Source organism: Anas acuta, chromosome 13 (assembly GCF_963932015.1).
Source record: "Anas acuta chromosome 13, bAnaAcu1.1, whole genome shotgun sequence".
NCBI lineage: Eukaryota > Metazoa > Chordata > Aves > Anseriformes > Anatidae > Anas > Anas acuta.
The window spans coordinates 4,248,419-4,474,701 of record NC_088991.1 but is presented as its reverse complement, the minus strand read 5'-3'; the positions used below and the strand labels follow the sequence as shown (position 1 = coordinate 4,474,701).

At 40.5% G+C, this 226,283-nt stretch overlaps 5 protein-coding genes, 2 long non-coding RNA genes and 1 other non-coding gene across 19 annotated transcripts; 4 read left to right on the top strand and 4 right to left on the bottom strand.

Annotated features, from left to right (window-relative positions):
- Window positions 1-47,115: 47,115 nt before the first annotated feature.
- Window positions 47,116-75,195, bottom strand: LOC137863638 (uncharacterized). 2 transcript variants are annotated; one of them, XR_011101013.1, is made up of 4 exons: window positions 75,056-75,195; window positions 72,960-73,041; window positions 50,662-50,811; window positions 47,116-48,986 (listed from the first exon to the last, which is right to left on the bottom strand). It is a non-coding gene; the product is annotated as an uncharacterized lncRNA (long non-coding RNA). The 2 variants fall into 2 exon arrangements; XR_011101014.1 differs by lacking the exons at window positions 47,116-48,986; window positions 50,662-50,811 and adding an exon at window positions 67,364-67,435.
- Window positions 74,769-86,001, top strand: FGF16 (fibroblast growth factor 16). Its single transcript, XM_068696961.1, has 3 exons — window positions 74,769-75,164; window positions 81,153-81,256; window positions 84,956-86,001. The coding sequence occupies exons 1-3, from the start codon at window positions 74,891-74,893 to the stop codon at window positions 85,199-85,201; spliced, it is 624 nt and encodes a 207-aa protein (XP_068553062.1). The 5' UTR covers window positions 74,769-74,890; the 3' UTR covers window positions 85,202-86,001.
- Window positions 75,390-78,274, top strand: LOC137863639 (uncharacterized). Its single transcript, XR_011101015.1, has 2 exons — window positions 75,390-75,950; window positions 76,755-78,274. It is a non-coding gene; the product is annotated as an uncharacterized lncRNA (long non-coding RNA).
- A 4,998-nt stretch (window positions 86,002-90,999) lies between the features above and the next one.
- Window positions 91,000-175,998, bottom strand: ATRX (ATRX chromatin remodeler). 8 transcript variants are annotated; one of them, XM_068696947.1, is made up of 37 exons: window positions 175,804-175,997; window positions 170,857-171,030; window positions 165,608-165,720; window positions 163,718-163,849; window positions 162,425-162,480; window positions 161,026-161,078; window positions 159,262-159,386; window positions 157,877-157,996; window positions 154,280-154,389; window positions 152,134-152,201; window positions 148,331-151,248; window positions 144,963-145,041; window positions 138,419-138,549; window positions 137,706-137,888; window positions 136,625-136,718; window positions 135,962-136,070; window positions 135,124-135,303; window positions 134,589-134,730; window positions 133,282-133,391; window positions 128,241-128,387; window positions 127,858-128,035; window positions 120,421-120,558; window positions 119,299-119,474; window positions 117,144-117,261; window positions 113,573-113,703; window positions 113,188-113,276; window positions 112,814-112,986; window positions 110,437-110,590; window positions 110,048-110,151; window positions 107,903-108,011; window positions 106,693-106,870; window positions 105,013-105,207; window positions 97,810-97,959; window positions 96,470-96,595; window positions 95,426-95,521; window positions 94,784-94,912; window positions 91,000-93,947 (listed from the first exon to the last, which is right to left on the bottom strand). In XM_068696947.1, the coding sequence occupies exons 4-37, from the start codon at window positions 163,734-163,736 to the stop codon at window positions 93,669-93,671; spliced, it is 7,167 nt and encodes a 2,388-aa protein (XP_068553048.1). In that variant the 5' UTR covers window positions 163,737-163,849; window positions 165,608-165,720; window positions 170,857-171,030; window positions 175,804-175,997; the 3' UTR covers window positions 91,000-93,668. The 8 variants fall into 8 exon arrangements, with proteins under 8 accessions (XP_068553048.1, XP_068553049.1, XP_068553047.1 ...); XM_068696948.1 differs by having other exon boundaries at window positions 163,718-163,846; XM_068696946.1 differs by lacking the exons at window positions 163,718-163,849; window positions 170,857-171,030 and having other exon boundaries at window positions 137,706-137,885; window positions 175,804-175,998.
- A 4,335-nt stretch (window positions 175,999-180,333) lies between these two features.
- On the bottom strand, window positions 180,334-194,012 carry MAGT1 (magnesium transporter 1). 3 transcript variants are annotated; one of them, XR_011101005.1, is made up of 11 exons: window positions 193,871-194,012; window positions 192,886-193,055; window positions 191,920-192,037; window positions 190,441-190,581; window positions 189,670-189,810; window positions 189,271-189,360; window positions 186,770-186,856; window positions 185,421-185,439; window positions 185,233-185,326; window positions 183,734-183,824; window positions 180,334-182,035 (listed from the first exon to the last, which is right to left on the bottom strand). XR_011101005.1 is itself a non-coding variant. In XM_068696929.1 (10 exons), the coding sequence occupies exons 1-10, from the start codon at window positions 194,000-194,002 to the stop codon at window positions 182,020-182,022; spliced, it is 1,038 nt and encodes a 345-aa protein (XP_068553030.1). In that variant the 5' UTR covers window positions 194,003-194,012; the 3' UTR covers window positions 180,334-182,019. The 3 variants fall into 3 exon arrangements, 2 of the variants coding, with proteins under 2 accessions (XP_068553030.1, XP_068553031.1); XM_068696929.1 differs by lacking the exon at window positions 185,421-185,439 and having other exon boundaries at window positions 185,233-185,307; window positions 186,793-186,856; XM_068696930.1 differs by lacking the exons at window positions 180,334-182,035; window positions 183,734-183,824; window positions 185,421-185,439 and having other exon boundaries at window positions 185,306-185,326.
- A 1,024-nt stretch (window positions 194,013-195,036) lies between these two features.
- Window positions 195,037-195,148, bottom strand: TRNAL-CAA (transfer RNA leucine (anticodon CAA)). Its single transcript has 2 exons — window positions 195,111-195,148; window positions 195,037-195,082 (listed from the first exon to the last, which is right to left on the bottom strand). It is a non-coding gene; the product is annotated as a tRNA-Leu (tRNA).
- Window positions 195,149-195,403: 255 nt separating this feature from the next.
- COX7B (cytochrome c oxidase subunit 7B) lies at window positions 195,404-197,734 on the top strand. Its single transcript, XM_068696794.1, has 3 exons — window positions 195,404-195,563; window positions 196,793-196,917; window positions 197,550-197,734. Exons 1-3 carry the CDS (start codon window positions 195,527-195,529, stop codon window positions 197,622-197,624), a joined length of 237 nt encoding a protein of 78 aa, XP_068552895.1. The 5' UTR covers window positions 195,404-195,526; the 3' UTR covers window positions 197,625-197,734.
- Window positions 197,735-197,852: 118 nt separating this feature from the next.
- On the top strand, window positions 197,853-225,706 carry ATP7A (ATPase copper transporting alpha). 2 transcript variants are annotated; one of them, XM_068696792.1, is made up of 23 exons: window positions 197,853-197,977; window positions 204,746-204,882; window positions 207,910-208,399; window positions 209,144-209,881; window positions 211,061-211,267; window positions 212,309-212,472; window positions 212,843-213,004; window positions 213,624-213,700; window positions 213,901-214,126; window positions 214,554-214,787; window positions 215,210-215,301; window positions 215,686-215,813; window positions 215,997-216,151; window positions 216,457-216,591; window positions 217,409-217,603; window positions 217,796-217,978; window positions 218,142-218,355; window positions 219,025-219,171; window positions 219,399-219,541; window positions 219,873-220,076; window positions 220,643-220,760; window positions 221,293-221,395; window positions 222,216-225,706. In XM_068696792.1, the coding sequence occupies exons 2-23, from the start codon at window positions 204,775-204,777 to the stop codon at window positions 222,490-222,492; spliced, it is 4,500 nt and encodes a 1,499-aa protein (XP_068552893.1). In that variant the 5' UTR covers window positions 197,853-197,977; window positions 204,746-204,774; the 3' UTR covers window positions 222,493-225,706. The 2 variants fall into 2 exon arrangements, with proteins under 2 accessions (XP_068552893.1, XP_068552894.1); XM_068696793.1 differs by lacking the exon at window positions 197,853-197,977 and adding an exon at window positions 198,026-198,223.
- Window positions 225,707-226,283: the final 577 nt, after the last annotated feature.

Here is a 226,283-nt window from a genome sequence, read left to right as displayed (position 1 = left end):
CACAAACCTGCGCTCTCTAGCTCACACAGGAACAAACTGCTGTACATGCACTACAGACACCTGTAAAACATACCTGCAGAAAGCACACACCTGCAGGCCTGATTTTTTACAACTGCTGAACAGACTCAAACCCTGCTGACATGAATGGGTGTAGAAGCTCAGAGCCCCTGAATAGTGGAGCCAGCACCAAAGTGGTTAAAAACCAAATGTCCCCTGGTATGTCGATACAAATGATGCCTTCAGAGCATGGCCTGTCTCTTCTGGGGAACAGACTGACCTTGCATCTGTGGCACATCTTCTTATGAATGTATCACGTTTCTGCCCACCTCCAGCACACTGAAGAAATTCATCTTGCAGAGAGCATCGGAAATGGTCTTTGTGTAGCATGGTAAACAGGCTTCCCAAACTGCTTCACTGAAACATGAATTTCAATCTTGTTTGTTCAGAAATGACTACTGCCCAGTGTTGCCAAGAAAACCTGGTTCTCCGACATATTCAAGCTCTAATTATTTATTAAGATTTTTTTTCACTCCTCTTAAACTTTGTATTTTGTTTTCATTTATCAGACTGAGCACTGGTTGGCTGGGTAGTGAACTAGACTATGACCCCTGATTCACTCTTCCACCAATTCTCTTCATATCTCTTAATTGTCTTGAAATAGCAAGGCTTCTGCATGGCAAGAAACGCTACTGTGAAGCTAGACACTGGAAATCCTAAAACGATTAGATTTCTGGAGGGCTGAATGAACCAGTATCTGCAAACATAAGGGATGTAGTGGCCTGAGCACAGAATAAATGGTGATCTGCTGACTTCAAAGCTTGGCTCCACTTTGCTCTTCCATGTCTGGCCTTCCCTCAAAGGTAGAAGGAGAAAATTTCTTTATTTACCTCCAATGTTAGGAGAATAAATCCTGAAAGCAACATAAGTGCTAACACTGTAGTCAGCAGCAGAGACTTTCCCTGTTCATATCAACTTATTCAAAAACAGATACCTATCACTTTCAAAAGACCAAGCAACATTTAAAAATAGATATTGTGAGAAAAACATTCTTGAAACAGAAAGTATTCAAGATAGAAAGACCTGATGATGCCTACCATGGACAGAATCAGGCCAGCTCACTTTGTTCTAAGATTTTAAATTGAAATTTCTAGGACTTGTTTTTGGATTTTTCTGTTATGAAATAAGAAAGCTGTTATAAACAAAGAGATAAGAAAAAGAGTTTTCTTAGTGCTGGTAAATTAAGACATCATTTGTAATTCCCAGGAGGGGAAAAATTAGGATTTATTGCTTTTGGATCCAAAGTGTCATGGGGCATTAAGAGGAACAATGCCTAGCTGCCTGACCTCAGACTTTGTGGAATTCCCTGTCCCCACAGCACAACAGCATTACAGCCCAGCTCCTGCCTTGAGCCAGTGGTAATACTATCTAAAAAATAGGAAGTAGGTCTCACAGCATTTTGGCCAACAGATGGTGAAAAGTGGCCACTTTTTTGATCATCTAATCTCTTGTTATTGTGTAATAACTTATAGATTAATGCAGAAGAAAAGAAAGACAATTTACAAAGCAAGTCAGGATGATCATCTTCTATAAAATACACAGACAGACCACATTTAGAAAAGTACAAACCTGAAGCTCTCACGTGACTTTCAAGCTGCATTCCAACCAGCATCTATATGGAGAAAAAAAATCAAATCAAATCAAAGTAAAAAAACAAAAACATGTCAGGTTTTCATAGCAAAAATTAAATTGTCAGTTTTGCTCCAGACATTTAACATTGGAAGAATTTATTTTCTCTATGTTGTGGGACTGTAGATAAAGGCTTTAAGAGAACAAATATTCTATAACAGGAAAAATAAGTATTCCATAACATCCTATCCAAGAGATTTCAAAATATTTCAGTCTTATTTCATTCCTATTTTAAAAATAAAATAGGCAAGGAATCTGTATTTTTTATAAATACATATGTTGGAGCAAGGAAAAAAACACTGATTTTCCTGTTCTTCAGCCTTTCAGTTTCAAGCAAATAACTAAACAAAACTTGCATGTGCCACAAAAGTCAAAAAAAAAAAGTCTTTCAAAGCTTAACAAGAACAGAGTTGGATCCCATTCATTGTTTTGCAGATTAGATCCCTAAATCCCAGTATCACATCTTGTAGAGTTACTGATATAATGTAAAACCAAAATTTTCCATCCATAAAGACATCAACACTCAGCCTTGCCAAAATAGCGACCTTCTCAGCTGAAGAGTGCTAAATGATGCATGAGCACAGTTTTATACTCAGATACATGAAATAAAATTATAAAATGTTTTAAGGTCATCCTGGGAAAATGGTCGCAAACATCACTGGAAAGTACAAACTGATTCATGGAGAAATTATCAACTAATTCTTAATCCTTTTGTGAACTTTACGGAAAGAGCTGTCTGCAGTTAGTCAGGATAATTTGTCATTTGCTGTTGTATGTTGCTACTGAAAAATATATGAGCAAGTCTGCAGGACCTAAGTTTTTAAGACATCTGTCTCTCAGCCACCCCTCTGATTACTGGTAGTGTTTTATGACAACTGAAAACCAATATGAGCTATTTGTGGGGGAGAGGGAGGAGTATTAAAAGGTATTTGTGATTTGGGCAAATAATTAGCCACATGAAGAATACTTTTAATTTTATAACATGACAACCCCAGTCAAGAGTACAGTAGAGACAGCTTCCATCTTTAAAGTGGAAATAACATCTACTGATTTACACTGTTGCTTGTATGCATGCTACTCATGATATTGTTCTGATAGAAACAGTTAAACAAGTGCCAGATCTTGAGGAAACAAATGAGTTACAGAATTGATAATCTGCCAGTTCTTCAAGGTTCAAGCCCTAGGTGAAATGAGTCTGTTACAATACATAGTTTCTGGTGGTCTACATGAAATCATTCCAGTGATCTCAGAACAGTTTCTGGTGAACAAGTCTCTGCTGTCCAAATCTATACTGTTGGCTCTGAATGTCGTTTTTGCTAACAGACTTGGCAAAAAAAACGAGGACTCACTGATAAGAAGGGACTCTTATCTCCAGAGGTGGTCCTCAGGTCAGAGTTGAGGAATGTTGGCTGGATAGCGGGGTGAGCATGTGCTGCTGCTGCTGGCTTGAGTAACGTAATCTGTTTCTTCCATGACCACCTAAGGCCCCATGACATAATCAGGACCAGTAGTATATCTGTATACAAAAAGAACCAAATATTTCATCAACAACAACATCATCATCATCAAATACTACATTACTAAGAAATAAAACCAGACTTTTAAACCATGGGACAAGATTTAGCATGGAAATAAGTCATCAGACATGAATTTTTGATTACCAGTTATTAGGAAGAACATTTCCTTCAGGGGAAGTTTTTTTTCTTGAACTAGCAACTGTTGTGTTTCTTGTGCCTTTTTCCCAGCATTAAAGGCAGAATGACAGCCTAGATAGGGAATGAAAATTCATGTGCCAGTGCCAAAACTCATACGTACCTGTAAGATGCTTATACCTAGAGATCATTTTTAATTTCCTAAATGTCAAAGTTATTTGAGCAGCAGAAAGGAAATGTAGTCACTAAGCAATTGCAAACCCTGTTTAATCCAGAAAGACAGAGTGAGCAAACCCAAGTTCTTTTGAATCAAAGGCTGAGTCATTCAGTGTAACCATGAATGCCATGAGAGGAACAGGAGCCGGAGGGGTCAGAAGCAAACTTACATGGGGGAGTCTTCCCCCTCAACAGGGACTATGGTCATGGCTTAATGGGATTGCACAGGTAGCCATCAGCATTGCTTGGAGATTGCCGCTTGATTAGTAGCAACAGCATGTGAGGAATGAACTGTGTCAACCTTAGGTCCTAGGGAAAAAAAAAATCCTGATAGTTAGAAAATAATTTTCTTACTTTTTATGTCTGATGTGAAGTCACTTAGGCTAAATATACATAACTACAGAAATTGGTATTTCTTTTATGTCATCTGCAGAAAATGTAAACTTCACGATTTTTAAGCACTTGGCAATATTGCTTTTCTCTTTTCTCCTTCAGTGAGCAGAAACTGACATATCACTGTGGTGGTTAAGGGCTGACTTTTCTAACAGTCTCTGAAAGACTAATTCTTGTCTCTCCCAAATGTGAAATCCAAGCCTGTTGAAACTGGCCCATCTTTCCACAATACAGGATGTGAAATGAGGGCTGACAGACCTGAAACTAAAAAATCTTGCTTTTGTAATTGTGTTAACAGTCTAAATGTCATGACAGGTTTTTAATGTATTCACATAGTCATGGAATATTACAAGAATATATAAATCAGGGACATAAAAAATCAGAAATTTATATTTATGTCAAATGTTGTACTTATATATATATATATTGTTTGCGTATGTATCAAGAGGTAGTCGTATCCACCTGCACAAACGTGAGCTTCTTTAACATCCACTGTGCACAAAAGCAACCTGCTGTCAGGTCCTTATAAGAAATTACCACAGAAGGATACTGTTTAATAAAAATATTTTATCATGCAGGCATTAACCTCTATCAGGTTCCAGTTATGCAAAGAACTATTAGACAGGCACTAGGCCTTTGATCATTGCTTTTCAAACTTGATTATAAAATTAATTTGCACTAAAACAATTTGTTATACCATTATTGTCATTAAGATGCAGAAAAAAAACCCCAACATATTAACCATATATTGTGTTTATACAAAAGAAAAAGCTAACATTGTACATTTAGAATTTTCTGCGATATCTATATTTCCTTGTATATTCCTCTGTTCCAGTATTTACAACTCGATCAACAAATGTTTAAGTCACTTTCAAAACAGTACGAGAACTCTTACAAATACAGCGCTCTGTGTGTACAGCACACGCATACAAACTGCTGCATGTATTTGATATATGTATATGTGAAAACATATACAGTGATGGTTACAGCCGTACACATCACCCCCAAGTCATTTCACTCGTACAGCTAAAACCTCAGAACAACCAGCTGCAGCATCAAGATGCTGCCTGCTACCCGGATGGCCCAACCTTGATGAATTCTGCCAATTTCCTGTGTGTGTCCAGGATGTTCCTGTTAATCCTATTGAAAATAAACAAACACAAATAACCAACGTGACCTTTAAAATGAGATGACCGATATTCTCAGCTATTTAAACACGTGCTGTACTGCACTTCAGGCAGTTCATCAGTTAACTTTTGCATACCATCACGGTAGTTTGAGATCAAACTGTGTAAATCCTTCTTTTAATCACTTTTTCTGTTGAGGACTGTGGGCTGTTTACATCTGTACAATACTAGCGTCCAGAGGAACAGCATCTTAAAGGGAATGCCTCTTGTCTAATTAAAAATCAGATATCTCAGACAAGCAAAGACACAATGTTTTGGACACAGAACATGAAGTGATGATTAATCTTCTCCCTGTGCATTCTTGTCAAACGCTTACTTCACCTCTCACTTTATTCCATTCTCAAAAACCATCTGGCCTGCAGTTCTTTTTTTCCTTTTTTTTTCCCCCTTTGGTATATGTTGCCTAACTTTTGTTAGTCATGAAGAAAAGCTGAAACCAATGATGATGTGACTGCACCAGGTGCCTGATATTACATCATGATAGACTCATGATAGACATTATCTTGCAAAACAGTCAAATACTTATTTTGGGTGGAGGATTTTTTTTTCCCCAGAGGAGGAGAACTGGTTATTCTTTCCTCCCCCACGTATTATTTTCTATTCTATGGCACAAAGGGCCATGAAATGTCAGAGAATGATGCTTAATAAACAAATAGACAAATGAGTTCTCTTGAAAATGGGAATGTCACTCTTTCATTGTACCTTCATGTATCAAAATCACGTCAGAAATTCTCTAATCCTATACATAACGTATGCAGCTCTCAGCCTACATAAACTACTCCTTGACATAATTACACACCTTGCATAGTGACAGGCACGAGCATGGCTCAGGTTTGGGTGGAATAAACAGGTAATAAAAATAAAAAAAGCCACCACCCATTATAAAAAGTACGCACCCTGAGTCATCTGGCCAAAGATGAGAGGCACTGCCTTTAGGAAAAGCAACACTTTGCTCTGACATATAGACCTGTCCCACAGGAACATTTTATTCATTACACAGATGTTGAGCTAAATCACTACAAATAAACAAGCCCATTTCCCTATCTGGGCATTCTCCTGCCAAATCCAAAAAGGTTTTCTTTGTCTCAGGTGAAATCCCCTCCAAAGCGATATGCCCAGAGACCAGTATTTACTTGAATATTTTTACCAATTAGCTGTTTTACATTCCCAGCCTAGTTAAGACAAAGTGAGATTCAAGACCATTATGCTGCCATTGGACTATGGTGTCAGACAGACACCTGTAAAGGACATTTCGTCTTACCAGGACACTATTTCAATGATCTCAGCCACCTTTCTCATGGTGTGATCATCCCTGTCTTTCCTTTTTGGCTACACAGGGAACCTAGACAAACAGATTTTTTTTTTTATTTTTTGTATAAAACTCATGTGCCTAATCACGTTTTAAACTAGTTGCAGCATCTAGGGAAAGCAGTCCTGCTATGAAAAAAGGTTTAAAATGATCATCAGGAAGAACCTTTTGTAACTTTGGAACCTTTTTTGTAACTAAAAGCTCTTAACTTTTTTTTTTTTTTTTGAGACCTCCCATACATACACAATTTGTGTTGCAGAGTTTCATTAAATTCTTAGTCAACTTATATTCTGCTTCTAGGGCTATACAGAAGTTATTGTTGAAACCCCCTTTTTGTTCTTTTGTTCTCCTTCACATACTTTAAGTGCTCAAATTATACCCAAGCCCATATATTTTTGTAAGCCATTAGTTTTTAATTGTCATAATACATGCACTGCTTTTATAGCACTATTTTTGTCGTCTCTTGCAATTAAAAGTCTCTTTGGATCTAAATCATTAATTAAGCTCTTAGCCCTATTGAACACCTTTACCAAAGGCAACTTTCAAAGGACTATGCAGTGGCAGGATAATGTTTCACTGGGAAACCTGGGACTGTGGAGCCATGACAGACACTGTTACATAGTAAGTTTGACCCTAAATTGCAGTCCAGGACAGATAAAAATAAATCCTTCCTTCACCCTTTTTTCAACTTCTTTCCTGCATTTACTTATTTTTCAAGTTTATAATGACCTGCATCACATATAAAACCATACTATTCCACTTCATAAATGTTGCTAGATTTGCACTCTGCCACTACCAGAAGACAGAGACTAATGTCAGGATTTTCCAAACACCCTCAAAAAGTGAAAGAAGCCCAAGCTCTGTGAAACCAATTCCTAAACAAAGAATAAATCAATGAAATTAAAATACATGCAGCAAAATGCAGTATAATAAAAATTATTTTTTTTCAGAAACAGTTTGTGATCCAAGGTTTCTAACTTGGTATGCAATAAAAACTCTGTTCCGTTGTTGAAGAACATTACAGCTCTTCTATTGTTCTCAGACACAGCACCGGTCAAAGTAGTAGCAGAACAAATCAATTAATATCCTACCTGCCTCCTTCACTAATTAGAGACTCAGTCTCTCTCTGTGTGTCTCTCTTTCTCTGCTCTTGATATTTGAAACTTCTCAGAAGGTGAAGATGAAAGTAGCAGCTCTCAAAGTTTTCCAGAGGGTTTCCTTTTTAAGCCTTACGTTCCCTGACAAGTATGGATTCAGTTGAGGTGAAAGAGCATTAGAAAATTTTTCCATCTCTGCTGCTTTTATTTATTTTTATTCTCTCCCTATAAACACAATCCATGTCACTTCTACAAAAGAATCTCCTTATTAACTTTTCTCCAATTCCTGTTCTAAAAATATTCAAATAGTCCAGAATATCAAACCTAATTAGTAGCATTCCTCTATATTGTTCCAGGAAATATGGCCACAGTACATACACTACCCATGGCCCATCAGCATCTCTGGTTTTGTAATCATCTTTCAGATATAAACCAGAATTGCCTTTCTTTTTTTTTTTTTTTTTTTTTTTTTTTCCATATGAGAAATTCTTCAGTACCTGTGCCTGAATTCACATTTGCCCTTTTCGATGCTTGTTTTCTACTCTCTTTCCTCGCCGTTCCACTCTGAATAGCTGAAACTGTTATGTCCTATCATTACTATCTGGCATCCTCTACTTTCCCTACCTTTAAACCTCACTTAGGAACCCAGGATGAACTTACCTTTACCATCAGTGCTATGCTGGGTTGCCCATCTGATCCTGTGGAGAAGAGCACCTACGTGGTGCACAGCCTTGTGCACCAACACAAGTGGTGGCTGGAACCAGCCCTGTTAAACAACCTGTTACGGTCCCGTGGACTGAACTACAGCTTCCTCCTCCATGTCATGCCTGTTAGGTAAGCCGGCAGGCCACCAGAACCCAAGATCTTGAAATCTGGAGATGTTTTCTACCAAAACTGAATGTGAGCTTCAAATCTCACTCGGCATCCAAATAAAGCAAATACAGAATAATCACTAATCTATCCAGTTTACTCTAAGAGTACCAAAACTACAGCCTAGAAAAGCTTTTAAATGTTTCTTTTTCTTTTTACTCTCCCATTGTTTCAGACACGTGGATCATCCACCAGTGCTAGTGAAGCAATGAAATATCTCACCACAGTCAGCAAATTTTAGACACTGCCCTCAGGATCATCAATTTCTCTGCTGCCTTTACAAATACAGATCAGGAGGAAAGACAGCAAGCAGCAGTAGTCAGGTCAGGACATCAAATATTAAAAATAGTATTATCTGCTTTGAAATATAGCCACAGAGTTGTCCTTCTCCATCTTCAGTTGTATTCTTGTGTATATTTTATTGATTAGAACCCTAAATATTTGAGAAAAAAATAAGTAAACTACACAAATAAGTATGCTTATTTACGCTTATGTAAATAAGTATGTTCCTGAGCAGACTTTCCTAAAAAGAGCCTTTCTATAGCTTGTGCATAATGCAGGCAAATCAACATTTTGTAAAAGTAGTTTGGGCAAGTTTACAATGATAATATCAGGGTTCTTGATTAACTAAATTTTAAGCAAAAAAATTAGAAGAAAAGTAACAGCACTGATAATCAGCCAAGAATTTACTATTTCCAGAAAGATTCTGCTTTGGCTCAGAATGTAAAGAATGTAGCTAGAGTAGCTTCAAACTTCCTAAGAAAGGAAGAGACTTCAGACACTGATCCAATGGCCAAATGAGAGAGAGTAAGCTCAGCTGCTCAGTGGATGCTACAAAAGAGAAGGAATCAATAGTTATCCTCAGAAGTGCATGAAACACTTTAATTGTGAAGTTTTGTCTCTGTGTCTGCCTAGAAACAAGTGAGCGTTTATGCCCCTGAATTTTTAGTGGAGTCAAGAAATGGCTTCAGTCCCTAGCCTGTGTCAGTAGAGCTTGCATAGCAAAGCAAAAAGCCTGCTTTGTGACTTCAGCACTAGAGTGGCATTATAGTGAGCAAAATGTGTAAGAACAGAGTATTGTAAGGCAGCCTTATATTACTCTCTATCTTTTTTCCCACCATCTTTTCCCCTTACCATCTCTTTTGTCAATTCATTGTCAACCACGCGTTCCTCTTCATAACAAAACACCACCAGAGTTCCTCAGAATGTTCAACAATAAAAGAAGGTGTAGAAAACAAAACGGATCTGCTAAAACCTAAGGTTACCACACATGCCAGATGTCACCAGGTGGACCAGTCTATTCGTCACTTCCCAGGCTAGGATGTGGAAGCCAGGGCGTGCCCATTTCCCTTGAACTCATCTTTCCTGCCAAGACAATTGTCAGTCACTACCAGCTGATTTCATAGACACCATGAAAAGGTTACTTGTCTTGTCTTAAACCCAAAGCCCACTCATTTTCTTTAATGTATGTTCCCGACATTAGAGCACAGGGATCTAAGCCTATCTAATTATCAAATGTGTGTGTTTTTGTTTCCATTACACAAATTTTCTGCATGCAATCTACAAATTTGTTCTTCATTGATACAACTTCTTGGAGAAGCACAGCATTTGCATATATACACATAACCAAATGCAACACAGGACTGAACCTTGCACATGCATGCATGGCGCACAAGTAAAGGCTTCTCTGTACATGAAAACTTTTCTGAAGTGATATAGGGAATGGTTATACCTAAGTACAAGCCTGTACATAAAAAAAAAAAAAAAAAAAAAAAAAAAAAAGGAGATCCAGGAGTATTTTTGCAGAAATTCTGGTTTTGGAAGGGTTAATCCAGAACTTCACTATTCTTTTAACACAGCATTTAGGAACCATATCCACAGCAGCTCTGTACACTTGTAGCATTTACTGAAGCCAGTGGGAGTCATGGCTTCTTCCAGGAGTGAGCCGTACACACATAATCTAAGTTAAAATATATTGTTTACATACTGCAAACCTAATAATTCACAGAATCCCTGGCATCATACCACAGGATTTTCCTTCAGACACAGCCACTTCTTCTCCAGATCAAGTTTTTCATGTCTTGGTAGCAGTTGACCCTAGAACCATTTTCAGACATAAGTCAGTGTTTTCTTAACCTGCCAGTGCCCTACTGTAAGCACGTTCATCATGCAGCTGCACTCTTAGTCAAAGCCCCTTGGGAAAAAAACGAAGTTACTGAGGAGTTTCACTACTGGGATTTTAGCAATGTTAGTGCAGTGCACCCTGCTGGACTGCAAAGAGACTCCTGCACGCTGCCTGTCACACTCAGGACCATGATTTGTCTGGGGAATAAATTCCCCATCCTAAAAGCTTACCCAGTATATCTCCCTGCTGAGAGCAGAGCTTGTCCTTTCACTGTCCTACCATGCTCACAATTTTAATGTGTTTATCATGAAGCTAAGCAGATACCTGGAAGAATATAAAGGGAGCTGACCACAGTAACATGAGAATTATTTCTGACAAGTCTCATATAAGCTACTTTATTTTTTCTCAGTTCAGATTTTTTTTTTTTTTGCTTTGGGTTTATTCACTTCTTATTGATTTCATCTCAATACATTATATAAGTTAAATACTTTTTCCACTTCTAGATTGAGTTAATCCCCCTAAAATCTATCTCAGCTTGAAATATCTTAAAAGATAAGCAATTAAAATATTAGTTAATTTTCATTTTATTTTAACCCAACCCTTACTCAAGCAAACCTCTCACATAATGCTCCAAAGTGTATCAGCTGGAATACTAGTTCTGGCAAACCACTGGAGACTTCATTCCACAAACCAGAGTTATAAAACAGTTATCAAAGGTTTCTATTACTCAACATTTAAGATGAATGATGTAATTCCATCATAAGTTAATAAAAATGAAGGGAAGCTGTCATTATTCTCAAAAAACAAAGTCTAGTTACCTTTTTCAAGCAGTAACTTTGAGGCAGAAAGGTGACCTTTAATTTCTAGTTTTCCTCCATCTTTCTTAGATGACACCCCTAGCAGTACAAAATGGTTTAATAGAAAATGAGTAACCTGAGTGAGCTGATTGTATAATTATAAAATACTCTGATTTTCTAAAAGCAGATGGAAAAAGCTTATGCTGAAAGACGTTTTTCAGGAAATGTTAGAAACATCTTTTCTACGAAAATTACTTTGAAGGAAACAGAAAGTGATATAATGAGAAAGGACAGAATCCAATTATTCTAATATTTTAGCTCTGTCAGAAGCCAATTTCAGGCTTTTCAGTGAAAGGCACAAAATCAATTCTAAACCAGACAGAGACTCAATGGAAGAAGTTAAAAAAAAAAAACAACGGAGCAGGTGTTGGAAAATTGTATCTGCCCTTTTTTCTGTTTGTTATCCAAAAATGCAAATTACTTTTTACCAGAAACCTTCCAGCTACATTTTAGCTTGAGAAAATTTAGCATCTTTCATGCTAGTGCTGAGAGAGAAAGCACACAGCGATCTGGATTTTATAATTACATCTCTCAACATCCCTGAACATAATGTATAGAACTAGGTAGTTACAGTACAATTAAAAAATAAGTAAATAAAAATCTTATAATTAAATGAAATCAAGACAGAAAAAATAGAGAAGCAAGGAAACTTATGAATTGGAGTTGCCCAATATGAGTAATTGGTCTCATTTTCTCAAATAACTGCAACATGTAAATACCACAACTGTAAGAAATGGGCAATTTGTGCTCACACAGAGGAGTCTTTAAAATTAAAAAGTATTTCTGCTTTGTTAATGTCATAAATAATCAGAGCTACCGCACCCAGGAGCCAAACCTGCAAGATTCGTATTTCTGTAGTCAGGAGCAGAAACTTTTCCTTGTTAGAGACATCCCCACCCCAGTCTTCCAACTTAAAGCAGCACACTGTCTCAATCCCTAGGTCTAGCCACTGTTGTGAAAAGTGATGGTTTGCTTTACAAACATTGTTGTTACTGCAGGCTGGATCTATTCATTGCGAAGGGAAGCACGTGAGCCACTTACACTAAGCGGAGTTTGACCTAAGGCTTCATGCAGCATCCATCAAAGTCAGCCCCACAGCTCTGCTGACATCAGTGGCCCATGACAGAGCTGTCTGTGTCATGCATCCTTCTGGCAGATAGCTGTGCTCACGAGCCATCCTCAGGCTGAAGTGCATCCTCAAAGACCTGCACAGATTTTAACTAATCTCGCAACTCCCCTTGATAGGCTGGGCAAGTAACACTGCACAGTTCTGAGCACTCAGCCTTCTCCAAACACATTCCTCTCCTGACCTTCAGTACCTGCATGCTATTTCAGTCATGGGTGGTCCTCCAGCACACTGCAAGTAGACCCACAGCATCCACTGAAACTTCTAACCTCATTTAAAAGGGCCACTCTTTTTATTACTCAGATGAATAAGAACGAAGGAAAGAAACTACTGAACTCGCATCCTTCAGAACCTTTCCACAGGTCTTTGTTCCACCTGGTCCCTCCGTTGTATATCATCTGGCCACGGTTCTCTTATGCTTTACTGTACTTTAAATAACTACTGGAGGTGTCTGAAGTATTCACACAAATATCTGATGTGGCTTTTAATCTAAATAAAATAGTGAAAGGAAACTAAGCCTATCAGAGGTGAAAAACGAGTGTAAAGCTCAACGGACTACCAGATTTCTCTTTTTTTCTTTAAATATGAAGTAAGTGGTATCGTTATCATCCAACACCAGCTTAAAGTTGTACCATTCTATGTTTTGGCACATTTTATTATGGCATCTGGAGATCATTTCAAAGAGATGCAAAGTCTTCTACCCTACAGATTACCCATGTATCTCAGAAGAAAGAAACATATTAATTTGTTCATATATGATGCTGAGTGCTGAGGATTTTTCTTGCTATTCTGTTAAAGATACGTTTTCCATTCTGTGTGCTTTGTTTTACTTCCAGAGGATGACAGCCATGGTTACCCACAATATCTTGCATCCGTTCGGGAATTGCTTGCACCAGATTCCCTTGATGACAGTTCCCATTAGCACACACTCATTTACACATACTTTTTTTGCATTTGTGAAATTCCTTTCTTCAATTGGATATGAAAGATTATTCCTTTAATAGTCCTCACAGGTAGATAAGTCCCGTTTGGGGAAGCTGTCGCTCACCATGGCCGCTAGATCAAAGGGGCTCCAGCAGAAAGACTATCTCTGAATCTGCGAAGGGTCACTTGTCCTCTGAGCCCTGGTTGGCATTCATAGCAAATGAAGTTCCAATTCCATCCCACCTGTTTTAGCACTATAGTGTGGCTGGAAGAATGGCATTGTCAGTAGTGCTGCCTAAGGTCAGCTTACATATTAAAGCTTCTTCATAAAATAATGCAAGATGTATCTGATCCACAGCTCTTCCTTCCTCTTCTGCCACTCAAACACAAGGAAGATCCTTACCAGCCACCACAGCTATGGTGAGAAAATCAGCTACACATTCACCCACAGCTTGCTGTATGGCCAACCAGCATATCTCTGAAGAGGAGAGTGATTTCTGATCCTTCTGAAGGCTGATTGCTGACAATTAACTGAGGCCAGACCCTTCCTTGAAAGGCTAAATTGTAGGAGTAGTTGTAGCAACTGAAGCATACATAGTCTTTGTCAGAAGGGAAGTTCTAGTTGCTTACTTCTGTGAGAAGAAATATCCCATCAAAGTACTCAATTTAAACCCCTGTGAGTCTCATAGGAAGTCATGAAAGTGGGAAGACAGAGTTGTTCTGAAATCTGTGTGTAATTCCACAGCTCATCTCCAGTATCCTCTCTCCATCCACATGACAGGTTTCCTTTTTCTCCCAGGCTGAAGTTAGACTGTGTTCAGAACATCACTGCAGACAAAATTAGATGGAAAGCCTGCATATGGTTCTGAGCAGATCCACTATCTAAATGGATTACGGCTTTCAAACAGATATTTTCTACTTATAATGGACTGCTTTTGCTCACCATATAACCTACTAACTTCAAGAGGGCTGTCAGGCCCAATTATAAATTGCCATCTTTGGTGACACTGTGTGGCCTTAGCATCTGTTTTCAAGCCCCAAATACATTCATGGCATGGATCAGATCCTGCTTTTTAACATTGATCTCCTTTCTGAGGAAAAGCTCTTCAACACACTTTTCTTATTTTAGCTTCACAAAAACTCAACTTATCAGGCTAAGTGGGACCCTACTAGCCCTTCATATAGTATAAGAAGGTACGTGAAGGAGGTGTATGAAGGTGCGGAGGTACTGATGGCACTAGATAACACTTCAAGTTTGTTTATGTGATCTTATAATGTGATGACAAATAAATATTTATGTAAGGTTCACCAAGCATTAGCAATAAGCAATAACGTAACAACATTGCTTGGCGATCACAGAGTCTCTAATTGACTTGGTAATTTTAGTAAATTTTTACTGTAAAAATTGTAGCATGCTAAGGTTTGACTTTGAACCTGCTAGATTAACAAGATGGAAACAGAACAACTACAGCATCCATAATGAATGATGAGCCAGGGTGTTCCTTCCTGTCTGTCAGTTTCTCCATTTTTAGGATGTTGCTCAGGAATATGCCTGGGATTTGAACACAATTATGAAACTATCAATCTAATGTTCTGCATTTTTTTACAAATAAAAAAAGCTGTGCCTCAAGGAAAGTTGCCTGAGCTGGGCCCTGCTGCTATAGGAAAAAGTCCTGACAAGGAATCTCAGAAGGCAAGGTTGACACCTATGACTAGAAAGTGCTTATGCCCCCAGGTGACAGGCAGACTGAAAAAAACATGAGCAGGTCCAAAATGTCAATATCTAGCCACATAGAAATAAAAATGATTAGGAGGTCCCAAGTGAAACTTCTGGCTGTTGAGAGAGGCAATATGTTCAGTGTGGAAGTTTTTATTTAAGTCTTAGAAATTTTGGCTACTGGTTTTGCAATGATTTTGCAAAATTAAAAATCAATAAAATTAAAAAAGTCCACACCCTTACATGTAGAAATCAATTCTATATCAGTCTTCAATTTTCTATATTTTTACCATTAGAAAGATTCCAAAGAGCAGAGGAATATACAGGACTTATGTTCAATTATAGCCTCTTGCAGAGTTTTAGATTCAGTCCAGAACACAGCTGTCCAACTAACTGACTTAAAAAAAAAAAAAAAAAAAGAAGAAAAAAAAAAGGAAAACTACTGAGAAGCAAGTTGAAAATAAGTTTAAAATAACATTGTTTGACTCAGATGATCTTGTGCGGTTTCTCTTTCAAATCCTGAGTTTGGAAAATTTTGTGATTCAAAAAAGCCAAGAGGTATTTTTTAATCACAATGAAATTACTTTTTCCTCACCCTTTATATTAAAACTATATATTACACTTACATGACACTTTCATCCTGAAGGACTGCTAAGGTCTTTACAGATTTTCTAACTTTTGAATCTCCATCTGACACAGAAAAAGCTTTCTTACATTTTTACTTGGGGCAGAGCAGACACAACAGAACCTGGTTCCATCTCCTTTTAGAGCAGCAAACACCTGTTCATACACCTCTAACAACCAGCTAAAAGTCAAGGCATAAGTTAAAAAAATAATTTATCGTAGCTGTAGTTTTGTGAATGAGATCTGAACCCACTGACATCTGTGGAGGTTTGCCCAAGAGAAACAAAAGGCTTAGCCTCTTTCTGTATTATTTGTGTTAAAAGGTAGTGAAAACCAATTATATCTGAAAGGCGTAACTGATACAAAAGCTCTAGTGAGTACTAGTTCAGAGGGAGGGGTAAAGAATATGCAGAATGTGGTTTATAAAACCATCTACTTTTAAATAAATCCTTACCTGTATTTTAAGGACACAACAGTTAGGAAGCCACAAAAAGAAAAAAGAAAAAAAAAAAAAAGCTTTAATTATAACAGTATCTACTACTCCTTTCTGTTGCAAATTTTCAGAGATCACACACACTGAAACTGTATCCACTTAGGAATTGCAAGATTCTGCCTCTGGAAAGAACAGCTTGTTACTAGTGCCACACTGACAACCCTAGACACTTTGTCTTTCTTGATCCCCGAACAGGTTATCCCATTGATTTCAGATGAAAAAGACAATTCTTGGAACATCTTAAGAAGTTCTTAGCATCCGGCAGAATTAGGATCACTTAGACACTGCTGCACTCGTTACTGATTATCCTGATATTAGAAAAAGTCTATTAAGTACCACGCACCCTGAGCAGATGGCCAAATTTGCATGGAGCTTCCTTCTTTCTCTTTCTGCAGTTGAGCCTGCACTTGGAATTCATCTGTGAGCATTTCAACATTGATGATTCACTGTTTGAAGAACCTCCAGGGAAGTCCTACAGCACCTCCAGACAAAGTTCTCACCTCTGGCTTTTTTTGGCTTGCAGGTTTATTACCCACCAGAGAGTTTAGACTTTTAATATGTCCAAATACAACTTAAATTCCAGGCTCTTACATGTGCTGACGGACCCCAGAGCTCCTAATTATAATTACATATTCATATTAGCTGAGTGAAATGCTAAATTACGGTTTTGATCCCACATTGTGCCTCTGCACGAAGCCACAACTGATGTTGAACCTCAGCTAGAAGAATGGAAAGGAGTAAAGAAAGATCCAGCTTTTGCTCGTTTGACTCAAGAAAGAAACCATTTACTTTCTGATGTGAAGAATGATGAGAGTAAAGTTATGTGAGCAAAATAACATTCCCTATCCATTCCCCATTTCAAAAAGGAAAATAAATAAATAAATAAAGAAAGAAAGAAAGAAAGAATGAAAAAAAAAAAAGTTTAATGTCTTCAAACCTAAGGCTATAACAAAAGGACAATGGCATATAATAGTGGGGAATATTGCTTAAGAGCGAACCTTTTTTTCAGTTAATGCAGATTTTTACACTCCTTGAAAGTTTGGCCAAAAAAAATCTTCCTAAATTCTCCTGAGAGTAATAGGGTTGATGCAGCATTACACATTTATGCTCTGGATTCCAATAAAAAAGTTGTTACCATAGCAAAAAGTATTGTTGCAAAGACAACACACACAATGTAAGATTAGAGAAAAAATCCCCCAAAATATTTCCAACACTCAGTAATAATGTAGGGTCTTTTCTCCTAATTACATAAAGATGAGTGTGCGCTACTGCTTTCATAGTCCCACTACAATGAAACAAACTGGCTCCTTAAAGACTCATCTTTCAGAACGAAAATTTCTGAATTATTTCTTTTTTTCACAGTTGCATCAATTATTTTTACCATTATTTATAATCACACTGCTGCCTGAAGCTGGTTAAGGACTGGAGAAAGACCTATCTTGCAAGGTACTGTGCACAAGCTGTAAAAGGCAGGTCATACATTATAATCTGGGTTAATTTCTGGAAATAGAGGGGTAAAAAAAAAAGGGTTAGTTGGGATAGTATGAATGGAAAAATGAGGTGGCAGTAATCTGAGTATGGATGGCTCCTGTAGTCTGGCATACCACTACCAGCCAGCATTGCTCAATAATCGTAGTGATAGAAGCTAGTTTAAAAAAAAAGTTTTAAAAAGTAAACTTCGAGATTTTTAGGCTTTTTAGACACCACACATGAAGAACAACATGAAAGAAATCATCAAACTGATTGCAAGAGTACATTCTCAGGTGGCAAAACTTGCTTTGGGAGAAGTTAAGACAGGTGTAAATAACAATGCAATGCTACCTGAAACACAGAACAATGTTAAGGTGGAAGAGAGACGAACACAATGGCAGAATATGTAAATAGTTTGGATGAAGAGACAGGAAAATGATCTCAGTAGCAGAGTTGTGAAGGAATTCCACAAGGGCAAGACTGTAGAAAGCATGACCAGAGAGGAGGACACTGAGCTAGTGAAACATGAACTGAAAGGAGCTCAGGAAAGCCTTTGCATGTGAGTGTACGTGTTTACAGAAAGTGCAGGTTCTCTGCGTGTCATGTTGGAAGAAGCAAAAAGATCTGCCCAGACAGCATGTGAGACACTGGAGGTGACAAGACCAGGCCAAAAAAGAAGCTAAAGACACAGCCTTTTGCAATGGGAGAATGCTCTGTCTGTTCACAGCAGTGAAAGGAAAAGAGAAGGCAAAAGAAAGAGCAAACATAGGGACTGGGATGTGAGGGAGATGATCAAGAAAGAGAAAAGAAAAAGAAACACGCAGAATATGGGCATGTGAAGGGAAGAGAATAGTAGAGAAATTCGCTGAAGAGGGCAGTAATGAGCAGCTAAGAGAGGAACACCTAGAAGCTATCAATCACACCACGCAGGATATTAAAATAATGTTTAGGTTCTTCATAGACCCCCCACAAGACCTTTGACTTCAAAATGTAAACATTATTTTAATAGCTTGTGGAGGGAACATGGATATTTATTTACTTGATTAAATTCTTTAAAACATTTACACTGAAAATTAAATGTCACCAACTCCACCACCCCAGGTGGTCAGCCTACCTGAGATATGCAGTATTCTCTGCTTGCATTAGGAGTAGTGATGGAAGGTTTTTATCACCTGAGTTACCCTTTGACAGTAGAAAGAGATGGAGACACAAGTCATGTTGTTGGGTTTCAAAGATGCTTGTTAATAAGAAGAAAAAAATAAACTCAGGACTGATAGTTTCAAGTACAGAGGTTATAAAGAACCCCTCTCCAATTTTTCTTTTTTTTTTTCCTTTTTTTTTCTTTCTTTTTTTTTTTTTTATATGTATTTTTAAACTGGTTTCTGTTTCCTTATCTTCCCAAATTCTTTTTCTTTCCTCTTACCTCCATCCTATTGCCCTCGTTCTTCCACTCATCCACTGACCTTTACATTTTGCAGTAGAGGAAGGAAGACCCATTCTCTTCTCCACTGCCTCAGCCCAGGTAAAGAGGAGCACAGAGAGCCCAGGAGAGTTGGGCACTCCCTGTCTTCCGACCTTCTGTCCAGAACTACACAGCTGCAGTGCAAATAAGCACTGCAATTGCTCAATGAGTCCTTCAGCCCCTGCTCAGTTTCTCTGCCCAGCAGACCGCGTGTGTGCTGTTTCTACATTGGAGCTCTCTGGCGGCATTTCCCAAAACACAGTTGGCAAATTCAAAAGACTCTCCCCTGAGAAAGTTAAAATTGTTGTTTTCCAGATTTTAAAATAATTGGCCAAATTTCAAGTCCTCACTACAGACCAAAGTACTGTAAGTCCTTGCTACAGACCAAAAAGACAGCTTCTTATTTATACAGACAGACACCTATTCACACATAGCTACATGCGCCCCTAAACATGGACAAAATGGTGGGTTTTTTTTGTTTGTTTTTTGTTTTTTGTTTTTTTTTCTCCAATTCGCAGTTGGAGAAATTTCTGAAGCATTTTAGATTAAACTCTCCAAAATACTTGCCCAAGGCAGACAGCATGGAAAATTTTGGCCCAAATGGTTTAAGTTTGGCAAAGCTATAAACAATAGAAAACAGGATCTTATAATAGAAATTGCTGGGCAGCCTTGTGCCAGACATCACTATTTGTGCTGCTTGTAAGACTTCATTTTCTTTAATAGGAGCTGCATGGCAGGCCTGTAATACCCTGGGGCTTCCTGTCTTTAATTTCCTTTGAATATAATCTTGCTCTTAAGCCTTCCTTCCTAAATAACCTCTGTCTTTAATTATTTTTTAAGCAAATTACAACTTAACAAGCACACATTCTCGTAAGACAGAACCTCTAATTATCGAAATGACAGTGTCGCTTAGAATCTGAATTTCACGGTAACTCAGTGACCAATTCGATAGGTCAGTAAATAATTACATACCATCACTGCCAAAAAATAATTAAATAGGATAGTATAAGTCATTATAGACACCTATGCCTTGCATTATGCTGTCACCTGGATGATTCTTGCAGAGGAATATTCGTAAAAAGAGCAGCAGGGAACTATATATGTGCAGTCCCAAGGTGTCCCACAATTCATTCATATTTGGAAGATGTAGTAAATTATTTTGGCTGGGATTAACTTTGAAGACATTTCTCAGTCCTTATTTTAGGCAAACTGTCATTAGTACATGTAGTAGACATCAGAACATGGCTCACCACTCTTGGATAAATTGAATAAAATTATTCTACTGGAGGTAATTTTATATTAACTGTCTTGCTGGGAATAACTTTTAGGTCTAATTCTGTAGGAGCAGTTTCACAGATTCTCTAGAATCACAGTATTGATGAGTTGCTTCATCCTCAGATGTGATATAAAATAGTTTATGAAGCTTTTTAATCTAAGCCAAATTTGCAACAGTGTCCTTAGTCCCCAAATCTTCCAGTGTTGTATGTTTTAAGATTGAATATAGCATTTTAAATGCCTGTCTGCTGCTTTAGAGCTCTATCTTAACGTTAATGCACAGAAACTTCAGCACAATTTCTGTATGCTGCTTAAAGAAACGTGCCCAGCTCATTGATTGTAAACCACCATCATTATCATGAAACCATTTCAAACAATGACATAAATCGCACAGTTATACCTGCAGGGGATGAGACTCTGGAGAACCAAATAAAGGTGGGTACTATCTAAACCACTGGATATTTAGAAAAAAAGAAATCTGTCCAGTTCTAAGATCACTTATGCTCTCCGTAGGATCCCCCCTCCAACACCACCATTTTTCTGTTTGCTTCCACGCACACACAAATGTACCTTGCTTAGATTTAAGCCAAAAGGGAAAGTCCTCCTCCATTTTAGTTGCTTCCTTTGCAGAGGTTATCAAGAGAGTTTTCCTTTGCTGTTCCGGATGCAGACTGCCTGGGGTGGCTGCAACTTGTCTTATGAAAGCCCTCCAAGATGCTTCCTAGCAGCCTTCAGTAGTTATCAGCTTTGGGCCAATGTGACCAGCTGAACTAGAACTAAAAAAAGTACACATTCCTGTATCAAACTTCCCAAGTTACCCATGCAACTCATCTACAAAACATTTCAAAATAATTCTTCATGTGATCAGGGGCTTTTCTATATTAAAAAAGAACATAGCCTCCCTTTAGAGACTAACAAATTCTTACAGCAATATCCTTAGAAAAACAATTGCCAGTTGTTACAAGCATGTATTCAGAGTGAAAATGAATCGAAAAATCTTAAATCTTCCCTTTAATTATCAGTAAAACTCTACAACAATGTTGTTAATCCTCAGTTTGAATATGAATGAAAATTCCTGAAATACTTGAGTTGCTTTAAAGACCTGACTCTAGGAAAACCGATCCATCTTGAAAGCAAACTGGAAAATAAGGGGGCTACACACATCTTCTTGTGTTATGTTAGTCTAAGTAAAAAGATGTCCAACATCGCCCTTGATTTAGCCTTCCACAACAACTAGCTAAAGTATTGCAATTTATTGGGAAGTAACAATTTATGAATTTAAGGAAATTTCAGGTGTTTGGGTTGGGGTTTTGTTTGCTTGTTTGTTTTGTTTTTCCGTTTAATGATCCTTTTAGCACCATCTGCTGGTGTTAAAACTAGCTCTGGAAACTAAGCACCAGGTACGTGCTTCATTTTAACTTCTTCAAGACCTACCTCTGGCTTTTCTTACAAGAAAAGGTTAATTAATTGTTTGCTTTTCTACTATAGATCCCAGGATTGGATAAGTAATTTATCTGAATGAATCATGCATCCAGGTGGAATATACCTGCTGGAGGTCAGGTATCAGGAGCAATGTTCTATTAAAGAAACACCTCACCTACAGCTACATCCAGGATTGGATGTGATTTTTCATCCCTACATAGTAAAAAACAAACACTATCTTTCCTTAACAGATTATAACACTTTTTTAACCTGGTTTATTCTGAATTGATAAGTGGTATTTAGACTACAGAATTATGCTGTGATATTGGAGATTTGATGTCTGGTTCACAGTCAAAAAATGACCTGCTAGAATTATCTCTAAATGTATCCAGTCACATAATTCTATGACTTACTCCATCTGACTCATTTTTAATTCCTTGGCTTGTTTCTGACTCAGTTCTGTCCTCTTCAGAACCTCTGGGGGCACAGTCGATCTGCTAGCTCTTCAGGAAATGGTCACACTAGGTCCCAGCTTGGTCCCAGCTGCCTCACATACCCCTCTCTGTAACAAATACACTCCCCTCCCTCAGAGCTCTACTGCAGTCATCAGTCTCCTCCACTGACCCTTCCTTCTTCGTGATAGAAACCCCTCCAACTCAGAACACCTATGGTTTAAAGCTGGAATTCAGCTGGCTGAACCTTACAGTGGTGCAGTGAAATAATCTTTAAAGCAAATATATTCCAGATTGCTGCAAGAAACTGATGCAGAAGCAGCAGGCAGGATGAAATGTCAGTTTATCAGCATGGCGTGTCAAGCTGTTATAGGCTAGCAACATGGCTGGGAAATGAGAGGAGGCCCTCACATAGCAGCAAGGCTAGGTGCACCCCTTCTTATATAGATTGAAGTGGGCTCCATAATAACAGTGCCCTGCTATGGTCAACTTAGACAACAGTTGCCTCAAGGAAGCTAAATAGCCATGAGACAATTAATTACCTTCTGCTTTCCTTTTAGCCATACAGATAAGGTTAAGCAAAGCCCAAACCATGAGTGCCCATAAATTCTCTATCCTAGAGAGTGGTGACTGAAGACTTTTCAGATAGATGTTCTCGGGTAAGTTTTCAAAGCCATGCTCAAAAGGGTCAAGTCAAGAAGTAAATCCCGTTATTTGTTAGAAAGATTTGTGTGTACGCCTCCCACATTCACTGCTTTGAAATGGACCCCTTAATGTCTGGAGGGGATACAAAGCTTATGGCTCTTCTAAGGTTTCAGAAGGAGGAAGAAAGGCCGTGACCTTTAATAAAGATTATTCTGCAGAATACTCACTTTTGCATAATCTTTTACAAAAGAAGCTTGATGAAAGGTCCGATGCAGTAATCTAAAGCAATTCCTTGAGCTGTAAAGAATTAAGGAGGACACTGAAGATGAACATGTTATATGCATTGATGGAGAAACTATGATCAAGAGGTTTAGGCCAGAGATGGTTCTAGTCACAGTGCCCAGTCTCTCTGGATTGCAACATAAAGAGGGCCCTGTGGTCCGTACCATTACGCCGGTTCTGTCTGCCAACACTGGTAAATGGTAGTTCAAACTTACTGGTGAGTTGCCTCTTTCCATATCAATATCATTCATCTAATTTCCATCAATATCAGTGGGATTCAGAAGGAGGTTTATCAAGAAGAGCTAATTTTGGTGGGGAGGGGTTAGAAAAACAGAAGCCCTGGGAACAAATTAATTTGGGTAAATTTCCCATTAAAACAAAGCCAAAACCTTTTGAAACTGTCCAAATGTCCTTTCTAATATTTTGAACAAATGAGTTTCCTTGAATTGCATTCTACTTCTGTTTTTCATATTTAAATGAACATGTATTCAAATAATAGATCAAACTTGAAACACAAACTTTCCAAGCTTAATAAAATGAATTGCTCTTATCTCACAGACATTGTTAGGGACAGGAAGCCACCCCTGGGCCTCGGGAACTCATTGTACACTGAGGCTCAGACAGATGAATTCCCCTGAACCCAGGAGGGGCTGCAGGTACATGGGAAGAGAGAGCGTAGTGCTGTGCTAGACGTGTTATGTAAGGATACATGTGAAGTTAAGTGGGACTGACAACAATGTTAAAAGATCACCAAATGCATTCAGAAAACTGGAGTGGCTTTCAGTAAGAGTGGGAAAGCACATTAATTATGTGCAGCAAATTTACCCAAAGAAAAATGCATTGTCGTTATACATGTATATGCCTAGCAATAAACACTTACATTAGAAAATTTATATAATTTAGCACAATTTTTTAATACCTGAATGTAGCTTCTATATGTCCATTGAAAAAGTAGGTAACAGAAATACATACAGAATTCCCAATTATTCCTCTAGAGTTCTGATTCTGTGTTTCTAGTGTCTTGAGACAAAGGATGGGATATTGTTAGCAGACAATTGGATATTGCTAACAATACATGGTACAAAAGGTACAATAGGCTATTACATTTGATTCACTTAAACCACCTGACTAAAAAATTCTGGAGTACATTTTTTATTTTACAAGTAGTAACATTTCAATTACATAAAAAGGATAGATATTAAGTGAAATAAAAGGCTTATTTTAGGTGTGTTTCTCATTTATTGTCTCATGTTGTAGGCAGAATTAAGAAATTTCAGTATAATGACTGAAATTGCACTGAAAATCCCAAAGTATCCCTCATTCCTGATCCCCTATCTCAAAGAAAGGAACAAGTCTTATTGTTTGGGTTGTCAGAGTTTTTAAAACCATTCTATGTTAGCTCACTTCCTTTTAGTCTTTGGTTTCAGAAGTGGTCACTTAGTGAACAAGAAATGCCCTATTTGCACATCCCATGGGTTCTTTCACATTTTGGAAAAGAAGAAATAAATATTTTTTTGCCACGTATAAAATACTTCAGTGACTAACTCCTGGCTTCACTGAAATTCTTCCTACCCCAAGAAGTGCAAACTTGCAAGGCATTAGGATGTTCACAGGTCAACAGAAGAACTTCAACGTGCAGTAATGACAGTTTTAAAGTTTGATACATGCACCTCTACCACGGCTCCTCCTGTGCCCATATTTTGTGGCTTTCTGCTAGCTCAGTTCCTGTAACATTATAGTAGGCCACACAATGTACTCACAATAAATAGAGAGAAACAGCCTAGGTGATAGGAGCATGTAGTTTTCAATCAGCCTTACCAAGCATGGGTTTCATTCAGTGAAGAGGGATAGCACTGGACCAATTGCTTAACACAAATATGCCACTTTTGTGGCTCTTCGTTTTCCACAGCTGATTATTAGACACAAGCAAGTAACTCCCCATCTTTACAACTAACCTAACTTGGGCACTTAGCTTCCATGGGCGTATTTACTGCTACTGGAAGAACACAACCGGCCTCCTGTTCAACTTGGAAATGATAAACTCTACGTTTCCTCTTGGAACTGATCCAGCTTCCACTGCAGGCAACACAAACAAAGCCATTAATGAGTTATGAGAGCCTTTAACACGTTATATATGCATTGCCCTGGAAATTATATTTATTCACTTCCTAATGAGTGTTCAGATAACTTCTGTTCCTCCAACCTGACACAACAGAACTGGCAGTTCACTGAGCTTTAAGTTAGCTAGATAAACAGACATATTTTGATTAAGATGATCCCCAATTGTCCCATTCACAGCTAGAGGTCTGTGCTCCTAACATGAAAGTCCTGAGTTTGGTCCACAGTGGTTATCATGGTAACAGTATTCACAGGCTACTGTGCTTGGGTAGAATCACAGAATCACAGAATTTCTAGGTTGGAAGAGACCTCAAAATCATCGAGTCCAACCTCTGACCTAACACTAATAAGTCCTCCACTAAACCATATCCCTAAGCTCTACATCTAAATGTCTTCTGAAGACCTCCAGGGATGGTGACTCCACCACTTCCCTGGGCAGCCCATTCCAATGCCTAACAATCCTTTCACAGAATCACAGAATCACAGAATCTCTAGGTTGGAAGAGACCTCAAGATCATCGAGTCCAACCTCTAACCTAACACTAACAGTACCCACTAAACCATATCCCTAAGTTCTACATCTAAACGTCTTTTGAAGACTTCCAGGGATGGTGACTCCACCACCTCCCTGGGCAGCCCGTTCCAGTGCCTAACAACCCTTTCGGTAAAGAAGTTACAGAATCACAGAAGATGCTACATGAGAGCAATTTATCATCATTCTGTTCAGAACTCATGGCCAAAGTGAGCTGGTGCATGCTAGTATGTAAGCGTTAGCAGTTTAGATCAGTTAATCCAGTCAGTTCATCATATACTATGACAAAACAGAATATCAACAAAGCCCTATTTCCAAATACGTTTTTTCAAGTAAAAGTATTTCTTAAGTTACGTTTCAATCAAAATGTAGTTGCAAACCTTAAAACTGCATTTCAAACTCTAAGTTCATGGAGAATCTACAGATGGCACTTATCCTTCCAAAAAATACCTCTTGGCTGGTATCAGAAGAGGAAAAGCAAGGCCAAGCAAAATATTAAGTATACACAGAAATTAAAAAAGGAACTACAAGTACAGTGACAATGAATTCAGCAGCCGCAAAATATTACTTTCATAAGGGTTTTTATTAACACAATATAACCTGATAGCAGAAAAAGAAGTCCCCCTGGGTCATCATTCAGGTGGAAAAAAAAAAAAAAAAAAACAACAAAAAAAAACACCACATGAGGATCTTGAGCTGAAATCCCTTTCTAAGCATCATGAAAAGGTCTAAGCACAGCCTTGGTTTAGTGCAATGAAATTAAAAAAGATGTCATGTAGCCATGTCAGCCACATCTGTGACCCATATGGTGCATGTAACAAGAGCATATGCCTATACCTAGAGAGAACATTATATGCTGCATAAGGCTAGGGCAAATGTAAAAGTGAAGTAGAACACCTTCACATTACAAACACAGTTTGTTATTTGTGTCACATCAAAGAAAGAGTCTCTAGGAATTATTGCCCTCTGAAGTCATTTAATTATGATTAAGTGAACTAAGAACTAGTGTAAATGGTATTTTATACCCCAGTGAATTAAAGTATGAGATCTAGTCAAGGTGAGTAAGATTTACAGCCAAAACTCATGCAACATTACAGTAATTTCGTGACACTTTTACTACTAGCCTAGACATTTCAGTTCTTGAAATAATTAAAAGTACACAAGCAAATTCAATTCTTTGGACACTTACAATAAACCATGGACAGAAAAGAGAATAGGTTACTTCTCAAATGATTTACGTGCTTCTGCTTTTATTATAGAAGGGACAAAGATAATGCAGGGCAAAGACAACCTTATGAGCTTTAAGCTTTCTTTTCTATATCAGAAAAGAGAGAAAGAAAGGTAAGCATAGTAGGATGCCCACAAATCTCTCTCGGTTGGACTAAATCTGACCCACAGTACAGTCTCCCTTTCACGAGACTCTCACCTTTGGCTAATAACAAATACCTGTCTGCAAAGCAACACGTTTGTCATGTTAAGACCCCATGCATAATACAACCAAGTAAAGTCAGACAACTCACTTTAAAGATACTGAGACTCTTCTCACAGATTTTTAACTCTAAGGAAAACTATTCCTAGGTATTTGCCTTCAAATAGAAATAAGAGTGTCCAAGAAGAAATGTATAACGTATCAATGAATAGTGTGAATATATTTCACAGCTTTTCCAGCTGGAAATAAACTCATTTTCCAGTGACAACTGTTAATCCACTCTCTTCTAGAGTCTCTGTTTGAAAGGCTCCAGGTAAAGAACAGAAACTTGGCTGACAGAAAAAAGTACCAGATGGCTGCTGGGATGGGAAAAAAAAACTGGAGAGAAGAAAACAGTGAAATACGAGTTGTAGAAATAAGGATTGAATCACAATCAAAATGTAAGTGGAGAACCAGAGCCTTTGCATTTTAACAGGAGCCATGTTAGCAGCATAGCAGCTACCCAACTGGTAAGCCCAAGGGCTTCAAGAGGCCCTCTAAATGCACCAGAGCATTAACAAATTGCATAAATTACATATATAAAGAGTGTTCTCTGAACAGTCACTTTGGCTGATGTAGCCAAACACATTAGCACAAGCCTATCTTTCTGTACTTAAGATGTGTAAACTTGAATACCCAGGCCATAAAAGTGTGTATCTCTTACATAAACTGTGCAATTTCTCAGTCTTTAAAAAATTCTGAATTCCCTATAATGTAGCTGGAATCAACAATTAAGAAAAGGAACAGGTAATGTGTTAACGTTCAAATACGATAGCTTGGCAAAGTTTATAAATTGTGAGGATAAGGATCATAAAAGGAATCAAAATTCACGTGTTAAAAAAGCACTAACATAATGTTCATGATGTGCTTGTAGAGAATGTCTTTGGTAGACAATGGCATGGAAGAAAAGGAATTCTGGGATCAAAATTTAGTTCTAAAGATAAAACAAACACCAGTGACTTAGGAATACAAATGAATCTGGGTTACAACATATATGTTCTTGACCTTTTGGTCACCTCTTTCTGGCTCTAGATGCTGAAGTGAACGGTTATATTTTTGTGAAGTCTGTCATATTTGATATCCTTAGCTTGCCTTCGATTTTGCATATTTTTATTGTCTCCACTTCTGGGGACAAAAATGGCAATTCTGTACATTCCACTAAGAGAACAGAGCCACCACTGCCAGCTGTATTGAAAAACTATGTTCGGGAGGGATTGTTTCAAATGGTTAGGCTTATAGCTAACGCTGTTTATGAAATAACAAGTACCTCATGTCACTCAGCAAGCTTAGTAACAAAACGCTTGTTCTTAGCTAGCTCAGACACACTGACTCATACACGTATTCTGAGGCACACCTCTCTGCCACCTCTTCCTAGACACAGCATTGTAAAACAGCCTTCCATTTCCCCTTGCCTTTCTTCATTTGCCTCTCCTTCCAACAGATGATCCTTGGTCCAACTGGTATGAGAGACTTCATTAAAAAATCCCACTTGAACTGAACTAGCCGATTCTTAGTGCCAATGAAATTGCTTTTGCTAAGAATCTGTGTAAAAGACAAGCACCTGGAGACACTAGATAGCTCAAGGGATTGGTAACAGGCTATGGAATATTTAACCTCTAGGGTACTGGCTTAAATTCAGAGTCAGGACCAAACTTGAAGCATCAGTCTCTTAGGCAGGCTGCCACATGACACCTTTAAAAATTATACCCCTTCACTCAGGAGAGCGATTACCAGCTTTCTGCTGAGAATTTTCTCTTCCTCACAGTCTGAACCTTACAGCTGAGACCACTACAAATTGGAAAGCTGTAATTTAGAAGTGTGCAAAATGTTATGCCAACACAAAATTTTTTAGTGCAACTGTATGAGCAAGCCTATGGACTAGATTTAATGGCTTTTCAGAGGACTGAAGTGTAGACTCGTGATTTTGCTATCAGTATGTGCTTTAAAGAGGAGATAAATGACAGAACTTCTCTATGCTTGCAGCACAAAGAATACATACAATTATGCCAACAATATCCTATTTCTTCCATACTGAATCTTTATGGATTGAAATTCCAACTGCAAAAGTCATAATAATGAATAAACAAATAGAAAGAAAATATAATGGAAATTAAAGGTAGTAAGGGCAGAAACCATCAAAACTAAGACAGACTTAAAGCCAAGCAACACAAAGGAAATTTAGTCTGTTTTAGACAAAAAACATTCCCCTGCACCTTTTCCCATACACAGAAGCAGCTGTCTGCTCCTTCTCCGTGATGGTCTTGGAAAGAAAATTCCTATGCCACTCCCTTCCCTTCTTCTGTGTTATCATTGTCCACAGCAGATTTCTTCACACCCTTCATTAAGCCTGATCCTCTTGCTCTTTGAGCAAAGACAAAATGATTTCTATTTAATGTTTTGGATCACCGTTCATCTCAATGAAAATACAGTAACTCCCGCTATTAGTGACTCCCAACTTAGCAGGTCTGTGACTGTACAGTATCAGTGAAAGCACAGCTGGAGAAATAAACTCCGTGTAAATAGCTGAAAAGATAGGTAAAAGTCTGGGCAGTGATCCAAAAACACTAAACTACAGACTCCCAACATCTGGTTCAGGGTGGATTCCAAGAAAGACAGAAAGAGAAAGACAGAAAGAAAGGATTGATTTCTCTTTATATTTTTTACATAAGGTTTTCTTTTTTCTTTTTTAATTCATCAAAAATTTTGTGCAGTTATTGTGGTTTCATTTCTTCACCATGCTGCATCCTGTTGCTTCACTGTTTTAGCCTTATTAATCAGAAGAAAGCAGTGCCTTGGACAGGAGATAAGCAGCCCTTGGTTTTATACTTAGATATTTGGTTGTGATAAAAGCAAATGACAAATAACTCCAAACCTTATTATTCAGTCTCTCTTTCTAGCTAGAACTGGGCTCAATGACACACGTATGAGAACCCTATGCTGATTTCAGGATCTTTCAGGCAAACAGGCACAACAGAGCTAACCCTGTCAGCTGCTCAGCTTCTCTAAGCATGATAGAAGAGAGAAGCCCACACTGCTAAGTAACCACCCACCATCATGCACCCAGGACCCCACCGCTTCAACCATCTCTGTGAGAGTAATTTTCTGTTTTGAACAGTTTTACTAGCTGAAAGATTCAAAGACAACATCATTTTCAAAAGCTCCTATGTGACTAAAATCATAAAGTCTCCCTGTTTTTCTGTGATATTTCTACCCTTGATGTACTTGAGCTCTTTTCAAACTCCTGCTGTAGCACGTTAAGTGAGCATATCGTCTATTCCACATATGAATGCCTGTTCTGGTCACACACGATGACCCAGGCCATCAACACTTAACGCCTACCACTGATAGATTCAGATCCTCCTTCCCCTGTCTCGCTCAGCAGAGAGCTCAGGATGCTGTTCTGACAGATGGCTTCCCTCTCCAGAAAAGGATTGCTGCCATAAGGACTCCCTCGCAGGCAGGGAGCACTCTGCCTTCTCTGGATGTCTTCATCCACCAGCGCGTTTTGCTTTGCATTAAGTGGCTGGGGGCAGACAAGCTGCTGGCCTCTGCACTGCTCATGCACCCGCTTTGTCCCCCATTTAGCAGAGCTCCCTCCCTGGCACACCAAGGCATCTGGCAGCTGAGTGCCTGCGCTGCGCTGCAGGTAGGCCTGTCCCTCCAACAGCTGCCAGCATCCAAACCTCAAAAACCCTTGATGCGTGTACTCACAATAATCATTAAATGCACAAACGAGATAACAAGAAGCTCTGAAAAGTCTCCAAACAATTTCAGATTTGCCTACTTTGTGCTTCAACGTCGCCTCACTCGGAGCTGGGCCATGAGTGCTTGTGTGCTTTCCAAGTGTTATTATGTGCCTACAAACAGAGAGAGAGGGAAAAATTCACTTGGGTAATCGTGTGATTCTCTTGCTCAAAGGCTAATTAGCCCCTACAAGGTATACACTCACTTTCTGCTCTCACAAAACAGAATGAAGGGACACAGAGTTCAGGACTTGGCACCAAGCAAGTGCACAGCCGAGCTGGACACAGAACCCTCTCACCTCTTCCCCACTGCCATGCCCTAGCCAGGGGCACCGAAGAATTTATTTCCATTACAAGGCCTTTTATGCAACACGTTCATGGCTTCCAGGTCATACACACAGCCAGTAAGATGGCAACAGGTCACTACTTGTGCCTCATAATTTGTGATGAGCTTTCCACTTGGGAAAGGAGGCAATGACATTGCTGAAATGGGAATCCCATTGGGGAACTGATGGATAATAGAAGGAGGTGAGTTCTGTCCCTCAGAAACAGCCCCTGAGAAATAAGGAAGCTACTGTTCTTGAAGATCTGTGCAATTTCTTTTCTAAGACTGGAGCCTAGGGGCAGCAATTACATATGCATATTATTCAAACCTGAATTCTTTCCTTGAAACTCTCTCTTTACATAATGCCAGTTTGCAAGACTGTCTTTTCTACCTGCTCGCAGCTTGCTACCACAAAAGGATCGGCTTTCTCCCCTGGCTTGCCCTCCTCGTCTCATTTCTCCCTTTGCACCAGTTCTGGCTTCGAGCTGACCCTTTAGTGAGCGCTTGCAGCCCTCTAGACCACCAGGAAACAACCGACTTTCACTCTGGAAATACTTGACTGATGTTCCACTGCCGTAGGCAGAAGAAAGAGAATAAAGCAGCTCGCTGCATAGTTCACAAAGCTTGAGTGCTTTGAAAAATGACTGATAGGCCCTCCACCCCATACCTTTGTGCTACCCACATCAGTCTAAATGCATGTGTTCACACCCGGGCACCTAGATCACACGCTGAGCTACAGGAACAGTCACAGCTGAGAGAGGCCATTTCAAATCCAACAGAATTTCCTTCTGAGTTATGCTAACAACATGTTACAAGCAAAGTGACAGCAAAGTTGCATGGAACGCCCTGATCCACCGGGTACCCTACACCTCATCTCCTCCTGCAGTTAGTAGATCCTTCTGCAATCAGTGATCTGGTGGAAAGCTAACCCAGAAAGACGGGATGGGAGAGAAAGTTTTCTCCCGGGTTTCCTCCCAATGAGTCTGGAACTCGTGGGTCGGTGTGGAGATCACAGATGCCAGCTGATACTCAGCCTGTGGGTTAAAATCTGGGGGGAAGGAAGAGAAGAGATGGCGAATGTCTAAATACAGCCTCCATGGTTCTCCTTGGAGGGCAGAACTAATTAAATCATTTCACAAATATTTACCTTAGACTAGGTAAAATTCTAGCATTATACACTATGCAGTTTTGGAGCCCACAAGACACTTGAAAAGATGAATTGTGACAATCAAAAGCACATCCATATCCTTCCTCTACAAGCTTCTTGCTTAACAGCCATATTCATATACAAACAGAGTGAAATGTAGCCGAGACAGTGCCGCTCAGTCCTGCGCAACGAAGGCAACACACCAAGTCAGCGAGGCTTAAAGGAAGTCGCTTTTTTCTAAATCTCAGCCCTCTGGCTTTTCACCACCTGGACACCAGCTCTGAAACGATGACCTCATCATTTATCATTTTACCTTTCAGTGCTTTACTTAATACATGACCTGCTCAGTAAAATATTTGCAGACTTGGTACTCTGGTACTCTATCCCATTACAAAGGCACGCATAACATTTCACATCTCTTTCATGCAGGTGGTCCTCTGTTCTAACTCAAGGCCAAACAGAATATAAAGTTAGGCCAGTTCAGCAGTATAGGTGAAGGCATCTGAACCGAGGGGAGGGAGTATGGTAACTGCAGATGCCAAGTGTGGCTATACATTTCAAAGATAGTGCTAATTTATTTATTTGGCTTACAGTGACCGAATCCATCTGTCCGGTACAGATGATCAACCACGAGACGTCTAAGAATCACTACGAACCAACCTTTCTCTCTCTTTTTTTTTTTCATTAAAATTGTTCACATATGTACCAAGGAGCCACGGAAAGGTATATTAAAAATGGTCCAGTTCTTTCAGGCAATTCTACTCCATTAAATTTTATGAGTACACATGTCTGAGAAGAAGAGAGGAAAAGAAAAAAAGACCATGTATCAGATACTTTTATGTTCCGAGTTTATTTTTAGAATGTTTAACAGTGCACAACGTAATGCCTTTTCAGTTCATTTCTCCATTTTTTTTTCTGCATTCCAAGAAAATATTTCCTGTGCTAGATGTTCTCTCTCTCTTTTTCGCTTTATCCTAGATGATCTAGTTGCAAATATCTTCAGACACAGCAATTTAGATTTACAACGAGCAAACAGAATGTATCAATGGAAGTATCTAGACAGAGGAGTTGCAGTACATATAGGCAGGAGGCATTTCTTTTCAGCTTTCTTACAGAACACATTCGCACAACTGGTTTTGATTTCTATTTATATTCCTCACTAAGCAGATAGATGTGAAATTCGGTGCTTATGGCACTCAGTGCTGATAGGTACTGGGAATGCTGCCACCTCCAAAGAAGACACTGTAAAGGAGGGACTCGGTCGCACACGGGTCTCTCCCAAAGGAAGACTGCTCTTTCCAAGAAGAAACCCAGCAAAGAAGATTTCCTATGCAGAGCTTGCCTCGGCAAAGACTGTCAAAAGAGCAAAAGGACAGATCCAAAGACACACAGGTGACAGAATCTGGGAGTGCAAAAATACTGTACAGAGCCCTTTATTAGGACAGGTTGCTAAGGAAATTGTTGGGTCCACAGTGACTTACTGCACTTGCTCTTTTTTCAAAGACTCAGCTATTGTGCTCTCAAATTAAGATTTGGCTTTTAGAACGACATGAATAATAATAAAACCATATTGCCGCACATATGACTTATGATTAAGCAGCTCTCTGGGTTATATACAGAGGAAATGTCTGAAAAGGCACTGGCTGACACTTATCAAAGAATTTGAAAATGGAAATTACAGCAAAAGAAAGTAAATTAGCCAAGAATTTTAAAAGAAACAGGATATAATGATCAAATATATGACATCAAATTAAAACCCCAGATCATGAACTAATGCAAAGAAACTCAGGAAGACTTGCTTTTAAGCCGGTGACACCATACTTATGTATGTCCTATGTCACTCAGACATATTCTGGTGGTTTCATTAAATACACGAAGCACACGATTTTGAACGCCTGTGTTTTTTCCTTTGGTGTATGCTAACAGCTTTCCAGGGTTGTGCAGATTAGTGAAGTCCCCATTCATGATTCTGCTGCTCAAATTCTACTTAAAGTCAATATTGGAAGGCAGTGCTTCCCAGTACTATGCTTATTGTGAACAAAGAGTACAGCATTTTTCAAGACCTGAGTTAGTAATGAGTCATACTGTTTGTGTTTCCCAAAGAAATTAATAACAACAACTAACAATTCATTCCTAAAGTTCCTGCATGCCCACAATTCCAACTGAGTGCAGGAGGAGCCAGAAATGCTCTGCAGCTCTGAAAATGAAAGCTGTCCTGTGTGTTCCAGCAGGGATGTCTACAGCTCAATCTGGTGATGTTTTAACGGTGACACTTAAAATATTTGGAAACTTTACTTTAAATTTAAAAATCCTAAATTAGTAAAGCACAATAGCTTATTTTAGAACACAAAACTTCCTTTGCTTATGCAACCTGCTGCTGAATAGAAGATTCCATATTTATTGATGTTATTAACACTGAAATTGTCATTACATTTTCAGCAAATCATTTATTGCCAGTTATTCCCGACAAATTATTGACAGCATTGGTAAAGCAATCCAAATACAAAAATGCTCATTCTTATGAAATCACCAGAAAAGCTGAAAACTAAACTAATGGCCTGGATAAATCCATTTTAATAGCACTATTTTAAATATGCCAGGCTTCAGCCTGTAACCTTCCATCATCAATACTGCTGACTGAGGCTGCTGTCCCATTCTTCTGGGCGACCAGTTTTTAAGATTTCAATGCAAGAAAGCACAGTAACATACGAAATCACTTTGGCTTCTGCAGCTGCTAGACAACTTTCTTAGCTCTGCTCTGAAAAGAAATCCCCCAAGGCTGAGACTCTTGGTTTAGCTATTAGAAACAAGCCAAATAGAAGCAGAAATTAAGACTGACTTGTGTATAGTAAGCCTGGATGGTGGGTGAGGACGGCAGTGCTGTTTTAAGCAAGGGCAGCCTGCAGTTCACCTATGTGGGGAGAGGAAGGTAGCACAGTGAGGATTATATAAGCAAAGTCACTTGTGGAATGTGCAGAATGTACACAGAGGGTGTGCCCGGCGCGAGGGCAGCACCAGGAGCTGGGGTGCGCAGGGAAGAGGCTCTGAGCCCACGTGCAACAGGTTGCCTGGCCAAAGAGGCTTCCAAAACGCAGCCTGCGTTCTCTGCCTTTGCTGATGCTTCTGCCCTTGGCATCAATGCCACAAAAGTCAGGTACCAGCACGGACACTACTGTGCGATATTTAATGCCACTGTGATAATCATAAACATTTCTCATTCTCAACAATCAACATTTCTCGAGTGCCCTTATACCCCTTCCCTGAAAACAGGCAAGACTTCTGCAAATGTTGGCAAAAAAAAAAAAGAGGCAAAATGTACAACCAAAGGTAAAGAAAAGACTTCACACCATTTCCAGAGCTGTTTTTTTTCTCCTGCAGCTTTATATTTTTTTCCATGACTAATTAATGTCCCCACTGCAACCCTCCCCCCCCAAAAAAAGAAGCAAATAATGCACAAAATCCATGAATATTTACAATTTCAATGAGTCCGCTCATTGACATTTAATTGCTGTAATGCTCCTTTTGTTTTCCTCTTCAGTTGCCACTTGAAACAATCAAATCCAACTGGCATTACTGAATTTATAGATGTTTGTAAAGAGAGTGCATGTCAAATCAAGGAATAAAACCTCATCCAGCTGAGCCATAAATTTATCCAGCTAATGTACAAACTGGGGAAATTTATGTGTTGAATGCATACACTAAACATTTGATCACAGATTTCGTGGCCCTGCTATGAGCACAGAAAGCGAGCATGGGTATCCTCTGACTTCCAACACAAAATCAGCCAGGGGCAGAACTCTGCTCCTTCCCACTCAGCAACAACACTGCACCCTGAAAGCGTTTCACAACTGCCAATTAGAAAACTGAGTTAAACTACCTACAGCAGTACCAGAACTAGCTGTACTGATCAGAACTAATTATAAAGGAAAGCTCACACATTGGATGTCAAAGATGAATCCACAGAGGAAATATAATACATGAAACACATTCCACACATGCTGTTTAAAAAAAAAAAAAAAAAATCTGAAAAAATAAGGTCAAGGGACCTGGAGTATTTCTCACAGAGATTCTGCAAGCTAAGTAGTGAAATGCCGTTAAACAAATTATAGGGTTTCGAATTACTCACTATGCAATGACAAACTACAGAAGAATATGGCTGTTCAGGAGCACCCTGCCTATCGCAGGGCAAATGTGTCTGCAGGAATAAAGAGGAGTAGAATCTGTTTAACTGTTGACCACGACTTACTTTCTTGTTCTGCAAACACCAGCCCTCTGTTCATCAGGAGCAGGATTTTGGATGGACTCACCAAGCAGTTCTTCTGAAATTTCAAAGACAACTGTTAACAGGCACTGAGAACAAAACATACAGCATCACCCCAGCGTACACAGACACCCGTCAGCAAATAGTCCCAGACATGCAGACCCACAAGCATCTCTGAAGCCCTATCACAGTGGCTCTGGGCAGACATCGGTATAGGATCAGGGCACTAAGGTAAATTTAATTTGGAATTAGTTCACATTATTTAGTCAATTTAGAAGGTCCAAAGCTTCACATAGGAGCACCATTTCCAGAGACAGTATCGTGTTTTTCTTCAAAACAGACTGTGCACCATCCATTCAACTCCTGTGAGAAAAGGAATCCCCATTTCTTCTGGAAACTTCATATTCTCAAGTGCCATTTTTCATACAAATGGCCTCATTTTTGAGTTCATAGAAAGCGGAAAAAGCAATAAAATCCTTAGATGGGAGGTGATTTTTCATCTTGCTAGAAACACTTTAGCACAATTCTAATTCACCATCATCCCAGGAAAGGCTGTCTATAATACACTGAAAGCCAGCTTGGGCATTAAGCCAGCAAAGCACTTCAGCATGATTTCAGCTTTAAGCTCTGGTGTTGCACCGCTGACTTCACTGAGATGACTGAAAAATCATTACAATTAAACATAAACTTAAATAGCTTTGGTGCAAACTTCCTATAACAAGGATCTCAGCATACAGCAATACCAGTTTGAGTTTCTAATGCCCTACCATATGACCCAACCAGGCCCTACAGATGAGCTCCAGGTGAAATTTGATGGGAATGGACAATATTTGCAAGCGCTCTTCAGCAGAGGCCTTTGTGTTCAAGAGTTTCTTATCCCAGTGAAGGTGAGAGTATACTTTATACATCCCAGGAGGAAAATAACTTAGTCAGAGAGCTCTCAAAGAAAGATAAAGAGTACAGACAGGAAAGCTATTGTACATAAATCCAGGTGGAATCATAAGTCTTTCTCAAAATGCTGAAAGAATAAATCCCCCTCCCACAAACTACACAAGATGATGTGGTTCCCATCCACAAGTGAGTGGCAAAGCAACTTCCCACGTAGTCACATCTGCCTCCTTTTTCCTCTGGTCCATCACTTAAATTTTGTCACGAAAGTAAACGCAGGAGGGGCAGGGGCTGTATATGCACATTGTCAGGGGAAGGGAAAAAGGAGGGAAGAGGATTTCTACCTTAGATGTTTGCACATGAATTTGGCTCCAGCCTTCATCGCGTTTACATGCCTTTGAACGCTTTCTGTTTCTTTCTGCATTCTTCACTGCTCCATTTTATTTATTTTCACCTTCTGCTTCTCAGATCTTCTGCCAGACTGCTTTTTTAAATTCTACTTGTTGCACTAAAAACACCATTGTTGTCATCCAAATTAATCCCTGAACATAATAAAAACCCCAAAATAACTCAGATGACCAGTTTTCCATCCTTTGGTCTCACTTTAAGCACAGTATAAATGCCAGTACTTGGGAGCTCTGATAGTTTACACAGGACCGGTTCTAGGTATGTGACATTTCAGGAGGCAGGGAAGATTCTTCCTTCCCTACCTATCTTTTCCTTCTGCCAGTTAAGAGTCCTCAGAATTCTCCCCCATTCCCAGCCCATTTAGCCCCTCTTCCAATGTAATCCTTTGCAAGACTCATGTTTTTCAAACAAACTTGGTGCTTTTCAAATATTGAGATGGCTTTCTGTTAGCTGAGAAACTAGATAAACTAAGATCACCTTTACTGTTAGGGATGAGGGAAGAGAACATTCTCCTAAGAGTCTGTTGTGAGGGCGCAGACACTCTGGCTACAGATTTCTTTTTAAGTCTCCTGTGTTCCTCTCCATTCAAACTGCACATGGAAAAAAAAAAAAAAAAGTAAATTAAGAAGAGAAAGAAAACGAAAGAAACATGTTAGGACCAATATTTTCCCCAAACCAGTATCGTCATCATCTTCCCGCATCTGTTACTTTTTCCCATAAAGGTTTCCCAGAGATGAGAAGGGCTCTGAAAAGACTAAACATTCCTTTGCTACAGATCAAATATGTGTCCTTCTAACTGTTGATCAGAATGGAAAGGAACTAAAGTAGATGAACACAGCAGACTTTGCCCCTAACCCAGTCAAATATGCATTTCACGCGCCATGGGGAACAAAGGGGCAACACCACTGTGTTGCAGAGCAGGACAGTCCTCCTCAGGCTAATTCTTCCAGGGCCAAATGTGTGTAGGGCTGCTCTGCAGATGAAGACACCCAGCAGGTCACACAACACGGTCACAGGACAGGACCCTGTCATACTTGCAGTTTTTAAATACAAAAAAATAATAATAATATTTTGTTTTCTTACAATCTCAAAACCTCGCAACAACACAAATTCTGAAACTAAATAAAGAATCAGTCTTTTCTTGTTGGCTTTGTCCAGTCTGCTTATAGAAAGCATGATTATACTTTTTCAAGGGCAGCTCATTGATTACCCTTCAGCGTTTTTGATTTGCTTGACTGGAACTAGATGGCAAGTAAATACCATAACGTGAGTTTAGACGCCACATCAGTGAGAAAAATATTTTTTGAAATATAAGCAAAACACTCACATTGGGACTATAATATTTTTTGAAGCTGTTTTTCTTTTTAAAGGACTCCTTTAGACCTTTTCTTACAGTTTCAAGGATTCCCTTCCATTTTCTTTCTTTCTTTCTTTCTTTCTTTCTTTCTTTCTTTCTTTCTTTCTTTCTTTCTTTCTTTCTTTCTTTCTTTCTTTCCATAGAATTTACAATTATTCCTACCATTTATGTCATCCAGTTGCTCTTCTGAATTAGAAAAACAGACTGGAACTTCAACAGCCTGTCTGAGTATTAACCCATCTCAGCTCCTCCACTCTGACTAAGCCCTGGCTGAGATATAAAAAAGAAATACATACCAACTTGTTAAGAGCTCTTTATGCCAACTCTTTTCCTCGTCCTTCCCCTCACTACCACGCGCCAGTAACAGATTAGAAAACATTTCAATGTTGTCAACAGAGAGCTTATGCAAATCCAGGTGAGAGAAATAAATCAGAAAAATACCAAAATCTTGGAGCTTATGTTGCTTTAGCAAGGAATTAATTTTATAGAGCTGCTTTCTAGTGTGCAGGTATGTAAGACGCCACTGCAGCAAGCAGTGTAGTTTCAGAGCTAGGTCCTTAACAATAAAAATTGTGATTAAGCTATTTTAAGCACTCGCTTTTTGCATTTAGGATCTTGCTTATTTTTGGCATTTGCTGATTTGGGGAAGCCAAATTGTAGTTTTCTGCATCACCTTCTGTTTGCACCAGGTTCGTTTTTTAGCTCTGACACTAAACACAGCAAGGTCATGTTTAAATCAAAACCTGCAGTTGCCAGTGGTCTCGTGGATATATTTTCCAACACACAAATATTCCCACTCATTCCAGACTCTGTAAAAAGCAAAACAAAAAGCAAAGTCTACCCCACAGTTTAGTCCCAAGATATCTGCCAGTAGTCCTTTAATCACGAAAGATAAAACCACAATAAGATCACTACACTTACAAAGAGCAAAAAACCCTCTAAACTAAAGCCTTAAAACTGTGATTTTCTTCCTGAGTGTTTTATCAGGCACTGAAATAGCCACTTGCATCACAAGGTCTGAGACACGAGCAAAAGCTCTCTCTACATCGACACTTTCAGCCTCCACAGAATTTTTTTTTCTGTCATTTGAAGAAGTATCTGTCACCTTGCAGCTGTGCCCTCCCACGCAAATATTCTGTCCTCTAAGAACTGCTCGGGAGGGATGGTTTTCCTTATTTATCTGCCATCAGTAAGGGGTGACGGATAGAGAGGAAGAAGGCCATGTGCATGGCTCCCTCTCCACGTCTCTGAAACCCTTTGAACTAGGAGCCCCTCAGAGCTGTCACTGAAAAGCAGTTTCTTATACTCAGACAGGGGCTGATATCCCTAAGCCATAACATTTACATTCGCTTTTCCTCAGCACTTCCAGGAGACACTTAAGAACCGAAGGCGAGCCACTAACGGGGCAGGAGGCTACTTGGTGGCCTAGTGCTCCCCGTGGCTTGTCCTTGCTTAGTGCTTTCTGACACGTAGGGAAAATGCCTTCTAGGTCAACTGGTGCATCTCCTCCTGCTGGTGCAAGATTATGACACAGCTCCCCCGGTGCTGGCTCTTGCCCAAGGGACTGCAGTGTCACTTGCACAGGTCCTGTAACGAAAGCTGCCCCAAGCGTTACGCGGCTTGCTGACTCGCAAAACTGAACTGGCTTTTCTCATGGACGATCCATCTGAGATGCTTCCCTGATTTATCTGACTTTCACGTCCCTTTGGCTGCTCTCCACGACTTGTTCTGCGAGGTTATTTGGCATTGCAGCACTTCAGCATCATTTTAGGATTTTGTCCTTTCCTAATTCATGCTGTCATTATTTTTTAAGCAAACTTAGTTTTCTTTCCAAAGTCATTTTTTTAAGGTCTCCTTACAGTAACTATCTTCTTGAACATGTAAGTCCAGTAAAGAAATAATAAAAAGTACGTTCTACCTGAGGTCCTTCATCCCAGAAAGGTTTCTGCAGATGTGACCTGCTTTATATGGGGAACTTCCACACTAGTGTGAGAAGAGCGACTGTCAGACTTTTTGCTGCCTTCTCACCTTTCTTCACAGGTTGCCAAATACTATGACACAAATGATCTGGGTGCAGTGTCAGAATGAGGTCATATCTTAACATCCCTCGGAAGAATTACTCTTATTTGGCGCACAATTGACAAGCAAATGTGCATTTACTGTGCCCATGCTGTGTCACATACACACATTTCAGTTAGGGAAAGGTAATTCATACATGTACTCCTCATAGTTAATGAAAAATAAGTCTCCAGCTGAAGGGCAACACAAGGAAGGAAGGCTACCTGAAATTGCTAGTAGCAGTCATCATTTACTTCCTCAACCTGCATTTATACAGCTTAGAAAGCAGCAATGTTAAAGTGCATCTGATGCTTTTCCACTCCAAACGCATCTTTTCCGCAAATAATGCTTAAATATGTTTAATTGGATTTCAGCTCTGAAAAGGTAAAAGTGACCAAAAGATTTCACTAATTGTACTAGCTTGATTTTGAAAATCCAAGTATTGGCCTATTTTTTTCACATTTTCAAAAATCATAGCTAAAATAGCTAAAACTTTTAATAAGTTTTCTATTCAACAGAGGTTTTTGTTTGTTCACATTCTTTTTCTTACAGAAACCAACACAGTCGTCCCTGCTCACACTTTGCAAGACCATTTGTGTGGGTGTTTTTGTTGTAACGTACAAAACAAAAGAAACATGCTGGAAAAATAAAATTATAAAAGTTTCCTCCCAAGAAAACAAAACTCCCACTTACTATTTATGGTTTAAAACTTTTAAAACTCCCACTTTACAGTCTAATGCATTTAAGGACCTAAAAAAAACAAGGCACACAACCATGAAAAAATCTATTCTGGGTACTACACAAATATAAGGAATATACCCATTTGCACAATGGAGATGCATAAATTGGGGTTTCTTACCTGGAAGAAGACTGCAGAGTACGCCAGTCATTAGTTCCCACATTTGTGCTGTTTCCATTATAGCTTTGCTATAAATATATCAATGTATATGTACATGCAAGTGCACTCTCACACACACACATCTATTTATCAGGGTTATCATGGTCCTGGGTCAGCAAAACAAAGACTGTTGCAGATCAGCCTCCTGTCATGTTTACGACTAGGTTTCCCACTGCCTCCCATGCACATTTATTCCATGAAAGTAGAACATGCCTAAATTCAGAAGCATTTCCAAGTGATTTTGAGAGCATGGTATAATCAATATTGATACGGAACAGGTTCCACTGCAACGTCTCAGATGCATGGTGGACCCAATACACTGCCAGCTAATCCACTGCAGGCACACCTGTTGGTTGTGCCCGCGGGACCACTGCAATTTCTGCTGAACTGCACAAACAGGAACAGTGAGGGAGGCATAGTTTAAAATGCTGAAGACCCAATGCCATTTAAGCATCCCCTTGCATTAACAAAATTAGCAGGTGCTGCATTGGCATTACACACGGCTCACAGTTTGAGAATAATACTTAGTCTCTTCACAGTATCTTATATCTGCAATAAATTGCTAACAACATCACCCCATTAACTACCAATCTTTCTTATATCCCTTAGAGGTTTCAAGATATTCTTGTTTTAATTCTCACTTCTAATTTCTATGCTCTTTCTATTTCTTCCTCCTTAAGTTTGCTGCTTCTTTGGTTTATTTTGTGTCCAAGCTTTTGCTGCTCTTTACGCTTGATTAGTTTTTCATTTTGCCTGCCAAATGCCCTCTCAATTTAGATTCCTCCTCAAAACCATTAATTTCTCCACACCGACCCTTTCCTTGAAATGTAACCAATGGCTCATCTCTGTTAGGGTGTAAATCTTTTCACTACAGCCTAGACTCTCAGTGTTTATTTGTACAATATCTGATTAATTTGTAATTCTTTGAAAAATCTTACTAATATTTTACTAGGTGGTGTTCTTTTTTTCCTCTCACTTAGGAAGTGATACAGTGTTTGTCTTTTCTGAAGCCAGAGAGATAAAATGGTCATCCATAACTAGATATACAAACCACAATGGAAAAATTAGGTGGTTTCAGCCTGAGAAGCCAGCAATCAAGAACCTTTTGGCAGGTCTGAATTTTAACTTAAAGCTGCAAAATACATCATCTGAGAGTTTCAAGTCTTGACCAAATCTTTACTGGAAATTACAGTAGCAAAACAAAGCAGAGTCTCCTGAGGCACCCTGCGTTGTTCACATCTCAGCAAACATTGTTAATCACCTGGCAGCTCACAAGCATTTATTTCACGTAAAAGGGAACGTTCCAGATGATTCTGGAATTTGATGGAAAACTTTGTTGAGCTCAATAATATTTAAAACTCTGGCAGCAGTCAATGTCAAACTTGCTGGGCCCAAAATATGATTTCCCTTCAAATATTACTTTCTTCTCATAGGGTTTAAATGCCATAGTGCTCCAACTTACACTTGTTCTTAGCAAGACCAACTGGCTAGAAATTTTACAGACAAAACCCAAACAATTCTCAGTAGGGCCCCACCATAAACAAAGTCATATATGAATGCTATTTTTATTGCAAAATCTGTAAAGGTTTCCTGGAAGCTCATCTGTGAAATTGCTGAATACTACATACCTAACCAAGGTTTCCAAGATACTGCCTCCGACTCCAGATTTGCCAGGAGACAGGAAGATTTTGAATGTCATGCTCTCGTTCCAGCAGAAGTACTCAGGTTAAAGGAGACTGTGGTTAGCCAGAATCTTATAATTTTTATAATTCTCATTAAGCATCCATTTTTTCTTCAGGAGATGGCAGTAGCATCCATCCACAGATAATTTAATTGCCTTTCTGACATTTTATCTCTGATTTTTCATTTAATAGCCTGGAGAACATACTATTGCCTTCAATAAGTAGATGTGACAGAGGAATAATTTTCGACTATGTAATAATCTAGCTTCATTTACTCTGCTCCCCATCTTACATCCTCAGCATGAGGAGTTTCTTCATTTCCTCTCCAATTTGTTTTGCACTTGCCTCCCTTGTCAGTCAAACTTTCACGCATCGGTCACCAGCCCTGAAAAGCAGTGGGAGCACACAGGAATACATTTCTCCTAAAGCCAGACCTTTTCAAATGACTTGGTTCTATGTTTCTAGACCAAGCTTGTATCAACAATACCCCACCAAATAAATGCAATTGAGGAAATAAAAATCCCAAACATTATATGGGCAAGCTGCAACAATGCCATTAATCTGCTCACCTGCCTGTCCTGCCTCCTCCCACCCCAGCCCCACATCAACTCAAGATCTTTCAGATGTCTTTAGTGTTTAGTTAAACAAAGGTCTTTTCCCCTGTTCCAAGTCTTATCTTTCAGTTACTTGCCTGGATAGTTCTAAGTGACAGTTTTTAGCATATAGCCTTTTGTCTCCTTTCTAGCATTGTGCAGACCACCCATCACTTCAGCTGCTTTACCCTCGCTTCCCCTCCTACGGCTTGTTGCATTCCTCTGTAGCATCTTGGGTTGGATTTTTTTCAGTGGATCGGTGCAACACGTTCATCTCATAATAGATTCAGCTTGCAACAGATGAAGTCCTGATCCTAACTGGTCCTTGGATGCTATCATAACACAAAGCGACACCGTGTATTTTGGTTTTTAAAAAAGCTCCCGTTATTGACAAGACCACGTGAGCATGACAGAAATAAACTGTGTGACCTCCATACAGGAGGGGATCCCAGCAGGGGATCTGTTTTAGGTTGTGCTCACAGAGCAGAAATGGGAGAAGGGAGAACCAAACACACCACACTTCAAACTTCACTCTTTTTCCCCTCTTAGCGTATACCTTAACCTATTGCAGTGCTCCTCCAGAGCTTCCATCAGACTTGAACTTACATTTGTGTCATGGTGTCATCTCAACATTGTGAGTGTCATCTCACAAACAGATCCAAATTCTACAAAACAAGTAGCAGTAGTTTATTATTCCTTACAGTCTAAAGACAAGTGTCCAAAAGCAAGCCACTGTCAAGCAGCTGAGCTCTAAATGCCTTTCTAACAGAGATCACTGTGCTGAATTAAAAGCACTTCAAAACCAAGCAATAATAATGTTTATTTTCTTAGCTCCTCAATAAAGTAGAACTAATTTCCCTTGAGCTCAAGGAGATTTTGCTCACAGAGTTCCATTTTTAGAATTGCAACACTTAGCACTCTCATTAGGTTCTCCTTGCAATTTAAACTTATGCCAGCAAAAGACATAACCTGCTGGGTGTGGTCTAATGCCCGACCAGGTCTCTCAAAACATGTTTCTAATGGTTTTTAATCTGTGATTAAATCAGTCTAAAAGAGCAAAATGCTCTGTGAAAAGAGAAAACTTCATCTTGAAAAGAGAGAAAAAGTAATGTAGTCTCATTTTCTAAAGCATTTAAAAGGTGCTGCATCTGCCAGCAGGTGCAAAACCCAGGAATTCCTTACCCCATGCCTTCCCTCATGCACAGATGGATGGGTTGTGGCCCTCATGCACAAATGGTGAGATTGGTGAGCGGCTTTTCTAGGAGATAACGTAAAAGGATTTGCCTTTAAAAAAAAAAAAGAGTAAGAAAAAGCCCTCTCACAAGAACCCCTCTCCTCCTTCAGAACCCTTTAGAAATCCTCTTGTTAATATTTTCTTCGTGTTTCCAATTGCAGATATGTTGAGGATCACAGGGCAATAGGCATGTCTGGACCGTGTGTCCGTATGACATGACACGTTCACTTGTGCACAGGCAGGCAGGTGAACTGACACAGCGAGGTACAGAATTTGTGACAACGGTACCCCAACATTTCAGGGGAACACAATAACGTGCAACTACTTCGAAACCTGTACCTCAAGGACCTGAGATGAAACCTGTTCAAACCTGTGAATACACTTTTCAGAATAGCCCTGTTTATAACAAATACCACATACTGGATCGTATGAGAGCTCCAACAGCTCTCTTCTGAAGCACAATGTGCCCCTTGCCTGGCTCTGTGCTGGGCCTGCACGGCTCCACCGCTGCTCCTTTTGCTCCAGCACAGCACATTCCGAGGACCCCAGCCCTGAGGGGCATTACTGAACTCGCTGTGTATTATGCTCACTTGGCTGTCTCATTAAACACCACGTTTGGCAAATTCCATCTGCCTCGGGCCATGTCTACACTGTAAAGCGTTGCCAGAGTTTTGCACACCCAAGGTCAGCTCAGGGCATGGAAAATGCACATCCTACAGCTGACACTGTTACACTGCTGGGACTCCTGGTCCCACCACTGCTGGTGGTGGGGCTGTACTAGCAAGAGTCAACACCAGCAAAACCTGGTGCTGCTTAGGAAGGTGAAGTCCCTGAACCTGCACAGAACTTTCTGGCAGCATACCCTATGCCTCCACCAGGCAGCCTGTCTTGAGGCCACAGTAGAATAAATAGATTTTGCCGGGTGCACGAGACCTACTAATTGCCAGTGCAATTGCTTGTACGTTCCCATCTGGGCTGCTCTTTGTTCACTCTCTCTTCCTCATACACCATGTAGCTCCCCTGCCTTCACTTTGGAAAAGGCTCCCAGTTGCCTCAGGATGTAACAGAAATTCTCTGTGAATTTTTCATGTCGTGTTTACAAAATACACAGGTTAAAACATGCTTTTGGAGCTCAGTTTATTGGAGATATCAATTACACGAAAGCTCTTTTTGTTAAAAATATTATCAACATTGCACTGGGGGAGACGTCTTCAATACCAAGATCTTAAAGCAACGGGAGCCAGGGGAGTCAAACGGTGATTTGCAAAGAGGGCAACGCCAGGTCTTTTGAATTGTCACTGACACATCATGACAAACATTCCCAAACACCTTCTGTGCAAAATAAACTGTGCCCTTTCTCCCTAAAATAAACACCCTTGATATAGTTACTGAAACCAGGAATGTGCCATTAGTAATGATAATGTAGTGCAGGAGACAGCTTTTCTTAAGGTTACCCAAAATATTTTTGCTGTCTCATCAGATGTATTGTTAGAGCTCACCGAACCCAGAGCTGGGGTGCACCTGTTTTCTCTCAGACACATCTTATTTTTCTTCCTTGGAAGTCCCAGCTGGCGTCCAGGTTTTCTTAAATCGCTACCAGAGCTAATTGCTAAATTGCTACCAGAGCAATGCCCCAGAAGATGGGGAACTGCTTTCTGCAGCGAGAGGAGAACAAACAGGTGGGCTCGGTTGACCAGGATGGCCAAGGAGAGGGCAAGAGCCGGAGCTACCAAGAGGGAAGAGGGGAGGCAGCAGCTGTAGCCAGGCAGGGAACCACACGAGCGGCAGGGGCTTTGACTTGGGGGTGCTGGAAGCAGAGAATTTTAGGTAGGCTGAGGGGAGAAAGTAGTAGCTTGGGGCTGGTAAAAAACTGGCAAAGAGGTGGTTCTGTTGGGAGGCACTCAGCTATGAAATCACAAACTCAGGGAAAATATTTATGAAAGCCCAGATTTACTCCACCTGAAGGCACAAAAGGCAGTCTGCTTTCTTCATTTGTTTTTAATTTCTTTTTCTTGTTTGGATGCCCTGTGATACTATTCCAACATTATTTTTAAGAGGTCTCTCATTTAGGCAGATACTGGATTCTGCCTCGTGGAATGGATTCTCAGCCTGTGACTGGGCTCCCAGGCACAAAAAATTCATCTCACACAGGAACTGCAGCAAACCCAGCAGCAGAACTAGCAAGTAGTGAAAGCTAAGAACAGACAAAGGTTTTGAACTTGCATCCAGTTCAGGAGCAGAAACAGTACTAAACTCACAACTAGGGAACAGCTTCACTCAAACACTTGCAGAGAAATTATTTACCACAACACCATGCATCTTGTTCAAAAAAAAAAAAAAAAAGAAAAACACAACAAAGAATATTATCACTAAACCCCCTGCTCTAAGGGATGCATAACAATAAAAAAGTAAGTCTGGGCAACTGCATGCACACACAATCGAAAAGACTACTTCCCTCCAATAATCATCTCGAGAGGCTGTATCAACATTTTTTGCACTCTGGCTTCAGGAACCACCTCAGGAAACCAAACAAATAATCACATGCGTGCAGTGAACTTTCCTCCTTGCAACAAGCAAACAAAAATTATTTTCTTAACAAACATACAACAGACAAACGTGCTACTGAGAAAGATCTTAAGACTAAGAAAATACAGCAATACTGATGAAAACAAACGCTGGGGAGAGGTGATTCAGTGCTTTCTTCCTTCCAGTCCCAAGTGGCTGGAATTTCTATATGCTGATTACTTATGGCTGGTGTTTCACAGAGGGAGCTTCAGAAGGTGCTGTGGCCATGTGAAAGAGGCTGCCATCACCACATGGGAAACTGAAATGAGCACTTCGTGCTGTTGGGAAAATACCCAGCAATAATGAAGAGGAAGAAATAGATGATGCAACCAGACCTCTGTGAGCTCAAAATCACTGGAATCACTGGTCTTGCCCAGCCAAGGCAGGGCTTCTCTTCAGGAATTTGATCTCAAGAAGGAAACATCTCTGCATGAAAAAAAAAATCCCAGTCCAATAAATACCAAGATGTGGCATTTTTCAGCAGCTATACTGCTTGAGGGATTTCAGGGAGCATCAAGCCTCTACTGCAGAGAACACTCCCTGAATTAAAATTGTAAAGCATCTTAAAATGTAACGTACATTATAAGAGACAAAATTTGGTGAAAACCTCGGTCCCACCACACTGAACATAGATTGTTAAGCACACAGGCACAGTCAAGTGATGTTAACCTTGGCCTGCATCATGTTCCTGTTGATTTCACACATAAAAGAGAGGCTGGGACGTTGCACTAGCGGGAAAGGAAAATGCCATTAAAGGTGATTTTTAAGAGTTATCTTAGGGATTTCTTTTAAAAAGTTTTCAATTCAAAGGCCGTTAATTGCTACCAAACCAAACCACACTGAAAACAGCAGAGGGTACTTGTTGCATTTCTCTAAGCAGCCCAGCACATCTAGATTTCTATTTGCCCACTTCCCCTCACGTATTGCACATATTGCCTCCTCCCTTATGTTAGGGAACGCAGTTCTCCAGAAGCAGGATTAGTCTCCTGTGAGGTCGCTCCATTACTAACAGCAATAAACAAGCAATAACCATTTTAAGTTGAGGAAGATTTAAAACAAGTTTAAAAATGAGATTCAAAGCAATGCTTGTGCCCTACTTACACTTTCAGGAAAAGAAGAAAAAAAAATATGCAGTGGAATTAAGGGGGGGCGAGGGGAGGGGGGGGCAATTCTTCCCTAAAGGTTCAAATATATCTCCCAGGCAGCACAAAAAAATGTTGGTATTCTGTACCACCCAGTGCCTGCCCACTTCTATGCTTGATTACCCCGATAAATCAGAAAACCTGTTTGTTACAGGCTCTCCTTCCATTACAGCTGTTGCTCTGGTTAACATCTTCTGAATCATCCAATTCATCAGGATCACATACATAGGGGTTTAATCCTTTGATTTTTTAAGTTACTTTGTTCTGAATTTTTCGCTTTATCCCCTTACTGACAGAGGAACTGGATAAAGATAAATAAGTCAGAGTAGCATTGTTTTTCTCCCCTGCTTTTTATTTTGCAGGGGGGATGAGGAGGGGGGAACGGGGGTAGCTCTCCATTTCACAGTTCTTTAGTGGTATCACTCAGCATTGATGTTACAGCTTGAAATTCAAAGAGTCTGAAAACCAGAGCTGAGCTTCTAAAGTACAGTTAGCCCAGTTGTGTTCTCCCACTCATTAAAATGCTGTCTTTGAAAAATTGTATGTTAAACAGACAAATAGCTTGGTGGTTATTCCAAGCCCTCTGTCAGCACAATGCCTTTCAGTACTAACTTCTGTAATAAGAACAAAACCAGGAATTGAGTTACAACTGAAATATAATTGCCACATAAATTATACTGAGCTGGAAAGGGAAACGGGGAACATAGTAGGTCAAATTCTCGCTAATGGGCTATTGAGTCATTCACCTGCTCAAATCAAAATCAAACAGGAGTACCACCACTGGAAGGACACAAGATAATGTGTACTCTTCAACCCTCTTTTTCTCAGAGTGGTTTTAGGATTAACGCACACAAACATCCCTCTGGGCTAACCCATGGAGTTAGGTTAACCTGACAGATTACAGGCAAGTGGGGAATACGAAGAAATCAGACTGCTTCAAGAACAGTGACAAGACAAACCTCCATCCCTTTGGAGAGCTTCAGGAGCAAGGCCAACTCCTCCCCAGGCAGGGCTGAAGCCAACGAACAGCAAGTCCTCCCTGCAGGAGCCAACTTCACTCGCTGTCTGCACGGTGCCCAGCGTATAGGAAGCTTGAGCTCTCGGTGCTGCTGCAATACGAACAGTAAATCATCCTAACAGCCCATAAATAAGGGGAAGACACTAACCTCTAATGGTGCTAGCTCATTTTTACAAAATCACACACAAGCATACAAAGATAGGAGAAAAGGAATGACTTTAATAATGATCTCACACCCTTTGTTTGGAAAATCAGACCGTGTATTTCTCTTGAAAGCAGCAGCTCTACAGAGATTCCTGAGATTGAGTTGTTCCAAGTCACAGCTACCTTTAGGATAGAGAATTCCTAAAACGTATCTGGACTATTTATTGAAGCAAAAATGAAACTCGATAGAGAAGGAACATCTCTAATATTTTACATACCTCATGTTGGATAAGACTTACACCAGCATTTATGCATTCTTTAAGAAGAAAATATGAGTCGTCTTCTTCTGTCCCTCTCACCTGCCTTTTTGGCCCTGTTTTTTTCCCTTTCAGTAGTGGAAAAGCTTCATGGCACTACAAGAAAGTAGTTTATTTGCCAGTATAATGAATTCAAGATCTGAATCTAAGGTTCCAAATAAAGAAGTATATTCCTAGCCTTATTACATGCATGTCAGAAAGAGCTAGTCTAATTACTGAGTTCCTATAATTAATAAGAAGAATTTTGCTTTTGATTATTTCCCCAGGAGCTATAAGGAATATATGGATCCAAACAGAAAAGCCTATGAGATCAACAAAAGTACAATTTTAGGCCTTTCATATTTAAGCTAAGGAAAGAAGGATGAGGAAAACATGAATAAAAGTAAAAATAAAGCACATACACAAGCCTTCCTTGAAAAATCTGCCTGGTATTTGCTCTAGGAAGATTTGAATAGCTGTTTTCGATTGAATTTATCTGGTGTATCAAGCACTTGCAGAAAATATTTTGTACTAAAGGCTTTGAGCTCTTGCCCTGATTTGGCACCACTGTGCAGCATAAATCTCACTTGTAGTGGAAAACCCTAAAATAATAAACTAAACTTCAACAGAAAGAATTTTGTGAAGCCTGCTGGAATCAAAGAAGATAGTTTTTCACAGAACATCTCCTACAAGTAGGAGATCAACAAAGTATCTGGGTTATCAATAATAAACTGTAGGCCCAGTCCTGTGAGAAGCTGAAGCTAATGGAAGTGCTCAAGAAAGGCATTTATCACTTTTCAGGGCTGCACCTGTGTTCCACAAACTACAGAACAAATTAAATCCGTCAGCTCCTGAGCAAAAAACAGCCATTAGGAAAATATGTGAGAGTAATGACTAAAAGCAGCAACGCACACCATTTCCCCCATAACTTTTCCCCATTTAATCTTTTGACAGAAGACTCACAAATACTATGAATACATTTCAAATGCATGTTCTTCTGTCCGATGACACTGTTGTTCAGATAGCATTACGTCCAGTTTCATAATGGATAAACTGAGGTGCAAAACAGTTGACATAAATGACTTCAAACACAGCTTTGGGGTAGGAACCTACATTCCGGCAGCACTGGGGATCCAGAGCTTAATTTAACAGATTGGCAGCCCAGGTAGCTGCATTAAGGCTATCGGAAATAGGCAAATAAATAAAAAGCAACTTTTGACTCTCAGACTCCAAATGCCTGACTGTGAGGACTATGCTGATAGCAAAAAAAAAAAAAAAAAAAAAAAAAAAAAAAAAAAAAAGAGAGTACCTTTGCTTTATCAGAAAATGCCACCTGCTTGGTACTGTAGCAAAATTCCCTCAAACAGAACAGATTAAGAAGTAGTAGCATGTGGCATCCACCTCCAGCTGGGGAAGACAAACATAAGCTAGGGCCAAACAGCATACCGTAAGAATGAAAACAGACCCACGCTAAGGGAGACAAAAATGCAGCACATAGAAAGGTAACAAATAGACCAGCGTGAACATTTATCACACCGGGATGAAGCTTGGGCTGACAAACACAAATGGCGTTGCTCAGAAAAGGGGTTGGAAAAAATGACAGTTTTAGAATTACTTGCTGAAAAGAGAAGGGGAAAAAAAAAGAGAGACAAATAGCAACACATCCCTGAGCATCAGCCTTCAAAACTACAGACCGGACCTCGTAAAGGTCACTATTATTTTTTATATAACAGGAAAGCCTTTCTACTCTTAAGCCTATAATTAGACTTCAATGGAAAGTTACTTTGTAAGCTCAAGAAAATTGCCAAACTTTCAATATATTTTGGAGAATAGTACAATCTTTATTCAAGCCTGGTCTAGTCTGGCCTGGACACGTGTTGTATTTTAACAAGTACTTTGCATTGGAAAAGTTCTCAGTCACAGCAAATTTTTAGTACCATTGGAACCAGATATTTCAAAATACGTAAAGAAACAGATCATTGTAAAAGGGACATCAAAAGTTTTACCTTGAAGCTCTCCAAGGCATCCAAGTATAGCGGGGTAAGAATAATAAAGGCCTACTGCCTACCTCCATGCCTCCCACCCTGTGGGACTGCATATTTTGGAGTCCTCCATGAACGTCATTGGCTCGTGGAGGCCTCAGTGGACGGTGGGTCCTCGTCACATCATCATCATAACTTTGTGCAGTTGGCAGACTTTCTCCCAAGGAAGTCAGAACACACTTAGCTCAGATACTGAATTTCCTTTTGCCTCTCCAGAGTATGGACTTTCCAACTCAGGGTTAAGCTTATTTGCAATTCCTGGGGAAATAGAGTGCTGCTGTTGCTGTTGTCTGCACTGTGTATGGCTCATGAACAAAGAATTCTGGTTTCTAGGGTTCTTGCAACACTTTTAGCAGTCACTCCCCAAATGAAAGTTTCCTGAAATCCAACCCTCGGATACAAATTTCTTCAAAACTCACGGATAAACAGTCTGGATATAAATCGTCAAAGACCAGTCTTGAGCTTCTTTGTTTTTAATTTATCCAGATCTTGACTCAACACAAACAGATCTGACCCCAACATGGCCAAACCAGAGACCTCGGCCTTAACAAGTCTCACCCCAAAATGACAGGACCGTTTGTGGAGGAGAAAGTTGCTCCTGCAAGAGACCTGCTACCTTCCAGTCTAATCGTGCAGGATCTGGAGGCGAGATTTCAGCAGTCAGTAATCCCTGTCTCACCAGGTAGGCCTGAACACACAAACCTGAGCAGAACATCACCTCTTCAGGCGCTCTGCAGTCCTACAGCACGGGGAGCTGGACGCTCCTGCAATCAACAAAGCCATAAGCACTTCATTAAAAGTAGCAGTACCTTCCCCTTGCTTGAAAATAGTAGTAACAACGTTAACCTGCACTTTAATACTATGTACTATTGCAGACATTCCATAAACACCTATTATTGCTCATTTATTAAAGATTAAATATAGCTGCTGTTCTCTGCCACTTTCCAACAGCCAAGGAGACTCTCTCCAGACACAGTTTTGGTTTTCCAGACAGTGGGGGTCAACCGTGGGCAGACAAAGAACTCAACTTCGAGAGCTCTGCAGCGCTCCCTCCAGTCATCATAAAACTGCTCTGATGGGATCAAAAGGCAGCGGTGTCAGATGGGACTCAGGGGAAGTTACATCAGGCCTTTATTTGCCCAAAGAAGGTCAGCAAGTCAGAGGGTAGAGAAACAGCATGCAAAACACGGCACACATTGCAGGGCGTGGAGAAAGAGGAAGGATCTTTCATAAGAAAGAAAAATAATTGACATGGCATATTTCATCTAACTACAATTTTCCCCCATTTCCTGGAGAAACCAAAGCACAGAGATAACAATTTGCACACATTCATGCACAGCAAGAGTATCAGGACACATATCTCTTGGACTGCAGGACACACCCTCTCTGTTTCCTAACCTGCAGTGCTTAAAAATGAATGCACTGGAGACTACTCTTGTAACTCCCCTTCTTTAAGCGTTACCTTGTTTATGCTTGTCACCCTATTGCTTGAAAACCCAGGCAGTTCCAGCTGCTGGTCCTCTCAGTCCCAGCTCTGCTCAGCTCCAGCCAGCTGTGCATGTATTTAGACCCTTGCTGGTGAAAGCTCCAGCAAGCCCAGCAGCTACTTCTGCTTTCCAGACTTAGCACTAAAAAAAAAAGCAGCAAGTCTGAACAAAGGAGGGCAGCTTGTAGGTAACATTAACTACCATTGTCAAGCACAGCTAAATTGTATTATCATTTATTATTTGTAGCAAGATGGCATCTTTGCCAGCTTGTCTGCATGCAAGATGAAATTTCTGTACATTCTCACCACACACCTGGGTAGTACTCTGCCTAGATGCTTGACCAGGACTAATTGGCAATTAAGAAAGAGGTCGGCGTGTTCTGACAGTACAGCAGAAGCCACCTACCAGTCCTTTCAGATAGTTGCACTGTCCCCTGACTGCCAGGCCAGAATTCTAGGGGTGAAGGCTCTCGGGGCAGTCGGAGAGGAGTGGGACCCATGACCACACTGGTCCCACCAGCCTCACATCTCGTCTCAGCTCAACACCCCCAGGTTGCCCTGGAGAAACAGAGCTCAGCATCCCCATTCTTGCAGTCTCCCCTCCTCACTAAAACTGCCTTAGATGAGCTTATTGTGGTACTGCCTGTAAGCTACAGAACAAAAATCACTCCAGAAACCCATCTAGTTGTTTCCCAGAGAACACGCTCAGTTCTTTTCAGCTTCATTACAACACAGTGAGTATTTTTCTTAACCCAGAGTTTGGATGAAGGCTCACAGGGGCGAAGACTCCTGCTGTTACTTAATTCCCTCTCCAAAGTTTGAAACAAGGTCTTCTTCCTTTCCTACCTCAATATTTTTTAAACTCCTCTGCAATGTACGTGTGCTTGAGCTCTCGCACCACTAAGAAAGTGTAACTTGGGTTTAGAGAGACCTATTTAAAACGAGATGAATGCACCAGAAATTCTATTCTGCTGTTGAAAGGCACACTGACCTTGAGGCTTGCAATAATGTCCAAAATTAGCTTGTCAGCAGCCCAGAGATCCAATCTCAGTTTTCATGGAACCGTTCCCAGAGCAGGTAGATAATGCCCAGTCTTCAAAGTAACTATGTCTCAAGTTTATCAAACAAGCAGAAAAAAAAATGACAGACCAAAGGGCCCATTCACTAAACAGTGGCTTACATGGATCAGCCAAGCATGTGAAGATCTATTTTTCTTGCTTGGGTGACAGAAACGTTGCACTAAAAAGGGCAAGAACACAAGTCGCAGGTAGATTAGGTGGGTTCAGCAGGGAAAGGATTAATTATTTCAGCCTGATCACAAATCCTCTTTGAACATCAGAGTTTAGAATTTGATTCAAGTATTAAGTTCAATTTGATTAGTGAAGACCAAGAAAAAGAAAGCTAGAAAAAAAAGAAGAGAACCTAATGAAAAACGTAGACAGTCTCAGCAGCTCAAGAAAAGCACATTCCCTTAAACTGGTGTAACACTTGCTGGACGTTTCTATCCAAAGACTGAAGAACAAGACATTTCAAAATTTATTTAAACAAGATTCAAACCCCCTTAAAGAAACAACAACAACACCGGAATTAGCTATAGGTTTGAACTACAGGAAGCAGGCATTGAGACCGCCGGGTAGTTTGGGGGGTCTGTGTAAATGACACACACAAAAAGTTTCCAATGCAAAGAAAACTTGGTCTACACTTCTGCTGCAGCGTGGATGTGCTTGGAGCAGAAAACTAAGGAGGGTGGCTAAGACATCCTTAGTATAAAATTCGTACCTGTAATGCTCAAACAAGCAATGCAGACAAACCCTGACTCCTACAAAGCTGTACTTGCGCTCCAGTAAAGGGGAGCCTAAACCTCAATCCTCCTAGCTTTTGCTACACACATTTTATTCCCTGCTGCCCCTGTACATCACCACACTGGCTGATACACCAAGAGACAGAAGTAGACATGGTTTTCAAGTAACTTACTGCTTCTAAAGTCTTTGTGTTGAATTCTGTAATCCTCACACAGTTTTGGTCAGCCCAAAGCATCCTCCCCAAAACATCAAGATAGCCCTCAGTTCCACTCTTAGGCCATACTTATCAATCCACCAATCCTGGAAAATCCTGTCTCTTCTCTTCCCCTTCTTAGTCAGCATGGACAGAAGATCTGCTCCTCGTCCCAGGGCTGAGACAGCAGCAGCAGCTCTTGGCAAGCAGATGGAGATGATTCAAAGCAATTCCCCTTTAGCCCACAAAAGATGCACAGCAGAACTGGCAATGCAAGAGCACAGGGTCAAAAAAGAAAAGCCCAGACCCCTCCCTAGGACCGTAAAGAAAATGTTAGACAAATCTAGCCTCAACTTTTTTTTTTTTTTTTTTTTTTTTTTTTTTTTTTTGAGACAAGCCCAATCCTTTGACAGTTTCTGATCAAAATCCTTTTGCACTTTTAGGTTTAGGGAAGAAGAGAGATTATGAGGGCGTTACACTTTCTCACTGCCAAGGATGAGGGAGGGCAGCTGTACCGAGAGGTGAAGCTTTGATGTGAAGCAACACGCAAGTATTTGCCATAGCCTCTGAGCCTGACACTAAGCTGACCAAAGTAACCCATTGAAATCAATTAAATGACATCAGTGTAAACCAGAATAAGTTAAAATAAGGTCTAGGGGCTCCTCAGCCTGACTGCAGAGATTTGCCAGCAGCATAGAGATGTTTCTGATTTAACATTTTCTTTGCAGGTCTAATTTTGTTTTGGTGCTAGGAGGAAATAATCAGTAGAAGAAAGAAAGTTGTGAACATGATAGGAGCACGTCATAACATTTTCCTTAACAAAGGTGGGGATAGTGAAAGGCACATGAAGTATCTGGTGCTCAAAGCCAGAGGTTGAAGCCTTTAAGCCATTCTGTGGCAACACAGGCAGGAATTTCAGAGCTGGGAGAGATGCACTGCAGGAAGTGCATTCTTGTCTCTCATCGTTTCCAAAATTTCTGAAACCCAATTGCTTCAAATCCAGAATTAAAAAGCCTCACCCCACACACACACACACACACAACATTGTAAAGAGACTAAAAGCTCTGTTAAGCTGATAACAGCCTGGAACAGCTCCTTTACTCTCCAGTGATGGAGCAGGTGACCAAACGTAGGCCTCCCATTTCAGGCCCAGAACCTTGTTGGTGAGAGCGCACCTCTGCAATTTCGGTCCTGAACTTCACAACTTCATCCTAGATTCAATCCAGATCTAGACACTGCTTCTTCAGCGCATCCAGCCTGATGAACAGGAAGAAGAACTTGCTAAGAATATGCCAGGACTCAGACAGAAGTTACCACATGCCAAGTAACGAGGTACTGTGTAATGCACAACAGGGAGCTGATGCTTGCTCTGAAATGCTGGCAGCGTGCAAGCCAAGATAGAGAAGACAGACAACAGACAAGGAAGAGAAGGCAGAGAAGCTGATGTTATTTTAATATATTGCAGCTTACTAACTCTGAATATGGCTGACAATGTGAATTTAAAGAAGGTTTCTGAACCCGAGAAGTGATGGTTTAGGAAAGCAGAATGAAAAATGGGATTGGCATTGAGGCACAAGTGGGAGAACCACAGCCTGTAATACAGAAACCAGTTCAGAGGAGAATGTAGAAGAGACCTGACAGGAGATAGCACAAGCAGAAAAATCAAGAGCTTAAAGCACGTTAACCACACAAAATGTAGTTTTGAGCCCAGTCTCTCAAGGACCAACTATTCTTTGTGTAGCTTAACAGAATTTAAATCCTAAAAGAAGCAACACAAGCAAATGTGTGTTTTCCCCTAAACTGAACTCTCAAAGACCACAACTTAATGAACAGTACAGTAGAGAAAGAACAAATGACCTCACAGTTACATTAACATCTGAATATTTTTTGGGGGAAAAAAAAAAGTCCTTTATAGCTTCAAAACTTAAAAAATTGACTTGCTTGTAGAGTCGGGTCATGCCATTTCCTGCTGTTCCCATTTGGCATAATTAGAAATACTGTTACTGAGAGAAAAAGAAAAAACACGCAATTCACACCAGCAAATACCAATGCAGAAAAGCAGAAAAACAGATTGGGTCAAAACTTCAGCCTGAATGCATTTGTTTCTATCCATAATAATGATTAATATTACGGCAACACCCTGTATTGAGGATATAAAAACAAAATCCTCTCCCAAGAAATGACTCAATGTCTTCACTCTCAACTATCTGTGAGATTCCTTGGAAAGAATTTGAGGTCCTTAATGCACAGCTCTATTTCATCCCAAAAAGCTGTCAGTCTTCACAGAGCTGCAGGGCAGCGAGTGCTTCATCACAGTCTCACACCTGTCCCTGTACCTCCCGATGGCCACTGCGGCTCTGGAGCACAGAAATCGCCTCTCAGTCTCAGGCTCCCAGTAAGAATAAGCATCTTCACTGCGAATGACATAGACAGAAATTTCAGGACATTTTAAAAGACAAGTCAAATGAACCATGACTCTCAGCCAACGCCCACTGCAGTCTATTGGAAAGCACTGCATTAATTTTCTTTTCTTCGTGGTTCATCTTTTTTCCACTCTTTACAGGATTACCTAGAAAACCGCAGATACGGGACTAAGTCCTACCTTATGTTTCACCATTTCTTTTTAACAGAACTTCAATTATATTAACTAAAGTTTTCTGCTTAGGCATATTTTACAAGAAAGAGTAGTTTAGAAAAGGTTCTGTTCTCCTCTTTTAGCTCAATGAACTGCCCATAAAATAGAAAGCCCATGACTCATTCCTTTTCACTGAAGTTTCACTTTTTGCAGCAGTGAAAGTCAACTGTCTTCCCAATTCAGTCCTCAGACATCATCTTAAATCAGATCTGCTGCTGAGTTTTCTGGTAAAGAATCAGAGAGGGGGGGAAAAAAAGAACAAAACAAACAAAGAAACAAACAAACAAAAAACCAAAACACTTCTGCTATGCTAAGGCTGGGAACCCCTTTCTGCTAAACACAATTCTTCCAGGCTTTTGCAAAAAGACACAGAATGACCTAAAATAGGGCCTCTCAGAATAGGGCCTATGTTCCAAACACAGGGGTCATTTGAATGCTCCTGGGACCCCTAGAAATAATTTTCTTCGGCTTGGCAGCATCTACCCAAGTTTTATTTGCACAGACGTGGGGGATCAAGCCAAGGCTCCGATCATGCCCACATAGCCTCCGCCACTTGACACTGACTGCAGATGGTGCATGGCACCTATCGCCCCGCTGGGGAAGCGGAACTGAGTACAGAATTAAAAAAAAAAAAAAAAAAAAAAAGGTTTGGCTCTCCATTGGAGCATAAAGTCTAATATTCATGACCCGAATGGATTACATTGCATACGTACAAAGTGGGAGGCTGAAAGGCTTTCTAGCCCCAAAGTTCTCAAATGGGCTGTGCAGTTCAAAGCAATGTGCAGTAGCTCCTGAACCTGCCCTGTACCCAGCAGCGATGCAAGTCCAAGCTGTGGCAGAAATCTGAAAGGAGACAGTGCTGGGGGAAAGGCGGTGTTTGTGAGAATTTTCCTCTGTGGAGGGCTATTTATTTTTTAATTATTTTTTCCTGAGTATGACAGAAAACACTGCAGGAGCACAAACTATTTATGAGAGCAGGATTATGTCTGCAAATGTCACAGGATGACAGAGAGGACATTAATGCAGTGAATAACAAAGTGGATCAGGGGAAGGTAACTGGATTTAGGACAAACATTGCACATGGAGTATTCAGGATCTCCCCTATCCTCTTTCCATATGAGCTGAAGGGCATCAGTGCCATTCTCCCATTGAGATAGGTTCTGAGGAGATCACAGCTGGAATCAGTGCATGAGAGCAGCCTGGCCATTGCTGTCTGAGTATCTCTTCCCATTCTTCCTTTTGGCCCAGGGCATTGGTATGGTCTTTGAATTGCACCTTGGAAAAACAAACAAACACATCGTGCACATGCCAGGCATCCATGTGATTTAGTAGAGAAATACTTTTTGTACTTTTCCTTGTTCTAGGAAACACTTCAGATGCTGACGTAAAACAAAAAGCAAATGAATAAACTTGGTGAATTTTCCTCAGACAACTCAGACTGGGCAGCTCATTACTCAGATGAAGCCTACTTTCCAGGTAGATTCTTACCTCCAACGGACAGGTTCTGCACAGCTAAACACCAAGTTACATTACAGCCTACATTGACTTCTGGGACTTTTCATCTAACAGTATCTATTTTCACAGGTTTTGACAGAAATTGTAAGTCCTACGAAGTTAAGAGTGTTCGAGTTTTGCTTGCTCTAAGAGTCTTAGAATAAGATTTAAAAAGTCAAAGAAAACGTCAGACAGTCATGCTTTTATCCGTCCCTGAATTTGTTTACTGGAATTCGTACAATTAGCCAAATTTTCCAAAATATCTTTATGGCCATCTCTTCAAATTACAGAAACCTGTGGCCACTGTTGCACTGCAAATGCATCTGAGAAAAGAACTGCTTTAAGGCCAGCCAAGTTGATATTTCACGTAATCTTTCACAGCGATGAGATCATATTCTACCACCACGCTAATTCTATAATCAAGATAAGTCCTTGCTTTAGAGGGACCATGACTGACACATTCCTTCCTTCTGCCTTAAAGGCACAATCCTGCTCCTCTAGCAATCAAGTGCCTGATGCTTTAGGATTCTGAAACTGACAAAATCTATCTTCAGATTTTAGAAACAGAAATATTCGGTTTACCCTTATATATAAGAATAGGAGAACAAGCTAATTTAATGAATAAAATATCCTTGAAATCCCTGGTCAGATTTTAACTTGTGTAAAGTTAGCTGATCTCCATGCCGGCCCACACTCCAGTTAACCCTGCACACAGGGCTGCCTCGACGTACAGAAAAGGCTTTCGGAGTGCACACTACCTTAAATTCCTCCAGATAAAGCTCTTCTCAGGCAACCTCTGAAGAATTTATGCTGCAGAATTTATGCACCTTATTTTTGAGTGCTCTAGCTAAACTCACTCAAGCATATTTAGTTTTCAATCTGCAAAAGGCAAATGTGTTTGTAATTAAGCGAGTCCTTACTTTACTGTATATAAATCAGGAAAAGGGAAAGATATTGTTAAATGAAGACAGCTACCAAAGGAACTATTTTGCTGCCAATTAGGTTCATAAGGAAAAGGCCTTTTCAATAGCTGGTTTCCGTTGTGTCTAACTAGATGCTCTCATTTGTTTTGCAGGGGCCCAAAGATTAGCCCTTCATTAGGGCAAAGTTTAGCGAAATGGCTAATTTAAAACTCATTCCCTTACTCCACAGGTTCTTGTCTTCCTTTTAAGTACAATGATTTGCTGGTAAGTCATTTATCTTCTCTGACAGATGCTGCTGTTCAGCTTCTGATCACTCTGTAAAGTGCATACACCAAAAAAAAAAAAAAAAAAAAAGGAATTTTTTATGACTTAAAGAAGAAAAAAAAAGTCAGTTTTGTAATGGTGTTGATTCTTCTAACACGTTATCCTACCACAGTAGTTAGCTAGCTATATTCTCCTTGATGCAACCTCCTCCCCCTTTTTATACATCAATCATAACTAAGCAATCACTCGGATGAAACAGGCACAGTCACTATTTGACAAGGAAGACAGCCTTCCTAAAAGCTCTTAACACCGTGGAAACTCATACAGGTAGACTTGACGCGCAACAAATTTTTCCTTCCGAAAAGGATTAAACAAAAAGCATTGCTAAACATACTCTTTTTGAGGACAAGTCCAAAACAATAACTCTCACTATTTCTTGCCCTTTTTATTTTTTTTGTGTAAACTTTTTTTTGTGTGTTTGTGTAAACTATGTTTCAGAAGGCTTCAGTAAGGAAGAAAGCAACTACTTCTACAACCACCTCTGAAGGAAGGGAAATGCTACTCTGCTCTAATTAAGTTATACTGCAAGAATTACTTCCACCCTCTCAGACTTGCCCCATCTCACTGCAGCTTCTAATTCACTTCCTGGCTTGAATGGCTAAAATCTAGGTGGTGTGGTAAACCATTCCTTCATTAAATCTACAGAGGCAGTAGCGACAGGCAGGCAGTTAAAAGAAAGATCTTCCTTCAGGGTTGTAGGCATCATTCTAAGTAAACCATGCCACGTCACTGCATTAACAAACACATCCAGTGTTATTCACTAACTCTAAGCTACACAGTGTGGCCCTGGATAGCATATAATCGCACATTACCTCTCTTCTCTGAACTCTGAAACGGAGAGGGTCTCCCTTACCCAAAGGAAAGCTGAGTAGAAACACGCTGATGTTGTTTTGCAGCTCTGTGCTATTTGATTAAATCCCCATTTGTGGTGTTCTTTTGCCACCCCTTTTCTCAAGGCTGTATCTCTCACACAGCTGTTGCACATTGGGTTGGGGAATTCACGTGGAGACTCAGGAAAGCAATAGCTTGGCAATTCCAGCGCTGCAAAGGCAAAGCTGAAATGCCTTTATGTAGCACCTGCTGAGGAGACCTTTTACTGCTTTCATAATATGGAACAGGAGTTTGGCCCCAAGGGGAGGATCTCGCTATACACATGCAAAACCCCAGGTTCTGCCTCATTATGGTTATTGGCCTACCAATTAACTCGCTTCCTGTGAGAGCTGGGAGGAAAGCATTTTGTTCATGAAGATATTCAGACTCTACAGTTGGTGAAGTTTTTTTTTTTTTACTTTAAGGACTGTTTATGTCCCTAATTGGCAATTGTCACTAGCCATTCCAAACACTTTTCCTAGGCCAGACAAAGCATCACACCCCACTTTTTACAGATGGGTAACCTGAGGCCCAGGACAGGACATCCCACCCCAGCTCTCCAGGCACGGTGTGCAATCTGCCTCCACGCAGCTTCTCTGCTGGCCTGGGTTTCAGGTAACTATTTGTACGTGGCTCTAAATGGGAGTGTCAGAAATACTCATTCCTGGAAATGTTCCGTGTCTGGGAATGTTTCTGGGATGCCCAGTTCTTAGAGAGTTTATTCTAAGTCATTTTAAACGTCTTTCTGGTACCATCATGCAGAATTATCCATTGGTGGTACCATCTGCAACGATCAGATACTTCATTTGTAATAGGACTGGAAAAAACATTAATGTAAAAATGCCTGAAATAAAAATTCCCCTCAAAATAAGCTGTGCAATGCTATTTAACTCGAAGACTCTTTAATACAAGCAGCACCTATGATGTAGCACATACCTACACAGAGTTAAATCACGCTACTGCAGTAAAGCCGTTGGTCTTGATTATTTAAAAGCTGATGACCTGTAGGCTTCACTTTCATTAACTGCTGGTATTGGCACATCCCACGGGTCTGATCAGACTGCCCAAGGATCCACGCTGCTCATACTACATTCGGCCCCTGCTCCTGGTTCATCAGCCATAGATAAAAGTTTGGCTCCCACTTTCTGAGCAACAAAGACTTCTCTGCGGTCAACCGACAGTGACGCATGCCAGTTCTCAACAAATCCACACCGCTGCCATCAGCACACAGCAGCGCTGCAGCCAAGACGGTGACTGTTTGTTGTGACAAAAGCTGCAGATCGCACCAGTGTTGTGGTAGATTTTGGCATATAATAGAGCTGATGTGTGAGCCGTGGTTTCCAAGCCCACTTGTTCCTTCCCAACCCGCCACTTTTCTTCAGGCTTTTCCAGCTCTGCCTGTGGCCCCGTCTCGTTCCCTACATCTGTAGCTCCCGTCTGAACTCAAGTCTAGCCTCTGTTCACTCCATGCACCACTGAAATGAGGAATACTATCTAGTCAATCTCTACACCGGAGTTCAACAAGCATGCTTTAAAATAAATACAGGCTGGATTATCTTTGATGTGAACCTATAGCTGGGATTTGTATTGCTTACCAGATTAATTAGTCTAGCCAAAAATTTTAATACCATTTTGCTTGCCTCAGAGAGACAGAAAGATAAAGATTTATTTTTTTCTGAATGGGCCATTACAAACTATGAAATTGCTTGCTGTTATCTGCAGCAAAGCTCTTTGTGGTCTAGCTGTATTTGTTCTGCATAATGAACAGAATGCCAGTGGTTTCCATCTACATGCAGCTCTTCACTCAGGGCACTTTACAGACACGGCTGACTACCTTTGCCTGCTACAAACGGAGTAACCAGAGGCAAAGAAAGCTTTAGCGGTCAAAACCCACTTCTGTGGCAAAGTCAGGAATAGAACTTGGAGCTCCTAAGCAGCTCCCAAGGGCCTGTTTTAACCACCACACAGCACCACGCAGGTAGGGTGCAACCACAGGTCGAGCTCTGCTCCAAAGGGAGCAGCTGGCTGCAGTGCCGTCAGCTCCCCTGGAGCTGTCTGCGTGCATGTGTACAAACACATTTCCCTCTCATCCTCTCAGAGCTGCATGGAGGTGGGACTTTTTGTTTTTTTTTTTTAATGTGTCACCAGAGAATAAATGCCTGAGACATTATCTGCCCATTCCAAGAGTTCAGAGAATGTGTATGACATCATGGGCACGGCTCCCCCACTAATCACATTATATGCTGTTTAACTTAACACTGCTCAGCTTTGTCTGATAACGTTGTAAATACCATTTTATTGTAAATTAGATTATACAGACCTTCCCAGAGCTTAGGTCAGTTCTTGCATGAGGTCCTTGTTCTCCCTCCCCTGTACTATCCCAAAGCAAATCGTTTCAGTGTCTAACCCAGGGCATTTCTACAGGAGGAAGCACAAGAAGAAAAGTCTAACCCATTGCCTGTTTCTAAGTCAGCACTGCAGACTGCAGTAAGTGGACAGAAGACTCCATACATCTGTTCTTTTTCTCATTCTTTCCTCAGAATAAAAATCAATATTTTTTGTTTTTCTCTTGAAGCTGGCTGGATTTCATTACAATCTTCCTGTGAGGTAGCTTATACTTGAGACCTATCATTTCCTTCTACCAAGCCTAAGCTGAACTATTGCCGTTAGTAGCTGCTGTGTTCTTATCCAGCAACAACAACAAAAAAAAAACTGGCCTAAAGGTTTCTGGTTTGTTTACAAAAGAAGCTGTAATTTTTCATTTATTTATTTTTGCATTGTGCCTGAGAAGTAGATTATTTTAATTTTCCAAATTTTGACATGTTTATTGCCGAAGGAGTTATCTGAAAAGTTTCTAATCTTTTAGAAAACCTCAGCAACGGTATATCTCAATATTTTTAGACTATTGCATGAGAAGATACTCCTCGTCTTCGTTCCCTCATTTTACCAAGGCCGTAACTACCCGTGCTATTAAAGCAGAGGTCAGAAAAGCCAGACTTCTGGGTCTATGCTCAGTTCTGCCCAGCTCTGTGTTTCTGTCCTCACTACAGTCAATATGGTCTCTTGGTGTCAACCTGAATTCTGCTGCACATCCAGAAGCAAAACTCTGAGGCTTGCGATGCTTCAGACAGAGCTATACCAACCCGGGAGCACAAATACCAGCTCCCTACACCGAAAGGAGGCTTTGATTTTGGCTGGTGTTGGAACCAGTTCTCAGGAAGGGTTTAGACCGTGCCTTCCCCACCTCCCATACTTGAGGCAGATAAATCTTATCATAATCAACCGAGAAAGAAAGCATAAGCAAGGCTTATCTTTCCTCAGCACAAATAAGAGACATGAGAGAGTTGCCCGTGCTTGTTGCTCAGGGCCCAACACGTCCTTAGGACAGCTTTCCTGCAAAATATGGTCTTAAGGAGTGCTAGCAGCTCGCAAAGGGAATGCAACACAGCCCAGGTGACTGCTCAGACCAAAGCAAAGCTAACACAAGTGCTAGCAAGGCACCAGTTAACTCCACTAAAGATAGATTCTCACGTCCTTGAGCGAGCCACCTGCTTTTTGCTTTCCCACATGTTCCCATCTGGAGAAAGGCCACAGCAATGCTATACAAACAGCGAAGGATGCTGTAAAATAAACATTTTGGGATCCTGCATGAAACTCAATCTGCGATTACTATGTAGTGCAGTTGTGTAAGGACAATGCTATAAAAACTGGATCCTATTAACTCCTGATTTTGCATGACATTTGAATGAAACTCACATTACAAAACTCAAATGGCTGTCCTGAAAAGAAACACTTCTCATCCCAAAGAAAGTTAATGCACATTTCAAAGGGTGTCCATCAGATGCAAGCAAGTCTGTGCTCCCTTAGATAGCTTCTTCCTATCCATTGGCCACTGGCAGCATTTATCAAAAATGTGTCTTTACAGTGGTTTTCATAGCCAGTTAATTCCATTCTTCACAGACACATAGCGAGGAAGCAGTGTGACTTGTGGGGCAGCTGGCTGCTGGATCTCAGAAATCTCATACAATGCAACGTTACTCGAGTCAACTTTGAGAAGTACCTGGCTCTTTTCCTGACAGCAGGTGTGTTATGCTGTATTTTAGTTAAATGATTCACTGAAGAAGAGAACAAACCAATTAAAGTATAGAGGACTTATATACAGAAAAGAGTAATTACAAAATAATAAGCAAATCAGGCTATTCACTTTTTTTTTTTTTTTTTTAAGTTTCTATGTGTCTCATAAGCATACAGCCCACTACTATAAAAATCAACTTGAGTAATGTTACTCATGTGAACCATCAGCAGTGAGGCTGAGAAGTTTCAGTCATCACAAGTGCCATAACCATGGCCTATTAACATATTTAGGTATTTATTTATTTTTGCCCTTTTCTGTCCCTCTGTTCACTTCAGGCTATCCCATAAAAAAATACTCACCCAGTTCTAGAATAACTTCCAGCACAGACTTCCTGACCCCACCTCACATACTAATGCATTCCAGTTTTAGTTCTGCAGGGAGAGAACAAGTGTCACTGTCCTCAAAGACACACACAGAAAAGTTCAGCTACAGGACCAAAGATCCCAAAGCAATTTGACCACAGACAAATACAGAACTCTGTTCCAATTTGTAAATCTGCACTACAGTCGCAGGACAAAGTTCACAGAAACAAGAGCTTGTGGAGGTATTTAGAAAACACTTCCAGGCGATAAGGCAAGAAAGCTCAATGAATCTTTGTATCTATGTTAAATACACAAAGCTACAGCCCTTTAGCAAGGAAAATGAACTTGAGGCAGCAGCACAGATAAAAATAACAAACTGATATGAGGAATTAACTGATAATCCCTACAGGTACCACAAGGGAAATGACCAGACTATTAGCTATGGCATGAACTCAAGCTCATAAATGAACCTCACTGTAAGAAGAGAGAAAGAGAGAAAAGGCGACATCATGGCTGGTGAAAACATCGTAGCCAAGAGAAAAAGATGTTCAGCATCAGAGATGTAGGGAGCTCCCCAGAGGGCTCAGAACAGCGTCTGTGATGTGCCTATTGCTGTTTCATATTCCATAAACTATGTGGAAGTGCTGCAGGCAGGTTGCTGATGATACGAAGTCATTCCCAAAAATGAAACCTAAAATGTATTCAGTGAGTGGGTGTTAAAATAGTAAATTTAATTCAAAGTTCATAAACGAAAAATAATGTATGAGGAAAGAGCCAGCCTCACTGTTCTTTAGATCAGTTATTGCCACTTCTGAAAGAGATCCTGAAGAAGTGCATAGTTCTCTGAAGAGATTGGCAGGGTGTTAGAATCTAGGAAAAAGACATCTCATTAGGAATTTTTTGGAGAACAAAGCAGAAAATGTCATTATTCCTCTGAATATACCCATAGTACGCCCACCTCTTCAACACTGAGCAGAGTTTCAGTAATTGTGGAAATACATAGCTACAGAACGGACAAGAATAATGGTGCTCCAAAGCTGCAGGTGATGTTGGGAAGCCTTAGCGTAAGGAAAACTTAAGCAAGCCGGAGCCTTTCAGCTTGGAAAACAAGAATAACAATGAAGTTCTAGACAAGCTGTTACAGCATGGAAAAGGTAAACAACAATGATTATTTAAAAACAGTCTTAACAGAAAAAAAAATAGGGCATCAACTCAAGCTGGCAGGCAGCAAGCAGGTTCAAAAGCAAACAAAAGGAAATTCATTTTCACACAATACCTAATGATGTTGTGGAACTCACTGCCACGGGATGTCATGGCAGCCAAAATCACAAGTGGGTTTCAAAAAACTGATTAGACAATTTTATGGAAAAAGGTCCATCAAGGAGAATCAAAAACAATGATACAGCTACAGACTCCAGCTCAGGAAGGTGCCTACACCAGAAAGCGCTGGAAGCTGGGAGGCTTTGCCAAAGGAAGTATCACTCCATCCTCATCCTGTTTTCCATACTCTTTCCATACACAAGTTATTAGCCATTATCAAGAAGCCGGATATGGGGCTAGACAGACTTTTGCTGTGACTCTTTAATATTTGACCAATACCAACTGATACAGATAGAGACATACACGCCCCCATGGTCATGGACAATTCTGTAAAAATTTGATATAGTTAACAGACACACATGTAAGAATAACATAATAAGTGACATTTTTCACTGGAGTAGGACTAGAACTGGCTTTTGTGTTTCCATAGGTATGTTCTGAGTCTATGCTTTCCAGAGAGGAGTTATGACATTATCCTTTTTATTACCTAACTACAGCAAGAGACAGATCCAGTAGAAAGAACTAGCCCCATATTTCACCTGTAAGCCACAAAACAATTTACATCCTGCTGACTGAGAGCTTCTCAGCCTAAAACAGAGAAGTACTGAGGTACTGAAGTGCCTATCAAGTCTGTTGATCACAACTGTGCTGCACTGGTGCTTCAAAACACAGATTACAGCTTTAAGTCCCACTCTAGGTCTAGGATATAATTTGAAGTCACGGTAAGGCTCCAACACAACAGAGTGAAGCAGTCCTTTAAGATGTTGTTCCTTACAGACTTCAGCATCCTGAACACACTTTGCAACTTGAATGGCCTCCTTATCTTCTGCTTCTCCAGCAGTGAAAACAGAAAAGGAAGTGACTCACTGCTAACTGGGCGCCCCCCACCCCTTAGCAGCCACGACAAACATGCTGTAACAGATTATTTACCACCCTTAGTTGTTTCCTAAACCATGCTTTTAAAAAAATGGATGATAACAAAAGGATTTTACCAAGATACCCTTCTTCTAACTTCTGTCATGTTCCTTGGTTCAACTGGTCTGGGAAGGACATGCTGCTGTCTTGGCATGAAATTACAGTACAGACTACAATGTAAAAGGTACGTGCAAGATACGAGCACCGTGGACAGAAAACTTGTATATCAGTCAGTGGCTACGTGGCAAGCTGCACTGGCATTGTAATACACGGAGTGGCACAACTACACAGGTAAGTTTCTTCTGGTACACTTGGCCAAAAGCAGAAGCCTAACAACTCAGCAGTCCTGTAATTCCAGCACTAATCCCAAGAAAAAGTTCCAAATGGAAACTACTGTAATATGCACCACTTTCCCCCAGTTAAGATTCCCCCTCTGTTCCTGACACAGCCTCTAGTACTGGGAAATGTATCAGTATGAATAATTCGAGTCAGGAACCAAACCTGTGACAAGGAAAGGTGTAATTTTTCAGGGTGAATAAACCCCTTCAGTTTTCAAAATGGGAAAGAACCAAGGCAGAATTGCATAACTGAGTATCAACAAAGCGCTGACGTTCCTTTACACATCCACGTACATAAGTTGCTCCCCTATACAGGGCTATAGAGAGGTGACTTAGATACAGGAATTCATGCTAAGTGGGTTCTTGTGAGTCAGCAGTGAGCCAGAAAAACTCTGCTTCCTACTTACTGATTCATATTGGGATTACTAAAAGCAGCAGATCCACGTCTGACGCTGAAATAAACAGTAACTGGAGAAGGTGGGATTTCCCCCTTTGAAAAACACATCATTCATTTAGGCACCTGATCCCAAGACCAAGGCAGGCAAGTCTGGAGCTTTATCTCCAGAACCGCACTTTAACCTGCCTCCGATTCTAGACTTGCTGCAAAAATATATACGTACTTCTATATATTGACTGAAATCCAGCTGTTTCATTCATGCTGCCTTCCATTACGAACCTTTCCAAAAGAGAAAGCAGTGATGTTTGTAACACACTTCTTAATGCAGTATCTGGCACAAACCGGGCCTACGCTGGGTTTAGGGCCTGGAAGTGCTACTACAAAAGATAACAATAACACGAGCTTAAGTAAAAACAACCAAAGATAAAGACCAATAAACCATCCTTCACCCCCCTTAAGAAAATTTGTTTATTCACCCCCTCACAAAGGTGGTTGCCCTGTTTATCTGCCGGGGAACTTCAGACATTCCTTCCATGTGCAGCGCAGATGGCCGCCACACAACAAAAGGCAGAAGGGCTCCCTGCACACACAGAGTGGACGTGTCTGGTTTCTGGATAGACAGATGCCTGGCTGGAGCTACTGCTCCAGCAGGGCTGCTGTGCACTCAAAATCTCCCGAAAATACAGAAAATCATCAATATCCTTTGAAAACATCTCTTAGTGGAAAATGAGATTGTCTGGGAAAGCATAGACGCACAGTGACCTTGGTTGTGAGTCTTAATTCATTAGTGTGCATAAATTGTTTTGAGATCCTGCGGTGGGATGTGCTAGGGAAGCAGAATAATTATTCTAAAGTACAAGGCTCTGCTTTTTTCCTTTTTCCTCAGATATTCTTCATGTCTGATTTTTGACTTATGGCCATTGTTACTTCAATTTATTTTTATTTTTAGCTATCCTGACCTTTTCTTGAACAAATGGAATTGCCCCAGGCAGAGGATGTGCAGTATCTAGGTTTGCTCATTGCATTTGTTTGTCTTACTCTTTTCTAATTAATTTACTGCTTTGCCCCCAGTCCTGCTCTTCCTATCATTTTATAGCAAGATATCAAATGCAGCTGCTCTCTGCAAATAGTAATTATTTTGCAAATAAATGCCATCAGTATTTTTACTACCTTGCTACACATCAATCAGAGCGTATGGGAAAGGGCCTGCAAGGTTCACGTGTGCCAGCTGAGAATAAATATCATTGGTAGTTCTTCCGTGAATTGAAATACAAGATGGTTTGGCAATAACCATTTCAATTACCAAGGTAGACAATACAAGCTTTAATCAACGAGTAAGCCAGGTGAACTGCATAAACTATAACACAGCAGAGCAGAAAATTAATTCTGTAACACATCACACTTTGTGTCACAAATTGTGTAAAAGTGTCTATCCTCGTTCAAGAAATTGCTGAGTGCATACCTGTTTTCTATCTAATGTAGGAGAAAATACCTAAAAACATTTCTTTTTCCAAAGAATTTATTCTAGCTTTGAGTATTCAAAATACATACCTTTTTTTCTTCAAGCAATACAGGGCACAACTCTGCTCTTTCCTCAGCTTAGTAAAAATGTAAACAAACCAGGAAATTAAAGACAAAAAAGAAAAGAGAAAGCTACCTTTTCTGCATCCTGTTGTGCCTAAATAGAACGTTTTGTACCAGCCCATACAACTTCTCAATAAAACGTATTGCGGACACTTCAAAAGCTGGCCATAATCATGGAGAGTTAAGTGAGGAATGTCAGCTTGGATGAGGGATTTCTCTGCTTTTGTTACACATTATTTAAGTATGGAGATTTGTGGTTTTTGTTTCTTTTTACTTCATCTTGGATTTTACTGTAATGTAGTTGAAATCTTACTTTTTTTTTTTTCCAGTTTCCTAAGTATTCCTATAAGTGATTGTATGGATTTGGGCTTAAGGATACTGAAACAGATCCAGAGCCTGTTGAAGTCAGTGGCAGAAGCCTCCACAGGGTTTAGTTAGTCCTTTAATAAGAAACTGTCTTTTTCTCTCTCTTCTTAATACTCCTATGATTTACCTTCAGACATATTTAGGAATGAGGTGAAATCCTGGTCTCTATGAATCCAGAGGCAAAACTCACTCACTTAATTCAGCAAGCCCATGTTTTACAGAAGAGAGTATTTGATTGTACTGGGATCATTCACATTATACGAATTTCATGCATTAAATTCACAGCATTAACAGGATTATGACCTTAGCAGTTACTCAGATTTGGGGTGTTCCTCCTCGGGCTTCTCTCATTTTCAGCCAGCAAAGTTTGTTTCCTTCAGTTACCCAACCACACCTGAATCTTCATATAAATAACACAGACATAAAAACACCATCTTTGCTGAGGGATGCCTGAACTCCACAGACAGTGGTATCCCCACGTAACCATACATGACAAATAGCCAGCAAACACACTTGTGCAGATTTTACTACCTCAGGAACAGACTACGTTTTAAAAACACCCATGGTTTTAGGCTTCACGTGTCAAGTTCTGCATCAACTACACCCCTTTTACAGCCGCAGCTCTGACAGGAACAAACACCCCCATCTCGCATTTAAAAACCAGATCCCTCACCCGCTGCAGATGCACGTGTGGATACTCCATGTCGTAATATCACAATTTTCTTCACGTCCTCACAACAGAGCATTGCCCGGGCCTGTGGGGGAAAGGGGGGTGCATGTTATGGTCATTCCAACCCTCCCTCTGCCTTGGGATAGATGTGGGGAGAAGCGTCCCACTGCAGGGGGGCTTAGGGGTGAAAACCCTTGACAGGAGAGCCTCGATGAGAGGAAGCCCATGAGGGCACAGATCCCACTGAGGGGAAACCTGCTGAGGGGAGAGACTTGGTGAGGGGAGACCCATGAGGGGACAGACCTGCTGAGGGGGAAAAAGCAGGGAGGGGTGAGTCCTCCTGAGGGGAGCTACCTGCCAAAACGTGAGGCCTGCTGAGGGGAGATCCATGAGGGGACAGACCTGCTGAGGGGAACCCTGCTCCTCTGGAGGGGAGCTACTTGCAGAGCCTCTGAGAGGTGGAAGACTTGCTGAGGGACACCCGCTATAGGGGAGACCCGTGAGGGGACAGCCAGGCTGAGCAGAAACCTGCTGAGAGGAGCTCCCCGAGGAGGGGTAAATCACCCTGAGGGAAGCTGCCCGCCAAAACAGGAGACCAGAGAGGGGAGATCCATGAGGGAAGGACCCGCTGAGGTGCCAGACCTACTGAGGGGAACCCCACTGAGGGGTGTCCCCTCCTGAGGGGAGCTGCCCGCCAAAACGTGTGACCCACTGAGGGGGCACCCATGAGGGGCAGGACCCGCTGAGGCAGAACAAACCCACAGAGGAGCGAGTCCTGAGGGGAGCTACCTGACGAAGGGCCAGATCCCTGAGCTGTGAGGCCCCTTACGGCTGCCGAGACCCTCTGAGGAGGGGTCCGAGGCTGCAGCCCGAGGTGTCCCCAGCGGCGGAGCGGGTTGTTTTTGCGGACTGCTTTTGCGGGGGGGGTTTGGGGAGCTGTTTTTTTGGGGGTGGGGGCTCCCCCCTGGTCCTTCCCCTCCCCTGGCGGGGCACGGGGCGATGCGGATCCTCCGCTGCCCTCAGCGGGCTCGCGGCGAGCAGCGGCAGCGCCGCCTGGCGGGGCCGGGCTGAGGCGGGGCGGCTCCGGCTGCGGCTGCGGCTCCTCAGCGAGGCTCGGGCGCTGCCCGGCCGGGCTGGCGTTTTCCCCTCCCCTGGCGTCCCGCACGTCTCCCCGTGCCTGCCTCCGTCCGTCTGCGGCGCTGCCGGCAGCTGCTGCCACGGATACGGTGTCGGAGGGCGCGGAAACACCTGTCTGCAACGGGAGGAAGGTGGCGAGCGAGCCCGGGCTGCCCAGCGCCGGCCGCTTGTAAACCCGGCCGTAAAAACGCCGCGGGATCACTTTTCAAAGAGATCGCTTTGCAGCTCGGACGCTGGAGAGAAAAAAATATATATATATATAAAATAAAAAAATAAAACACGCTCCCCTACGTGTTAGTTTTTCCACAGCGGTCAGTGTGATGCGGGGGTGGGGGGGAAGGACACGGCCGGGGCTGCGGGGCACTGACAGACCCTGGGGGGGCTCCGGGCAGCCCCCGAGGGGGAGCCGGGCCGGGGCCGCATCCCCGGCTGCGTGCGGGGGCTCTGTGCTCCCAGCCGGGACCTGCCCGGAGCCTCGCGTGGAGCTTTTCCCTGCCGTTTTTTTTTTTTTTTCATAATAAAAGAGGGAGGGAAGCTTTTTTTTTTTTTAAAAAAAAAAAAGATCAGAGAAAGGAAAAAAAAAAAGCGATAGCCAAAGGGGATGCCAGTGAGGTGTGGCTTGCATTTAAATATCCAATATGTCAATGTAAGGGGAGTGTGTACGTATATAAAGTGCCGTTCGCATCCGCGAGCGGGCCCCAGCCAGCCATGGGAGGCGCGGGGAGCCGGGGCGGGCCGCGCGGGGCCGGCCGGGCTCTGAGGGGGCCCTGAGGGGGCCGCTGCTCGCCCGCGGCCCCATGGCCGAGGTGGGCGGCTTCCTGGGGGCGCTGGACCCCGAGCTGCACGGCTTGCCCCCGGCCCTGGCCGGGCTGCCCCTGGCCGACCCGGCCGGCTTCCTCAACGAGCGCCTGGGGCAGATCGAGGGGCGGCTGCAGCGCGGCTCGCCCACCGACTTCGCTCACCTCAAGGGCATCCTGCGGCGGCGCCAGCTCTACTGCCGCACCGGCTTCCACCTGGAGATCTTCCCCAACGGCACGGTGCACGGCACCCGGCAAGACCACAGCCGCTTCGGTAAGGGCTCCCGGCGGCAGGTGGCGGCCCGGCCCGGCGGCAGGTGCCTCCCCCGGCCCCGCTCATTAATTAGCCCGGCAGCGGCCGGATGCAATTAGGCTGCTCAGCGAGCGCTGCCCGGCGGGGCGGGCGGGTCGTGCTTCCCCCTTTCCTCCCCTCCCGGCAGCCCTGCAGGTGCACAGGGACTGAGCCCTGGGGAAGAAAAGAGGCAAAAAAACGAGTAAAAGCGGATGGGGGGACCGCGGGGTGGCCGCTTCAGCTCTGCCCGTGCCCCTGGACTTAACCCCGAGGCAGGCAAAGGGAAGCAGGGAGCACGTCGGAAAAAGAAATTCCTGGCTTTCTCGTGTATTTTTTTCTTTTCTTTCTCCTTCTCCTCTTGGCCTCGGCAGACATCCGTGAGCTAATGTGATTTCTTCTCCTTGCGTGAATTTCGTTAGGAGTCTCCCCCGAGCAGGCAGGGCTCAGTTGGCCGGACGGGCGGCTGCAGCTCGGTTTCGGGAGGTTGTTGGAAAGGAAGGGGGAAGCTGAAGGGGGAAAAATGCTTAGGGGACCTCCGAAAGGAGCAGACGGAACAATAGGCAGAGCGCTGTGGATTTACCTTGCTGTCTGGAATAAAGCTGGAAGACTTCAGAGCCTGTATCTGTGTCACACGAGAGCAGGGATCTCTAATGAGACTCTATGTAATCTTCAAAAAATGCATCCCAAGCCACAGGCGAAGGAGTACAGTAAGTTTGAGCACAGCTAAGAAAAATTCCCGCTACTTCAGCATCTAGTGCAGGTGTCTGGGTAAGCTATCAACAAGTCCCATGCCAGTGATCTCAGCTATGTTGTCAACAGGTTGCGAGAAGTGTTCGCAAGACTTTTTACAGTTTTCAAGTGATTTAACTCCTCGGTGAAGGGAATTCTTTTTTGCCTTTAATTGTTTGCAACCGGTGCTTTCTGAGACTTCAGGAACGCCGCCGCCGCTGCTATTGTTGTTGTTAGTTTAAGGCAGGTTTTTGGAACAATTGGAAAAGCTTATCTGTGAACTGTGCTTTCCATAAACACCAGGTGTGTGTGTAACATGTCCCTGCCTAAATCAACAAGAAAGTCATAACCTGCAGGTCAGAGTAAGGTACTAATGGGCTCGTGGGGCAAGTGTTCTTTAATTACCTCCCGAAAGACACATATCTTTTAACCTTTAAAAAGAAACTGAAAGCGAACCCACTGCATCTGTTTGCTTTTTAGTTTAATCTGCCAGTTCTTTTTTTTTTTTTTTTTTAACCTATCTTTATACGGGTAAACCATTTCAGATGGCTATGTCTATCTCAGTCCCACTTTTTAAAAGATTGAGTAAAATAAACGTATTTCCAAACAAACTTTGGAAGAATGCATTAAACAGGCTAAAACTTTTCATGAATTTTGCACACTTAAGCTTAAGTCACACAGTGTGTTCAATAAATCGAAGCATTGGCATTCCCTAAGCGTTTTAGCAGTCAGCATCCAGCTACGTAAACTAGACCAGACTTCAGATATAAAATATTATAGTTTTCTGCTTCAGGGTTTTCCCAGAGGCAGTGTAAAATAAATAGTTATTTGTTGTAATTGCAGGACAAAGCCCCACAGGATTAGACTGGAATCCTCATGTTCAGATAAAGTTGGACTGAATCTCACTGCAGCAGAGACTCAAAGCAATAACGTATTGGCACACAGCATTCACCATCTGCATTCAGTAGCCATGAATATTTAAATTCCAATGTTACTGGTATGGTTCGTATTAGGATGTCATGTATCGATGCATTCCTAAATTTTGCATGCAGCAGGCAGAAAGCAGGAACTTATTACAGAAACAGGCAGGCTGTACAGTGCTGGGGAGCTACAAAACTACACCGAGGGATCCGGAGCTAGAGAGGGTTTCAGGGTAGCAGTTTGAAGCCGCCTTAAATCTAGGGGCACCTGGGGAAATACTTAGAAACTCTGTATGATGGTTTGGCAGATCGAGCCCACATGGCTGGAAGGTGCTCCCTGATCTCCCGAGCAGATTATTAATGCGCTTGCTCCAGGGATGGCTCGCAGGGACGCCCCAGCACAGGCAAGTATCCAGCTGCAGAGGGGATGGAGGTTGGGACTGGGCTTTGTATCCCTATCTCTGATTACTGGAAGGGGTTCAGGAAAAGACAGACAGTATCTGCACCATCCCAGAAGTTAGCAGATGTGTGTGTCATCCAAGTCTTTCAAGGAGAAAAATAATGAGCCTGGCGATGGCAGTTGAGGTCCTAACAGGAAGGATTAAGGGAGAGATTAATTTGTACCACAGAAGTCAAGGGATGTGCCAGCAGGAAACAGGGAAAGCAGCAGAAGCATCTACCCACAACGCCTGAGCGGTCGCAGCAACCATTGCCTCTCATCTGTCGAGGACTGGAGCTTTCTGAAATCACACCTGTCCCCTGGAATGTGACATTTTATACTTGTAAAAACACAGATTCGCACAAGAATGACAGCGTGCAGCTTATTTTTCCTAGAGGAGGCTTAACGCAAAGTTTGGTGAAGCTCTCCAGGATCCTTGGAAGAAAGCTTAGACAACAGGAGTGCCCAACTGCTCTCTCTGAACTGGCAGCTCCACCTGAGCCATCCCAGGAAAAAATTAAAAATAAAATGAAGTGTTTTTAAAAATGTATCTGTCTTCTCACTGCATCTGCTAGGAACCTTCCTGTACAGAGACATAAAGGATGGTCAAAGGCTGGAGAGGGTTTGGACTGACGTTACCACCCCTATGAGAAGAATCCTTCTGCGGAGGGAAGTGAGATCAGTCTGCCAGGAAAATCCTTGCCAGGAGGAATTGCTCCCCTTCTGCCTCAAGTCTGTTTTACACCAGCATTCAACAAGCAACTCCAACAGCGTTTCGCGGCAAGGGAGGAGAGGAAAAGGCCTCGAGTTAGTGCCGGAGACTACTAAAGGGAGGAAACAAAGCTCTTCTGGGGTACAAATCTGGTAATGGATCTGTAACAGAGCCTCTTAGAGAAGCTGGTGAAACCTCCAGAGCAAGTTTTGCAGTAGATTTTGACATTCAGACTGCAGTGCACCTGTTCCCAAACAGTTGTTGAGGTTTTTAGCTGAAGCTTTAGGTTTGTGGACATTGATACAACATCTGAGGTTGTTTCTGTAGCCCGGCTCGTCAATACAGTCATGCAGGAAGAGACAGGTGCAGCGAGCTGAATTGTTCTTTGAGGGATAGTTTGGGGTAATGCGAGAGCGCGCGGGGCTGGCCGCCACAGCGCTCAGATCATTCAGGGCTCTGGTGTTAAAGGGATCCAGTTGGAGCCTCAATCAAATCTCTCCTAATATTATCTAAAAAGACTCGGCGAACAAACAGAATGAATAATCGAAGCATGAAAAGTGAGGCAAGTCCTGAGGGAGAAGAAAAAAAGAGAAAGGAAAAAAAAAAAAAAAACCAGCAAGCCATGGTCTACCACAAAAACACCGCCACAACGTGAAAGAAAATTCTTGATCTGGCCCCAGTGGCCGCTCCCTGTGCTGCTGGAGATCAGATGTACGAAGCTGCAATTTTGTCTAGCGACTGGAGTGAGCTAAGGACAGGATGGATATTTGCCCACATTTTTTCAGCCTTCACTCTGTCTCCTGACTTTTGTGGGTTTAAGTTACGTTCTGAGTGCTATTCGAACAGAGCTGTCTTCGGTGCACGTCTCCAAGTGCCATCAGAGATCAGGAGAGGGGAGTACTGCAAGTGACACTGGCAGAAGAGGTTGTCACAGGTCCACCTTGCAGAAATCTCAGTTGCAAGAGCAGCAAGTACACAGCTAACGTGCACCAGAGGAGTGGTGTCTGGCCTCCTGGGGAGGGACACGCTGCTCTGGGATGATGGCTTCGAATGCCACAGACAGAGCCTGCTGGTGGGTAACCTCAAGAGCTCTCTGCTTCCCTTTCTCCAACATCCCTTGCTTCCTAAACAGGCCTGGGAGCATTCTCCTGTTTCCCAGGGACAACAGAAGATAAATTTAAGGACCAAAAGCAAACCAAGCAACCCAACTGGTACCCGTAGGGTCGATCTACGGCTCTCCAGTTCGCAGACATTTTTCACTTGAATGTCCACTTGTCATCAGCCTGGATCCCCATTTCTAGGGATCCCTGTACTCCTTTCCCCCTGTATGACTTTTTTCTTTACTTTTCTGAATAACCGTGCCACTGTTCAGAGGGGTGAGTGAGTTCCCGTTACTCAGAAGAAGCGGCTGTCCTTATTTCTGTCCTGCAGGTGGGGAAAGAGAAGTGCACAGCAGGTCTGTAACTTGCTCCACGTTTCAGGACCTGTGGGGAGCAGAGGCAGAAGCAAACCCTTCATCCTGCACCTCTTCCCTCCCTGCTCATCCCTCTGTTCAGATAAGAAACCCCGAAGCTCAGTGCATGAAGAGCAGAGCCAGCTCCTGGAGGGCTGCCTGTGCCCACTGCCTGCTCTGAGGGCAACGTGTGCCCAACCTGGGCACGCAAGGGAGAGGAAAGAACCGACTCTCTGGGAAAATCCATAGCTCTGGAGTCCCTTGAAGGAAATGTGGGCCATCTGGAAAGGCTGTGCTTTCTTTGTGCTTTGTAGGACCTAATGGAAAACGAATGCCCTGACGCATTGTGCTGCTCGCCAGCAGCCCAAAGCCCCACGGAGAACAAGTTACCCCGCTCTGAGTGTAGCTGGGCATATTTCAGCCTGGCAAATTTCTGCACTGGTCTAAAATCCAAGCTGCCTGTTTGCTTCCCTGTGTGTCTCAAGGAATTCCAGCTCCTGGGTCCATATTTTGTCTCCGCCCCGCAGCACCTGCTGGCTGCAGACAGGCGAGCCGTAGCGCCGACAAAAAGTCTGACACGAGGCAGAAGGTCTGAGTCTTGCACCTGACCAACCCGTCTGCGCCCAGCTGAGGGGTCTGGGGCCACATATCTGCCCTATATTTAGGCGGTGACACCCTCAGAAAGTCAGCACAGCCACACCTGACCGCGCAGAAGATCCCTTTGCCTGCCGCCGGAGTCAGCCGGCTCCGGTGGCCGAACGTCACGCGATGCTTTTAGACCCGGGGCACGCTCTGCAGAGGAGCTGCGGGAGGTAACCCGATCAGTGGGGCAATCGCTCGGGACTGGACATTTTGGGAGCTATATTAAGGCACCTGGAGCCCGGCGAAAGGTTAGAGCAACTCTGCCCTCCCGGCAGCGGACACACCCTGCCCGTTCATCACAGCTCGGGGATGGTGCAAACCCTCCTCCTGCCTTCGCTGCAGCCTCCTGGCTGACTCGTTCAGCGCTGGACGTGGGCACCAGCTGCCCGCACCCTCAGGATTGGGAGCGTGTGAGATATTCAGAGGCTCACCCAGCCCCTCTAGGAGGCTTTTCCCTGGAGCTTGGAGGGGGCAGGTGGCGGGTGCGTTTCTACCTGTGCACACCAGAGGTTGGCTTTATCCCTGAAGACTCTGTGCATTTCGGGGTGGCAAGCACCTCACTGCAGCAGCGGGAACAGGACAAGCCTCAGAAACACATTTTCTAGTGCTTTTCATTTATTTCTATTGAAATCATCACTTTAAATTGTGTGGGGCTGTCTTCTCATGCCAGAAGCTCTGTGGGGACAAAACTCCCTCGGCTTTTGGTGAAGAGGAAAGACCCAGGGTGGTAACAGCCTTGTAAAACTGCTCTGGGCCAGGCACACGTTTCTGCATCTCGGTTTTTGGTGATTTAAAAAAAAAAAATAAAAGCAACAGCTACGCCTAGCACTCCTTTTCTCATTAGGAAAGGGAATTTCCCTCGGACAAGTCAAGTTCATAATGCTGGGGAGAAGTCTGGGGTGGAAATTGAAGGATTGCACACGTGTAGGACTGCAGACTTCAGAACTGTGCAGTTATAAATAAAGTAAGCAAGGTCTGTGAGCAGCTCTGTTTGGGAAATGCCGTTTCATGGTTGTCACTTGAGCCTGGCATCAGTTCTGCCACCTGTATGATTTGCGTTCCTTCTCTCTTCTAGGGATTTTGGAGTTCATCAGCCTGGCGGTGGGGCTGGTCAGTATCCGTGGGGTGGATTCGGGACTCTACCTCGGCATGAACGAGAGAGGCGAGCTGTATGGGTCGGTAAGTTCCAGATCTCGGGGGGATACGAAATACACAGCAACCCGGGCTGTGGGGCCTCATTGCTGTCACCAGCTGTGCCCGTCACACGCCTCCAAAATCCATGTGGTGCCACATCCCTCCACCGTACCCACTGGAGGCAGAGCACCAGTGGCAGACACAAAACGGGGTCACAGGGAGGGGGATGCGCTCCCCCAGTGATGGCCAGCTCAGGGTGCAGCACCTGGGGTGCTGTGGGGGGTTACTGGGCTTAGCCTCTTAGAAACAGGGCAGGAATGGTCAGCTAAAGGCACAGGAGGGAAAATTAGCATCAAAACGGGTGGGGTTTGAACGTTTTCATGAGTAACGTCACATTTATTGCCCACATGCTGAGGATCTGCATGGATCTGCAGGTCTTACAGGTGTGTTACAGTTCTCTCATGGAAGCTGGAAGTGCGGTGTGTTATTTTTATTATAGCATTCTCTGCAGCTCCTTTTAGGAGTTAGGGAAGTTTCTCATAATTTCCTAAAAATACCCTTTCAGCCTGAAGTTTTTCCTGTTTTGCCAAAAGCCCCACGTAACCTTCTTGCTGGCTTTCCTCTCAGCACAAACTCCTTAACGCCTCATTCAGCAGATGGGGCTGAAATGGTGCAGATCCCCCGCGGCTGCACCCAGTAAGTGCTTTGCCATCATGGGTTAGGTCCCCACTGACCCGAAGAGAGCCAAGCTGTCCTCTGCTCGCTTCTACTCGAGTGTTCAGGCTTGTAGGCAAAATGCCAGGTCTCAGTAGCTGGGCAGAGTCCTTCCTACAGGTCTCAATTCCTAATTATTGAATTCAATATAAAACAATTAGTTCTAGTCAGCTAGAAGAATTGCTTCTATTCTGAAAATTAATTGCATTCTAGATAGCTTTTTTTTTTTTAAGGTTACTTTTCTTTAGCTGCTGCGCTGCATCAGTGCTTTTTCATCAGATGCCCCCTTGCCTTGAACTCAACTCATCACCAGGGTGTGTTTTTTTTAAATGTGTCTTTCTAGACCAGCACCCTATGTGAGGACACTGTTTTTTTGAGGGTGGATCACAATAATTTTAAAATGACATAAAATAAATTGGCTTTAAACCAAAGTGGAAGGCACAAACTTTCTCTACCCAAGCCAGATCAACCTCTTAGTGCAGAACTTGTAACCTTGTGTTCAATGCACATAGAGAAGCCTTCAGAAAACTTTTTCTTAGAGAACAGTAATGCTAAAACATGAGTTTCCATCATCTTTTCTTCTTCCATTCCCATCTACTGAGATTGCTACAGCCACTTCCACTACTTCTGAGGTTCAGGTACCAACGCTTATATGAGATAATCAAGTGCTAACATTGATTGATAACTTTTCTTCTTCCACTTCACTTCCTTAATAACATCTACCCAAAACAAAAGAGCAGAGACAGTGATTACATTACAAGCATGCAAGACAGATAAAAGGTGAAGTCACCAGGAATCCATAAAACGCAGAAATTTTAAACTTCAGAAATTGGCTCAAGCCTAAAACCACGCAGCAGGACCCCTCCTGTTAAACTCCAAGGCTGTTCAACAGCTCCTGGAATTGCAGCTTTTACTCATTAATTCTGAAAACGAGGGCACAAACCTGTGTATCTCCTTTGCTTTCAAGCCCTGCAGCTCTGATCATGAATCAACAGAGTTAATTAAGTTCCAGGGCCTGCCTTAATGCTACCTCCCAGAAATAACAAAGATACAATTTTACAAGGCTTTACCTGGAAACTGAATTGACCTTAAGACGTCATCATGGGAGTTTTCTCTGTTGTTGCACCCTGCACACTAGGAAACACACTGGACACTGCAGGGATGACAGCGACCCCAATCTGAATCGTGCAAAAGTCACAAGCCAGCTCCCCAAATAACCCTGAAGTTTTAGGATCTGTAATATGCAGGTTGTGCACCGATGGCTTTTCAGAAGGGAAAGCCACTGCAGTATTGCTACTTAAAGGTCCATAGAGCAGCGTGTAACAACAGCATTAGCATTATGATGGTGTTTGAGGAGCTTGCAGCAGAGGGATGTTTTTAAAATTTCTGCAAGTGTCGTGTTCCCCTCAGTGCCAGCTTCGCAGGCTGCATGCATTGATGGAGCAGCATCAAGCACCAGAGCCAGCCACTGCCACCAAGGCACTTGTGCTACGTTTTCCACCAATTTCAGAACTAGAAGCCAGTACCTGGAGCAGTGAGTCCCGGGCAGTGCCCTGCATCACCTCAGGCTCAGTGGGGACATCCCAGGGCTGGCAGGAAAATAAATGATGTCCTGCAGAGTCAAGATGTTTTAGAGCAACACGGTGCCGCCAAACAGCCAGGTGAAAGGCATGCAGCTGGGAGCAATGCAGCAGCGCTGCTCTGCAGTTGGGCAGGAGCTTCCAGGGTGTTTTGAGTAGGTGCCACCCTAGGAGGGAGGGGAAGAAGTGCATGTTCACTGACAGATCTGGGAAGGGAAACCCGCAGCTCCCCTGCTCTCAGATGACAAGAGCTGTGGCAGAGGCTTTTGGAGGACCCACGAGTTTCCTCAGGGTTCATTTAATTAGCAGCAAAACACTCAAACCAGGTTCTGAGTGCAGGTGAGCTCCTGTATCTTGTTACAAAACACCTACTGCAGGCAGTAACATTTACTGAGCACTCCGTGCAGCACAGATAAGACACATTCCCTGCCCAAATAATTCACCGTGTGGGTACAGACTCTGTAATGCTCTAACATCCTACGTCTGCAGCCTGCCTTTCATCTGAAAGGCCTGACCCCTCCTGGGCGATCGCCATGGGGTCTGCGGGTCCCCTGCCACTCAGTGCAGCCACCCCACAGCCCGCAGGTCCTCGTGGGGCCGGGGACAGCCCCGCTCCTCGCTGTGACCCGGCCCAGCCCCACAGCTGGCAAAGGAGAGATCAGAGCCCACGGGGTGACGGCCACTGCCTAAAAAGCCACCAGGGCAAGGGATCAAGGGGCTGTGGCTGCGTGACATGGGTGGCATCCATCCCCCAAACCCGACGTGTGATGCCCCGGCCGCGTGCTGGCACGCACTCATCGCCTCACCTAAATCTCCCCCGGGGTTAGGCGTCCCCGGGGCGCTGCTCCCCGTGCAGACCTCCCCACGTCTTGTTATGGCCTCACATCACAGCTCCCTGGCGCTTCAGAAGATGAAAGGCCCGAGGAATGCTTTCATTCCCATTGCAGCCTGTGTTGTTACGTGCCTTGAACTCTCACCCGCTCCGGGAGGTGCCTCGTGTGCGTTCCCTGCGCGTGGGGCTGCCGGGGGGGGGGCACAGCCCCGGCTGGGCACCCCCTGCCCCCTGTGGGACAGGTGCTGGTCCCACAGCCCAGGCCGCGAGCTCCACGTTCACACCCCGACCGCAGCCACGTGGCTGCCAGGCTTGGAGTTTTGCTGCAGCCATGAGTTATGTTCAATGGAGGGCCTTGCAAAGCGCACACCCACCTTCTCCTTCCGTCTCCTTCCTCCTCCAGCTTCAGAGGTCTCTGGGGCCGGGCTCGTGCCCGTTTCCAGCTTTCACCCACGATCATCATCCCCAGCAGCACAGTCCCCTCCTCAGGGGAGCCAGAAGCAGGTAGCTAGGAAAATTATAGGAAAAAAAAAGAAGGAAATAGGAAAATATATATTTTTTTTAATTTTTATTTTTTGACACCCGTCTTTTTCTTCTCACATCCCTGCCCCAACGCAGAAGAAGCTCACAAGGGAGTGCGTTTTCCGAGAGCAGTTTGAGGAGAACTGGTACAACACGTACGCCTCGACCCTCTACAAGCATCCCGACTCGGAGAGGCATTACTACGTGGCGCTCAACAAGGACGGCTCCCCCCGCGAGGGATACAGGACTAAGAGACATCAGAAATTCACTCACTTTTTACCGAGACCTGTGGACCCTGCCAAAATACCTGCAATGTACAGAGACCTCTTCCACTACAGGTGATGTTTCCTGCAGCTGCCCCGTCAGTGTACATACTTGGGCTCCCGAGCTTTTTCCCAGAGCACTATATTAATAGTCATTCCATCATTCCTGTAAACGTAGATGACATAGGAAAGCACTTACATTGAATTCAGACACTGCTGTTCCTCCTTGTTTCAAGCGTATATCGAACGTGGGTTATTTATGGGGGTGGGGGTAGGGGAAGGGAGGGAACCCTGTGTATAATCTTTCATTTTCGTTCACTTTCTTTACTCGGTGACTGTCGGAGAGGCCGAATATTCAATGTTATGGTTGATGGTTGCTTAAAGGAGCAAACAGGCGAGCAAACTTGATCACCAGGGGGAGAAAAAATAAAAACAACTAAAAAAAAAAAAAAGAGAGAGAGAGAAAGGAAGAAAAGAAAAGACCACAGAACTGCTACAGATGCTGCTGATAAGTTTGGGATAGTTACCGGCAAAGAAAAAGCCTTTCAGATGGTGCCCTGCTTCAGCGGCCCAGGAGTTTGCTACGTGGATGATGCTACAAGGACTGGTCCTGATGTGTGGGGTGTTTCCTGCTGTTGGGGTGGGAAGGGGGTGAGGAACATTATTCCGATGTAAGCATGGATACTGTGCATAGGGACAAAACTATTTATAAAATGTATATGATATTTATTTTATATATTTATTTATTTCAAAATAATTTTATTTTTAATGAGAGATGCTATGACCGGATTTTCATCAGGAAGAATAAGGTCCTACTGAAACAGGAAAAAAAAATGAGTTTTAAGAGCTTATCGGCAATAAAATTGTCTTTATATTGTAGATTTCTTGCTAGCCCTTTTTTTTTGGTGCTCCTTAACAATTAACCGAGTATTTTCTGATCGATGTGAAGATTAAGACCACCTATAAAAAGGCTTTGGACTTTAGATAAATTTCCTAAACTCCAAACTCTTACAGAAGGGCAGCATCAAATTGTAGCTGGAACGGCTCTGGGAAGCGTGGCCCCCCTGAAACGAGCAGCTGGACATGAAACGAAGCGTGGGAGCTGAGGACGGCAGATCCAGCCCTCCCCTGTGGGCTGCCAGGGACAAAACCAGCCCCCAGCACCTGGCACCCACCACTGCTGAAGACCTCGTGTGGGGTTTCCCAGGAATACGCGACCCGGCGGCAGTGCAGGGAGGAACCTCCCCGTTCACACCTGTTCAAGCCGCCCGGCCTCACACCTGAACCTGCAGCACTGTGGAAAAATCAGCGAAGAAAAAGCGGAAAGCAACACAAGCAATTAAAACCCACTCGTTTGTAAGTAATTGCCACGGATGAAGATTATCCCTGCAGGCAGCGCTTGGACGGTCACAGCTGCAGAAAGTGCCCGGGCATGCAGTCCCCAGCAGCTTCCCCCTGCCTCCCGCGGGGCTCAGCCTGAGGTCCGCAGGCAGGGTTTGTAGTGCAGGGTGGGAGCAGGAACACATCGCTGCTACGGCCCCACGGACAAGCACCTGGTAGGAAGCGTAGTCCTCTGGAGCATGCAGAAATATGTACAAATGCAGATGTTGTGGCTTTGCGTTGGGGTTTTCCTTACCACAGCTTCATTTTTCACAGTGTAGTTTCGTAGGCTCCGCTTCACAAAGCAGGCTAGGGGAGATCTCAGCCCCTTCAGCTTTAATCCTTGAATTCCCAGGACGATCGCACTGAAGTGGGAGCGCCCCACACCAGCTTGTTCGTGCGCCATCCCCGGTCCTCTCCGCCACCTCCCAGGTCCCTGCTGCAGCCTCTGCTACCCAAACGCCCCAGCCGGTGCCGCAGCTGTCCCAGACAACAGTCTGCAGACGGCAGTGAAAAGATTAAAGGAGCTTTACCTTGAATGATCTAGACACGGAGGAATTTAATCCTGTGTTTTAAATAAAAAACGTTTATTTACCTTTTTCCTCTGAGTCATCGCTGAAACATTTAATCCTCAGCGGCCATGTCAGAAGCACGATCATTCCTGAAAAGCATCCTAAAATGTACTTTTTTCCCTTTGCAAAGGGAAACTCTCAGACCTTCAGCTTCGCTCTGCAGCCTTCTCACAGCCTCATCCCATGGGTGCTTGTGGCCATCCAGGGGGCCCCAGGGGCGCCGCTGCTGCCAAGGCCACCCCAGAGAGCCCGGCTGCCTCTGCAGGAGTGGGGTGAGGGATCCCACCTGCTGGCTCAGCCCTCTCTCCAAATACTGCTTCCCTTTACACATGAAGGCAGTTGTAAAGCAGAAGATGCTGCTTCTCATCTCCAAAACGCAGGGCAAAACCGCATCTCAGCAGTGCGCAGTACGTGTTTTTCACCACCCTGACAGGGAGCTGATCAGGCCCATGGGTGCCACGCAGTGGGCTCGGTCCTCAGACAGCAGCACCCAAGGGCTGCCACGGACGGAGGCGCCTCCTGCAAAGGGTGTGAGAGTGGAAAACTCTGCAGGCTCGGGGTTCGAGAACACAATACCAGCAGTAAAATGCACCAAGGACTCACTAAGGGTTGGTACCACCACCACCAAAAAAGAAAACACAACAAGAAACAATAAAAACTAACAACAACAAAACCTGAAGTTTTTTTCCTCCAGTAGGAGCCTTATGCCTTCTTGTTCCCCTTCCCCCTGGGCTGTTTTACACGCGAAAAGCTGCGTATCTTAAAACACAACAATAAATGCAACAAAAGGAATTGTTTTTAACAGTTCTCCAGCTGGAGAGAGCTGGGCACGTAATAACTGAGACCTGCATAAAGCAGGAGGAAGGAGGCCGGCAGCAGAGATGGACAATTTCCCAAGTCTGTCTGCAGCGGGGTGTGGAGATGGAGGAAAGCCCTCGGCATGAGGCTGAAGCAGCACCCGGCGCATCACAGCATAAACCTGGCAAAAGCAGTCGTGCCCCCAGCTTGGAGGCACAGGGAGCTCTCCTGGGCAGGAGAGGTGGCTCAGGGCTGCCCAGAGCCTCCTCCGGAGAATGCAGTGGAGCCCAAAACACCAAGGCGAGTGGATAAACTCTGTGTGGACAGCTGAGGAAGGTGTCCTCCAGGGCAGGAGCTGCCCCGCTGGGCTGCCAGAGGGGTGTCAGCTGCTGGCTGTGGCCGAGACGTCCCCGAAGGAGAAGGACCAAAATTCTTGGTGGTGGCACATCCCTCAGGACAGCGCCGGCAGGAGAAGACAATCCTGGGGACCCGAGCCAAAGGGCAATGTCCTCTTCTGCATCCCAGCACTTGGAGCTGACTCCCAGCCTTGAGGCTTTGCTGAAGCGTAACAGGCTCGGCAACAGGAGCTGTCTGGAGGGCAAAGTCTGTCTCCAACTCAATCCAGAAAGCTTCGTAAAGACAAAGGCACTGCGAGGAAATAAAGGGAGGTTACCGAGCGCTGGCCCTAAGCCACAGGACATACAATACACCAAGGGTAATAACCGAGTTACCTGATAGCTCAGGGTCGTTATTAGCCAGCAGATGCGGGCAAATCATTTCTCCACACTTTGGTGAACAAAATGCTTGCCACGACCTTGCTGGAAAAGCGTTTGGACAGAAGACAAGGTGGTGGGGACCTGTGCTGAAAATAATTCTGACTTTCAAGGCAAACCCAGAGCGTGGTGTGATGCGCTGCTCCTCCAGCTGCTGCAGGCACCCGGGGCAGCCACCCAGGAGAGACACGGTCAGGAAGGCAGGCACCGAGCTCGGTTTGTTGGAGGGAGGCAGGCCCTGGTCCTGATTTTGAGATAAAAAACATCTGCAGTCAGGTGGGGAGAGCAAACAGCACAAGTCAGCTCGATAGCCTGCGATCTGTGCAGGCACCGTGCTACCGGGCTGGGTAACGTGAGAACTTAAATGAACTTAAAAAGTCAGAGAGAGGGACGTGAACCCAGCAGACCACGTTGTGCACGGTACCACGTAAGACTTGTTTCTCTCAAAGCAAGTAACTGCTCTAGAGGTCTTCAATCCTCATCATAAAAAACCCAAGGGCAGTAGTTTCCAACCTGTGCTGGGTAGGTTTGAGAAAACATCTGCAAAGCCAACTCCACCGAGGCACCTCGGGTTATTCCTGAACCACACCAAAGTATTTGTTACCAAAAATTTGTGTCCACGCGTAACCAGGTGTGGCTGATCACCCTGAGAGCACCTGCTGGTGCCAAGAAGAATCCCCGGGGACAGCATTTTGTGCAATTCAATTAGAAAAGCAGTCACATCCCCCAACAAAGCTTTAAAGCCCCAGTTACTGTTTCTCATGCAGCATCTCAAGGGCTCGGCTGTGCCCCTCACCCGGCACAGCACCAGGGAAGCCTCTGCGAGAGGCTGAGCACAGGAGGGGGCCTCCCTTCCTGCCTCCCCCCTGCCCTTCTCCAGCTGCGTCCCCATTTTCTGCCTCAACCCCTTGCCAAAACTCCCCTGTGCCCCTTCTGCCATCACTGCCACTCCCTCGACACCCCTCGTGTCCCCTTCTCACCGTGTGCAGCAGGAGGGGAGCCCCGACATGCTCAAAAAGCACTTTCTTGGACAGCAACGGCCCTCGTGGAGAGGGGCTGGGGTCAGGCACAGAAGTGTGAGCGCTCCCACGAGCTGCAGCCACCGGAGGGGTTCTGCAGGCCCTCCAGACCCAAACCCCCTCCAGGTTTTGCTCTCAGCCCCCCTGAGGACAGGGCTGGGCAGGGAGCTGGTGCCTTATGCTACCCCACAGCATAGACGGGGCATGGTGTTATCGCAACACCCGCAGGGGTTTGGGCAGGGAGCACCGAGGAGTTCAGCACTCACCCACAGCCGCTGTGTCCCGCTGCAGCCACTGCCGCAATGCTGTTTTTTCCAAGCGCCTCCAGCTAGGAGCATTTCAGACATTTGTCTTTTCCATAAACACTGAAAATTTACCGAAGTTCAAATCTCTCTTTGCTTAAACTGATAACATGACTTCTATTTACTCCACTCAGACTGGTTCAGGATTTAAGGATCAAATGTGAGTCTTCTACAGACCAAAAATAAAGCAGAAAAGGAAAGCATTCAGCACCTGACGCCTCGAAATGCCACCACCGCCCATGGGCGCGCCGTGCTGGCCTCACCTCCAGCAGCCTCCAGCCCCTGCGCCCGCCTGAGCCTCCTGCTGACTGTGCTGGGAGCTTTTCCCACTTCCCACTGTGAGTAATTTCCAAGGACGTTTAAAAGCTTGACCCACACCGTCCTTTATGGCAGCACCTGATTCAGAACCGTGATGATATTCTCGTTAAGCAGCTTCCACAGCATCAGCCCCTTGTCAGCCAGCTGCGGGACCAGCTGCACCTCGTGGGGCAGCGACGCGGCTGCAGCACCAGCTAAAGAGAAAGCTTTAAGCACAGGGAACAAATGTAGGGGCAGCTTTAAATGTAATTGCCACTTGATTTTTTTTTTTTTTTGGTGGTCGTAGTAAAGGCTTTTTATTTTTTAATTTTTTGCCCAACAGGAGGGATTTATTAACTGCAAAAGTAAAAAAAAAAAAAAAAAAAGTACAATTTCGAGGCTGAACTATCCAGGTACATCGTTCTGAGTTGACCAAGCAGAACTTCACCTCGCTCTGAACGATTTATTCCTGTTGGGCAACTCCTCCCTGTTCATCATTTTTATCAGACAGATTGGCTGCAGAAGCCACTGTCAAGAGTTTATTATTTGAAAACCTGTCCCACAGCTACCCTCCCTAAAAATAATGACCAAACTGAGTGATGGGTACCTCACTGTGGCAAAAAGGAAGAGCTTAACTCCAGCGCAGTGCAAGTTCACAGCTCTCACCAGACAACTTCTCTCACCACGTCCCCGTGGAGTTCATGCTGTACTGCAAATGTAGCACAAGGCACATTGATGTATTTTGGTCACTTTATTAAATGAGATATTAAATAGTTTAAGTTTCAACTACTAAACAGCACTTTGAATGGTGAAAACACAGATAGTATATCGTCATACTTGAATGCTTCTTTTCTTTAAAAACACATTTCCAGTCCTTATATATATTACAAAACAGCCTTATAGGAAGAGGTGACACCTTTTCTATAGTAATTAAGATATTTAATACAGAACTGAAAAGCCATCTAATAGAAACAAAGGCAAGTCTTCACAGCTGTATGATTTCAGCAGCCAAAGCTGGTTGATGGACTGAAACATTACTATACAACTGGGACAAAACATATACAATATCACAATACTAAGCAAAAACGCTTTACATCCAAAGGAATAAACAGGTTACAAAATGTGGAGAATTTAGCAGGCAAAATTGTATTACAAGCAACAATTTTATTTGTCATCTTAAGCCATCTCATCTAGTTAAAACATCTAAAACAAATATAAAAATGAGCCTTTTATTATCTTATTGATGTACGTTGTCTTTAAATATTTGTTAAAGCTTGATGTTATACTCAAAGCACATTGTTATGCAGCTAAAATGTCAAGTGAGAAACATGTATGCAAAGTGGTCCAAGTTTTATTTCAATGCTCATCTCCAATTTCTTCTTATGCATTAGTCTTCTGTTATCCATAGTTTTGTCCAGAATGAAAAAAATGTGCCTTTAAATGTTGCCTAAAACTTCCACATTTAAGTCTTTGAGTTACTGTAAAACTCCATTGAACATTCCCAGGTTTGGTAGAAGATACTTCTCTTACTCATGACACGTAGGAACATCAGTGAGAGTTGCCCAGAGTACATTTGCCTTCGATTGTTGGTTTCAAAGTCTCATATTTTCATTAATTCGAGTGTGAATACGTCTCTTTTTGCTCCCTTCCCCCCAAATTAAATGTAATTGTAGAGCTGGCAAAGCACTTGAACATACTGAGGTTCATTTGTGGAATCTCGTAATAAAGAGTCCAAGATGGCAATTTGTTAGCTGGTTTTGCAACAGATCAAAGAAACTCTGTTCAGATCACAAACCAAGTTTTTATCACAAAATGAAATATCACGTAGTATTTGCATATTTAGATGCAAACAAACAAAACAGAACAAAACATTTGTCCATTCAGGGCAAGATCTCAAACTCCTGCAAGAACAGTTCCAGAAACCAAAACAATTTCAGTTCATGTCAGCAAGCCAGAAGAGTCCAGCAATATCTACAGCAAATGCCTTCATCCGCTTGTTTGTCGAGAATTTTCTCGCTCTTTCCTATACTCGACACACCGTTGCCTCAAATGCTCCTGTCGTTTATTTTAGCCCCAGATTATAAGCATTTTTTCAGGGAAGAGTCCACCAAGCTATATTCAAGAGCCCTATTTGTGTTTAGTTAGATCTCCACAAGCACAAGAAGTGTGGGTAGAGAGAGTGCTATTGATATAATAATAAATGAGAAATTTCTCTCTGGTCTACATAAAAAACAACAACAAAATCAAGCTCTTTGCATACTAAATGATGTTTTCACACAAATGAAAGGGGATGGGGAGGAGTGCATAAACAAAACTCTTATCTAATGGAGGAAAAGTTACTTCACTGTTCTGGTAGCTCAGGAAGTTATTAGAGCACTTTTTTGGTATCAATTTTAAATTCGCAATGGTTCTGCCATTTTAAGGTTGATAATGTAACAGGGTTTGACCCTGCCCACCATCGGCATCCTAACCCCCAGAATACCAGGAATTTAGGTATTCTTGGCCTGTCTCCCATTGCTGGCAACGGGCAAAGACAGTAGCACCAGCAGTAAGGAGTTAACAGAAATGTGCTTTGCATTGGACTCCGCGTAGAGCGAATTCAGGTGAAGGAGAAACATCTCCTACTCCCAGATCACCAGCTGTTTTTCCGTCACATAAAAGTGAAAATAAAAAATGGCAGAAGACTAAGGAAGAGTAATTTTCTTCCCCCAGTCACTATTTAAGGCTGTAGACACAGTTTCCATGTAACTGCACGACTCAAAAGTATCAGAGCAGTAGTACTTAAGAATATTGCACTCGATTCTGTTTCAAAGAGTATTTTCAGTTCCTATGTTTCGTTCAGCATAGATGCGATAGTACGAGTCCAGACCTCAGCCAAAAGGAAACTGAACGATTTCTGTTACAATATTCCCACTAATTTCAAGAAATGGGTAAGCAGAAAAGTATTCCATAATTTGAGGAATCAACTCTAATCAAGAACTCAGCTGTGTACAACTCACATATGGTATACTGAAACATACAGACCTGCAGTCCTTCCTAAGCTTCTCAAATTGGATGACAGCTTCACAGCTACTAAAAGTAAGCATAGGAGTTTAGACAGGAAACCTGTGGAGATGCTACTGTTACGGGAGGACTTGTTTTCACTGAAAACAACTTGATATCTCCTGTACTCAACATATGTAAGAAGATTCTAGGCAACATCACTGACAACAAGGGAAAACGTATGTCCTATTTAAACAAAGCTGAAACACTAACATGGAACATGGCATTTAAGGGGACCAACCAAACTTTTTTTTTAATTTTTTTTTTTTTTTTTTACAGTTGAGTTCTGTTAAGCCATTGATTCCTAAAAAAATAAAAGTTCTTTCTCTGATTTTAACAATCCTTTAGGCTTTTAGTGCAAAATCACATTGATTTCCCTTGGGAAGGCCCTGGATTTTTGCCTCTCATTGGGGGTGGTGCTCGTTGTAAAGGTGGTGGTTGCATACCACCAGACACTGACTGATACATTCCTCTCATATCTATCTGTTGGTAGTTGGAAGGATTCATGATTAAATTTGGAGGCTTTGGCATCATGAGATGACTCATTGCTGCTTGCTGGTACGACATCTGCTGCTGTTGCTGCTGATTGTACTGATGCTGTAGTCTTCTGTTCATAAGTATCCTCTGAACACAACCGATTAACTGTGAAGGGAAAGCAGAGCTGTTAGAAGTGCACGACCCGTCTCAATGCTGCCAGTATCAAGTTCAGAGTTAAAATCAATTTGTTCGGGATAGCATGGCTGAAGGAAAAAGCACTATTGTTATCACCATCACTAATGTGATGGTATTCACAAGCTGATTACTGCAGAAACCATTTAGTAACACCATTTAGGGCCGAGTTCTCTTAATGACTTGCCTATTGTATTGCGTGTAACATTTGGGTAAGTTCCTACAGCAAAATGTGCTATGCTGTGAAATTACTCCCAGGTATAAATTACAGCATTTTTTTGTCAGGTACCATTTATCATCCCTTTGAAAGTCCTGCATGCAGATTATCACTAAATGTTTGCTTAAGAGAAAGCTCTACCACTTGACATAAACTGGGCAGCTTTCAGATTTTGTAAAAATAATTCTAAGCTAAAAACCATTAGCAATACTTTCTATGATTTGCATTTCGTAAATTGCTTTCTTAGCGCTGGAGTTAGATTTCTCTTTAAGCCTCATGACCTTCAGGCAAACGACTTCAACAGAAAAATCTGGTGAGTATCTTTTGAAATGAACATCTCATGGAGTCTCTGCCGATGAGGCTGAGCGATCCAACCCAGCATACTGCAGAAGTCAATTCCTGATGTTACATCATATACACCGCTACTCAATGCCAGCAAATACTTGACCCATGGAAACTCATACTCTGCAAGTACATATTTATACATATCTAAACATACACCTCTATTTTATAAACATACACATGCGAAGTTCATACTCAATATCCCAGTTCAAACTTGGACAGCTGATCAAATAATTGTTAGATATTTTACCATCTGTTGTTTAGTAAGGACGTCGTTATAGATGGCTTCTCGGCGCTTAACATCAAGCTCCTGGCTTGCCTGCCTGCTTAGGGCCAGGGCCTGTACTTGGCTCTCTGTGAGTGTTACATTCTCTTTCCACTGAAAAGGAAAAAAAAAAAATATCTTGGCATTAGTCATTTTGACAAAAGCATAATGGTGACTGAGGTCTTGTGTTATATTCCAAGCTGCATCAGGAGTTAAAAAAAATAGCCCAGTTTCTGGAAAACGCAAAATTACACTTGCCCAGAATCGGAACTAAGAGTTATCAGTTCTTTAGATTATTGGTAACAAGTGAGAAATGCAGTCTTAGATACAGGGACAAGGAATACGCAGTATTATATTTGTGTATGATTATGATACTTATTTGTAGAAAGCCATGATTTCCAGTGCATAGCAAGTAGTTGTGGATCTGAAGTGCCAGTCCTGTAAGGCTCTATCACATCTATATGCCATAAAGGGTTACTGCAAGCGGCAGTGAGACAAGTTAACACACATTGGAAATGACATTAACTAATAACAACTAATCAGCTGAATGACATATATAATGATCATTTCTTCGCCTGATAATGTTCAGCTGCAGGTCTAAACCTATAATGAACTCTTTTTACTCACTATTGTTGAAATGATGTCTTCAAGGGGCTGAATTCTTGCTGCAGTTACGTTGTTGGTTGCTTCCACAACTTTCTCTCTGCCTTGATTAATGAGGTCCTGAGAAAACACCAATAAATTAACTATAATGCACAGATGCAAAGAACAAATTTCTTTGCCAACTGTTTCTAAGTTTTCCTCATCTTTGGCTTATGTACCTAGAAAAGTTACATTTTTCTTCTCATTTGCACAAGTCAATTTGTGACTAACAAGACAGATTCGGACTTCCACACAACTGAACTTCAGTTCAGAATAACTGAGCAGCACATACAGAACTGGCAACCTACAGGAGACGGTATTTATAAAGAAATACAACTATTTTTGTACTTAAAGGTTTTCAGACCATCACAGGAGCGATGCTTTTCTACTCAGGCAAGTTTTCCGCAATACTGAGTTTGATGATGTCACAACCTCAACTTGTTCTGTGCTCAAACTACTGTGCCCTATTTTAGCATAATACTGGCATGTCACAGGTATTACTCCACAGCTGTATTCAATATGGGTCCCCCTGATTTGCACATTTGGCTAGAGATTTTCAATTCTTTCACACAAACTCCTCACCAGACACTAGTAGGCATCATAAGACAACCAAATGCCCTTCCACTACTGCAGTTTACAGGGTGGCACATTAGGAAGAAACGTCAGCAGCTGCTTCAGCTAAGACCTGAGGTAACTGGGAGCAGAGCACACGTTCCTCCCTCCCACTCCTTCTCAGACAGAAGGCAGATGGAGGCACAAAGCTAGATGTGGTAATTAACGTCGGCAAGGAATGCAGTTAATCTCCCTGAACCCTGAGATACTACCCAGATAGAGGTCTTGCAGGTTACATGCATACAAGTTAGACTTCAATTCACAGATACGTAACTAAGCAAAAGAGTTAGCTATTAAAAATAAGAGACCGTTACAAAAATATCAGAATATTAAAGAATGACACGAACCACCTATGTGTGACAGAGTAATACACGCATGCTTACAGCAACGCAGATGTTCCAAAAGATCGCTGCTTACCTCCAGCTGCTGGTTGCTCATTGCTGACAGAGCACCCAAATTGAAAGGAATATATGGGGTCTGAGAGTTGAAATTTGTGGGAAGCATGTTGGTCCCGGTTGGCATGTTGAAACGCATGGTCAAGCCCTTGAAAACACAAAATGCACTTGTCTGAACAACTGGAATAATTCACGTTCTCTAACAACCCTTGAAGCAGCACACACGGACAAGTCAGCCCGTACATGGCACAGGGAGGCTGAGCTATCCCACTGCACCAAGGAGCCTTTCCAAACCCCAGTTCAAAAGGGCATCTTAATCACAGGGGAACCCCAATTCTAGTCTTCGGTTAATATGGGTGTTGAGCTTAATTATTTATTAAGCTCATTACTAAGCTCATTAATTATTTATTAAGGTCATTACTAAGACAAGAATAGCCAAGGTTTATTGTTATATCTGAAGTTATTTAAGATGCATCTTTTAATTGCAAACCCATTACTTAACGCTGATTTTGACTGGATTGTAATAAAAACCTACAGAAGTAAAAAGGATAATTTACTAAAAGGAATATAAAGCTCTTCTCCCAAATTGCCTTGTAGAAAGCCACGGAAGTGCTCACTGCAATTTCTTGTATCCTCCTATTTCTTCTCCTTCACAAAGCCTTTTCCCAATACTCCATTTCATTTGTCATTTGTTCATTAAGGACTGTCAGTGGCATGTTATATACCCAAGTTTTGTTGTTTCAGATTACTGATCAGGTATGAATACCACTATTAGCCTTTCCAGATTTTTTTTGATGTTAAATTCCAGTTACACCAAGTTACCAATACAGTTTAAAACGACAACAAAACCAAACCAACCCCCACAGAACCCACTGCTCTATCCAATTTAGCTTTCTGGCTACCACCTGCTTAAATATGAAATAAACAAGACACAGGAAATAAGGGGGAAAAAAAACAACAAGACTTTAAGCCTTTTCTAGCAGATGCATGCATGTTTGTAAGATCGTGGCAAAAAGTTCTGAAATCAATTCTACACCTTTCATGGAACTAGAGATTTCCTCAAGTTGTAAAAGTGAGCTATTAAACAGGACACCAGTTCAGTGTAATAATGAAATGGAATATTTCTGTGTGCATAAGTAAAATGTTACTTTTAAATGGAAGTAATAAAGAAGATACACACAAAAGAAAAGCATCAGAAGAATAAAGAAGACATGGTATCCTCGTTTTTCATGAGTTTACTCTACATATCCATTTCTTGGCTTATGAGAAAATAATTTACCCCAAAACAAACTGAAAAGGTGAATGGTACTTTATATGGAAAGGTTATTTTCATATGCAGAAAACTGGTACAGATAGTTTTACCTTCTTTTCTGCTTCATATTCTGCCCATGCTGCCTTCCTTTCTTCTTCAGTGAGCTCCTCTTCCTCCTTATGGTCCAGGAGTGAATCATGTTCATGATATCCAACTATATACTCTTTATTGATCTGAAGCAATTCTGCCAGAATTGTATCCTGTTCAAATGAAAAAGGGATGAGAGAATAAGAAGTCACTTGGTAGCTCTATTATATTTACTCTCTGTGCAGGCCTTACTGCTTTGACCCAATTTTCACACACAGCAGCTCCGAGCACTTCAGGGAAACAAAATTAAAAAATAATTTAAAAGTAGAATTTTCCTCAAAGGGCGGGTAATGGATTAACAACCTGCTGCAGAGATGACAGTCAGATCTCTTAATGAACCACAGGAATGCTCTCAGATTCCCCAACAATAAATGCACTTTAACAACCTAAAAAGAAAGGAATGTGCTAAATGATTTTTCCTTTGCTAGGACTGGACACCTGAGAGGACCTATCGATAATCCGCATCTGTGATCTATAGAGAGCACCGCTGCTGGTTGCAGAGCACCGAGTCGTACTTTGGTTCATCAGCTGCCTGTCCGTACTCTGCAAAAAAGGTTGCTTCCTTCAAACTGATAAATAGTCCCCCATCCATTTGGGCTAAAAAAGTTCAAATCTCTGCTGTGAGCAGGATTTGATCAGCAGGCAGCAAGTTAGCTTTCTGTATTTCACAACACCCTTACGTTTAACTGCTTCTAAGGTTAAGGGAAATGTTTACAGTGCCCTTTACACCTACAGTCTATTGTGAAGGTTTTGTTTGCAGACATACTGCAATTGGTAGCTGCATTAACACCAAAAAACCCTCCTGCTGTTTTCCAGTAGGCAGCACTACCAGAACATCGAATGGCTCCTGGGTGAAGCAAAAAGAAGCTGGCTGCTCCCCAAACTGCCTAGCGGCTGCTGCTCTCCACTGGACCCCAGATGCCACATTTTGGTAGATTGTTATCTCAGTTCAGAAGGGAAATAAAAACAGAACATGAATGGGAAAAGCTGGGATTTCAAGGCAGCGTGTTAATAACGGGTTTGTAGTCCCCATTGTCACCAACTCAACATTCCTGTCTCCGCAGCTGTTCAAAGATGACGCCTCTTTGCAGTAAATCCAGGTAACGCTGCAGAGGATCAAGGAGGCTCTCTACAAAGACGATTACAACCTGCCCCTCCCTGTACCACAGGAGTCACCATTTCAGAAGGAATGACTGAATGCTTTTTTTTTTTTCTTTTTTAATGCACCTGCAGCACTGATAAGCCCGCCTAACTGAGAAGCTCCAGGAGCCCCCAGCATTCCACCTAGGATTAATAACACAAAGCCCTCGTCCCATTGAACTTTCTGATCCACTCCTGAAATTAATTATGGTGAATGCAGTGAACGAGACATCTTTTTGCAGCAAAATTACACAAATACCTACTGACCCAATTGATGCCAAGCCCTTCTTTGCCAGACCTCTGTACTTTGGGAACCTTGCACTTGAGAGTCCTGACCAGTGGCTTTGCCATGACAGCTACAGAAAGTTGTTCCTGTGCATGTTTAAAGCTCAGTGTAGTACGCAAAAGGTAAATGTAAGTAACATAAGGAACTACATAAGTCAGGCTTTGTTTTATCCTTCTGTTATCAACTAATCTTACTACATTTTGACCCATGCTTTCTTCTCCAGCTCTTCGAGAAAGCATTCAGTGTAGGACCTGCACGACTCAAGGGCACAAGAAACACGTAACGGGATTTTGGGGTGGTGGGAGAGAAGGACAAGAGGGAGAGAAAAAAAGGATGCATTAATGGGATGTGCAGAAAACATCTAGAGGAAGGGGGTGAAGAAGTCAAGGAGATATTACAAAATTAAGTTAACACGATTAAAAAGCACTCTCAACACACTGTAGCTGTACATCAGCGCGTGGAGGGTTCCAGGCCATGCATATGCATTAATTTCCATGGTAACACTACTATTGAAAATAATACTGGAATATAATCCACACTCACTTGGCCAACAGAGTCTTCAAAATGTGGTTTAAATTACATCCAACTGCGTGTTTGCTTTTCTTTGTCTAAACTTTATTTTGCATCAAATATGATGGAGCTTGAAAACTGGTATATGGAAGGTATCGCCGTGTGATTTATTTCACAGGGAAGAAAAATAATAAATTCCCCTTATATACGAAAAATGCAGCAGATGAACATTCCCTTCATTTGTTTAGCTTGTTGATAAGACAATGATTATTGTTTATAAGCTTTTAGGTGATATCCTGGTGATGACTTAAAAATTTGAAGAGAGATTTTCGAGTTTTTTAATTTTTAAAAAGGATTAATTTGTCATTTAGACAGAAATTAAATGCTATGCAGAGGTAAATGTATTAGGAAGGAAATCTTCCACAAAGGAATCTAAGTTATGCTGTAGTTCATAAAGGTGTTTTTTTTTTCCTCCACTAATTTAAAATTCAATCCCAAGGTTAAAAATAAAAATAAATGAAAAATAAAAGCCAGCAAATTCTTTGGGTTCTGAAATGAAAAGCCTTCCCAGAATTCACAGAACTGTCCCTTAGTACAAAAATACAATAAAAATCACGTCCTAGGAAGAACGGACAAGGAACAAGGTGCCACAGTGCCAGCTGCGAGGGTCACGAGGGCCCCTCAAGCCTATTTTGTCCTTGTCCAGCTCCCACCTCACCTGCACTGCTCTGAAACACTGCAGTGATCACGGCACCCAGTTATCAGTGTCTGTGGTAAAGAACTTCGGTGGCAGCTACGTGATACCAGCCAGGTCTCCTGGATACCCCAGGGTAATCCTTTGGGAGCTGAGCGTTAAGGGTCTGAGAACCTGCTTTTAAAAAACCAAAGCAGCCTAGTCATCAGAAATCACACTGATTTGAAAAAGGACTCCAAATCTAATGTTAAATTCAGGGCAAAGTGAAACGTAGCACCCAAAAAACAGTCGCAATGCCCCGAGGAGAACTTTCTCACTTCACACTATCTTCTCCTTTTACTATTTCTGTAGAGTAGCAATTTAGAGAAAGTTTTTTAGCCTCTAGTCTGTATTAGGCAATGAGTCACTACATTTGCATAAAGCTCATGGGCTATATACAGTAATTAGTTCTAATTATTTCTATACTTGAATACAATGAATTTGAATCGATGATTACTCAGTCTTAAGACACCTGTTACGCCCTTCAGACAGCACTTCTAAGGCAGTCATTTTCAAACCCACAGGGACAGCGGATGAATGAAATGTGTTTTCAAGCAGTGGAACTTAAGACTAATTTAATAATTCAGGTGAATAACATTCACGCTAAAAATACTGCGTTGAAACCCAAGTATTTACATTCTTCAAGACGTAGCAGGTCTTTCAGAGGGGCAGGGGCAGAGACATGGCACTGTGAAGTTACTGTTGTAGTGCAGCACGCCTTTTCCCCCGAGAGGGGCGTACACTGGCTCTTAGTGCTCCCGGGCAACCTGCAGGTCTTGCTCAGACTGCGATGTGTGGAAAACTGCTGCTAAAATTAAAACTTGACATGAAACTTTGATAAGCTTCCAGGAAAACCTACATATTACATATTCCACGTTTGCCGTGTGGCTTTTCATATAGAATAGCAACATTCAGCATCTTCCCCTCCACCCCCACCTATTAACAACATTTTCTAAGAAAACCCTTCTTTGACTGAACCTTGGATTATTGCATAAAGGAATTCTCAAGGATGTATTTTGAAAATCAAGTAGCATTCGTTTCTTCACTCACATAAAGGCTTTACTTCTTTATTTTAAAACAATCCACAATTAATTCTCCTAATTTTTTTCATAAGAAATTGATTTAAAATATTTTTTCTTACATCAAAACAGCTGCAAAGCGTGTCGAATCTGCAGGTTCCAAGAGCAACCCTAGTGCTCAGCTCTGAACCACTCCTCCTCAGCACACGATTCCTGACTGCTGACCTTCTAAAAGGTGGCTTCACTCAAGTCAAGAAGTAAGGTGACTTAGCAGACAACCTGCAGAAAACTTATTTCTCTAGGGTTTTACAGAATAAGAAACTTATTTCTCTAGGGTTTTTAGGCAGGGCATGCTGAACTTACCACAAACAAAGCGTCTTAAATAAAGTCTTAAGTTCCAATTGCTGTGCAATTAAGGGCTGTTACAATAACATGCTTCTGAAAGCGTATCAGTCTTTATAATCCACTTTTTTCTCTCCAAAAAATGCAACAAATGCAGCGTTAAATTCATCAAATCATTTAAAAAAATTGTTATTATAAAGGTAAGTCATGCATCTCTGCTCTAATTCCACTGAAATACGGAATAGCGAGCTTTCTGGATGAGTAAGATTATATGATTTTGATATTTATACCACCCACTGCAATGTTTTCTACATCTGGTATTTGCTTTTTGTTGTTTATGTAGAATTTCTAGAGAATTGGATAGTGCAAAAGAAATAGGTACATGAAACAAAAGTTAAACAAATGATACTGTAAATAAGGTATGAGCCACCGGTCAGTTAAATGGAACACAGGAATCAAGGAACAAAGCACTGCAACTGCTGCACTGGCTCACCTGAGTGCGAAGCAAGAACCTGACTGTGGATAAAACGAAAATAACAGATCCTGATCAGCTGAGAACACAAACGCAGCCAAAATAATAATAATAAAAATTGGGATAACCAAAATAGTTAAGGGGAAAGAGTTTTGTCTTTACAAATATAAAAAATATATTTAAAAAATACAAGAAACAAACAAAAAGTTCTGTGACATAAATTATTTTGCAACAGTTTACTACCTTGGCACTAGTCACCCAGACACCCTAAATGTTCCTGTTTCATCTCTTCTTGGATGAACTATCCAGGAATCATTAATTAGACAAAGTTGCTGCTCATGCATATATGATGCCCTTGCAGGACAGATTGCACTCCTGGCCTCAGACCGCCTGGTCCAATCCCAAACCACAAGTAATACTTTGTGCAATGACAGCTAGCAATGTCATTAACTCTCCTGAGACACATCTTTCCCAACTAACAATTCAACATCATTTCACCACAAGCAGCCCAAAGACACGTGAAAGCACTGGCTACCAGGCATGCTACAGGCAGCGCTGCTCCCAGCTAGCAGCAGTCACGTTACTTCCTATGGCACCTTCACACCTCGCCTCCCAGTTCCCCAATTCAGCAGGAGCTGAGGGAGCTCAGCATCCCGCAGGATTCTTCCTCACTATCGCAGACCCAAGCCTGATTCAGGGACAAAAAGAAAGGGAGAAGATTATTTAGGGGCTAGCTGCTAGCCTTCCACGTTCTGTGGAATCAGAATCAGGAATACCAAACCCTGCTTCCAGCAAATACATACAGAAACTGCTAAAATAAGATGAATCTACCTGATGACTTACAGCCCTTTCAACCATCAAATGAAAACAAAACAGATGAGAAGTGTGCCCAAAGATGCACATCTCAATAATAGCAGCAATAATCCTGTTCAATACCATTTGCTAAAGCTATGGGAAAGAGCCAGGCAGAGTTCCTATACACAGATCTGCTTTACTTCTAGCCAGGGCCGTGGTTAAAGCTTTGTATTCAACTTCATTTATATGAACCACATGTTGATGGCTAAATGGAATTAAGTACGTACTGTTAATTAAACTAAAGGAACGTGTTTTAGGAGGTAAAAAAATGAATTAGTAAATTTACAAAATAGTAAAAATTGAATCTGTTACCTACATTTTACTGCTTACACTGTGAAATATGGTAAGAAAAAGAGCTTCGATACAGTCATTAAAGATTGTTTTCAAGGGTTTTAAATGCATGTGTAACAGCGACTAACGCTTTATAGGGCTACTGCTTCCTAAATCCCCCTGACAGCTGCATGGACACTGTAGGTGGTCGAATAAACTCCATTTCAGAGAAAGGCCTAAATATTAAGAATGCCAATGGGATGCTTAACCACCATTTATTATATTACAGTGGTCTACAGACAGTTTTGAATGAACAGCATACCACTTTTCCTTGAAAATTAATAGGTGTACAAACTAGGAAACCTCCTTCTCCACACCCAGCGTGTAATGACCTAAAGATAACAGCTCAGAGATGTAATCAGGTCATTAGCTGCGAGCCTTAAGTTTATTTGTTACTATTTACTAGCTCTTCACCTGGTAAGCTAAAGACAACTGCACAAGTTATACATCGATTAGCCTTTGGCAGGCCACATTACCTCAGTGTACGTGAACAGCACCTAACACAAAGAATATAAAATAGATCAAGTACAAACCTTAGACTAACCTTAAATATAAACTGACTTGGAAAAAGAAAGTAAAATAAATAATCTGATCATTCTGTCCCCTGAACAGTCAGGCAGGAATAAGAGTTACAGTTTATACTTTCAAATTAAGTTCATAAATGTTTTGGTTCCCCAAGAAGTGCACAGGATACTGAGACATTACTAAGTAGCGACAATGAACCACTACTGCGTGTCGCAGCCACTACAAATAGATTAAGGCAGTGAAAACAAACTACTGTGATCTTCAGAGTCACTCCTTCATATTACCCCAGAGCACAGAAAGTCAGCGCTCTCACCATGTACAGTAAATGACCGTCTGCAAAAGGAACAAAAATGTCACTGGTCTCTGCTAGTACGGACAACACTAAAAACACATTAAAACTCTTAGCTTGTCCAATTTTTCTTCATTTAAACAATAAATATCTCTTTCCCTATCTCTACTGTATTTCTATTAATGGTGCCTACAAGAAGAGACAAATAAAGAACTAAAAAACAAGAACAAACACAAAAAGGTTTGGCAAAAGAGATCATGGATTAATTTGACTCACAGTCTTACCTAGGGAGATAAAAAAAAAAACAGACCCCGAAGCACAGCATCTCCTGATAGTTTTGTTATCACTAATTGAGGTAATGCAAGGTGTCACCAGCACCCACTTACGCATTCATCTTGGCTTCCCAGGTTCTGTTTGTTCTAATTTAAAAACTGTCTTTTAACTGAAGATCTTTTTCTTATACTGTCAAATAGATTGAAGGGCATTAGAGCAACCACGATAGTGATCACACATTTTATTCTGTTATCTGCAATCTACCACATTTCAAAGTAAAAAATACTGATGTGAAAATACAGCACTTCTTGCAAGACTGAATACCCCACATCCTTCAAAAGACTTTTTTGTTTTTAATAGAATATAATTCCCAGTGATCCGCATCAACTTACTTTAGGCAGCATCGGTGTATCTCTCTTCTTTTTCTTTTCTGAATTAGGGTCATCCAGCAAATCTGGCTCAAAAGTATACAGCTCTGTGAGCTCGTTCATAGTGAAATGACGTTCAACTTGCTGTTGGTCAACAACCCGGAAAGACAGCGACTGCTTTGTTACCTGTCGATCATAGATCTTATCTTCCATTGTTCCCTAGAAAACACAGTTATTCACTTTTATACAAACACCGACCTTCTGTTACATAGGAAATAACTAACAGATATAGAAGAGCAAGAACAACAAAACAGTGCTCTATTTCCCTTTTTTCTTTGCTCCTTATCCACAAAGTAATCTGGAAACAATGAAGTAAACTGAAAATACTTCACTGTTTCCTTACAGAAAAAAAAAAAAAAAAAGAACAAAATCCTCCTGGAAATTAATAAAAAGTAGTGTGCATTGTGTAAGCAACAGATGTCATCTAGCTGTTGACTAAGTGTAAGAAACGTGTGTTATCAGTAGTGGCCTGAAGCGATCAGGTTTTGCTCTATTTCCCAAAGTATAATTATGACAAAAATGTGGATTTCCACAGCATGTACCTTTTTTGTACATTTTGCTGCTTTGGGCAGCCCATTAAAAAGGAAAACAGATACCAAGTCACTGGGGTGGAAAAGACAGGGCAAGGGAAGCAGTCAAGTCTAATTCATCATGGCTGGGTACAAACAAACTAGATCTTTGATGAAAAAAGGGAAATTACGTATCAAAAAAAAAAGATGACAACTACGAAAAGTATGAGAACAGCACAGCTTCTTCTAAACACTGCAACTTAAAAAGGATACCAACAGTTCAAAAGTGCACGTAGAGAAAAACAGACTGAAGCCTGAAGAAAAAAAAATCATGTCTGACAGTAACATGTTACAAAAAGTGATCTATTTAAGTTGGCGAGTGCATAATGATTTGATCATAAGTTAATTACTGTTACTGGGGAAAAAAAAGTCTTCAGTTCATCCTGTGAAAGCCTCAGAATTAAGAGATGAAGCAAGACACTACCTGTCAGAAGCAATGGCATTATTACTTATAAAGACGATAGATCGGTGACCATCGGAATCATTACAGGTCTTTAGGCTGTGATACAGGTTTTCGAATCATGATTGCATGCCTTTTTATAGAAAAAAATTATCTTTAGCTACCAGCATCTTCGTTCCATTTGGATTTTCATGGATCCAGAGACCAGTTTTAAGGGGTCTGTAGAAGTCAGCCACATTCAGCAAGGCTACTGACAAATGACAGCCATCCTCTATGTGGTCTACACAATTAAGAATTTTTCGTAATGTACAAATGAAAGCAGTAAACACTATTCCAAGTCTGAACATGTGAATCCCTGCTAGAATTCCAGGATTTGTGAAATACAAAGTGCCAGATGAAGTGGCACAGCAAATCATTTCAGTGTTGTTTTTTTTTTTGTTTTGTTTTGTTTTTAATTATTATTTTGCAGTGTATTTATTTATTTTACAACCATTTCCTTCAAGAGTTTTTTCAGTGATTTTGGGACAAATACTGCTATCAGATTAAGACTGGAAGATGACTGGATCAGCGTGGACCACTACAGACCTCAGCAGAAGTCCAAATAGTTACAGTTTACAAATTTGACTGCAGAACCAGAATATCACACACAAAAATAAAAATCACACAGAAACCTACCTGAGCCAAAAACCTGTACACAAACACAGGTTTGTTCTGCCCAAAGCGGTAAACCCTGAAAATACTCTGGATATCATACGATGGGTTCCACGAAGCATCAAAGATGATTACTCTATTAGCAGCCACAAGATTAATTCCAAGGGAGCCTGCTTTAGTGGAGATAATAAACAAGCGGCCTCTGGAACAGAGAAAAGTTGCAATTTTTTACTATTTTGGAAATATATTAAATATGTATTTTTATATATTGAAACAATGTCAACTGAAAGACTGGCATGGTTAGTGTATTATTAGAATTACTGAAATGTCTGTTTATACAGAAACGCTTTTTTCTTCTACTACAAAATGATCTATTTACTGTTGTGGTACTAGAATAATTATTTGGAAAACAATCAGAACAGTACCAAAATGTAGGTATTACACTTTTATAAACTGCATCTAGCAGACAGAAATGAAAAATACACAGAAATGAAAAATACGCAGAAAGCGTATTTACAATACTAGAAGCATATTCTATCACTTTTCATCTTCATGTTTGAACGGACTTGGAAAGACTAGCAAAGTACAAAATCACAGAATCACAGAATTTCTAGGTTGGAAGAGACCTCAAGATCATCGAGTCCAACCTTTGACCTAACGCTAACAGTCCCCACTAAACCATACCCCTAAGCTCTACATCTAAACGTCTTTTAAAGTACCCCCATGCCAGGTTAAAAGCCAGCTTTGCTACCAAACAGCATCTGCCTGTTGTAGCAGCATTGCTAGATAACCTGCCAAACCTCTCTGACCCAACGCAGGGAAACAGCTAGAGCATTCCAAAGGCAAAAGGGATAGAAATCCCAAGTCTATTTATTCTTTGTTCCTTATCTAACATGGAAGAACCATTTCCGTTGAAATTAAAAAACAAACTGAACTGCAAGGATAGAACAAAAGACACGGCTCATCTCAGCAGGCAAAGAAACTCCAGCTTCAAATAGTAATATGCAATTGAGCCACAAGCATCGAAATAAAATATGCACACTGAAGAGTGGGGACTAACAACACTAACTTGCTTAGAACTACTATATGAAGCAGTTCTGTACTTGCTAGCATTGTGATGCTTTATTTACACAATGTTAACAGGTCAATAAACTAATACAAGAAACAAAGAGACATGGAACAAAAGAGACAGAGAAAATCAAACACGTCAAATCAAACACACAAGAGATCTCACCTCACATTAGTTTCATCATTAAATTCTTCAGCCCATTTCTTTCTTGACTGAGCTGTAGTTGAGCCGTCTAAGCGATAGTAATCAATGTTTCTGAACCATTTTCCTTCACCTAAAAATGTTAAGAGTCAAATTATTAAAATGCCTATTATATAAGTAACCAGACTGATAATGCTGGATATAAACAACTCTCAGAATAGCACAAAAGCAAACATGGAACATAAAATATGCTACTCTGACAATTTAGAACAGTGGGAGAAGACTACAGGTTATTCAAGACAGAAAATCCAGGATAGAAGACATTTATGGAGAATTCAGGGGCTTTTCACAGGCATGCCTTCAGATTACATAGCGAGGATTGCATAATAAAATATAAAACGTACCATGAGAGAATATAATGCCAACTGCATTTGTAAGAATAATGTTCTACAACCTTAAACCAATTCTGTCTAAAACAATTCAAAAAGTAGACTAAATGTCAATAGCATTTTAACTTGACAAAAGCATCCAACGCCTATCACTATCCTTTTCTTCTTAAGAGTTTCATCTTGTAAAAATTAACAATTGTTATTAAATGAAACTCCTTAAAGCAGCTTTGTAAAGAGTGGAATTTCAAGATGTGAAGTTATAATCAAGCTATGTTTCAAGGTTAAGATTTAGATGAAGTATTTGCGAAGACCTTAGCTTTTTTGGATGGTTCCTCTGATTTCTCATCAATTCTATTTCTATATCCACATTTGTATCAAGATGCCTTAACTTGGAGATAAGGTTACTTTTAAAAAGTAACTACATCTAATCCTCAAGTATTATACTACTGGTTTTGATCTCCATAATTTTGTATTTTTAATTAACATAAACAACAGTCTCTCCCATACAAATAGCATCCATAAGTAAATACTCAAAGGAGATTTCACAAGTCAAGGTCTAATCATTTTGGAACTGAATTTAGAACAGCTGTTGGAGCCTAAATATACTGTGACTTATGGCTATTCCTCGCCAGATGAAAAAAAATTATATAGAAGATTCTTCTCTCCTGAATTCAGAAGTAGCCTTTCATTTTCTTGACTACCAAGGTACATATCCACAAAATGAACCCTAATGTGCCATCAATTATAAAGAAAATAGCATTTTTAGGAGACAACACTGCTTAATTATGAGAAACAGATTTTTGAGTTGTGCCTGGAATATATATATATAAATGTATACACATATATAAAATACAGTCTAATTGCTTACTGAAAGAACTATTAAAACCAGAAAAAAAGACCATAAATTATCTCAGACTAAAGGCAGAAACTTGAAAAAAAAAGACAGCTTATAATATTTGGAGATAAATACTCAGAAGCTAAGGAAAGCATCACGTGAGAACAATAAATCAGAAAGATACTGGAGATCTTCATCTAACTAGCATGTTGATACCACTAAGCCACTTTTCTCTTACACAACTGTTCAACATGTTTATACTTAGAAATAAGATATTTGAAAGGAATGACAGATTCAAAGAAATTCTTCAATCCACAGACACTGAACACTGAAACTTCACATAAAAATTAACTGCATCATCAAGAGCTCTGGGAGGATCACACAGAGGAAACAAAAGAAACATCCTGAACAGACAACATGTCTGGCTGGTGAGAAATTCCTCGCCATTCAAGCATCACTAGGATAATAATTAATTCAATACACTGCTCTCTTTACAGAGTCCATAAAACAATCTGCTGCAGTATACATAAAGCCCAAATTCACATTTCGCATTCAACATCAAGACACACCACTTTAAAATAGCGTAATTTTCCTTCATTATCTCTCTCCCAGTAGGAAGCATCAGAATTCGCCATGCATGAGCATACAACATCACTTCTGTACAGAATTTAATAAAATGCCTTCTCTCAATTTTGGATGATGAACATTTAATCTGCTTAGGCTACATTAAGCACAGATGATACAGAATGAAATCAGAAGCAAGAGTCCATAATGGGATAGCACAGACCTCCTGCAGAGTAGAACAGAAGACATGCCAGCTTCGGGAATGACAGAGAGCACACAATGCTTCTCATGCAAACAATTATTTTAACTCCATTCCCTTTGGACAAAATAGAGACTTGTAAGAGAGTTCTTAGCTTTGTAACTGTCCAACCTGACACTCACCTTTATAAATAGGAGCCTTATCTTTGTCAGTTTTCTCCCTGTTGGCCAGCTCCAGAAAATCTTCTATCAAATCCAGTGATATTAGGGATTGGCTAAACACTAGGCTGAAAACAGAAACACAAAACCACAACATTAACCTCTGAGGTTATTTTAAATATTGTACTGCTTTACTTTTCTCCCCTGTTCACTCTGATAAAACCTTTGAAATGAACAACCCACCTAGATACAGCAAGGGGCTTAGGTGGTGTACGTGTATGGGAAAACTCCGATAAAAAGAGCACACACATTTGCTTCAAAAACCTGAGCTACAGCATTAGGAAGACTGAATGAAGAACACTAACAGATTGATGTATTTGTTAGATTGCTAAATGTTTCAAAAACTGACTTACACTTTGTCCCCAAGCTCCTCTGCCATGCGAAGAATTTCAAAGAGAAGCACCATTTTCCCAGAATGTTCCAACACTTCAGCATCTGCATCAGTGACGAAATCTTTGTACCAGTCTGGAGCTGGGCTACCAGGATTTGAAGATGATGTAGGTTTACCTATAAAAAACACAAACAAAAATTCAGAGATAAAGGCATTGTGTCCATTTAAATGCTTTGAAATGTCTTTATGTTGCAGAACATTTAGACAAATAGTTCTACAATCTGCAGCTTTTCCCCATGAGTATTTATCAACAGCTTTGTTTCCAACAAATAGGCATCTTTGAAAACTCATTCATGTTCCAGCAACGAAAAAGAAGCTTTTCACAAAGTGATTTTGAACCTGAAACAAACATCTGAAATTCATAGAAAAAGAATGGTCTTTTGGGTTACACCTAGGTCGTCTATCAAGATGAACTCTCAGAAGAAAGCTTTCAAATGCTACATAATATTGGTTTTCAAGACAAAATATAAACCATCTCCTCTTTCGTTATGCTCAGATTTAGAATCTTTTTCCTAATCTAATTTAGAAGACAACATTAGTATATACAGGGGAAAAACAGTAACTTTTTCCACCCTTTTTATTAATTTACAATTGAAGAAAAAAGAAGAATTGAAGAAAAAAGGCATATTCTGCCTTTTTGCGAAGTTCTTTAAGAAAGTTTCTTGCCTGCTCATCTGCTAACACACCACTACAATAACAACAGCTGCAGAACACATACATGGAAACAATCCCATTTTTAACATGTCACCATCTTAGAAATTAAATTAACTTTTTTTTAATTGTTGTTAATTTGACTCCTAGAAATATAAAAATACTAGAACTATAAAATACAGTTTCTCACTGAAAACTACACCAAAATAACCAGCAAAACCAAGTCCTTCTGGGTTTAAATCACCACTCGAGAGTGTCAGACACCAGCCATGCTGATCTTTAATGATATCTGCATTATGTCTACTCTGAGACAGAGCTGAATTCAACCAGAAAAAGTTTATATTCAGCACTGTAATCAGAACCAGAATGGCAGACAAGAACCATGAATTATCTTTATTTGCATTACTTAATTTCTTTTTATGACATTGCAGTTTAACCTTCTTTGCATTAGAGCGATAAAAATTGATTAGATTTATTAATGCTGTGGTTTTTTTTCACATAAAAACTCGTATCTTACTGAAGTATTTACTTACATAGGAGAAAACTGTTCTATCTAATGAATAATTCAAAATGCTTACATTTGAAGACCATGCACAGCAAATCAATTGTGACACACCAAGGAATTTCAGGTGCAAGATAGAACCGATCTTGACAAAATTCGCAGTCGAGCCCTCTTTTACACAAGCTTTTAAGGAACGTATTTGTCAATACCAGACCGAACAATGAACAAGTTAAGAGATTTAGTGTGACGTGACATAGGGAGTGTGCATAAGGTTTTCCTATTTCTATCCTCACCCCTACGCTTTGCAGAAAGGCCTTCAACAGCTGAAATGAAATACCAAGTTTGCCCCCAGACCTCATCTGGTACAGCATCAAATGTCTGTTTAGAAACATTAAACTGAACAAGGTTGCATGAGAGAGATGTAAAAATTTCACTGCTCCACAGACAGAAACTCATGCTTCCTATAATGCTAGTAATGAATTTAATACACTTAATCTGTATGCATACATATTTTATGCACACACACTCATTCTCTCCCCCTCACACATTTTTGATATCTTTGCTGTAGGAACAGGGGACAAAAAATAAATTCTCTCCCCCAAAAAATACTTATTTAGGAAAGGTGATTAGGCACATGAAAAATGATAATGCCAGAAAAAATAGCTTTATATTAGATACAATTTTAGAAGAAGATTATTGAAGGAAAAATAAAAGAAAATGAAATGTATAGATATACATTGCTTGAATACCAAGTCTTTAAAAAGGTTTCTTATGCCTCTGCATTATACCTGCTTGCTTAGTTACTTATTTCAAATTCCAGGTGCAACAAAAAAGGGCATACATATCTATTAATCGTTCCATTCATCTTTCACCAACATACTAAAATAAAGATGAAAAGCATCCTAGTTATCTGTTAACCTTACACCATTTTGTACTGACGAATTAAAAAAATATATATCTGTTCAGCTTCTCTGTCACAAGACCCTTCACTTCTAAATCGATGCCCTTTATTTCTCCTGTAGGAGATTATTAGGAACAGCAGGAGCTGCGAGCACAGAAGCACTTCACGGATTTAAGAAATTTGTCATTTTGCAACAAAGCAGAACTCTTGACAGCAGCACTCTCAAAACACATTTTCCAAATTTCAAGCTGCATCATATTTGATTTACTGGTATACTATACTCACCTTCATCTGATTTTGTAACCGACGGAGGATTGTTTACAAGTTCTTCTGCATTTCCTTCTCCACCTCCACGAGATCTTGAATTCCAAACTTTTATGACTTCTACATCATTATCACTGCCACTCCCACTTGAGCTACACTCTTTCTTCATTTTTTTCCCCTTGGATTTTTTTTTCCTATGAAGATAACATCATACATCCTATTATTATTTTTTAAGATCATCTTGCTAGAGGATATATTCTAACGGATATATATACATATGTGTGTATATATATATATACACATATATATATAAAAAACATTTACTTTATAGAAATCACTTAAGTTCTATTAGGGAAACAAATCCAACAACAAACAACAAATAAAAGCTCAATTACTTTGCATAATCATCAGAGCTTAAACTCATTGAAGTTTCATCAGAATCTGAAGCTATGAAGTCATCCAGACTGTCTTCATCAAAATAGCCCTCAAAAGAGAAAAAAACAGAAATTTTATTAATTATGCTCATCCAGAAGCTCTTTTAAACCTCTAGCCATCTGCTTATTCTTCATTTGAAGAATGTTAAGTTCTACAACAGCATGGCCTTTCAAAATGTTTTAAGAGTGACAACATATCCAGAAACTAAAAATATGACAAAACCAGCAGCACGATTACCCCACAGCAATAAAGGTTTCCATTAATTTGATGAAATTTTACCTAGCATTTAGCATAGCTTGTTTGAAAAATTTCTCAATAGAGAGTATTTTGATCCATCTAATTTACCTTATTTTCTTTGCTAATATAGTCCAGCTGCAAACACCAGGGGTGAGTCCAGATTCTGCTCAACATCTGGAAATCCTGGAATAGTTTAGCTCCAGCTTTGCCTCGTCCACCTTCATTGCCACTACCTACACCTGACAATAAAGTTCAGGTATGAGAATGAAACCTTGCAGTAAGTTAGCCATATAACATTCCCCCTTTGAACAATCTGGTGGTGAAGTACTGAGTGTTCTTTCCAGATGCACATCATATTGTAACGAATGTTGTAAAAGAGATCAAATTACTCAGTCACAGGCATTTTTCTCCTAGTTAAAGTTGTCAAAATTAGATTTTCCCCTTTTTCTTGACAGTAAGAAACATGATTTCATTTTTACATAAAAGCACATTTCTTCCCAGTATAGGAAAGAATCCAAATCCTCTCTAAAGGAGTCATGTCTATGCATTTAATTGTGAAATCAGCTCTTAAAGAGCAGCCCAAGCTACAAAACAAAATAAAATTTGCACTAAATTTTCAATGAGTTTGACTTATTATTTTAAGCTCCTTTTTTTTTTTTTTACTTGCAACTCTGCATTAATTTGCTACAATAAAAAAATGCAAAAATGCCCAGCCTGTTTGCATTGTTCAAGCACAATTTAGAGCAAATTGATAAACTGTGCAGAGTTGAACATTTGTTGTAGCCTCAGTGACTCATTAAACAGTAAAATAATTTTAGGTTCTTGAAATTGATTGGCTTTCATATGCATTGTATCCATAATTTAAGGCATGCATACCTAGCAGAAAATAGTATTTGCTGCATCAAAATTATAAAATGTTTATGAAATGTTATGGCGAGGCAGGCATAAAGCTTGTGCAATGCATTTGCTCAACAGGTTAAGACAATCAAATAGATGTATACAGAGCACAATTAATCAACAAAGCAACTTTTTGCTACGTTTTAATCATAAAACACAGCTTTAGAGCTAACTTGTACTCCCCTAGGATGCCGGGAAACTGAATTACAAGGAAGACAAATTCTTTGGTTCAACTTGGCTAAGCTTGAGCTAATATAACCGAGAAACATCCTCAGTCAACAACTCCTACACTACAGACTTCTTGATTTTCTGTATTACAGAAGCGTTCAGATGTGATGTGTGTTCACACACTATTACGGAAGTGTTCATATACAAACATTCATTAAATGAATCAAAAAATGACAACCTTAGAATATTGCATCTAAAACGTGTATTTTGGTATATGCCTCTGAGCTCACCACAGTGGCAGGACACTAACCCCAGAAGAAGAGAGAGAAAGTGAATGATGCTTTCCACTAGCTCAGGGTGTTGAAGCAGCTCACCAAGGGCTAGTAACTCATGAAACCGTGCAACCCGTTGTGACAGCTGCAGATTTCAGCTCAAATAACCGCGTTGAGCCCTCGAAGTTTGGACAGATTAAACTACCCGTGAGGGAGTGTGTTTTCTCAGTTAGTTACACACACAACCCAGTAATAAATTAATTGTTCCAACAACTGAACAAACGTGAAGCTCATTATATTAGGCTTTATGCCTGAGGAATTATTTCCCTTAGCTTTAAGGGACACCAGATGAGAGGTTACTTCCTCTTATCGGCTGCCTGCTTTATTAAAAAAGGAAGCACTGAAAGCCAGCGTCTGCAAAGACTTCTGCACCACGTAAAGCAGTTGTGAACACACAGCACTAGCTCTTATGCTAATCCACAATCCATAAAAGATTTACTTCACCATCTAAAAGCATGCCAGACCAACAAAGTCAGGGTTGTAGAGTCTGAAACTGCAAAATCAGTCCTGCTTTGTATTAGAAATAGGCCAAAGGAAACCTACAGAACTATTGTAACTCTTGAAAGTTACAAGACACCATGAAGAACTAGGATGATTTAACCTAAACCATTTGGATGCATGCTTGTAGAGTAAATGACTAATGCTTATCATTTTAGGCTACTTGCTTTTGGAAGGCATTTAGAATGATGAAGGCCATGGAATGCAAATAAGCGGCGTTTCAGCACACTTCTAGAAAGAGGAGTCCATGCAGCAATACAGGACAGACTGCAATATAGAGCTCATTAGGTGTGAGCACTGCATCAAAGCTTGGGCTTGCTTGTGTACTGTTCTGAAGTACTATTAATCTAAGAAGCTTTTGCTTCCTTTAAAAAAAAATACATAAGAAGTTTTTATTCCCTTCGAATGAAAGGCTAAAAGGAGCAATCTGCATGTAGATGTGCAATTATTACTGGAGATTATCACTGGAAGTGAAATTGCTTTCACAGGTCCTTGAAAACTCTACTTTCATAACTTACATCAAATGAAGGCATCACACGACAGAGGTGTAGAAAGGAAATCTAGCTGGCAGTTTGGCTAGGTGATAGAAACTGCACTAACCAGAACCTAAAGTAATTAAGACAACACAGTGAACTTCATACTGCTGTAAATCACCGCTTGATTTGAGATGCAATTAATCTCTGTAATTAAATTTGGCAGAGTAACCAGAATAGAATAATATAGTTTAAAAATTCCTGCAGCAGCAACAGGCGGGCATTAAGGCAGGTGGCTTAACAGGTGCAAAAAAAAAACTAGAGAAAAAAGGATACCAATACTACTGAACTGGCACAACAGACTACGCAATACATTTTGTAGCAACTGCAGAAAGGGAATGTGTGTTTCAAGGTTTAACACCAGCCCATCAGAGCACCTTAAACATGACAATGTAATTCAGTGCACAATCATTAAGACAATTATTCTATGTGGTATATAAACAAACCAAATTGTTCCAGAACCCAAAAGCTGCTGCTGAGGAATCTGGCTGCACAATGCCCAGCGGTACAGAAAAGCTCACTGAAGAGTTCCTTGAGATTCCCACTCTAGTAGTCCTGTGTGGCACCACCATACAGAAGTGTTGACATTTTGACACCTTGATACACTAAAATTACAAGCTGCAGAGTTTTCTCTCTCATATAAGTGAACAGTAGAGCAGCCCACAGTGGTACATTTCTTTTTCCCCCCTCATACACCTTACTTTTACAGTTAACCAAGTTTACATTAAGTGCAAAGAGGTGAGAATGGTCATTGTGAAAGCCAGACTTGAGGGGTTTAGAGAACAACAGAAGAGAGTTCCACAGAGGAGCCACATTTGACAAGTAACAGTTTCAGCTATAACAATTAAAAAAGAAATTGCAAGGCTTGGCAGTGTGCTTACAGCAGTGCAGTTCAATTTTAATTTATCTCCCTCCAATCTTAATGCAAATATTTTGTTTCTTAGATGAACAAAATATTAAATAAACTACATTTTATGTCTAGGAAAGGAAAAAAAAGAAAGAAGAGATGAACCACAACCTGAGGGAGGACTGCTGTTGAGATGCATATATTACTATTCCTCCAAGAATATTTACGCATCACCAAACATTTTGCTAAAAGTCAAGCTTCGGAGCTAAGGTCAACCTTACGGGAAGCAGAAAAATATGCCTACAGGGCTGATTTTAGATATCTAACAATTCTTCCAACCACAGCAAAAGCCCCATAGTAAATAACCATTAATCTTGTTACCTGAGCCAACTGTAGGCACGTACCTGTCAAATGATCCAAGTAGTACTGGTAGAGTTTGCACTGAATAGGTGTCATTCTAACTTCTAGAACATACTCATATTTTGGTGGGAGGAACTTTGTTAACGCTGTGTAATCTTTCCTCTGTAATTTTAAAAGCAAGATTTTAGTCATTATATACATGAAAATGACGATTGAGAGCTTAAGAACTTCAGGCATCTCCAATGGCAAGGCACCATGCACAACTTACAATGATTCACGTTCACTCCTACCACAAAGAAGAATAAAAAATAAATAAATAAATAGAGAAATCCCTGTACAGGCGCTGTAAGGCCCACCTTACACAGTAAATGCTGTAACCCCCCATGTCCCATTTCCAAGTCCTTGCAAAGTTGACTGCAAAACAAAATTTACTTGTTTTCATCTTTTCTACTATTACACTAGACTCCATATCTCTCCGTCTGCACTTTCATTCAAATGGCACAGGGTGCATTGATCCTGACCGAGACACTGCTCAGGAGCTGGGGACCCATGGGCAGCCCCGGGGGGCTCGAGCCTGTGCTGCGCCACTCGCCCAGCGTGGCTTTTGGGCTTGTGCCGTGCAGCACAAACCCCTGGGCTGCAGGATAACCCCAGCCAGCTTGCTGCGAACAGCAGAGCCTGCGGGCAGCTCCCACCTGGCACCAGCAACTACACCACCTGCACGGCCTTGCTTTTATCTGGAAGGGTAGCGAGAAGCTCCCATGCGAACATTCCTTAGGAACAGAGTTGTTTTCTTGTGGAGAATTACACAATAGATGAAATGAGAGTTTCTCTCCATGGACAGGACCTGCTTTGTGCAGCATGCTGTGGGATGATCCATCAGGCTGTGGGATAATCCATCAGTGCAGAACAATGGTATGGTCCTCAGCTAACAGGACTGATTTTGTTGCAGGACTGATTTATCCATAACAGCTCGTAAGTATTGATTCCAGAAAGTGCTTGAGGAAATTAAATGTTTTCATATGTGTATTTACAACAATCAGAGTTTTCATGCGACCTCTTTTATGACATGAGCAGACTGTAACGGGGAATAGTTTGTGTTCCTGTACTGCTGCACAGAGGTGTAGGGTTGTGTGTTATCCTCTTGCTACTACTCATACTTCCAAGATACTCATCCTATGACAAGAAGTCCTTTCCCAGCCCTACACACTGCCATAAACCTTTTTATTCCTTTCAAGGAGAGCTATCTAGTCATGGGACTATTCCACTACGACCATCTGACCTAACTCAAATCCACCGGGACTACTTAACCAACGATCAACAGCACATGGAAAAAAATACAAGGTGATTCTATGTGAAGGGGGTAGACTCCGCTCTGACACGAACAGAGGGTGCTGTGTCCCTGCCCTTGCCCAAAGCAAGGCTGTGCCAGGACAGGGACAGGCAGGTCTGCAGAAGCACAGCCAGAAGAGGCCCTGGGAGCCTACACAGCATCACACCTCACCTGGTGCCCAGGTTTATAGAGGTGAACAGCAGTAACGCTGTGCTGGTGGCACATGAGGTGCAGTACTACAGCAGGTAAACTCAAGAGATGGAGGCCAGCTATCATTCCAGAAATTTAGGGAGGTTAGGGTTTTTTTGTTGTTTTGTTTTTCTTCTCATTTAAGGTTAAGTTCTTCACCCTTTTAGACCTGATTAAACTGCCTTCTCTCCTCTCCCAATTGTTCTGATTCTCCCAAATCAAAAAATAGGAATCCAGAACCAAGTGACAAACTACGGATCAAACTATGGATCAAACATTATTTATGGATCTTTCTTTATGGATCAAACTTTCTCTGCAGTTTTTAAGCAGATGAATTTTCAAGCATGTATTCTTTAAATGTATACATGAAATTATAAGAGTGTTTCCAAGTAACTGGCATCCTACTCTATCATGTTTTGTTTTTTTTTTACTCTCCTAACAAAAATGTGTTCTCTAATATCTGTATATATCCTGCTTAGGAGATACTGGTATCAGGATAAAAACTATGATTTTTTTAAAAAAGGTTTTCTAGCTGCAGTGAATAACACAGAAATCTAGTAATCTGTGGAAGTATTTAAGTAGAAAGTAACATGCAATTTTATCAGAACAAGATGAAATAACTCACCCCCATCCCTGCAGCTAATTCAAGTAATTAGTTACAGTAAAACTGTTCTCACCTGAACGCATCCAGCTAACATCTCATAGAGAATATGTGCACGCTTCTTCATTACTCTGACATCTACCAGAGTGGAGTCCGCGCACTGACCGTTCTGAATTGGATTTATGAATCGATTTCGGAATTCTTTAATGGAACCAAGCAAATTCTCCTTAATAAAGTTAACCATGCAGTGATCTGGAACAAAAAGATCAAGCTACAGTTGTTGAAAAGTTAAAGTATAGCACTAGGATTATTTCTAACACAAAATGAATGTGTCATATTTAAAGCAAGAGCTTTCTCTTAGGCAAAAAAAAACAAAAACAAAACAACACAGCATTTTCAGAAAAAGGCATCTTAAATTGATACGCACTGTAGGCAAAAAGGTAACTTCTAAAATAATGTCAGATTTAACACTACCTTATCTTAGATACTAAACAAAGTTTGAAAGCTTCTGTACACCAAAGCAATTAAATGACAAATCATATTTGTAAATATTTGGAAACAGATCCAAAAGTATTACTCAAAAGAAATAAATATTACTACATTATTAACAAACAGGAGCAAATATTACAAGCTAATATAGAATGAAATTCCTGAGGCAGTAAAATAAATTACTATTTTAACTAGTTTTCTAAGAACACTGCTCTATAATAGTTTAAAACATTTTAAACTTATGCTCCTGCTAGACCTGGTCCACCCATTTCCCCTCTAAATACTCCCTCCCTTTCCCTTTGGACATGTTGAGACTCATCTGATCCTTCGGTGAGCCACACCAAGGAACTGAACTGTCAGAAAGCTATTCAGCATTCATGGTCTGATACTCCTCACACTGGCTCCCCGTGGAATCAGATGTATGCAAGGCCATGCCAAGGAAAGAGATGGAGGAAAGGCCAGGCTCCCAACAGCTTCAGCTTACTTTGGTTTAAGCTATCATACAAATGCATCTCAAGACATTAATTAAGTATGCAAAATGAAAAACAAAACAAAAATCTTGTTATTTTTCTGTTGTTGTAGAAACATAGCAAACAGCTTCAGCATGTCAAATGGCAATCAAACTCTCTCTACTAATACTTGTATATTGCTGAAAGGCAGGAGTACATTCAAAGAAATAAAGCTGTCTTTAAACAAGAAAGCTACTCACATTCTATAAGATTATTTTGCAGTGGTGTTCCTGTAAGGATTATTCTTCTCCTGGATCGAATAGAATTCATTGCCTTAGAAACAGCAGATGCTTCATTTTTTAATATGTGCCCCTCGTCACAAACAACAAAGTCAGGGCCTAGAAAGAAATAAGAACATTAGATCTCTCCCATCTTTTATAACCACAGAGAAACCAGCAGCCTACAGAAACTGAAATTTGTGCTACTAATGTTTATTATGGGCTTTATTTACTTAGCACCATTAAGGTTCTTTTTCAGTTTTTACACAAGCATTTACAGTAGACATTCTGGTAAACTGCAGACCATTACTTGTAAAATTTTCAAGGCAGGGTTATATACAACTTTCAAACATATGCCTATAAAAATTGTCTATCCACAGACCTAGTGCATCCGTGTCTGTATTTTCATTCACCCTGTCAAAACTTAAAACTGTTCCTAAATTCAGCTTATGCTGCCATCTACTGGTGCTCAAGCAATTAAAACCCAAAAGATCAGGTAGACAGCAATTTTTGTGCAAGGCAACAGATCTGTATCAACACAGGTAAACGGTGCGATTGAGAGTCTTATCTAAGATGTATGAACACCATCAAATCTGGTTTGAATTAGATACAACTGAAATGCCACCCTGTAGCTAAAAGTCACTGCAGAAATTTCCTCACCTTTTACCAAAGATAAAACCAGGGATTCCAGACTACAAACTTAAGAGGGGTTGCACAACGAATGACAAAAGATGTTTGCACTGTATGTGAAGCAACTCTGGCAGAATTATTAGGAGTCCGAATTTGGGGCTCACAGAAAATACCAAATTTGGCAGAATACGCTTACACATCCTAACATTTACCAGAATTGGGTCAAATTCTGGAAACTATTTCCTTGGAAGGACATATGGAAGATGTTCTAGGATCCTACTAGTGACTGAATGAATGTCTTACCAGATCTAAAACTGACCTCAATTCCTGAACCATGACATCAGCTGAAGTCAAGTTTACACACCTCTGAAAAATACTAACCAAAGCCATCAGCTGGGTTATCTATTCAGCTCTAAGAAAGCTGGCATTTGAGATGGCAAAGGAGAAGTTATCAGCATTATCAATTTAATCTCTTGTAACTTACTGATGTTTTCTTCAGTAAAGAAAATCAGTTCTAGTAATCAACACAAACCAACAGTCCGATCAGGCCTTTGACCAACCATATGATTTATCACCAACCATCTCAACTGTGCCATTTAAAATGTCAAGCTGATTTCAATCTTACACATTAAATAGGAAACGAATGAAGAAGGTATTTTTTTCTAAGCAGAAAGAATAAGTCTTTTAACCAAATCTAGAAGGCAATCACGAAAACCCAGCACCTACATGAATTCCCAACACATTCGACTTGCCGAAGTCTAGTGATTTGTGAATTCTCACACCTCCCCCAGAAACATTTCCCCATACTACTTCACAACTTTTGTACCTTCCCCAACAAGGGCAGCACTGAGAAGCTACACACGAAGATGTTCTTCAGTTTTAGGCAAGCACCTCGTACTGACGGACCCTTTCTGTAGTCCTCATTCTGAACCACCTCAGGGCTAGTGTTTCCTGAAGAGTAAGGAGCTTGCCAGAACTGAAGCATTTGTAAAGACTTGCAGCATCTCCCCACCAGATCTGACAGCTTGCACATTAATACAGCATTCTCAGAAATGGATTTGGTCTGGAACACTGCATTTACAATCAAAGCACATTAGAAAAGAGGATAATGAAATTTTAATGATGGTTAGGCAAGCAAAATTGTGCCAATAAATCCAGAAATCCATTTCGAAGACTATGATTTTAACATGAACAAGGCAGTTATTTTAAAAAAGATCGATGTTGCTTAGACTAAGCGAATGATAGCAGAAATATGAAAAAACTGTCTTAGTATAATTTTTGTGGTTTGTTTGGCAGTCGTGTAGCACTGATATTGAACTCACATCTTGGCTACAATTCAGTGACATGGATTTTCATACATTTGTGTTCTTTTCGTGTTCTTAAAAATCATTACAGACAGAGCATTTATCAAAATATCTTAAGGGAATGTAAAACAGAGACCTCAAGGGATTGTTTAGCCCATTTTCTTCATCTGAGATAATCGATATAAGAGTAGGATGTATCCTCCCCAAAAGAAGTAAAACTCCATGACCTCTCTCTTCTCCTAAAATACTGTGTGTGAAGCATAATCTAAATGATCTCTGATGCAACTCCAGATAAATTCTGCCTTTTCCTTTCTCCAACTTGTGTAAAATCTCACTCAAAGTCTCTCACTAACCAGCTTTTACACAGTGGAAAGTTTGTCCTGTTAGTAATCTTATTTTCTAGGGTAGAAAGCCTTACTCTTTCAGTCTTTCTTCAGAGATCATAGTCTTCAACTTCTTAACCTTCTTAATGTGCTGGGACACATTAATACGCTGATGCAAATAAAACACACTTGGTGATAGGTATATAGATACACACAGAGTTTTCCTTCTACTCTGAGATCTACAAGAACTTAAGCCTGCTTTATATCAATGAAAGAACTTCCCAAGTTTAACAGTAATGGGATTTTTATTAGCACTAACAAGAAAAAACCAACACAATTACTGAAATGCTGCAAGCACAGCACAGCAGCTATTAGTAAGCAAGTGATAAAATGCTGTGTGGTACGAAGCATTATGGGAAATAATGCCTTGCTGTGCAGGAATACACAATCATTATTTCACGTGGCAGAGCTGGTTAATTAATGAAATCACTTCTCACACTATTTCCCCACCCATAAACTTTGGCTAAACCTTCCCTCTGCGGTCCCTTCTCCTGCAGCATGCAGCACTCCGAAAGCTTCTACCACAGAACACATCTACCCTAGCGGTGTTCGTTTTAACCAGACAAAACCATTAAATTATCACTCACATACCACATTTGCACCTTTTAATTTTAAAAGTGCTCCCAGAGACCAAGCTTGTCCTATCTGCAGTCGCAGGTTTGTAACTTTCACTGGCAGCCTGCTCACTGCCAGGGCTGTGATTCAGATAGCAAGAGACAAGTAATGGCTGTTGCACGATTCCTCTCATCAGTTTAGGCAATCCAAACGTGTTCAAAAAGTAATGGATAACAACACCAGAACATTGCTGTCTGTTTGTATTTAGTTTAAATGGAGAAGGGTATGAGGCAACGTAAAAGTAACTACTGGGTTATTGCAGTGTTGGAGCTCCCAGTGGCCTGACTCCACACCACCAACCAAGTAACCCAAGAAGAATCCAACCAAACCAAGGTTTCTGTGTTCATATAAAATTAGTCAAAACCTACAAGGCCCAATGTGCTGCAATTTGTGGATTACGATTAAACCATTAGAAGTTAACGTAATCACAGATGTTGCTCTATTGTGTTGTCCTAAGGTGTCTAAATAGGCTTGGAAGCAGAAGGGAACCGCACCCACGAGCAGGATGTAAAACCCAAAAACGACTCGGAAGAGATGGGACAGGGCACGTCACACAGGGCACAGGGTCTCCTCCATATAAAATTCCACGGTGAGCATGCCACCTCCCTCTACAGTCTGATGGTTTTAAAGCTACGTAAGTACGAACCCATGAAGGAAGGGGCAGCATTACTGTTAAAGACAGGTAAGTAAGAAACCTTACACCATGGCTCCCTGACACTTTCCACAAGAAAAATAACCTACAAAAGTCAGTTACTGTAAAAGTATCTCAACTCCTCTATTCTTTGCTAAAGTCAACAGAAATATAGCAGGACAAGAGATCCTTCAATTCTTCCATGATTTGGGGGTGAAATTAGATGGAGATGTGAGTTGTGTTTTTTTTTCTTTCATCGTTACAAACAAAATTTTAATTGAATATAAATACACCTGAACACAACCAACCAAGTACAAAGCCATCATCAGGCTACTGTTACCACTGCTAGAGGCTAGCTCATACCTTTTCTTCTACAGCTGTGAGCTTCCTGGCAACATTCTCAACCCTAAGTAATTTTCCTTCTTGCTTAAATAATGCTTGTGGCTTCAACATGATCACAAAAACAGTTAATCAGCTATTATGCAGGAGCTTTCCTGAGTCAAACTGGCAGCTTCGCAAACTGGAGCTGGAAATGCCAGTGCTGCTAGGAAGGCAGGGGATGGAAACGTGCCCAGTGTGGGTAGAGGAAAGAACCAACCCCTTAATAGCTCAGCTTAGCTGTTGGATCATCTCAGCTCCAGCACCACCCCACCTCAGGAAGGCTCAGCAGGAACGTAAGCAGCAGCAGGGATTCTCATCTCTGAAGGGACAAAAGCTCAGTACAGAGAAAGGCCAACTAAGAGCTACCAAAGCACATCATCAACATGTGTCAGTAAAAACCTGCTAACAGAGCCATGTTTCACCTTTTGGAAACCATCACATGCTTATCAGACAATTTTTGAGAAGATAATCCAGGGAAAACAAGAAGAAAGGAAGTACCTTCTGATGAGATTTTAGAGAGACAATTTAAAATAAAGGAATGGAAATCTGAAATTGCTACGATCAGCTTGCAATATGAAGCCCAAAACAACCAGATCCTAAGACTTATTGAAAAGTCAATTTCTGATTTTTAAAACAACTGCACTATTCACTGTCAGAGGTAGCTTTCACGGCCTCTAGAGACAAAGTATTTTGTAGCATTTTATCCATTTTCTCTCTCAAGCAGCTTATAAGGGAAAATCACCTTCGTTACTACCCATCTGGCCACAGCTCTCTGACCTAGATGGCAGCACCCAGCAATGCTTTCAATTATCTCAAAGTATTTCTTTAAACTACTTACTTCCTATCTCTGACTAGTTGTCATTATTCTGAGGTTTCCCAACTCAGAAGAAGATCAGTTTATGTAGTAAATTAATTTCATTGTTGATCTGCTCAAATTTTATCAATATTTTTAAATGACATTTTCACTTGGCTTCAAGCTTCATAACTTGATTCACTTCCATTTTTCTTTATTTCTTTTTTAAAACCAAATTCAATATTATCAGCAGCCTTGAAAGATTTTAGAAGCCACAGCACTGACCTTGTAATCCTGCACGAAGATGGAAGACTACAAAAGCGATGATTTGTCCACAAAAGGAGTACGTGTGGATTTATCACACCTCGTCAGCTTTGGCTTGTATCAGCCATCAGCAGGCCAGTATGAAACAATTGTCAATGCTTTCTTGGAAATTCCTACATTCTTCCTTTGGAACTACTACTCCAACTTTTTTTTTGTTTCCTTTTTCATCTTAATCTCAAGACATATATGTCTTTCAGAAAAAGTATTCCAGAATTCCGATTTATTGACATGAAAAATAGGTTTTCATTGCTGTATTTTAAACAACCTCAACAAGAGCTGCAAAGCATCAGAAGTGCTTTCTGCCCATCCAACTCATGAGCCACACTTAAGCTCAGCTCTAACCACTTACAGTTTTAAAAAGGCTCAACTTATTTCTAGTTAACTACGCTATTTTTAATGTGAATGAAAGCCACCATTCTGTTTTGCAACTTAGTCAGAAGAGCGTTTTAAGTCTTCAGCAAATGTGTTACCATTTACAAATATGCTAAATGTTAGCAATAACAGCTAACACTAACCCCTTTTGAAGCTCAAAAAGCAACACTATAGGGGAAAGGGGACAGAGAGGACTTTTACAACAATAAATTATTGGCTATAAACTCAGAGATCACATCAGTAGTATGCAAACAACAAGGCTCTGAACAACTGTTTGGGTCAGGGAGGGGCTCTATGAGAGATGAACCACATCTAGAGTTGCTGCTGCTCAGATCCTTTCCGAAAGAACCAGCATCACCTTCCTTCTTTTCACCATCTCTGTCAACCAGGTTATGTGACTGCGCAATCTGAGCCAATTCAGAGAACTAAAATGTATACAAACTAATCATTTTTGAAAGTTTACTTTTGGCTTATTTTATGTTCCTGAACCAATTTGTAACGGGACCAGGGAAACACCACTTTCACTGCAATGGAAGAGGCAGGAACCTGCAGAAATAGCAGGGAGGTGGTAACACAGTAATAATTAATGAGGTAGTAACAGCAGATGAGACATACTAATAGTGAACTGACAAACTTCCAGACTAAGAGGGAAACCAATCCAACATAAGCTGAACAACAGCTTACAAAACACAAGAATGAGCAATTATTTTATTTAAGAATCATAGAGTCTGAATTTGCTCAGCTGTGTTGCTGAAATACATGTATACAGAGAGCTAGGAAACAACCTTTCCTGGTCAGGTTGCGCACAGAGCTGTTTGATTTTCAGTGTCTTTTATGACTACAGCATACAATCAGGACCCTAGGCAATTACACCTTCTCTCAAGTCAACCATTTTACCTTATCATTATGAAAATGTAATTTTTAAAGTTTGTAACAATAATCGCAAGGTGTTTTATCCCCATTTGTTTGCAAAAATCAGTCACCAAGACCAAGTACAAGCCAGACCAATGCTGTATTTCACATAAATCAGAATGTTTAAATAAAATAAAATCAACCCTACACTAACAGTCACACAACTTGAAGTCCAATCAGATAACTAAACCCCAAGAACATCTACCTCAAGAATCAGATAAACCATTTCCCTTACCTACCACATCAGCATTCCCAAATTTAATCAACTGTAAGTACAATATCAAAGTTATGGCAAAGATCTTTTAAATAGGGTATTTAAAACATATTGTGCTGTGAATAATCTTATGTAGTTCTCGTATCAGTTATTAGGTCAGGATTTGGAAGAAAATTTTGCCATTTTGGTGAAACTTGCTAATCCTGAAGTTTTTAATTGTTTTTGATGATCACCTGATAAAATTGGTTTTTATCAACAGTATTTTCAAGTGCTTATATACACATTTTATAGAAATTTGCCCCATTCAGCTGAACTTAAAACCAAACATCAATTTCACAGACTGGAAAAAAATACGAAGAAGTGCTTTATCTGCTATCAACTAATTAGCACTTAATTAATACTCATTTCTTCACACTTCTGAGGTATGTGTTTTCAACTATTCTTTGTGTGTAGTTGCTCCTGTACCTGTAGAATTCTAGCGAAGATCAAGTAGTTTGTGGCTGTAATAAAATTGCAGATTACAGTAACCATCAATTCACACTTGAAATTCCCATGCAAAGAAAGCAATGCTTGCAAAAAAACCACCCATGAGAAAAAGTTTCCAGCATGTGTTCCTGTGGCCATTTCCATATTGGACAAAACACCCTTACAGACAGACTATTTACAAAAGCACTGTGCAGCTTCTGAAAAACCACCTCTGTAATTCAGCAAAGGGAAAAAAAATTGTGATAAATCTTGCCAATCTTGCTGTTTAAAATCATCTGCCCAACAGACTGCCATTTCCATGATTACTTAGCTCATATTCTCAAACATAAAAATTCATTACTTATAATGCATACCTTCATTAATTTTCCACTTACCTGGATCAACTAAAGCTTTATTAAATATTTCTTTAAGTTTTCTACTCTTCACATTCCTGCCCTGTGCAAGATTGCGATACATCTCGTAGCCTATGATCATCACACCTCCCTCATCTTGCCAACGCTGGAGCATATAGCTTCTCTCTTGGGGGCGCTTCACAGTTGCTAGTTCACAGACCTTTCAAATAGGAAAAAAACATGCTTCAGTTCCTCTTAAAATTCCAAAGTAGTGGTGTAACTTAAATACCTTAAGGCATATTAATGCTAGGGATTTTTCAAACAAAGTGCATTCCTTAGCCTGTATTTTGAGTAGTGGAGCTTCCCAATTATGCAAATCATTCAGTTATTTCATTTTTAAGAAATCTTTTTAAGCTTTATAATACCTCTAATTTCTCATCATCTTCTAAACCTTCTTGCCATTTTTCAAACTCATTCAACCAGTTCAAGGCAGTGTTCAGCGGACACACTACCAGAGCCGTCCGGAAATCCAGCTTGTCACAAAGCAAGACCGTGTGAAGAAAACTTACTACCTGCAAGAGGTACAACAAACAAAATGCCAAACTAAATGCTGAGCACTGAAGGACAGGAAAGAAACACACAGGTACATATTCGTTCACATATAAAACTTACCAACCGCAATCTTAATCACACATACTTTTTCTGTTTGTTAAACAACTTGATGCTTAAAATTCAATACTTGTGTATTTTGATTTCATATGATTAGTCATTTGATTCATTTCATTTCATTCATTTCATTTTATATGATTCATATGATTCATTTGATTATTAATTTGGGTTGCACAGCTGCTTAAATCCTTCATATAGTGATATAGTTTAAAATTGCATAGCTGAACTAATTGAATAGTTGAACTGTAAACCTCCCTTTACATTTCATCAACCATTTTCATAAACTAAGAATTTCTATTAAGTAATTTGTAAAGTAATTTGTAAGCCTTCCCCAATAGTAACCCCAAACCTTAAAGAAATTCACCTCTATGGACTTAATAACTGTGTCAAAGGTCTTGAAAGTGACCTTCAGTCTTAAATTATGTTTTCCATGTTCTTTGTTTGTTTTGTTTTTTCCAACATACTGGCAAATTCTGCATGGGATTTATTTTTTTTTCAGGATTCAAACCCAGGTTTTGCTCTTGCAAATGAGCTCTGAAGCAGGTTATTGCAATGCTTCCTGATATTCACCCTAAAGCCAGCCTGGGTATATCCTACATGTGATAATATCTTCTTGAGGCTTGGAAAAAAAAAACAACTAACTCTTTTCCTGCCATTCAAGTGTATTTCTGTTGGGCTGCCTGTTTTTGAGCAATAACAAATAAAACCAGGACTGGAGGTAATACGTAAAGAGTCAGGAGCAGAGCAGCCAGAGATCCCAAAACAGCCCCAGCTCTCACACTGCCATTTAATGGTGAAGGCTGCCCTGTAACCCACAGCCATACAACTCCCAGGAATTTCTTTCTGGATCAGAACCTTTTATCTCACAAGCCTGATTCAATACACTGCATCAAAGTAATTTTAAACTGCATGACTAAGATTTGAGCACTGGGCACCAAACTGTTTTTAGATGCTCCAATACCAGAATAATTGCTAGTGGTTTTGCTATCAACACAAAAGCATCTTATGTTCAGATGCAGAAAGAAACTCCTCATGAAGACTCATCAGGAAAGTCCTATTAAGAGCTAAACAACAAATGGCATTATTGAGTACAGTGGGAGGATTGGCAAATAACCATGTAAGGGAAAATAGAAAAGATTATTTAGCTACAAACAGGATCCAGAAAAACATTTAATTATCAAAAAGCCACAATGCAGCCACTGTGTCATGATTACAATCACATATAAAAATATCTTCCAAGATGAAACATTTCAAGCTATTAACTGAAGTTTAAAGTATATCAAGTATAAATGTACAAAGTAATCCGGGTTCCATTGCCACAATGAAAAGCTCTACACTTCTGCACTACTTTGCAAATCTCCAGGTAAAGCTGGGATCTAGCTCCTGAGGAACCGTAACGTGTAAATCAGAATTAGGCATGTAAAAATACACTCTTCAAGGTACGTATGAAAATTCTCTTCTGTGGGATTCTGGATTGTTTTAAGAGGTGAGGTCTCCTGCCTCAGCTTCCACCAACAAAGCAAAGAGGTATGCTGCAGCTGGAGTTCTAAAAAAACAAAAACAAGAAACCAAACCACACACACTGTACTGCTCATGTGCTGTGCTTCACAATCAAGACTGCAGCTTGTTTTACCTAAGCAGAACGTAGAGGCATCCAGGGAATGACTGCAGTTTCTCTATTCATCTACAGCTTCATATTACTCAAAAAAACAAACCAGACAAACAAACAACGCTAAAGAAAAACAGCTAAACTTTCTCTGATTCACTTCTTTACAAAGGAATCCCAGGAATCTAAAGAATCTGAGGGAGCCAACTAAGTGCTCCGTGACTGTATCCCTGCAATTCCTTGATCATGAAAGACGATTTTCAGGATCAGCAAGTCTGAAATAAAATTTATCTCAACTAGATCAGAGGAGGGCAGGATTAGGTATTTCCTATGCCACTCCACTTGCTGAAGAATCGTGAAGGCTCAACTACAGATGCAGAAATGGAAGAATCCATGAAGACTGGATTAGAGGGAGGACACAAGCAGAAGGAAGCATCTGACCCAGTAAGGCACAGCTAACGCCAGCAAAAAACAACAGTACCCCCTGCTAGATTTGGGGATACCTCTCCAAAGATTTTGTCTTGGAACACATCTCCAGACTCTAATAAAGGAGGACATCAAGTCAAGCAAAGCCTACGGTCTAGCAGTGTCCACATGTGCTGACTACACCAAATATCACCTAGAAAGGCCAATAAAAACTACTGACAAGCCTCATAAGCCAAACATAAAGGTGTCCAAGACCAGCTGCCAACAGCACCGTACAGCATCTGGTTTGCTAAGTTACTACCAAGGTTGTAACGCTGGCTGTTGTCACCTGCGGATGAATCCAGCTGTGGCACAAAAACGTGGAGACATCTTTCATAGAGCACAGAATTCCAGGCCGTGGGTATACTGACCTCTCTAGGAATGAACAGATCTGGAGCCTTCAGGTCAGGTGAGAGGGCTTCCCAATCCAATGGGGGAAGCTTTCACCACAACTGACCAAGACAGAAGAGGCCAGTGAAATGGTATTTCCTCACAGACGCTTTGAGGATCCCATCCTCACTGTAGGAAGAAAACAACCTCTTTGAGAACCATCATCACCACGCCAAAGAGACTGCACTCCAAGGAATGACTGAAGTGCATCCAGACTCGGAGCATTTGAAGAGGGAAATTCGGAACGAAGTGCTGTACACGTGCTGGCTGCTACATCAGCTAGACTCAAACTCACCAGAGGCACCTGGCAGATCTCCTGTCAAGCGACTTTACAGCTAAGGACTGCTCCTGGTGGAGGAAGGCCCTGATTGAACCCAAGCTGAAGTCAATTCTGATCATCTCCTGTGTCCGCAGAAGTAGCAAATTAGATTTCTAATGATTCACCTCAAGCTAAAGATCAAAAATGTTCACAACGACTTGTTTCCACAGCCAGTTGTCCTGGTAGACCTGGGAGTAAGTCCCTTCTCCGTAAGTGAGGAAACAGCATCAATGAAAGCCAATGACAACAAGTCCACAGCGGCCCTGCTTTTTATCAGCAGTGATCTTAGACAAAGAGTAAATGGCAGACTTTTTTTGGATATACACACTAATGGTCAACTTCCTGCAGGTCAAGAGGCATTAAACAGTTTCCTTTTTGAAGGCAAGTGATGACACCACCTAAAGGCACCATCTTTTCCACCTTTCGATGTAAGATTTCAGCCTTTTTAAGCACTGATAAGACTGTTATCCTCCTTTATTTTTGAGAGCTCTCTATATTTTCCATTTCTCCTCCCCAAAATAAAAGAGAGAAGTTCTTCTGTCAAGTGACTTCTGCTAAAGGAATTCTTGGGAACAGACTGGGCAACACAGCAGCAAGACAAGCAACTTGCCCCAGTTCTCTGCTCATAGTGATGCTAAACATGGCTAAATGCAAAGCCAAAATTCATGAAGACAGATACTTGGGAACAAGCAAAAAGAAAAGGAATTCAACACTCCCAGTTCCCCTGAAAAAGTAGCAGCATGAATACCGAAATGCGGAGTATTCAAGAAAACTGTTCTGTATCTTTTCTTTCTTTTGAAGGTCAAAATAAGCTGACAGAGGGCATAAGCATCTTCTAAGAGACTCAAGAGCTACGAGTGCTGTTTTACAACAGCTGCTTGGGTGATCAGTTTCAAAAGAAACATTTTTAAGATGAGGATTGAGCTTCAGGTTTTAAAGACTTAATAGAAATGGAAAGCTGTTCACTGTGCAACTTTTAATAAGGCAGAAAAGCCAATTGTAACAAATTGGAAATCTTTTTAAAGAAATGTGACAGTATTCTGTTTTAAAGAGTTTTAAGAAGCAGTCTTCAGCGGTATAAAGGAGAAGAAACACACTAAAATAATATTGAAGGCTTGACCCTGAAGATCTGAGAAAGCAAAGGACTCTAAAGCCAAAGAAAACAAATAAAGAAGCAAAAAAAGGCTTTAAAGTATATCGTATCTTTTTACTGCTATGGCAATGAAAGCTCCTGGTCTTATATGTTTGTGATGCACAAAAACCCAGAAATAAGAATGTAAATACAAAAGATTACTGGAAAAAAAAAAAACAAAACAAAACCACAACAGATTACTGAAAAAAAAATGCAAAAAAAAAAACAACAGAGAACAAACCAGCGTTCCCCTCCTCCAATCCAGAAGAGTCTAAATTATAACAAAACACTGTTTATGTTATAGCACAAAGCATCTGAGTTTAGACAGTAAAATCCTGGCATAAAACAAAAAAACAGAACCCAATGAACAGATAAACATCTACTTTATCAATGCAAAAAATCCAAAATCCAAAAACCACTGAGGAAAAAAAAAATTTATAGGGCAACACATGAATGAAGAAGAATGAAGAAGACAGTAAAGAACAAAACCTACTTAAGGTTATTAAATTGGCTTAGAAACAGAGGTTTCTGAAACTGTTTCCTACCAGCTGCATTTTGTTATTCTGGGTTGTGAGCGAGCTACACATCATTTATAATTACATATGAGTTTTTAAGTGACTATCAAATCTGAAATTAAATAAGGTAATTGTTATTTTTTTAAATGAAGGAAGCACAAGTGCTTATCAGAACTTGCACACACCTACATACTACCAAACACAACTTCTTTATGAAAATCTTTTTACAAATCCTTTTCTCCAGTAACCCACATCAAGTCACAGCCTAGTAAATTTTACTATGTTCTGAAAGTCATTAAAATTGCCTTTTGCTGGATCAGATTTGAGAGCAAGCTACAGACCAGAAAACACTAAGACTTTTGTTCCTTACCTGTAATGTTTTCCCCAGACCCATACAGTGAGCAAGAATGCATCCTGAACCAGGAGATGTCTTTGTCTTTTTAACAGATTCACAACAGCAATCCCACATGAACTGAACACCTGAAAAAAAATGTTGAAAAATTACTTACTAATCATCCATTTTATTAAAGTTCACCTGATAAGAGCGGTCACTGTAAGATCATGATAAATCTTACAAAAGCAGTGCTCAGGGTAACTGTTTATTAATTTCTGTCAGATGGATAGCATGAGAGATGAGCTTTGTCTTGAAATCAATTATATTCACAGTTTTCACTAAAGATGTGGCAACTGGATTAAAGAGTATTACTGTGCAGCCTGCAGATGGCTTCAACCTTGGGGGCAGGCAGAATTGAGGAAACAGAACAGCAGTGGCAAATGATCTTGGTAATCTGCAAGACGAAATTCTGTCAAGACAGATCAGATGTAAATCCCTATGCTTAAAGAAAGAAAATTCAACTAAGAACTATGACAGCTGAAAGGAAGAGAAAATATAATCCTAATAACAACATGTGTTAATATGAAGGTCTGCTGGGTGATTTCTTCTTCTAAGCCATGTATTTACTGGGGAATTGTATTCTACAATGCTATACTCAGTACAGATGAAGCTTCAATTCAACTATTGTGTCTGGTTCAGGGCACCTCCCGTTAAGAGCTGAAATAAGCCCAGAAGATTCTTACTAAAATGGAAAGATATTTTATGAACTTTCTAGAATTTAGAAGAACAGAATGAGCTATGAAGAAAGCTATGATTGGTCATTCTCTTCTCCTTCTTCACTAAAAGTAGAAAACGAAAAGAAGTTGGGTTAAGCTGCAGTCAAGTCATATCAAGTATCAGAAAAAAGATTCTGGATGAGAAAGCCAGGAAAATACTGTGCGATTTTTAAATCAACACTGAAAACTATAAAACTGGGGGGTTGGACCCGATGATCTTTCGAGGTCCCTTCCAACCCCTACAGTTCTGTGATTCTGTGAAAATCAAACAGATTCTCCTGAGCAGGATGGTTAACTTATATTTGATTCTGCCTCAGTGCAGAGAGCTGTATGATCCTAAAGACTCTTCCAACTTGAAATATCTAGGACTCTTTGCTTGCAAAACAGAACTATGTATTTATTTGTGATCTCATTTGTTCAGATCTTCCAAAATAGAACACTAAACACAATGCTTTGGTATTTGCCTGCCAAGGAGTTTTTCTTATGATTCTCATTCAGAACATACATAACACTGTGCCAGTGTAAAGAAAAATAAAATTAGAAAAAAAAATTTAAATCTCTTCTTACCATCTACTTGGTGTGGTTTCAGTCTGGTAACTATACTCCTGTGAACCTGCACTAATGGTTCTTTTGTTTCTTCATCTTCGTCTAAAACCAGCTTAGTTGTAATGGGACATTTCAGAGGTGAAGCATCTTCTATCTCTATCACCTATAAGCAGAAACAGTACATCATAGGAATACTTTACAAGTGAGTAATACCAAGCATTTGACAAACACTAGCTTTAGCAAAAACGGATGTCATTACTTAAGTAAAGAGAAACCTTTAATCCTTTACCATGTATCATCAGCTTGCTTTGGGGGATTGCTTTTTCCCATGGAAAAGCAAAGAAATACGCAACTGGAACAGCTTTCTAAATATCTCAATAGGCTTAAATAAAACAGCAATGTTACCTGCAAAATACAAACTAAACTTATGGCTTACAAGACTTCATATAAGTACTTTAAAAATTACTTATCAAATTAAACTGAGGCAGAAATATGACATCTTATATGTCATCAGCAATGTAACTTCCTACCATGTTGCAATGAAAACAGAACATACCTCTCTCAACTTCTCTCTCTCCCGTTCTCTTTCTGCTATCCGTTTTCTTCTTTCTTCTTCCTCTTTAAGTGCATTTTGTGTTTCTGTTCTAAGCTTATCATCTTTAATAATCTTCCTTATTTTCTTTCTGCCTTTTCCAGGAGATTTTGAATCGTCGTTTTCTTCATCCTCAGAATTACTCTATTACAAATTAAAGTATTAACAAGAGAATTACGACACAGACCATGAAATCCTTGATTTTCAGATAAGCTCTCAGTAATTTCAATACACACTGGTAGAGTTTAGTTCATAGGAAAAAAGATACTGGTTTTTGTTTCTTTGTTTTTTAAAATGGGTAGTCAGCATGACAACGGAAGTGGCACCTTAACTATAATGTATTCTGCAATATTAAAGATAAACGCAGCTGTGCAAAAGCAGTACTGAAGGTACTGTTATCATATAGTATCAAGTAATGACTTAATAAAGAACTGTTTTTCTGATTTAGTGCCGCTAGATAAGCCAGCACCTACCCTATACAGGAAAAGAAACCTTATTACTAGAAAAATCTTAACCTACTTTGTGTCATCTTCTATATTTAATTTCTTAAAATTCCATTTACTTAGAAGTTGTTTTGCTTTTTGTTTCCAAATTAACAGCTAAACAAGGAAACAAGAAATGTGATGTTGTTTTTGCCCATAACAGTGCGACTTTACAAATTTTAACAGTTAACATTGAGAAAAGTTTTAACTTTTTACTGTGCTTTGTACAGGGCTGTTTGAGATACCTACATCCCTGAACAATTAGCATACAAAACAGGAACTGCTTTTCCCATTTATTAATTTGAAACACAATACAGTACCTTGTTGTTGTTTTCACTTGAAGAATCCTCTTGAACCTTTATACGCCTCCGTTTCTTTTTCTGTTTGTAACTGCGCTGATTTTCTTCTGCCTCAGCTTTCTTGGCAGATCTGTAATAAAGGCAGTCTTACTGACAAACAATAATAATAGATTGCCTCATTGACAAACAATGATAAAAAAAAATTACACGAACTACACTGCTAATCAACAGAACATATAGTCCTTTTGTGCAGTCGGGGTTTTACTTCCAAATCCTCTCCTCCCCCTCATCTCACTGGACACACACAATAACAGACTATTCCAGACAACTCTGAAGAAGGTCAGATTCATTAAGTATCAGTTTGCTACTGCAACCCACCATTCCCCAAATGACATAATTGGCACAAAAATGCTATTTGTTTTGCTACATTTTTCCTACTGGCTTATCAAACTGCCATGTACCACATGCTGTGGTGCAAATGCAAAATTCTCACATTTGCTGCAAATTTAATTAGCAGATAACAAAATCATATACAAGAAGAATCAAAGGTTTTAAGGACTGATCCAATGTCTCCAAAGTTACCACAAGTCTTGACATTTTACTGTCTCACTGCCTAGACAGCAGGGCTGAAAAATAAAGCCAAAACCCGAACACGAGGTAAGAAGAGCAAAGTTTTATTTATACCTTGTTCTTGGACGCTGTTCATCTTCAGACTCGCTGACTTCTTCACTAACAGCTGATTCGTGAAACTCTGATTCATTTGAATCATCGCTGCTCACTTTAAAAATGAAGTATGATTTCATGTTGAATATTATTGCAAAGGAAGCAACATGATATTTTCTAATCATACAAAGTATTTGAGGTCAACAAGCACTGTAGAAGTTCACTTCAGACAGTACTGGACCCTTTCAACACACCAAGAAGCAGCATAAGCAATATAAGGAGTACAGAGCAGAAAAGATGAGTCCTGATAGCCTATTAGGCCAACAAGACTAAGGTTTTTTTGCATGAAAATATCTAAGCATGATTTATAAGCAAACAGAATTGTATTGGAAAGCTTCAGAGACAGTGAGTGAAGAGGACAGAACGTAATGGGGAACAGCGCTGAACTTAGGAAAAAAAGATGATTTTTAGTTAAATAGAAGCTTTCCTTTCAAATGTTTCAGATGTCATTTTATAATCACACTTCACACATAATGCAGACGAACAGTTTACTAACAAGGTGGGCAATTATATTACTGTGTTTATGGCTTGAAGTTTCTTCAGGCATAGCAAGTTTAGAACTGACTCAAAATGTTAGGGGTTAACAAATTCTTTGCTCTTGCATGCAAGGAGGAAAATGAGAAAGCTAAGGCAGGCATCCCTTCACAGTGCCCTCTGGTGTCAGCTAAAGCTCACAACATTTAAAGCAGGTGACACAAGGGCCTATCAACAATCCAAGGAAAGGAGAAATCACATACAAGGCAAGATTGATTTTCACAAGTGAGGCCTACTGGGTTTCACTCTGTTATTAAAGATTAATATCGTAAGACTCAACACGATTAATCCAATTCCAAGGATACAGTAGTAAAGAGCTGTAACCTGCTGCATGCACATTTAACGTTTTAAATAAAACTGTTTATCAAACAGAAAAATTAATTCAGATTTAATACACAAGGAAGCTTATACAGAGATTAAAAATTAAGACTTTCAGATCTACATTTTGACATGCTTTGGGGTTATTTTATAGAAATACTTTTTTGACAGAAACATTTGGATTGTGTACCTTTCCTTCTATTTCTGCGCTTCCCCTCTTTTGTGTCTTTAGGTTTCCCCTTTTTTTCTTCACCAGATTCTCCATCACTCACTGTCAGCTTGTGCCTCAGCAGTCTGTGTCTGTATCTGGGCTTCTTTGAGTCTTCTTCCTCTGAATCTGATTCGGAATTATCCTCCTCCTTTTCATTCTCTTCTGTCGGAGATAAGAGTCAGTACAACACGCACAGTGGTCATTTTTTTCTTAAATTTGCCAAGAATTCACATCAGAATTAATTTAGGTTAATTTCTCTGCTTTTCCAGGAAGATACAGACAACAACATAGAGTTGTTCCCTCAAACCATATTTTACACTGCCTGAGCACTGAAGTGTCTGTTGCAATGACTACATCTGTTAGCCAAATCACTCCTGTATATTTGCATATCTTACTGTTCTTCACAGAATATTCCTCACAAACCCACAAAATTTCTTAATTGGCTATAAAATAAGACTATTAAAAAAAACAACCCTCAAAAACAAACAAACAAAAAAAACACTTTCAGAACCATAAAAGGGATGATAATCCTCACGATCATGTGCACTGTCTTTTATTTATTTGTCTACCAGAAAGCGACATCAGGTTTTTGTTGTTGAAAATTGAAAACATTTTAATAATTTCTCAAGTGACCTTTGAAATTATGACAGGCACTACAGCACCACTTTTTTCCAGATGCGTTTGGTGCTCACCATCATCTGCTGTGTTTTCATTTTGTTTTCCAGTTTTCTTTTTTCCTTCATCCGACTCTTCGTCTGAAGATGCATCCTCATCAGAGGAAAGATTGGCTTTGATTTCTTCTAAAAGCATTTTCTTGGCAATTCTTTGAAGTAAAACAGAAAAAACTATGTATTCCATTGTTCAAGCAAATCTATGAACGATAAATGTAATCCTATACCATTCAGAACTTCACAAAAAGGTTTGAAAGCTGAACAAAAAAACATATGATGAAAAGTCACTGTGATAAGACAGGATATAGAAGCAAAAACTCAGGTTAAATAAATACATTGCGTTAACTTGCTTTTAGAAAGCAGATCTGTATCATGCTTGTTAAAAGTTAAGTACTTCACAGTAAGGCTGCAGATAGTTATAAAGCGTAGAAACAAACATTTCATTGTATTCATGGTCTATTTGCTCTATTTTTTCCATTCTCATCTCTTGTAATCTCTGCTGGGACAGGCACCTATGTGAATTCTAATCGTAACAAGAAGGTGAAGATCAAATCTTAGTACTCAAATCATTTCCCCCTGTCAAGTTGTCGTTCTTGATTGATTCACATCAATGGGATTCAAGTGCCTTCATTTCCCCAGGCACTGAATTTACACCATTAAACAGCACTAGTTTTAAAAACAATGCAGCATGGAATGCACGTTTTAAGCACAAAGGATTGCTGCAATATGCATTAATTCACAGGTTTTAAAACATATATATTACCCTACATCTACATAATCACCCTTCAGTTGGGTTACCATACTAAGTGTAGGACAACTCTATTGCAAAAGAGATGCTGTAGTAATGGATGCAACTCATGATGTCTGAAGATGAACATCTAATAAGTGCCTGGGGGGGGGGGAAACACACTGAATCCCTCATGTAACTACAAGCACTTGCCTTACAGTAAATATAGCAAAAAATTAATTATACATGACACAAAAGAGATTTATCAAACATTACGGGACCTGAATTTCAAGGAATATAATAATCTTATTTCCTGTTCCACAAACTGCTCAGCTCCCCACAGTTTCATTCATCTCAGCACAAGAATGTTTTCTGCTAATATGCAAGAAGTTACTATGGAAAAATGGTTTCTTTATGTGCTCTTGCAACATTAAAAAACAAAAACCAAACCAAAAAAAATCTGTGTGAATATACATCCAAGGGAAAATATGAAATGATGTATCAAACACACAGGAAAATAGTGGACTTATCTGAGAACACTTCCTTCTAGAGGGAAAAGTCCTGAAAGAATGAAAGCAGGACTTCCCCGTATTAATATGTGAAATATTATAATTTTCATTCTGTGGTTATCAATGTTAAATGATATTTTTTTTTCCCTAGGTTAGAACTGGTCTGTCTTGCCTTTCAGGAGAATTAATGTATACTGCATGCACAATGTTCACAACGGGAAAGTTTGTGCCAGTCCAAACAACCATTTCAAACCCATGAAACTCAGCCACCATCAAGGCTTCACTTGGAGCTGCTGGAGGAACAACAATCTCTTAAATACAGCTTCTTAGGCATTAGAAAATTAAAGTTGTTACTGTTACGGGAGGACAATAAAATCAGTTTTGACGAATTTTGTATTTCATTTTGCAACATGTAGCACATCCCTAGAACAAAAACCTTCAAAGGGAGTTTTCCCAAGGCATCCTTACATACACTTCTAACAGTATTTTCTGTTTTTAGCTTAGTAGAATATTCTTTGGAATGATTTTACAGCTCATGTATACTTAGTTGTTATTAAAAGATGGAAGTAAAATGGTTTAGTAAACAGCACAAAGCCATTTGAGATTGCTTAATGAGTCACAAACCATCCAGCATCCAAAACACCCCTATCTGCCTCCCCCTCCTTTTTGTAGGAATGGCTTGCAAAGAAGTAATTGAAATAGTTGATTAAAACTTTACAATGCAACATTCTTGGTAAGCTTGTAATTCTACAATATATCAACAGATCACACTGTAAACCCTATGAACACTTACTGAAGTCCATAGATAAGTAACATCCGCTTCTGAAAGTTTTTGCATTAGGTCCTTCCAGAGGATTTGGAAAAGGGACTGCCTTTTTATTTTTAAAATAATCATCACAACGTGTGTATATAAGAAATTAAGACTATGTTTCTTCCATCTCTTAATGGTTTGAAGAACTTTCTGTGGAAATTGCTTGAAATGCCACTGGTTGGCTTTTTTAGAAAGCTTTTCACATAAACTATCAACACCGAATCCTACTCCAGGAAATGGAGACAGAAGCAGTTTGATCAATTTTCTCATTTAAAAACCAACAAGAGTATCACCAAAGCTTTTTTTTTTTGGCTAGAAGATAAAAAGCAGCAAAGCTAAAAAGAATTGCAAAATTTTCAGATGAAATCCTGAAAGTACTGCCTAGTAACACTGCCTCTGACTAACTTCACGTCATGCTCAATTGTATTAGCAAAATTAACAAACTTTGAATGTGGATAATGATACTTACCTTTCATATAAGTCACCTTTAAAAAATCATTTATTTTTAAACAAAGATCGACTTTGGTTCTTAACAAGAGAAGATTGGCATTTTTATTTGCTCTTTACTTCCGTGAAATGTTTAAGAAAAAAAATTAACTGCAAATGCATCATCCACCAAAAAAAAACATGCATAAAATAGTGTCCATAAACAAAAGATGCTGCTCTTTACCTACTGATCATCCTCATAACCACCAATCATCTTGACCTCTTCCAACTGGGCAGGTTTATTAGTTTTTAATTAATTATCATAATGTTGATTAAAAAGTTAATGCTTTTATACTCTGAGATGCATATTTTTAGCTAGGATAAAGATTCAACCCCTTTGAATCAAATGGAAATGGAACTGTTTGCTTAGCCAAAACACCTGCATTCTCTTCAATGCTGGTATGATGTTGGGCAAAAATTGTAACACACTGTTCAGACATGTTCAGAATTTAAAAGATTCCTACTTTTAACGTAACCACAAAACTGATTAGAATTAAACGTGTAAGCAATATTAGAACCAAAGAGATTAACCCTTGTAAATGCATCTGAAAAAATGACTGATGTAACACACGGCCTAAATGATAGAGAGGAAATTGAGTACTGAACTCTTGGAATTTGTTTTCAAGTTAAAATATGTCACTCAGAACAATATAGCACATTTCTATTTTAAGATGTAAAACCAGTTAAAGTGACCGGGTTTCCAAGCAAGGAAACGGAATGTTCTTGATGTAACATTTGCAGGAACATCAAACTGCAAGTACCAAGAAAAATAAAGTCATGGTAGTGTGAAAACTCCTCCCTTCCCATTCTCCCAGAGACACCCATAGAAAACAAAAGATATTGTAATATTTACTTGTGTCAAGGATTTAGAACATATTTTTGGCCAACCAGATTTGAACACGACAAAGAACATTAAATAAGAAAAAGCACAGAGCTGTGCGACCTCCAGCAACCCCTGCTTTGTATTCATTTCTGCCACAGCGCTACTGCCATCCTGTTGCCTAGACCCACTCTGTTTTTATCTAAACATAATGTAAGATTTGTAAGAAGGACATTTTATGCAGTGCCATAAAGGGGGCTATAATCCCACCAGGACATATAAACCATCTCTAGAATAAAAGTATGTGTGTTCAATTTTATATAAATAATTATTTAAATAAACTACACTTTTGTAAGAACGATACTGAAAACACAAGTTTATAAATGAATTGGTTACCATGTATTTTCTAACTTACACTAAAGGAAAATACCATTTGAAAACAAGAGGCAAATAGGAAGTTACCTAGGAGTTGCTTATTCACAGCACATGACTACCTTAAATTACCCTTCAGACATTTCAGCAAAAATGAAATAGTAGGTGCAGCCTCTCGTGACGTGGAGTTTAAGTCCACAGGATAATTTGCACCATTCTTGTTTATGAATTTTAGAGTGCCAATACGATGGACTCGTAGCTTGTCAAGAACCTTGATGAGACAATGCTACACTGTAAAATAATTTTCTTTTTAAAAGTTTAAAATATTATTTGAATATGATGTATTATTATTACCAATTAGATATCAACTCACACGTAGTGTTCATAAATACCTACTAATTATATGTAGAAATAAAGTTGCCCAAAATAAGCCTTTGAGGACAAAAAAAAAAAAAGCCCCATCACGTGGCTAATAAAAGCCACCTTTCTTTCAACTAGAGCATTCCTGCATTAAATGGGCTGCTGGTACATTACTGAAAATTTAGATCCATTTAAAACATATTTTGGGAGATGAATGTTTGGATGGAATGTCATACATGTTTTAAAAAAGTCAAAACTGCCAAACACCTTCTTCTAAACACTGTACTGTCTTTGTTGAAACAGTCTGATTTTCAAGCTGTCAGAGTTGTATTAAATTAAATGCTTGGACAAGAAAAATGTTTTACAAAAATTTATTGCATCCATCAAATACTTAAAGGCATTCTGCATTAAATACACTATTTACTTCTTAATAAACAAAACTACTGCAAACATATTAAACAGTACCATTTAAAAGATCAGAAGGACCAGTAATAGATCATTACACAACATAAGATGAAAGCATACAGCACTGTCTGTCATATTATGACCCACTTGGATATTGCATTTTGGCAAAAATGATTTCAAGACTATTAATATTCATGTCATGCACATCCAAAGGTATGCAAATAACAGAACATCTAAACTAGAGACTTGCAAACATGAAAGCTCCCACGCTACAAATACCCAGTAGGTACTACATACCCTCTTTGGCCTGGAAGAAAATAGGCAACTTATCTGAATAGTAGGTAAACTATTTAAACACTTTGTGTTGAGTAAACAGAAAAACAAGCTTTTAACTTCTGGAAATTTGTTCCATCTTTTTACATTTTATCTCTCTGATTTTGGTGCTAAGTACATCGCATGCTGAATGTAAAATTAGACTGCAGTTACCAGTTAACATGTCTGAAGGTTGACAAAACTGTTTATTGACAAAATACCTCCCCGTATCATAAATATATAGTCAAAATATTCCCTAAATATAAACTTAAACAAATATTCAGCTTTAAAAGAAATTACAGAAACTGATTTTTAGAACCTATTTTGGTATTACTGATTTGTTCATTATCAGTTGGGTTAACTCTTAAACTAATGGTGAAGGTCTGTCAGTAACATTTGTACTGTGAACACTGAACTTTGACAAAGTGTATTGGCTTAGTTATCCACCAGAAACACTTCAGAAACAAGCAAAAAAGAAAAAAAAAATCAAAAAGGACTGAAATTAAAGCATCGTTTAAAAAAAACTTGTATTACCATTGCTTACACGTTCTGCTTATGACCCTGTGCTGTCAAGACCCTAAAGAGCATCTTTCTTTAAAAGTTAAATTGATTAAATTTGATGACTGAAACTACATCATCAGCACCATTTTGATGCCAAACTGAGGTCCGTAAAGGATATAAACCAGTGTTTTTAAAATTTACTTCAGCCATATACCAAAAGATACAACTCCGTGAAACAGATACCATGTTCTAAACTAGTAAGGCTCAGAAGCAGAAAAAGACTCCATCAGCAATTGTGCAAAGCTACAAAGCTGGTCCCACACATGCTATATGGCAAAAAAAATCAGTTTCTGAAATACTGTATAAAAATTTGTTGAACAGCTCTTTAGTCTAACTACAATAAGATCAAAAACCAAACTCTAGCTCATAACTGATCAATACTTTATGTTGTGCATTCACTCGTTAGGAAATGAAGCTTTTACATTTTCTAGCCAGGCTAATTTTGATAACTACAATAATAAAATATGACATGTCTTAATAAACTAACTATATCTTACATAGATTTGTTTTTATTGAACTCAAACTGAAGCGATACATAAGCCACAAATCTGAGAACACTTATGCAAGACTAAAAATTTATATGCATACTTAGTCTCTTTGATACCCTATGCACAAGTGCTTGTAGAATCAGGTCCTTAGCTAACACATTAGTGACTTCAGTTTTTCTTTAATGGATTAAAAACTCATTTTAATTAACAGCTGAAAGTATTTGTAATACTGCTTTCTCCAGAGTTTTCTCTTTATTGAGAAAAGACGTTTCAAATAAAAAGAAGCTAAATTAGGCAAAAGCAATAACCAAGTGCAATCTGTAAAGATCTCAGCACTGCATATTGCACAGATCTACTCACTAGCTGAAATTCACATTTGTCAGAAGTAGGTTTTAGACGTGCCTGAATGAAAACACTTGTCACAAAACCCACGTTTTTCAATGGGAACATAAAATGGACAGTGCTGCAGTGCATTTATAACACACCCTATGCAAGGTGTGTTAGCTAACACTTCTAAATACTTTCTTTGCATTTCTGGATTTTGGCCTCTGTTTTCTGGCCCCTTGTTCAAACTTGCGGGAAGCCTGTGAGCGAGTCTTTACAAGGCAGGCAGTCCTGGTTTTTACAACCTGCTTGCTCTTCCGTTGCGCCGGTTTGCGCCCACGCCTAGGGTGTGTTATAATCTTTTTTAAGTCCTTATGGATGGAATCATACCTATTCTCAGGATCGTCATCATCATCATCTTCCTCCTCCTCCATTGGAACAGCCCTTGATTTAGGGTCTCCCTCATCTCCTGGGGGAGGAAGGGGAAACAAAAGAAATAAGAAAACACTTGATACACGTGAAAGCAGCAATAAGCAACACAGCACATGAACTATTATCTCCATCAAGGTATCCCACAGTAGCCAGGCTGGAACTAGAGCATCTGTATGGTCCCTTTCAACCCAAACCATTCTATAATTCTATGATTAAGTACTCCCATATAAAAATAGCTTGTTAACACCACAACATTTTCACTATATAACCAAAAAGCTATCTGGACAATACAAATAAGTACTTTTATTAGGACAAGTACCTAGCTTTTCAAGTAGCCTGTTTGTCCACGATGTTTTTGCTACTACACACAACATGCAATTGTTTCCTTATTGTATACTATGAAATTATTTATTGTTTTTACACTAAAACATATAAATATTGAATACTCCAGTTACAGAACTTCATTTCTGAACTGTAAGAAGTTACTAGCTCCATTTCAGGAGCTCTGCCACTGAATTTACAGAAGCTAAAAAGAATACATGTATCTATATAGAATATATACTATAATGCAGAATCATTTACTAAACTTCTCATCTGCCTTGCTGCTACTAAGAATTATCTGAGAACAATAATCCTTCCCTGTTTTTCCTTTCTCTCAAAGACAATGCACATACATTTGCCGTGTATTTGTGAAGACCTATTTTGAAAAATAAACGTTACCCTTACAGTAAATATCAAAACTCAGTTGTACAACATGGTTATCTCAGATGGAAAGCATGTCAAACAACACTGAATGCAACACAAACTGGGAAAGACTAGCACAACATGACACCTCCTCATTCCTCCACACTTTCCTAGCTGAGATGAAAGAAATTCAGATAGCACACGATTTTTAGCACACTCCCAGGCCCTCCCACTTTCTTTTCTCTGACCTGCCCACCAGTCAAGTCTTCAGGACAGTAATATTAAGCATTCAGAAAAAAAAAGAGACCTTAACATCCTAATCAACTGAGATCCCCTTGTTCATTTCTACAGTGCATTTCTACCTGTCGGGAGCAGACCAAAACTAGGCTGAGCGAGGCTTGCTCTGAGTTGTTTCAAGACACCCTTGTCCTGGAATTAGTGCTACACGGTCCTGTCAGACATCTGGTTAAGAGGTGATCAGAGAAGTCCCTCAATCTCAGGCTTGGATAAATAGAAACATCCTGCTGGTTAAAATGCATTCTAGGTCTCATTCACTCAACACCTTGAGCTTGTTCAAACACAGAAGTAAACCTGAAGTCAACTGAGATAAGTGCAAGCTTGCCTCCTCATGAAGCAATATAATCGAGTTGGCATCTCATAGAACAATACAACAAACGAGGCTGGAGGAGACCTCTGAACATCATCCCCTCCAACTCCCTCCTCAAAGCAGAGCTAACTGCAAAGCAAGACCAACTTTTCTGGACCTTGTCAAGCCCTGAGTACCTACAAGGTTGGGGAGTCCAAAATTTGCCAAGGCAACCACTTTCAGGCTTTGCCCATCCTTCACGTGAAAAACTTTTTCTGAGTGTCTGATCGGAATTTTCCTTGCTACATGCCACTTGCATCTAGCCTCCCATCCTTTCGCTGTGCATCTGGCTCAGCCTTCTCTATACCACCCCTAGGGAAGTCAGAAGGCAGCAGTGAAGATTCCCCAGCTTTAGCACTGACTCTCCAGGCTAAACCACTTGGTTCCCTCTCAGACTGGCTCTCCCATCAGTCATCCCACATTACCGCCTCATTCTTCTCATTTGTAAGCTGTTAACCCTCAGCCTACTTGCTGAGCCAGCGATGCTGAGAACTGCTGCATATGGGTTACTGTCAGAGTACAACCAGTTGTGTATCTATAGGAGTGTTAGTCCATTACTATGCAAAGAGTTTGCATTATTTGCAATCTTCCTCAGCAGTGGTGTCATTGGGGAATTACCATTTTGGCAGCTGCCAAGGAAAATCCCTGAAAATCCCAGAACTATATGCAGAGATTCAACTGAACGTACTCCATCAGAAGACCTTGAAAAACAAGCTCAGTACAGGGCAGTATAATGTGCAGATTAAGAAAGTTATTTTCCATCTATTATTCTACAATGACACAAAATACCATTAATCAAGCTTTGCTTTCTTACAGGATCATAAATCCAAACAAGCATATGAAATGCAACCGTTGCATCTTTAAAAATTAACAGCTTCCCAGAAACTAAATTGCAACATAACCCCATGAAGACATGGGTGGGCGTCAAGTTGGTAGGAAAAAAAGAACATGATGTCTTATGGATGAAATTTTAATTTGTCTCTCCCTAGAAAATATCCTCACAAAAATAAACTCCCTTTGCACTCAGCAGTAACACTTAGAAGTGTCTGTCTACAGAGGTTTTCCAGGAAAGCCAAAACTCTACAATGTCCCTTCTGCTATCTGCACAAATATATTGCAGTTTTATTGGTTGTTTAGTTGCAGTTTCACCAATGACTGGAAGTATCTGAGCCAACAGTTACAGCAAAGTCACGCATAGAAAGTTCTACGAAACATCATCAGAAGCAAGTGGAAAACATCTTCCCTGTCACTGTAATCAACAAAAAGATTTCTTTTTTTTTGGTCGCAAATTAATTTCCTAAAAACACCTGTGGTGTCCAGCAACGTGAAAACTCCCTTCCTTTTGATGTTCCGTAAAGCTAAGCACTCAAACCCAGCAGTTCTGTATTTCTATTAATTTCCAAAAGACATTAGACATTGGTGAAGAAGCAGTTTATCTTGGCAGGACAAAAACAATTCTTACTATTCAATCTGCTATGAAAACATTAATTGGTGACACTTCTGTGAACAGGAGCTCTAATGCCCCATGGGTCTCATCAGGAACAATCGACATGATTTTAAGACGTACACTCTATTACCGCAAGTTTGAGTCATCTCCACTGCATACCCAAGTGTCACTGCAGCTCAACAGATACCTACTTGCTTAAAACTAGCTTCTGCTGAACTGTACAGAGGCAACCACAGAGAATAGACAGGCTTTTGAAAGCCATGCGGCAAGGAAATACCTGCTGGGATTAGACTATGACTATAGCTTCTCAAGTCTCTCCATTTCCTAAAGATATCCCCTGATGTCTTTTACTCCAGAAGCGACAAACAACACAATAAATTGTAATGGTGCTTCTAAAATCAGCATCAGAAAACCTTACTGGCTACAAACTTTTCAATGTTTGCTTGCTTATGAATATTTTCACTGCTAGATGAGCAAAACGTTACCCAACTCTTACAATTTCCTCCATTCATATGCTAATATTAGGCGTAAATGAAAATCTTTGCACACCTGATGACTGACAAAATCCTGTGCCAGCAGACAGCATTAAATTTTCAGTCACTGGCATAATTTTCTGCTCATCACTGCTTCCATCACCTGTGGAATTCTGCTCATCATTTTCTTCCTTATCAGATGAGGATGAAGAAGTGACAACAACCTTTTTTGACACTTTCTTTTTCTCTTTTAAGTTATTCTTTTTACTTTCTTTCACTGAACCTCTTTTAACCTTTTTCTTATTGCCTTCATAAGACTCCTCATCAGAAGAGGATGAGTCATTCTGTTCTTTCTTGGTGATTTTCTTTTTGTGACTTATTTTTTTCTTTTCTTTAGTTTCACTTTGTTTTTTATTCCGCACAGCATCTTCAGAAGAACTCTCCTCTTTCAGAGGAGATTTCTCAGCATCGGAAGACAAATCAATCACTTCTCTTTTCGACCCTCTCTCTCTTAAATTCCTCCTTTTCTTTTCTTTAGCCATTGTTTCATTTTTAGTTTTGTCATTTTCAGAAGAATTGCAACTGCCTTTCTCTGGGGACGACTTTTCAACATCAGAAGAGGAATCATCATGTTCTTTCTTGAAGCTTTTCTTCTTCAAATTTTCAGATTTCTTCTCTTTCCTTTCTAATCTTTTTTTGCTCTTGAATTTCTCTTTTGGAGAATCCAAATTCTGTTCTTTCTTTGCATGTTTCTCAGCACTCTCTGAAGAGGAATCTTCCTGTGCCTTTTTTTTCTTCAAATCCTTATTTTTCTTAACTTCACTTGGCTTTACACCTTTAGGAGAGCTCTCCTCTTTCTCCAGTAAAGACTTTTCAACATCAGAAGACTCATCTTGCTTTCCCTTTACAGCTTTTTCTTCCAAGTCTGTGTTTACCTCTTCCTTAGCATCCGACCTCACACTAATTTTTTTATCTTCAGAAGAATGATTAATCTCTTTCTCTGGGGATGACTTTTCAACAGCATCACCTTCAGATTTACCTCTCTGTTTCTTCAGATTTGTCTTTCTTTTGCTAACTTTCTTCCTCTGCTCTTCCTCAGAGGAATCATAACTGTCGTCTTTTCTGGAGTATTTTTTCTTAGCTTTTTTTGCAGACTCAATTTTACTCAAGCTTTTTATCTCTTTTTCTAACTCAGAATCATAGTTTGAAGAATCTGAATAGTTCTGTCGTTTCTTTTTTGCAGCAGCAGAATTTTTGGCAGATTTGCCCCTTTTAGCATCTAAATCTGAACCAGAACTGGAACTTTTTCTTTTTCGCTTTCCATTTTCATCCTTTACTGGTTCTTTCTTCAGAACATTTGAAGGCTTCTGATCATTTGCTAGTGCTTCGCTATTGCTATCAATATCCGAAGAACTGCGACTCATCATAGCTACTTCTTTAAGAACAGCTGGCATCTCATCAGAATCTGAGCTATTATCTAGTATATTTGGCTTTTTTGATTTAGAAAGCTTATTAGGCTTAGGACCATCAACAGTACTGTCAGAAGAGTTTCTTTTATCTTTTTTCCTCCTGGGTTGTTTTGATGATTTTCTCTTACGTTTTTCATTACACGTGTCATTGCTATCTTCTTCCGAATTTGACGTTAAAGGATTCATGTCTGTTTGGCGCCTCAGAGGCGTGGTCTTCACACGGGGTGATCTCCTGAGATCAGACTCCTCTGCAAGTGAAACGGTTTCATTCTCTGTGGAACGTTCACTGTCAGCATTATGATTTTGTTTTACAGAGTCACAGTTTTCTTTTGCAGGTACTGCATCAACGTCCTTACTTCCCTTCTCGAGACTGCTGGTTTCATCTTTAACTTGAGACTCCGAAAGGGAAACTGGAGTCAGTTTTACAATCAGTTCCTTTGATCCCTTAGCCGAAGCTTTTAACTTAGATCCACTTTTGGTATCTTTCAAAGGAGCGTTCGATTTCGTATTTGAGTTTAGAGTCTCGTGATCTGTTCCTGCATTTCCACTGCCTTGCTCATCCGCTGTAGTCTGAATTTCCATGGCAGATTCTAGAGTCTCAAAAATGTCTTCAGGAACGGATGAGGGAACAGACACTATATCCATGTCTAAAGCCTCTGTACTATTAGGTTCATACTGAGGTTCTTCATTTCTGCCAGACTTTTTCTCTTCACCAGTTGCACGTTTGTTATCTGTTTGTTCCATTGTTGGAACACTTTGATCCATTGGCTCATTGTCAGGCTGTTCTGATGCAACTTTTTCCTTCTTCTTTACAGTGTCATCCTCTTCTAATGCCGCATGTTCCTTTCCTTCATCTTTCTTCACCTCATTTTTTTCTGATCTAACATCAGTTTTTTTCTCTTTGGTATTTTTCTCTTTGATTTTAATATCCAATGCTTGAATCTCCAGGTTCAGACCTTCTTCTAGTGCCAGGTGACATTTTTTGATGTCACCCAGCACTGATTTAAAAGCTTTTAGCTGACGAAGCTGCACAGCTGGGCTTATTTCTAAATTTTCTGCAGCCTTTTTCAAAAAGCTTACAAAGCTAGAATTCATATTTGCTGTAGTCTCAACCAGTTTTTTTGTTTTTTTAAGCATGTCTTTTGGCACCATTAGTGCTTTATAAGAGTAAGTCAGTGAACCTGAATATGAATCATCTAGTTTTTTTTCTTCACCGTTGCAATTTGAATTATTTCTCTTTGGAGAAAATTTGACTGTGTGGTCGTATATTTTACTTTTTTCACTTTCCACCTTGATCTTTTTTTTGTTTTGCTGCAGTAACTGTTCCAAGTTTTCAAAGACACTGTCACAAGCAGTGACCAAGTCCAATAGAGGCTCTGGATGGCAAATATAGCAGTGCCACTGATTATTTTCATCCAGTATGGTTGATAGCTCCTTTCGACCCAGGTTGCGCAAAATGCACTTTTTACAGAAGGCGTTATGGCAAAAGTCACAGCAAATCAAGTTTCCACCTTCAGCACACCACCTGAAACAAGACATTAGAAATATGAAAGTCTTATCTCCACATAATCAAGGTCACATATTTGAGAAGTTTGCATATTTTTCACTATTTGATAATGAATCTACACTTTAAAAATTCAGGTGATAAACATTAAGAAAAGCATGACTGAAAAGCATTTAACTGAATTAGAAAGTCAGAATATTGAAGTGTTCAACCAACAGTTCAAAAAGCTGAAAGGGACAGAAATATCCAAACACTTTCAGCACCCATCTTAATCGCAAAACCAAAACTAATTAAATTTGATTTTCCATGTTTCTTACAAGAATTAAGAAAGTCTTTCTCTTCTGTTTTAGAGCAAAATAATAAGCTTAAATCTTTTTCTAGGCTTAGCTGGTATATTACTAGTGCACATACACAGCAAAAAAAAAAAATCACCTACATATAGATTGCATGGTCTTCAACGAAGACCTGAGAAGTGACTGATATGAAAGCTCACGAGCAGCACAAACTGCACAATTTTCACTGGATTACTCATTTAAATGTTTGGCAGGTAGACAATAAAAATACTTTATATCAAAAGTGGGAGATGCATCTGGAAAAATAAAGTTACTGTGTCTCACAAGGCTTAAAATGTCCTATTTTATCCCCAGCTTTGAACTGACGTATTTGTATGTTAGATGCTATTTAGTTAAAAATGTGTTGTCTTGCAAGTGTTTACTACTATATTTCTTTATAAAATGTTTTCTTGTTCGTTATTAAAAGAAACAGTGAAATATTTACAAAAACCCTCTTGGTAAGAAACAACTGTTAATCAAAGCTCTTTTGTACTAGTCTTTATTCAATAATTTCATTAATGCAAGAGAAAGAAAACACGAACTGGGGGTGTTTATTCAGTTTCTATATACCTACCTACACTGTTCATCCATTCCATCTGAATCACGGCTTATGTCATCACTCATGTAATACTTGTAGCAAGTCTACAACGAAAGACAGAACAAGGAATTTTTCATTCAATCTCAAATGCACTCCAGTAAGCCATATGATTTCAACATGCACGAGGAGCAGACCATTAAAAGCACCAACTGAAAGGTATTCAGCATTCTACCCCTTAATGTTTATTATTAATCTAAAAATAAAAAAGAATCATAGGTACAACAGGTCCTAAATCATCACTTATATAGATAGCTCCAAGTTTATTTGAAAGTTATGTAACAGGCTTTTGTTTGATGACTGCATATTTGCATATTCTAGAACATGAACTGAATGTTTGTCTTCAAATTTAGGAAAGATTTTCTGCCTACATTCTAGGGACATCAACAACACAGTAAAGAAAACCATGTCTCCCTGATACACTTAATCCTACATGAATTAGTTTTCAGCTCTATGTTATTTATTCATCAATCCCATAAGATTTTAAATAAAAAGGTCTTCAGTATTCATCCCGATGTTAACATCGAAGGCTTCACTTTCCAGGTGCAGATAGCATTTTAATTAAAAAACTGGTAACAAGAGGAAAATAATACACACAACTCAGCTAGCAGTAGCAGTGGCTTCAGGTGCTGAAGTTTTTAAACCAAATTTTCAAATCATTTTCCAATCATTGCTAAAGGAAGTTCTCCTTAACGTGAAGGTCTACTTATACTTCTGGGATTAATACAAGCTATCAGCTAAATTCTGCCCTTACACCCAGTGAATTCAGAATCCAGAAGAGACTTCCACCTGAAGTGATCTGGAATACAGAGTTATACACCACCCAAACACCAAGAAAAGCCAACAATATAAGCTGATGTTTAGACTCTTGGCAGTATACTTAAAGTCAAAGGAAAACAGTCTCTGAAATAAAACTGAAAAGTCTAGGGCTTTTTACCTAAGCAGGAGGAAAGAATACATGGAAGACAGAATATGCAGGTCAGGGACTTCCATTCCCCTCTCACACATTAATGTATGGCCATGTTCAATTAAGAAAAGATACAGAAAATTTGTGGGAAACAACAAATGACATCATTAATTAGCAGAACGCAGTCAGGAGCTGTTAGGGAACCCAACAACCTAAACAAGTTTCAAAACTGAACTGGATGCTTGCACATATCACACAAACATGTACAGTTACATATCAATGATTCTCAAGCCTTGGAAAGAGTTAGGACTCTAATGGAGATTGAAAACAGTCATCCTGAAAGCTAATTTGCCTGAAGCATGCTTTATAAAAGAAACAAGCCAGAATAAGTAGAAGAAATGAGCCAGAATATTATTATATATATCACAATATGGACGTGTCTGAGACAGTAAGTCAGCCGAATGCCTAGTATTATTTGGGATCTGGGGGAGAAGAAGCAGGAGAGAAGGGGAACGCTAAATATGCACAAATCTGTATCTCTGTATCTTCAGAGTTATCTTTATAAATACAGAATCTCTACAGATACAGAGATATGTAACAGAGAGATCTCTGTCTCCTTGAAAATCCGAAGGTAGGTCTCTGCAACAGGAGGCAAAGCCAGTTCCTTCCTCCCCTGCTCCTCATCTCTTGCATTGCTGGCAACTTACAACCCAACTGAAGCCACCATCAGCTATGTAGCTGAAGACCCAGATGTTAGCTTAGGGCTAGAGAATAGATAATCGTTACAGAGGTTGCCATAAATTATGACAGTCCTGAGTCTGTATGTCAGTGAAACTGAGACGGCTTTGAAGCTAGCTTTCTACTTGTTGCTCTGATGGCATTTTACATACAGTGTGCTTTACCAGGAGATCCAGAATCGAATTTGTTCTTGTAATACAAGTAGCAGAAATTTCAGACAGACTATTTAACATCACTAATACTCTAGTCTTAAAACTGTAAAAATAACTTACAAAGAAATCACAATGAGTTTAACTGAGGTATACAAAAATATTTTTTGTTGCTTTCTGCTTTAGTTTCCTTAATTATAACAGCTGATGACTGAAAGGTTTTTATGCTAAAAACCAAGAACTACTCCCACAAAAATCCCACCCAAATCAACTTATATGACATTTCAAACAAAAACAAACAGTACAAACTGTAGAACTGTTTACCACATACCTTACAAATAAGAACTTTCAGTGTAGGATGTCTATAGATTGAATCCTTTTGAAAATGGTTCACCTGTTGCCCACAAGCTGTACAGCTTACAATTCCATGTAGTCCTTCCTCTATAGAGAGGATTATAAACCACACATTAATTCTTTTTATTAATTTTTTAAAAGAAATCTGTATATCTATTTCATTTTCTTACAGTATGTCGGCCTGTTACGTTCTTTACCACCCAGTGTCAGAGAGATGTTTCTGCACTGCTCACCAGTTAAAGATTGGAAGAATTTTCCTCTAATTATTATACTCCACTTGGGATCAAAATACATCTTTTCCTTTGGGAGACTCAATTTGAATTAACTGGTCATCTCCTGAGATCACACCTAAATATGCAAGTCATCACTAAAAATCTTTCAAAGCCCTGATATCCTGTATAACCTTCCTCTTTTACTCTTTAAATGGAATTTTATGAACACGGTTTGTATTATGATGGTTCTTTCACACACAGCTTTAGTTTCTCAGTGAAAAAGACTGGAAACCATTACAGAAGGTATATGTAATGCTTTTAAATAATGTCTGAAAAATTCTCTTTCAGTTTTGTTCCCTTCTTGACTTCTTGTTTTTAAAGTACGGTTTTGCTGTAATATGTACGTTCTCAACATCTTGCTGACTGTTCTCTTAGTTCTGTACCACTCTGGTGCCACGTATACATTTGGTCAAGAAACCATCTCTATGTTAATCTACTTCTAAAGGCAGTGAACTTAGGGTTGGAAGGCTTGCTCTCTGCCAGGCTATTAAACCAACTAATTAATACTGTGAGATATGAGACTCTTTTCTTTTCAGCAGCAATGATGCTTCCAAGGAGGAAAATCATTTGAGAATGCTTATACATTAAATTAATATGCTGTCAAAAACTTAATTTGGGATCAAGTAGACAGAGGTTTGATACAGGCTTAACTGTGACTTGCCATTTGCTGTCACGTTCAGTAAGTAGTACAAGGAAATTGCCTCAAATATTTAACTTCATGGTTATAGTCTGAGTACAGACTATCAATAAAAAAATAACTACTACACAGAATAAGAACCAAGCACCAACAGAACAATGTTAAGGAACTGAGTGGACATATACACAATACAAGCTACTAACTATTAGCTCCTGAAGCACAATCTCAAATAGACTGCAGTTCAGTGAGAACAGCTAATACATCCTTACAATTCAGTGAAAATACCAGGTCTGAAATTATGAATGCAAAATGTGTTGATTTTAACTTCAACGCATGCAATCACACATGCACTGCAGAGCTTGTAGATTTTCAAAACATCCCATATGACCTCAAAAGCTCAAGTGCCTGTTCCAAATTCTGCACTGTCCTTACTGGGTGTAAGAAATGGAGGGAGAACAAGCTATTCACTATCAAGTCCCAAGCCACTTCCACCTTCTCTACAAATTTGAGGGGATAAAATACTGCCTTCTTCCTAAAATCTGCAAGTTAGCACTAGAAAAAAAAAAAAAAAAGGTATTTTTGAGGCAAACCTTTGTAAACCACATTACTACTACAAATGATAGAGGTCCGAAGAAATGAAGTAACTATTTATTCATTAATACTGAGAAACTACTTTTAAAAAAACATTCCTAACTATGAGTTTGTTAGTAAAAACACAACCATAACCATGCTGCAGACACAGAAGTTGCAAATAAGGACTGACACAATGCCTTTTAAGAGTGCTGGGTAAGACCATTTGGATGCTACAAAGGCAAGAGAGTTCCGTTACTACTGACATTTCTAACATAAAAAAGACACGTAACTCCTAATGAGAATGTGTAGATGCAGTCTGCAAAAAACAAGATGCACTGGCTTTTTTTCTTTTTTTTTTTTTTTTTGTTCTTGTTTATTTACTCATGCTGTGCATAGAATTCAGTATGTAAAGCAGCTGGGACTACATGCTTGCCTGCTTAAATCCGTAAATGATTGATCTTGCATGTGCACAGGCCAGGCACCTCACTGTAGCAGCAAGAGAGAGGCAGAGGGCCACATCCTTTAACTAGGCCTGCTGCATGCAGCAGGTGCAGAATAGATCGATCGACACTATCTGTTCTGCACAACTGTTTAGACACATTCCTAATCCAGCTGTTCTTGAGGTAGGCTGTAGCCACAACTCTCTCCTGGTTACTCTTCCTGTTCTGGAAACAGGGACAACAAAGGAGAAGGCGCTACCTATTCCATTTCATTCAAAGTCAACAGGAACTTAACATATATATGGGAGAGCTTCAAAAATAAATCATACAAAGATTACCAGCAGTGACACAAATACAGCCGAGTTTGCCCTGGGTAAAGGCATGGTCTATAACTCTTACTATTCCTTCCAAAATAATTGTCTTCTGCAAGGCACCAACACATGAGTAACAAATCCACATACACAAATGAGGGCCCTCAAATTCTCTAGGGTCAGAAAAATAAAGCTGGAAGGGCAAGTTATGAATTGTCCTGAGGATGCGCACACAGTCCACAAAGCTCAAGCAGAAGTCCTAGCTTTCTGATATTATAGCCCTGAAGATTTCAGTTGGACCTCTTGTAAACTGTTATAAACACAAATGTAAAAATTATTTCCCTACATGCTAAGTAGGATGTCTTCCATTAATACCACCGAACTTTCAAAGACAAATAACTTAGAGAAAGCATTAGTGCTCAAAACGTGATCAAACACATGCTTGTGTATGCACAAGCAAATTTCCTCGTAGTTGTGTTTTACTTCTCGTCAACCACATATGATAGAAATAACACTTATAAAATTACAATGACTTTAAAAGAGAGTATTTCAAATGACACAATGGGAAAAGTTAGGGTCCTGGGTACTGCTGCTGGTGTGTGAACTAAGGTACTGCTAGGAGTATTAAAGAAAATACCTGATTTCTTATTGGCTAGTTTGTACATAACTCCCTCCTCACCCCCTTAAGTTTTGGAAAAATATGAGAGAGAGGAATTTGTTATCCTTAGAAGCTACCTAACTTCTCCTGAGTTTTAGTAGAGGTTATGAAAAAACAAGCTAGCAAAGCAGCTTCTCCAAAATAATCTTTAGAAGGGCACACCAATGGGGAATCTCCCCCAAGTTTAAAAAAATAGACAAGAGAAAGCCTTTGAATTCTCTCAGAGGCTTCAGCTTTCTTGTTAGCTCACTGATTGGTAGCTATGTCTATATGTGCCCCTGCTCAAACACAATCATTTTCTTGGTGAGTCAGTGAGCATTCCCTTACCAATGCTGTTCCAATATAATTCCTTAAAAAAGGAACCATTAACACCTGCTTGCAAGCAAGCAACTGTTCTCAATACAAAGCAAGAAGGGTCCATATGGAGTACCTAATGATGCATCCTATAGCTACTGAAAATAAGAAGTGTAATGAGAACTAATCTTAGCTTTCACTGCTGCATTGCAGGGGCAGCAATGGAGGCTAATTTCAGCCAGCTAGAATCCTTAATGAACAAAAAGCCAGAAGAGTGGAGGTATTTTTAGGATAATTTATTAGAAATATGAACAATTTTTAGATGTACCAAATGTGGTCATAAGCAGCAATTTAAACCCGTTTTAATAAATGTTTTAAATTGTATTTACCTCCACGCTTTTTGGGAGCTTCGGGTTTCATTTTAACGGTATTTCTGCTTCTAAATTCAGGCCCTTTAAAATCATCTTTGTCTTCATTCAGCACTGGCTCAGGCTGTACAACCACTGTACCTAGAATAATTCCATTTAGAAATTGGAAACCATTACACATCCAAATGAAGTGCAAGAGTCTTGTTTAAATAAATGCCAACATAGTATCTTTAAAAAAAAGTGCAATTTGTTGACAGTTTCAAATGCACAGGTGTTCACAGCACAAAAAAATTAAACACCACACACTGCAAACTATGTCCATTTTGTAACTGTAGGACAAAAGCCAAAGGCTATGAGGAGCAAGTTGTATGCTCTCTGTCCTGGTGGGATATGTGCAGAAGTGGATTATCAAACTGCTGGGAATTTTTCAGTACAGGAATTTGCAGTGCAATGCTGCAACTAAAGAGCTTGGGTTGGGTCACTTAAATCTAGTAGAAGCCTAAAAGTAACTACTCTTCTCTCTCTCTTCCCCCTTCTATCCAGTTTCCCTCATCTTAATTTATTTCAGCATGAAATAAATAAAAGAACAATAGAATAAAACCTTTTTTCATCCTAGTAAAATTTAGAAAATCACTTTTTATTTAAGCAAAGACCAGTAATAATCAAAATTATGTGAATTAAAAAACATCTTTCCTACTTAGAGCTCAGTTTTAATACTTTTGGTGTGAGGACACTGGAAATAATCCAACATTCTGAAAAAAAAGTAATTTTCAAGTGACTGTTTTAATGACTGCTACTCATGGAGTAAAACAGTAGCAGTCCCTCCAATGTTTCCTGTAACTTTCAGAGGTAAGAAATGGAGATTAATCAAAATCACACTATAGTTAAGAAGAACAGGATGTAAAGCTTATAGTAACAACTATTTAAAAGGTTGCTTAAAAATAGATATAATAATTAAATTTTTCCCCCCACATTCACTTTTACTTCTTTTGATCTATTTCTCCTCCAAAGACAGAACAGTAAAATAAGTCAGACTTGCAAGTGACAGAGTTTGAGACTTCTACCCAAGAACAGAAATATTTTCTCTGCTATATGGTGGTTTCGTACACATGGCCATAGACATCTGAAATTAAGCCATCAGCACATCCTGGTACATCCACATATTACAGGATGCTGCGTTCAAAATTAAAGGTGCTTGGAAACAGGACTTCCTCTTCTAAGTGTTTGTGCAGGGGTCGGGCAGGGAGGTGTGCACGTGTACGTGAATGTGAATGTTTATACGTAAAAGCCAACAGGACCTAGAAGAGGTATTTTACTAATACTTGTGCGTTCTGATTAAATATTTATGCTGCATCATAATCTTCACTAATTTGCTGATTTCAGATACAAAGAAAGACATGAACTACCTTTAGGCAAGCTTTTCATATCAACATCATTTTCTGAGTTTTCATTTGAATTATCTTCATTTACAGTCTCATCTAAGATTTGTTCATCATCTGATCCAACATATTTTGTTACGACTGTAGGTTTCCTGTACAGACAGAAAAAAAAAACATGCTGTGACAAACAGTACATCCTGTGATACAGGTAAACCTAATTGGGGAAACCTCTATTTTAATTCATTTAAAACACAAGGGGGGATGCTATGAGTTATTACAGTAAGTAAGCTTTACAGTAATTTTCTTACTAGGACAAGGAACTCTTCCCTCCTATGCAAAATCAAAAGATACACTAATAAAGGATTTTTGTTTCACATTATTTGCTGTATGGTTTTGTGGTCATATCAAGGTTTCACATGCTTTTAAAAAGGTATACAGGAAGTCACATTTTTATAAATAAAAAAAAAAGCCAGAATGAAACCCAAGTGGATGTCTACTCAGAAATGTTATACATGGTTCCAAGTTTAAGAGGCAGCCCGAAGAGAACACACAGATATTAGCAAATGACAAAAAGCAGCTTGGCAGAAGAGACACTAGCAATTAAATAAAGGAAATGCAGAAAGAAATTAAAAAGCTGACTGTTGAATATAGAGATCACTCTCCAGAATTTCACACAAAAGTAACTCAGAACTAACACCTTAACATGAAGAAATACACTATGTCAGGGCAGGGAAAAAAAATAGCGTAATTTCAACAATTGTCAGTAATACCTAGGTATTACTGAAGGTAACAAAGACTACTTAGGTCAGTGCAGGATGCTGTTTTTTTCAGTATCAGGCACAGCGTGGTAAGTGCATGAGGGACACTACATTTAACGATAGACAGAAAGCAAAAACAAAACTGCCAAAATTATATAAACAAAAAAGTTTGTCAGGAGACTGCATTCAGAAGATGAGGGAGAAATTAAAATCAAATATGAAACCACATTTGCAAATACAGAATCAAGCCAAATACAAAAAGGAAGAATGAAGAGTGTTATTTAATTCCAGCAGATATGATACAATAAACAAACTTTGATAAATACGAGACTGAAAAGAGATATATACTGCTTAAGAGCAGTAAGAAGGAAGATGCTCAAATTGTGCACTTAGAAGAGCTCACCTATCTACACAGCATAGTAGAATAATAAAAAAAATCATGAAGGACATAACCTGAATGAGCATCAGCTGAGAGTAAAAATGAGGAGTTCTATTAGAATAAGCCTGCTGTTATTTAGGTCACATATAATTTGTCTTCCTCAAACTGCAAACAGTTAACTCCATACTTTTTTTTACAACAAAGAGCAAAAACGGATTATGCAGAAATGCAGCAAATGGCAGCTGCTGCACAGGACAACTTATTAGCACATTTTGATTCTACAGTCTCTTAATAAGGTACATGAAGCTTTTTTTCTGTATGGCCTAGCTTATGTTTTTGGGAGAATCCCATGTGTTGAAAGAGCAAGAGTAAAGTAATTGTATAAGCACCTTTGTCCCAGAGAGCCCGAAGCTGCAGGATAATCTTGTCGTCTCATTATAAATAAATAAAAAAATAGCTTTATGATCTTAGCTTCTTGACCTTGAAAGACTATTGGAATTGTAAATATGCTATAAGGCATTTGTTTTACCAGAACTCTGTTAACTTAGTGGACCTATACTGGTATACACCAAAAGCATCTGATATAGTACAAAGACTTGGCAATACTTCCATATGACTAAAAGTAATTTATTTCCTTTTCTTTTCCGAACCAACCTTTTTGAACGTGATGATCCTGAGGACTTCATTCTTTCTGAAGAGCTGCTGCCCTAAAAACAAGAAAAAAAAGTCACTGCATTGTGACCATGACACCTGTCAACAAAACGAGCTTCCTACATTAACTCAAACACCACCGAAATATCTCAGAAGTCTCCGGCTCTTACAAAATAAAATGAATCAACAGAAGCAATAATAAAAAGTGACACAATTTCAATAGTCAAGCCAGTTCAGTTAACCAAAACCCACAGATTTAGTTTAAGCAGACTTAAGACTCCAAGGAGTCGTAATTCCTTTACAAACATGTTTTAAAATAGATGTCACCAAACCCTAAGTCACTAATCTAATGCTCACAAACCTCACTAACCATCTATCTTGAGAGAAATTAAGAGAGAGTGCTGCTGTAAATTAAATTGAGACATTCACAGAAAGAAACTGCACATCTCAAGCACTCTCTCCATGAAACTGATGAAATTTTGCCCTTGCAATTGTCAGCTCCCACCAATGTGCTGTAAGTTCTCAGCTTTCTGGAGCAGGGAAAAGAACAGGTCAGATCAATGACCATTCGGAATCACAAACAGGTCTGGGGCCTCTGAGTCTGTGCATCTTCACCGCAACGGTAACTCTTCCGCGATTAGTGCACAGAAGAATGGTCTAACTCACCTCACAGTGTAAAACAACACTGAGCACACACACCTCTGTCTCCGTACTGCTGCACACTTTCACTTTTTATACAAGTCACTGGGATTCCTCACAGCACCTCAGTGCTGCAGTAGCTTACACAGCTCTGTGAGCATCTATTGTTATCTCAGTAATATGGTATGAGTGTAAACAAGGGAGAACAATTCTTTAAGCAAAAATTAAATAGGAGACTTTACAAGCAAATCAAAGAACAGAATTAAGGAGAAAAATAATAACTGAATTTCTTTAAAAAGAAGTCACTTTGCAATACACTCAGTCTGAATAAATTAACAACGCTGTGTTTCCTAGCAAAAACGCAGTTGCACGCTTTAGGTAAGCATAAGTTAACTCTCTGAAGTGCATTAGAGACATTTTACCCAGGAATTATTGTACATCAGAAAGAAACAGAGAAATCATCCAAGTAAACCTGTGTATTTCAATAATTTAAAGAAGGGGATGAGGGAGAAGCAAGATGGCTTGCATATGCCTAAATCACATCATCATTCAGAATTTTAAATTTACTTTTAAATCCGTTCTATAATATTTTACAACTAAAGTTTCTATTCAGCAGACAGAATGTTTTCTGCATATGATTCTGACAACGTTCTTTAAGCGTTTATTGTAAACAGCAACCAAGTGAACTCTGTTCCCTACACACCCACACCATTCATTCTGTACTAGTCATACAACTAAAATTCAAAAGCATTTTTATTCCTACCTCTTCTCTGTTGTTCTCCATTGATGTTGGACTACTCTCAGGTTCTCTACTTTTACCTACAGAGATAAAGGAAAGAAATCCACTGAAACGCAAGAAATATTAGCAGTTCTTCACATTGCATCTCATAGCATTGTTTATATTTCATCGGTGTAAGTACAGATGACTGTGTAACTTTCACAGAACTTTGCACAACAGCAAAACACAGCTGACTGCATGGCATAAATCTCACAGAAACCATACAGGAATTACTTTCAGTTTTTTAAGTTGCTGCTGTGCTGAAAGAGAGCCTTCCCATTGCTGAAGAAATGAGAGTGCAGCTGTATACGCAAGGATAATAGAGTCAGTGTATTTTTTTTTTTTTAACTCTAAGAAGTTAAGTATTTTTCTTACATGTTTTGACATTAAAAACACCATCTTAAGTCTAGGATCATGGAACTGCACAAAAAAATCTGTATGATAGAGAATTCTCATTTCTTGATCTTAGTACCTTTGGAATATAAAGCCTAAAGACAGGTAACTTATGACTACCTGTTCCATCCACCTGTCCTAGTGATGGAGGGGAGTTTCTAGTTCAGTGGTTTAACGATACTCGTACACAGTTGCTCAAAAACATAGCAATAGCACTATTTTAATAGATGCACTACTAAAAAACATGCAAGTATAGTGATAGTGTAATTACAGGATGAGTATCGTTACCTTTTGTGATAATAGAATGAGACTGCTGGTATTGCAACTTACTATTTCCTGATCCTTTACTCTTGGGGGAAAAATAAAACTATAGTATTTTATATTAAATAAATAAATGGAAAATTTCATGCTGAGTATTTGACTTTGGCTAAAATGTACCCAAACAATTTATCCTAAATTATCCGGCCATTTCTGCATGCAAAGCTGGAGAGGGGAATCAAAACAGACAAAAAAAGCTTCTGCCCCCACCCCCTTTCAATACATAAAATCTCCTGTATGGAATAGTAGTGGCTTTCCCCCATTTTGAGGGAAGAACCTGAAATCTGGCAGAAGGGTTCCATTTCCTTTGGAGATGGGACCCTGCCTCACTTCTACTTTTGACCAGTTTTGCCCAAGTACTAAATCTATTGAAGATAACACAGTTTGTATATGCTTAGTACAGGTTTCTTCAATTCTGGTAGATAAAGCCTGCGGATTCTACCTTCTGGCTGCCCATGCGCTGTTCCCGAAAGCAACTGAACATGCTCCCTCATCTCAGCTTCTACATGCGCCATCCCCGCATTATGACCGAGCATGCTGCATCCCCTCCCAGCTCCTAGCGCTGACCAAACTGCACATGCTCCATCCACTCCAGGGCTAGGGGAGCACAGGATTTCCCCTGTGACTGCTGCTCCAGGGCCGGTCACTTGAAACAAGAGCAGGAACTCAGTCTCTCCTACGCTCTCAGTGATCCTCCTGCTGGCACCCACGCAATGTAGAGGGAGACATCCGATTCGAATGCAGAGAGGATAAAGAAACATTATTAAGGCTGTAAAATCAAGTGCTCAAAAATTAAGAAAAGCCAGAATCAGGGTCTTATCAGTGTAATTTCACTTATCACTCCTACAACCTAAGCATCACAGTACAGTTAACTCCACAGCAGTGCACAAGATCACGTGCTCAACGAGCAACCGTTTCATATTTCAATTGAGCTGTGTTCAATTGACCCGTGTGCGTGGCAAGGACATGCTCCAGCTTCCTCGAGCCACAGCTAACCATCTTCATCTTCATCATCACTTCTCTCCTTACAACATCCCAGTTAATAAGTCATATATCCTCCAAATTCTGGAACACTATGAGATCCCTGACTATAAACAACTGATTTGGCCCCAATCTTGTCCAGTATTTACACTGAATAGGCATTCTGTGGTAAAACATATTTTTTATATATATATATATATTTATATATATATATATATATATATATATATATATATAGTGTAGTTCCTAGAGACATTAAAATTATGCACAGAAAGCTGGGAGGGGAAGTAACTTTGCACAGTTAATTCTGGCATTTCCTAATATTTAATTCTTGACTTTTCAACTTTAATATGTTCTCTTTTTTAAAGAATAAAATCTCAAAAACAACACTGAGGCATGTCTGCTTTTAATTAGTCAGCGTACCTCTGTCTCAAAGTAAATTTGTATTTTGAGGCAAGTATCCAAATTTTACTTCATAACCACGTCGGATAAAGGCAGAAGATTTCTTTCAAAACAGTATGCTCCACAGCTAAATCTCACTTGGAAATATGTACATCTCCACCAGTTTAATTTATTATTCTGTTTAAGAAGTTATTCATGGGATACTTTCTCCAGTGTTAACATTTAATCGGACGTTGACACAAGGCAGATAGCACCACATGGCAGTAGACTCTCAAGATGAAACACTGAATGAAAAGCCGCACACCCGGGTTTATTACTTGTGACAACAGTTTGAAAATAAACTCCACAGCACGGCCAACACACTCGCATTCTCCTGTACCCTATCATTTCAGCACAATTTTTAGCTCATGGAACAGCAGAGTCTGAAAAGTTGTATACCTGTACCCAGTCCCAGTTAAATTTGGAAACAAACTGTACTTGGTACTGTTATGAAATACTTTCACTTTTTTTTTTTAATGACTGTAACCAAAATAAAATGTTTACAATTTGTTACTGATTTCCAACTAGGAAGTAAAAATTTCTAACACCAAATCTGACATACTATAGCACTCTGTTAGTTTTTTTTGTTTGTTTTCTAATGCTTCCAGATTAAATGTAGAAGTAGTTTTTAAGTAATTACAGAAGCATAACCTTAAGAACTTCTTCCTCAACTAGATGGATGACAAAAGCTTTACTTCAGCAGAAGAAATAAAATACTGCCCTTAACCCTTGAGGAAAACTGACCATGGAATCCCTACCACAGCAAACACATGCATGTTTGCTTTCTCAGGTTTCACAGAAGGTAGAATACACCACCAGTATCAGCTCTATTCACAGTGAGAAAACATTCATAACTGAAAGAAATATTGCATCAAAGGCTAGATGTATTTATCAAGATGTCGCCACTTGATTAAATCACATTAGGACTTGGCATAATTGCCCCAGCAAAGTGTGATATAATGAAATCACAACACAAAGCTCTTTGACTTCAGAATCATGTGTATGTTCAAACTGAAAACAAAAGTGTCTTTTTACCTATGGTTTTGTTTTTAGATAACGCTGGAGGAGAATTTGCGTCCTCAGATTCTTCCGATGAGTGAGCCAAGAAGTCATGGAGTTTCTGCACCAATGTATTCAACTTGCTTTCACTGTCAAAACACAAGTAGAATTTGAAGTTAGCTACAGATCTTATGCCCATCAGCAAGCCTGAAAGAAGAAAAGGGAAGTCCCGATTAATACATACCTACAGGAGAAACACAATTATCGCCCAAACATTTGGTTCCGCAAGGGGAATATCAAAAAAAATTAAAAAAGACGTAGTTTTATTAAACATTGTGTTTAAAAAAAAACAACAACACACAAACACATAGGTGCAGCCTTTTTGACAAAGTACTAAGGACGTGTTAACAGAAAAAATAAATATATTTTAAACTGTTTTAAGCTAGACAAAAGTGACTTAAAAATTTCAAGGAAATCTGAGTTGCAATGCTACTGTGACATGAACATAGTGGAAAAACTAATTTAAGATTCTACTTTGTAAGGAGAATCTAAGGCAGTATGAAGCTGAACAGGTAAAAAAAAAAAAAAAATGTTGACTTCTTTATTTAAAAAGTAATAACCTCCGGGGATATAAAACTCTACAAATAACAGCTTTTTTTTTTTTAAATCTACAATGTAAATAACAGGTACACTAAGTGTGACGAATCTACATGCTTACACAAACCTTATAATAAATCAACCTCACACGTTTACACACACACACACACACACACACACTGTATCCTATATTAGTTCTGCTGAAAACCAACCAGGTACGATCAGATCATGCCATTATCTTTGTGTACCAGTATTCGTAATTAATTTATACAGTGTACTACCCTGGGAATGCTCACGAGGCAGTTTCAGATACCAGGAACCAGTAGCCGCGTATCTCTACTCAGTAGAGAGTAAAAGTAGTATTTGTAGTAAATTATTTGTAGTAAAAAGGCCCCACTTTTCCCCTATGTTCCCTCATGATGAGCATTTTATTCCCTCACATTTCATGGTGCTTATTTCAGACTTTTTTTCCACCCACAGCTTCTACAACCTCCCAAGGCAAGTCTGTTTTTCTAACAGCAAGTACCAGAGCAGGGCCAAGGGCAGCCAGCCCCCAGACCACCGCTATCAGAAGTCACCACTCTCGGCTGCTTGGCTCTGCTTCCCTCCCAACCGCTATCAATTCTCCGAAATCTGCCAGCCGATATGTCTGAGTCATCATCCCTTATCTGCTATTAGATACGGCTTCCCAAACTGCTGAGCTGCACTATCTGCTTCATAAGTTAACCCAGTTAAAGGACAGAGGCTTCTCTTCACTGTTTTCTAATCTCCTCATTATTTCCAAAACAGTCTTCTGATAGTACGAGGAAATAAGATTTTCTGTCGCCGTTCTACAGTTTGTGGGATCTTTTGAATATTTATCAGAAACTCAATCCTCTCACCTTTAGCATCTCTACTGTTTTTCTGAACCCATCAATAAATTTATTAACTCCTGACTCTCAAATTAACTCCTACTGCTAAGGAAAATCACCTATTTCATAAAAAATAAGCATGCAGGTGAGAGATCCCTTGAGCAACATGTAGAGGGCATCATCATATTAATTCAAGTAACTACTTAAAACAGTGAAAAGTAACTGTCTGTACAACAGCATTAGGCATCCATCTTAAAAAAAAGAATCGTTTAAAATGATTTTCTGAAGGACTCAAAACAAAATTGCATTTTGTCATGAGAAGATTTTTGTGACTGAGGACAGTTTTCTTTTGAGACTGTAATTTTGGACTATATGCCATCAATCGCTCATGCAACTCTGAAAGACAGTACCAAAGCCTGGGTTATTCTTAAGTGCATCTTAAAATTGGTCTCTCCATCTGTCTAAAAGTCTTCGGCTCTTACTACCAGATTGACACTGCTACGCAACTGCCAGCCCCGGGACCTGTGCTTCCCTTCTTGTCACAGATGGAGGGCACACCTGGAAAACACTGCAGAAGATGACAGTGGTATGCACGCTTCAGCTTTCAGAGACTGCATGCTCTTCAGAAAGGAGCTTAAATGGTGATTTGTCCACAGGAAGTTTTAAAAAATGGAAGAGTTGCTCAGGATTATTTGACAGTAGAAGCACGTAAAGAAATTTTATTTTCTTTCTAGGTGAAGAATTAATGCATATAAAGAAAGGCAAAACAAAGTTAGTCCTTATCACTAATAAAAACAAAATATGTGGAATACAGTTTATAAAGCATGTGCTCTTTTAGTTTATAAATAACTTGTTTTGGTAATAACATCTTAGAAAATGAGAACTATAGCCAAGTTATACTATTTTTCTCAACATAAAACACTCGGAACACTGTGCATGCATCTTCATGACCAACAACTTGGAACATGATCAGCAGCCAGCTATTGTCTCTTATCCTAACTAGCCTACAAGTATTGTTTTCCGAGCAAAAACATTCGTGCTGACACACCAAAAAATCTACGAACTAATACTAAGAAGCCTCCTCAGCTTGCTTTTCCTCTAGATTATTCAGCATTTTGTACCATAAGCCTGTATTAGCAGTAATAGGTCAAATTTAAGTAAAGGCCTTACACTTAATATACTTCAACACAAAGAAATTGTGATTTAGGGCAATGCTTTCGCACAAAATCCTTATTCCTTGTAATGTATTATCATAAATTGACACAATAGATTCATCCCAACAGTTAAAATGGGTACTAAAAAAATACACAGGAGCCTAAAAACTTCAAAGCACCTCAGGAGCACTAAGGGGAGCAGTCTCCCTCTACCGTGAATCAACTGTGCCTACGCTATTTCCTCGAGCTTCCAGGCTCACACATAAAGAAACAGCTTCACCACCACTCCAGAGCTATTTCAACACTGCTCAGCCTAATTAGAACAGGAACGAAAGGAGAGGTGTCCTACTATTATTGGTTTGGCCATGAACCGGATTTGTGACCTTGAGAAGTTACCGTGCAAGAGCACACTTTCTTACCTAAGCTCCGAGCGGGTGCTGTATGCTTAACCAGCACAGGCCTGGCCCTCAGTGGGAGAACAAAGTCTGCATCAGGCAAACCATGCAGGAGGCTGAATGATGCTCCAAATGAGCAGAAGAGCAGAGAAGAAAAAGGAGGTGGGGGCATGGGGAAGAGGTGGAAGTGTGGTATCCTCGTCAAGCTAACCAAGACACACACCCGATTCCACGTGGCTGTCACCAGCCGTCCCCCTGCGCTTACCCCATCACACAACTTGTTAGTGCATTCATTTTCTGTCTGCTCTCCTCAGGCACCCTGAAAGGAGAGGTGGGAAATGCCCCATCTACTGTCAAGATCCAGAAGAACATTTTAAAAATATTTTCCTTTCAACAAATGAATTCCTCATTCTTCCACAGCATCCCACCAACTTTTAGCCTAAGTGCTGCTCATCTGAATTTCAAATGGCTCTGGCAGTCAGCAGTCCAGGAGCCTTCCCAGCTTAGTATCTATCTCAGTTTGTTTACAAATACGTCTTGCAGATTTTTTCCTTTGAGAGTTCTCAACTGCCTTAAACTCAGCACTCATCTGAAATCTTTGTTTACACCCTAAAAGTAGTTCAAGGGCACAAGTTTTTTAATCCATCTTTACAGTTGCTTCAAGTGAAATCCCAATTACTTTTCACTTTGGAAGCTGAAAGGAAATGCTGCAGAGCAACAACTATTAAGCGGACAAAACTAAACAATCCTTAAAAAATACAGAAAATTAAAACCAGATGTTCTTTCAAACCCCTGAACTGCAGACTAGCATCCTCTCCTTCAAACAGTACGGTCTGTGAAGGACAACTACACAACCCACAGCAGAAGTCTGCATGTTTTAATTAAGACAACAGCAAGAGAAAAGGCAAAACAGACTGCGTGTTAGGACACAGTAAGGTTTGGTGCTGCTGTCCCAACGCAACTGAAAGCACCTCTGATGTCAAATGCTAGTAGAGATGCATCTAAGGCTCTCAAGGAGACCAGAACCCATTTTTCCTAACCTTTCCTAATTCTAAGGCATTACTAACAGGGTCACCTTTAAAAATATCTGCTTTACCATAAAGAAAGCTGAAATTGATGCATTTAATTAAACATCCAGATCCTAAACTGTTAGGAGGTATCCCTTTTCCCCCCTAAAAAGTGTCATTTGCTGTCCTACTGCCTAAGTCTGAATGTAATCAGGCCACCATTCTGTCACCTGCAGACCTTCATAAAAGATTTTCCTGAAGGAAAGGAGAGGTGTTAGACTTGCCCCAACACCGTGATTTCAGTTACAAGGGCAGAGGCTGTACAGCAGTTTCAAACAAAAGCACATCACCATTGTGGCTGAACACACAGGAATGAAATGGCTCAAAACTGCTGGAGAAGGAGAAAGATGATAAATATCTACAAAAGAAGCTGTTCCCTAATCAGAAAAGGAGTGAACACACCTGAAGTGCCATAAAAAAAAAAGCCTACTTCTCTCAGAGAAAATACATGACAAGAAAATAAAACAGCCTATTGTGTCACTTGAACACAAGCATGTGTTTTACAAGGGCAGGGCCATAAAGCACTATTAGCTTTTATTGGGTTTTGTGGTGTTGTTTTTAAACTCAGCAATGGTTTTCCAAGAGCAAAGCAAAATGATACAGCATAGCTTAAATCAGATGACTATTTTGCAAAATACTCATTTCGATACACCAGCCACACCAAAACGAGTGCAGCTTCACAGCCAGGGTTCTCGCCGTGTGTTCGGGCCGACATGACCCGGCCCCACCGCCCAAGGACACAAACCCTCAGCGCCTGCCCACAAATGCCTGGTGCCACGCTCACTTCTCTCCTTCCCCCTCCACTGCAGCACAACAATCGGGGTGATCCACGTGCTGAAACCAATCCAGATTAGAAGTAGCTGTTCCTTCTGCTGAATTCATTTCCCTAATCACCGCTCATTGTACAAACGTCTCTGCAAGCGCAGGCAACTGAGATTTATGAACTTCAGTGGCAGCAGTACATGAACTTGAGCTGCCGTGCTAGGCTAGAGCTGCTCAGGTAAGGGAGACAAAGGAGCACAGCAACCTCTAGGCTGGGAGAGAGCTCTGGAGATCTGCTAGCCCCACGCCCCGCCAGCAGGCTGCCCACGTCCAGCTGGGCTCTGGACACCTCCAGGTGGAAACTGCACAACCTCTCGATAACCAATTCCAGCGTTTGGCCTTTCTCACAGCAAACGAGTTCCCCTGCGGTCAGACAGAACCGTGCCGCGCTGCACTTACTGGATCGAACACAGCCCGGAGATAGCTGAACACTGCAGCTCTGACTGAGAGGAGAGGCGGCCACCAGCACGTCACTGAACGCACAGCTTCTGTTCTGAAGGCTTCATTAACGCAGGTTCCCTCTTATTTGGGTTAGAACTGACTCTGATCCACAGGGGCTTAATCAAGTGATACCTAGCAGAGTTCAAGACACTTGATGATGTGGATGAAATAACTCTGGAGTGTCAGCACAGCACAACAGGCTCAGACAAGTAAACAGAATTAGTTCTCTCCAGACACACAAGGGGAATGGTTCGAAGTCACTAAGAGACCCTTTATCACATTCAAGGAAAATTACACAATTTCTTTTTCTTTAGACGGTACCCAAACAACCCTAACGTGATTCGGCTGAGTTACCACGCTTCGGTGAAAAGTGAAGTTTGTTTTTTTTAAATACACACACACACACCTCCTTTGTTAGTGGGCTTGACTGCTATATGGAAGTCTGTAACTTCCATGGCAAAACAGTCTGCCAACTTAAAACCACTGACTGAAGTCCACCCTTTGAAAACCTAAATACTGTGTTTTCATCTTTATGAGACAAAAATCATGGCAAACTGAGTACCTTCATACATTAATTCAGGAAAGAAAGCTGAAGCTAGTATAATACTTAACCTACAAGACAAAGTACTGCTAAAAAAGTGTTAGTACGTTTCATTTAAAGGAGAAGAAGGGCTCCATCCCATGACATCACTTCCCTCCAATTCTAGAATTGCCTTCTCCTTTGTTTCAGTTGTCTTCCATTTTCTGGAATTTGTCAAAGACTCTCAACGAGACCTTATTCATTACAAACTATAAGAGATAAAGCGTGTTCCTTAAAGTCTTCCAGATACTCCCCATCGGGTTTGTTATCAGGTTTTAAGGGTTATCATCTTCCTGAAATGCAAGCTTTTTATTTTCCAAGGTAACAGTCATCTCAGTTTGCCCCACTAACAATGCCGAATTTATTGCCAAAGTTTTTGTTTCACTTCCACCCAACAAGACTTCTACTGCTGGATGTGTTGAGACGAATTCCTACAATTGTACAGCTTTCAGACAAATAAACTGCCTAAACTGCACTGAAGTTGACACTTGGCAACAACCTGGGAAATCAAGGTCTTGATTTTCAGTTTCACTCCTTTTCTTTAAAAATAATAATTAAAAAACAACGTCCATCAATCCGTCATCCATCTTGCACGACAACTGCCTGGGGCTAGTTGTTATAACTAATTATGACAGCTTAGTACTCTCTCTTTACTAAATTAGAGAGCTTTACCTACCATCTCTGGAAGTCAATATAAAACCTTCTATGATATTCACCACTGACTTTTTGTCAATTTCATCTTTTCCCTCCTGACTCACCACCAGAACAACGTGCAGTGACCTATCCATGAACCAACTCGTACTTCCACACCACCTACGGGCACCGACTCCAGTGATACGAAACATGATTTCCTGGGTTCAGCACTATCCCTAGGCTTCCCTGTTCATACAAGGCATATCTAGTGATCCCAGCATTTGTCACAGGCTTTTTTTTTTTCCTGGAGAACACAACACATTGGTGTTATTTTATGTTTTGACATTTTCTTTTTGGTGGGTTACACGCAAGCCAAAAGCACCAGCTCTTCCTCCCTTCCGGCAGAGGCCGCGAGTGCACGTGGAATCTTATCCTCGTCTGTAATGAAAACGGGAATTTCATGTTACAACAGTGTCAAGGTATCCCTGTACCACAGCAAATTATTCCACAAAGAATGAAGGTACCTTCAGTCAACCCCTACACAGACCACAAGATAAAGTTCACAAAACCCTAGGAGATGGAGCTATGCTGAAACAGAAACTACACGGCCCCTGCAAGAGGAATCTCCTTCAGAGGGATTTCAATTTCACTTCAGCAGTGTGAACACATTGGCTCGGGGCATCTCGGAGAGAAGATGACAGCCAGCCTAATGTTTTGATTCTTGAAGAGCAACGCCCATTTCACAGGGCTGTGTGGAAGACTGCTAGCTTCCATGCACCTTCGGAGAAGGAGGATGATTACTCCAGACTTACTTCCTGTTAGATTACTGTGGCATTCAGTAGCACGCCTCACACAACCTGTAGTGTGACAGGCACCTGGGACAAAGACATTCAAGCGACCCAAAAACTTAAAAGCTGCAAGTTGGAAAGCCCGATGCATAAAAAAAGTTGACATGAAGTTTATTTTACCAGCTTATTACTTGGTATCACTACACTTCCTCCTCGACAGTCCAAGCGAGAGTAAGATCCAAAATTTCTTCTTTTTCTATTGTTGTGCTTATACAGTATGATCTCCGAAATGGTAGGAACAGGTCAGGTCACTATGACAAAAATTCCTCCACTCTTAAAAAAAATAAAATAAAATCAAGTTTCATATACAACTGTGGTCCAAATATCTTCATCAACGTTTACAGAAGCAGGAATTTTTATGTTTCTTAGTCAGTTACTCCAATTCTCGTCGTGTTTTTCAGCATTCCAAACTTCTCATTTGGATGCAGAAGATTCCTACGTTCTTATAATTAAATAAGGTTATTTCCTATGTTGTAACTTGATGCTCCAGAATCAGTGAACTAGTAGAGAACAATTACTTTACTTTTAAACAGGAAAAGTCTTCCAGAAGTAATGGGAGATTTTCAAAAACTCTACAGCCTGCGCATCCTCTAAACAATTCCACCAACAATCCCCTAGCTGTGTTTCTGCACACATCTTAAACAGAAGCTGAAACAAACACGCAGGGATACCGTGCAGGTTGACAGCAATGCAGCAGCTGCCAGGCCAACAGGTCTCGCTGGAAATGGGAGCAAAGTGTGTGCGCGTGTGCGAGGCCTTGCTAAAAATGGGAGCAAAGAAGTATGTCTGTGCATCCGTGTGTGTCTGCGTGTGAACAAAAGGCAGGAAGAACACCTTTGCTTCTCCATCAAGACATTACCATATCAAGGACTCCTTCGTGGTGCTTTTCTTTTCCCTCTCATTCTCTCCAATTCCAGTATTATTAGAACTTGAATTGACATAAATAAGAAAAAGCCCTTGCAATGTGTTCATCAGCTCACAAACCCTATGGCACCCAACATCTTCCCTACTTTCTAACACAGAACTGTTTTTACACTCTTCAAGATGAGCTCCACGTGGGATAAGGATTACCAAAAACATTTGGACTGAGAACTGAGTTCATGAACAGAAGGAAAAAAAAACCTCTGAAGCACCAAAAAATACAATGTCAGACTACTACTGAGTAGTTTGTCAGGGCCCACTTACTGTGTGGGACAGATTCAGTCTCAAATTGACCTCATACGTACTTTTTGATCTTTGAGGTTACAAATGAAACACTGCAACGATCCCATTTACCTTTCTGTCTGCAGGTCATCTGAAAAATTGAGTGGAAAAGGTACGAGCTTCTGTATCCTCTTAATTCCACTGAAGCATAAAATAAAGCAGCCTCTTAGCATTCATGCCAGTTCTTGTGCTAATGACAATCTAAGAACATGGAAAGAGTTAAGTATAACACATTCATGATGTAGACCAGGAACAAGAAGTTGATAAAGAAGGAAGACAAAACAGAATATGGGAAAATGGGGAAAAAATACAACAGCTATGATAAAGGAAAAAGCAGAGAGGTCCAAATGGAAGAGTGTTTTTCAGAACATGCAACACTAATTATGACTGTAAAGATGTCAGTAATTAGGCAAGTTCTTTTTGCTACGGAGAAATCAAGCTCTACTCTTGATTCTTCAAGACTTGGAGATGAAAGAAGCAAAATCCGTCAACCAGTATTTCAGTCTACACATAAAATAATTGATCCAACACAAAACTGGTTTAAGCTGTCAAAGTACTTTAAGAACACAGGGTAAGAAGAGGAGTAATAAGGAGACGGAGAGATGGGCAATCCCTGTCTTACAAAATGAAGACAACATGCCTAACAAACTTAGCTGTTGAGGAGTCGTGCACCACGTAACGTGTATTTGTAATGCTTATGAATCGCACCTAGCACGTGATCAACACCAGCAACGATGATGATCACCTTGTAAACGTTTTCTGTTAAGTCCACGTATGTAATGTCCTCTGAAGTTGTAAGGCTGTAAAACCAAGTTGTACCCAAGAGCAAAGCTCTACTGTTTTGGCCCCTAAGTTTTGGCTGAAACTAAACGGTGGTTGCGAGCTGCTCAGGTCCGAGACGGGCGAGGATGCACAAATACACAGGGAGGGGAAAGTTTACCCGAGTTTCCGTACCCGGGCTGCGTGATGCTCGCCCTACCGCTACCACACGGCAGCCACACACGGCGCAACACCCCCTGTGTACAAACCTGTGTACAAACCTGTGCACACCCCTGTGTACATCCCTGAGCCTCCCCGGCCGCCCCGCACACGCGTGGGGCTGTCAGCGAGGCGCGGAGCCCCCTGAGGCACACAAAGCGCACTCCGTCCCGCTGTAACATGGCGCCTCCCTCCCACAGGGGCTCGGGCGGCCGCCGGACTTCGCGCAGCCCCTCGCCAACAGCGGCCTGGGGGCTGTGCGCGGCGTGAGGAGCCCGGGAGAGGCTGAGGCGCCGTGAGGGGGCAGCCCCAGAGGCCGGGAGGGGGGGGGGGAGCCGCCTGAGGCAGCGCCCCGCCGCCTGAGGGGCCGCTCCCCGCCGCCGCCGTCCCCTCCCCCGGCCCCCCGCCGCCATCCCCTCCCCCTGCCCGGCCTCCGCCAGCCCCGGGCCGGGCCGTGCCGAGCGCAGCCCCGCCCCAGGCGGGCCGAGGAGCCGCCGAGCCCCGGGCCGGGCCGGGCGGTGGCGCCGCCGCCGAGGGCCGCGCGTGAGGCGGGAGCGAGGCGCGGGTTCCCTCCCTCCTCCCCCCCCCCCCCCCCCGCGTCCTCCTCGATCCCCTCGCGGCCGTTTTGTCGCCGCGGCGGCGGCGGGCGGGCGGCGGCCGTACCTCATGGGCTCCGCGGTCATGTCTCCGCCGCCGCTGCTCGGGGCGGCCGGGCCGGGCCGGGCCCGGGCTCAGGCGCTGGAAGCAGACAAAGCCGTTAGGGCCGCCATCGCCAGCCCCGCCGCCATCTTGTCGGAGGGAGGCTGAGGGAGACCTGCCTCCTGCCGCCTTCCCCTTTCGCTGCCTCCCATTGGCTCCTTGCCGCCCCCAGCGATTTTCCAATTGGGCGGCGGCGGAGGGGGCTGTTGCTAGGGTCGCTCACGTCACGCTCCCGGCTTCTCCGCGCTGATTGGCGGAGGGGAGGCTGACATCACCGGAGGGGGGGCTGACGTCATGCGGGGAGGGGCGTGACGTCATTTGCAAACAAGGTGCACTGACGAGGGCGGCCGGCAGGGGGCGGCGGGGGCGGCCCGGGGCTGAGGCCCTGCCCGCGGCCGCAGGGGGGGCAGCAGCGGGGGCTGAGCACCCCCAGGGACACCCCCGGCCCTCATTTGGGGCCAGCAGCAGCTGGGGGCGCCCATCTTATTCTCCAAGTATGGCACAAAGGCAGTGCGCGATGGGCAGTGGGCGCCATGCTGAGGGGATCCAGGCTGGAGGTGTCAAACAGCGCCCAAGGGAACCCGCTGCTGCCTCGTGTCAGCCCCAAGTTCTCCCCTGGCTGCAGTTTCCACATGAATTCATCTCCCCGCCTGCCCAAAACAGAAGGGCGCACCCCTACCGAGTCCCGTAGGGCTCAGAAGTACAGACGGGTGGCAATCAGTCAGCTCTTACAGAGATAACCAGCTCCCAGAGCTCTTTTTCTTTTCCCCCTCCAGAAATAATGAAAAGTTTCACCTCGTTTCATATTGCAATGTGCAAAGTGAGGGAAAAATCTTAAGGGAAGCCTTGTCACCTGAAGCATAACTTCTCTTTAGTACGTATTTTATTCTAAAAGGCAATGGCAATAGAATAAATAGCATTCGCAGACCTCTCAGACATACAAGCCTGTAAATCCCAGTGAAATTCTACAAACTGGTCTAGAATTTGTTTTAAAACTTCGCTTTTTACCCAAGAACTGCACCCCGTATTTGCTGATTTTTATTAATGCCAAACAGCAGACTTAATAATAGCTTTTGGTACCAAAAGCTATCTCGCAGTCAATACTGCCATTCTAAAAGACCAAAGCATCGCTTGCCTTTTAATCCAAGTCTCAGAAGGAAAAACAAGTCAGCGTTAACTCTGACTCCTACAAATTCACTCAAGAAAAATGCCAAAAGCCATCGTAATTTTTAGCCACCCAGCAGATTAAGCTGGAAGCATTACCTATTCTTAGCTCTGCATCAATATCTCAATTGTGTGATTAAAATAAGACAAAACGCTTACTTTCAAGGGATTCAGCCTTCTTTATGGCAGGCTATTGATTTACAACTACACAGAAACAACACTAGAGTGGTAAATACATCTATATCCTTGGGAGATGGCAGGAGGTATTTAAGAAGCAGGTTAAAAATAAATTTGCCTTGAATTCCTAACTTGTACCAAAACATGCACATTGCAAGGAAACCGTAGTGTGAAACAAGGGCCAGATAAAGTACGAATCTCCCAACAACTACCCCAAAAGACGAATTCTGATGCTATCAAGTTGTCAAAAAACAGGTTGCAGGAAAACAACAAAATGCAGATGTGGATAAATATTGTGTGCATCTCTAAAAACCATTCTGCACAGCTAGCATGCCTACATTGAAGACTGCCTCGCACAGAGGACCACTTCCCCAGAGGCTCTAATAGGCACTGCTGCTCCCATGTACTTGGAGGAATAAAGATTCAGAGCTTAGCTAGCAAGAGAAACCAAGCACCGCTGTTGAGCCTCGTCACCGATTTCTGTCACAATAGTAGTAATTAGTTTTCTTAAGTAGATATTAGCCTACTTTTACGGAGAAACGGATGAAAGATGTGTATACTTACCAACTGACAAGAGAATATTTTAACCGTATGTGCTCTTGACCTAGAAATAGGAACTACGTATACACTTTTTTCAGATTCTTCTCCATGATAAAAGTAGCACAATTCATGGAGAACAGCGTGACACTGTTTGAATTCGTTTTATAGGAATGCTCAAGATCTGAGCTTTTGAATAATACAGATAACGTGCAATAAAACTCATTCTCTATTCATTAGAGAATAAGCATGATAAGAAATGAAAACAAATGACTGCTTACTCAAGAGCCTGAGTTTGTTCTTTCTTTTGCTGTTATTCTTTTCCCATTAATAAAGTTCAAAGTGATGGTGTGCAACCAATTCAGTAGTCGTTTGTATTCAATAGTTGAAGCTTTTCAACATGAGAAAGCAGTAAATATCAGGGTACAATGGAGAAACCAAGTGCCAGTACTTTTCCAAATCATTTGTGGGAATTAATTTCTCACAGCAGATTAAATTCTAACCTCTTAAAAACCACATGCACACATTCAGCACATGATTTTTGGGTAAAGACCTGTTAGTTTTTAAAATGCACTATCAGAAACCATAGCTAATAAACCATGTAGAACCACAAATTATTCTTCTCTTCCCACAGTTCATATACAAGATGATCTAGCATAATATGATAGAGCAGCATATCCAGACAAGCCCGTGAAATTCAGACACCCAGTTTTCTCTGGATGTTCCTAAGCATTTAGGAGGTAGAAGAATTGACCTTCTTCAGTACTTCTAAAAAACCCTACTTTGATTTGTCAGGAATAGAGACCACCGATAAAAGTGTCCTGTCACACTTACTTTTACACCTTTTAACTAAGCTCAGAATTGGGAAGAAGTCCAATAGTTGTGGCTAGGAAACTTCTAAAGCCTCCAGGCAGCCATCATCTCGTAATCCCCAAACACGGACGGCTATCCCGTTACCTGCCAGAAGGTTTAACGCATTCTTACACTCGTGTTTCAATGCATGCCGCAATCATGTGATTGCTTATATCCATCCAGCCATGCAGACAGCATCAGCCGTGGGATGATGAGCACCACACCATGCACAGCACACAAAGCTCAGCGTATTTTCCTTCTTATTGTAGGACCGTAGACAGTCATGCCCCTGAAGGGCACACGCTTCGGAAGCTCCTTTGTAAAAGGCCAGGTTGGAGGAATGGTTATCAGGCACCACTACCAAGATGATCTCTGAACACTAGTGTGGTTTTAAAACAGGAGCTTCCAGTAATCCATGGATTAACAAAATACATTATCTAGATTAATCCAATTTGATTTACTCACTTGCTTTGGGCTTACTTTGTCAGAAAACTGCTTTAATTTTAGCTGGTCCCAAAATGCTACAAAATACACCACAGCATCTTCTCAAAAGCAGAAAAAGCAATCTTCATGGCCAGCCGCATTAACAAAACTGCACAGTCCATTTGAAAATACAGACTATACCATTTTCTGCTTTTATTATAATAAATGTTCTCTAAAATGTGAGCTCTTGGTTATTTCTGAGCTGTTTAATGCCTCACTTGGTAGAGGAGATGGCCTCAAACACACAGTTTTGCATTTCTGTTTTCTAATGCATTGCTTCTTCCACCTTTGTTCTACTGGTCTAGAAATGTGTTACACCAGCCAGTCAGGAGAGATGCATGTGCTGATGGGCCAAAATAATCACCGTGTCCCAAATATAGCTTTTGCCTCAGCTGCTGCGCAAGCCAAATAGTTTATTTCTAGGACTGAACGCTCTCTACATCTGCTACAGGTTTGTGGAAGCACTCAATCATCCTCTGCTCACCTATCACACCTGTCCCCTTCTCCTTGAGCTTCATCTTCAGCTTAGAGAGCAGAAAAAATGTTGGGACAAAGTAAGCATTGTTTTAATTTCATACATCAACATGGGAATAGAAGAAAATCCATAAAACTCTGAACAGGTATACCACCTTACATGAAGTCCTACATGTCCGCACCATCCAGCAACGTGATGCACAACTGTTTAAAGTTGTTCCATATATGATTGAATGTTTTTTAGAGAAATAGAATACAAGACACATCACATCAAAAAAAAAAAAAATCTGAAAGCCTAAGAAAATAACATTGCTTCTTTACAATGAGGTTGTAAATCACTTTTGTCCGCACAGCTAATAACTGAAGTAGGACCAGCCAACCTAAAGGTTTCTTGGAAGCACCCTCGAAATACCAAAAGGACAGCAAAGCAAACAACAGCTACAGCATCCCAGAATCGTTCCAGGCAAATCCACAGTGCTCATTAGATTCCACCTCTGCAAACATTATCTGCCTAGGACTCCAGGAAGCCAAGACTTACCTCAGGACAGCTCTCAAAGCCAAGTGAAAAAACATGCAACCTTTCTGGCGTTAGTTGACTACACGCAAAGACCTCTAGTAATGTCGCTTTGGGCTGCAGTTTCCTGCATAAACACCATAATATAATACAGCGCACTGTTAACCCAGTCTACCCAGCCATATTCAGGTTATTTACTATATACAAACACTTATTAACACATTGAAACAACAGAAGAAAATGGATGCTGTTTTTTGTTCTATGATGAAATTAAAGAGACGGAGAAGCATCAATTAGATTAAAAAAATTTATTGAAAGTTGTCCAAAATCCAGCCAAGCACACATTTTATCCATTCCACTAAGCCTTTGCATTCTGTATGGCATCAAAAAAATGCATCTCACCAACGAGTTGAAATGTCAAACAACTAAATTAGCAAAGTTAAGGCACTTGAGCTCTGTGTTAATTTAGCAAAATTGCATAAGAAAAACATTCTACTTTGAACAATATCGTCCTTTTTGAGCTTAAATCTAAAGTGGCCAAATCCTGTAACCCCTTGAGACAGCAGAGAGGCAGAAGCAGAAAACATTTTCCTCTGACAAGAAACCTCCAAGGCCACCATAGTCTACAAGAGGAAGTATTACTGAAATAGGCCACAGATTTCCTGTAGTACAGATGCTGAATTACACAACAGCGGGAGCTGAGGCACAAGGTCTTCTATTCGAGAATCCTCAAGACAAAGCACCTTTGTGAGATGAGAGAGCAAAAAGCACATCCCTTCAACTGTAAGGCTAACAAATCTTCCCTGGAGTAACAATATTTATCCTGGAATTAGATAGCTCTGCCCACTCCCACATCCTCCCAAGTACATAAGGCTGAAACAAAACTTGGAGGAAACAGAGAATGCAAGAGCTTAAATAGTGACCAAAATCTGACACCAGGTGGTTTGAGCAGTAACTTTAAAGCCAGTTAGCAACCTGTAATTCACGTGACAGATAATCAGTTAACTTTGTAATCAGCTTTTTTTTTTTTTCTTTTTTCTTTTTTTGAGGGGGGTGGTGGGGCAGGGAAGCATGGATTGCTATGGGAACATTTTTTCAGCTCTAAGCCAGTGCTTACAAGCTAACTGATGTAGTTTCAGTATTTGGCAAAGAAAGTTTTTAATTAATAATTAAACAAGTTTCTATATAACAAGTAGAGACTTCAATCAAATCAAGAACGGCAGAGTTTATCATATTTTCGTAATTTAGTGGGGGGAAAACAAATAAATACACCTAGTTTTTTTTGTTTGTTTGTTTTGTTTTTCCAGTCCTGAATATCAACTATAAAACTCATTAGTAGATCACCCTGTGAAATGTTAATTTAAGTTTTAATGAGTCATTTCTACATGAAGAATTCTTCCTTCATCTGTGAAGCGATCTCTTGTGTCATACAGCAGTTCCATGCTCTTCTCAGCATTCAGATCCAGCTCCAGGACACGCACATACCATAACAGAACCTGCAGTACGCTCCGAGAGTTGAACACAGACAGAAGGAAGAGAGATGCAGGTACATGAGGAGGTCTCATCAACCATGAAAAGGCATGACAGAAAAGCTACCATCACCTGTTACATGTGAATAAGAAGTCAGTATTTGAGGGGAAGAAAACCATGGAAAACAGATTATCCAACTGAATGTAAAGTACTGTTTCTGGTTAGTCTAAGGAAACACGGTAGTTCTAAACACAAAGTTCAGAACTTCGTTAGATTCAAAGTTGTTTCAGAAGATGTAAAGCTTATGAGAGAGATTGCATCTTAATACTCTGTCCTTCAGAGCACATTGCTTGTTTTATTTAAGGCACTACACGTTGTCTTTGGTTCAGTGTTTAACTATCTCATTCAGTGTAAAGAGAGGTAGCATGAACCATACATATTGAGCTCTTCCCTTCCATCCCACACAATTTCAGAGCCACCGCCTTTCTGATGTTACATTCTGGAATCCTTTAACTCATTAGGAAACTGCAGGGGGAAAAAAAAGAATGCTTATTAATTCTATAAGAACCAAAGCTGTACAACATTCTATTTAGCTTTCACACATACCTAGAAAATCAGAACAAGGAACTGGGCCTGCTGCAGCTAAGATATAAATGGCTGTGGAGAAAACCACTTAAAAGCAAGCCTTCTAGTACCTCTAAAGCCAGAGCAACCACACTGTGCCTTCCACAGACTTAGAAGTAGTACGTAAGACCACAGCACAGAACAGAATAAAGGCCAATCAGTTATTCAACAAGGAAGGAACTCAGCTTTCTTCTGGTCTTACAGAAGTGACTAACACATTTTATTAATGAGATATTTACAAAAGCAAATGATCTGACTTCTGCCTAAGCAGTTACCCAGCCTGTGGATATAAAGAGATTGCAACAGTGGATTCAGAGGATTCCTTAATACACATCATGGATGCTTCTGAGGAGTCAACAGAAGAAGATCGAGAAGTACAAAAGGCTTTTTGAGCAGAATTTCAGTATCGGCATGAAAATACTGGGCTGGCATCACACACTGCAACCGTATGCACTTGGCTAAGGGCTGTTAGACAAGAGCACGAGATGTTTCACAGTGAGTTAGAGCAGCTGCCCTTGAACCTCACAGTTATGATAACAGCCAATAATTTCAGGAATTAATAAACTAACTTCAGACCTCTGGCTTCACCACGGCTACAGCCAAAACGTACACTCCCAGTCTCAGACAACAAGATCACTGAAGAAATACTGAAACTGAAAATAAATAATGAGGAAAATGATTTTGATTTTAGCAACTGCCTGAACCTCACTGCTTGAATCTAATCCAGATGAGATTGCTCGTGGTGATTGGTGTTAATCTGTAATAAGTAAAAATCTTGTGAAAATACATCTTCCATGTCCTTGTGTATTACAGACTCCTATGAACCCACCAATGCTCTCTGCATATACCCACAAGGTAACCTGCCATGACAACTTCTCAGAGAAACAGGACCATGTTTGCCTATGGAAACTAGGATTAGCTTTGCAGAAACATTAAACTCTTGGCAGAAGCCGAGACGGTTAGAAGCTGGCCCCTGAAATGTACAGATTCCTACAAAAAAAAAAAAAAAAAAAAAAAAAAAAAAAAAAAAAAAAAAAAAAACTAAACCTGGTAAAAACACCCAATACACCTGTATCTATCAATAAATAAATAAACCACTCAATGAAGAGTGCTAGACTCCTCATAGAAGCAGTCCTGGAATACTGGCAGCTTTAAATATCACTATGAGAATAGAAATACTTTGTAAACCATAGTGGCATGAAAAGGAATGTACTGCAATCCTGGCTCTGGCCAGACTGAAAACTGTTATCCACCAAATATTGTGTTGCTGGTCATTGTATCAGCCAATATTGCTACTGTTTGAGAAGCAAGTGGAGCACTTTTTAAAGAGTATTTCCCACCAAACTCGATGTCAGAAAAAAAAAAAAAGTGCTTTGCTTCCTTCTCCCTTCTGACTTACATTAACATTACCAGACAAGGAAATACCAGCCCACAGGAACAGATTCATTCATAAATCCAGGTAAAAACTTCTATTATTTTTTCTTAATCTTTATGCCAGTATTTTTATTTTCACCATTCTCTACAAAGCAGACTGCAGTGATGTGTAGCTGCACTGCAATGCACACGAGAACAACAACTGAAGCAGCAGCAAAGCTGTACCTGTACGGGTATCCGTGGTATTTCGACCTGAAGACAGAGAGCAGCCAACTGAAGAACAGCACCACCAAGCCAATCCCAGCTATACACATGACTGCAAGAGACACAAAGTAAGATTATGGCAGTGACAGCTCTCTCCAAAAACACCATAGTGACTGGGGTTTTTAAAAGCTTTCTGCAATATTTACAAGTTTGGTTAGATGAGGCCTTTATTATAATCCCTTAGGAGGAGGCAGAAGGCCGACAGTCCTGGCTTGTACCAGAAACAGAGTGGCCACCAGGAGTAGGGAAGCGATTTTCCCTCTGTACTGGGCTCTGGTGAGGCTGCACCTCAAATACTGTGTTCTGTTTGGAGTTCCTCACTACAAGAAGGACATCAAGTGCTGGAGCATATCCAAAGCACAACGAAGCTGGTGAAGGGTTTAGAAAAAAGAGTCTTATGAGGATACTGTACTTTACGATTACTGTACTTTACAATTACCTTAAAGGAGGTTGGAGCGAGGTGGGGATTGGGCTCTTTTCCCAAGCACCAAGTGATAAAGACACAGGGAAATGGCCTCGAGTTGCACCAGGGGAGGTTTATGTTGGATATTAGGAGGAATTTCTTTACTGAAAGGCTTATAGGGCATTCGAATAGAACAGGGAAGAGGTTGAGTCACCATCCCTGGAGGTTTTCAAGAAACGTGTAGATGTAGAACTTGGCATGATTTAGTGGTGGCTTTCAATACCAGGTTAAAAAGTTGAACTAGATGATCTTAGAGGTCTTTCCCAACCTGAACACTTCTATGAAATATATCAGCATTAATTTTCTTTCAAATTCCTACTCTAAGTCAATTTTATACCAGCAGTTTAAGAGAAAAAGAAATCAGTCCCTTCTTCCCTCCCTTACTAACAAAATGGCGAGAGGCATCTTTACATCTTCCTTTCTCCCCAGATTGCTTTGAATTTTGCTGAACAGCTCCAAATGCTGGTGAAATAACCAAGGACTCACTTGTACTTAAAGGTGGAATGTATATGCACACATGCATGCTATGGTACGCATTCTTGGAGTAAAGCAGAGGTGTTCAACTTCTCTCCCACCAGAAGTCCAAGCGTACCAATGAAATCTGGGAAGAACTCAAACTACTGCTGCTGCTTCTGCTGCAAACAGCAGCAAAAGAAAAAAAAAAAAAGGTCTTGGGCCTCAGATATACGACTTGTATGGGACCTGCCTGCACTTTCAAATTAAATACATCTAATTAATAGCAGTGGAAAAGGAAAAAGATAGATCCATGGAATCTAAACTAGAAATAATTCTTGTTGTGATAACTGCAAGGTTGAAGACCCCAAACAACATTGTTTGCCGGAAACTGACAGGAAAATATTCTTTAAAAAAAATCAAAAAATTAGCTGATATTCACAATAAAAACCCCACAGTGTAAATGCACTTTTATTAAATATCGTATCAGAAATCTTTATGGCATCTAACAATTCTCGATAGAAAGACAAGTAGTTGTACTCACTTTTTCTTTTCCCCACATCCAGGTCAGAAGTAGCAGCTTCATGGAGGAGAACCATTCCTAAAGTAACACCACCATCTACGGACACTGTTTAAGGCTAAATCAACAAAATACGCTAGACTTAATACAACACACTCACTCCTCGTTTCCTGTGTTACCTCCCACCCCATACCTGGGAAATTAACACTCACTGGAAAAATTGAAGGCTTTCTGGACAACAACAGGTCGGGGGGAGGAAGCAAGTTGAAAGTTACTCAATAATTGACAACATTTAAGAGAAAATATACAGAAAGTTTCAAGTACAAACTGGAAGATACAGGGATATATCTTCTGCTATCTTTACTCAGCTAATAGAATAAATAAAATGCATGCAATGTTTGATCCAATGTGGTGACTTTCAAGTAGAAACATTTCAGTCTTTTCTAATTCTTCAATTAGAAGAAACTTAAGACCCCTTCTAAACGGAGTTTTTCAGTAGTAATAATAAAAAAAATCTTTGATAAAGCATACAGAGTTGAAAACTTCCCCCAGCATAAGCACCAGCGTACTTAAACATCAATTGCTTACTTTATATTGATGAATTAGAGAGGAAAAATGCATCTCTTGCTGAAATTTGGATATTAAGATTTAAGAGAAAAGGAAGAAAGCAACTGAAGTCACTCAGTTAAAGAACCTTGCTCTTGCAACAGAAGGAACTTGTTAACCACAGCAGAGCACTGAAGAGGTCAGGTACTTTGAAAGAAGTTTTGAAACGAGACAGTTTAAGTGAGAAGCCAGTTGATGTGTCTGTAGTAAGTCTGCACATATGTATGCTCGTGTACCATGAGATGTAGACAATTCGGAGCTGCAAGGCCAAAGAACAGTATTAAACAAAAGATAAAATAAGGCACAGGCTGATGCAGGTGACAAGAGAAGGAAGAAGGGTTTGATTCAGAGATGATTCTAGGTACAGATGATGGATCAAAGACATGCATGTGCAAGCAGAAGAACGCTGGATTTCAGAGTACTACTGACACTCAAAAGAAACATTTTTATACAAGCGAGAAATGAAAAAACCCAGCCAGCAAGATTCTGCTTGCCTCTCTGATGGCTTAATACCAGCATGGAAAAATCCTGACTTGTTAGCATTAAAAAGAGCTAAAATTAAAAACAGAGAAGGTAAGCGAAGAAATTAAAGAAGAAACACCAGTAACAAAGGAAAGAATTCAACACCAAAGCAAGAAGTAAGTGAGACTGAAGAGACAAGACATGCAGAAAAGAACAGGGACTAGCCTGAAGAACCCTACATGTATAATGCCATTAGGATCCACATTTTTAATGTTATCCAGTTTGGTCACTGAGCAAGGCAGAAGTTAGAGAGAAAGCAGTAAATGTTTTTCTATTCAGCTTAAAGATCACTGTCATTAGAAAGGCGTAGCTGTCAACACAGAAAGGCTCTACAAGCTTCTGCTCAGCATTAGGTGACAGATACGAGCCTTGACAAAATGCTCTCATAAAAGAGGCAGCAGCATAAGCTAACAGAAAAATTGTCACCACCAACTTGCATCTCAGGAAGAAGGATACTAAACAGAAGAACAATGTGCGTTTCTGCAACAAATTGGGCTTGGCTGCTTCCATGGATATAGCTCTGCAAGAGACAAAGAGCAATTGAATTTTAGAAAGGCTGGAGTCAACTTTGAAACAATTAACAACAGCTATAAAGCTGGGAACTGGGTTTTGCAGTGTCTCTGTCAAGAGACAGGAAAGAAGTTGTAGTGTGAATCTGTTGTATACCAATTTACGTTATTAGCTGTTCACCAATTTATTTTGCAGCAGCAACAGAAATCCTTCTACTATTGCGTGTCAACGGCCCAAAGTACCGTACAGATTATAACACCAGAAGTGCAGCTACACCCTTCACGATCCAGATTGCCTGTTTGACAGGGCAAAACAGCACAGTAATGCCCAAAGCATCCGCTGCCTTCCAAGTCTGAGCCATACCCTGACTTGGATCCTTATTCTACATACATACACTGCTTCTCAGTTTTGGGACAGTCTCTTCAATTTGCACATGAACCCTACTCACTTGGCTCTGGTGCCCAACATTTGAAATTTTTTCATGGCGTCACAGCAAAAGGAACATCACTACCAACATCCTTGAAGCTTTACTCTTCAGCTTTTGTATTAAGATTAAAAATGGTTAGGAATAAGGTAAACAGAAGTAGTAATACAAAACAAAAAGGAGAAATGCTTCCAAGAAAACATTTCAAAGATGAGAACTTCTACTCTAAGCTGTCTCAGACAGGTTTGTTTTTTCTTCGTTACAAGTCTGCCAACTGAACCGAAAGTTCAAAATTTGTGGAAGTTAAAGACTGCTGATGTTCAATCCTTTACGGGAAGCTCTGCTTCACTATGATTGCGATGTAATATCCAAGTAGAAAAACACATTTCATAAGCAGATTGACTTTTAGTGGAAGAATACAGAGGGCCTGACCTACCTAAGCAGGCATGAAAGGACATCTCACTAAATTAATTCCCAGTAAACTGCACAAGAAGAGTCAATACATTATATGTGCCCTGAGAGACAATGCTCTTGGTACGTACAGACTACTCTTACAGTGCATCTCCTTCTGTATTATGTGCAGGGCAGTGCATATCAAAACATGCTAAAACTGATTTTTCCCCAATAACAAGATTTCATGAGTCTAAGATCAGTAGACATTAATTTACCTTGAGAATCTCAAAGCAAGATGTTTTATATGAAGTCGTTACACAGGTGTATGAGCTAGAGAAGACCATGAAATACATGAAATCTCCAAGTTCAACAATAGCACTGCTGAGCGTGTAAGACCTAACAGACACCTTTATTTTGCATTTAGTGATTTAGAATGATTTCTCTTCTTCTTGTGTATATATATGTATGTATGTATATTATATTCAAGACAGGAGAGAGCAATATCACAGGTAAATAAATGCTGCAAAGAAAACGGAAACAAACAGGAATGGTAAGAGATAGAAGAGATCAAGTCATTTAAAATAACCTACCTTCAGAAACTAAGAAAAAGCATTCTCATCATCCTGCTTCCAAGACTTACTGCTTTTTTGTTAAATATATATACACCTTTATACATTGGGGGAAGATAGAGAAAAACAGGAAAGATGAAATAAATGCTTATCTTAGGTTCTGAAGCAGGTGGAAAACACCTATCCCAAACATCTTGTTAGCAAACAGTTTTGGTGACTCTGTATGCTATCCTCTTTACCCTAGAGCATTATTTAAGTATCTTCTTAGCTTCCTGCAGTCACTAGAATAATCAAAGTCTCCACAGAAAGTCCCCAAAATCTCTGGGTATTAAAACAACAAAAATATACTCCAAGGCAACACTTGTGAACCAGGATGTCCTGTTTTCTGCAGACCACCATCTATATAATGACTAATGCTTTACTGCATGGAAAGCACTTAAAGCTGTTTCCAACATGAAGTGGAGTGTATTGTTAGACAGTAAATTAATCACCATACTTCCAGCCCGATTAAGAATTGCTTATTCTTTATCTAGCTCCCAAACAGCTTATTGCTGAACACAGAAAGCAATATAGCTAAAAAAAAAAAACCTAGACAGTGTTTGTCCTTATCCTTCAAACATCACAGAACTGATAACACCAGTCTTATATAATTAATCAGTCACTGAACTAAAAATTGTAGTAATCACCTTCCTCTCAAGATGGAATTGGAGATAACCATTATCATACGGCAATGACACAACAGATTATTTGATTTTGGATGAAGATTGGTATTTTGTGATTGCTTATCTGCAAAGTAACTTGAGCTGCAAATTGCTTACAAAACCCCTCTCTCATGGGTATATTTTAAGAGAAGGCAGATCTTCTCTGAAGCAAATCTGAAGCTAAGTTGCCTTATGGCAGGACAGGTTAGCCTCATTGACTTAGTAAGAATGCAGATTCTATTCTTGGCTTCTTTCTGACTTGCCTCTTTTAGTATCGAATTTAATCAGTAGAAATATAATAAAAATGCGGAAAAGTAGAAAAAGAAAAGAGACTTACCACTTGTCCTGTATGGGGGTTCTTATGAGCATAGGGTGGCCCCCTAATGTGGTTCCACATCTGGCCTGACGTCATTGCTAACACAAAACACTGAAAAGGAAAAAAGAAACAATCATCTGTAAGGTTTTTTTTTCACCCAATTTCCTTTTCCTTTCATAGTAAGTAGTACTTAAGCTAAGCATCATCCTATCTCTTACTAGTATTAAAAGCAGGTAATCAAGCATTAACTGAGCTGAAAAGAATGAGATCAAATTATAGTATCAGACTACTAAAAAGAGAAGCTAAATGCACCTCGATTTCTTCTAGCATGTTTAAGCTTCTTTAAATACAATAGCTTTGAAAGATTTGAATTGCTATGAAACTCATAACAACAGGCAGAGAAGAGCTAGAATTACTCACCAAAGCAGCAAATGCCCAGCCAGTTTTGTTGTACAGAAAATCCAGATTGCTTCCACGCAAATACACAAGGCCTCCAATGACAGCCAGCAGCAGTCCTAACATCAATGGTCCAGCATAGTTTGGTGGCCTTATCACACGAATCTACACAAAGATCCGTTATTTTACCTCAACTGCATAACATATTATATCCTTACTCCTAACAAAAAACACATCAGAGTGGGAAGAAAAATATGAACACAAAGAACATCCCCACAACTTTGTGTATAATAATTCTGAATAAAGAAGTAGGTAAAGCTTCTTCTCCTTTTACTGGTTTATGCACTGTTACCTTACCTACTACTTGAAAGACTGTTTTCCTTTAACAGGAGCAGAAAAGGGAGGAAGGAAGGAGCTGAGTTTTACCGTGTTATTAAACAGAGGATTACACAAAATATTGGAATGGGGTAAGGAAGCTTTAAGATGTAGCATCACAGAATCACAGAGATTGGAAGGGACCTTAAATACCACCCAGTTCCAATACCCTTGCCACAGGCAGTGACAAGTTCCACTAGACCAAGCTGCCCAAAGCCCCGTCCAACCTGGCCTTGCACACTTACAGGGATAGAAGATTATATAGACAAGAGCCATTTGGAGTATCTAAGAGTAGAGTTATCAACCAAACACAATTACTTCATATTCTGGGTATTTTGTACCCAGAACATGTAATAAGTGAGTGCTGCAGAGCTGTTGGTGGGTAAAGGCTTAGTATACATGTGTAACACACGCACTTACATTGACATCAGTCCTGTCAGCCACCCAACGAGCAAGCTGCTCAGCTGCAAAGCCGCGCACCTGAAGTTCGTATGTGTCACCTCGTTTAGGCTTCCCTTTAGCAGGAAAATTAATGAAGGTTGGAGCAGAATTCATGTTTAGCTGTATTTAGAAAATTCACAGAAGACACAGCACCATGAAAGGTCTACTTCACAACATGCTTCCATTTCAACTGCAGACAGTCACCAAGTCAATCAGAAAGAACAACTATTCAATAAACGTATTTCACAGTGACTTTAAGAAAGTATACAGCACACAGCAACTCACACTTCTAGACCTCATAAAAACAGAACAGGCAAGAATTTGATCTAAGACAGTAATCAATAAGCTCCTGTAAGTTCCCTCATAGGTTCCATGCTATTTCCTCTCTTAAGCATTAGAAGCAACTTTTTTGATCTCTACCACTAGGTGTCCTGGATGCCTTTGGGGAAAACAAGGGTTTACTTTTTTTTTTTTTTTAAATTGAGCATACTTTCTCAAGTGATCGACATTTCTTCATTAGTACTCCAATCTTTAGCTAGCATCTCAAAAGATCCAATCCAGTTAGTAGGAGACTACAGTAAAAAAACAGAAATAGTTGTTTTTAAAATGATGTTCCATCATCTTTTCCTAATGAAGACCCTTCCCCAACACTGTTTTGACCATAGCATTTCAGTTTTTATTTTAATGTTTCTTCTATAAATACTACTATTCAGTGAGGAAACTACAAAATAAGAATACATCCAGTAATATGTGAAGGCCATAGCTTAGTGTTTCATCAAAAACTAATTCACTCTGGGGAAAAAAATCTAACAAGAATGTTAAAAAATTCCATGTCTACTTTCTAAAACTTCCACGTTACAAAGTACCATCACCTAAATTAGGTAACTTTTAAATACTGAGGCAAGCATCTCCTTAAAAAAAAAAGTTACAATTTGCAAAACTGTGATTAGTTATTAATTCTATCATTCCATGCATGTTTGCAATTGTTGTTCTAGATTATTTTCTTTTTAAATCTTGTTATATAATCTCAGTAGAAGAGCAAAAGAAGTCAGTTCTGAAAGCCTGATCAATCACCCCCTAGTTATCCAAATTTTTATATCCAGTCCTAAGTAATTCAGTGTTTTCTATCTTACTTCTTGCTGTATTCTGAGAAATTCCATTAAAAATGACACTGCAAGTTATTACAGGAGACAGACCCAGAGAAGAGTCAGATAAGCTAATACACTCCTTACACCTATTCCACATTTGTCAACGCTGTTAATACTACTGCCAAAAATACTACTGCCCTCTGCTCTTCAATTTTCTTCTGTATCAGAGAGGTGGCTTTTAACTTTTCAGTGTAGTCACTGTAATATTATACAGCTTTAGTCATTCTAATACATTTTGTATGATTTTACTCTCATTCTCCAACGCATGAGCTAAAAATAACATTAAGAGATAAAAAAGAAATAACTTTACCATCTGAAACACATCTGAGCCTTCATCAAAATCGACCATAGCAAAAAAAATCTTATTGGTAAATGCACTGGAGTATCGCCAGGAATTTGCCAGAATCTGGTATTCCTCATCAGCCTGCCTGTAAAAACACACAAAGTGAGAGGCTGTATCATGTGTTAGCTCAAAACACAAGTTACAGAACAGTTTTAAGACCTGTAGCCATCCATCCCCTTAATAGAACCATCCCACCCATTCCTCCACATTTGTTTTCTTATGTTTAACAAAAGAAAAATTGAGGTCATTCATCTAACATTCAAAGCATATGCACTTGTGGTTTTTTTTAATGTAAAGATAAAGTGCAAGTGTCATTGTGTTCATAACAAGAAGCAGTGCTAACCATGGAAAACAGAAATGTAACCCAGTAGATCACAGTTTGCTAAACCTTGGAGCACTGAAACAACACAAGCACACCCACTTTTCTGTGCCAGAGAATGGCAAACTAATTAGTATGGTAAAAAAGTTATCTTCTGATATCTATTTGAACCTTGTCATCCTCAGCTTAATATAAGAAGGCCTTTATATATTTAAGGATCTGGAATATTATTAGTGTAAACAAACAAACATCAATCAATGTTAATTAACAGCAACTTTTAGACTGCAAGGCCAGCAGTAATCCTGCAAACATGTCCTCAGCAGCTCACACCAGGAAAGTTGAGTTTCCACCCTCTCTCCAGAAGCCTACCAATGAGAGTATTTTCTCTGCATAACATCAATTATTTTAAGAGGAGAATAAATCATTAAGGACTATGCTGTTTTCCCACACTCATAACACACATATTCCCAGCAACAACTTCAAAGATAACCCTCCTATAATGGGCGTTAGTATCTTCCTCCTGTGTACCTGAAAGTTTTACCCTCTTGTTAAATTTAATGTCCTACAAAGCATATGATGACTTTCAAGTTCAAGATTATGAGTTAAGCCCATACTTGCACACAACACATTGTCTGTGAGGCTGAAGAGCAGTGAACATCACGATCACAGAGTAATTTCTGGGTGGCGCCTTCACAAAGCGTCGAAACTTGTCTCCGTTCATTCGGATTACAGATCTCTTACTAGCCCACTCCATCAGCTGGTTCACTTTTTCTGATAATACCATCTGAAAACAAAGCCAGAGAAATATTGTTGAGGGTTTTGTGTGTTTTATTTCCTCCAATCTCTCACATCACAGACCTGAAGGTTTGTATTTTCGCTGTAACAAACTACTGCACATTTTTCATTACGAATACTGACTGCGTGACAGGATGCTTCATAAAGAGACTCAAAGGCTTTCACAGAGCCTCCTGAGCCTCACGTTAATGATGTTCATTTACTTCACGCACTGATGTGGCTGTCAGCTTGGGACTTTCTCACACTAACGATAAGATTTATTTCAGCCACACAAAGCGCCCCAAACCCAGCCCTGTTGGTATTTATTTGATACAAAGCATCACACCCGGGGGAGATTTCAAAACTCATGAAGTGGAGCAAGCGCTAGTGCTATAAGCACTACGGACGGGAACTCAACGATTGATTTCCAGGGTAGATAAAAGGAAAAAAAATGATTCTGTACACGCTTGCAGAACTCATGAGTGCACAGCACATTCTCCTTTAAAAAAAGGCAAAGAGCGTTATAATCTCATACGAGAAGCATAATTAACAGAAACCAAGCATTTCCCACTAGCTATATCTGCACTCCTTGCGAGCCCTCTCAGGAATAAACACGCTTTGGTAAATAACCGACTACCCTTCGCTGCAGTGAAGCATATACATACAGGAAACCCTAAGAAGCATAGAGAAATAAGCAGTATCTTCGCGACTACAACCAGAAACTGTTAACTAAACCCTAAATAAGCCCTAAGTGAGCCCTCAACCCCTCAGGGGCTCCCCTCAGGGGCTCCCCTCAGGGGCTCCCCTCAGGGTCCCCCCCCTCACCTCCTTCCGCTTCTGCCCCGCCGCGCGCTGCCCGCCGCAGGCCGCCAGCAGCAGCAGCGCCAGCACCGCCAGCGCCGCCATGGCTGCCCCTCGCTGCCACCGCCGGCTCGGCCCCGCCCCGCCGCTTCCCATTGGCTGCAGCGCCTGCCCGTGTCCAGCCTCCCGGTTTCGATTCGCTGGCGCCGCTGTCAGTACGGCCGCGGTGGGCCAATAGGAAGGGAGCAAGCTGGAGGCGTGTGATTGGCGGGCGGGCGGGCGCGGAGCGCTGAGGGGGGGAGCGTGTCGCGACATGGCGGCGGCGCCCCCTGAGGGTATCGCCGTGCCCTGTCGTGAGACTGCCGACAGCCCCCGCGTCTCCCTCGTTAAACGCCACAAAGCGTCGCCCTGCCACAGCGAGCGGTTGGTGTTCCGCCCGTAGCTGTCCCCCTCTCCCTCAAAAAAAAAAATAAAAGAAACGCAGAATCACAGAATCACAGAATTTCTAGGTTGGAAGAGACCTCAAGATCATCGAGTCCAACCTCTGACCTAACGCTAACAGTCCCCACTAAACCACATCCCTAAGCTCTACATCTAAACGTCTGTTAAAGACTTCCAGGGATGGTGACTCCACCACCTCCCTGGGCAGCCTGTTCCAGTGCCTCACAACCCTTTCAGTAAAGAAGTTCTTCCTAACATCCAACCTAAAACTCCCCTGGTGCAACTTTAGCCCATTCCCCCTCGTCCTGTCACCAGGCCCGTGGGAGAACAGGCCAACCCCCACCTCGCTACAGCCTCCTTTAAGGTATCTGTATAGAGCGATAAGGCCGCCCCTGAGCCTCCTTTTCCCCAGGCTGAATAAAACTAAGAGGAGCTTTAGGGCTTCCACAGGTTTTCTTTAATTTTATAACCGCACACATGTCGATGGTCAGTGTGTGAAAAATGGGGGGTGAAATTATTAAGGCACTTGGAGAAACGGCTGGTGGGGTCTCCAGCGCCTCCCGTATTCATGCTGTGTGTGTGTGCCCGGGGGGGGTCAGTAACACAGAACGCCGCCCTGGCGCAGCGAGTCAAATGCTTTTTTTTTTCTTTTTTTTTTTTTAACGCTAAAAACCTTCCCCCTTAGCTTTTTAGGTCTTTTAGAGCTTTAAATTTGTGGAGTTGGACCGAAAAAAAAAAAAAAAAAGTGGTGTCAGAAGTGGGATTCGAACCCACGCCTCCATACGGAGACCAGAATACCCAGCCGCGGCGGGAAGGCGGGAGCCTTGAGTCTGGCGCCTTAGACCACTCGGCCATCCTGACACTGCGGCGGCAACTGCCGCGCGGGGCCTCTTAGCGCCTCCGTCACGGCTGCGCCTGCTCCCTGCCCGCTCTGTTCCTTCCGTTTCTTCTTGAAACAGCGTTTCTGAACCCGTACAGCGGAGCAGAACCCCGAGAAGATCCTCTAGAGGAACCTCCGTCGCGGCTACAGCGCCCTGAGCGCCGGCAGCCGGGAGGAGCCTCCCCTCCGCCTCCACCTCCGCCTCCCCTCCGCCTCCCCTCCGCCTCCCCGGGGAGAACTACATTACCCAGCGTGCTCCGCTCGGCGGCGCGGCGCGAGGGCGGAACTTCCGGCGCGGCCATTTTGTTTTTCAGGGCTCCCCAAGGGTAGCGGCGTCCCGCCGGCCGCTGTCCCGCACCATGTTCCCCGTGGCCAGGGCCGCTCTGAGCCTCGCCGGTAAGCGGGGGGCGGCGGTGGGGCTGTGGCAGCGCCTGGGGGCGGCCGGTTCCTCGGTGGGGCTCTGTGGTTTCCTGCTGTCCCTCTCAGGGGTGGTCCTGAGCTGTCCCCGGGCTTGCTTTCCCCTGAGGGAGGGTCCCTGAGGGCCGGTGAGGGGCTGCGGGCAGCTCTCAGCCCTTTGTCCTCTGCTGCTTTTATTTTTTTTACTTCTTTCTCTGTTTTCTACCTCGTAGTTGTTTACTAGAGCTGACCTTGGGTTCCCTTTCTCAGTGTTTTTTCCTCCTTAATAATAACTAAAGGCGCATAAAGGTCTTGTAATCCGCGTAGTGAGATTGCAAGGCACTGTCAGTGCTAAATGCTTAAACTCAAGGGCTAAGTAACCTCTGCGGTGCTGGAATCGCTAGCGTTACAGCCAGTCCCCTCAGCTGCAGGCCTGGTGCATCAGAACTATGATGTGCTCAGTCCAAACAAACGTGCTTAGGTGTGTTTCTCTCAGTCGATGTTTGGGATTCTTTTGTCAGTTAAAAAAACAAAACAAAAAAAAAAATACAAAACTTGTGCTTGTGTGGGCTCACTTCCTTTAAGCTGATGGTTTGATACTCAAGTCTCTTCTCCTAAATAAGCATACGATATAAAAGATAAGCATACAATATAAAAGGTAGTCTTACATCCATCCATCCTGTCATATGGTTAGATTCTCTTGTATTTAATCCTCTATTATTTACATCGCGCAAAGGCCTCCAGGTATTTCCACTTCCTTCTTCATCTCCCTTCAAGAATCTTAAAGAGAATGAGAGGTGTTAACCATCTCTGATGCTTCATTTGATGGTAGGATTCATCCTGAAAATGCTTATATGAAGTACATGTACTGAAAATATAAACATGAATCTCAAATGTATATACTGAAAATAAATGTCTATGTACTAAAATTACATTCTTAAAGAAATAGTCAAAACTGTAGTTGAACTTCTATCTTGAGGGTCTAGAGAAAATGGAAACGAAAAAACTACCTTAAAGGATTTATTACCAGAAGCAAACTTCAGGGATACCTTTCCAGAGAGAAATGAAAATGCAAGACTTCCTGTACATCCCAGACGTTACAATCGTTCCAAAGCTCTGAAGATTATTTCCTTGCTTTTTTGCCTTTCCATTGATGGGAGACAATGATTGTGAATGGTTTGTATGTATGGTTTAGTTGACTCGTGTATTTTTAATTTAACTTCCCTTAGCTCGCCGTGTCCAGCATACTGCAGTAAGGCAGGCTCATCACAAACATGAGCCAAACTTCCATGACAAGTATGGAAACCTGGTACTGCTTGGTGGAGCTGCAGTTTTTGCTACTGTCTGGGGTTATGTAAGTCTTTTTTTCACCATTCTGTTGTGATATAGCTGTAAACTTCCAAGCTATTTTCAGAAGGGCTTACTTGTTACAAATACTGTAAGTGATCAGAATTTTGGAGGTTTTTTTTTTTTTTGAGTGAGTAGTAATGTGATATGGAAGTTTTACTATTTCATCATTTTTATTTTGAATTCTTACATGAGTTTCAATATCAGGCTATTCAATGATGTTTCAAACAGAGCAGAAGCGAGTGTTTGTTATGTCGTTTTCTGAGCTATTCAGGCAGGGGTCTTGGCAGAACGTGTAGGTTATGGTGAAAGTAATGGTATGGGTGATGTGTAAGAAATCCATTTTAGTCATGTAGTTCGACTTATATCTACTTATAATCTACTGTAATCTACTTATATCTAGGTATTTTGTATGTTTTATAGATGTGGATATTTTTATATAGCAGTATCTATAGCAAGATATTTTGAAATAGAAAACTGAACTATTTAAGTCATGCTCCATATAAATGCATTCCACTTTACTGAAAGGTGAGTGAGATGTTCCGATACAGGAAATCTAAATGGAAAACACCAGAAATAGCGCTGTAGTGGCACATCTCCCTGCTTTCAGCGTTCACATTTGGGTTTATCCTCCCGCAGGTGTTCACACAGGCGGGCATCGAGTGGGGCCTGTCGCCTGTGGGCAGGATCACTCCGAAGGAATGGAGGGAGTGACAACTGGCAACCAGCCGCTCCGAGCTCTCCCTGCGGTCCTGCCGGCGTTTATTCCCCGAGTCCCGCCGGTGTGGCGGCGTTCCTGCCCTAATAAACGCCCCTGGAAACCCTCCTGCCTCGCCTCCTGCCTCTCTCTGCCTTCCCCTCCCGTTCGCCGCCGTCCCGTCCCGTTCCCCCCCCACTTCCGCATTCAGCCGCGGCCACGTGACAGCGGCGCCTCCCCCGCCACGTGACGCGGGGGGCAAGGGGCGGGGCGTGCCCGCGCCTCAGGCGGGGAGGGAGGGAGGGGGAGGGGCTGCGGCGCTGCTCCCCGTCAGGGCGCTGAGGCGGCGGGCGGCGAACCGGGAGGAACCGTGAGTAACCGCCGAGCCCCTGCAGCCCCCAGGGTCTCTTCCCCGCTCCTTTTTTTCCTCTTGTTTATAGTTTTTCCCCTCCCCTTCCCCCCCGCGGTGTTTAAGTGGAGGCGTTGCGCCTTGCCGCGCCGGCGCTCTGTGCCCGCGGGCGGTTTTTCCGCTGTTTTCCCCGTTTTTTGCCAGTAAAAACGCGGTGTGAACAGCCCTGGGGAGGGCAGAGCGTCGCCCGTGGGGCTTCGGAGCAAGGTAACACCGCTGAGGCGCGGCGAGCGCGGCTTCCCCACAGCCCCCCTGCCCCCTGCGCTGCCTTCAGGTCCCGTCAGTGCGGGGCTGTAACGCCCCAAATAACGCCCCGAAACGCTTCCTACAGCTGCCAGGCTGCGGCTGGGGGTGTGAACAGACCAGGAGATACCCTACAAGGCAGGCGGGCGCAGGGAGATGCGCTGTGGGCACCCCCAGCCCGGAGCCGCGCTGTGTTCCCCCCAGGAGGGGCGGCCCGGCCCTTGCTGCCCCCCCCCGGGTGCTGGGCAGGGCGCTAGGAGCCGGCACGCCGTGCCACCCGCTGCTTTTAGTCTGATTTTCGCTTGCACGGCGTGTTCCGCCTTCTGAGGCAGGAACCAGGAGCCTCAGCTGCCCTCGGACACCCGGGGTGAGGTGATGAGGTTTTCCTCCTGACGCTTGTTGCAGCCCTACCCGGGAACTGCCGGGTCCTCCGGAAAGCTGCTCTGAAGAGCGAGTGGAAGGACAGGAAGAAGTGAAAGGATTTGTGAAGAGTTTGTCTCAAGTATTATAAAATTCTCGTTAGAACCTAATGGAAGGGTTTTTTAATTCATGCTCTGTTTGTCTTTTTTTTTCATCTGTCGCATATAGAAATAAAGTTCCTCGGGGCAATTTCCAGAGTCTGCTGAGCCAGCAGGAGTTGCTAAAGTCTTGAGCAGCACAAATTGCAGCCTGCTCAGAGCCTCGGAGTCTGTGCGGGATGTTTATTACAGGCGGGCAGTTTCTCCTCTGATAAAGCCTCACGTATGGGGCCGTACTCTCAAAAGTGACTATTTGCCTGTGAAAGTAGCAGAACCCCATTCTTGTCTAGCAGACCAGACCACCTGTAACCAGTATTTTCATAAGCTCAGCGGGGTTGTAAACTTTGGCCTCTTTCTGCTGTCCTTTGTTCTTTTTTTTTCATGTTTTTTGAGACCCTTAGGGATGGGTACCTGTCTTCTGCTAAATGTAATTAGGAATCTTTCTTTTTGCTGTCAAAAAGAAAGCTATAAAGTAGGACTTAGCCATTTGGAAATTTAGTACAGTCCTAAGTTAGATTTGACAGATTCTGCTGCTGCCATTTGTTTGTCTTTACCTAGCTTTTGCTGACATCTTTCAGCAGCAGCTCTAAATTCAAAATATGTATGGAAAACTTTGATGAAAACTAAGGCTGTACACTTGGAGAAGCACACAGTATTTGTGTTACATATCTGTACTGATCCTAGAAGAGACGTGAAGCATGTTTGTGGCGCACGGTGAGTGCGTTGTTACACTGAGGTGCCTGGGTTAGCTCAGATACTAGAAGCTCTTAAACATTTTTGGGGTATAAGATGAGAGTCTGGGGTTCTAGCAGTGCAGTAGCTGTACCACTTACCTTTTTTTTGGTAGCATGATGTTATGACTGACAACTTTGACTTTACCTAGACTTATTATGCTTCAAGACTGCTGTTAGCACGTCCAAGCAAATGACCTGTTGATGTGAATCCGAGTTTCTCAGTTGCCCTGTGTCTAATCACTGTTTAATTTTCCTTTCCCTTGGAAGAAGTTGTTATTTTAACACAGGCAACCCCAGCGTTAAGCCTCAAATTGTCCCTGCAAGCACTTGGCTTCCTTTCCAAAGATCCTTTAGGTTTTAGCTATCCTTGCGCACCGCCTGTGCTGTCGCTGGGTGCTGCCGCGCTGGGTAACGTATGGTGCTTGGTTCTTTGCTACTGCAGAGCCCCAGTATTTCTAGGGCTCTGGTGCTTCATTGAGGGTGTTAATACAGCTGCAAGGAAGTACTGCTGGTTTGTGTGCTGCAAAACACAGGTGAAAGAGTACTGAAAGGATTAAAACAGCTAAAAGGGGAGTTTCTAAACGTGTTGAGCTGTAAATAGTGCACTGGAGAATACGGTAAGCTGACAGCTGCTTTCACAAAGCGTGGTGAAAGCCAAGGCTGAGATGAACTTCAGATGGTATTCCAGAAGAGCAGTAGCTGAAGCCTTGTTTCCTTGTGTTCTGAATATGGAGCTGTTAGACTGGGTGTGTGCAGAGGGGTCTTCCTGCTGCTTGGCTGCACTGCCAGATCCCTAAGTAGTGATCGAGATGCTCTACAGGTGGAGCAATGCCCTGGTCGAGAATGTAGCCGTCACTTCTCTATAAACCAGGGGTGATCTATGCATCTCACCCCAAAAATGTGTCTGTGACTGTCATGACCCAAAGGGTTACCTGGCCTGTGGGTCTGCAGGGATCTCAGGAGTGGGCTTACAGGATTCTATGATGCACAAAGGCACAGAAGGTTTATTTTCTCAAGGTTTCTGCTTATTACAGATTAGCGCCAGCCAGCACTAGCAAATACAGTGATCAGTAAGGTGAATATACGGACAGAAAATAAGCAATTACAGATATTACCAGGATGCAAATAGATGTGTAGTAGATATTAAGACTATAACACTAATTAATAGCAGCAGCAATTAGAGCTAGTAGAAAGTCAATTAGGGGTAGTAAAAGTTCAGCCATATAATACCTACAAATGCAGATTGGCTTGGTCCCCAGCGAAGGTGCAAGTTATACAGGACGTCCTCTAGGAGAGACAAGTTTGTGCAGTATGGAGAGGTCTCGGGGAGAGACAGGCTCTGTTTTGGGTAGAAAACAAGTCATTTTTACATTGCAGGGACGTAGGAGGTCATAGGCCACCTCCTAGAGCAGCCAGTAGATGCTGCTAACCTCTTTGTTGGTTTTGCCCTTATCAATGGTTCATTGGGGACGCCATCTGCCTTGCTGTCGGGTAGTGATGAGGATCTTCTATCAGCATATAAGATAGATATAGGCACCTAGAAGGCTTTTTAGAAAGCATTTGTTTTGTTGGTTGTTTCAGCCACGAGCTACCAAACCATAATTGTCCCTTCTACCTTGAATTTCTTCTGAGTGAATGTGTGTGTGTATATATATACATACACACACACACACTGTAGCAAGAGTAAGGAAATGGGAAGTTGTGTTCACGGTACTGCTGTAGCTCACAAAGAGTGCTACACGCTGTCACGAGATCGTTTGACTTCTGCATCCATTTTCTTGTTGACTTCGTAAATATTAATGCATTTAAGGAGAAGGAGGTTTGTATTGTCAATATTTATGTTGCTTGTCTGCAGATAGCCATAACTTACTGGTGTAGTGAAGTTTTCAGGCTGGTTAGTCGTGAATTTATCTTGAGTTAATGGTGTCGGAAGGAGGGAATTTTGACAAAACTATTTCCTTTAAGTTTCAGCCAAAGTATTTCTACAGGAAGCACTCAAAGGGGAGATAGGATATTAGAAATGAATGGAACCGAGTGGAATACCGGCACATGGAAGAATGTGTTAGCTTGTCAGTTTAACTTGTTATTGTCCTGGGGATATTTGTACTTGCAACAAAGCAAATCAAAATCTCTGTTTGTCTGATAGGCCTTTCCCCCCTCCCCCCAGTAGAGAGCTTACGCATATATCTTGTAGCTCCAGCAGTGTTTCCTAATGATAAGCTGGAGAACAAAAGGAAGAGAGGGAGTTTGATCCAACAGATAAATTCTGTGACGGAAGTTTTGGATTCAGTCCTGGCACTCCGGGGTCTTGAAGAGGGGAAAGTGATTTTCCTCTTAAGCCTTTAAGCCTTGTGTGTGTTTGAGTCGCGGTTCCCTCCAGGAGAGGATTTTCTCTGCCACTTTTATGCGGTGCTTAATGCCATGGGGCCCTGGTCGTTGGTCCTGGGAGAGCAGACTTGAAAAAGCCCAACCAAACACGCCAAAAACCCTCCCTGGGGCAGTGAAGGGAATGAAGCTCAGTTGGTTTTGATTTATTATTTAAATTCAAACGCAAGCAGATTGTGCTTTATTTTAAAGGAAAGATTGTGTCTATACAAAACATGCATATGAAATTTTATTGACATAATAGGGTTTTAACATGCTTTATGGGCCTAACATGCTTATTCAGGTCCTGAATTACCGCAATCAAATTATTTTCTTTTACTTCCGTAAATACCATCCATCATATCTGAAGTCGTGTTTCAAACATTAGTCAGTTAGATGAGGCCAGGGAGGCAGCAGGACTCTATTTCCCTTTCCACGTGCTGTCTTTTCGATGGGAAAACATGAGGCTGTGCAGAAACTGGTGGCACTGACCGTGTGGAACCTGTCCCATCTGTGCCAGATGACAGACCGGGGCGTCTCAGCTCTCTGATTGCTGTGCTCACAAAACACTCTGCAAGTCAAGTACTTTCTGGACACTCCACCTGTACTTTAGCCTTTTGGGAAGATTCATTGCTGCCTGGAATTACAATTACGCCCTTGTTTGCTCTGTGGACTGAGCCTTCCTTGTGGAAGAGCTGAAGTGTCAGTGAGGGCCATGTGATGAAATGAAAGCACGTCTTTTAGTGAGCTTTACAGTCTTCTTAAAAAAGATCTTGTGCCTCAGAGTATGCAGATGAGCCTGGGAAAGGGCTGGCCACATGAAGCCCTTAACCCACACTGCTCCCCCGATTCCCAGCTCATTGTGTGCTCCGTGACCCTGCTGTGTTTCTGTAGGTGTGTAAATAATTATGGATAAACATTCCTGTGCTGCTAAGATCCCAGCTCTGCCAAGTTAGGCAAGCAGTGAGATCTGTACCACCTCCTCGGGTAGGGATATCCCTGCAGTGCCTCTCGTAGCACGAGTTGCTGCTTCCTGCTGTGACGTGATGGGATGCCTCTAACGCAGCAAGCTGCTGTGGGAAGCAGCTTTGGGATGCTCGTCCCCAGCTGCCCCCGGTCTCCAGTTCCGCATGCAGCCCTTCTGCTTCCCAGCTTCCCCGTGCTGTGGCTGGAAGGGTGGAGCCTTGCTGTTGTAGGATGTGTCCGGAGCAGGGACTTCACCTACAAAGCAGCTCGCCAAGGTGTGCGGAGTCCTGTGACTGCGAGGTTTTCTCCGTGCTTGCCAAACGTTCCTGCCTGCCAGCTGCTCTTACCAGGTTGGACGTGGTGCTCAGGGACATGGTCTAGTGGGTGACAGTGGTGGTAGGGGCGTGGTTGGACCGCATGATCGTGGAGGGCTTTTCCAACCTTAATGATTCTCTGATTAATGTACGCTAATTCCTATTTTCTTGTGCTTTACTGTGTAGTTCTTGAGCAAGGCTCCTGTTGCCCAACAGGACGTGAGGGGTCATACTGGAGTTCCGGTTCCTTACCTGGTCATTTGAGAGTTTTATGGGATGCATTAGGGGGGAAAAATCAAGTGCTCAGACTATCTTTTACGATGTTTGCATAATTAATTTTGTTTGGACCTAGTAATTATGGTTAAGTTTTCCCACGTGGTGGCTGACAATTTTGCAATGTGTTCCTGGCACTTTGCATAGAATGCATGTAAAGAAAAAACAAATAAACAAACAAACATACTTTACCTGTCAGAAAATTCGCTGTAATTCAAAGGGTTGTGCTGTCTTCTTGGTAAAGCTTCAGCGTTTAGTTTGTGAGGTTTTAAGCATCAGTGAGGTCAACCTGCTTCTACAATGAACCATTGCAGTATTCATGTATGGTTTTCTAGTGTCTTAGAGCAAAACCAAAAACTTTCAGACCTTCTATAGCAGTGAGCAGTCATGAAATGCCACCAGAGAGAGAGCAAATTAATTTTATTAAATGCTGCTCGTACTTAGCGTAATCTAGTTTCCCAGACAAGTCCGCAGGGGAATAAACCAGTTAAGCACGTGTTTAACTCTGGCAGTTGAGTTAGTCATCAGAATTTGGTGTTGCTTTCACTGCAGCCAAACACTAAGCAGCTGACTGATTATTTTCCCAGCCATAAACCTCCCGTACAATGGAAAAAATAATGCAAATTTTCAAAGATGAAAAAAGTCTTAATCTCTTCTTTGCCCTCTTTCCTTCTCTGTTACTTACTTTATGCATTGGACAAACGAACTCATTTGCAGCAACCATTATTTCTGCAGATTAATTTCATTTAGATTTAGTCATTTTTCTGTTCTTGTTTTTACAAGCCAGAATAAGCATGATAATCTACAGAGGAGCAGAAATTAGACTTTCCTGAATGGGATTTGGGAAAAGCTGGATTCACTCCGTAGGACCAGTTCCAGCATTCCTTGTTCTCACTAGCACAGGGTGATGACAAAGAGATACAGACGTGGACAAACACGACAGGCATCTGTCACTGAGCTTTCCATGCCCTCCTCGATCGTTCTGACGTTCCAAGGGCTGGTGTCTCCTCCTTGCTTGCTTCTCCCAGCAGTTGGGTCACACACCACTGAGTCACAGCTTGCTGCGTGTGATTAAAGGATCTTGATTGTAATACAAAGCGAATTATGAATGTCTGAATAATTTTCTCTTTGAGGATACACGGGAGCAAGTAGCGAAGTGTCTCCTTCCTGTTCAGTTGTGCTCAGCATCAGATTTTGATCAGGTTTTAGTATCTACTAGCGTACATCATCTGTTAAAGTGCTGCATATTGTTTTGATTTTTATCTTTGAAGTTATTTGAAGGGGAAAAAAAAGCTCTAATTCTTTTTTGGCCAACAGAAATGAGAAGGCTTGAGTAGGATTTCACAATGGAGGCAAGATCCATAGTCATCGGCGTGGAGGGCATGACGTGCCATTCCTGCGTTCAGGCCATTGAGCAGCACGTCGGGAAGAGGAATGGTGTCCACAACATTACAGTAAGTAGCACTACCCGCTTGTTTTAAAGTATTGTTCTCGTGTGAGAAACCATGGTAAAGTGTGTACCAATGGGGGAAAGTATGTGGGAATACTATAACCTGTACATTTAATGGGAAAGTGATCTTTGAGATGTTCTACTGTATTTCTAGTACAAGCAAGAGAAAAACAAGTGCTTATTGTACTGCAGTGGGAGCTGAGTTGTCACCTGTTACTCCTTAAGTCAGTTTCTGCCTCAGTTCAATACTGTGAATTTCCATGCTTAATTCAGTGTTATGAAGTAGTGAGAAAAGTAAAAATAAAATAATAATAATCAGGGCGGGATTATCTTAAATACGATGAAGCAAACACCCTAGAATTTATACTCATTTTAAAAACCAAGTTGTACTTCACCCTTAAATTCAATGAGTATCAGTATTTTGCTCTCAAACCTCCAGGCTTTTTCTTTTACGCTGACAGTATACACAAGTCATTGCACAGGTTCAAAAGCATTTGTGGGCCTGAGGTGTCCAATTAATGGTGAGTTGGTTGGCCACAGTGAAGAATGCTGCTGTTTTGTGGTAGTAATGGAATAAAGGTAGCAGGTAGGCCAGGGCTGTCCCCTTCAGGCATGAGAAGTTCCCTTCCTTTTGTGCTGCCCATTGAAGGAATGAGAGAACAGCAGAGCCATAGTCTTGAACTTTTGACAGAACTACTTGTTTTGTCCTCAATTTGCATTGATTTTAGCCTCTTTTTTTTTTTTTATTGCTTTCTTGATGTAGAGGAAGTATCAATGTCATTAGTCTTTTTTTCTATCGTGAGCAAAATGGTGGATTTTAGAATATTCCATGGTGAGCCAACTGGTTCTAAAAAATGCATCAGTCTGTGGCAGTTTTCATAATGAAAACAATTTATAATCTGGGAGATTGCTTTTAGTCTTATGACCTAATTTGTGTAAGAAGGAGTAGTCCTAACAATTATGGCTGCAGAAAATTGCCACGCTTAATTACTGGGTATATAGATTGTGAAATCTTGCTGTATCATTCTGTAGTAGTTGAGTTTTGCTCTACAGAAAATATTTTCCTGGTCTCTTCAAAAGTTGTTTCCATTTTAGTAGACATGCCAGAGATGAAATCTGTCCTTCCCAGAATCAGGTACAGTATCTTATTTGGGGGGCATGTGATTATTTCCTGGAGCTTACTTCAGAGGGTTTGTTGTGGTTAACCATTCTGCACAAAGACAGAGGTACACCACTTAGTACGCTTTCCTTTGCATGAAGTAGGAGTTTGTGTATGCTCACAGAAACTTTGGTGAACGACAGCAGTATTGACATGTTGTTTTTCATCTTCAAGTTTAATGGGGCTTTAATAATGGGGCTGTTCTCTGACACCAGACCCTTGGGTCACTGAATGGGCTCTTAAAACAGGGATTCCACTCTAACGACTTCTGTCCTGTGGGAATGTCACACAAATCTCTAGGTATTGGCAAACACAAGATGAAACAAAGATTAAAATTGGCTTATAAAGCAATGCCCTCAAATAACCTTGACTTCAGAAGTCTTCTTCCCTTACTTCCCCAAATTATTCTAGCAAAAGATGTAATTTCTGCAACCTTGCATTTTTGTTTCAGCTGATTTCTGAAGATATGCAGATGACTTGAGACAGTAAGAGGAGAGATTCTTAATTTAACATGTAGAACATGTGCTTTTTACATAAAGAATTAAACAGTTTTGTAAATATAAAACCCTCAATAGTTTCTTTCTATATTCTAAGGTAAATAACATCCCAAATCTGAATGACATTTCTAAAACTACTCTTGACAAGAAAATACGTTAGAAAACGTTAGTCTGAGTAAAATAGCACAGTAATACATTTCAAGAGATTATATTAGTAATTATCCATGTTGCAGAATCAGAACTTCAGCTTAGGGTTTTGTTTAGCTCTTATGAATTAGGTCAGCAGGAGACATGAATGTTGGATGGCCAATACGGACAGACAGAGCTGCATTTAGGTTATTTTGCTGCCAATGGTAATGAAACCAGTAAATGTCCATGTTCCTAATTCTGCTGAGGCTAATAATTGGGACAGAAATGAAGAAAGGTGGTTCTTAAAAACATTTAACTGGTGTAATTTAATCACAGCTGTGGTTTTTAGGTTGTAGCTTTGCCCAAAGTAAAGATAAAATTGAATGATAATGTGTAGGGCCTCTGGCAGGCATTGGCTTTTGCTTTTGGAAACTGCAGTAATTGTGTTTGATGTAGCATCAGTTGGGAGCAAATTAAATTGAGGATATTTGTACCATCAAATGTGAAAGGTTAGTACTAAGTCAGGAAGTGTCTGGGTCACGAAAACGTACAGAGAGGAAAAACAGCTTCCATTGATGTTTGTCATGCATCTAATTTCAAAACTGAATCTAGCTCTGTTCAGTCTGCTGCGCTTTATTCCTCATAGCAAGGTAATAGCCTGTGCCTAAGATGCCAAGAATTATTGGACTCCTTTCACTGCTACTTAAGTATGTGGGATTTTTCAAAGAGGATTTTCTTCCATCCTTGTAGCCTGAGGGTGATTACTTCTAACTGCAAAATTGTACAAGTGATTAGAATTTTTTTTCTGTGGGCTCTTTTGCTTTTGATTGAATTACACTGACTAACTCAATTCAAGAGAGTTTGGCTCTGGAAGGTTCTTATTTTGTTTTCTTCTTTCCCATAAAATGCATTAATGCTGTCTGGATATCATAAGTCTAAAAAAAAAAAAAAAAGACCAGACAGACTCTTTGTAAAGGATTCTGAAACTTTTTTGGGGAAAAACAATCCTGTGTTTTGTCTAGCCGTGTTGTTTCACAGATGAGAAGTTACTGTATGGTGGCCGTTGGTATGGCCTTACTCTTCAAAGTAGGTTGTCATGTAAAATGCTACAAACAATACTGGAAAAGTGTTCTGAACGTCTGCAAATAAAAGCTATTCATAATCCCATACAGGGTTTTACTTCCTGTGTCTTAATATTGCAGTTTGCTCAATTGGTTTGTTCTTTTTTTTTTTTTTCCCTTGCAAGGTATCTCTAGAGGATAAAAATGCCGTCATTATTTATGACTCAAAGCTACAGACTCCAGCAACACTACAGGAAGCAATATATGACATGGGGTTTGATGCTACGTCAGCTGGTTCAGACCCACAACCTGTTTTACCTGACACTATTTTTCTTACTATTCCTGCTCAGTCAGCTCTAACATCTAAAGAGATTCGTAGTACACTACTGAAGAACAAAGGTATCCTGGATGTTAAAATGTCCTCTGATCAAAAATCTGCAGTGGTGACTTTCCTTTCTTCCGTTATAAATGGCAAGCAGATTATTCAGATGGTCCCAGGAGTAGACTTAAATATTTCAGCACCAGAAGTGACTCCAGGAACATGTGAAGATTCCAGCTGGTCTCAAGCAAGTAGCGTTTTGTTGCGCCTGAAAGTGGAGGGGATGACCTGTCATTCCTGCACCAGCACTATTGAAGGGAAGGTTGGCAAATTGCAAGGAATTCAGCGGATTAAAGGTAAAAACTTACATATTTCCTCTCCTGGCAATGTGGAGATGCTTTGGATTTATATTAGTTTAATACAACAGTTACTCTTTGTGGTACCTGATATGTAGTTAAATGTTTAATTTGGACTAGCAGTAAAGAAGGAGGTTCAAACTGTCGTGAGGCTCTTGCTGTTACATGTGTGACAGCATTCAGCGATTGCTTTGTTTTTTCTGTGTGTGTTGTTTATTTTTTTTTTTTTGTATTTTTGTAGGGGGGTTGGAGTAGTAGAGTTCCATAACTTCACTTTTCAGTTTTAGAAGTCTCTAATACCAGGTGTCTCTTTGTATTGTAATCTATGTTAGTTCATATTTTCTTTTCAATTAAAAATTAATATTGCTATATATGTGATTGTATCCAAAAGGAATGACAAAATTATCTATGTAAATAGCTTTAACATAAACATAATGCAACAGGCCCTGGATAAAAGGATGTATTTAGTAAGAAACAGTCATGTCATTTGTGAAAGTCCTGGGAAAAGAGCAAAAATTGAGAAAAAAAGTATTTGAGAACTGTTGTATTGTCTAGACAATAAATGGTTGCACTAAATTGTGCTGAGATTTTCCCAAGCCACTTAAACCTCCCTTCCACTGCAGTTAAGTTTCTGAGTGTTTGAAGCATTCTTGGAAGTCTTTGACAAGATCTGTTGTTCTTAGGGCAACATCCTTGTTATACCTAGGGCAGCAATGCACACTTATTTTTGCTTTTAATTTTCAGTGTCCTTGGACAATCAGGAAGCTGTTGTTGTGTATCAGCCTCATCTAATTACAGCAGAAGAGATAAAATGTCAAATTGAAGCTGTGGGCTTCACAGCATCTTTCAAAAAGCAGCCTAGGCCCCTCAAACTCAGTGCTATTGACCTGGAAAGGTTGAAGAATACTCAGACCAAAGGCTCTGAGACAACATCACTGAAAGAAAACTCCAAGAATGTGAACGATACGAAGACCGTTGTCTTCAAAATTGATGGCATGCACTGCAGCTCGTGTGTCTTCAATATTCAGAGTACCATATCAGCACTCCCGTCGGTAACAAATATAGTTGTTTCATTAGAGAAGAAATCTGCCATTGTAAACTATAACCCAAACTTAATTAGCGTAGAGGAACTGAGAAAAGCCATAGAGGCGGTGTCTCCAGAGACGTTTAAAGTCAGCCTTCCTGACCAATATGAACATGCAGCGCTTCTCTCTGCACTGGCATCTCCACTGAAGTCTCATACAGCTTTGAAGGATGCTACGCAGCCGCTTACTCAAGTTGTTGTGATAAATATTGAGGGAATGACTTGTAATTCTTGCGTGCAGTCTATTGAGGGAGTCATATCCCAAAAGGCAGGTGTAAAATCCATTAATGTCTCTCTGGCAAATAGTAATGGGACTATAGAGTATGACCCTCTGCAAACAAGCCCAGAAGACTTGCGATCCTCAATAGAGGATATGGGATTTGATGCATCTTTATCAGGTAATGACGTATTAAACTTTTAAGCTTAAAAAGATTATGCAATTCTGTTTGAGATTTGGTACCACCCAAGATGAGATTTATCAGTTTACACATTATGCTTCCTGCATGTCAAGAGAAGCTTTATATTTTCACTGTCAAGGAGATAGTTAAGTAAATCTGTAGCACTTCCTTTAAGATGTTAGGTTAATTAAAAAGTGCTGAGATATCTGGAAATACAAATACATCCAGTAAGTATTGATATTCAAACGGTGCTTCAATTTGCCACTGTTTAATGTTTATGGAATGAATGTAGAAAGTAAATGGAGCTTTGATGGCTGCTAAGAATGATAATTCGCTGCTAAAGAAACTTCAGGGCAGCAATCTACTAGAGATTTAACTTGTGTGAAGTAACTGAGGGGTTGCTTAGCCAGACTTGGGCATGGCTGAGGAGTGACAAGAATCTGTAGAGTGTGGATATCACTGAGGAGGTTAAAATTATGCTTACATGATGTCTGGTACACTGAAAGTAATTGTGCAATGGGAACAGATGGCTAGATAGTGATGTCCAGAATATTTACAGAGAAAATGCAGATGGACGTTAATGTAAAGAGGCTTCTCAAGGGAATGCAGTAGCTCCATTTCTTATTTGCTAAGATTAAATTTAATACAGCAGGTGAAATATTTTATGTCAATAACTGAAGCAGTGAAGTCAGGTGCTTGTATTTAACCACTTTCATACTGCTCCTGCCTACACATAGCTTGTCCTGAATTGCTGGAAGAAGCAGCAATCTGTGGCTTGAGGACCCTTCTCAAAGGTCAAAAACATTGAATTTGCTTGCAAAACATTCATTTGTTTTGTACCCCAGGTAAAGTCAATAAATTTGCATGTATAACGAAGGTTGCAAGGCAGAGGCTTAGCTTGTGACCTGCCAAAGAGGACAGAGGATGTACAGCAGGACAGATGAATATAATGAGGAAAAGAAAAATTGTAACAATAGATAGGAAGGTCATCAGAGGCCTAATCATTGTTGCTTCAATAAGCAAAAGAAAGCAGACTTACTCCTGTGCTCGAGAGCCTTAATAAGGCACGTACAGTTACTGCTTCTTGGTCTGCAAATTTACAGCAATGTGTATTAATGCCAGGTCATAGCTCATCTCAGTGTCTATTTGTGGTGTCATGAATTTCAATCTCTTCTTCAGCGAAGACGGAACTCCCTGTGGGGGTAACTCAACCCTCACCCGAGGAGCAGTTGGCATCTCTCAGAACTGAGCCTACCTCCAAACCATCACCAAACCATGCTGCTAAACAAGAGGCAAAGAGCATATCCAAGTGCTATGTCCAAGTCACAGGAATGACGTGTGCTTCGTGTGTAGCCAACATTGAGAGGAATTTGAGAAGAGAAGATGGTAAGATATATGTCAGTGTAACCTGTTAAATTTCTGAGCTTTTCTTTTAGAGAATCCATCTAGCTTATGTGCACTGTTTTTAATTAGTGGGCTGTTAAGAGAAGTGCCGTTGCTGGTATTTCATGAGGGAGAACATAGTTGTCTTGTAGTTGGTTTGTAGGATGAAAAGAGAATGTAATTCTTGGTGTTTTGTTGGCGTGCTGGCTGGAGACTGCCCTTGCAAAAGCAGGAGTTGAGGTTCTCTGAAGAAAATATATAGAGATCAAATAGGGATCCTCATGAAACTAAACTAAATCTCTTCAACTGGAGTGATTTGCCCAGGTCTGCAACTCTGCAGAAGTGTACGTCTGTATCAGAAACAGCTATTGGAGAATGACAGTATTAGTATGGATTAAAGAGATGTAAGGTAACTTCAGCTCCACAGGTCAGGACAATGATGTCTATATTTCTGTCAGAGGGATGATTTTATTTGCAGGAACAAATAATTGCATAACTATTATGAAGAGTTATAATTATAGACTGTGTTTAATTATTATAATGAAGATGGACATATTCCAAGCTAACCTGGAGTTTTATTTCTTCATTCTAAAAGCTTTTTGTACTTTCCTTTTAACTCAGTGTACAGTAGGATTGCATATTGTTAGATCTGCCCTTTCTGAAACACGTTCACTCAAGTTCTTAAAGGGTTTTTAGAAATTCTAGAATTAGATCAAAATAGTATGCCAGAGTGTATTTTAGAAGTGGTTTTTAAAATCAAAATGGTCGTCTTTTCATACAAAGTAAATTGAATGTTTGTAATTAGACAGATGGTAAATATGAATTGCATGTTTTTCTCCTGGAGTAATATATTAATTCTTCATGTTTGTGCTCCCAAGCCTTTGTTACACTGCTTACACATCTTCCAAAAATGCTTGTTTTTGTTTGTATGTGGTATATAATGTGGTAGGTCTCTCAGTATCATTGCACTGCTATTGTGCTGTCACATTGTCATTAAGTGTTTTTCTTAAACATCAACTGCTATTTGTGCATTTTGTTTTCTAGGAATACATTCAATACTTGTTGCGCTAATGGCAGGAAAGGCAGAAGTGAGGTATAATCCTACTGTCATACAGCCTTCGGCTATCGCAGAGCTCATACGAGAACTGGGATTTGGAGCTACTGTGATGGAAAACTCTGGTGAAGGAGATGGAATTCTGGATCTTGTTGTAAGCTAGTAATTAAAAACAACCACCTCTGTCTTTATCTATTGGACTTGCTTTCGGGGGATTATTCTGCATATGGCAGGATTTTCTGTGATTTTTTCTTTATTTTTTTTTGGAGCAGACTCTAGCTTAGTGTTCCAGCTCTCAGCATGAAGAGACAGCAGAGGTTCAGCAGAGCTTAAAACGTTGTGTTCTGCGCCATGCTTCCGCTGTAGGGCTTTCATCCTTCACAAGTGAGCTCCATCCCACTGCTTCAGACCCTAACCATAGGCAATAAGTAGCTCGGGATGGTCATAAGCACACTTTCTTTTCCCATTTCATATGATATATTAATCTTTGGTTTTGATAACCACAGGGAATCTTTATTTTACAGGTGGGAGGAATGGCATCTGCTTCTTGTGTACACAAAATAGAATCTACCCTCATGAAGACTAATGGTGTTTTATACTGCTCAGTAGCTCTTGCAACCAACAAAGCACACATCAAATACGATCCTGAGATTATAGGTCCTCGAGATGTGATACAAGTGATAAAGGTAAGTTTCATGAAGGCAACAGGTCTAATAAAATATGCAGTGTCCTTTGAACCGTTACATACCCCATAGCAGAAGGGAAGAAGGCTATTATAGGGAAAAAAAAAATTGTCTCATCCATCATTATCTTGCTCTCAGTGCAGGGTTCTGCAGATAATGTGTGTGTTCTGGCTGAGAAGCAATGATCTGTAGTGACTTTGTCCAAGTGTTTAAAGAGGGACTGGGAAAGCTAGGCTATGGTAGAATTGAAGATAAATCTACAGGTTGCCAAAAAGTAAAGCCCATCCTTGAGTTCTGTAGCAAAGGAAAGATGACAGAACTTTCTTGGCATTCTCCCTCAATTTTTATACTTCTGTGCTTCGGGATTAACCATTTTGGAAAGCTGCATTTTTGAGCATCTTTTGAATGTTCTAGAAAAGTTGACTTCTACATCAGACTATTACTTTGTGGGTTAACTTGTGCAGAGAGAAAAGCAATTGTATCAGGAATGTTAATAAAACAAATCAATTGCAAGGCTGGCAAAATCAGTAATCTGTCCATAAATCTATAGGAGTGCAAGTTGTCTTTACAAAGTGACTGTTCTCTTTTAATTTTTTTTATTTATTTTTTTTTCCTCCTGTAGGATTTAGGTTTTGCGACTACTTTAGTCAAAAAAGATAGATCTGCTAGTCACCTAGATCATAAACGGGAAATAAGGCAGTAAGTATTCCTGGACATATTTAGATTCTATATAAGTAAGCATCTTGTAAACTTTTTTGATTACTCTTTTTAATGTTTTGTCTTTTAATCAATAGTAAAACTTACCCGTTTTTTTTGTTAGTTTGTGCAGACTTGCTAGCTAAAATATTACTCAGCACTCACCTGCAAAACAAGTAATTTTTTTTTTTTTTAAACCTGAGGTGGAGAAGGGCTTTTTTTGTGAGCCTGGCTTTCTGTATTCCTGTCATGGTGATGATGATTTACATGATGGTCAAGGACAGTCAACTCTCAGAGGCTCGCGCACACCACAACATGAGTGATGAGGAAATGGAGGCCATTCACTCATCTATGTTCCTGGAACGCCAGCTCCTACCAGGATTGTCTGTTATGAATTTTCTGTCATTTATACTCTGTGTCCCTGTACAGGTAAGTGAGAACATGGCAGCTCTGAGTTTGGTGGGGTTAGACAATCAAAGTGGAAGACAACAAAGAAATTAAATTTGGCAAGTGACTGTAAATCTGATGCTTCAAATTGTTTTTGAGGCTGTTAGATGCTAACACTGCCGCTAAAAATATGCGGTGCTAGGTACTGTTTTGGGCAGGTCAGTCAATGTGTAGGTGCTGTGCAGTCAGAGCATCGGAGGCAGCTTGCCTAGCTCTAGCTGGTGAGCATGGTGAGGTGACCTAAGAATACTGAGGTAAAGATACAGCTCTTGCCTACAGCTAGGACTTCACTAGGTGATGGAGAATGCAAATGACAAAAAAAAAAAAGGGATGTCTTCCTCTCAGGGAAAAACTGCTGCTGTCTGTTAAAAGCGCACATAATGTATAACTGGTACTGTTGCTGTTACAGATATTTGGAGGCTGGCACTTCTATATACAGGCATACAAAGCACTGAAGCACAAAACCGCAAACATGGATGTGCTCATTGTTCTGGCAACCTCCATTGCGTTCGTCTACTCATTTGTTATTCTTCTAGTTGCAATGGCTGAAAAAGCAAAAGTAAACCCCGTGACTTTCTTTGACACACCTCCCATGCTGCTTGCGTTCATCTCATTGGGCCGGTGGCTAGAGCATGTTGCAAAGGTAAGGAAAATAAAAATACCTGTAATGTGTTGGTCAAAATGAGTGTAGCGGTGGAAATTTTATTTCAGATAGGTTGCGCTGGTAAAATATAGTAAAATAGGTTTAGTAAAATAGGTATCTTCTTGACATCTTCACTGAATTGAAAGCATCATATTTGCAAGCTATAAGACACTGACTATTGTTTCTGAATGTTTTATATTTTAAAAATCAGATGAAAAAGTTTTCTTAGATTCTTCTGACCTTATTTATTATAAAATCATCTACAATAACTGAAGTAGTAAAAATATGAAATGACTTAATATAAATCTGTTTGCAGGAAGTATTTTCTTAACAAAGTAAATCACAACGTATCTGGTTGTCATATACCCTGTGATTTTTTTTCCAATACCATAGTCAAAAAAATAAGGAATTTCTTATTCTAGGGTAAAACATCAGAAGCACTGGCTAGACTAATTTCATTACAAGCTACTGAAGCAACTATTGTTACCTTGGGCCCTGATAACGTTCTCTTAAGGTATCTTACTTTGTCATTTGCTTTTTCTGATGTTCCTTTTCTGTTAATATTAGTAGTTCACATACAAATGTTATCAGTCTGTAGAACAACGAAGAAAATAACTTCAGATTTTGCTGGCAGATATGTAAGATGTAAATGTTAAAATTAGAAAAAAATTAATCCTATTCCAATTTGTTTTATTGGAATCGTGCTAATTTTTGCTAAGATAAGGAACGAAGTAGATTTTCTCATCTGGGAAGTAAATAAAAATATAAGCTCCATGCTCTTTGAAATGGCCTTTGCATAAGTTAACAATGTTAACTGATGGGATTATGCTTTGTGTATAGTGACAATTGTTTTTGCCTGGGTAAGGTTGGTTAACAATCTCTTGTTTAAAAACTCTAGTGAAGAGCAAGTTGATGTTGAACTGGTTCAGCGAGGTGACATTGTCAAAGTGGTGCCAGGAGGCAAATTCCCAGTGGATGGTCGTGTTATTGAAGGACACTCAATGGTAGATGAATCTCTTATCACAGGTAAGCCTGCGTTTTTTTTGCAAGTATAAACATGTTCTTCTTTTCTTTTAAATAAATCTGAAGAGAAGTTGAAACTGATGTTCTTTTATTTTTTTTTACCTGTATGTTAGGAGTTGGTAGTTGTTATAATAAAAAACATCAGCAAAAAAGCTCCTTCAGCATCTGTTGTTGACTTTTCCTTAGGTGAAGCGATGCCTGTGACTAAAAAACCTGGCAATACAGTTATTGCAGGTTCTATTAATCAGAATGGATCACTGCTGATTTCGGCAACCCATGTTGGAGCTGATACAACTCTTTCACAGATTGTTAAACTCGTGGAGGAGGCCCAGACCTCAAAGGTAGAGTACTATGAACTTAAGCATTTGAGTCTTGTCTTACTGGCATTAGTGTACCAAATAATTTGCAAAGTGGTTAAGATTGCAGCTGCAATCCAGATCTCAACATAATGAAGTTCTTTTGCTGAACAAGGACTTTGATATGGTCCACTGTTCCAAATCTCATCATCTTACTGAGTAAAATGTAATTATAAAGTGTGGTATGCCAAATGTGCTGAAAACAGAAGGTGTGATTATATCTATGTCTGAAGGCATAGAAGAGAATAAGGGTGACGTTGCTGAAGCTGACACTCGTTTCTTCTTTGTAGGCTCCTATTCAGCAATTTGCAGACAAACTTAGTGGCTACTTCGTGCCTTTTATTGTGGCTGTTTCTGTGGTTACCCTTTTTGCCTGGATTATAATTGGATTTGTGGATTTCGAAATAGTAGAAAAATACTTTATGGTAAGTAAATCTCGTTAAACACCTTCTGAAATATTTCAGAAATAATTAGTTAGGTTGTGTTAGGTTGCAACAGCTCCATTTTTGGATTATTCTTGCAGGCAGTTGCCTGGGGGGAGAATAACCCATATGAAATTATTATATTTTTCAGCTATATATTACACTACAGAACTATTCTGACATTTCTATTTAGAGAGAGTTTGCAGTAATTAATTGACTCCTGAAAGTTAGTTTTAAAAAAGAAAAACAGAAAAGAAAAACTAACCCTTGAAATTTCCCGATTTCCATTCCTTCTCTGTTGGGAAAAGAAATGCTTTCACAAATGCTGTCACAAATTCCAATTCTTGTTCTATTTTTCTTAGTATAATTTTGTGTAAATTCATCTTTGAAATCAGTGAAATTCATATATTTTACAGATGCCAGAGGAGGATCAAAATCTTTATTTGTACTTTGTAGTTGCTTAGATCTCAGGTTTCTTGGTGGACTAGTATTTCTGGTTAGAATTTACTAGTTGCAGGAGGGCAATCTTCATATCTTTGCTTTTGCATATGACATAGAGTGTAGTACCCTATATAAGGAGAAGTCCTATAATAAAACAAACCATGGGTTTGCAGTATAAAGCACAATTTAGTCACTAGTTGTTTATTTTGTCATTAATCTTAGCTTTGGCATATTTTTCCTGTGCTTTACTTTTTAATTCTAATTCTTTAATTTGCATGTTTGCATTTCTTTTTTTTTTTTTTACATCAAAGGCAACGTATAGTTGAATTCCTTGTTCTCCTTGTTTTATTTCATCACTAACATGAATTTCTGTCACTAGGGTTACAATAAGAGCATTTCTGCAGCAGAGGTGATAATCCGCTTTGCTTTCCAAGCCTCTATCACAGTCCTGTGTATTGCGTGCCCCTGTTCCCTGGGGTTAGCCACGCCAACAGCTGTGATGGTTGGTACTGGTGTAGGAGCCCAGAATGGCATACTGATCAAAGGAGGAGAACCGTTAGAGATGGCCCATAAGGTAAGAAATGTGGGTTAATTTTACAAGAACTCCAAAGGCAGGTAGCAGGAGCATTTTGCTAATTCCTGTCTGAGCAGATCATTGCATGTTTGTGAGTGGCATGTTAGTAAGCTGGGTTAAAAGTGGGGTACTCTGGGGAAAATCTACATTAAAGCTTTGTTCATTGAATGAAATCTTCCTGGTTTCCTGCAGGTAAAGGTGGTTGTATTTGACAAAACCGGTACGATTACTCATGGGACTCCAGAAGTGATGCGTGTGAAATACCTAGTAGAGAGTAACCGGATGCCGCATAATAAAATGCTGGCCATCGTGGGAACTGCAGAGAGTAACAGCGAACATCCTCTTGGAGTAGCAATAACAAAGTACTGCAAAAAGGTAAATTGTGTAGGAAAAGACATTTGTATTACAGAAGAACTTCTGCATTATTTAATATGTCTGAATAGATTGGCATCGTTTAGAAAGTAATCGATGTATTCAAATGGAAAGCTGGAAAATTTTGAGGCCACTTCACCCTTCTTTTTGCTATCGCTTTTTTTAGGAACTGGACTCAGAAACCCTTGGGACATGTACAGATTTTCAGGTAGTTCCAGGCTGTGGCATTAGCTGTAAAGTCACCAATATTGAAGCACTGCTCTACAGGAAAAATAAAATGGTTGAAGAAAACAATGCTAAAAATGTGACACTTGTGAAACTTGAGGAAAACGTGGAGGAATCAATGCAGCCTGCTTTGATTATCGATGCTGATTTACCAAGTAAGCCAACTCCACTTTATAGAATAAAATGGATAGCAAGATGGACTTAGGCTTTTGGTTTTAACCAGGATCCTTAAAAATGAGAGCATTTTTTTCAGCCCTGTAGAACTGGGCTTGCATCAAGGCACATATGAAATAGAGGCGGTCATTTATTTATTTCATGCTCACGCATCACTTGGAACATTTGGTTAAAAACATTCTGTTGGTATAAATACAATTGGAAATTGTTAAATGTGGAGCTGAAAAACTGTATAGGAGCTTTCTCTTAGCTCTCTATTTTGCTTCATCCCAAGTCACTATTTGCTAGCCAAAGTTATGTATGTTTACACATTTGACTGGTTTTCAGTCAAGAGTAGTTCACTATTAGATCTTTCAACTATATTAGGATGTTAAATTAAAGGCACTGATAAAGGGACTTTGTCTTTTACTGTCCCTTGACCTGTGATTCTTGGTCTACTGAAGTGGTAACTACCTGTTACTGAAGAAATGTCAGTACAGTTCTGTTCATGAACACATGAAAAGATTGGCTTGGCAAAAAATAAAATCTCTCTCAATATTGATTAGGCTCTTTAATGATATTTCAGTGCATACCAAGAGAGCAGGATAGGATTAGCTGGATAGTTAGCTTGCTAGTTATCTATATGTTGACAAGACTTTTTCTTCCTTCAGCTACAGTGACTTCTCAAAAATACTCTGTTCTTATTGGGAACCGGGAATGGATGAATAGAAATGGACTTCTTGTTAAAAACGAAGTTGATAAAGCCATGATTGAGCATGAGAGGAAAGGTCGCACGGCAGTTCTTACAGCTGTCGATGGTAAGTTCATTGCTGTCTCTTCATTCAGAGGTGACTTGTCACCACTTAAATAGAAACTGGTAAGTACCAATGCCTTAGCAGTTACGCCTGAAGTAGACTAATGGAATGGAGAGAGATGAAGTGCTAAAGCTTTGTTACACTGTCTTACAGGAGAAAATGTCACCTTCTCCTTCCCCCAAAAGAAATGAACAGAGTATTTATTACTAACTCCTGCTTTGTGTTTTTAGGAGTGCTTTGTGGCTTGATAGCTATTGCTGATACTGTGAAACCAGAAGCTGAGCTGGCAGTCTACACTTTGAAAAGTATGGGATTAGAAGTTGTTCTAATGACTGGTGACAACAGCAAGACAGCACGATCTATTGCCTCTCAGGTAAGCTGTTCTGCGTGTGTTTGGGTTTGAAGCTTGCCACAACCCAATTACAGAAAGGATGTTGTCATGTTGATAATGTTTGTGGGTAGTCTAGAACTGGTCTATGATGAAAAATGCTGACATAAAACTCAGAATTAGAGGGTAACTAAAGCCTTTTTGAATAGGTGCAGTGTCAACGTTGAAATCAGAGCTGTTTTCATATTAGGGTTTGGTCTTTTGACTCGAGCATAACATGGGTTTTGGCTTTCGTAATTGCATTATTAGAAGCAGAAACTTCGATAGCTAGTAGGAAAGCTACTCCTGTGTTCTCTCTCTCTACCCCTCCCCATAGGTTGGCATCTCCAAAGTGTTTGCAGAGGTTCTTCCCTCCCACAAAGTAGCCAAAGTGAAACAGCTACAAGATGAAGGAAAACGGGTGGCCATGGTTGGAGATGGTATCAATGACTCTCCTGCACTTGCTATGGCTAATGTGGGAATTGCTATTGGCACGGGTACTGATGTAGCCATCGAGGCAGCTGATGTGGTTCTAATTAAGGTAAGAAAGAAGAATGTTTCATGAAAATGAGGTGATGTCTTGAGTGATTCAGACTGTTGCTGAGGTGTAGTACCTTCATAAGCCAGAACAACTGGAGATTGTCTTTGTCTTGCTTGTTTAGTAGTGGTACTTGACCTGTAAAGGAAGCTTTCCCCATGTTCTTGCTCCTACAAATTCAGGGGTAATCCAAATTCAAGAGTTGGCAAAGGAAGAAAAAATGAGGTGACCTATGGCAAACATAAATCATATTTAAGGAACACATCAGAGTATCTGTAAGGTTACAGTCACTTCTTCCTGTGTATCAACAATACCTCAACAGAAGCTGTGTTGTCTAGACTGTACCCTACAGATAGCGCTGTATACATTGTTCGGGTTGTGGTGGCATCTGAAATGAGGCTGGTGCCCATTGTATGAGCTCTATGCAGATGAAATAGAGCAACTTACAGAATACTTACTGCATGTAGTCTGTTATGTCCAGTGTCTGGTAGTTAGCTTTAAAATGGGGTATGGTGACATGATGTGTATGTTTTTTATCTCTGACTTCTTCTATAAACATTAACTTCCAGGATGACTTAATGGATGTGGTAGCGAGTATAGATTTATCAAGGAAGACTGTCAAAAGGATCCGGATCAACTTTGTCTTTGCTCTAATTTATAATCTCATTGGAGTTCCCATAGCTGCTGGTATGTGAACATTTTCCTGTGGTAATAAAACTGCTTAGCTGGTGGATTACGTGGATTTACTGTTGTATGGAAGAGCATCCATTTTCTTTATTTCTGATGGATGTTAAGAGCAGAGCTCTTATACCAGTGTAACCTCTGCAGGCAATTTGTGCACTCATCTCCTACATTACAGCTGCTGTGGATATGCTCAGCACATCAAAATGACTGTAAGATAAACTGTTTATTAAATTAACTTGATCCCGCAAACAAGCAGTTTACGGCAAGGCTGGCAAGACATGCCTGCCTCTGAATTTCAGATTGTATAAGTGACATGGTCAGCTGCATTCACATGTGGGTTCTGTGTGAGATAGGACATAAATATTTGCATTGAATGTTTGTTATTTAATACTAGACTAAAGTCATTTACTAACATAATAGAAATAGAACTAAATCAGAAAGTCCTCATGAAGTTTTGTGTTTTTACATAAGGCATTGGATTCATATATGACGAATGCTGTGCTCCTGCTCTAAACTCATTATTTTCTTTTTCTAGGTGTGTTCCTGCCCATTGGTCTGGTTTTGCAACCTTGGATGGGATCTGCAGCAATGGCTGCGTCCTCTGTCTCTGTTGTGCTTTCTTCTTTGCTGTTGAAGATGTGAGTATGAAAAACTTATTTGTTATTTGTAACTTGGATTTGAAGCTCAGGTCTTTCCCTTTAAGTGGCAGAAATTGAGTGTGAGGCTGTGACAGATATTGAAACTTTTTGGAAAACAATTTGGGCAAGTCTGTGCTTGGCAGTGGTTGATTCTTGCTTGAGAAGAGTAGTCAGCCCATAATATTTCAGAACGTAGTATTTAAAAATTAAGAGAAACATAGAACTCAAAAGTGTGTTCAGAATTTCAAATTCCTTAGTGCCCTTTGTATATTTCTGAGAAGTCTTGTCTGAACATGCTGAAAAGTGAGGCTTCTGAGACAACGCAGCTGTACACTGCACAAGCGTTGAGGACTGGTGATAAACCAAGCTGCATTTGTCAGTGAAGAATTTGTTTCCTTACTTCACAGATAGGAGCAGTGTAGCACTGAGGTAGGAATGGTAGCTTTTGCTGTCCACTTAACACAGTTGGTTTCAGAGGAAGCGGAGCAGAATACCTGGTAAATGTTAGCAGATACACTTTGCTGTTACATGTTTTGCAGATGTTCAGTGCCACTAAAGCAGTTAGATGCTGAGTGATACCTGTCTGCTTTACCTGTTCTTCTGCATCCTGGCTCAAAAGCACAGAATCAGCTTCTGGTTGTATGGGAGACTCACAAAGCCTGAGACTTCAATCACTGTATAGTGGCTCATATTATAAATGTCTCTGGCTTGCGCGTGATTATAGCACTTAAAGGCTAGCCTCTTTCCATATTTTAGCGTACTTGACTTCATCCTGAGACACATTGTCAGCTTTTCTTTTTTTTTCCCCCCCTTCCTATAGGTACCAGAAACCAAGTTCTGAGAAACTCGAGTTCCGGGCCCGTGGCCAAATGAAGCACAAGAGCCCATCAGAAATCAGTGTCCATATCGGAATTGATGAGACCGGCACAAACTCTCGTAAACTGAGCTTAATGGATCGCATCATCAATTACAGCAGAGCCTCCATAAATTCTCTCTTTTCAGACAAGCGTTCAGTGAATAGCATAGTTCTTAATGAACCAGATAAGCATTCATTGTTGGTGGGAGATTTTGGAGAAGATGATGACACAACGTTATGAAAGAATTGCACACATGCCCTCAAAAAAAGGCAGAAGAAACAAAATGGAAAAATAACCAAAACAACCTTAGCAACTGTCTACAAGTCTGTGCAAGCAGTGATCACTTCTGGAGGTCGTTACCAATTATTTTCTAGGTTTATGGAGTTTGATCTATACAGGTATTTCTTCCTTAATGTAGAAAATGGGTTTGTTAGTGACCTTCCAGTATCCTTTTTATTTTTTTTTAGTTAGACTTAACAAAAAAAAAAAAAGGAGTAGAAGCTGTTAATGCTTGTGAACAGAGCTGTGTTATCATTCCATGAAGTTTGCTTTTTTTGGCGGAATGTCAAGATACAATTAAGGAGACTAAGGAACCAGAAATGCATTTCCCAGCCTTGTAACAGGCTTCTTTATGCATAGCCAAGTTTAGTACTGTGTTTAAAAAAATTATAAACTCCCACATCTGTGAAATACTGAAAGTTGTGTTTGCAGATAGATGTGCCTTAAAAACTTCAAGGATTGCTCTTGTATCTGTAGCCCGCCTTGTACCGGGAATGGTTCCTCTCAATGCCAGTCTTCTTGTAAACGTCTGGTTCCAGCTTTTCACACTCCTAGCATCGTAACATCTCACTGTCCATGATCTGGATTTCTGTTAGACAGATGACTGAGATTTGGGGTTTCAATCTTAACATTGTACCCATGTTTAACTCCTATACATCCCTGTTCCAGTACACTCCTCCTAAGATTGTGTGCTTGAAGGCTGAATGGTTGATGCTTGCTCTTTCTCAACCTCTAAGCTAAAAACTCTATCATCATCAGAGTATATGAACATGATGTGCTATTAGCTGAAATATTTAGCTTTTACAAAGGCAGCAATGTAGTTAGTGCTTGCTTCCAGTATCAACTAGCACTCCCCAAATGAGACAGAATAGTTTGGTGTCACACAGACTACCCTTAAAATACTTCCAATTCAATCTCTGGATATCTACCATCATCAAAGAGTTTGTTATCTGTCACATACTGCACTGATACCAGTTGCCTGTAGAGATAGTGGGCCAGGAGTGCTCCCCAGCCCACTCATAGATCCAAACCTCCTTAGTTTGGGATATTCAGATTCAGGCTTTGTGAATTAAGACCAACTTCATTTGTTACAGAACTGAAATCTCAAAATGCAGGTTTTGATCATGAAATCTTGAATATTAAAAAATTCTCAATGAGAAATAGAGTTGGTGTTCGTCACCCAGTAGCTAGCTACCTGTTTGTTACTTAATAAATCTTGTTCTTTAAATCCTGTGCTGAGACAGCGATCTAAAACAATTACTAGGTTCCATAACGTTTAACAAAATAATAAAATGTAATTAATGGTGTAAACATGTAATTCCAAATAGTGCTTTTAGAGCAGAAATACCCAATGCAGAATGACAGATCTCTGTAATAGTCTTGTTTTTAACTTGAAGTCTGTTGTCAATGCATAGATCATGCATGTAGGAAGTCATAAGTAGGGTTTTTTTTTTGTTTTTTTTTGTTTTTTTTACTATTTTTTAACTACCAGGAAAAGTACCAGTGTATGAAAGCAGCAAAGTTGTACTGTGGATTAAGTTGTTAGTGAATCGGTATACTTCTTAAATTGCAGTGAGAACAACATAATTTGGAATTGTTGCTGCCACTGGTGTAAGAAACAAAGTATTTCTGTTGCAGAATAAGGTTCTTAGTATCTCTAAGTGAATATGTTTTAATTTTAATTAGATTCGATGTGTATATTATGTTAAGAAATGCTGAGATGCGTTACTGCAAAGCCATTCCATGAGATGTTTTTCTCAGTTTTCAGCAAGAAGGCAGTTTCTCACAAAGCTGTTTCTTACGAAGTGGATAATTACCTGAAAACCAGCAGAATGCTGTCAAACAGCTTTTAGTGCTTCAAGACCATGTAAACTGTTTCCAAAGATTTTGGTTTTATTGTTAATCCTTGCTCACTCTCAGTGTTGTTCTTGGCAAGATTCTTTAGATGAAACAAAAGAAGTGATTTGCATTTCTTTTTGTCTGGGTTTTGCTGATAATTGGTCATCTTAACCATGCAGTGGAGACACAAGGCAGATCTTGACATGCTCTCAGATGGGAGTTTCACTACTGCAGGAGCTGGGCTAGCCCCTGGCTATGGTACATGTGGAATATAAGTGACAGACATCGTGTTCTTATTGCAGGAAACAGAGTAGTAATACAACGTTATATTCCTGCTTGATAGATAAAGCAGCATGAAGGTTTACTAAATTCTTTCCAAATTAATTTTTAGAGATAGTATGAGTGGAAACCAAATTGCTCTGGAGTTTCTGAAAGGCTCATATGAAGTCATACCTGCAGCAGCACTGGTCAGGACTTACTGGCCCAGAAAGTCCCTTTCAGTCCAGTTTTTCTCTTTAGGAAAATCTGTCTGGAAATGTCTTCTGAACCTGAGTTTAGTACACAGTGCATTTGAGTGCTGTATGGCTGATTAAGGAATTCAGAGTCTAGGTTTTGAAAATAGGTTCTGTCCAGCCCTGCCCCTCTTCCCCCAAATGTGTAGTATTGACTTACGGAATGTTTGTCAGGTGATTAAAATATTTTATAAGGTGCTTTACAGTGAAAAACCAAAGTATTTTTCAGTTTGTACAGTACAAGTGAAATCATGTGAAAGGTAAATGTTTTCCTAAATATAAATGTTTTAATATGTAAGTATCTTATTCTTGTTGGAGACTGTTTGGATTCGAGAATTGAAAATATCACTTGGAAGCATAGTTACAAATCAAATTATGTATTACTTGTCTATGTTATTGTTTTCTATAACTAGCTATTTATAAAACCTGTACTTTATTTAAAAAGGGAGAAACAATACATATGCTCAAGGCTTTAAAAATTGCTCTTTGAATCTTGCCAATAAACTTTTAAAAGTGTAGACACTTGAAATTTTAAATGAAGAATGTGAAGCTGACAAAACACAATGAACCAAGTAAACAATTTTATTTATTACAAATATTGTTTAAAACAGAAGTTCCATCCGAATGCTTTAAACTTAAGAGTTTTAATTCCTTTTTTTGGTATGAAAAATGGAGAAATGAACGTTGTTATAGAATGTTAATTTAGTGCTGTTACATTTCTTTGTATCTGGAAAAAAAATGTAGTCTTGCACTTTCTATTAACTGTGCCTCTATCATCATAATGACAATTATAAACTATGTAATAAAAATGTAGCATCCAAAGACTTTTTAAATCATGTTCTGTGATCTCTTCAAAATATTTTTTGTGCTGACTTTATAGATTCTACTGCTAGCTGTGCAGAATTTCTTCCCGTTCCTTACACCCTGTCCAATTTAAGAGGCAACACATGGCACCCCTGGGGCATGATGCTGCTGGATTGCCCTTCAGCAGGTTGAAATGGGCATGTACAGCATCAGGATTTCGAAAGCAGCCTTTGCATGTTGTGTGCATTTCATCTTCACCCAGTAAGAGCTCCCTCTGAAACTGGAAAGGTGAAACAATGTCTTTTTTTGCTTATTTGGCAAAAAGGTAAGGATTGGTGTTTCCTATGTATATTTTACAGCTCTACTAAACTGCATGACCTTGAGCAACATGCCCAGCCTACATGAAAGAGTAGGGCTGTTGGCAAGTGGTATTAATGAAAGTTGGGAAATTGTGGAATAATCCTCTCATAAAGAGTGTCGCCTTACTACAGAATCAGAGTGGATGAGTTTGGAAGATTGCTGGACGTCATGAAGTTTTCGAGTTTTGTGGTGCTGTTTTTATTGTATTGCTGGAAGGGGAGTTCTGTTTTGGTTTTC

Excerpts from the sequence above, each read along its gene's own strand:
- FGF16 (XM_068696961.1), top strand. The coding sequence starts at position 74,891 with ATGGCCGAGGTGGGCGGCTTCCTGGGGGCGCTGGACCCCGAGCTGCAC. Across the intron at positions 75,165-81,152 it reads GCAAGACCACAGCCGCTTCG|GGATTTTGGAGTTCATCAGC; the intron begins GTAAGGGCTCCC and ends TCTCTCTTCTAG. Across the intron at positions 81,257-84,955 it reads GAGGCGAGCTGTATGGGTCG|AAGAAGCTCACAAGGGAGTG; the intron begins GTAAGTTCCAGA and ends GCCCCAACGCAG.
- ATRX (XM_068696944.1), bottom strand. The coding sequence starts at position 175,823 with ATGACCGCGGAGCCCATGAG. Across the intron at positions 133,392-134,588 it reads GAAACCACACCAAGTAGATG|GTGTTCAGTTCATGTGGGAT; the intron begins GTAAGAAGAGAT and ends ATTTTTTTTCAG. Across the intron at positions 97,960-105,012 it reads ATACACCGATGCTGCCTAAA|GATACAATTCTGGCAGAATT; the intron begins GTAAGTTGATGC and ends TCATTTGAACAG.
- MAGT1 (XM_068696929.1), bottom strand. The coding sequence starts at position 194,002 with ATGGGAAGCGGCGGGGCGGGGCCGAGCCGGCGGTGGCAGCGAGGGGCA. Across the intron at positions 186,857-189,270 it reads ACCCCCATACAGGACAAGTG|AGCTATATCCATGGAAGCAG; the intron begins GTAAGTCTCTTT and ends TGTCTCTTGCAG. Across the intron at positions 185,308-186,792 it reads GCACATTGTTCTTCTGTTTA|ATGGTGGTGTTACTTTAGGA; the intron begins GTATCCTTCTTC and ends CAGTGTCCGTAG.
- COX7B (XM_068696794.1), top strand. The coding sequence starts at position 195,527 with ATGTTCCCCGTGGCCAGGGCCGCTCTGAGCCTCGCCG. Across the intron at positions 195,564-196,792 it reads GGCCGCTCTGAGCCTCGCCG|CTCGCCGTGTCCAGCATACT; the intron begins GTAAGCGGGGGG and ends AACTTCCCTTAG. Across the intron at positions 196,918-197,549 it reads TTGCTACTGTCTGGGGTTAT|GTGTTCACACAGGCGGGCAT; the intron begins GTAAGTCTTTTT and ends ATCCTCCCGCAG.
- ATP7A (XM_068696792.1), top strand. The coding sequence starts at position 204,775 with ATGGAGGCAAGATCCATAGTCATCGGCGTGGAGGGCATGACGTGCCAT. Across the intron at positions 214,127-214,553 it reads TACTCTGTGTCCCTGTACAG|ATATTTGGAGGCTGGCACTT; the intron begins GTAAGTGAGAAC and ends TTGCTGTTACAG. Across the intron at positions 214,788-215,209 it reads GGCTAGAGCATGTTGCAAAG|GGTAAAACATCAGAAGCACT; the intron begins GTAAGGAAAATA and ends TTCTTATTCTAG.